General features: G+C 39.4%; 3 protein-coding genes, 2 long non-coding RNA genes and 1 other non-coding gene across 11 annotated transcripts; 3 read left to right on the forward strand and 3 right to left on the reverse strand.

The window, feature by feature from the left end:
• Positions 1-7,087: 7,087 nt before the first annotated feature.
• THAP2 (THAP domain containing 2) lies at positions 7,088-22,654 on the reverse strand. The gene is made up of 3 exons (XM_055587571.1): positions 22,041-22,654; positions 14,707-14,902; positions 7,088-10,096 (listed from the first exon to the last, which is right to left on the reverse strand). The coding sequence occupies exons 1-3, from the start codon at positions 22,109-22,111 to the stop codon at positions 9,707-9,709; spliced, it is 657 nt and encodes a 218-aa protein (XP_055443546.1). The 5' UTR covers positions 22,112-22,654; the 3' UTR covers positions 7,088-9,706.
• Positions 22,655-22,732: 78 nt separating this feature from the next.
• On the forward strand, positions 22,733-75,001 carry ZFC3H1 (zinc finger C3H1-type containing). 5 transcript variants are annotated; one of them, XM_055587551.1, is made up of 35 exons: positions 22,815-23,604; positions 28,314-28,730; positions 38,395-38,459; positions 40,867-41,065; positions 41,290-41,513; positions 42,890-43,013; positions 44,842-44,939; positions 46,273-46,482; positions 46,674-46,838; positions 48,025-48,162; positions 48,762-48,883; positions 49,279-49,428; positions 50,806-50,980; positions 51,212-51,343; positions 51,704-52,246; positions 52,332-52,441; positions 53,336-53,467; positions 53,574-53,695; positions 54,591-54,692; positions 54,888-55,007; positions 55,823-56,006; positions 57,295-57,481; positions 58,751-58,939; positions 59,513-59,750; positions 62,410-62,515; positions 62,597-62,795; positions 63,341-63,435; positions 69,403-69,513; positions 69,775-69,879; positions 69,996-70,161; positions 71,331-71,431; positions 72,996-73,097; positions 73,639-73,678; positions 73,930-73,992; positions 74,122-75,001. In XM_055587551.1, exons 1-35 carry the CDS (start codon positions 23,010-23,012, stop codon positions 74,257-74,259), a joined length of 5,967 nt encoding a protein of 1,988 aa, XP_055443526.1. In that variant the 5' UTR covers positions 22,815-23,009; the 3' UTR covers positions 74,260-75,001. The 5 variants fall into 5 exon arrangements, with proteins under 5 accessions (XP_055443540.1, XP_055443543.1, XP_055443526.1 ...); XM_055587557.1 differs by having other exon boundaries at positions 40,870-41,065; XM_055587565.1 differs by lacking the exons at positions 22,815-23,604; positions 28,314-28,730 and adding an exon at positions 22,733-22,808.
• Positions 75,002-97,297: 22,296 nt separating this feature from the next.
• Positions 97,298-227,200, reverse strand: LGR5 (leucine rich repeat containing G protein-coupled receptor 5). Its single transcript, XM_055587584.1, has 18 exons — positions 226,734-227,200; positions 169,342-169,413; positions 152,633-152,704; positions 143,868-143,939; positions 127,919-128,134; positions 126,130-126,201; positions 122,993-123,061; positions 121,545-121,616; positions 118,446-118,517; positions 118,229-118,297; positions 118,016-118,087; positions 114,305-114,370; positions 113,056-113,127; positions 105,174-105,245; positions 104,121-104,246; positions 102,927-103,072; positions 101,137-101,220; positions 97,298-99,910 (listed from the first exon to the last, which is right to left on the reverse strand). Exons 1-18 carry the CDS (start codon positions 226,943-226,945, stop codon positions 98,823-98,825), a joined length of 2,724 nt encoding a protein of 907 aa, XP_055443559.1. The 5' UTR covers positions 226,946-227,200; the 3' UTR covers positions 97,298-98,822.
• LOC129657430 (uncharacterized) lies at positions 99,772-127,949 on the forward strand. Of its 2 annotated transcripts, XR_008716718.1 has the most exons (4): positions 99,772-99,887; positions 103,914-103,972; positions 114,159-114,222; positions 127,099-127,949. It is a non-coding gene; the product is annotated as an uncharacterized LOC129657430 (long non-coding RNA). The 2 variants fall into 2 exon arrangements; XR_008716720.1 differs by lacking the exons at positions 99,772-99,887; positions 103,914-103,972; positions 114,159-114,222 and adding an exon at positions 122,078-122,201.
• On the forward strand, positions 142,532-150,510 carry LOC129657422 (uncharacterized). The gene is made up of 3 exons (XR_008716710.1): positions 142,532-142,731; positions 149,361-149,419; positions 149,927-150,510. It is a non-coding gene; the product is annotated as an uncharacterized LOC129657422 (long non-coding RNA).
• LOC129642543 (U6 spliceosomal RNA) lies at positions 144,434-144,540 on the reverse strand. The gene has a single exon (XR_008709807.1). It is a non-coding gene; the product is annotated as a U6 spliceosomal RNA (small nuclear RNA).
• Positions 227,201-288,358: the final 61,158 nt, after the last annotated feature.

Here is a 288,358-nt window from a genome sequence, read left to right on the forward strand (position 1 = left end):
GATCGACTGGTCTCCTGCATTGCAGGCATATTCTTTACTGTCTGAGCCAGGAGGGAAGCCCTCCAAAATACCTCCGATAAAATTTAAGGTTCAGATATGAGGTTTGTTTCCTCAAAGGACTGGGAGAGTGCAGTAAAGGCTCTGAGAAGTTAAGAAACTGAACACTTTTGTTTAAATGTTTCCAACAGAGTTGTTTTACCACAGATTTCCTTCCCTCATAAAACCTCACAGTTTGATAATTGTTATAATAATCAGAGCAACAGCCTGAAAGTTCATTGTTGGACTAATAATCTTTAAATTTCACAATGTAAATACCTACTTATGTGGTTTTTGACATATACATTTTCTGGGGTAAACATTTAATACATAGTACTCTAGTATTCTTGCCTGGGAAATCCCATGGACTTAGCAACTAAACAACAACCACCAATTGTAAAAATCATCCTGCTGGCAAAAACCACTCAACTGATGCTAGGAAAATATCAGTGCGTTCTGTGTACAATCACTTTGAATCTAAGCCAAAGGAGTGTTTTAGATTTTGTGAAGTCTAAATGTGCTAATGGCTAAAATATACATGTCAGGCCTAAACCATCACACACATACACATTTGACTGCAGTGCAGGAGACCTGGGTTCAGTCCCTGGGTCTAGAAGATCCCCTGGTGGAGAGAATGGCTACCCACTCCATTATTCTTGCCTGGACAATCCCACAGACAGAGGAGCCTGGCGAGATAGTCCATGAGGTTGCAAAGAGTTGGCCAGGACGGCACAACTAACACTTTCACTTTCACATATACATGTCAGACCGTGAAGCCTAAAACAAAACACACACAGAGCCTTGAAGAAACACAGAAAATGAAAATAGATGTGTAAAAAAAAAAAAAAAGAAAATAATAATGAGATGATTACTTTATCCAAGTTATGCATAAAACAGGACTTAAGGAGCAAAGTGCTTATGTCACTTTGATATGTTATAGGAAAGTATCAGAGTGGGAGCATCAGAGCTAATACTTAAAAAAGATGATAGTGAGTTTGCTAAATGACAAAGCTAAAGTACAGGCAATATATAAAGATTTGGTGGTTAAGAGCATGAAAATAAACATTCATGAGAATGGAGGATTTTGAGAACACAAGGTCTGAAATAACGAAAGAGCCTCTTGATGAAAGTGAAAGAGGAGAGTGAAAAAGTTGGCTTAAAGCTCAACATGCAGAAAACTAAGATCATGGCATCTTGTCCCATCACTTCATGGCAAATAGATGGGGAAAGAGCAGAAACAGTGACAGACTTTATTTTGGGGGGCTCCAAAATCACTGCAGATGGTGATTGCAGCCATGAAATTAAAAGACGCTTACTCCTTGGAACAAAAGTTATGACCAACCGAGACAGCATATTAAAAAGCAGAGACATTACTTTGCCAACAAAGGTCTTTCTAGTCAAAGCTATGGTTTTTCCAGTAGTCATCTATGGATGTGAGAGCTAGACTATAAAGAAAGCTGAGCACCAAAGAATCGGTGCTTTTGAACTGTGGTGTTGGAGAGACTCTTGAGTCCTTTGGACTGCAAGAGGATCCAACCAGTCCATTCTAAAGGAAATCAGTCCTGAATATTCATTGGAAAGACTGATGCTGAAAGTCCAATACTTTGACCACCTGATGCGAACAGCTGACTCATTTGAAAAGACCCTGATGCTGGGAAAGATTGAAAGTGGGAGGAGAAGGGGACAACAGAGCATAAGGTAGTTGGATAGAATCACCGACTCAATGGATATGAGTCTGAGTAAACGCCAGGAGTTGGTGATGGACAGGGAGGCCTGGTGTGCTGCAGTCCATGAGGATGCAAAGAGTCGGACACAACTAAGCGACTGAACTGAACTACTTAAATAAACAGAAAAAGACAGGCACATATCTGCTTTCTTGAAGTTGAACCCAAAGTTGTTTTTTTATTTTTTTTTTAACTTTTGGAGCACAAATTTTAAAAGCCTAGGCAGCTAAGACTGATATGTTGTTTTAGATTCAACTTATTGTAAAAGGACAATAGGGAGATAGTAGGGGAGAAATAAAAAAATGGAATATTCTTTTCCCTACAGACTTGAGGACAGGAATCATGTTCATTATCGTTTGCTTAATGTCTTTTAGTGAATGTTTAAGATAGTGTTTTTAAAATTAAAGTATAAATAATATTTAATAATCAGAAAATTAATAAAATAATCTTATTTCCTTGTTATTCAAATAATGCTGTAGTAAGCATATCAATTGTGATCCACACAAAGGCTTTGGCATTGTCAATAAAGCAGAAATAGATGTTTTTCTGGAACTCTCTTCCTTTTTGCATGATCCAGCGGATGTTGGCAATTTGATCTCTGGTTCCTCTGCCTTTTCTAAAACCAGCTTGAACATCTGGAAGTTCTTGTATTGCTGAAGCCTGACTTGGAGAATTTTGAGCATTACTTTATTAGTGTGTGAGATGAGTGCAATTGTGCAGTTTGAGCATTCTTTGGCATTGCCTTTCTTCGGGATTGGAATGAAAACTGACCTTTTCCAGTCCTGTGGCCACTGCTGAGTTTTCCAAATTTGCTGGCATATTGAGTGCAGCACTTTCACAGCATCATCTTTTAGGATTTGAAATAGCTCAACTGGAATTCCATCACCTCCACTAGCTTTGTTCGTAGTGATGCTTTCTAAGGCCCACTTGACTTCACATTCCAGGATGTCTGGCTCTAGGTCAGTGATCACACCATCGTGATTCTTTTGGTCATGAAGATCTTTTTTGTACAGTTCTTCTGTGTATTCTTGCCACCTCTTCTTAATAGCTTCTGCTTCTATTAGGTCCATACCATTTCTGTCCTTTATTGAGCCCATCTTTGCATGAAATGTTCCCTTGGTATCTCTAATTTTCTTGACGACATCTCTAGTCTTTCCCATTCTGTTGTTTTCCTCTATTTCTTTGCATTGATTGCTGAGGAAGGCTTTCTTATCTCTCCTTGCTATTCTTTGGAACTCTGTATTCAGATGCTTATATCTTTCCATTTCTCCTTTGCTTTTCTCTTCTCTTCTTTTCACAGCTATTTGTAAGGCCTCCCCAGACAGCCATTTTGCTTTTTTGCATTTTTTTTTTCCCATGGAGATGGTCTTGATCCCTGTCTCCTGTACAATGTCATGAACCTCTGTCGATAGTTCATCAGGCACTCTATCTATGAGATCTAGTCCCTTAAATCTATTTCTCACTTCCACTGTATAATCATAAGGGATTTGATTTAGGTCATATCTGAATGGTTTAGTGGTTTTCCCTACTTTCTTCACTTTAAGTCTGAATTTGGCAATAAGGAGTTCATGGTCTGAGCCACAGTCAGCTCCCAGTCTTGTTTTTGTTGACTGTATAGAGCTTCACCGTCTTTGGCTGCAAAGAATATAATCAGTCTGATTTCGGTGTTGACCATCTGGTGATGTCCATGTGTAGAGTCTTCTCTTGTGTTGTTGGAAGAGGGTGTTTGCTATGACCACTGCATTCTCTTGGCAAAACTATTAGCCTTTGCCCGGCTTCATTCTGTATTCCAAGGCCAAATTTGCCTGTTATCCCAGGTGTTTCTTGACTTCCTATTTTTGCATTGCCATCCCCTATAATGAGAAGGACATCTTTTTTGGGCGTTAGTTCTAAAAGGTCTTGTAGGTCTTCATAGAACCGTTCAACTTCAGCTTCTTCAGCATTACTGGTTGGGGCACAGGCTTGAAATACTGTGATACTGAATGGTTTGCCTTGGAAACAAATAGAGATCATTCTGTCGTTTTTGAGATTGCATCCAAGTACTGCATTTTGGACTCTTTTGTTGACCACAATGGCTACTCCATTTCTTCGAAGGGATTCCTGCCCACGGTAGTAGATATAATGGTCATCTGAGTTAAATTCACCCATTCCAGTCCATTTTAGTTTGCTGATTCCTAGAATGTCGACATTCACTCTTGCCATCTCCTGTTTGACCACTTCCAACTTGCCTTGAATCGTGGACCTAACATTCCAGGTTCCAATGCAATATTGTTCTTTACAGCATCAGACCTTGCTTCTATCACCAGTCACATCCACAACTGGGTATTTTTGCTTTGGCTCCATCCCTTCATTCTTTCTGGAGTTATTTCTCCACTGATCTCCAGTCGCATATTGGGCACCTACTGACCTGGGGAGTTCCTCTTTTAGTATCCTATCATTTTACCTTTTCATACTGTTCATGGGGTTCTCAAGGCAAGAACACTTAAGTGGTTTGCCATTCCCTTCTCCAGTGGACCACATTCTGTCAGACCTCTCCACCATGACCCGCCCATTTTGGGTGGCCCCACACGGTATGGCTTAGTTTCATTGAGTTAGACAAGGCTGTGGTCCGTGTGATTAGACTGACTAGTTTTCTGTGAGTATGGTTTCAGTGTGTCTGCCCTCTGATGCCCTCTCGCAACACCTACTGTCTTACTTGGGTTTCTCTTACCTTGGACGTGGGGTATCTCTTCACGGCTGCTCCAGCAAAGCACAGCTGCTGCTCCTTACCTTGGACGAGGGGTATCTCCTCACGGCTGCCCCTCCTGACCTTGAACGTGGAGTAGCTCCTCTCAGCCCTCCTGCGCCCTCCTGCACAGTCGCAGCCACCACTCCTTGGACGTGGGGTAGCTCCTCCTGGCCGCTGCCCCTGACCTTGGGCGAGGGTTAGCTCCTCTCAGCTACACTTCTGCGCGGTCCGTCGCAGCCAGTGTGCTTCTGTGGAAAATTCTGAAAGAGATGGGAATACCAGACCACCTGACCTGCCTCTTGAGAAACCTGTATGCAGGTCAGGAAGCAACAGTTAGAACTGGACATGGAACAACAGACTGGTTCCAAATAGGAAAAGGAGTACGTCAAGGCTGTATATTGTCACCCTGCTTATTTAACTTATATGCAGAATACATCATGAGAAACCCTGGGCTGGAAGAAGCACAAGCTGGAATCAAGATTGCTGGGAGAAATATCAATAACCTCAGATATGCAGATGACACCACCCTTACGGCACAAAGTGAAGAGGAACCAAAAAGCCTCTTGATGAAAGTGAAAGAGGAGAGTGAAAAAGTTGGCTCAAAGCTCAACATTAAGAAAACTAAGATCATGGCATCTGGTCCCATCACCTCATGGGAAACAAATGGGGAAACAGTGGAAACAGTGGGTGATTTTATTTTGGGGGGCTCCAAAATCACTGCAGATGGTGACTGCAGCCATGAAATTAAAAGACGCTTACTCCTTGGAAGGAAAGGTATGACCAACCTAGATTAACATATTCAAAAGCAGAGGCATTACTTTGCCAACAAAGGTCCATCTAGTCAAGGCTATGGTTTTTCCAGTGGTCATGTATGGATGTGAGAGTTGAACTGTGAAGAAAGCTAAGTGCCGAAGAATTGATGCTTTTGAACTGTGGTGTTGAAGAAGACTCTTGAGAGTCCCTTGGACTGCAAGGAGATCCAACCAGTCCATTCTAAAGGAGAGCAGCCCTGGGTGTTCTTTGGAAGGACTGATGCTAAAGCTGAAACTCCAGTACTTTGGCCACCTCATGCGAAGAGTTGACTCATTGGAAAAGACTCTGATGCTGGGAGTGATTAGGGGGAGGATAAGGGGACGACAGATGATGAGATGGCTGGATGGCATCACTGACTCAATGGACATGAGTTTGAGTGAACTCCAGGAGTTGGTGATGGAGAGGGAGGCCTGGTGTTCTGCAATTCATGGGGTCACAAAGAGTCGGTCACGACAGAGTGACTGAACTGACCTGAAGCATATCTATGGTCTTCCCTGGTTGCTCTGACGGTAAAGAATCTGCCTGCAATGCAGGAGGCTTAGGTTCAATCCCTGGGTTGTGAAGATACCCTGGAGAAGGGAATGGCTACCCATTCCAGTATTCTTGCCTGGAGAATTCCACGGACAGAAGAGCCTGGCAGGCTCCAGTCCATGGGGTCGCAAAGAGTCGGACACGACTGAGCGACTTTCACCTCAAGTGTATCTACAATCTGTGTGTGAGCTTCAAATTATTGTGAGGAGAGACATAAATTTTTATAGCCCTTCATATTTCTGGTGTAGATTGTATAACCAGTATTTAAAACAGTGAAAATAAACTATAATGTATGTTTAGATATAATTTGAGCCATAAAATGAAATGATAATTCCTCTTCTAGGCTTTACATATCTTTATTTTGCTTACAGTTTGCTTCAATTTAAGGAGAGGGACTTCTATTAAAGTATTTCAGGGGTTCAATTTAAGGGAAGGATTTCCACGGAAATGTTTATGTACATATTTTAGAAATAATAGGCATGACAGTAATTTCCTTAGAAAAGCTTTTAGTATCAACATACTCAGAATACATTTTTTGTGTGTGTGAAAACAATACACAGCTGTTTAATATATTATAAATTCCTTAATTTTATAGTTTTCAACTGTCTAAATGCCAAAAGAATCCCATAATCTGACATAAAGAGGAACCATTTTCTATATTATACCAAAATTACAATTTACCCGTATTCTAAGATTGATAAGTGAGATTAAAGAAAACCCCAGCATTATAAAGTCTACCTAGAAGAGATCAACAATGACTTCAGACTGTCTTTACTGTATATCTATGTATCTATCTATATTTATACACACAATATTTTTTTAGTTTTTTGAAACACATGACCTGCCCTATTTTAATGATGTAGTTAACAGAGGGTTATAATGTAGAGGTCAGAGAATAGGATTTGGAGGCTAAAGACCAGTGTTCAACCTAAAACTTTCTTGATCACTGCATTTCTACCCTTTGTGCCAGATACATTATAAATGTCTGAATAATTGCATTAATAAAGATTTCTTCATTTATAAATTAGAGATAACACCGCCCACCACACAGAATACTTGTAAAGAACAAGAGAACTAATTGTTGCCATAGTGCATTGTTAACTTGAAGACTCTAATTTAAAACTATTTTTTTTAAAATTTGTGATAGTAGGGCTTGTTTAGTAAAAATATCAAATATCAAATAAACTCCAATCTTGTCTTTGATATAATATTTCACTTAGTTATGTTTTCCTTTTAACAAGATATCATAAACAACAAATTTGTTCAGTGTTCATTTTAATGGGAGGAAAGTTTTACAATTCATTAAATAAACACTATGTAATTCACCTTAACACCCATGTTCTACAAAATCTCCTTTGGTAAGTCATTATAAGAAGACATCCATTTACTTCAAAAGAAAACTATTATAAAAAGGTCTAAAGTTTACATGTTCTCATTAAATTCCAATTTAATGGCATTTACCAAAGCACTTCACACACACCTCTTTCATAGCATTTATCATATTGTATTATAAATAATATTTGTTTCTCTCAAAAGACTTTGAGCAACTTAAGGGCAGAAAAATCATGTCATATTCATCTTTATATCAAATTCCTAGCCTTTGGCTGGTTCTCTGTAAAGGTTAGTGCCTAACAGACACAGCATGAATGATGGACATAAAACAGGATATATGTGTACAGCAGAGGACAAAGAGCTACTATAATTTTCATGAGTTTCATGATATATGGGCTAAGTGATAAGTTTATCAACAAACTGAAAACAGGATTTTAAAAGATTCCTTTAATTTTTAAAGTAAAACTAAACTCCTTTTGATTTTCTCTATGAATGAAAGTAGTTTTAAGGCAGACAGATATATGTTAACATACTTGATGCAGATAGCATGTTATCAGAACAGTGACATGAAAATGACATGGGGAAAAAACAGCAAAAAATGTACTGAGTGGTAGTTTATTCAGTGCTCTCAAATAATAATGAAGTCAAGTTAATGTGCCAAAAGTTTGTGTATTTTATAATGGTTCATTTTTGTGATTTAAAAAATGTTATATTAAGATATTAAGGTACTATTGTACATGGGAATCAGCCTGCATTGGTGTTTTGTTTTGTATTGGGGAGGGGTGGTGAACCACATGAGAGTTTATGTTTGGAAAACATAGTTTATGTTTAAATGATTATTTACCCAACTTATTGTGAAGTATAGAAATGGTAAGTATTGATGATTATGTTTGAAACCATATAAAGACAGTTGTAAACATGAAAGGACAATTCCAAGAAGTGAATCCAGTATTAAAGATAACATGACTAACAAGATTTACACTATACACAAAAGGATTTTCTTAAATATTTACTTTAAGTGCCTGATGGAAACTAAAAGAGATCTTTTCTACCACTGCTTTTGTTAACTCTTGTAGGCACTCCTTATTAAAAGGGTGTAAATAATCTAAAAAGACTGTTGCTAGGATTTAAGCAAATGTTATAAAAACTTTTTTATCATCAAGGAACCATGACCTTATGGGAAAGATTTACAGTAATATGTGATTATATATATGGTACTTTCATATGTTGTTGTCAGAAACTCAAGTTAGGCCTGGTTAACCTGATTGTTCATTAATAAATTTTTATATGATTTGACCAAAGCTGTTTGAAGGGCTCTTACTAAACATTTATCTGGCAAAATAAGGCAAACCCTTTAATTGTTCAAGTGGAAACTATAAGAAGAGTTCTGATATTCTCTGTTGTAAAATAATTAGCACCTGTATAGCTTTATCACAGACACAAGAATTTTTATAGAGATCTACACTTCATTTCCCTTATGCAGTATGGTTACTCTACTTACTAAAAGAGATAAAAAGCAAACTGATATGTAAGATAAACTGATTCAATTTTAGGTTATAAGCTGTGGAGATACAATCTGGTAAGTACTTTTCCATAATTCAATTCTATTATGGGTTTATAGAAAAAAAAGAAAGCTTAAGAATTTTGGTATCAATACACGTGGAGACAGAGGGAGTATTTCTAACATGAAACTTTGTCGCATGTTTGCCTATTAATGCATCAACTTTGAAATTGAAAATGTATTTTTATTTATGAGAAAAATGTGGTATACATTTATCTTTGTGTTCAATTAAAGTAAAAGCTAGATCTCAATCTCTGTGTTATTTCATAGCATATTTTCTCAGAAGGTGACTATAACCAGCTACCAGTTTTTAGAAGCCTGAGGTACTTGGATAACTCAAAGGTACTTTACATTTGAAAATATTATTTTCAAAATATTTTACAAGATATTGCAAAAGCTAATTTTGTTATGATGGAGGCCATGATTAGCTTATTTTACAGATAAGAAGATATAGAAAGTTTAAATAAAATAATTTGCCCTGTATTTCAGGGGGTTTTTCCCTATAATTTTTCCCAATCACAGTGCCAATAATAATTCAATTAATAAAAAACTGAACAATTTTACAGTTATATGTCAGTTAATCCCTACTAGGCAAATTACTTAGAATGTAATATCCCAACTTTGGTACAGGAAAAAAATTTTTTATAATATAAATTAAAAACATTACTTGTAATAGACTGTTCTTTAAAGAGGTTAAAAAAACAAAAACACAAAACATTCTACAAATATTAAGTTTTCTAGCAAAAATTTTAAGTATGTAATTCTCACAATAAGGCACTTCTCTTCTCATTTAAATGTTTCATAGAAAGTTCTCCATTTTTTTGTAATCAAGTCTTCATAAATTATACAGTAATGTTATTTCAAGTAAAACTTCATTAACTACTCAAATTTGGAATAATTTCTTTAATTGTCTTTACTTGTGAATAGAATGGAGTTTAAGTAACAAATCCTAAATGAGCGTACTCTTGGTCTGTTTCAGATTTAGAGAACTGATAATGTTTTACCCTGTTGATCTTGTTCAAGAATCTTGAAATCTTCCAAAGCAAGACTGTTTAAGGCTGCTGGTAAAATGTATTCTGATGTGCCCTTAGGTAATACATTATTTGTTTCCAGATTCTTCACCAAGCACGCGGCTTTAATCCATCTTCGAGTTGCTCTGCGTTCTTTCTGTAGGCAAGTTTTCATTTTCCTTCTTAAGCTTGCTATCTCCTTTTCCAGTTTAATTATCCTCTTTTTAGCTTCCATAGGATTCCTGAAGGCATAACTGTGTTCAAGTAGTACTTGGTGACTACTAATGCTTGATTTTAAATTAGATGGTCCGGTTGGTGTACAACTGTTGTTTTTCTTCAAAAGATTCCTTGACTTGAGTTTCTGAGCCAAATAAAATTAGAGGGTTGAACATAAATTATGGAATATCACAAAAAAGCAAATTCTGTCCAATTTTGGGTAACAGTACTTAAACTGCTCTTTTTGGAACCAGACAATGCCCTTCCCAGGTTTCTTTCAAATAACTAAATATGATTCTATAGACTTAAAAAATTTATTTGCAATATTCTCACCAAGACCAATATAGAATGCATTTAGACATTTATTTGTGATACTGATTTGATCTCTTTTTAAAGTAAATACTATTCTCTCAATTTGATTAATATATCAGACCTGTGATCCTACTTAATAAAAACATTCCCAAAAATCAAGCTCCTGAATAGGTTTACTTATTAATTATGCACAGTTATATCATACTATCAAGGACTTAAGATCTGGCTAGAAAACTTCAGTCCAGATAAGAAACCTGAGGACCCTTTTTTCCCTTTAATTTCTTTCATTCAGGTAGTCATCAAGTCCTATTAATTCTACCTCCTAAATATCTCATCAGGATGTTTAGGATCTTCCCATCATTCTTAATGCTACTACCCACATCAGGCCCATATCATTCATGTCTAGCTTGAATATATTAAAAACTTTATTGATCTCTGGGCTCATTTTAATCCTCACTAATCTATTTCCCTGACCAGTAATGCTGAAGAGCTGAAGTTGAATGGTTCTATGAAGACCTACAAGACCTTTTAGAACTAACGCCCAAAAAAGATGTCCTTTTCATTATAGGGGCTGCAATGCAAAAGTAGGAAGTAAAGAAACACCTGGAATAACAGCCAAGTTTGGCCTTGGAGTACAGGATGAAGCAGTGCAAAGGCTAATAGTTTTGCCAAGAGAACACACTGGTCATAGCAAACACCTTCTTCCAACAACACAAGAGAAGACTCTACACATGGACATCACCAGATGGTCAACACCAAAATCAGATCTATTATGTTCTTTGCAGCCAAAGATGGTGAAGCTCTATACAGTCAGCGAAAACAAGACTGGGAGCTGACTGTGGCTCAGATCATGAACTCCTTATTGCCAAATTCAGACTTAAAGTGAAGAAAGTAGGGAAAACCACTAGACCATTCAGGTTATGACCTAAATCAAATCCCTTATGATTATACAGTGAAAGTGAGAAATAGATTTAAGGGACTAGATCTCATAGAGTGCCTGATGAACTATGGACGGAGGTTCGTGACATGGTACAGGAGGCAGGGATCAAGACCATCCCCAAGAAATGCAAAAAAGCAAAATGGCTGTCTGAGAAGGCCTTACAAATAGCTGTGAAAAGAAGAGAAGCGAAAAGCTAAGGAGAAAAGGAAAGCTATACCCATTTGAATGAAGAGTTCCAAAGAATAGCAAGGAGAGATAAGAAAGCCTTCCTCAGCAATCAATGCAAAGAAATAGAGGAAAACAGTAGAATGGGAAAGACGAGAGAGCTCTTCAAGAAAATGAGAGATACCAAGGGAACATTTCATGCAAAAATGGGCTTGATAAAGGACAGAAATGGTATGGACCTAACAGAAGCAGAAGATATTAAGAAGAGGTGGCAAGAATACACAGAAGAACTGTACAAAAAAGAGCTTCACAACCCAGATAATCACGAATATGGTGTGATCACTGACCTAGAGCCAGACATCCTGGAATGTGAAGTCAAGTCAGCCTTAGAAAGCATCACTATGAACAAAGCTAGTGGAGGTGATGGCATTCCAGTTGAGCTATTTCAAATCCTAAAAGATGATGCTGTAAAAGTGCTGCACTCAGTATATCAGCAAATTTGGAAAACTCAGCAGTGGCCACAGGACTGGAAAAGGTCAGTTTTCATTCCAATCCCAAAGAAAGGCAATGCCAAAGAATGCTCAAAACTACTGCACAATTGCACTCATCTCACATGCTAGTAAAGTAATGCTCAAAATTCTTCAAGCCAGGCTTCAGCAATACGTGATCCGTGAACTTCTAGATGTTCAAGCTGATTTTAGAAAAGGCAGAGGAACCAGAGATCAAATTGCCAACATCTGCTGGATCATTGAAAAAGCAAGAGAGTTCCAGAAAAACATCTTTTTCTGCTTTATTGACTATGCCAAAGCCTTTGACTGTGTGGATCACAACAAACTGTGAAAATTCTTAAAGAGATGGGAATACCAGACCACCTGACCTGCCTCTTGAGAAACCTGTATACAGGTCGGGAAGCAACAGGTAGAATTGGACTTGGAACAACAGGTTCCAAATAGGAAAAGGAGTATGTCAAGGCTGTATATTGTCACCCTGCTCATTTAACTTATATGCAGAGTGCATCATGAAAAGGCCTGGGCTGGAAGAAGCACAAGTTGGAATCAAGATTGCCAGGAGAAATATCAATAACCTCAGATACACAGATGACACCACCCTTATGGCACAAAGTGAAGAGGAACTAAAGAGCCTCTTGATGAAAGTGAAAGAGGAGAATGAAAAACTTGGCTTAAAGCTCAACATTCAGAAAACTAAGATCACGGCATCCGGTCCCATCACTTCATGGGAAATAGATGGGGAAACCGTGCAAACAGTGGGTGACTTTATTTTTGGGGGCTCCAAAAGCACTGCAGATGGTGACTGCAGCCATGAAATTAAAAGACGCTTACTCCTTGGAAGGAAAGTTATGACCAACCTAGACAGCATATTAAAAAGTAAAAACGTTACTTTGTCAACAAAGGTCTGTCTAGTCAAGGCTATGGTTTTTCCAGTAGTCATATATGGATGTGAGAGTTGGACTATAAACAATGCTGAGCATAGAAGAATTGATGCTTTTGAACTGTGGTGTTGGAGAAGACTCTTGAGAGTCCCTTGGACTGCAAGGAGATCCAACCAGTCCATCATAAGGGAGATCAGTTCTGTGTGTTCATTGGAAGGACTGATGTTGAAGCTGAAACTCCAATACTTTGGCCACCTCATGTGAAGAGCTGACTCATCTGAAAAGACCCTGATGCTGGGAAAGATTGGGGGCAGGAGGAGAAGGGGACAACAGAGGATGAGATGGCTGGATGGCATCACCGACTCGATGGACATGAGTTTGAGTGAACTCTGGGAGTTGGTGATGGACAGGGAGGCCTGGCGTGCTACGGTTCATGGGGTCGCAAAGAGTCGGACACGACTGAGCAACTGAACTGAGCTGAATCTATTTTCTGCCACTAGCATAATTTTCTAACAGATTTGATGTTTTAATACTGGCTACATTCTTATTTGCCTATTTTCTAAAGAACAAAAAAATCTTTACATGGCATACTATACCATTTAGGATCTCACCCCATTCTGCCATTCACTATCCTAATTTTTATTCCAAAAATATTAAAACACTTTTAGTTCCCACATTATGTCATCAATTTCATAACTTTGTGTCTTTCATTCATTCAACAAACATTTATTGAAACAACACAACAGTGAACAAGTAAGATAAATATGGTTCCTGTCCTCATGAAACCTAAAACTGGCATTCTTTCTGCCTAAAACAATTGGCAGGAGCTCCATTTTCATCTTTATATTCCCAGCATCTAACTTGGATTTCAACATATGTAAAGTTTAGTAAATATCTGTTGAAAGAATAAATGATCAAAGTGTCAAAACCAAGGTATACTTCAAATTCAACAAACATCTGAGTGTGTACTATGTACCAGGCACTATTTGAGGTTCTGAGGATTCAGAAGTGAAATGCTTGCCATCCTGGAGCTTTTCTAATATCTGTGATGTTAACATTAATAATTAGTTTACCACAATCTCCTCTCTCTTCTCTCCCATTCAGATATTAACCATGTAGATTTACAAATTTACCCATCAAAAATAACTCAAGAAAAGCAGTTTTTTTTTCCTCTTTCAGAGGAAAAGATATCTGTCCTTTTTTTCAAAGCTAAATTTTTTACATTTTTTTTGTTCATTCTACCCCTTAACATTTTAGTGACCCTGTCTTTCGCAGCTAGCTTTTCTCTTTTCTGATCAGATCTTCCTTGAGTAGATAAAACATTGTTTTAATACATTCATACTATACCTTAAATTTCTCCTTCAAATAAGATACAAGTAAGTATCACTTGCTCATACTTATTTTCCACTCATCCCTCAACTCATTAGTTTTTGTTCTGATTGTACTACTGCAGCTGCCCTGTGCAAGGTCAAGAACTCTCTCCTAAGTTCCAAACTCCAAGCTCAAACCCAGTCTAAGTGCTGGAGTTCTACGAAATTTTCTGTTACGCCTCGCTCTGACCTTATATTCTTTGGTCTGACTCTGGTATTCTTTGGGTGTGTTGCCATGAAAGCACTTATCACACATTATTTGTATGTCATCCTAAAACCAGGGCAGAATGATGCTAGAGGTTTCATTAATATTTTTCAGTTTAACCATTGGGTCATTTATTGATAAGAATTAACAATAATGTAGCATTCCAATATGATAAAACAGTTTGGATTAGGGAAAGAATAACAGAATCAGGAGATCTGAGCACTAATTCTAGCCTGCATCTTTACTGCAATTTTCCAACTTCCTTGAGCTACAGTATTATATTTGAATTTCAATATATTCTGAATCATTCCATTTTACAAACAAAAAAGGATGGATTCTAAAAATGGAGTTAAAGAAAAGCAGCATTACGTACCATGGACTTTATATGGGTACAAAAATCAAAAATGGTTGGAACAGCATCCATTTTAAGTCGTCTAGTTTGTCCTGTTAGGTCAAAACAGGAAGCTTCAAAGTGCTTTGAACAAAGAAAAGTATGTTTTCCTGGCACAAAATTTTTGCGCCTAACCAGGCGAACCCATTCTTTTCTTCTTTTAGGATCCAAAGGAAACCTTTAAAAAAAAAAAAAGAAAAAGAAAAAAAGGGCAACTCAAATTCCAACTATCACACACTTCTGGTTGCACTAAATAGTCAAAAGAAATTTTGAAAAATGACAATTTAAAATGTCTTCCATTTATATAACAAATTAAAAATTTCTAATATCCAAACACTGGAACAGAAACCAATTCATGTTCATTTTTATAAGTTCTTAAAACTTAATAAAAAACTAACTTAAGTAGATCAGTTTTTCAAGGTCTTAAAAAGAGACATTTCTTCCCAAACTAGTCCTTAACAAGGGAGAAAAAACAAGTAAAACTAAATTGATCTATATCAAATTTATGTGAAACCATTGTAAGCAGGAATAATTTCACAATGATTTGATCTGCTGTTGATATACATGGTCAAGACAACTCAGATAATCCACAGATTAAATTTTATCAAGACAGATTCTGGTATTCCTCCCTCTGTGTTCATTATGATACTTACTGCATGCTTTGTAATTTTTCATTTTAAAAAATTTCCAATGAAATGAAAGATGATCAGTTTCTTGAGGACACGGATCATTATATCTTTTTATCTATCTTTACCACTTAGGTATTGCCTTGCAAATAGTTGGGACTCAACAAAAATGTGCTTAGTTACTATGAATATAGACTATATAAATTAATACTATACTATACTACTTTCATGAAGTTAAACTGCATATATTTTTGAAAAAATGAACTCTTAAGCTATGTAGTACAGTTGAAAGCACAATTACTACAAGAAGTAAAATGCTAATGACAAGCCAGTTGGAATGTTTTTCCTATTTATTTCAAACATAAAATACAGTGATATCACCCGGTGTACAGCTGTTAAAGAAGAGAAAATATAAGGGACTTCTAAAAATTCTGATGGCAGCTGTGCTGTGAAGTGAAAGTTGCTTGGTTGTGTCCCACTCTTTGTGACCCCATCGACTACAGAGTCCACGGAATTCTCCAGGCCAGAATACTGGAGTGGGTAGCTGTTCCCTTCTCCAGTGGATCTTCCCAACCCAGGGGTTCTGAACCCAGGTCTCCTGCACTGCAGGTGGATTCTTTACCAGCTGAGCCACTAGGGAAGCCCAAAAATACTGGCGTGGGTGGCCTATCCCTTCTCCAACACATCTTCCCAATCCAGGAATTGAACCAGGGTCTCCTGCATAGCAGCAGATTCCTTACCAGCTGTGCTATCAGGGAAGCCCCTGTGTTGACTGACTTGCAAATAGAAGCATCAACATTCACACGCAATAAGTTTGATCTGAACTCTTTAGTTTGACTACCTTATCCTTTAAGTATTAATTATGAACTCACTAGTGCCTAAAAAGAACCATTAAATTTATGTTAGAAGATCCTGTGGCTCCGAAGCCCCCAGCTGAAGATTCACTAGAACAGCTTTGGCTATATTAGATATACTAGGGTTGCTCAAATTATCAGCAGGGAGGGGCACAGTGATGAAAGCCCAGGTTTACCTATACACCCTGCCATCTCATGTCCCCATTCCCCACAACCTCAAATACACCCTGATCTGAAGGCAGCATTTGTATGTCACTCTACAGTTCCTGTAGTTTCGTAAGATACTTTTATTCTATTTCACTAGACACTTCTGATGGAGAAGTAATCTACTCTGTTAGCTCTCACTTCTTAACAATAATGTATTCTCACTTCAAAGCTCTGTTCCAATATTTAATGATTTGAAAATTCTCCTGAGGACTGAGCTAAAAATTAAGCTATTAATTCATAAGCACACTTCTTGCTGGGACCTCAATAAAGGCTCAGAATAAATAAGTACTATCAGTACTATCGGAGAAGGCAGTGGCACCCCACTCCAGTACTCTTGCCTGGAAAATCCCGTGGGCGGAGGAGCCTGGTAGGCTGCAGTCCATGGGGTCACTAGGAGTCAGAGACAACTGAGCGACTTCACTTTGACTTTTCACTTTCCTGCATTGGAGAAGGAAATGCAACCCACTCCAGTGTTCTTGCCTGGAGAATCCCAGGGACGGGGGAGCCTGGTGGGCTGCCGTCTGTGGGGTCGCACAGAGTCGGAGACGACTAAAGCGACTTAGCAGCAGCAGCAGTACTTTTGTATTAGCATTTGTATAAGACTCTACAGATATATGAAGACTGTCAGATATTATTTTTCATACCCACCTTTAGCTCTTTTTTAAATAATGAAATCAATGCCTCCAACTGGACCTTAACTTCATCAAATTCTACTTCTTTTAATACTCAGTTTAATAGTACTGAGTACTATTAAATAATAGTACTTAAATAATAGTATTAAATAATACTCATTTTCCTAACAAGTTTTTCATGATCAGAAGACTTGGTTAGATGTTCTTGTATCATATAGTGCAAATATAACTGTATTCCAATTGTTTACTTTACTATCTCCACTACTAGATCACAGGTTTCTCCTGGTTAGAAGCTGTTTATTTTACTACTTTATCCTGTTAAGTAAGCATTCAATAAACTTTTCTGAGTGAATCAATGAATATACAAGCTAGTGGAGTTAGTTTGGCATTACTAAATAATCTTCAGATTATCTGTGTTGAAATAAAATAAGAATAATCAACAATTTTATATTTTATTTTGGATAATGTTTTATAAAGATTAACCTGAATTATGTTTTTCACATGTTGTTTGGATTTTTCCCAGCAAACCCAAAGGGTGAGTGAAACAGCCTGTAAGCTGAATTTAAGTAATAATAAATCCTGTAAATATTAGTTTTAAATAAGTGAAGTAGTGTTAACAGATGGATATATTCTTTCCTAAACAAAAATAGAAGCAGGCTTTCAGAAGCATTAGATGCTTTGGAAAATCACTCAGTATTTTAAACAGTGCTACTTTGCTAGGGTCTTTAATAAATAACTGAATAACATTCCAAGCACTGTCCTGGGCACTGAAGACATGGTGCTAAATAAAACTGACCTACCTTTATGATATCCCCCTTTTTTGAGGGTATACTGTAATGAGGAAGGTACAGAATCAAACAGCTTGAAGTAGCAGAAAAGAGTGGCCGAGAACAGTTTCTCTGGAATCAAACCAGGTATCAATCCTGGATCCTTCACATAATAGCTGGGTGACTTTAAGGATGTTGTTTAACCTTTTTAGGCCTCAGTTTTATCACCCATAAAGTTGAGTAATAATGAATCTAGTGGGGTTCTAGGAATTAAATGAGACAATGTGAGTAAATGCTTAGCTCAGTGCGTGTGTGTGTGTGTTAGTTGCTCAGTCCTACCCGACTCTGTGACCTCATGGACTACAGCTTTCCAGGCTCCTCTGTCCATGGGATTCTCCAGGCAAGAATACCGGAGTGGGTTGCCATTCCCTTCTCCAGGGAATCTTCCAAACCAAGGGATCAAACCCAAGCTTCTTGCACTGCAGGCAGTCTCTTTACCATCTGGACCACCAGAGAAGCCTAGCCCAGTGTATAGTACATGGTAAATATTAAATAAATAGTTTTTATTATTGGGTTGGCCAAAAAAGTTCATTTGGGCTTTTCCATAGCGTCTTATGGAAAAACCTGAATGAACTTTTTGGCCAACCCAATATTACAAATGTAATTACAAGTGTAATTATTTGAACTTAGAAAAGGGTAAGTACAGGATTGCATGGAACCATAATAGGAAGAGCTAATCTCATCAAGAAGCCTTAAGAGAGTATGGGAATTAGCTAGGGAAATGGTAGTAGTGAAGAATGTTAAAGAGTATCTTGGGTACAGGGAAGTGTTATGACATGAAATGATGATGGAGGGCCTGCTAAGATAAAGAGTGATTTTGAATTTTATCCAAAATGGTATTGGTAAGTCATCAAGAACCTAATTTAGAGGTGACTGTTAACAGAAAATGTTTTAACTGGTTGTTAAACACAGCCATGATTAAAAATTATGTAAGTTTGCATTTAAGTAGATTAAAAACAAAGGTAATACATATTAAAAACCCAGCACCTAGTTATTTTACTATTATCTACACTCTTATGTTACTTATATGTATGAAACCTGTATGAAATAAATGATACACAATAGGGTAGTATTGTACATTTCTTTCCAACTCCACTATCAGTGATGTCATGTTGGTAGCTTAAAACCAGTTATGGTTGGGAGTATTTATATCCTGCAAATTGGACAAACACTACAAATCAGGGCTTTTGCCCTTCCCCGGAGATCCTGTTGTTAAACATTTAGCAACACACCATTTGCTATAAAAGAGCAGTTAGAAGGACATGAATGGAAGCAGTGAACCACTTAAGAAGTTGTTTTAATATCTCAATCGAGAGGGAATGGTAAGAAGTCAAGGGAGGATAACCTCTCAGCTTCTGGGTGGCTGGTGTTTCCTTTTATGAGAAAGGGAATATGGGAAATGTAGTTTTTGGGGAAGGGCAAGTTCAAGAGTACAGTTTTAGTATGCTGAATGTGAGGACCTGAAGAGATGGGGGAAATAATTGAGACACTTCATCTAAAGGTCTAAAACCCATTGGAGATTTGGACTGGAAGTACAAATTTAGGAGGCATTTAGGAGGCATCAACAAGTAAATGTTAACCAAGACCATAGGAACAGCTGCAACCCTTTTGATGAGAATGGGCTAGGCAATAGAGTGGTAGAGGAGACTGAAGTTAGGCCAAGGAAGTAAGATGAAAATCACAAAATTAGTGTCAAATAATTCAAAGTAGAGAGTATTTTAGGGAGGAAATGATCACATGCCATGAAAAAAGATGTAGGAGTGACAATTCATGTTAGCAAGAACAGTTTCCTAAGATTACTGGGGAGACTCAGTCTGGAATGGGCTGAGGCAGAGAGAAGAAAAATGGGGACAATAAGTTTAGGCAATTAGAAGTCTACCAATGGCCTAGGAAAGGAGTGAATTAAATGTTAATTATGAAATAGGAATTAATTTCATTATGAATAATGCTATTTTAAGGCCTAAACTTCTGAGGTGACACATGAGGATGTTAATTTCATAGCAAGCAAATGGTCAAACATGGAAAGGAGGTGTGTGTGTTAGTGTGCCACGACACATCTCCTAAACGTCCCTTGCTGGTGCCGTGACTCCACCCTCTTCCTCATCTTCCAAATCAAATTACCATATACAATAATTTTTCCTCAAACATTTCTCAAATCTGTCCACTTCTTCCCATCCCTTCTCTCAGTACTACTCTCGTCTAGGCCACTGAGTCTCCCTTATTTTATTACAGGGTCCTAACTTTTTTCTCTATCAATCTAGGGCTGATCGTGTCAGCATCAGAAGTACTCATTGTTTAGTTCCACTGAGCTGCATCAGGGTTTCTCTGTGAAATAGTAGGTATGCTAACATTCTGTAATAAGCTCCTTTCTCATCAAATTCATCTCATGATGATGCTTATCCAGCACTTTAGGAAACACTGTAATTTGCTACACTGCAGCCTGAGGGCTTTTTAATATGGAAATCTAATCACTCCATTCTTTGTAAGCCTTCCATAGCTACTCAAGAACTCACTGGATAAAACAGAAAATCCTTAAAAGTACTGTACAGGACCAGATATATGTCATCTTTTGGTCTCATTTGAAATTTCACATCCTTTGAGAAGTGTTATTTGACTTTCCAAAGCTAAATTAGGACTCCCTGAAAGTCTCTTCTGTGGCATTTAACCATAATTATTTATGTCTGTCTTTCTTATTCCAAGTCCAAGAAGGTTAAGTATTTTCTGGATCCTTAGCACCGTGTCAGGTGCTAAGAGCTTGGCACATATTCAGTTCAGTTCAGTCACTCAGTTGTGTCCGACTCTTTGCAGCCCCATGATGCCACCATGGACTGCAGCATGCTGGGCTTCCCTGTGCATGACCAACTCCCCAAGCTTGCTTAAACTCATGTCCATGAGTTGGTAACGCCATCCAACCTTCTCATTCTCTGTCCTCCCCTTCTCCTCCTGCCTTCAGTCTTTCCCAGCATCAGGGTGCTTCACATCAGGTGACCCAAGTATTGGAGCTTCATCTTCAGCATGAGTCCTTCCAATGAATATTCTGAACTGATTTCCTTTAGGATTGATTGGTTTGATCTTGCAGTCCAAGGAACTCTCAAGTCTTCTCCAACACACTGATGCTCCAACAGTTCAAAAGCATCAATTCTTCAGTGCTCAGTTTTCTTTATAGTCCCACTCTCACATCCATACATGACTACTGGAAAAACCATAGCTTTGACTATAGGGACTTTCGTTGGCAAAGTAATATCTTTGCTTTTTAATACATTAGATCAATGAATAAAGCACTACATTTTCATGACATACATGAAAAACATAACCACCACAAGGATTTTGTTTTTTAAGTGGTAACTTTTAATAGGGGGTACATTTAGTCATAATGAGGTGGGAAGAAAGGTCAAGGATATCATTTTCTGAATTCTAAGATCTTATTAAGTTGCAAAGTATATAAATGCAGAACTGTTTGTACTTAACTTTTTGAATGCTTCTTTTCTTCAAGCATATGGCAGGCACTTGCAGAGAAGGCAAATGTTTACCGAGTCATTATTTCATGTAGTATTCAACGTGCTTTCCAGAGTTCTGATTTGACAGAATTAAAGAATTTTGACTGCTTTTCAGCAAACGAACGAAGAACGTAACCTGGGTTCTTTGTATACTACTCTGTTCTAGTAAGAATAGAAAGCTTATCTTTTCCATTTTCATTCACATAGCTTAATTCTACTGCTATTAACGACAATTCCTCCGCAGTTACCGTATGTGACTATCAGAAATCTTAAACGCTTCCCATGTCAATATAGCTAGTGAGAACTGTCTAATTATAACGGGAACGTAGTCGGCTTTTTAGGTGATTGCTGACTTGAAAAGATCTCGCTTCCTCTTATGGCGTCATTAACATCAAGACGTGGTCGAATACATAGGAAATAAGAGAGCAGAAAATTAAGATATCCTCCTGTCGCTTTCTAGAGAAGGACAAATCACTGTACACAACTTGAGTAAACCTTCCCCGAAGGGAGAGAAAAACTGGACAGATTTGAGAAACACAAAAGCCAAAAATGATGCGTCCCTGCTACTTAATAGCTAAGTTAGAACTAGTAGAATCCTCTTGTTCTTCTCACACAAGTGATACCCAGTGTAGGAACTCCCGTTTCCGTCAGCCCCACTCCCTGCCCAGGTTACCTGTGGAAGCTGATGTTAATGTGCTTGTTGTAGGTAGTAGCACAGCCCGCCGCGGCGCAATTGGTCGGCATTTCCCTTTCCACCTCATTCGGCGCTGTCTTAAGCCTGATTTGAGGCGCGGGATGCTACGCTTCCTTCGGGCGGACCCTAGGCAAAAAAGGCTGGGGAAGGGCCCACCGAGCTGAGTTGCCAGAGATGGCTGGGAAGTGTACGGCTGTGTGTGTATGCGTGTGCGTGTGTGTATGTGTAGCGGGTGGGGGGCGGGAGGGGTCAACCTGCCCTTTCTCTTTATTAATATGGCGGACTTGAGCCAGCAAAGCCGACGGTCCTGGAGCTCCAGTCGCTCCCGTTTGCCTTCACCAACATGGCGGACGCAACCCGCCCTCTCCCCGGCTCCCGAAAGGGAGTGGGACTATATAGCGTCTCTTTAGCTGCAAGCCACCGAGCAATTAGACGAGGTGTGCCCCCCTATCACTATGAAACTCTCTCGAGGCCAAGATTAAAAACAGGCCCACCTACCCCCACCCCAAAGGCCAGTCAGTAATAGGTACGAGCCTCAGACTGGAAGGATAACCTCAAACCGAGCGGCAATAAAAAGAAAGACTACAACTCCCAGGGAGCATCGCGCTGTCCTAATTATTATCGCGTGAACTAGGAGTCTTGTTTCCGGCGTGCGGCAGGAAGTGACGGCCGAGCAGAGCCACTTCGAGAGCCACTTTCTCGCGAGGCGGAAGAGCCCCGATCGCGGAGGAGCAAGGGGGCGCTAGGGTAGGGAAGTGGGTTGCGACGGTCCGGCGAGAAAGAGCTGGGGTGCGGGGAAGTTGGGGAGCAGAGCCCGCTAGGTCTCCAAACAGGATAAGGCCGCACCGACCGGGTCCGTTAGGAAAGAAGAAAACCGAAGAGAAAGGCAGTAGTCGGGCGGATCCCCGGATAGAGGGCTAAGGTTGTGTGGAAAGCGTTGGTCCCGGGATGGCGACCGCAGATACTCCGGCCCTGGCTTCCAGTGGCCTCTCGCCTAAGGAAGAAGGGGAGCTTGAAGATGGGGAAATCAGCGACGACGATAATAACAGTCAGATACGGAGCCGGAGCAGCAGCAGCAGCAGTGGCGGCGGGCTGTTACCGTACCCGCGGCGAAGGCCTCTTCACCCGGCCCGGGGCGGTGGATCCGGCGGAGGCGGTGGCTCCTCCTCGTCGTCGTCCTCCTCTCAGCTGCAGCTGAGGAATTTCTCACGCTCGCGGCACGCGTCAGAGCGGGGCCACCTCAGGGGACACAGCAGCTACCGACCCAAAGAGCCGTTCCGGTCTCACCCGCCCTCCGTGAGGATGCCTTCCAGCTCACTGTCCGAAAGCAGCCCCCGGCCGTCGTTTTGGGAACGGAGCCACATCGCCTTGGACCGTTTCCGTTTTCGAGGCAGGCCTTACCGGGGTGGGAGTCGCTGGAGTCGGGGACGAGGAGGGGGTGAGCGAGGAGGCAAGCCGGGGGGCAGACCTCTGGGAGGAGGAGCGGGATCCGGATTCGGCAGCAGTCAGAGCTGGCGAGAGCCCTCTCCACCTCGGAAGAGTTGTATCCTTAACGTGGCGGTCTGCCCTGGGTGTGTCACTAAAGTTCCCTTTAGCGTCATTACTAGGTATGAGATGAGTAACTTTTCTGAACCGTCAGAACCGCTTATTTGTCATTGTGTCAGAATACTTAACGTAGGTCGTTCGTTGGTAAACCCCGTGTGAAACTGTCGCGTTGTTTCTTAAAATTGCTTGATTGGGTATATTTTTTTAATAGTAACTTGTATTGGACGGGGGCCAAACTAGTGGAATCAGATTTGAAATACTACATCACAAGCCTAGGTTTCGTTAGCCTTTGTTTTTGTTAGTAAACTTTGTTACGTGAAGTTGCATTAGAGGCAACTTCAAGAATTGTTAGAGGAAGAAAAAAGTATTAGCCATAAAAAGTTTGAGAAATACTGTTGCTTATATCGTATTGCACTGTCACATTGAAGATTATGAAGTTTCGTTACACCGAACCCTTCTGTTTTTATTTGTGATTCTGTGTTTTTTTTTTTTACCTTTCTTGATTTATTCTTATACATTGCTGCGTTTTAAAGTTGGAGGGGAAAAAGTCCTGGTGTCACCAACTATTAATTCGGAGGTTTGAAATTCATGTATCTTTGGCAGAAGCTTTACCTCCTTAACTTCTTTATTTCTTATGTTCATATTTTGGGCATTTTATAACTCTTGGTGCTGACAGTTGTGGACTAAGAGAGAGAATGAAACTTACCAGTATTTTAATTTTAATACATTGGAAACCATGGGGTTTATGGGGAGGTGGAGCTAATGGAGAGGTTAAGGAGGAAAATAGCAAATATCAGATTCTTGTCCCCTCTAACCTGAGTTTATTCATCTGAGAATTTGCTATTTTAAGATGTGTTTATAGAACTATCCTTTAAAAAAATTTTTTTAAGTTATACATATGTGTTTCAAGATACAGCAAAGTGCTGCAGATGTATATATTATAGTAACTATATTAATATTCTCTTTCAGATTATTTGTAGAACTATGTCTTGACATACTCCATGATAACTGCCTATTATTATTGAGAATACTTATTGCTGATTGTAATTTCCATGCTGTAATGTTTTTAATATATTCATTATATATGAAACCTACATGTAATGACATTTGTTGGGGAGACACTCAACGTTATTTTCACAGAATACTTAAGATCAAATGGTCTTTGCCAGATATCAGGATAGAAAGAGGGCCAGAAATGTAGTTTAGATAAGGAGGAGGAGCTTCTGATGCTAGTGCTCTGAAAAAACTTATGCAACCACAAGTTGGGTCAGGAGCACGCAGGACTGTTGAAGGAAAAAAATCACTTAGGTGTTTAACTTTTAAAAAGAAAATATTCTTTGAATAAAGATAGAAAACCTTAGCCCAAGATATTTTTTTTAACCAAGGATTTGTTAGTTGTCAGTTCTGAGCCTAAGAACAGAAGGGCTGTTTACTTACAGACATGTAAATTATTTAAGAATACAAAAATGAGGTTTGACAGAAAACAACAAAATTCTGTAAAACAATTATCCTTCAATAAAAAATTTTAAAAAAGCATAAAAAAGGAATACAAACATGAATGAAACTTGTGTGAAGAGACAAATGTTAATTATATTCAGTGTAAAAAGTTCAAATTGAGGTATGTAAAAAGTTCAAATTGAGGTATGTAAAAAGTACTATGGGAGCTTAAAGTTTTTTCTTAGTTTATTTTATGTTAGAAAAGGAGGTGATGCCATGGACTTGCCTACTTCCTGCTTTTGTCGTCTTTTTGTCCATGCATTCGATATAAATTTGGCTTCTACCATATGTATCTTTGGAGCCTAGTAGGCTGCAGTCCATGGCGTCGCTGGGAGTCGGAGACGACTGAACGACTTCACTTTCACTTTTCACTTTCATGCATTGGAGAAGGAAATGGCAACCCACTCCAGTGTTCTTGCCTGGAGAATCCCAGGGACGGGGGAGCCTGGTGGCTGCTGTCTGTGGGTTCGCATAGAGTCGAACACGACTGAAGCGACTTAGCAGCAGCATATACCTTTATTGTTAACCTTAGATGTTTTTATTAATCAACAGGCATATGGTGTTGTGAAACAAGTATGGAAAGTATCCAGTCTGATTTCTATAGTAACTTATCAGAAATGAGCTGTCTTGCTGTTTTACTTTTCACACATCCTGCATAAGGATGATTGTTTTGATTCTCTGCTCATTGTTTTCTTTGAGGTGTATCAGTAATCCATCCTAGAGGTAGAATTCTTTATAAGAATTTGTGAAGAGAAACAGTTCCCAGCCACTTTTATGTAACGTGAGCAAATAAATTTTGTAATAAAAGATTTTGTTACTTTAAATTCCTTTAATACCATGATTATACTGTTTAATTTTTATTTCCACTGTGTGATTGTAACATTTTTATGTTACAAGAATTGCATTAAGAAAGAATAAGAGTTATTCTGTGACTTATTTCTATAATGTAGAAGTGAAGTAGCATGAGTACAGGTAGGTATTTTTTAAAACTTTTTCAGTAATAATTAAAATATGCTAGATGCAGCTTTAAAGAAATGGAATAAACCAGATTCTGTTGGAGGTAGTTATTTTCATTCTCGTTCATTTTTAATTTTCCGTATTGATAGGCACTTCGTCAGTCAGTCTTAGCATATGTCTCCTTTGGATGGCTGCTGCTTAAACTTTCAAATCTGTCATAGCTAACATAAACCAGGTTTCAGTTAGAAACTCCATGTTGACCAATTTTATATTAAATCATTTAAGTGTTGGTTTCATTCTAACTGTTCTGTGTAGGTAGAAGTAGGACACTTCATTTAGCCTTGAAGGAGATTAATTAGTCATAGCTCAATTGATTTTCCTTTTTTTCTGTCCTTTAGTTATTTTATTTTTTGTTAGTGTATTGAATCTTTTCTCTTTCTGAATATTTCCAAGGACTCTAGTCTTATTTTTTTAGTTGTTGTGACTCCATTGAAAAAGTGAGATTTAAATGTAGATAATTACCCAAGTTTATGTACAAAGAGTATGTAATGGTGGGGTCGGGGAGCAAGTAATTATCTAGCTTCATATAGCGAGGGGGCCTTTGAATTGGGGTAAATTTGAAGACCAGAAAAACCTAGACACAAAGCTATGCATAAATTGTGATAAACCTGGAAGAGATGAGATTGGAAGGGAATCATGAAAGCATTATATGCCATTGTAAGGATTTTGGACTCTATTCTTAGTGAGATTAAAACAAGGGATAAGATGTGATTTGTGTTCTAGAAAGATTAACAATAGGATGGAAGATGGCTTGTGGGAGATAGAACCTCAAATATCACCAGGCAGAACTATGGGAGTGCATTAGAATGCTCAAAATGAAGAGAGAGACTAAGTAGGACTCACTGGAGAGCACTATTGTTGCAGCAGTTGGGAGAGAGAGGTGTCATTAAAGACCAAAAAAAAAACCCCCAAAACCTAGAGAAACAAACGAAGAGTGGAGTTACGGAATGCTGCAGAGAAATCAGATAGAATAAGGTTTGAAAACATGATGGATAAACTCAGCCAGCAGAAGCCAGATTCCATTTGGTTGAGAAAGACAGGTAATGAGAAACTAGTATTATTTCAAGAAACCCAGCTGTAAAAGGAGATCAGAAAACCAAAGACTTGCTAGAACAGTTTTGCTGCAGAACTTTTAAAGATTTTCAGTTGTAATGATTATTTAGTTTCTAAAATACTTGGTGGTAATTACCATTCTTAAATTGGTCATTAGAGAAGTTTAAAAATCTTTGCAGATTGTCTAGTAAGTTGTTAAACAGAAGAAACTATATATAGGGAAATGTAATGTTATATCCTAGCCAATTTAATGATCTATTAATGCCTTATTGTGTTAAAACCAAATAAAATACTTGTCTTTTATTAATTTCTAGACTGGAGAAGTGAGGTGGAACAGTTTTTACATGTGTGAATTATTTTGAATAAAAATTTTAGTTTGGAACTTTGTAACCACTTCCAACCATGAAGTTACGTTGTATATATCACTATGTTAAAGAAAAGAAAGACCAAAAATAACAGGTTTTGATATCCTTATCTTCAAGGAAAAATTAGTTTAGAAGATACATCTTGAATACAACTTAAGGTTTTTGTTTTTTTTTTTAAATTGGTTTCATTGTCTTCGTTGTACCTATTTTGGATGTATACTTGATGAGTTCTAAGATAGCTATGTTAGGTTTTCAATACAGTGTTTCTTATTCATAACTTAGCCTTAAATATTATCAGTGTTCATTTTTTATCTCTATTTTTAAAAATTTGAGACACAAGAAGAAACTAATTAAAAAGAAGAAACGTCTTATTATTTGAAGTGTAAATTATCAACATCTGTGACAAACCATTCAGTTTCTCCCCTCTTCAGAAACAAATCTTTACCAACCAGCTTATGGGCTTTCCTGATACCTGCAGAAACATGCTGTAAACTAACCAGGTGCTGTATCTGTGTATACTGTGGGTAATAAGTGACACTGGTGATCTTGTAAGTGGACTGTTTATATTAATACTTGTTAAATTTGAAATACGGGTACATAATGAAAGTGCTTAACACATAACAGCACATGTATTAAATGGAATTTAGTAATTTTAAAATATCAATTCATCTTTGAAAAACACAAAAAAGGGTGACAATTCATCTATAACTTAATGTGTTTTTGTTAAATTAACTGGAAAATTTTTGGCAACTGGTTTCCTTAATATGCTGTTCAGCCAAAAGTTTTGGAAGATCTCCATCAAGAAAACAGAATTATTCATCAAAAAGTGAAAACTGTGGGGAAGAAACTTTTGAAGATTTACTTTTGAAATATAAGCAAATACAGTTGGAACTAGAGTGCATCAATAAGGATGAAAAACTGGCTTTGAGTAGCAAAGAGGAGAATGTGCAAGAAGATCCTAAAACGTTGAACTTTGAGGACCAAACGAGCACTGATAATGTCAGTATTATAAAAGACTCAAGTAAAGAAGTAGCTCCTGAGGAGAAAACACAGGTCAAAACTTTTCAGGCATTTGAGTTAAAACCACTCAGGCAAAAATTGACTTTACCAGGAGATAAGAACCGATTGAAAAAAGTTAAAGATGGAACAAAACAGCTTTCCCTGAAATCTGACACTACTGAATCTAGTCCAGGTAATGGAATTTCACATTTCAGTTAGTGATGAGATTTCCTTTGAAGGGGTAACTGGTTATTTTGGTAGTGTACTTCATTGAAATCATTCTGATATTTTGTCTGAATTCTTTTTGCACTGTCGACATAGACAGTCATGTTGTTGGATGATGACAAATTCTGTTTCATTTTGGCTTTAAGTGCTGATCAGGGCTAATAATACAATTTTAACATAAGTGGTAATGGGCACTTTTGTTCCCTGACTTACAGGGGATACTTTTGCCATTTACTTTTTTTTTTTATTGGAGTTTAGTTGCTTTACAGTGTTGCATTTCTGCTGTACAGCTGAGTGAGTCCGCCATACATATACATATACATATATCCCTTCTTTGCTGTTTACTTTTAAACATAGTGTTGGTTAAGTTTATTGTAGGAGTTCAGACCTCACCACCATTCCTTGTTTGAAATTTTCAGCGTGAATGGATGTTGAAGTTCATCAGATATTTTTTCTTCATTGTGGAGAAGAGCATCTAATTTTTCTTGTTTATTAATGTAATGGATTATATTAACTGATTTTTTTTAGAGTTAAACCACTCTTGTATGATTGGGATAAACCCAGCTAGTTATGATACATTATTTTTATACATCATGGATTCAGTTTGTTAATTTTTTTTATTTTATGTGAGTGTATATTTAGATAGAGTAAAAATTTAGCTATTTAACTGTGTAGTTCTTTGAGTTTTGACAGATGGAAGGAGTTGGTAATCATTGCCAGCCATCGCTATTCAGATATAGAACAGTTGCATTAACTCCTGCCAGTTCCCTCATGCCACCAACCCTACTTGGTAACCGCTGGTCTGTTTTTCTGACCCTATACTTTTGCCATTTCCAGAATGTCATATAAATAGAGTCATGTAGAACATTGTTTTTTAATCCTAGCTTCTTTGATTAGTGTGTTTGAAATTGATCTATGTGGTTACATGTATCAGTAGTTCATTCTGTTTTACTGCTGAATGTCCCATTATATGGCTTTGCTGCAGTTTTTTTATCCATTTCCCACTTGAGGGACATTTGGTTCTTTCAGTTTTGGGCAGTTATAAAGCCTTCATAAATAAAGGTTTGCTAATATTTGTTTAGAAATTTTCATCTATGTTCATAGCCTGTAGCTTTGTTCCTTGTTTTTCCTTACAAGTTTTAGTATAAGGTTGGTAGTGTGTCCAACTCTTTGTGACTCTATGAATTGTAGCCCACCAGGCTCCTCTGTCTATGGGATTTTTCAGGCAAGAATACTAGAGTGGGTTGCCATTTTTTCCTCCCAGGAATCTTCACAATGCAGGGATTGAACCTGCCCCTCCTTTATTTCCTGCATTGCAGGCTGATTCTCTACTAAGTGGGGGAAGGGGAGCCTAGTATAAAATTATGATGCTCATAATGAGTTAAGGAGTGGTTTTTGCTCTTTCGAATAGGTTTAAGGTTGTACTCATTCCTGGGATACTTGGTAGATCTTGCAGGTAAAATTATCTGGGGCAGGATGGAGTTTTCCTGGGGAGGTTTTAAACTACTGACTGTTCATGTTTTCTATTTCTGGGTAAAGCAGTTTAGGGAAACTATTTTTCTAGTAATGTGTTAATTTCCCGTAAGTTGAACAGTTTATACTAAGTTATTCTTAAGTGTCTTACCTTTTTATTAACTGTGGCATTTATAAATTTTATCTCCCCATACCTTTTAAAATTTCCTCAGAAATAAGTTCCCTGCTTATTAACTCATTAATTCTTAGCCTCTCTACTGTTGACATCATTTTGTGATATAAAATTCTATTAACCTCATTTTGGGCTATAAATTTTGCTTCCCTGATAGCTCAGTTGGTAAAGAGTCCACCTGCAATGCAGGAGACCCCACTTCCATTCCTGTTTGGGAAGATCCCCTGGAGAAGGGAATGGCTACCCACTCCAGTATTCTGGCCTGGAGAATTCCATGGACTGTACAGTCCATGGGATTGCAAAGAATCAGACACAACTGAGCAACTTTCACTTGGGCTATAAAATTTCTATTTTAGTTGCATCTCAGCTTGTGATATGTAAATTCTTTTCATTCATTTCTAAGTATTTTCTAATTTTTGTTGTTCTTTGGCCTGTAGGCTATTTGGAACTATTTCTTAACTTCCAAGCATGTAGGTTTTTTTAGCTGTTTTTCTGTTATCCACTTGTAAGGCAGTCACATTATCAGAGACCTATGTAGTACCAATCTTGTGAAATATTTCTAGACACTTGCATTATTGTCTAGCATGTGATCAATTTTTGTAACTTGTGTGTTTGAAAGGAATGTTTGGGTTGTTAGATCAGGCTTTTATGTTCACATCTTAGAAGGAAGATGTAAACAGTTTTTTGACCTGCTTGATCTATCAGTTAGTGAGAGGCTTGCTAAAATCTGCCAGTATGGTGGTGGATTTCTAGTTTTCAGTTTTTACTTTAAATACATTGAGGCTAGGGAATTATTATTCTTATTACTATGTAGTGACCTCTATGTCTAGTAGTAATTCTGCCTAAAAGATTATTTTGTCTCATATTAATAGCCAGCCACACCATCTTTCTCTTCATAGAAGTGTATGTTTTTTGTATGTCAGTACCTATCCTTTCCGGAGAGGGCAGTGGCACCCCACTCCAGTACTCCTGCCTGGAAAGTCCCATGGATGGGGGAGCCTGGTAGGCTGCAGACTGAGCGACTTCACTTTCACTTTTCACTTTCATGCATTGGAGAAGGAAATGACAACCCATTCCAGTGTTCTTGCCTGAAGAATCCCAGGGACGGGGGAGCCTGGTGGGCTGTCGTCTATGGGGTCGCACAGAGTCGGACGCGACTGAAGTGACTTAGCAGCTTAGCAGTATCCTTTTAGTCTTTCTGTATTTTCTTGTTCCAAAGGTTATTTGCACATTGTATGGAGCCTATTTCATTTTTAATTTAACCTGATAATCTTTGTCTTTTAACAAGAACATGTAATTTGTTCACACTTTTTCATGATTACTGATCTTTGTATTTCCTTTTTTTCTTTCTTGCCTCTTTGGTTTTTTTTGTTTAAAAATTTTTTTTTTCTTTTACTGGTTTGAAAGTTAGATATTAAGTTTTGGGTCTCATTTTGATTCCTTTAAGAATTGTAACATGAATTCTTACCAATGTTTAAAGTTAATCAAGTTGTTTACCCCCTCCCTGATACACAAGGACAGTTTTTTCCTACCTTTGGCTGTGTATTTAACTCTTTCTTGACTCACTCTTCTGTGTCTAGAATCACTTATGCTTAAAATACGTTTTTAAGAATCTCCATGTAGTAGTTTGTGTCTACCATATGAAAAAGTTATTTCTGTTTACCCCCCTTCAAAGACAGTTTTCCCAGGTTTAGAATTCTAGATTAGTTAATTAAGTATCAATATGTTGAAGATATTTTCTGGCTTCCATTGTTAACTTTGAAAAGTCATCTTAACAGTTTTGTCCATCTTAACAGTTTCTCATTTGAAGGTAATCTATCATTTTTCCCTAGTTGCTTTAAAGACCCTGTTTTTGTCTTAAAACTCTACAGTTTAACTGTGATAATTGTATTTTTTATTTTTATTCAGCTTGGGACCCGTTTTGCTCCTAGTTTTCATTGATTCTGAAACTTGTCATTATCTCTTATATTGTCCCATTCTCTTGTTTTGAACTCTATATTGTATCAGTATGTTTTATTAAATCATCTCACTTTACTTTTCATTTCTCTTAAATTTCCATCTGTAACTGTGTGATACATTCTGGAAAATTTCCTCTGATGTATCTTTCAGTCCACCTAGTTCTCAAATTCTTTATCTCTTGTCTGATTGGCCTTAAGCCCACTTATTGAATTTTAAATTTCAGTTACAGTTTTTGTTTTAGTGTTTCATTTTTATTTTGTTCTTTGGTCAGTTTTTAAATTTTTTCTTCTGTTTTTCAAATTTATCTTTATGTCTTTAAACATTTTAATTATGAGCTTGTTTTGATTTTCCTCTTTGCCTGCTAGTTTCTAGTATCTGGGTCTAATTTCTAATTTTTGCTATCCCTGCTGGTTCTCATTTTTTGGTACCTTCTTTTCTTGCATGTTTAATGTTTTGTTTTGTTTTTTTTTAAGTAAGGTGTTCATTTTCCTCTGAATTATTTTGGTGGGGAGTTTTGGTGGCGTGTACAAAGGTGAATTTCCTAGAGAGGATTTGCTTTTGCTGCTGCCAAGGAGCTAAGTAGACTTTTGATTTGGGCTGTGTTATATTTGACATCTTCAGGCAACTCATGTGATGTAAATTTGATTGCAAACCTGAATGGTGACTGATTCTGGTTACACATTTTTAGGGACATGTTTTTTCCTCCTCAGTTTAGCACCATGATTCCAGACAGGCAGTTTCAAAGATTATATATACCCCAGTGGGATAGAGAAGACACATAGATAAATATGGAATATAATGAGTTATGTATGAAAGCCTGCAGCAATGCAAAGTGAAAGTGAAAGTGAAGTTGCTCAGTCGTGTCGGACTCTTTGCGACCCTATGGACTGCAGCCTACCAGGCTCCTCCATCCATGGGATTTTACAGGCAAGAGTGCTGGAGTGGATTGCCGTTTCCTTCTCCAGGGGATCTTCCCGACCCAAGAATCGAACCCGGGTCTCCTGCATTGCAGGCAGATGCTTTACTGTCTGAGCCACCAGGGAAGCCCAGTAATGCAAAGGAAGGATCAAATACCTTCATTTGGATTTAGAAAGTTTTCATTGTGATGGTAATGTGTGATGGCAATGTCTTGAGGATGTATCTTTTCCACTTGGGAATTCCCATCAGAAGGAACCAAATGAACAGTTGAAAGCATAAAGAACTTTTAAAGGATATTGAGATTGATCTAATACAGGTGCCATGTGAAATATATGTATGTTTGTTGAGTGGTTGGATATAAATTTTTAAAAGTACAGGTTGAGATTGGAATGCAAAGGGCACTGAATATCTTGCTTAAGGGATTTAGATTTTCTTTAAACCTCAGGTGAGCCATCAAATATGTTTAAACAGAAAAATGACGTGATCAGATGTCTGCTTTAGAAAAGTAACAGGCAGCAGTGTAAAAAGAGGGATTGGAAGAAAACCAAAAAAGCTAAAATTTATCTGAATCAAGAAATTCTGTTGATTAGTGTTAAAACACATGTACCCCTTCTCAAGTCTTCAGCAAAACTCGGTGCTATGGGTCAGCTTCCTTCCCTACCCCCCCCCCCCCACCCCATTTCTCTTTTTTTCAGGCCATTTACTCAACCTTTATCCCTATTGTCAGCCTGTGAGCTTGCCTCCTATTTCAGGTGATCTCACTCAACTTCTAACTTTTCACTTCCTAATTGTAAGTTTATATGCATATCAATTTTCATTTCAGTTCTCTACTCTGAGAAAGTGGTGACCCTCTTTTTGTTTATGACCATTTTGTTTTAACCTGATTCCTGGCTCTGATTTCTCCCACTTTCTCTGGGATCTTACTCCAAAGGTTTTTTATTCTGTTTCCTCTTTAACCACTTTTCTCTCTTAAAGAGTAGTTACTATAAACACAAGTACTTACTATAAACACACTGGTGTTTTCCATCCCCAGATCTGAACAATCCCCCCCTCCCCCTTCTGCCTTGTTCCTTAACTTCTGTCTTTTCACCCAGACTTCCAGAAAGGCCCTGCGCTGACTCTCTTCACTTTATCTCTCATTCCTTCTTACCTCAGTGCAGTTTGCTTTTCTTCCCCTACCAGAGTACTGAAACTACTCAGGGCAAGATTACTTTAACCTAGTTACAGATTTTACTGTCCATTTTCTTTCATTTTTTATTTAATTTATTTCATTTTTATTCCATTTATTCAAAAGTTAGTTGAGCACTTTGTTCCAGGTTCTTGGGAGTACATCAGTGAACAAAATAGACAGTCATTTATTCCGTCATGGGCTTGCATTTTAAGAAGAGGAAACAATAATTATGATGACTAAATAACAGTTGTAGAGAGAGGAAAAGCATAGCAGTAAGTAGGTTAGAATGGAGGCAGTGGGTACGGGCTGCAGTATTAATGAGTGATCAGGAGAGGCCTGAATTTGAAGGTGAGATTTAAACAAAGGCTTTGAAGATGGTGGGGGAATAGCTAAATGTATACCTGTGGGAAAGAGGTTTCCAAGCAAAGAGAATAGATAGCTTAGAGTATTGGTTTTTTTAACTGTGGTTCTTAGACCTTCTTTACTTGGAAACTTAATAGAAATGCAAATTCTCAGGCCCTCCGCCAGATCTCATTGGAAAAGACCCTGCTGGGAAAGACTGAAGGCAGGAGGAGAAGGGGACAACAAAGGATGAGGTGGCTGGATGCCATTATCGACTCAATGGCCATGAGTTTGAGCAAACTCTGGGAGATAGTGAAGGACAGAGAAGCCTGATACGCTGCAGTCCATGGTGTCGCAAAGAGTTGGACACAACTGAGTGACTGAACAACAGCAACCCTAGATCTACTAAAGAGGAAACTGCAGATGGGGCCCAGCAGTTTGTATTTAACAAACCCTCCTGTTGATTCTGATACCTGCTAAACTTTGAGACTCACTGAACTAGAGTAATGACCCTTAGGCAGAGGGGTACTGGCACATTTGAGGAATAACAGGGAAGCCAGTGCCACTAAAGAAGAGGGAGTGAGGGGGATGAATAGTGGGAGAGAAGAGGTCAGAGATAAAGGGTGGGACAGATCATGCAGTATCTTACAAGAACGTTAGTTTTTATTCTGAGTGAAACAGGAGGTATTATAGGATTTTGAGCAAAAGATTGGCATAATTTGTTTTGTATTCTCTAAGGCTCACCCTGGCTGCAATTTTGAGAATATTCTATAGGGAGTAGATACATCTGTTACATTCAATAATACTTTTCTCATTAATCTTGAAATTTCAGGGTTTCAATGATACCATACACATCAGTAATTTCGTACAACTTCCTTCTGATTTTCCTGTTTGTTCTTTTTATAATACTTTTCCTTTATAACTCCTTATCTGTTGATGTCTTTGGTGTTCTATTCTCTGTGGTGGTTCTCAGTTGTTACAGGTTTTTTTTTATTTATTCATTTTTGGCTGTGCAGGCTTTCTCTAGTTGTGGCGAGCAGGGGCTAAGTTTCCAGTTGGGGTGTGTGGGCTTCTCATTGTGGTGGCTTCTCTTGTTGCGTGCTGTAGGGCACGCGGGCTTCAGCAGTTGCAGCTCACAGGCTCTAGAGCTCAGCTCAGTAGTTGTGATGCATGGGTTTAGTTGCTCCCTTGCATGAGGAATCTTCTGGGACCAGGGATCAAACTCGTGTCCTCTGCATTGGCAGGTGGATTTGTAACCACTGAACCACCATCAAAGTCCAGTTATTATGGTTTCAGCTACCCCCAAATCCTGATTATCTCTTGCCCAGTTTAAAATTTCAGGTAATAATTTTAAAAATTCTACATGGCTGCACAAGACCCATTTTCATTTTGGAAGTTTTGAGTAAGAATTGATGGAATGATGTCGTAAAGACCGATGACAGTGGTAGGACGAGAGGGCCGACCGCACATTTGGCAGTTACGCTGCGCCCTGCTTCTGTTACTCTCGGTGTGAAGCTGAGTTTATGGTCTGAAGCTTATGGTCTGTGCTTGTTTTTCAGGTGACGTTGTGCTCGTTAGGTATCCGCCAGCTTCGTAGATGGTTGCTTTTACTTCCCTGACAGGGAGGTGATTCCAGCTTTTTATAGAGAGTCTCATCAACTAATAGACTTCGCCTAACTTAATGATTTCCTCTCATGTATGAGGAAAGTTCAGTTCTTTTTACATTTATTATGGAAAGTCTGTCTTTTTTTTTTTAATTTTCCTTGTTAATTTTTATGTAATAGTTATTACTCTTCTGGTATTCTTTAAAGTACGGTCAGTTTTGCTATAAGGTGACATGCATTCCTGAAAATTACTACACTGTGGAATTACACAATAAAAACCACAGGGTTTATGGGCAGATCATGTTAGGGGAAAAAACACTCAAAAACCTTGTCAGTGGCACATAAAAAAAAAGATTGGAATCTAATAAAAATGGTAGTTCAGGTTTACACATTAAATGGGTAAAAATGCCTGAAATACTATAATGTCACTTTACTTTGAAAAAGACCTAAAATGTGCCTATGGAAGCAGCCTACAAGTTACAGGTGGAAGCAGCTCCACTTACAAGTTACTGTGAGTAGAGCAAGGGAGGTTATTTGAAACTGGACAGTAAATTGTAACACCAGATGGGGATGGGTGTACAGTGAACTGAAGAGCTGGTAGATGGCTCAGAGTCTGTGGGGTTTGTACATTCCTACATGGCTCCTACTAGGATCAGCTGGGTGTGGCTTTCTGCATTCTTGTAGTGTTTCTTGGACGCAAATTGTACATAAGCAAATGTGAAATTTGTATTGTCATCAAATTATTTTCTAATATGGCAATCATGTTGCAACAAATTCGTATTTCCAAAACAAGCAATGTGGCAGAACTGACCTAACTCAAAGTTTGGTGGTTGCCTTCCATTTACGTTTTTAGGGTAGTTGATTAATTCTGTGTGTTGAATAAGTTGCCTATTCTTTTACCAGTAGATCTTGAGCAATCAAGTTAAGATATTTGGAATACTCGCAGTGGTATTATGGAGAAAAACCTAGGCTTGGTGTTCAGACTTAGTTTGAATCCTAGCTTTGCAAATCCAGTTGTGTCATCTTGAGAGATATTTTTAGTTTTTAACTTAATCTGTTGTAGCTATGAAAGAGTCTCATAACCGTTGCAGGTACTATAACTTTATTGCGTGATTTGTAGAGCTGTCATAGAGGAGATATCGTTATTTAGTTGCTAAGTCATGTCTGACTCTTTGCAACCCCAGACTGTAGCCCCCCAGGCTCCTCTGTCTATGGGTTTTCCCAAGTAAGAATAGTGGAGTGGTTTGCCATTTCCTTTTCCAGGGGATCTTCCCAAGCTCTGGGAAGTTGAACCCACATCTTCTGCATTGGCAGGTGGATTCTTTACCACTGAGCCACCAGGGAAGCCCGGATTAGATAATATTTAAGTAAGATTTTGTAATAACTTAATCAGAAATATGGGTCCAAGGCTAGAATTCTGGAAAATGTGTGGATGGACTTAATTTTGTTGTCATTTAATCTACTTCTGCAAATACTTTTCTGGATAAGTAGAGAACATTTCTTCTCCTTTTTTTTTTTTTTGGTACATTTTCACCAGCAGGGACGTCCTGAGGACATTTCTTTAATAAATCAATACTATCTCTAAGTGTTTGAATTCATTTCAGCTTCAAAGGTTTGAATTAATCATCACATATTCTTTTTTATGTGTTATCTGTTTAGTAAGGAAGCTTTGTTTTTTCCCTGTCTACTCTAAATTCTCTTCTTATTTGAAATAATTGTTTTTAATTCAGAAGTCATTTTTATCATAGTGCAGTTTTAATTTGTATTTTAATGTTTTGAATTATTTTTGCCTTTCTAACTTTAAAAAATGAAGCTGATATGGAAAGTTTTTTCAGATTTTCATCTGGCAACATTCTTTCCTTTTGGTTGAGAGACTGAGAAAATGAAACCCTTTATAAAAATAATTACTAGTATAAATATCACATAACATTTTATTTTAAATTGATTGTAGCAGTCTTTTAAAGCATTCAAAGTATGCTGTTTTATTTTAAAGGATTAGAAGATAAGGAACAAAATTTAACCAGAAGAATTAGTGCCTCAGATATTCTATCTGAAAAGGTAAGATAATGCTTTGTGGGATTGGATATGTCTGTAAGACTGATTCTTGTTTTGCTTTACTCTCTTCTCTTGAATGGAAAATTCTGTCTTGTTTTTTACTTTCTTTCTTTTTTTTTTTTATTCATTGCTGTACCTCCATTTTGATATAAGCCTTAAAGATAAAATCTGGAGAGAGATCTTGGAATATCAATATCTCCACTGGATTCAATTAACATATTTAATTGAAATGCTATATGTTCGATAGATGAACTTTCTGCTTGTTTTTTGAAACTTTTAATTTTCTTCCAGACATTTTCTTTTCTTTATTTTGAAGGATTATGCTGTGTGAGAAAGCTTTGAAGTTACACCTTGACCTGGTGTCCACTTCTAGTTCCTCTTAATAGCTGGGTGATCTTGTGTTAGCTGCTTAGGCTTTGCTTGCCTCTGTTTTCTTTTCTACAAAATGAGTTTAATGTCATCTGTTCTCTGGATTGTTGTGAGGTTCAGCAGGGTAAAGTGCAAGAGCATCAAGCACTGTGTTTGACGTTTAATAGGTATTCACTGGGCCAAGCCTTTGTTTGCTGAATTAGACAGCTGAAATATCTTCGGTTTCTTCTTTCTATGAGTAAATTGAAATGAAAACAGCTTAGAAGTTTTAGGAAAGAGATGGTCTTGAATTTAAGGGTGATAAAATAACAGATATACCCACAGGCATGCATGTATATATGTATATATATAGTTTTGAATATGCTAACAATGACTATAAGGTAGGTTGACATCTCTTACAGAAGAACTAAAGTTCAGATGTGTAGATAAACTGACTTGCTTAAAGTTTTATAAGAATTAGATATCAGAGCACGGAGTTTGAATGAGCTTCAGTACTCTTCTTACTGATCAAGTAGCTGCTTTGAGTGACAGTATCAGTGGTCTCTTTCATTCCACAAGGGCAAGTAGCAAAAGATAATCAAAGACTTTTAAGTCTCTGTGGAACAGTAATGATAGCTTTATTTTAGTTAAACTCTGGATCAGCACTGCCCAGTAGAATTTTCTATAATAATGGAACTGTTCTATATCTGCACTCCAGTATGGTAGCTTTAAGCACATGTGCCTGTTAAATATTTGGAATGTGACTACTGTGGCTGTGAAACGGAAGTTTTCATTGAATTTTAGTTAAATAGCCACACATGACTTACTGGTTCCATTTTTTGGATAGCATGACTCGAGATCTTCAGTACCAAGCAGTAGAATTTGATGTTTAATGATTAAATGACTTAGAGTAAAAAAGACTCATGATAATTTTTCAGCTCATTTTTTACATATATTTCCCAAGAAAGCAAAGAGTAACTATATCCTGGTTTGGGTAAACTGAACTACCGAAATACGTGATGGTAGTTCAGTTAGGGATTTATAATAGTCTGTAGAAGGTTAAACCACTAGGTAGACTCTACTGTTTTCTCTATGTTTAAGAATTAAATAATTTAATTTGATTTTAAAAGTATAATTACAATTCACTTACTAGATAAGTGAGCCTTAACTTTTTTGAGTCTTAGCCTCTTTTTAGTTTCCTCTCCTTTTCTATTTATACACAAAAGGGACAAACATGCACAGCTTTGTGTTGAACTTCAAGGAGTGGGGATGCCAAAGGACCCCCTTATTGCCCTCCCTCCAAAGTCTCATGGACTTCTGTCTAACACTTTTGCTTAGGTTGCCCGACATTTTCTGTTACAAAATGTACAGAATAGATAATTTTTAAAATTAACCTAAAAAAAAATACAGTGAAAAAATAAAGGTTATTTCAATTGGAAAAAAGTTCTCAAACATTTATTCCTAACCTGTTTCCCTGTTTTAGCTTCCCTGAAGAAGTCTTGGGTGTTAAAAATATTGTCCGTACCAGATAAATATCTGTACCTTTAGAACATGGAATGCTCAAATATAAGCAAATCTTGACGTATTTTTTCCTTCAAAACTGATTTGAAGAATTATAAAATATATTTTTAAAAGTTTGCAAATTTGAATCTTGACATTTCAGTGTACCTGTTCTGTGTAGTACTTGTAAGGCTAGTAAATGCCCATGATTAAGGAACCAGTTTGTTCTTTGGTCATTACACGCCCTGGGTTGATTTCTTCTTGCATTCACTAAGCAGTTAAATGCCAATCTCAAACTTTTTTTTCGTCAGTTGTAGCCTCCTCCTCTAACCCTTCTCATGTGTACATAAATCTACAGATTGATCTTCAGTTTGTATTACAGGGCCTGAATTAGAGTATAGGGCTATGTTAACTTATTCAGTTTCCTTATTTTATTTGTATTTACCATTTAAGTATTTGTCTTAAAATTAACTTTAAATTTTGATCTTATAGCAGCTTTGACTTGGTAATATGTCTAAAGTCAAATAGAATTTTTAAATGGCAACTATTTCTTTTGTTAAAGAAGCTTGGTGAAGATGAAGAGGAGTTATCTGAACTGCAACTTCGTCTTTTGGCTCTTCAGTCAGCCAGTAAAAAATGGCAACAGAAAGAACAGCAGGTGATGAAAGAAAGTAAAGAAAAGTTGACTAAGACGAAAACTGTGCAGCAAAAAGTTAAAACCAGTACAAAAACACATTCGGCCAAAAAAGTTAGCACTACAGGTGATCATTTCTATTAAACTCTTGTAATTGATTTCCTATATCAGTATAGTTTCTAGATTTTAATTCAGAAAGTTTTGAGCTGGGGAATTATATAGGGCCCTGAATAAAGGATAGTCCTGTATAAATAGAACTTAATAATTAAAATAATTATTAAAGCTTTGTTTTCTCTATCTTCTTGAAAATTCTAACTCTAATAGATGCTGATGTTTCTATATTTTTTAAAGCTAAACAAGCATTGAGGAAGCAGCAGACAAAGGCATGGAAGAAACTACAACAGCAAAAAGAACAGGAAAGACAGAAAGAAGAGGATCAGCGTAAGCAAGCTGAAGAAGAAGAAAGAAGGAAAAGAGAAGAAGAAATCAGAAAAATTCGAGATCTCTCAAATCAGGAAGAACAGTACAATCGATTTATGAAATTGGTTGGTGGAAAGAGGAGATCAAGGAGTAAAGTAAGGAGTACAAAAATACAAAATCAAAGTATTACTCAAATTTGAGTATCCTTGTATTAGCTCATAAATTCAGTCAACTAGGAAACAGTATTAAGTTCTTTTGTTTGATATATATATATCATATATGTATGATATATGCTTGTTATATATAAATAATTCCTTTGGGAAGAAGGGAAGGTAGGTTATAATTGCGAATGAATTGTTTTTGTAGTTATAGATGCTAGAAATAGAAGAAATAGACTAAAATTATGATTAGAAAAGCCTCCCTTTGGCTTTTGTGTCCTTTTCTATTTAGAAGAAAGAAGCATTCCTGAGTTGCAGTGAGAACTTATTTTTAAAATTACTATTCCCTTTTAGTTTTCCATTGTTTAGTAATGTAGAATTAGAAATGTATCATAATTAGTCGATATGGACTATTTATAAGAAAGTTAAATCATAATATCATAATAGCCTTAGTGCATGTGGCTACTTTAGTTATCAAGCATTTGTGACCTTTATTGTGTAAGTCATTGATAATGACTGGACGAGTCATTGCCTTTTATGGCTGGTGTCAGGAAGTAAATTGGAGATTTAATATTGATCTGGTGCTATTAGCAGCGACAAATTTCAGAATTCTGAGCTTTGAGACTATACTTGCAAGTGTATTATTGATATTAAAGAATAGAGGGATGTTAAAGAGTAAGAGCTCTTTAATTGTAGGGAGTCAAGGGTTAGATTTGTTTAAGTAAGGAATTTATAACTATTCATGCTTTGAGCTTCCGAAAAGTACTTTGATGAAATCTTTTTATAGAAAAGTATTGTGCATTATTTGTATCCATTTGGATAGGTTTTGCTAATTTTTAAATTCTTATAAACTGTCTCCAAGTGGAGATTGTAAGAAGTGAAAAAAAAGAAAACAACGTACAAGCATATGACCAAGACTTTCTAGTTTTCAGTTATCATTAATTTATTCGTAACTGAAATGTTAATGGATTATTTGGGCAATATTCTAAATAAAGCTTGATTACATAAAACTTGAATTCATTTATCTGATTTCTTAATTTACAGAGAGAGGCCATTAGTATTTCTGATCTTGGTCTCATCTTACTTTCTAGAGGAATAGCTGATTATTTAGTAGCTCAGCTCACTGGGGGATTTCATCTGTACATGTAGTACTTTCTAGCTTCATTTTCTGTCTGACAGTTATAAAATGTCAGCCACAATATACCTATCATGTATATTGAGTTTCCCAAATCAGATGTGATAGTTCTAACTGGATCCTCATGATTTTTGATACTGTTCTATGTAAAAGATAACTATTAATTGTTTTATAATTTCGAGCCTAAGAATAGACTAAGACAGAAAATGTGAAACTAAAAATAAATCTTGTATATTAGTCTTCAGATCCTGACCTGAGACGATCCTTAGAGAAGCAAGCTACTGATAGTGGAGGAGGCATTTATCAATATGATAACTATGAAGAAGTTGCTATGGATACAGATAGTGAAACCAATTCTCCAGGTATGAGCTAAAACTTAAAACATTTGTACATTCACAATTATTAAGTAGAAAATGGTCAAGAAGCTACCCAAAACATTGAAAGAAATGTAGAATGAATTTGCTGGTAGGTTGTACAACCAAAGACATTATTTGGTGGTTAAATACTTCAAAAGCAAACCTCAGACTGTAGTATTAACCTTTATTTTCTAGTATTTCTTCCTGTATAGTATTTTAATAAAAAAGGCAGTATTCTGCTGTTAACTGTTTGATCTAAGAAGTGAATATTGTGGGAAAGGTGAGAACGCTGCCTTAAAAAACACACGAACTAATAAATCTTTATGTTTAAGTATCTTTATATCTAAGGCATTCTTCATTTTAGTCAAAAAAAGAAGTCTTTCTTTTGTTCAGGCTTCTTTTCTCCTTCTGATGATACTTTGTAGGAATAGGGAGATGGAAAGTGATCCTAGTGGTGCCTTAGGATCAGCTGATTATAACTGTACGGCTATACTTCAGTTAGAGTGCACGGTTTAGGATGTGGCCCTCCTTGAGAGTTAGAGACTTGCTTTAGTTGATTTTCAGGAGTAATGGACTGTGAGGGACCTACCCTCTTACTAATTAAAGCTATCCTCTTACTAATTAAAACACATAAGAATGGGGCAGACAACAAAATGCCATTAGCATTCTAGAAACTAGAATACTTACTTGCAAGGTCATATGATTAGTGTTTTTCTTCCAGTGGTTGTATTGGGAGACCAAATGAAACTAGAATTCCACTTTAGTGTGTCTAGAGAGAAGGCAGAATCTATATGATTTGGTAATGTTTAGCAAAAGCTCATTTTCAGGTTATAATGTTTAGCTTCATATTTAATAATCTTGTATTTTCATGTCATAATTATCTTTGGTCAGCCTTTAATTATTTCTAAGTTCTTGAAAATGATTCTTTGTAGTTCTCAAATATTGACATTATTATTACTCTATAATAATTTTATGATTTACCCTTTAGAAGAATTTTGTAAAAAAATAATATAAAAAAATATAATCAAATGGCATCATTTGGGTCACAAATCAGCTCCATATAAGTCATGTGGTTAATACTCATATTGACTTGAAAGACAACTGGGGCAAAGAAGAAATATTAAGTTTCCCTAAAGGTTACATGGTTTAGAGGTAGCAAGAGTAATCTTCAAGTCTGTCAGATTTCAGTGAGTCTAAAGAAACCACTGAAGGTAAAATAAGCAGCTATTTTTATCTGCTACCAAGGAAAAAATGCTAACAATTTAACTGAGATGAATCAGTAACTATTTCAGAATTACTAAATTTGAAAAAAAATGTATATGTTAATGATTAAATGTAATAGGTAATTCTTTTCATTCCTAGCCCTCTTTGCTTTCTCTTCAATTTAAATAGTCCATTTCTTCACTTTTCTTCACATTAAGGGAGGAATGGAGTCACCACATCACTGTTTTCCTTTGGTTATGATACTTTGAGAGATTTCAGGGGAATTTTTTGTTTTATTATTTCTTAAAAAGTATGTTTTTTTCCAAAAAGCAATAAAAGCCTTTCCTGCTTTATTCCCTTTTACCACAAGTAGGTGAAAAGTAGAACAAGGTAGAAAAGTGTACGAGGGATTAAATATCAGCTTAAGTGGATGGCTAACTTTAGAGTGATGTAAGAGCAATTATAAATAGGCAGAGGTAGTCTCATGGAGGTTAAGTATTTTATTGGAGATTAATACAATCTCACTTGTACTTTACTTAGATGTAGTTATATGTCTTCAAAAATATGATAAATTTAATTTATTCCTGTTGAATATATGTTATTAAATTCCTATAAAAATTTTTTTTAACAGCTCCTTCACCAGTGCAACCACCATTCTTCTCTGAATGTTCATTGGGGTATTTTTCTCCAGCACCATCTATTTCTTTGCCTCCACCACCTCAGGTTTCTGTAAGTGAGGATTGGTATGATTTCTAAGAAAGTTTTGTTGCCTTGTGTCTTTTCTAATTTGTTTTGAAAAGCTGGTATGTAGTTAATAGTTAGGTTTGAGAGCATAAAGTCTGCTTGCCAGAGTTAATAGCTATGAAATCTATGGTATATTAGTTCCTGGCAGGCTATCGATCTGGTAGATTTTTTCATAGCTAATTTTTAGTCTCATGTTGGACTTTCTTTCAATATTTAGCATGTTTCCTTCTTTATTTTTGCTCCTCAGAAAATATATTCTTAAGCAGAATAAGAATTACCTGTTTGGATTTTTTTAGAGGGTAATTGGGATTTAAGTGTGAGTTTGAGTGAACTCCGGGATTTGGTGATGGACAGGGAAGCCTGGCGTGCTGCAATTCATGGGGTCGCAAAGAGTTGGACACGACTGAGCGACTGAACTGAACTGAAGGTTCTTCTAGAAGCTTTTTCCTTTTTCGTCTTTTGATTATATAGTTGTTTTTAATTTGAAAATTCAGTAAAGGAAAAGCATTGACTAGTTAAAGAAAAGTTAATTTCTTTTCAACCTACTTTTGAAAGAACTGCCAGTCTCCTGTTAAAAAAATAAAAAAGGAAGTGGGGGAATCACAAAGTGATTTGAAAGTTTTCTCTAGATTGAGAGAACCTGGAGCTCACACTGGTTCTCTCTTAATGGGTTAGTAGGAACTTTGCTATTTCACAGGTGTTAGGCAGACACCTGGTGTCCTCCTGGGAAGTTTAAGATGAGGGGAATATTAGAGTAGAGAGTGAGAGAGAAACATTTTTTCTTTCTTCCTTGAATCATTTTAAGTTCCAAGAGAAATGTTGGAAGGTCTTTGAAGCAAAAATGTGTGCAAATGCAGGGATTTGGGTAAAAGTAACTATCTTTACAGATGCTCTCTAAGAAGCCATTTCACAAGGATTTTATGAGGGTAGTGGTGGTGATTTCTCACATTTAATTCTTATACTCTAGACTGTTCCCATCCAGAATCCCTTTGGTTCCTAATTTTTAATTTTTACTTAAATATCTGTTTTCAGGTAGTCACCTAGAGAGATCCTGTAAAATTTGATTTCTCTATCATGAAGTTCATAAATTAAATTACAGTTGATTTTAACTTTTTGTAAAAATTATACTTTTTCTTGGCTGAATATTGAATTTGGGTTAGTTTTAAGATTTCCAGTATACTTAGTTCACTTATTCTTACAGTAAAGTAATCACCTGATGTTTGCCTTTTTCTAATTTGATATTGCTGTAGCAGTAAATGCTTGGAATGAGTAAAATTTGCATGGTAATTATTATTTCTTCTTTTTTTAAATTAACTAGTCTGTACCACCTTTGAGCCAGCCTTATGTGGAAGGCTTGTGTGTTTCTCTTGAACCTCTACCTCCTCTACCACCTTTACCACCTCTTCCACCTGAAGATCCAGAACAACCTCCAAAACCACCTTTTGCAGATGAGGAAGAAGAGGAGGAAATGCTGCTTCGAGAAGAGCTACTTAAATCTCTAGCGAATAAAAGAGCTTTCAAGCCAGAGGTAATTTAGGTACCTGAACCTCTAGGTGGTGCTGTTGAGCTTAGTTTTAGGTAGGACTACTCTGCTAGTTTGGGATTTATTGGGCTTTTCAGTAAAGTAGGGATAAGTCGGTTAACTAATTTGCTCAATACCTTTAAAGATGACAGGAATTTCATTTAAAATGGCTTCATATCTGTCTCTTCCTTCTTTAGGAAACATCCAGTAATAGTGACCCACCTTCACCTCCAGTTCTAAACAATTCACAGCCTATGCCAAGAAGCAACCTGTCCATAGTCAGTATTAATACAGTGTCTCAGCCTAGGATACAAAACCCAAAGTTTCACAGAGGACCTCGTCTTCCACGAACTGTGATCTCGGTAAAAACAAAATAATTAGTCCCTACTCTTACTTAAATATCTTGTGAGAAAGTTTATGCAGTTTTGCTGTCCTGTTCCCTGCCTCTAGTTTATTATATACAAACATCAGTTCAGTTCAGTTCAGTAGCTCAGTTGTGTCCGACTTTTTGCGACCACATGAATTGCAGCACGCCAGGCCTCCCTGTCCACTTATTTTTATTTATTAATAGTGAAATGGGAGCAGCTTTTTCACTTGTAAACTGGTGGAATTTATGATAATATTTTGGGGAAAGCATTATTTTCATCTGAGGGGTATTCTTTCCCCTGCCATTTCCTCAACTTTTGTTTTATATAAATTGGTCCTTTTAGATTTTTCATCTATTCTAAAGTCAGTTTTAGCAAATTATATATATATATATTTAGTTTTTTCTATCTTTGCTCATATTTTTTCAGTTAATGACTGTACTATAATGGAAGAATTTATGATTTTTTTCACTGTTAAGGAGATTGAAATGACATTTTATTTCTACTTTGTTTTCTAATTACTTTGAAATAAATGTGGAGAAGGAAATGTCAACCCACTCCAGTAGTCTTGCCTAGAGAATCCCATGGACAGAGGATCCTGGTGGGCTACTGTCCATGGGGTCGCACAGAGTCAGACACGACTGAAGCGACTTAGTATGCATGCATGCGTAAAATAAATGAAGCAAAGCCAAGTTGAAATCTTGCCTCTGTTAGGTAAACATATCCTCTGTATATCCTCTATATACACATGAAAGCCATGAAGTTTTATTAGTAATAATGTGGAATTACTATTTTTTCTCTGACTTTAAAAGGTTAGTCTAGATTGCATTATGTTTCTTTATAGAAAGTTGGTTAAAATAAAATTTAATGAAAAAGATGATAGTAGTATCTAGAATATTTCATTTTAGTATATAGAATATTTTAAGTTTTTGGTCTATCAGGTAAAATATAGAATCTTTTATGTTTTTGTGTATCTGTGGAGTGGGACAAAGTTGGTCAATTAATGCAATATAAACAGAAGGAACCATAGACTGTCTACTTGAAACCTATTATTTTTATGAATTTAAATTCATACAGATAAAGTGACTTGTTCATTGTCATGAAGCTAATTGTGTGTGGTAGAGCTAAGAAAAGGATAGTGATACATTTGTTGTCAAGAATAACAAGTATATTGGCTTTGCAGCTTCCAAAGCATAAATCAGTGGTCGTAACACTAAACGATTCTGATGATAGTGAATCTGATGGAGAGGCGTCCAAGTCAACTAATAGTGTTTTTGGTGGATTGGAGTCTATGATTAAAGAAGCAAGACGAACTGCTGAGGTAATTAAGTGCAGTAATGAAATATCGAAAGATTTATTGACAATTACTAAAATTTGCTTGTTTTTCCTAAAAACTAGACTTTGGAGGTTTAGATTTTTTAATATATTGAATTTTTGGAAATTTTTTTTGTACTTGTATGATTGAGTTTATATAATGAAGTGTGTGTAAATTTAGATAGATTTAACTATTTAAAAACCCCCTTTGTCTCCAGACTAATCCTTCTTCCAAAATAGTAAAATAGTGTGGATAATTGTCCTCTGTACTAAGGAAATTTATTGGTTTGCAGTTGTGTTATATTACCAGAAAATAGTTTTACTCAGTTGTGTGATCTAAGTACAGCTTTTGTCCCTATTTGTAATTGCAGCGTTTGTTTAGATATGAAATGGTTCAGTTATTTTTAAACCACAGGTCTTGACTGCTTAGTGGATTATACAGTTAATTGGTGGTTAAAGGCCAGCATTGTTTTTTTTTAAAGTAATAGAAAATAATGATGAAGATATTTATTTCTAATATACAGATGTGTACTGGATAATGTAAAATTTAGATCTAAGTTGGGGTTATGAAAGTTTTTGATCTGGTTGACTTCAAACGTTTTCTAGCAAGCTTCAAAACCGAAAGTACCTCCAAAATCTGAAAAAGAGAATGATCCCATGCGAACACCTGAAGCTCTTCCTGAAGAAAAGAAGATTGAGTATCGATTGTTAAAGGAAGAGATTGCCAAGTAAGTAGCATTTTATGTAGTTTGCTTTAAAGATGTGTGCTGTTTGCAACACTTAATCTGGATAGAGTTTATTGGCATTGGGAAATGAAAATGATGCTTTTATCCAAGATGAAGAGTTAATGTTTTTATAAGTTGCACAGAAGGTGGAGCCAGATGATCATCTATAAACTTGAATTCAGTCACTAATGCGCTGAGATACAGACAGCCTAGAAATAGATAAATGCTGTTATAAGGAGAACTACACCATTAGCTTTGCATGCATATTGGTCATCATTGTTATTAGTCAGTGTTAGTCACTTAATATTTTTACATTATTTTATGAAAAAGAATACATCTTTAAAAAATAATTTCAGTTCTTCAGGGAATAATTTATCAACCTTTATTGATTATTTCAGTCGTGAGAAACAGCGATTAATTAAATCAGATCAAGTGAAGACAAGCTCATCATCCCCAGCAAACTCTGATGTAGAAATTGACGGGATTGGCAGGATAGCATTGGTTACTAAGCAGGTTACAGATGCAGAAGCAAAGCTTAAAAAACATAGGTAAGTCTCATTATCTGGTTATACTACATGTATCAAAATGTTCTATATCAGAAGGATGTATTTTTGTGCTGTGTGTCAATAATAAGTACACTGTATGATTACTAATCCTTTCATACTTGGTAGACCTAGAGAGGCTATCATTTTGTGGAATTGTCCATTTACAGTACATAAAGTAATAGTATTAATATTTAAACAAAAATACCAAGACTTCAGAAGAGTTTTCTTTAGATTTATGTAAGGCCTATTCATTGCTAAAATGAAACTCTTTGTTTTGGAATTTTCTTTAAAACCTCTGGCATGTTTTTAGAAATACTTTTTATTGGAAGCATATTTTTATTGTTAAAGGTAGACTTAATTGTTCGGAATAAGTCATTACTTAATGTGTTCAGTAAGACACATGGTCAAATATTGTGTTATTATAAAAACTATGATATGCAATAACCTTAAGACGTATCCAGAGTGTTATATGCAGTAACATTAAGATGTATTAAGGCTCATAGATGAAATACTGTGGTGACCATAAATCTTTAAGGAAATGGTATGGTATGTATATTTTAAAGGAAATTAAAATAAATTCATTTAGATTCTGTTTCTTTAATAACTTTCATAAATGAAAAGATTTTTTAAAATTGTCTTTCTAGTCCCCATCCTCTTTATCACATATTTATCACATATCCTCTGTCTTTATGATTCATTCTAGATGTCAGTTGTTGTGACTATTTGAAATATGGTATCTTTCTGGGAAAGATGCTTTTTTATTTTTTTTAGCATAATATTCAGTAGTTGAAAAGATGGAAATCTGTATCCATAAATTTGTCTTTCTGTCCTGATTTATACTTCTTAAGTTCACACTTGTAAGTTAAAATTAAATGTGCTTATTTATGTTTATTAGATGTTTATTTGTGTGTTTATTAGGAACATTATAAATGAAACCGACGTAAGGATTTTCTGTCTTAAGTCCTGGTTTTTCAGGAGTTATTTAGGGCTATGTTGAAATTTACTGTTGATGGCTTTTCAGCTATAATTCACATTACTCAGACTTGTAAATTCCCTGGTGGTCCAGTGGTTAGAACTCTGTGCTTTCATTCCTGAGGGTGCAGGTTCAATACCGCTGTGGATGTGGAACTAAGATCCCACAAACCAAATGGTGGAGCCAGGAAAAGATTAACCCTTAGTTGCTTTCATAAAATTTAGCAGTGTGTATCCGAACACTTTGGTGATTGATGAATATGAAAATATTTATCCTTTTAAATATTTACCTCTATTATGAACATAATTTTAAAAATGAGCTATTACTTTGTAAATTTTTTATTCTGATGATTAACGTTAGTCCACTAGTTTAGAAAAACATTAATAATTTTGTTATTTCCCAATTAGGATTCTCTTGATGAAAGATGAATCTGTTTTAAAGAATCTAGTACAGCAAGAAGCTAAGAAGAAAGAATCTGTTCGAAATGCTGAAACAAAAATTACAAAACTTACAGAGCAGCTTCAGGCAACAGAGAAAATTCTCAGTGTCAACAGAATGTTTTTGAAGAAACTTCAGGAACAGGTAGTGTTCTTTTTTAATTCAAATATTGTAGTCTCATGTTTACTACACATTTTTATGGGCCAAATTTTTAGTAAAACCATAAAGCCATCAAAATATATAACCTATATATTGTTCTTCATTGAGACATAATGTTAGCACATTTTAAATTTTCAGTTGAATACCCTAAAGCTATTATGTTTAAGAAGGTATTGCCTCTGAGATTTACATTTTCAGAATTACCCTTTATTTCAGATTCACAGAGTTCAACAACGCATTACAATTAAGAAAGCTTTGACTCTGAAGTATGGAGAAGAACTTGCTCGGGCAAAGGCAGTGGCTAGTAAAGAAATAGGAAAACGTAAACTGGAACAAGATCGCCTTGGAGTAAGTTGTTGGTAGAAATATTTTATGTTTGAAAAGGAGAAGGTTTTAATAATTCTTTTGGGGGTAAGAGATGGATGAAAACTTCAAGGTTTTTCTCTGCATATTCAAAGAGAATAAGATTAAAACTTTGTTTTTAAATGACATCCACAGTTTTGGAAGCTTATTTTTTTATTTTTATTGTTTGTTTTTTATACACCACAAATTAACTAGCAAATCTGTTGGAGGCTTTTGTTAAACTGTTTATTCTTGTTATTGACTTAGTTTTATAATGTTGGCATTGTTGGGATAGCACAATTATCTTAACAAAAATTGTTTATAAAATCATAGCAATATAAAATATTGATATCATTTTCCCCCCAGCCAAACAAAATGATGAGACTGGACAATTCTCCAATATCAAGTCCAAGAAGGCATTCAGCAGAACTAATTGCTATGGAAAAAAGACGGTTACAAAAGCTAGAATATGAATATGCCCTGAAAATTCAGAAACTAAAAGAAGCCAGGGCCCTAAAAGCAAAGGAACAACAAAATATTGCTCCACTTGTGGAAGAAGAACCTGAATTTTCTTTACCTCAGCCCTCACTTCATGATCTGACTCAAGATAAATTAAGTTTGGACACTGAAGAAAATGATGTTGATGATGAGATTCTGTCTGGTTCAAATAGAGAAAGAAGAAGATCTTTCTTAGAATCCAATTCTTTTACTAAACCTAACCTTAAGCACACTGATACACCTAACAAAGAATGTATAAACAAACCTACTAAGAATACAGTAGAAAAACCAGAACTTTTTCTAGGGTTAAAAATCGGTGAATTGCAGAAATTATATTCAAAAGCTGACAGCTTAAAACAACTGATTTTAAAAACCACCACAGGCATTTCAGACAAGGTTTTGCATGGTCAGGTAACCGAACATTTCATATTCTTAATGAAATCTAGAATTCACCCTAGCCTTATTTGCCTTTTGAAATTGCTGTTTTCTTTTGCAGGAGATTTCTGTGGATGTGGATTTTGTGACAGCACAGACTAAAACAACAGAAGTGAAGCCATGTCCATTCAGACCCTACCACAGTCCCCTTCTAGTCTTTAAATCTTACAGGTATAGAAGAAAGATTCAGTAAGCTTGAGTTTCAGGATTGCTCCTTGTTCTTAATAATATCTTAATCTTTAATGTTTGATGACAGGGAAAAAATTGAATCACAATCACTCAAAAAACAAGCTCGTCATTTTAGGAGATAAAAAATTCAGGTGCTTTGTTGTAGGACTTGAACCAAACAGGAACTAAGAGTTAACTTACACTTGGGTTTATTAATTCTTATCAAATACTAATTTCTGGCTACTGATGGAATTGTGAAGAATTCTGAATTACTATCTGTTAAGGATTTTAAGAAAAGTAACTGAGAGAGATTCTTATGTGAATTTTTAATTTTGCTTTTTAATTATACTATTACTTTAAGGAATACATTAGCTAGCTTTCATAAAATTGATTTGACATTTTCAGATGATTAACTTTGCCAGGTTTTTTTTTTTTTTTTTTTTTTTGAGACTCTTTAGAAGCTGTGTAACTGTTAAATTGATATGATTTTATTAGAATCTGTGAAACTGTTAAATTGGTATGATTTAATCATAAAATTGCAAAGCACCTACCAGGTAGTATAGACTTTTTCTTTGGTTTTTTGGGTGGCTGGTAATATGTTGAAGAAATACCAATGTTATATAGCATTTTATTATGTGGTAAGAAAACACTACTTTAAAAACACTAGGATATTTTTGTTCTTTGTTTTCTATTTCAGATGTTTTATGTCCTGAGTGTAGAAGTAGTTTGTCCTTATGACTTGATATTCTGGTTGTTTTCTAGAGTTAATTTTAGTATTAAGTAATTAAATAGTAAACTCAAAGTATAGACACTTTAATTGAGAAAGAAAAAAAATGAAAAAATTTAAAATTTGCTGAGGACTGTTAATGGAGCATCATAATGTGCCTCTCTTCTTAGATTTAGTCCATACTATCGAACCAAGGAAAAACTTCCCCTAAGCTCAGTATCATACAGTAATATGATCGAACCGGATCAGTGTTTCTGCCGTTTTGATTTAACAGGAACATGTAATGATGATGATTGTCAGTGGTGAGTAGTTTTTATTTGTGAATATTTTATAATTTAAAAGCCAGTCTTGGTCATTTAGCTTTGATATATACATGATTATCTTTTTTGTGTTGTTATTTTATTTTAGGCAGCATACACAAGACTATACACTTAGCCGAAAACAGCTGTTCCAGGATGTTCTGTCATATAATCTGTCTTTGATTGGTTGTTCAGAAGGAAGCACTGATGAAGAAATTGCTGCTGCAGCAGGTTTTAAAGACCTCTTGTTTCCCAAATGAAAATTGAATTTAGGCAATTTAAATGTTTTATATTCAGTTGTTGATATCTTTAAATAGCTATAAAAATTCAGTACAGTTATCTATGACACCTCATCTAGATCTGCTCTGTCGAGTACAGTAGTCACTAAAATAAAAATTCACTTCCTCAGTCACTCTAACCACATTTCAAGTGCTTAGTAGCCACTCTTGAGCTTAGTCGTGGTCGGTAGCTTACCAGTAAGACAGTGCAGTTGTGGCACATTTCCATTATTGTAGGAAATTCTTCACAGAGCTCATCTAACTATTTCAGTTTAAAAAGAGTATGTTAACATGGTTGTTAGAACTTTTACTGAGATTTAAAAATAGACTCTATTTTACTCCTTTTAGAAATAGAGGGGATTGGAAGTTGAGATGACTGTAGGTTCAAATTCTACAATGAAGTAAAAAAGAAGTTTATACAGTTTGACATTGTAGAAAGCGTAGATTACTGCCAGACATTGTGTGTAAATATTGTTCAACTTTTCCCCAGATTTAGTGCCAAATAAGTCTTTTGGAAGTAAGGAAATTGATCTTTGTTAAATTCAGTATAATCACAATTCTTAGTGATTGTAACAAAACAATCTGTTTAATCATTCCTAATTAAGGACCTTAATTTTCACTTGTTTAGGTTGCTTACTTTTTTTCCAACCCAAATTGGGATGCATGATATGGTAGGGTTTGCTGTATTAGTTGAGATAATGTAGGCCTTGCGCTTTAGAAGTCATAGATGTTTTTGACTAGTGCCTTTAATTTTTAAACTATTCTTTTGTTCATACTCTTTAATTAGCCTCATCTCCGTAATCTGTGTTTTTATACTTTTTATGAAGATAACATTGTTCTAATTTCAGAAAAATATGTTGAGAAACTTTTTGGAGTAAACAAAGATCGAATGTCAATGGACCAGATGGCTGTTCTCCTTGTGAGCAATATCAATGAAAGTAAAGGCCATAGTAAGTATATATATCTTTGTCTCACACAAAAGGACCTTATAGTTTATGAGAACAAATTTTTGGCATTACATAAAAAATACATTTATCGTTTCTGAGTAACATGATAGAATAAATTTAGCTCTTATTGAGCACTGTTTAGTTATTTTTCAGAACTGTAAAAGACTAGTTCTGTTAACAGTCTTCTATCTACTTTAGCACCTCCATTTACAACCTACAAAGATAAAAGAAAGTGGAAGCCAAAGTTTTGGAGAAAACCTATTTCAGAGAACAATTTCAGTAGTGATGAGGAACAGTCTACAGGACCAATTAAGTATGGTAAGAAGTAATTTAAGATCCAGAATCATGAAATTGTGGTGTCATTTCTTTGTCTAACACTTTGCTAATCTTTTGATATAATCTGTGAATGCATGCTCAATTGTTCAGTTGTGTCTGGCTCTTTGCGACCCCATGGACAGGGTCCCCATGGACAGAGCCCCTGCCAGGCTTTTCTGTCCATGGAATTCTCCAGGCAAGAATACTGGAGTGGGATGCCATTTCCTCCTCCAGGGGATCTTTCCGACTCAGGGATCGAACCTGTGTTTCCTGCATCTCCTGCATTGGCAGGCGGGTTTACCACTAGCTCCACCTGGGAAACCCCTTGGTATAATCTACTAGCCTTTAAAATTTTTTCATTTTTAAAAAGCAGTGATGCTGCTTGGTGTTTAAGGCAATTAGTTCTTCCTTATGCAAGACTACCCCTTATATTGCAGGAATGTTGTTCCATGACCCATGTTCAGTAAATGCAAGGATCACCCTTTGGTAAATGTGAAGGCTTTAAATATTGCTAAACCTACTTGAGTGGGGAGACTGCTCCCATTTGAGAACTACTGCCTGGCCTATGTCCTTGAGAACAGGCATCCTATTTTGTTTAATCTTTGATGAGTCTGTGTTTTCTGACATACAGTAGGCTCACAGAATGAATTAATTAAATGAGTGAACAAAGTAATGTATGAATGAGTGCTTTACTGTCAAGCACATCTTACATTATAATCTCAGATTTTCATAATTATGTACTATTTGTAGATTAGAAGATGTGCTCCTTAGATCTGTGGATTAGAGAAATTGTGAGGCTAACTTACTTTTCCTTATAGCCTTCCAGCCAGAGAACCGAATAAATGTTCCAGCTCTGGATACAGTTGTCACTCCGGATGATGTCAGATACTTTACAAATGAGACTGATGACATTGCTAATTTAGAAGCAAGTGTGCTAGAAAATCCTTCTCATGTACAACTTTGGCTCAAGCTTGCATACAAGTACTTGAACCAAAATGAGGGGTAGGTCTCCTTCTAATCTTTGTGTAAGCTGTTGCACTTTTATATTTTTATGTTTGAGGTTTATTTCCTCTCTGGTAATCAGGTTTCCCTCCTAGTATCGGTGGAGCCTTTGTTTTTTGACAAAGCGTAAAGTACTTAATTGTTTAAAAGCTGTTAGAAAAAGTTTAAGATTACATCTTGAGTTATGTGCATGGCTCAGTGTATGGGTAATAATTTAGCTACAATCTTTAACTTAAGTAGGCTACTTCAAAGTAGTATCAGTTAAAACAGTAAATTCTGAGCAGTCCAAGAATTAATCATTGCATTTTTTAATAAGTCAGGTAGTCGTGGTCTCTTATTAAAATTTTGGTAAAGTCACAGTGTAACAGGTTAAATTTTATGTTAATTATCATTTAGAGATTTAAAGGTTGTCTAAGAACCTCTAAATTCTGGTGGACTGATTTTCTGTGTCAGTGTTACATTATGTATATTCACATAAGATAAATATTAATTTATCTCAAAAATGACAACTCCTATTACATAATTATGTTTTCTGACTCCTACTTATTGATAGGATTGCAGAAATAATCTTTTATGACCAGGAGTAATATTTATTGCTATAATTTTGGAATAGGTTTATTTTTTTTAAAGGCTGCTTTATCTAAAAACTTTTTTAAGGCAGCAGTACAAATGCTAGTACATCACACATACCTGAATATGGTGCTTTTTAACTTGCTTTGTGTGTCATTTTCATGTTAATGGGATAAGTTAAAGTGTTTTCTTTTCTGACTCATTTACTAAATGAAGGTCCAAAAACTGTACATTATTTTATGAATAGGATCATAAGAGACAATTTTCTTCTCCAAGAGACAGCAAGCCCTTGACTGTTGAAAAGAACTATTATATTGAAAGCCTTGATTATTTTGTGCTGGTAGTAGCTGGCCTTGAGAATTGTCTAACTTTTCCCATTCCCAGACCACTGTAAATCATGACATATTGCTGAATATGGACAGAAAGCACATTTGAAGTTGATGATCTAATGGCTTTACACCACCATATTTTTATCTGGTAAATGCACATTGAACATGCACTTAAAAAGAAATTGTTGGCTTTATGGGAAAATTAGGACATTTTTGGACAAATGTGATATAAAATTTTAATCTACTTCTCTTTATCATAGGTAATTCTAGCTTCTTGGTAGGTTCTAATAGAAAATGGAATTTAAAAGTTGACTTATTAGACTAGACTAATTTAAAAAGTATTTTCAGGCATTAAAAAAGATGCTCCTCCTTTTCTTTCAAATATGTAGGCTGTGTTCAGAGTCCTTGGATTCTGCTTTAAATGTTCTGGCTCGAGCTTTGGAAAACAACAAAGACAATCCAGAAATTTGGTGCCATTATCTCAGATTGTTCTCAAAAAGAGGAACCAAGGAGGAGGTACAGGAAATGTGTGAAACAGCTGTTGAATATGCTCCTGATTATCAAAGTTTTTGGACTGTGAGTAGAAACAATAAAGTTGTGTGTGTGTGCGCATTATCATATAATTCTTCAGGCCATCTTAAATATTGATGTGTAACTTCATAGATTATTTGTTTTGTCAGCATACAGATATAATAATAAGCTTACTTTCACTGTCCAGTAACCTTAAAACCACTTCTCTGGGTCCAGATTAATTTAAACTTAAAAAAGAAGTCAGTATTTAGTGAAGAGGTGTTTTTTTATTGTTGTTGTTGTTTACTTTATTGGTAATGAAAAAAGATAAACATTTTAAAGCATTTCACACTTACCTATTCATAAGCAATTTTATTTGGGACAAATTAAGTGAATTTTTGCTAAGTACCTGAAAATAATTTAAAAAAACTTTTTATGCTTATGTAACATTTTCATGAAGGCCGAAAAACATTTTGGTCTTTTTATTATGTTTTCATTACTTATGAAAATAATCTGTAAATCATACTAATATCGAACCTTGCCAAATTAAAAAGATTTGGTGACAGAGTTTTTCATTCTGTGAGAAAATGGGATGTTGCCTACCTATGCTTAAAATTGTAATTAATCCACTTGTAAATATTCATTGATACATGAAGTTTTACTAGCTGAACTCAGGAATTATTAGACTCAGATAAGCCTTCATATAAGCCTATGGCTGTCAGATCTGTTATTTACTTGCTAACTGAAGTTCAGAACAGACAGACTTGGATGACAAGACACCCTTAGTGAATGAACATGCCACTTTCTTATTCCCCCAACTCAGTGAACGGATTCAGACAGTGAGAAATGCTTGAGTTTAACCTGAAGCTTTATATAAAAATTAATGCTGTTGATCAACTCAGGTTTTTCCTGAAGTTGTTTGGTCTTTAAAGGACTTCTTAATTCTTGCAGTTCTTTTGTCACGTATTTCTTACATGAATGTTATTCTCGAAATTTTTATACAGTCACACACCTGAGCAATGCAAATTGTATGTGGTCATAAACACATGAGCTTTTGAAGATCCACTGTGGTCTTGCTGCCATCTATCTATTGATTCAATCAAAGGTGAAATGGCTTCAGTGATAATTCTAACAGTATATCTCTGTTGTTTTAGTTGTCATCTGATTCCAGTATCCAACTTAGTACTGGAAGACGGGTTTATACATATTTGTAATTATCCTTTTTGCAGAAATTGAATTTTTAATATATGACAATTTCTTAGTGAAATGTGAAAAATATGTAGTATTAGATATTCTTGTGAAGCAGGACTAATCATATGAAATCCCTTTGGACAGTTTCTGCACCTGGAAAGCACCTTTGAAGAAAAAGATTACGTATGTGAGAGAATGGTGGAGTTTCTCATGGGAGCAGCCAAGAGGGAAGCATCAGATACTCTGTCCTTTCAACTTTTAGAGGCTCTTTTGTTTAGAGTTCAGCTGCACATATTTACTGGAAGATGCCAAAGTGCACTTTCAATTTTACAGGTAAGCATTTATTATAGCATTTAATGACATTCTAAATCTTTGCCACTTTTTAGTAAGTTGTGTGAATTTGGGCAAGTTTGTGACTGTTTCCTCCTTTGCTTATTTAGTAGTGACAAAATCTTTAGAACAGTCTTTAGAATATTTATGAGGTTTAGATGAAAATAATACTTGTTGAGTACCCACCAGAATAAACTTCAATATTCTGGGGATTCACACCATTAAGGGGATTAGTCCATAGTGAAAATCTTCTATATGGGTGTGGTGGGGTTTTTTGTTTGTGAGTTTTATTCTTACTAGATTTTGAATATTAAGACACTTTAAAAAAATAAATAAATTTAACTTTTTCATTAATTGTGTCATAAACCTTAGTATAGTGAAAACTATGTTAATCTGTTACTGATCTCTCTAAAGAGTTTTTTCATTTAAAAAATTGGTGACTATCAAAAATTGGACTTATCTGTTTAAGAATCATGCCAAAGAAATAAAACACTTCTAATCTTCTTTGCCTTTGCAGTTGAATCTTATTAGGATATTTTAAAAAACACCTTCAGATTATTTTTCCATTTTACCTAGAATGCATTGAAATTGGCTAATGATGGAAGAGTAGCTGAATACCTTAAAACAAGTGATCGATGTTTGGCATGGCTGGCCTACATACATCTTATTGAATTCAACATCCTTCCTTCAAAATTTTATGATCCATCTAATGCCAATCCTTCAAGAATTGTTAACATAGAACCATTTGTAATGCCGTGGCAAGCAGTTCAAGATGTAAAGACTAATCCTGACATGTTGTTTGCAGTATTTGAAGGTAAGTATAAACGTTTATAAATTATTTAGAACATCAGCTTATTGCTTATTATGATGCTTCATAATAAAGTGAAACAAATTTATGTATTGCAAATTGTAGTTTTATTTCTTTTTTTAAAAGATTTACCTTTATTTTTGGCGGTGGTGGGTCTTTGTTGCTGCATGCAGGCCTTTCTCTAGTCTCAGTGAGTGGGGGCTACTCTTGGTTGAGGTGTGCGGGCTTCAGCAGTTGTGGCACATGGGCTTAGTTACTCCTGCTGCATGTGGCATCTTCCTGAACCAGAGGTCAAACTGGTGTCCCTTGCATTGCAAGGTAGATTCTTAACTGCGAGACCACCAGCAAAGCCCCTGTAGTTTAATTATATAAATGCTTTAAAGATTAAATCAGATAAGGTGAGCATGGTCATGTGTGAAAACCAGAAACTGTACTACATTACGTAGGTTTTCTGATTACGGCAAAGGGTTTCAGCTAAGCATGTAAATAATACAGCATGTTTACATAGGTTTAATGAGTTGATTGAGTCACAGAACCAGGTAAATTTTGTAAAGCAATCTATCATTGTGAAAGTTAAAAGATAATACCTTATTTTTTCAAGTAGTTAGTATTTTCTCCCTCCATCAGTTGAGTTTGATTCCTCTCTGTACTAACCAAAGTATCTGCTTTGAAATAATAAGATACAAAGTCTGTTCCCTTCTAATAAGAAGTATATAGCCTAGTCAGAAGATAAAATCTATACATATAACATCAATCAACATATGAGAAGTATGACTGTCTCAGCATATAGTCTAAATTCTGTGCTTAGAAAAGAGGCTGAGATCTGTGGTTTAGAGAATTACATGGTACAGGCCATAAACCTAAAGGGAAGAGGTTGTTGCAGGTTGGCACGATCAAGTATGTCTTCATAGAACAGTTAGGACTTGGACCTGCATTTTGGAGCTTGATTATGACGTGACTGACATAGTGAACCTTATTCTCGAAGCTGGGATTCTGTTTTATTTCTGTTTCTCAAGGGCCTGTAATGTCTGGCAGCATACTGAGTGCTTAGTAAATGTTCATTGAATAAACCAGGGAAGAAAAAAGTAAAAGAAGGACATTCCTATTAGGGGAAGTAAGTAAACAAAAAGCAACAAGTAGATAAGAATTGGTGCAATGTATTTAAAGAGAAATTAGAAGATGGAAGAGTCCTTATCAAAATGAGTTGTGATGTTTAATTGCTAAGTCATGTCTGACTCTTGCAATCCCATGGACTTCAGCCTGCCAGGGTCCCTCTGTCCATGGTATTTCCCAGGCAAGAACACTGGAGTGGCTTGCCATTTCCTTCTCCAATCAAAGGGAGACTTTTGTGATAAAGAATAGTAGGAATTAAACTAGATAAGTGGAATGATACTAGGTTTTCAAGAACTTTGTGTGGTAGGTTTGATGGTAATAGAGAATCTTAAAGAAAGAATGTGCTGGAGAGAAATGATACCAAAGGTAGGAAAACCAACCAGAAGCCAATCTCCATAACTGAGGCGTTAAAGAAAGTAACCTGGGAAAGAGTATTTATTGGAGATATCTAAGAGACAGATTAAATATCAGGGAAGAAGAGAAAAAATAGTCAAAGATGATTTCAGGGTTTTGAGACCAGGAAAAGGAAAGTATGCTAATAGAAAACTGGTGAATTGGAAAGACTGCTAGTAAGAGTGTGAATGATAATTGGTGTCACTGATAATTGGTCACCCAAGTAGAAATGCTTGTTGCTACAAGGAGACAAGGAAGTATACCTTAAGTGGACAGTTATGGAGAGAAATGGATTTGAAAGTTATCAACATAGAGATTATTGTATTATGTAGTATTTTGCAATTTTTAATGTGCTCCCACAGTAAGTTATTCAGTAGTTGAATGAGACCAAGAAAAAATACAATCTCTTAGAAGCAGAAGCAAGCAGAAATTAAGAAGAAGAACATTATCATATGCTAATGTAAAGATAGATTTGTTTAGATAGGATACTTACAAGCTAACTTCATAAGTGCTATTTCAGAGTGGCTTTCACTTAGCACATCTGCTGAGTTTAACCTAGCACATCTGAGACGTCACATCACTATTGGGCAGGAAGGAAACGGTGACAGTGGTGCAGGGTGAAGCCATGGAGGACTGTCTCTAAGAAGCAGATCCAGTAAAGGACTCTGTATACAGGGAAAATGTTCTGAAAGAGTAAAGAAGAATTGTATAAATCTTAATTATGCTGAATTGGTTCATAGTGCTTTTCAGGTCTTAAAAAAAAAGATAAGGAAAGGGTTAACCATGATAGAAAACTGGGGGGAAAAAATCAAGTTTAGGGGAAATATTTAAATGACTGTAGATTATCAGAGCAAGGCCTCTTGAAGCAGGTGAGAGAAAGATGAGAAGATGATTGATTCTTTAATTTTCTTGATATAATTTTTCGAGACTCTAATATAAATGCAAAGATATATATTTAGATGCAAGAGCTAACAATGGATGTTTTATTCTTAACAGGAAAGTGAGGATAAGAGATCAGTTTTAGGAGTCTGGAGATAATCTGAAATATCTCCTTCAGGTGAAAGCCAGGAGCTTAATAAAGGTGAATAAGATACGGTCAAACAAAAGAAGAAAAATTCATTTTGTATTTGATTCATGTTTTTGTGATGTTTTTGGGTAGATGCGGTGAAAGCTTGCACAGATGAGAGCCTTACTGTTGAGGAAAGAGTAGAGACCTGTGTCCCACTTTACACTAACATGATTGTTCTGCACCAGCTTCTTGAGAGGTAAAATTTAATTGACAAGCAGTTAGCCTCATATTAAAAATCAGTTTTTCTTGTGTTAAGATGTGTGTTTTTCTTGTGAAGGTATGAGGCTGCAGTGGAGCTTTGTAAATGTTTATTGGAATCATGTCCCATGAACTGCCAGTTGTTGGAATCCCTTGCTGCTTTATATTTGAAAATGAATCAGCAGGACAAAGCCAGGGCAGTGTGGGTTACTGCATTTGAAAAAAGTCCTCAGAATGCAGAGGTTTTTTATCATACATGCAAATTCTTCATCTTACAGGTAAAGAAAAAAGAAAAAATTCTTTGTTTTTCATAATTCTTAAATATGATGGTTTTGTTTCACATTCATTTGTCTTTTAAGATGTTTCAGGCATCAGGCTCTCCGGGATGTTTTACTGATTGTCTGCTCTTTGCAAACTGTGTTAGGTATTCCTTCTCTTTCTTCCAGAACACCCCATCCATAGTTCAGCCATTGTATCACATTGTGAATTTGCTTATGGCTACTTTATATACTATACTAAGAACTCCTAGAGAGGAAAGAGCTCCCCTACTCCTCACCTAGCACAGAGCCAAACATGTAATAGAGCTTAGTGGCTAATTGGTGAATGAAATTTGCTTGTGGTATATTGGATGTTAAGCTGTTTATTGGTTAGTTCAGTTTGGAAATCAAAATACAAAAGTCATCTCTACCTCCACCTACTCAAAAAACTTAATCTACTCATTATTTTGGGGGTGATGTTGATGGTGGGGCTTTTTCTCCTTTGAAAAATTTTAATTAGACATTGTAAGCCTAATGTATATCTCTCCTCCCTCTTTTAAAAATAGAATCGAGGAGATAATCTTCTTCCATTTTTGCGGAAGTTTATTGCATCCTTCTTTAAACCTGGGTTTGAGAAGTATAGTAACTTGGATCTGTTTCGGTAAGTTTGTAGAAGACTGAGAAATGGTGTAGCTTAGTGGAAAGACTGCCAGTTTTTGGTGGATTGATTATATTTTAGATTAGATTTATTTTTTTTTAAGATACTTGAATACCCTCTTATAGATCTGTTACAAGAGCAATAAAACTTAGTAAAAATGGACACAAAATGTAAAATGCTTTATTCTCTGTATTAAGAACACTTACAAAGGAAGTTTTGAATTAACACTGTGGTGATCCATTCTGCTTTTAATTATTGTTGTTGTTAACTTTAGCACTTAATACTATATCAACAGACTATCCTGAGATAATCTCAGTGATTTATGGAAAAATAAATTTCAAATTATTGGATTGGTGGCTTAAAGTGAATCTAAATAATATGCCTTTTTGAAAAAAAAATTCTGAAGAGGACTACTTCAACTTCTGAAAGGTTGTTGAGTTAGAACCTTTAGTGAAGTTTCTTTTCAACCATCACTCTCTCAGTAGCTTATCGAGAATTCTGTATTTACTGCCTTTATTTGCTTCCCTGTGAGTTCTTGTTCTAACAACAATGAGGCCACAGCACATCATATGGGGTGGGTTTTTTGGAGGCTTTTAAAAAGTTCTCTTTTATTCTTCCTCCTCATCTCTCAGTAGGATCAGCAGACTTTTTTCCTTAAGGGCCAGATACTAAATATTTTAGACTTGCAAGCCATATGGCCTGTCACTACTAGTCAGCCTTGCTTTTATAACAGGAAAGCAGCCATAGACAGTATATAAATGAATGGGCATTGCTATGTTCCAATAAAAGTTATTTATGAAAATGCATGTAGTTTGCTGAGTGTAAGTAAAATAGCATTGAAAGGAAAATATCATGATACAGCTTTATTATTTTACGTTAGGAAGAGCTGAGAGAAGGAAGGTCTAAGCTGAATATCTCCTAAAAAGTATTCTTATAGAAAATACTGAGCAAAGGTAAAGTCTTGGATTTATATGTGCAAGTCTAATGCTTGCATGCAGTTTTCTTTTCTTAGGTACCCCCTTCCCTGCATCCTACCCTTCAGTATCGTAATGTTATATGAAAACATATTTTCAAAAATAACCCACATTTTGTTAAGTCAGTGGTTTATCTGCCGTAGATTTTGAACTTTGACAAAAAGGTTGGGGTCACTATTCTTTACCAGACTTGAGTCTTTTCTTCTGTCCTCTGATAGTTGCCAGTTTATTGACATCATGATTTTAGTACTCTTCCTAAAGGTCTTTCTGCTTTGCTATACCTAGATTGCAATGGCACCCCACTCCAGTACTCTTGCCTGGAATGTCCCATGAACGGAGGAACCTGGTGGGCTGCAGTCCTTGGGGTTGCGAAGAGTCGGACACGACTGAGCGACTTCCCTTTCACTTTTCACTTTCACGCATTGGAGAAGGAAATGGCACCCCACTCCAGTGTTCTTGCCTGGAGAATCCCAGGGACAGGGGAGCCCAGTGGGCTGCCGTCTATGGGGTTGCACAGAGTCGGACACGACTGAAGCAACTTAGCAGCAGTAGCAGCAGCATACCTAGATTAACATCTTACAGTTAATTACAAAAGAATAATTTGAAAGGCAAATTAAAGATGAGAAATTTAGAGATTGTTCGGCTTCCCCGTGCTGACTTTCTCCCTATTGGAGTTAGATTGCTTTAACATCTCAGAGAATAGGTTAAATTCAAGGCTGAACAAGACTTTTTTGTTTTATTTATTTATTTATTTATTTTTAAAATTTATTTTATTTTTAAACTTTACATGATTGTATTAGTTTTGCCAAATATCAAAATGAATCCGCCACAGGTATACATGTGTTCCCCATCCTGAACCCTCCTCCCTCCTCCCTCCCCATACCATACCTCTGGGTTGTCCCAGTGCACCAGCCCCAAGCATCCAGTATCGTGCATCGAACCTGGACTGGCAACTCGTTTCATACATGATATTTTACATGTTTCAATGCCATTCTCCCAAATCTTCCCACCCTCTCCCTCTCCCACAGAGACCATAAGACTGTTCTATACATCAGTGTCTCTTTTGCTGTCTCGTACACAGGGTTATTGTTACCATCTTACTAAATTCCATATATATGCGTTAGTATACTGTATTGGTGTTTTTCTTTCTGGCTTACTTCACTCTGTATAATAGGCTCCAGTTTCATCCACCTCATTAGAACGGATTCAAATGTATTCTTTTTAATGGCTGAGTAATACTCCATTGTGTATATGTACCACAGCTTTCTTATCCATTCATCTGCTGATGGACATCTAGGTTGCTTCCATGTCCTGGCTATTATAAACAGTGCTGCGATGAACATTGGGGTACACGTGTCTCTTTCCCTTCTGGTTTCCTCAGTGTGTATGCCCAGCAGTGGGATTGCTGGGTCGTATGGCAGTTCTATTTCCAGTTTTTTAAGGAATCTCCACACTGTTCTCCATAGTGGCTGTACTAGTTTGCATTCCCACCAACAGTGTAAGAGGGTTCCCTTTTCTCCACACCCTCTCCAGCATTTATTACTTGTCGACTTTAGGATCGCAGCCATTCTGACTGGTGTGAAATGGTACCTCATAGTGGTTTTGATTTGCATTTCTCTGATAATGAGTGATGTTGAGCATCTTTTCATGTGTTTGTTAGCCATCTGTATGTCTTCTTTGGAGAAATGTCTATTTAGTTCTTTGGCCTATTTTTTGATTGGGTCATTTATTTTTCTGGAGTTGAGCTGTAGGAGTTGCTTGTATATTCTCGAGATTAGTTGTTTGTCAGTTGCTTCATTTGCTATTATCTTCTCCCATTCTGAAGGCTGTCTTTTCACCTTGCTAATAGTTTCCTTTGATGTGCAGAAGCTTTTAAGGTTAATTAGGTCCCATTTGTTTATTTTTGCTTTTATTTCCAATATTCTGGGAGGTGGGTCATAGAGGATCCTGCTGTGATGTATGTCAGAGAGTGTTTTGCCTATGTTCTCCTCTAGGAGTTTTATAGTTTCTGGTCTTACGTTTAGGTCTTTAATCCATTTTGAGTTTATTTTTGTGTATGGTGTTAGAAAGTGTTCTAGCTTCATTCTTTTACAAGTGGTTGACCAGATTTCCCAGCACCACTTGTTAAAGAGATTGTCTTTAATCCATTGTATATTCTTGCCTCCTTTGTCAAAGATAAGGTGTCCATATGTGCGTGGATTTATCTCTGGGCTTTCTATTTTGTTCCATTGATCTATATTTCTGTCTTTGTGCCAGTACCATACTGTCTTGATAACTGTGGCTTTGTAGTAGAGCCTGAAGTCAGGTAGGTTGATTCCTCCAGTTCCATTCTTCTTTCTCAAGATCGCTTTAGCTATTCGAGGTTTTTTGTATTTCCATACAAATTGTGAAATTATTTGTTCTAGCTCTGTGAAGAATACTGTTGGTAGCTTGATAGGGATTGCATTGAATCTATAGATTGCTTTGGGTAGTATACTCATTTTCACTATATTGATTCTTCCAATCCATGAACATGGTATATTTCTCCATCTGTTAGTGTGAACAAGACTTTTTTAAAACTTGACAATTCTGATTTTCCTTTTGGCATGAAGGTAATTATTTTAGTTTTGAAGAAAATACTGCCAGTGTGTGCCATGGTCAAAAATGTTGAGATCTTCTTGATGTCAGCTTAATAAAGCAGAAATTTATTCTGGGTCAATAAAAATTTGAAAGCGGGCTACCTCCAGATAATCTTCTCATTGTTTACTAAGTCATTTTGCTTAATTAATTTGTTACTGTAAAGGCATAATTCACAGTTCACCAAGAATTATGAGGAAAAAATATCCTGTGCTTAGTTTATGTAGACAATTTGAAGTCCTTCTTACAGAGTGCATTTCCGTTAACTGAGGAAATCTTTTTTGAGTCAAATATTAAGAGAACGGCAGTAAGTTAGAGAGTGTTCAGCATTGCCATACTTACTGCTGCTGCTAAGTTGGGTCAGTCGTGTCTGACTCTGTGTGACCCCATAGACGGCAGCCCAGCAGGCTCCCCCATCCCTGGGATTCTCCAGACAAGAACACTGGAGTGGGGTGCCATTGCCTTCTCCGGCCATACTTACTAGTATTGATAAAACAAGTTTTTTTGACCACACCACTCGGTATGTGGGAACTTAGCCCCGGACCAGGGATTGAACCCATGCCCTCTGCATTGGAAGCTCAGAGTCTTAACCACTGAACCACCAGGGTAGTCCCTGATACAAATATTTTTAATTATTATAAAAGAACCAAAGCTTATTAATAGTTGTCAGTGCTCTTAATAGGTTCAAAATATTTTTATTTCATGAGTAGAAATTGTAAAGTACTTAAAACTGTAATATTAGAATTGGAGTCTCATTTCTCTTTCTGTGTAACATTTAGTATAAATTTTATGCTGTAAAATGTTGCGTGTCAAATTTAGAATAAAAACAGAGCTAGAAGGAGTAATTTTCATGTGTTTCAAATCAATTTGAAGGTTAGTAGATAACCATAAAAATTAACTTGGGGGTTTAATTCACCTTACTGAAGTTAGTAGGGATAATCGTACATACATGAGAGTTGAAGTTATCTTCTCTTACCTCAGTTTTGAGGAAAGCTGATACCCTTAGAAGTTAAGTGATTAGCTCATGGTGATACAGGTAGTTATGGCCAAGCTGGGATGATAACTTCTAGATTTCTTCCCTGTCTTAATGGCTCCCCACTCAATCTTCCCCACCCCAGACCCCATACAGCCTCTCTAATACATTAAAACGTAGCCCCTTGAAATAATTTTTTAAATCCAGTTGGTTGTCCTTGTTGAAATCAGTGTATTTCCTTTAAAAACATTGTTCCTGAAGATGCTGGTAGTGTTATACACACAGATTCAAATATATTGGGGGAAATCTGAATTAGCAAAGTCAAAAAGATAGTTTTTAGTATCCTTTAGTATTGTGGCTTTTTAAGAGCAGACTTTATTTTTCAGTATTTCTCAGTCTTATTTGGAGAAGGCAATGGCAACCCACTCCAGTACTCTTGCCTGGAAAATCCCATGGACAGAGGAGCCTGGTAGGCTGCAGTCCATGGGGTCGCCAAGAGTCGGACACAACTGAGCGACTTCACTTTCACTTTTCACTTTCCTGCATTGGAGAAGGAAATGGCAACCCACTCCAGTGTTCTTGCCTGGAGAATCCCAGGGACGGGAGAGCCTGGTGGGCTGCCGTCTATGGGGTCGCACAGAGTCGGACACGACTGAAGCGACTTAGCAGCAGCAGCAGCAGCAGTCTTATTTGATCATAGACCTCTTTTTGACAAGTGCCTTATGGGCCAATATGTTATAGAAATCACTTTGATATGTCTAAAATTAAGTATAGTGGTATTTGTCTGTATGTATGTTATTTGAGGGAGAAACAGTTTTCAGATAGCAAGTTTTGTAACTCGAATTTTGTCTTTACAAAAATGTATAGATTTTGTGGGTAGTCTCATTTGTTCTCTGTTTTTAATTAGATTTCATTAGATGATTATGGTGGTGGTTTAATTTGAGCTAATGATTTTTTAAAATTTGTTTTAGAAGAGTTAATTAAGTAGGTGGTGGTGGTGGTTTAGTCACTGAGTCATGTTCGACTCTTATTAACCCCATGGACTGTAGCCCACCAGACTCCTCTGTCAATGGGATTTCCCAGGCAAGAATACTGGACTGGGTTGCCATTTTCTTCTCCAGAGAGGTTCTTCCCGACCCAGGAATTGAACTTGGGTCTCCTGCATTGCAGGGAGATTCTTTACCGACTGAGCTACAAGGGAATCCCATTTAAATAGGTAGAAGATAATAAATACATGATGCTAGAGATGTGACCAAAATGATATGATATACACCCCAAAATAAAGTCTCATTACCTTATAAAAATTTTTCAAGGAAATTTTACTTGAAACTGAGGACTTTTTAAAAAGTATTAATAATCCATATATACATAGGCATAATTTTAAAGAGTATGATTTTTTCCCCTCAGGTATCTCCTGAATATCCCAGGACCACTTGACATTCCAGCCTGTTTATGTAAAGGAAATTTTGATGATGAAATGTTTAACCACCAAGTTCCTTATTTGTGGCTGATATACTGGTGAGACATCTACTGTGGAGAGAAATGTTGCATACGAGGCTTGCACTTGTTATTTACTACTGAATTACACTATATTAAAATTAACCTGTTGTTAAAATCACTGATGCAGAATTGAAGGGATGCTAAGGTTTATTCATTATTAAAGAAGATCAAAAGAAGGATTCCATTGTAATAATATCTGTAGTGTTTATACTTTGTCATTCCTTTATCTAATTGAATTGAGCTGTAGACATACAATGTTTTCCTTCATTTTTTAAACAGCCTTTGTCATCCTCTTCAATCAAGTATTAAAGAGACAGTGGAGGCATATGAGGCAGCATTAGGGGTGGCCATGAGATCTGATATAGTGCAGAAGATTTGGATGGAGTAAGTTTAGTTCCTCTTAATAAGAATGGGATTTGAAATAAGGGAAATTGGTTGGGTTTCTTCTTAGAGAATTGCTGGCTTAATTATTCTAAATTATAATATTTTTCTTTTGGCAGTTATCTTGTCTTTGCCAATAATAGAGCCGCTGGATCCAGAAACAAAGTCCAAGAATTCAAATTTTTTACTGATTTAGTGAATAGATGTTTGGTTACAGTCCCTGCCCGATACCCCATTCCTTTTAGCAGTGCTGATTACTGGTCCAACTATGAATTTCATAATAGGGTAAGAGCTTAAAACTTTTTTTCTTTAGATATTTGTACAGAAGAAGGGAACTTAAATGATAGCAAAACTCCTGTTTAATATCAGGAGAGCTTTTCTTAGGACCACTTTGCTAGCATTTACTATTATTCTTGACCTTGTTTTCTATTTATCTCTTCAAAGTCTCAAAACAGAGCCCTTTAAAGTTCAGTTAAGATAAATGTGCATATTAATTATGTTCTACTTAAGCAAATTTAACATTGAAGCACAAGTGAAGCGATATTAAGGTTTATTTTTTTTTTTTTTTTAATTTTATTTTATTCTTAAACTTTAAGGTTTAATACATATTAAAAAAGAGAGATCAAAAGAAGTAACTAATAATATCAGTAATATTTTTCTTGAGTAATTGGAAATTTTACTGAATGAAAAATTCTGTAACTTTAAAATGAATAATAATGTCCTTACATGTTGTAGCTGCCCTTTGTATCAGTATTTTGTCAAGCAAATATAGGCATACATGGGACATAAGAAAACTGAAATCAGATGACGTTTGGAATTTTTAAAATAGAATCTGAATATTGATATATTTATAAGGGTATCATCTTACAGGCAGTGAAGCAAAGTGTTCTTTTAAAATTGTTTTATTTTCAGAGACCCCTATCATTCAGTGCAGTGTAAGCTAAAAGCTCCTGCCTGAAGCTCAGTGTAGACTAAAACATTCTGTGTTTTATTTATTTTTTTAGTGGGTTGGTTTTGTTGCTAATCAGGATAACCAATTACTATGCTTTGTACTTCTATGCCATTCTTTATCCCAGGATCTCAAACCACTTTATGGACATTAAGTCATTTATACACGGGCATTCCATGAGCAAGATGTGGCAGGTATTATTAGCCCTATGACTTGCTCAGCTATACAGCAAGTAAAGGTAGACTCAGGAATAAAAACCCAGACTCCTGGCTTCTTGTCAGTGTTCTCAGTCCATGGCGGTCATCACTGGATCATATTTCCTAATTCATACTTGGAAAGTCACTAATATAGTTAATGATAGGAACTATAACTCATAGCATCATACATTATTATAATTTATACATTCATGTCTTAAAGACCATTTTATTTTAGTTTTCTCATTAAAACACATAGGTAATTGGATTTCACATTTTGTTGCATTCCTTTCCCTCCTCAACCTTTACAGGTTATTTTCTTTTATTTGAGCTGTGTTCCAAAGACCCAGCATTCCAAAACCTTGGAACGGTTTTGCTCAATTATGCCAACTAATTCTGGACTTGCACTGAGGTAAGTAAAAATAAAATTCTCAGTTCAGTTGTATCGGCTCTTCAAAAAAAATTATTCTTGAAGACTTACTAAGAATAGTCTGTTCTTTCACTATTTCCTCATTCCACTTTAATTTCAGAGCTGTTAGCAATACATAGTTATTCACGTAAAAGTGATTGTAAAAAGCTAGTCACTTCAGAAAACTGGAGATTATAAGGGGACAAGAGTGAAAGAGAAAAGCAGCCATCCATGTATATTTTAGTTACTATGACTTCATTTAGGTCAGTCATTCTCAATTATTAGCATGTATCAGAATCTCCTGGGATACTCATTTAAAATGCAGTTTCCTGAGTTAGAGCTCTCTAATGACGTTGGAGAAACACTCATCCAGTGATTTCATACATTCAGTTAGATTTTTTTTTTAGAGCGTTTGTTTGTAGTTTTCCTGCTCTGATAGAATAAAATCCATTTTAACTGTGAAGAATTGTGCTTTTTGATTCAAAAAGGTACCCTGCGTACTACTGCTCTGGCTTCTACTTGTGCCATCATTTCCACTGCATCAGTTGTGTCTTATGCTTCTAAGCTTGTTTTACGGATTATAAGGTGCCTAAGGACTTCTCAGGTGGCTCAGTGGTAAAGAATCTATCTGCCGATGCAGGAGACACAGGAGAAGCGGGTTCTATCCCTGGGTTGGGAAGTTCCCCTGGAGGAGGAAATGGCAACTCACTCCAGTATTCTTGCCTGGAAAATCCCATGGACAGAGGAGCCTGGCAGGCTGCATTCCATGGGGTCACAAAGAGTCGGGCACAACTTAGTGACTGAACACGCACTCACACAAGGTGCCTAAAGCAGTTATCAAGTATTCCTTTATGTTTACATTCCACTTAGCGTGTATGTGGGAAAATGGTGTAAGAGACTGAAAAACTCAAAAGCCTCAGACTATGACAAAAATAACAAAATAACACTACAGTGTTTTATAATAAAAATTCTCAGTAAGCATGCTAATCTACCAAAGTTAATTACAGAAATTTGTATTATAAATCATCACTTTTGGTAGAACATGTGAAATAGAAAATGTAGTGATATTTGACTAGTTTCTGTAATGGTGGGTATTTTGGAATATAGGTAGTTTAATTGTTGGTTTTGTTGGTAAAGCTCCGCTTTTGATCTTTCTTATTTCCTTATAGTCATTCCTGTCCTATTTTTTTTAGAGTAGAGAACTTAATAATTAGTCAGTGTACTTATTACATTTTAGCTCAAGGAAATTAAGTATACTCTGTTTAGTAAAGAAAAATACTAAGAAATCATATTAGTATATCAGTTCATTATTTTAGAAGACTTGGGGCTTAAAGGAGGGCCATGTAGAGTGTTAATTTGGAGAGGTGCTTTGCTTCCTTTTGCTAGTTTGCATGTTTCTTTCCCAGGGTAATTTTAATAAGAGGCTTTCTACAAATACTTGCTGAATAGCCTTGATGGAATTTAATGGATCAAAAATTATAACTAATCAAACATTCTGCTCATAGAGCACATTTGAGTTCCTCATACTTGCAATGCTTTTGTTCATTTCCCTGAATGTACTTTACAGGCTACTTCAACATGAATGGGAAGAAAGCAATGTTCAGATTCTGAAACTTCAAGCCAAGATGTTTACATATAATATCCCAACATGCCTGGCCACCTGGAAAATGTAATGCAACAAGCTTGTACATGTTCTTATAGCAATTGCTTTTATTTATAAGGTTTGCTCCAGACAGGTAAATCTGAAATGACATCTATTTCTCCACGCGGAGAGATCTCTAATTTAGATTAATTTTCCTTGAAGGAGAACATGTGGATAACACTACTGTTATCAAACAGATCTGTTATACACATTTTAAGAGTGTCTCTCTTGAAATGCAGGGTTTTCCCCCTGTTACAATTGGATGTCTTCTTTCTTTTGTAGGTGTTAGTGCTAATTATTTTTTTTTATTAGCAATTATGAGTATTTTTCGTGAACCTTAATTTATGTTCAGAACACTGGTCTGCTTTATTATTGTAAAGTTGATAAAAATTGTTGAATTTTTCTTTTCACTATAGGTTACCCTCCTTGGAAGTTTAGCCTGTTACTTTCAGGAAGTTTTGTTCTCAGATTCCCACAGTCAGTATTCTGCGAGTGGTAGTATTTCATTTTGTTCAAAGATATATAAATGTTTTTTTTCCCTTTTCTATATTCCTTTTTTTTTTCTTAGAGCCATTGCTGCTGAGATTGTTCTAAAGGGACAAAGAGAGGTAAGCCATGATTATCAGATGGGTTGCCTTTTTTTTTTTAAGTAGTTATTCTACCCTTTTTGTTGACTTCTCAATTTAAAAGGATTAAAATATAGAGGTTAACATCCTAAGAACTCTACATGTTTGGAAACTCCAAAACCATTTTGTCTTGAATGTTATTATATTATGAAGTTACCATTCAGATGGTTAGGATTATGAAGGGGCTTTTCACCACATTTCCTGATGCAATTGTATATATATCTATCTTATAGGTCCACCGTTTATATCAGAGAGCCTTACAGAAGTTACCTCTTTGTGCATCACTGTGGAAAGATGTAATGCTTTTTATCTTTTATTTCATCTTGAAGTTTTCCTATAAATTTTCTGCATGTGCCATATCCATTGATGTGGTAATGCTTAAAATCTAGCTAAGTCTTACTTCTATGCTTCCCTGTCTTTTACAGCAACTCTTGTTTGAAGCATCAGAAGGAGGTAAAACTGATAACCTGAGAAAACTAGTTTCCAAGTGCCAAGAGATTGGAGTCAGCCTAAATGAGCTCTTAAATTTAAACAGTTACAAAACAGAAAGCAAGAATCACTGAACACTGGGTGCAGTCAGTTCTCAGTCCTTATAATAATTGCCAAAATTATTTGAATGATCCTTCAAGATTAGGCTGATCCCTGGCTAAGGTCTGTGTAAGGCAGACAAGCATTACTGATCATATCAAGTCCCCTACAATATCCTATCCTCAAAACCGGAAGCAATGAACATGACCCTCTTCGGTTGGATAAATGAACTTCCTGTTTAGCCTGCTTCTGGGCCCTGCCAGATTCTCATAACATCATGTACGTAAGTATAGTTCCTCAAAGTGACTGACATTTATTTTCATTTTGCTTTGTTTTTGTTTTTATTTTTTACTTTTCCCCCTTCCTTTACGTTGTGCTATTCCTGATTCACTTGACACTCTCTGATGCCTGAGAGATTCTTGTTTGGGATTTAATTTCCAGGGCTGTGTTTACAGTAAAAAGCCGGCAGTCCCTTTTAGTTTTTCCTCTTTAAACCTTTTGAGATTCTTCATTTCAGGATTTAAAACTTAAGCAGTCCATCTTAAGGAAAGTGTAACTGCCATGGCCACAAGTCTGCTAGTTGCACTTGAATGCTCTAACAGGGTTGTTTATTGCCCTTTCTACGTTCTGGACTCCTTGCCGAGACTGTTTAACTTGAAGATTAAAGAAACTATTGCAAATGCCAGTGCATCAGAACCTAAGAGTGGTCAAATATTATGTGCAATTTTTTTGTAAAGAAATTTTAATTTATAATAAAGTTTAACAGTTTAAAGAACAGTTAATATTTGAACTGCTTTGTATGGCAATACTACTTTGTAGTATTAAAATTGTTTATAAAATATTTTTAATATAAGTTAACTTTTTGAAAAATGTTGCTGTCTTTATTCACTTTTCACATTCTGGTGGGAAAGGGTTGAAGTAGGAGATGATGGATATTCACTGTGACTATATCAGTACCTTCTTCTCCTGAACTTGCTTTCCCGTAAAAACATTCCAGTGTCTTCTCACATCCATGAGAAGGGTGGGTCCCTTTCTGTTTTGAGGACCGTGAACATACAGGCTTGCACTACTGTTAAATTCCTTGTTCTTAAGCCCGTAGTGTTTAGGAAGTTTTTCCAACTATAGTGTGAATGCCTTACTTAATGACTGCTTTCTTATGTTGAATATCAATATGACTCCATGCAAAGGAGACTTTTTGCTTTGTTATCAGTCTATAGTGGATTGTTTGCACTTGATGAAAAATTGTTAATGACACACACACACTGCCGCAAATGTGGTCTTACAGCTACAAGTGCAATCTTGTTATTGAAGGCAGAGCAGCAGCCCCATGAAATACTAGGGAAATTTATACATCTGTACATTTTTATAATGCTTAGTTAAAATAAAGCCATGTTTGAGGCTCTACTAATGTGCCAACCAGATAGTGCAGATTTCACTAGTAAGTTCTGTTTGGTGAGGTCAGGAACAGAATCCATTTGACCAGTATGTTTCATTAAACCAAAAAGAAGCTATATGGTTTTTATCTAAAACCAAAGAAACTTGCGTGGAAGATAGTATCTCTGAGGGGTGTTCCTCCAATGTATTCACTTCACTGTTTAACCTTGGAAGTTTTTCCTGCCTGATTATTTGAAAAACAGTTAGGTGCTTGGAAAAACACGGTTTTTCCCCCCATAGTATAATATTTTTGGTATTAATTGAATACCTCAGTTTTGAACTTTGGTTCAAAACCTATCATTTGTTGCATTAACAATTCCATCGGCAATGACTTTTGCCTCTTTTTTTTTTTTTTCCTTAAAAAAGAATACTTTGCATTGGTGCGTGCAACTGTAACATCCAGCCATGCAGACTGTCCATTGTACCAACTCCAGAGGTCCCAGTTCACATGTGCACAGTCATGCAGGCTGTGACTTAGCATGAGGTCTTAGCATATGTTAAGCAGCTGTTTAATTTTTAATCACTTGTCATGTGGCTACTTAAAATCATGAAGCTATTTTATAGAAATTACATTGCCTTAAAGATAATACCACTTTTTTCTCTACCATTTTATAAACTCACTTTGCTGCTGCTGCTGCTAAGTCGCTTCAGTCGTGTCTGACTCTGTGCAACCCCAGAGACGGCAGCCCACCAGGCTCCCCCATCCCCGGGATTCTCCAGGCAAGAACACTGGAATGGGTTGCCATTTCCTTCTCCAATACATGAAAGTAAAAAGTGAAAGGGAAGTCGCTCAGTCGTGTCCGACTCCTAGCGACCCCACGGACTGCAACCCACCAGGCTCCTCCATCCATGGGATTTGCCAGGCAAGAGTACTGGAGTGGGTTGCCATTGCCTTCTCCAAACTCACTCTAACCTTCCCCCAAAAATAGTAAACATTGCTTACAGGTGTGGTGTATGTTCCTGTCATCCTTCCATATTCATTTGTTGTTTGATCAAGTGTTTTCAACAAGTAATAATTAGAACATTAAACAAAACTTAGGGTTAAAGTTGATAGAGGTATTGTAACATGAATATAATATTTAACATACTGTATGACTGAAGTCTTTTCTTGGGCAAAGAATATTATACAGGGTGAAGAGATTAGTCATTGAGAACTGCAGTTCCTTACACTCTCCCACTCCTGTCATGGGGGAAAAACACAAAAGAGGGATTTTTTTAGGCTATGGGGTTTTATCTCTGATAAAGGAAGTGGTGTGGTAGATTGCAATGTATTTTTATGTGTTTTTCTTCATTTTAGAGAACAGCCTAATATTTCTATTTACCTTTTAACGGAAAGTGGACCTTGTAACATTGTTGTCACTGGATTATCTAAGGCGGTTTGCTTTCAATTAAAGGGCATATAAACCTACATCATAAAGCAGGCAAGAATCTCCAGGTGCAACATCTAAGAGCTAAAGGCACTAAGCAGACAGCAGAAAGTGATTAAGACTGACAACAAATGTAGAGGGGCTTTATTGAAGGATGTGGTTCAAATATTTATTTTTCAAGGTTGTTGAAAAAGCAGGAGCACGTGGCTATAATACAAAGCAGGGGCGGTACCCTCGCTTGAGGCTGTCGTGCACTCACAGACGAGTTATAACTGCCTTAAGTCACTTGCTTTCATATCTCTGTTAACATTAGTGCGAGGGAAGAATGGGGAATACAACTTACGTGACCTTGCAGTTTGAGGATATTGCCTGCCCATATATCATTGCCCCTTAGTACAAATTAACAGTAATTATACAGAGCATTTTGGAACAAGAGCTTTGCAAGAGAAGGTAGGCTTCTAAGGGACATTTTTTATATTCTTTTTTGTCCTTCACAGTTTAACAATTGGGTCTCTGTCTTTCCAAGCTGTGGTACTTCCTAATGCAGGTGGAATTGCTGAACTGAAAAGGGAGGACTTTTTAATATTTTAAAAAATTTTAGGACTATATTCCATATACCACCAAACAAAAGCCAGTTGCTTTCTGAGGTGTCCTTCAGATGTGTGCTCGCTGTTCAGGGGCCGGTGAACAGCCACCTGAGCGTGTGTGGGCCCATCCTGCATTTCATCCCCATCTTCCACCAGCACTCACGTAGCCTTCCTCAGTAACAACTCACGTAGCCTTCCTCAGTAACACAGTGATGGGATGCTTCCTGAGTACTGCTTGCTGGAGGTACGTGCAATAATTGTGAAGAGAGTTTTTCATTTTTTTCTCTGACATATTTGAGGTAGATAATAGAAAGTGGTGTCGGTCTTTTGTAGGATGGTACAATGGCTATTGAATCTGTCTCCACTTTCCTTTAGTGATCTTCACAAGTGGGACCCAACAGCATGTTTTCAGAGGACCCACAGTGAAGAGTCAGGCATTTTTTCATTCCAGAATCAATTTGAGCACTGTGCTAGACACCTGCAATACAAGGAGAAATAAAGAGGTCCTTGAGTCTTAGAAGAGTATATGCCAAGAAAGCATTTCCAAAAAGCCTCCAAATTTGGGGAAGGAGATTGGGAAAGTGTTCCCAGATGGAAGTGGATTATGGGCTGAGTCACAAAACAGGAGGAGGAAAAGTTGAGGCCAGTAATACTATTTTCAAAAAGTATATACTACTATATACCTGAGTATTATAAGACAGTTTGCAGTGTTTAGAAAGCTGTTTTTAAAAACTTCCTAAAAAACCTCTGGCTTTGTGCTGATTCATGCACAGCTGACAATTTGTTAGACACGATGCAGGTAAGACATGAAACTCCATAACAACCATGTCGATCTAGAAGAGAGACCTCTTGAGACATACAGTGCTTCTAAATCCCGATGAGCAAGACTGAGTGGGAGTCAGCCATATCAAGCTCAATTTAAACAGCCTTGACATAGAAAGTTAGATTGGCATTGCAGCTGCTTCTGCTGGGGTTTTTTTTTGTTTTGTTTTTTCCCCCTAACTTTGGGTAGTACATGAAAAAAAAAAAATGATACATTGAACATTTATTAGTATTACAACTTGTAGAGCCCTGTTTCATTCCTACTCAAGGCTATAAGATATATTTTGTGACTCTGTTATGAATCATTTGTATAGAAAAACTACCCAGAGATGGCCCAGCCTTCAATGCTTTAAACTGATTTTTCCAAATGACGTATTTTAACCAATAACAGAAATAATTCAGTTGATAGGAACTCAGTAATGCCAGGAGAAAATTAATATAGTTGGGGAGCAAAAAATTTTGCATGATCTTAAAAGGAATAGGTGCTGCTTGGTTTTTTCAACAAGAAAGCAGAAGATCTGAAATACTTGAGGCCAATTTGACTGGCCTTAAGTGATGTGACTACAGTGAGTGCTGGTGGGTCTCAGTGCTTTCCTCCAGTTTAAAGACACAACTGTGTGTAGGAGACACTGAATAGAATGTTAACATGAGTCAATCGTGTCACACGTACCATGTAGAACAATGAGTATTTTGCTTCGATATAAGGCTCTTGAGTAAATTTTGGAGCCCACCCAAAGATAGAAACAAATATGACTCTTAAAGGCCATCTTCAATAAAGTAAAAGCCTAACTCCACACATGAAGGCTATTTGCACAGCTGTTCTAAAAGAGAATACACCTCATTTGCCCTTTACCGGGTAATTTGAAAGCTTCAAGATTGATTATCATTTCAGCCAAAATCAAAGGTGGGTTTACAATATTGTTTGATCTACCAAGCAAATTAAATCTTGCAAATGTTCTTACCTAGGGATGTAAGCCTTATGAAATGGAGTGATAGCCAACAGCCTAAGGGGCTGAACCAATTAGGAAGGGTGATAGAAGAGTTGGTGAGCTGTCTGTGTTCATGGAGATAATCAGGACATCTACAGCCAAGGCCAAAACAAACACTCAGCTTGGCACAACTTACAGTCCAAATTAGGAGACTGCTTGTGGATTTATTTGGCACTTCATGCTGATTGAAATGGAGCTACAGAAAGATAGTTTTAGGAAATAGAGAAGTGTGAACCAATGTAATGAAAAAAGCACGTATCTAAAAGATGTGGATATTAGATGTAGCTCCACCACTAAGTAGCTATGCAGTCATGGCAGGCCATTTCACTGCTCCTTGTCTGTTACTACATACACAACATATGGAAATACGTGTACTTAGCTCAGGGGTGTTGAGAGACCATATAGTAGAAATTATCTTAAAAAAATACTTTCCAAAATTTTGAAGGCAAAGGGCTGCTATAAGAGTTTGCTTCTTTTGGACATAATTTTATTACCATCAGTTGGAGTGCATAACAATGAGTTAATCGTTGACTTTAATTGAAAAGCACAAGAGATCACTGCCAGCTAAATTCAGTGGCTCATTATGGGCTTAAATTACAGATAAGAATCCATGAGAAATAAGTCAGAGGGGTAAACACGAAGATTCTAATTCTGAGGATTCTCAGCACATTGGGTGGGTTTGTTCTTTGATGTAATGGAGGATAAAGACCACTTCTTAACTTAATACTTGTTCACTTGATGTGTCTAGACCGAGCAATCATTGCTAGTTTTTAAGTGCAAAGAGTAGTCAGTAATCCAAACACTTTCCCCAGTTTTATTGGAATTGCTTATGAAGGGTGTGGCAATATTGACCAAATTATGCTTCCAGGCAGGAGTAGTAAAATGACCTAATCAGGCTAGAGAGCTTGCATAAAGTGCATGATCCACAGCCTGAAGACAACCCTGCAGGAACATGCTTTTAAGAAAATTGCCTTGTTTTCTTTTTAACTATGATTTTACTTTTTACTGTAATAAGGCCAAATCTGGCGGGAGCTCAGGTCTCAGTGGTGGAAAGAGATAAACATCACAGAGCACAGACAGGAGATAATTGGTAACATTTGCTTTTGGTGATTGATTAATGCAGTAGTGAGTGTGATCTGGTGAGGGGCAGAGGAAGGAGAGTCTGAGTACAAATCGCCAAGAGTAAAACCCAGGACTTCCAGTGTGTTGTAAACGAGATGCCTGTGGTAGAACTGGCAGATGAAAATACCATCGGCTTAGATAAATATCAAGGACCTACTGTATAACTCAGAGAACTATACTTAATATTTTGTAGTAACTTTAAAAGAATCTGAAAAAGAATGTACATGTGTACATATTTAATTGAATCATTGCTATACACCTGAAACTAACACAACATTGTACATCAACTTAAAAAATTACATAACTAAAGTTAAAAATTGATAAATTTTAAAAAGGAGAAGAAAGGAAATAGCAGTGGCTTAAACAAGATAGAAGTTTCTTAAGTCAAGATCCTGGTAGGTGGATTGGGGCTGACTGATGTGGCACTGCATGTCTTGTTACTCTGTCCTCTGTGATCTCCTTTCCCAAGAGAGTTTCCACAGGTGGTTCTGCTGGTCATGTCCTGTACCTGGTGGAAAGACTTAAATAGGGGCTGAAATTACGCCAATGATCAGCTAGCTTATCAAGCATCCTAGGGCACTGGTTGAGTCGGTCTGGAGGAAGAAGGGCCTTTCTCTAATTCACGCCCAAGGACCCCCTGGACACCTGGTTCTGTAGGGAGAAGGGGCCTTTTTCTGAATCGCACACAGTTTGGTGGTCCTGTTGATTCAAGATGGCTTTTCCAGTCCCAGGTCTTCTGTTCACATTCCAATTAGCAGGAAAGAACAAGGAGAAACAAATTTCCTCTGTTTTTTAAAAAATTTGTTAATTGGAGGAAAGTTGCTTTACAAGGTTGTTAGTTTCTGCCATACAATGTATTTCAGATATAATGATACATTTCCTGCCTCCCTCTGGAGCCTCCCCTGCCCCGACCCCTCTAGGTCATCACAGAGCACCAGCCTGGGCTCCCGGTGTTACGTGACAGCTTCTCACAAGCTGTCTGCTCGTCACAATGGTAGTGTGTTTATTCATCCCACTCTCTCCTTCCCCCCCAAACCGCTTCTCAAGAGTACTTCCTAGAAGCTAAATATAACCATATCTGCTTTTGTTCCATTCTTCAGACATTAGGCCACTGTGAGGGAGGCTGGGGTATGTAGTCTTTATTTAGGTGGCTATGTGAACAGCAAAAATTCAAGGATGAAGGACAATACATATTGGGGCAGCTAAACATCTCTGCCACACCACAATCAAATAGAGTAAACAGACTACAATAAGGTTTGTGGCTTTAACCTAGTTCTGATCTCTAAAACTCTTTAATGGTGAACCACTAAAAGCCCTTCCAGTTTTATAACCCTACTCTAAAAATCTTTAGTTGGAAATAGGAAAACAGCACATTTCCCAGGTCTAGTCGATATCAGACACTGTTCTCAGTACTTGAGGTTTATTAAGTATGAGATACTGTTAAAATCCCCACTTTATAGATGATAAACTGAGTCACAAGAGGTTAAGTAACTACCGAGACACAAAGGTAGTAAATGACAAACCCAGGAAGTTGACTTCTGAGTGATACCCTTAATTGGAAACCTAGAACCTTTAAAGTGACTTCAGTTGGTTCACCCAGAAGCAGTTTGGGGCCTTTGAGGGAATATAGAGAAGGGGGCTCTCTATTGCTGTTGTCACTGAACTAGTAGAATGTAAGCCTGAAACCACCTCACCACGGTGCTGTGAAAGCCCGCTGAGAGTGGGGCCAGAGGAAACGAGCTCAGATACATCCTGGTGCTCATGCGATCCACTGTCTGAAATCCCTGGATGTTTCAGGTATTTAAATTTTTTTATTCTCATAAACTACCTCCACCTGCCCCATGCACTTTTTTTTTTTTTAATTGGAGCTTCTGAGATTCAGTAGAGTTGTCTTCTGACAGCACAATAGGTTAACCACGTTCAGTTAAACATTTGTGGATCTATGCCTGAAGAACATAAATTGCAACACTGATTAAGACACTAAAGATTGAAAATGGAGTAGGTCCTCCGAGCTACCTACTAGACAGATGTATTAACTTTATGTTGAACTTGAGAGGTATGGGAGAAAGGACAGAAAGAAGGTTGCATATGTAGATACGTGGCAGGGGGCAGGAGGTGGCTGAAAAAAGAAGACAAACTTCAGAGACAACGATAGCAGTAATGCCTCTTCAATTTGACTTCAAGGTCTGGTTACATAACCTTGGGAAAGTTCACTTCACTCCTCTAAGTCAACATATCTTTCGTAATAGGAGATTAAAACTAGCATTTATTTATCTTGCTTGGGGATCTGAGGCTAATATGGTCATATAGTTTTAAGGGCTCAGACCAGTGCCCGGAACACTAAATACTCAATAGCATTAGCCTCCTACAGCGGACATGAGATTATATAAGCAGTTTGAGGGAAGAAGCTACAGAAACAGCTAGGGCAGCATTTCAGTACAACAAGAGAAGGCCTGTGGTTGCTGTGGGGGGTGGGGGTGGGGTGGGGGGGGGGGGTTGTTCTCATTACTTGATAAAATGCCCAAGAGTAAATAAGACCTGAAGAACAAGTTGGGACAAAGAGAGTGGAGTAATCAAGTAAGTTAGTTATGATACACATATATCAATCTAGTTTAGACCTATGTTTATTTTGCAAAATAAAATTCCAATGAAGGTTTGGAAACAAAATGGTGCTAATGGATGAAAATAGCACTTGCAAAGATGTGAAACTATGGCTTTTTAAAAAGCTGGAAATTCCCTACTGTGGGGAATGTACTAAAGAGATTATGGTGATCTAGGCTTTTCTCTTCAGTGTGATTCTAGATCTACCACATCAGGAACATCTAGAAGCTTCTTAGACCCTCAGAATCTCAGGCCTCACTCCAGACCTACTGAACTGGAATCTACGTTTTAATCAGATCCCTGAAGTATTTTATACACATTAAAATTTGGGAAGCACTAGTCACCCTGCTTATTTAACTTATATGCAGAGTACATCATGAGAAACGCTGGGCTGGAAGAAGCACAAGCTGGAATCAAGATTGCTGGGAGAAATATCAATAACCTCAGGTATGCAGATGACATCACCCTTAAGGCACAAAGTGAGGAGAACTAAAAAATCTCTTGATGAAAGTGAAAGAGGAGAGTGAAAAAGTTGGCTTAAAACTCAACATTCAGAAAACTAAGATCATGGCATCTGGTCCCATCACTTCATGGCAAATAGATGGGGAAACAGTGTCACTCTTTATTTTTTTGTGCTCCAAAATCACTGCAGATGGTGATTGCAGCCATGAAATTAAAAGATGCTTACTCCTTGAAAGGAAAGTTATGACCAACCTATATTGCATATTGAAAGCAGAGATATTACTTTGCCAACAAAGGTCCATCTAGTCAAGGCTATGGTTTTTCCAGTGGTCATGTATGGATGTGAGAGTTGGACTGTGAAGAAAGCTGAGCACCGAAGAATTGATGCTTTTGAACTGTGGTGTTGGAGAAGACTCTTGAGAGCCCCTTGGACTGCAAGGAGATCAGTCCTGGGTGTTCATTAAAAGGACTGATGCTGAAGCTCCAGTACTTTGGCCACCTCATGCGAAGAGTTGACTCATTGGAAAAGACCCTGATGCTGGGAGGGTTTGGGGGCAGGAGGAGAAGGGGATGACAGAGGATGATATTGCTGGATGGCATCATCGACTTGATGGACATGAGTTTGAGTGAACTCCGGGAGTTGGTGATGCACAGGGAGGCCTGGTGTGCTGTGATTCATGGGGTCGCAAAGAGTTGGACACGACGGAGTGACTGAACTGAACTGAACTGAGTCTTAAGGCTAGAGAGAAGTGCATGGATCTCTTTGTTTGAAATACAAAAGAGGGCAAGAATGTGGTCCCAACGTCTATTTAAACATTGGGAACACAGTGCTACATGCCACATAATTTTCTTCAGGCTCTGTCTCATGATGAGGTTTATGCCTACCAGGTTTTGGAAATGTAGCACTAACCATTGATCTATATCCTCATCAGTGTCCTTTACACTAAAACTGATGCTAAGGATTCTGGCTCTCCAAGTTTTAAATCTTTAGGTGGTTGTGAAATTTAAGTGCTAACTCCTTTATTCACAGGAGAGTTGGGTTAGTTATGTATCGTTGTATAACACATTACCCCAAAACTAAGCAACCTAAAGCCACAAGCTATTCTATCACAGTTTCTGTGGGTCAGGAATCCAGGAGTGGGTTAACTATTTTCAAAATGTCTTATGAGATTGTATCAAGCTAATTTAAAAAAAATATTTATTTTCAATTTTTGGCTACTTAGGATCTTAGTTGAGGCATGTGAGATCTTTCACTGTGGCATGTGAGCTTCTCTCTAGTTGTGGTGCTCATGAGCTGCAGAGCATATGGGCTCTGTAGTTTGTGGCACATGAGCTTAGTTGCCTTCATAGCACATGGGATCTTAGCTCCCAGAGTAGGGATGGAACCCAAGTCCCCTGCATTGCAAAGTGGATTCTTAACCACTGGACTACCAGGGAAGTCCCAGTATCAAGCTATTGACTGGGGCTGCAGTCAGTCATCTGAGGCTTAATATGGACTGAAGGATCTACCTTCAAGCTTGCTCACATAGTTGTTTGCAGGCCTCGGTTTCTCACCATCGACTGCATGAGTGGCTTCATGGAGTAGCAGCTGGTTTTACCAGAGTGAATGAGAGGGGGAATGAGACAGAGAGGGGGCGCTAAAGATGGAAGTTGCAGTCTTTTATAACCTAACAATGGAATCATACCATCACGTCTGCCATATGTTGGTCACACAGAGCAACCTTGATACAGTATGACACAAGGGTGTAAATATCAGCAGGTGGAGATCAGTGATAGAGCATCTTAGAGTCTGGCTACTCTGGTGTGTCTTGTAGAGCTGGGAGTATCTTTGGTCTCTGTGGCAAGAAGGGAACTGAAACAACCGATGACTTGCAGATCTCATGTGTGTGCGTGTGTAGTTGCCCAGACCTGTCCGACTCTTTGTGACCCTGTGGGCTGTGGCCCACCAGGATCTTCTGCCCATGGGATTCTCCAGGCAAGAAAACTGGAATGGGTTGCCATGCCCTCCTCCGGGAGATTTTCCTGACCCAGGTCTCTTATGTCTCCTGCATTGGCTGGTGGGTTCTTTACCACTAGCACCCCTTGGAAAGCCCACTCAGTTGAATTGCCTTTACATTCCAAAAATTGGATGCAGAACACTCTCAGCCATTCTTTAATTCATAATTGCAGCAAAAGTAGGGAAGGTCTTTAGACAGGTTCATCAAGAAAAACAGAGAGAAGAACCAAATCAATAAAAATGAAAAAGGAGAGGTTACAACAGACAATGCAGAGATACAAAGGATTATAAGAGACTATTATGAACAACTATGTGGCAATAAAATGGATAACCTGAAAGAAATGGACAGATTCTTAGAAAAGTTCAATCTTCCAAGACTGAACCAGGAAGAAATAGAAATTATGAACAACCCAATCACAAGCACTGAAATTGAAGCTGTGATAAAAAAAATTTCCCAAAAAACCAAAGCCCAGGACCAGATGGCTTCACAGGAGAAGGCTATCCAACATTTAGAGAAGAGCTAATGCCTATCCTAAAACTCTTCCAAAAAATTGCAGAGGAAGGAACACTTCCAAACTCATTCTATGAGGCCACTATCACCCTGACACCAAAACCAGACAAAGACAACACAAAAAAAGAAAACTGCAGGCCAATATCACTAATGAACATAGATGCAAAAATTCTCAACAAAATTTTAGGAAACAGAATTCAGCAACACATCAAAAAGCTCATATACCATGATCAAGTTGCGTTTATTCCAGGGATGCAAGGATTCTTCAATATATGGAAATCAATCAATGTGATACACCATATTAACAAATTGAAGATAAAAACCATATGATCATCTCAATAGATGCAGAAAAAGCCTTTGACAAAATTCATCACCCATTTATGATTAAAACTCTTAAAAAAATGGGCATAGAAGGAACCTACCTCAACATAGCAAAGGCCATATATGATAAACCTACAGCAAATATTATTCTCAATGGAGAAAAAATGAAAGCATTCCCCCTAAGATCAGGAATAAGACATCAGGAATAAGGGTGTCCACTTTCACTGCTATTATTCAACATAGTTTTAGAAGTCCTAGCTACAGCAGAGAAGAAAAAGAAATAAAAGGAATCCAGATCAGAAAAGAAGTAAAGCTCTCACTGTTGGCAGATTATATGATACTGTACATAGAAAACCCTAATGATAGTATCAGAAAATTACTAGAGCTAATCAGTGAATTTAGCAGTTTCAGGATACAAAATCAATACACAAAAAATTGCTTGCATTTCTATATACCAACAATGAAAAATCAGAAATTAAGGAATCAATCACATTCACCATTGTAACAAAAATATCTAGGAATAAACTTAACCTTACCTAAGGAGACAAAAGAATTGTACACAGAAAATTATAAGACACTAATGAAAGAAATCAAAGATGACATAAACAGATGGAGAGATATACCATGTTCCTGGATAGGAAGAATCAATATTGTGGAAATGACTACTACCAAATGCAATCTACAGATTCAATGTGATCCCTATCAAATTACCAATGGCATTTTTCACAGAACTAGAACAAAAAAATTCACAATTCACATGGAAACACAAAAGACCCTGAATAGCCAAAGAAGTCTTGAGAAAGAAGAATGGAGGGAGCTGGAGGAATTAACTTTCCTGACTTCAGGTTATACTACAAAGCTACAGTCATTAAGACAGTATGGTACTGGCACAAAAACAGAAATATAGACCAATGGAACAATATAGAAAGCCCAGAAGTAAACCCATGTACCTACAGTAACCTTATTTTTGACAAAGGAGGCAAGAACATACAATGGGGGCAAAGACAGCCTCTTCAATAAATGGTGCTTGGAAAACTGGATAGCTACATTTAAAAGAATGAAATTAGAACACTTCCTAACACCATACACAAAGATAAACTCAAAATGGATTAAAGACCTAAATGTAAGACCAGAAACTATAAAACTCTTAGAGGAAAACATAGGCAGAACACTCGATGACAGAAATCAAAGTAAGATCCTCTGTGACCCACCTCCTAGAATAACAGAAATAAAAACAAAAGTAAAGAAGTGGGACCTGATTAAACTTATAAGTTTTGCACAGCAAATGGAACTATAAGCAAGGTGAAAAGACAACCCTCAGAATGGGAGAAAATAATAGCAAATGAAACAACTGTCAAAGGATTAATTTTCAAAATATACAAGCACCTCATACAACTCAACACCAGAAAAACAAACAACCCAGTCAGAAAGTGGGAAAAGACCTAAACAGACATTTCTCCAAAGAAGACATACAGATGGCTAACAAACACATGAAAAGATGCTCAACATTACTCATTATTAGAGAAATGCAAATCAAAACCACAGTGAGATTTCACCTCACACTGGTCAGAATGGCCATCATCAAAAAGTCTACAAACAATAAATGCTGGAGAGGGTATGGAGAAAAGGGAACACTCTTGCACTGTTGGTGGGAATGTAAATTGATACAGCCACTATGGAAGATGGTATGGAGATTCCTTAAAAAACTAGGAACGAAACCACCATATGACCCAGCAATCCCACTCCTAGGCATAAACCCTGAGGAAGCCAAAATTGAAAAAGACACATGTATCCCATTGTTCACTGTAGCACTATTTACAATAGCTAGAACATGGAAGCAACCTAGATGTCCCTGGACAGATGAATGGATAAAGAAGTTGTGGTACATATACACAGTGGAATATTACTCAGATATAAAAAGGAACACATTTGAGTCAGTTCTGATGAGGTGGATGAACCTAGAACCTATTAAATGGAGTGAAGTGAGTCAGAAAGAAAAATATTGTATTCTAACACATATATATGGGATCTAGACAAATGGTACTGAAGAACTTATTTACAGGGCAGCAGTGGAGAAACAGACATAGAGAATAGACTTACGGACATGGGGAGAGGGCAGGAGAGGGTGAGATGTATGGAGAGAGTAACATGGAAACTTACATTACCATATATAAAATAGATAGCCAACGGGAATTTGCTGTATGGCTCAGGAAACTCAAACAGGGGCTCTGTATCAACCTAGAGAGTGGAATGGGGAGGGAGACGGGAGGGAGGTTCAAAAGGGAGGGGATATATGTATACCTATGGCTGATTCATGTTGAGGTTTGACAGAAAACAGCAAAATTCTGTAAAGCAATTATCCTTCAATAGAAAAATTAAAAATTGAAAAAGTAGGGAAGGGTGTTCTACTTGAAAATAGTCAACTGACTCCTTTAAACAGGCCATACTTGCCAGTCTACTAACCTTCCTACATCAAAGGTTGGCCACAATGAATGATGAATACAGCCAAATGTTGGGGAAACTTTTGCAACTCCTCTTATAAACAGACCTTCAGATAGTGAAAAAAGCTTCTGTCACTTTGGTATCACTTGCCTTTGAAATGAGACGTCATCCTTCTGCTTCACGTGACACCATGTGCTTCAGCTCTGTGCATCTTTATGCAACCTCTCGCTCTGAACCAGGCTTATGATGAGCCCAACCCATTTTACATCCCATTGTCTATATAAACTATTAAAATTGAAAAAAAAAAGTGTATAGAAGTGTTACTGTTGTCCATCTACATGGAATTTTGACTGGGACAAATACCTCCAGTTCATACATAAAAAATATTAAGGGACTTCCCTTGTGGTCCAGTGGTTAAGAGTTGGAGATTTCACTACAGGGGGCATGGGTTCATCCAGGGATCTAAGATCCTACATGCCATGCAGTGTGGCTGAAAAAAAATTTTTTTTAATTTCTTCCTCATTACAAACGTATTCAGAGGAAAACCTCTGAATATTCCAGAGATTGTAATTGGCAAAATCAACTACACAATCTTTTTCTAATTACTGAAACAAAGCAGCATATCAAAAACTCATTTTTCCATTTGAAAATAAAGTTATGTTAATCGGAAACAATGACATTTAGTCTACTTTTGATCAAAGACTCCTCTATATCCCAGAGGGCCGAATCTGCTAAGACAAAAAACTTGGGTAGAAAGTATAAGCGTTTTTTTTTTTTTCTTTTACTTCTTGTAGACCAGTTTTTTGTCATTGTTTCCAATAAACCTGTTGGTGGTCAGCAAGTTTTGAATAAAATGTCAAGTAAGATGTTTTTTTCTACTTTGGAATGAAGATTTAAAATTTGAGGAGCTAGTCAGATAAGTATCAGTTATGAACTGCAAATCCCTCCAACAAAAATAAAACCTTTCCTGTAACTTGTATACCTCCATGCCCCTTTAGTCTTAATTTTTACATTTAATTGGAAAATGAAATTTGTTGGCAGTACACTGTGGGTATTTTATTAGCCCTATTTTATAGATGAGCACTCTGAAGAAGTAAGGAAATCTGCTCAAGGCCAGATGACTAGTAAGTGTTAGGGCTGGGATTTGAATGCAGACCACCCGGCTTCAGAATCTCAATGCTTAATCACTGTATTATATTCGTCTTCAAAGTAACCACTCAGTGCATGTTTACTGAATGATTGAATTAATCTAAATGTGTGCTACACAAATTCTTTGTAGATAAATGTAAACAAAGGATGGAGATGTTCAGAGAGTTTAATAGATATTTCTCCTTGTCAATATGTTAGCCAACATTTTCACTCATTTTTCTTTAATTTGAAATAGATTTTCTCCTCCACAACTGCCTTTTCTTTACACTCAGGATCGCTACTTTGTCGTTGTTTCCTGGTGTCCTTTGCTCTAGGAGTGACAGCTCAATTCCCCCTTCCGACCTAGGTCCCAGGGACAGTGAGGTGCAGTCAGCCTAAGCTTGAGCCTGCATTAGAGTCACCTGCAGGGCCAGTTAAAACACATTTCTGGGCTACTCCCCAGTTTCTGATTCAGTAGATCAGAAAGGAGGTCTGACTCAGTCGGTAAAGAATCCGCCTGCAATGTAGGAACACCAGAGATGCGGGTTTGATCTCTGGGATGGGAGGATCCCCTGGAGAAGGAAATGGTAACCTACTCCAGTATACTTGTCTGAACATTCCCATGGACAGAAGAGCCTGGCAGGCTACAGTCCAAAGGGTCGCAAAGAGTTGGACACGACTGAGTGACTGAGCACACACAGGTTCCTGGGGACCACACTTTGAAAATTACAAAGAAATGTCCCTGAGACCCAGCTTCACTATTCATCAGGCAAGTGGTCAAACCTTTGTTTAATCACACCTTGTGCTACAGCTTCCTCATCTACAAAACAGATGATAACAGGATTGACTTCATAAACTTGTCTCCTAATTAAATCAAGTATTGTACAGAAAAGCACCTAACACTGCCAGGCATGATCAAGCCTCCAATAAAGGTTATTGTTATGAGCTGGCTTTTCCAGACATGCAACCACTTAATGTATTTAACAGCAAAGTAATAGCTATTAGCAATACAAACATATTCATCAGTCTTCATCCTTTCTTCTCAGCAGTGAGAGCTCCATTACTGTTGGTATTCTGGCTTCTCTGCCCACTCACTCACTTCTCCCGGGGGAGTAAGAGTGATAGAGACTATTGATGAGTTTGGGAGAGACATCTGGTCTGCCTGAGTAACCCCTCTTCATCTCTTTTTTAAAATTTGGACCTAGGCTGTCCACAGAAACTAACAGTTCTACTACTCCACAGGGTAACTGTAGAAAGCCTGGCCTTCACGTGGAAAGCCTGTGGTCATCCAATGTAGCCCTTGCCTGGGAAAGAAAATATAGCTAACTTTGGAAAACTCATTTGCCAAGATATTTAAGCTACATTCTTCCCTATTGAGTTTGTTATTAGAAAATGTGACAGATTGATCCATATCTACCTTATTTTTTTCTTGTCACTTATTTAGAACTCAGGCTGAGAGAAAGGATGCTATTTATTGGAACATTTCAAATCCAATATGAGGTAGAGCCTTCAGCTATGTAGTATTTTGACTTTGGCAGATTACTAAGGTGACAGAGGTTTGTATCCACAGATGAGTGTATGTTTTTACTCACTCTGCACTGGTCTTAACTGGGGCATTTGAAAGCTGAGAAAAGACTGGGTCTTTGGAGAATATGGCATCAGAGATCGTTTTGGAGATCAAATCTCTTTCCCCAAGTGAATCCAGAAAGATACATCTAGGAGCTGTTGATGCTTTAGGGGAGTAACTTTGTGAAGGTGGGACTAAAATTGCCCAAATACACAGCTGAGAGCCACCTCTAAAGGGACAGCAACCCTTCCAAGTGACCACAGCCCTACTGGTTAAGCCTAGCAGACTAAGTTAAAAGAATACAGCACAATGGGGTTGCTGCTGCTGCTGCTGCTAAGTCACTTCAGTCATGTCCAACTCTGTGTGACCCCATAGACTGCAGCCCACTAGGCTCTGCTGTCCCTGGGATTCTCCAGGTAAGAACACTGGAGTGGGTTGCCATTTCCCTCTCCAATGCATGAAGGTGAAAAGCGAAAGTGCAGTTGCTCAGTCGTCTCCAACTCTTAGCGATCCCATGGACTGCAGCCCACCAGGCTCCTTTGTCCATGGGATTTTCCAGGCAAGAGTACTGGAGTGGGTGCCATTGCCTTTTCCGCACAGTTAGGTTGAGGGGTGTTATATTCCCTTCCTGATTCATCCTTCTGGAAGGAGCTCTTTAGAGTAACAGTCCTGGCAGTGTTGTACTCTATCACTGACTTGTCCTGTAGGGAGAATAAGGTGACATAGTTTATTAGAATGTAGGAGAACTTAGTCTTTTTCTTCCCTCTGTTAGTGCCCTTAAGACATTTACATCTAGTTCTGTTCTTTTGTGCTGTATTTCACAAAAACACACTCCTATGCGTGTGGTGGTCCATGGTGGTTCAATGTTCTCTGTGACTCAGTGGATGAGTTTGCTTAATTCTCTGGTTAAATATTAGGAATCTTACTTGCCTGCAGATGAACAGTCTGTTGTCTTTTATCAGCTTTTCAGTAATAAGGGAGATGTTTGACTTCCAGCTGCCTTACTGTTCATCTTGGTTTTTCAACAAATTCAGAATGAAGGGTAGGAAAGGAGATTCTATTTATCGGGCTTTCCCAAACAATAGTTAAACACTTATTGAGCACTCATGAAGTATTAAGCACTTTGCACATTAAAACTCAATTACACACTAATAATTTCTCAAGGCAAGTTATGAGATGGATGCCATTATTTTATTCATTTTATAGATAAGAAAATGTCTGTTTAGAGGAACTCAGTGATATGCCTGTACTGCATTAAAAATACACCCACCCAGAATTAAGTAATATGCCAACCCAGCTGATAAATGGTGGTGCTGGCGCTCAAGCATAGGGCAGTGTGACCTAGAACCCGGCCATTCTCTTTGCCCAAATGTCCTATTTGAGAGCAAAAAGGGAGTTAAAAATGTAGTCTCAGATGGTAGGTAAAACAATTATATTGTGTGTGTGTGTATATATATATATGTGTGTGTATATATATATGTGTGTGTGTATATATATATATATATCTCACTCAGCAGTGAAAACCTGAAAGCTTTTCTCTAAGATTAGGAACAAAGACATCTGCATTCACCACTGAAACATGGCAGTAGAAGTCCTAGCCTGAGCAATTAGACAACAGAAAGAAAGAGAAGACATTCAGACTGGAAGGGAAGAAGTCATTATTTGTGGAGGACATGGTTTCATACATAGAAAATTCTAAAGACTTCGCCAAAAAAATCAACCAAACAAACAAAAAAACCTGTTAGAACTAATAACTGATTTCAGTAAAGTTTCAGAGCACAAAATCAATATAGAAAATCTGTTGCATTTCTATACACTTTACAATGAACTATCACAAAGAAAAACTAATAACAAGCTTGCTTACAATGACATCAAAAATAATAAAATACCTAGAAATAAATTTAACCAGGGAGATGAAAGACCTGTATACAGAAAACTATGAGACACTGATGAAAGAAATTGAAGAACACACAAATAATGGAAAGATATTCCATGCTTACAAATTGGAAAACTTAATATTGTTCAAATGTATATATTACCATACCATATCAGAGTTTCAATAGCATTTTTCACTGAAGTAGAACATAATCCTAAAATTTATAGAAAACCACAAAAGACCCCAAAATAACCAAAGCAATCTTGAGAAAGAACAAAGCAGGAAGCATCACACTCCCTGGTTTCAAACTGTATTCAATAGCTATTGTAATCAAAACAGTGTGATATTAGCATAGAAATAGACATAGATAAAATGAACAGAGAGCCCAGAAATAAAACCATGCATATATAGACAGCTAATTTATGATAAAGGAGCCAAGACTAAACAGTGGGGAAGAGCCATCTCTTCAGTGAGTGGTGCTGGGACATCCACGTGCAAATGTTTGGCAGAAACCAACACAATACTGTAAAGCTATTATCCTTCAATTAAAAATAAATTTAGAAAAAAGAAACTAGACTATCTTACACTATTATACAAAAATTAACTCAAAGTGGATTAAACACTTGAATATACAACCTGAAACCATAAAATTCCTAGAGGAGAACACAGGTGCTGAACTCCTTGACATCAATCTTGACCATGAGCTTTTGGGCCTGACTCCAAAAGCAAAGGCAATAAAAGCAAAAATAAACAGTCGGGATGATAGCTAAGATGCTTCTGGACAGCAAAGGAAATTATCAACAAAATGAAAAGGCAACCTACTGAATGGGAGAAAATATTTGCAAATTACATATCTGCTAAGGTGTTAATATCCAAAATATACTACTAATAGCAAAACAACAACAACCACCACCACAACAACAAACAAACCCCAAGAAATCTGATTTTTAGAAATGGGCAGAGGATCTGAATAGACAGTTTACAAAGAAGGCATACAGATGGCCAACAGGCACATAAAAAGATGCTCAACATCACCAATCATCAGGGAGATACAAATTAAAACCACAATAAGAAATGACCTCACAACTTAAAAAAAAAAAATTTATTTATTTGGCTGTGCCAGTTCTTAGTTGTGGCATGTGGGCGCTTTTGTTGTGGCATGTAAAATCTAGTTTCCTGACCAGGGATGGGACTGGGCCCCGCTTTGGGAGCTCAGAGTCTAAGCCACTGGACCACCAAGTAAATCCCTCACCTTCTATCTTTACAATAAGCAAGAAATAAGTGTTGGCGAGGATGTGGACAAAAGGGAACCCTTAGGTGCTGATAATGTATCCACATAGTTAAACTGTAAAATAAGATTTCCAAACGCTGAAGAGCAAGAATGGGGCTTGTATCGTCACAAGGAGCCCCCTTTTATTTATCTAGGACTTACTCTCTTGTTGGTCAGTGGGCCCCTGAGCTAAATGTGATGAAACAACAACAAAAAGAATTGTATTTTTTCAGATGTTAGAGATTTTCTGGTTCTAATTGAACAAGGTGTAACTAATTTTATTACCTTTTACTACCTGGCCTTTTCTCCTTTGGCCAAAACAAAAAGATGTTTCCTATTTCATGTAAGAATGATTTTCTCCAGTAACAGCTGTGAGAAAAAATTATGTTCAGTAACAGCCACCTAATATATTTTATATTAAAATGTCATTCAAAACAGTTTGTAAGAAGTGATATAAGAATAGAGGAACTGAATAAGCTTTATTGACATAAGTGGTTGAACACTAAAGCAAAAGTAACTTCTCTCTAGGATCTTAGCTTAATTTTTTTTTTGATTGTGCTGCACCGCATGTGGTCCCTGACCAGCTATTGAACCCTTATCCCCTGCAGTGGGAAGCGTACAGTCTTAAATGCTGGGTCCCCAGGGAAGTCCCAAGATCTTAGTTAAAATGTGCCTTTCCGAAGAGATTTCCCTTGAGCTCTGCATCTAGAGTAACTTGCCACTCTAGTCATGCTATTTAGCTTCATTCCTTTCATTCATATTCCTATCATATATTTCCTTGTTTATATTTGCTTATTTTCTATCTCTCCTCCGCTGAAATACAAACTCTAGACCATGTTTTATTACCTCTGTGCCTAGAACACTGCACATAGTAAGCACGTGATACTTGTTGACTGAATGAATCCGTTTTGAAAACATAAAAATGTTAACCATTTACTCTAGGCTAGCCCACCAATTTGTGTTTGTTTGTTTTTATTGTTATTCAGTCTGTCAACAGTTTATTATATCTTTTCTCCTCACTGTAGTGTTAGTTGATCAGTCATGTCCAACTCTTTTGCAGCCCCATGGACTGTAGCCTGCCAGACTCCTCTGTCCATGGAATTCTCCAGGTAAGAATACTAGAGTGGGTTGCCATTCCCTTCTCCAGGGGATCTTACTGACCAAGGGTCCAAACCTGCGTCTCCTGTTTTGTACGCAGCTTCTTTACTGTCTGAACCACCAGGGAAGTAGACTTATTTATTTGTGGATGTGATTCCAGTCATTCTGATTTACTGGATTATAGTGGAGAGCATTTTTCAGACACTTAACAGAGCAGTGTTTGGTGTGAGGTGTATTATAACTAGGTTATAATAGAGCTCGTGGATTTTTGAAGAACTAAATCAGAGTAGGGTTTTTTTCCCCCTTTAAAAAAACCACATCACTGACTTGTGTTTTCTGAAAGAGAAAGGGGTCGACTGCCAGGATGCTTCTAACCCTGGGCCCCAAAACAAGTATGTTGAGAAGATAGACTGTGATCCATTGCTCTAGACTTATGTATCTGCTGCCTGGACTAGGAGGAGTGGGATTATGTTATGGCCCTTGTGTCAGTTGGGCTTCCCTGGTGGCTCAGATGGTAAAGCATTTGCACACAATACAGGAGACCCTGGTTCCAACCTGGGGTTGGGAAGATCCCCTGGAGAAAGGAATGGCAACCGACCGCAGTCTTCTTGCCTGGAGAATTGCATGGACAGAGGAGCCTGGCAGGCTAAAGTCCATAGAGTTGCAAAGAGTTGAACATGACTGAGTGACTAACACTACTACACATCTTGTCTCAGTGGAAGAGAAATTAAGTGTAGACTGCAAGGTTAGGTTGAAGCATCCGTCACCCATGTCTGGCAGATGGGTGGGAAACTCAGTGCCAGGTACACTAGAGGGGCTCAGTTGATACGGGCTCATTTTCTATTTTTAAACACTTGCACACATAATTTATTGATATGGACTCATCTTAGCAATACTGCTGAAGCTCCAGCTACTACCTGATGGTTTCATTTTGCAACTTGTACAAGCAGAGCAGGACTTATCATTGAAGCTGGGAGGGGCTGGCACTAGGTGTTTAGAAAAATAATTTCATTCCTTATATTTTGGGGGATGGGAACAAAAGGGGAATAGTGTATTTCTGTGTGCCCTGAGAATCACATGTTTTCTTTTGGCCTTGACATGGTCATAAAATATGTTTCCTTTAAAGGAAGAATTTATAGAAAAGCCATGTTCATGTTGAATGATTTTAGGATTGATTTGTCTTTTATACATTTCTTTCTAATTGGGTTTTTGTTTTTACATTGCAAAAGAAGTAGATTCTGGCTATAAAGTCCAAACTATCACTGGGGACAATGAAATTCACAAAGTCATTTGTTGTGACAAAATAGTTTATCAGTCATAGTTAAAGCTATCCAGGAGTTCTTAAAATAAGCCCAAAATACTTAAGATACTCAGATAGCAAATGTACTCTTATACATCAAAAGTCAAAAACATTTAGGAGATCATGTATTTAGGAGTCCATGTATGGACTCAATAAAACACTTGAAAATATTTTGTCTTATAGTCACACATTTTATTACAAATTTATTTTGTACCCAATAGAAAAGCAAGTTTGAAATCTATTTACAAGAACTATATACATTTACATATATTACATACAGTTAATGAATTTAAAGAAAAATGGGCAGAGAAACAATATATATGAAAGAATATGCCACTGTACATGGTTTATTATCAAGGTTCTTAGTGTTACTGAATCTTTATTGTAGTAATAAATACAATTCTATATTTACACATCTTATAAAACATCTCATAAATGTATTTTTTTCAATTCCAAGTTAAAACATCTGATCAAAATAAACATGCTTATATAAAAATACATTTACCTAATAGTCTTTTGGTTTGGATTTATTGAAGCTAATGTAGTATAACAGAAGTTACGAATTAATCCTTTGACCTTTAGTATTTAATAATTTGCCTCTTATAATACCTAACACATATTAAACATGGAATAAGCAGAGAAGTCATGTTCTTGACATCAAGTGGGTTGACCCAAAGACAACATAGCTAAAACCAAGCCAAATAAACAGGAGAATATGTTACCAAGTTTCTGGTGAGCCAAAACTGGTTTCAGACACTTGCCAAAGCTACTAGAGATACATGTGAGAAGCTATGTCAGTGGATTTAATTTATGTTGTGCCTGCATTTGATTATTACCTTATGATACACATCAGTGTGAATCAAGTGATAAAACCTCCTGTGAAAAATGTGTACTCAACCAAGGTAAAAAAATCCCAGGTTGCTTTCCATCTTTTCTAAATATATCCATTGCCAGCAATGGACTTTTCTTCTCATCTCGGGGCACCAAGGAGTTAAAATGAATTAGAGAAATCAGACCTTGTCTGTACCTGATTGCTTTCATAGTAATTTAAGAATTTAAGTTCATTTTCCTTTCAGAATATTTGTAAGCAATTTTATTCCACTGAGGGTAGAATCATCTAGTGCTGATTCATAAAATCTAGCATCTCTAAAAATGATGTGAACATGAATGAATGAGTAGTACCTTATGTTATCCATTCATGGGGGGATTAGTGACCTGGAAGGATCTTTTCTGGGAAAAGTGAAGCAGTACTAAAACATCTCCACATGGTCATTAAGATGAAATCCTATTGGTCACAACCATTACTTAGTAATGTAGGCTATTTAAAATTCTTATTCTCCTGATATCTCCAGGCATATTTTAAGGGATTTTCTGGTTTAAAACCTCTTTTGTAAGCAAGTGAGTTGAAAAAGAATTCAATTGAAATCATGGAGAATTTTTTGGATATTTCAATCTGCTTTTTAAATATATACGTAGTTTAGGCTTACCAGAAAAGTAGGACTATCTACCATAGCTGAACAAATTATATAAGCAGCATTTATACTGATTTTTCACTCTCTAGTATCAACAATTATCAGCTTTTTGACACAGAGATTTAAAAAAAAAAAATCGAATTTCAACTCAGTTCTTTTTGGTTCCTGCTCTGATGTACTCAACCTCATATTTTTGGGTTTTCAACTTTTGACAACTTTTTCTCAAATATTAATTAGAGACACGGGACAAATGCCACAGATGAAAGATGACAGCTTTCAGTCATCGGATAAGCTGGTGGTGACCCAGAACTGGAAGGTAGGTCGTAGGCTATGCTGGCACTGGCGAAGGTCACCAAGGCTTGGGTTGAGTCACAGGACTGTTTCTCCACATCGTCAGAGTTAATAGACATCAGGCTTGTGTGTTTCGATCTTGTCCAGAAGTGGGTTTGCTTTCCCAGGCTCCCCAGATCCTCCTTAAAATGGGGATTGAAAAGGATGTAGAGAAGGGGATTGAGGCAGGCAGGAAGGGGGACGATCACCAGGAGGATGAACTTAATGACTTCCGGGCTGATGAAGGTGAGGTTCAGTAAAGAGGAGAAGGACAAGAAAGCCACGGGACAGTGCAGGATGCAGTTGGTGAAGAGCAGCAGGGCCACGTGTTTCACCATGGAGCAGTCCCACATGCTCTCCAGGTCTCCCTTTTCCAAGTGACAGTAGAGCCTGGTGTAGGCAACGGTCATCACGAGGAAGCAGAGCGAATTCAGCAAGACGAGGGCCACCATGTAGCCGGTAGCACGCGGCTCCCCGAAGGGCAGCGGCAGGCAGAGCGGGGAGGCGCTGTACTCGCTGCCTCCCAGCAGGGGCACGGCGGCCACGGTCCCCGCCAGCAGTGCGCAGAGCGCGAGGGTCGCTCTCAGGCTGGGGAAGGGAGCTTGCGTTTCGAATTTTGCTGAGCATTTCACCGACCACCCACGCTCCAGGGCTGCCAGGGTGAGCAGGAAAACTGAAGATTCCGAAGCAAAAATGGACAAAAAGCCGACGACCTGGCAGCCGACCGCCTGCTCCCACCAGGCACCGTGTTGCGCAAAGCTGCCGAAAGTGAAGGCGTCCACGCCAGCCAGCACTGCACTGGATACCCCCATGAGCATGTTGACCGCGGCTATTAACCCGATTAACAGTTTTATGGAGGATATGTACACTGCCGCTCTGAACACTGTGGAGGTCACCAAGGCGTTACACGTGAGTGCCAAAACCGCTATGGTCCACACTCCAATTCGGATCAGCCAGCTACCGAACAGGTATTCACAAAGTTTGAAAGGGCCTAGAAGTACAAAGAAGAGACAGATGGGTGTCAAATGAGGGTTCACGACTTTTGCCACACTCCCCTTTTGGTTTCTTTTATCGGGACACCAAGAGATACAAGCCAATAACAGCCCTGGGAACACACTGTTCTCTTGTGGCACTGTTCTCTTTTTTCCACTTTATTAAGTGGAAAAAAAAAGTGAAAGTGTTAGTGGCTGAGTTGAGTCTGACCCCATGGACTGTAGCCCACCAGGCTCCTCTGTCGGGGGAATCCTTCAGGCAAGAATACTGGAGTGGGTAGCCATTCCCTTCCAGGGGATCTTCCTGACCCAGGGATCGAACCAGGGTCTCCGTTGCAGGCAGATTCTTTGCCTTCTGAGCCACCAGGGAATCCCCTTCATTAAACCATTATTTAATGTAAAGATGAGTATACCAGGTGCCCAGGTTTTCAACCTATACCCAGAGAGTTTTTATATTACTGGATTCTGGCTCCCCAAATATAGCGGTGTGGGGGCCAGGTAACAAACCAGATCTCCTGGACTTTTTATTATTAATATATTTTTTCTAGAATGTTTCAAAAAGGTTCTGTAAACAGGGAAGCAGAATCCTAGGGAAACACTCTGTGATTTTAGAAGAGGAAGTGTGAGTCGTATGCATTTCATGAAAATGTCATCTTAGGTTTAGACTGACATTTGCTGTTTAGGAGCAAAGAACCATCAAACTGTTGAAAGTAAAATATCAACCCTCCTCTGCTGTCTTCCTACTCCCCCCAACTGGATTATCCTATTTCAGAGAAAGGGACTAACAATGAAGTAATTAACATACATAGGTATTTTTACTTATCTCTAAAACTATTATTTGCTTTAACCAAATAGGTTCTCTTTAGAGAGAACCTAAGAAACCACTGTCAAAAATCAGTGATTACATGAAGCAAGACTGTTGCATACCAGTTCAGGCTAAAGAGCTAATATTATTTTAAAAATTACATATACCTCTAACTACATGATTGGTTCTTTAATTTCCATTAATCTGAATCAGAAGTCTCCTATAAAAATCCTGTTTATGACTGGAGACCAACTCTAGGAAATGAACATTTGTATTTTAAATGTCTGCATGAGGTGGGATATTGATGAGCTGCTAAGATGGCACAGATTTTGCCTGGAGGTGTAGCTGAATGTCACTGACGGACGGCTTCAGAGTTAAGGGTGGGTACCGCTCCTGAGGCTATTGGGACATCTTTCTCACCTGGGGAAGGTGAGCACCGCACTGGATGAAGGGCTCTCAGGTCTTCCTCAAAGTCAAGTAGGAAATCTTCAAGATCACGCTCATCTGCAGGAATGAGAAATTCTGGAATGATTAGTTCTGTCTGTCTTTAGAGGGACCAACTCCCAGAGAGGAGAGGCCTGGATTGCCCTGGAGACAAGAAATGTCACAGAGGAAACTGAAGGGCAAACATCCCACTTCTCCCTGGGCTTTCTCTCAAGTCTATGATGTAGTTGCTTTGGGATGTTCCACTCAAGCTACTGTTTGACAACTATCCCGGCAGAACTGGGGACGAGGGATGGTAACCAACCCTGGATTCCTTGTCATAATGTTGGAGCTCTCTCATTCTGTTCTTGTTCCCTGCAGCTCACTACGGTCCTGAATCGCTCTGACCTAAATTAGAGAGAGAGCGTGGGTCTCTGCATTCAGTGGAAGAACCACTTTATCCAGTGTTCTAACGCTTAGATGGCTACAGTGCACATGTTCTGAACTGTGTTCTCTGAATACAAGAGGGAGAATTAGTAAGTTTCCATCTTTCTGGGGTATTCTGCTAAACAGAGGACGAAGCACATAACTGCTCGGTGCTTGGGTTAGCTACCCGTGAAACAGGAGTTTTTTAAAATCTAACATACTTTCCCTGAGACACTGATTTAATTGGTCTGGTATGGGGTTCGGGCATCAGTGTTTTTAAAAAACTTTTGTGTGATTCCAATAGACAGCCCAGGATTGGGAATCACAGTCTCTGAAAATAAACTCCATGAAGAACCTCCTCTCTCTTGTTCATTGTGTGCCTCTAGGACCTAGAACAGTGCCTGGCGCATTTTAGACATTCTAATTGTTTTTTGTTTTTTTTTTTATTTGAGGGGGAGAAGGGGTTGGTGAATAAATATACTAGAAATTAGGGTGAATGAGGCAGGAAAAGCAAAAATGAAAGCAAGAACGAGAGCAAGACACACGCTATAGCCTGAAACAAAAAAGCCAAGGGCTGGAATACCTGCTCCTTAATCGGATACATGTGCAGGAAGCCAAGTCAACAAAATGTGCAGACAGAACAAAGCATACTTACTTGGGAATCAACAAATCATTAACCCCCAGAGGAAGAAAAGCCAGTCTGTTTAGACTCTGTGCAAACTTGCAAGGTTGGCAAGAAAAGGAAAGCACCCGCTTGTTACCACAGGTGTGGTTTGAGGTGCATTGTTGTCTATTTAAGTCAGGTCTTACTTCAAGGAAAGCCAAGTGCTTTACAGACATTATCTCATTTCACTTTCCTGACATAGCCTTGTGGGGGGTAGGAGGTGAGAATGTTTTAGGATTAATTGGGTAAGAAGTTGGATTCCTAAGCTCTTCTGCTGAGATATGGAGGCACCGAAAATGTCTATATCCTCCGCTCTACTCGGGTTTAAGAATAAAAATATTTATCTTCTGGAGTAAAAAGCTCAGAAGCATGTTTGAAAAAGGTATCCACAGGGATGAGACCCTCTTAAAAGTTTATGAAAGTACTCATAATCAGTGTTAATATTTGCCCCAGAGGATACTGTATGCTAAAAGGGATCTAATGATAAGCATGAAGAATTCACTTACAGAAAATATGACATTTCAGACTGAGTCCTAAAGGAGTTTTCTCTTTCTCTGAGACTCTTTAAAAAGTAGGATTGATTCTCAGCTTGCTGGGGTGATTATATGGAGGCTTGTCTGGAGTTCAGATGATCTGTTTGATGACTTTTTCAGGCGCCTTTCTGACACAGGTTTGTCAGTGACACAGCTGATCTTACCTTGAACTTGAAATACTCCAGCATCTTTTTTATGAAGGTCTTCTGCGCTGCTGTTGTCTCCTTTACTCCACTGATGAGAAATTTTATAGACATTCTCACACAGTCCAAATGCACAGCACTGATATGCATAAGGCATTTCTATAACCCTTTGAATGAACAAAACCAAACAAAAACACACACTTAAAGAAACAGATTGCTAAATATAGTGCTCTTCTTTCATTTAATGCTTCTGCCTGTGGGTTTTAGCCTTAATAAATAGTCTAAATTATTAACTATGTGCATAAAGATGTTGGTTACAGTGCTATTCATAATAACAATGGAGTTAGAAATTATTGTCATGAAATGTTGATAGTTACTGAGGTTCAATGGATATATTATTTTCTCTACTTTTGTGCTTGAAAATTTCCATAATAAAAACATAAAAAAAAAAAAGGATCGCTGGGGAAATTGTAGCACTGTTAAGTAGTATTTATAGTATCATATAGTGTTAAGTGACAAAAATGTGATATAAATTTGTATACATACTGTGGTGTAACAATTAAAAATACATTGGAAACCAAATCTGGAAGGAAATAGCAAAATGTTTTTAGAGGTATTTATAGACTTTTTTCCTTTCTTTTATTTATAAACTCTGTTTTGGGGTTTTAAAATTATATGAAAAGTACTATGGTTTAATATATACAGAGAATATACATGTATATTCTCTCTATATATTATATATATTCCCTTGGTGGCTCAGTGGTAAAGAATATAAAATTTTTCAAGGGACTTCTTTATTGATAATAAGTGTGACAGGTTTTAAAGAGCATTACTTCTTCAAACAAATATTAATTTAATAGATTTTATGAGAACATATACATAAGCAAGATGAATTTTGAAATGTCAACAGGAGTACAATTATGTTATAATGTTATTTAATTACATGTTTTAGTTTCTATCTCATGGATCAATGGTTTTCAAACTCTTTCTATGAACTCTATGTTCCAGGAGGCATCTTAGAGAAACAAAGGAAATGTGGTCAGGAAGACACATTCTCCTACTCCAAGGTTTGTCCTAACAATGCCCCAGGGGTGGGGGACATGAAGGCATGAAATGCAATTCAAAAGAGTCCCATAAATTTTGAAAACCACTATAACACGTCTATTATTTCACATGACCACAAATGTATCTTATTAGCTTTAATGACAAACTCACTTGAGTTCTGGAAAGTTTTCAGATGATATCAAGCTCTGTAAAGCATGATTTCCTGTTAATTTTAAGTGAGTTAAACCATGTAACCCAGTTACAGGAATAGACGACAGGCGGTTGGATGAGAGGTCCCTGCAAAACATCAAACAACAATTGGCTTTTAGTCTGTGTTAGCATATAACGATTACATTAAAAAAGCAACCTCAAGATTATTAAACTGCTCCATAAAACCTCTAAGCAGGGTCCTTACTCTTAATGGTAAAAGGAACCATTTTGGTTTTAGCTCCTGACAACTTTTCTATCTGCAATCAGAATTGCAGAAAGAAAAATGTTTTAATCATATCCAAATTGTAATTTCTACATTGAGCTTGATTTTGGCAGATGTGACGTGCTGCGTGCTAAGTCATGACCGACACTTTTGCGATGCTACGGACTGTAGCCTGCCAGGCTCCCCTGTCCATGGGATTCTCCAGGCAAGGATACTGGAGTGGTTGCCATGCCTCAATTTTGCCAGGGGGCGGGGTGGGGTGCGGTGGGGGGGACATCTAAAATCTAGTGGGAGGTGCTACATCTAATTTGAAAACATTGTTTGCGTTTTATTTTCTTCCTCCTCTCTTTAACTTCTGTCTGACCCAGTTCCTTCTTTCTCTCTGAGACGGGAGTGGAGAAGAGGAAGAAGCAAGGGGTGGGAAGGGAGGATAAAAATGGACAGGAAGATTTTCTGTTAGTCAATATGGTAAACTGTGAAATGAAAGCCCTTTAGAAATGAACTGATGTCTTATTCCATTCCACCTGATAGCCTGCAAAAATGGAAAATTTCACCTCAATAACCAGAACCAGCTGTCACCCAGATCTTCAATTATAAGGATCCACATGGCCTTGGAGGGGCAGGGAGCAGGATTGCTCCTTTCTGGTTTGATCCAACTCTAGTGTGGAGGACACTGAGGACTCAGCATTCTGTGCCCAGGCTTTTCCAGCAAAACCAACATTCATTTTTGATTACTCAGATACTGCCCAATTATCAAAAAACATGCCATAAACAAGTCATGAAATACTCACAGCTTTCGTAGAGATGGCAAGGTGGAAAATGCATTAGGGTCAATAATTGCAATTTTGTTCCAAGCTAAATTCCTATTAAAAAAAAAAAGGCAAGTGAGAAGATTATATAAAAGAATAAAAGAAGACCTTGTGAAGTTTTACCATATATATTCATTCTTCTAACGAAATTTAACTTCCATTCAGGACACGGACAATTAACTTTATCAAATCATCCTTCAGATGCATGTATGGATAGTATAAGATGATTAAAGAGAGAATTTTAAAGCAACCTTGTTTATTAAATCAATCCAGGAAAATCACTCAGATGGATATTTTAGTTTTTATTCTTTTCTTGATAAAAAGTTGAGTTTAACATGGTTGTAAAATTTTATTAAGGCATTTCTAAGATGAGTGGGGGTTGGGGAGTTGGGAGAGACAGGAACTTCTGAAGCTCTTCTGATGGGCAAGTAAATTTTAAGTTATAAAATGTTCCCAGATACATAATGAAACCCAAAAAGAATTTGTGTATATTTTCCAGCATGTCAGACCTTAAGAGAAACACAGAGATACTTTCAAAAACATTCCCAGTAAAGAGAATGGACATTTAAATTCTTAACTGGAACGGTAGGGAGGGAGGAGGGAGGAGGGTTCAGGGTGGGGAACACATGTATACCTGTGGCGGATTCATTTTGATATTTGGCAAAACTAATACAATTATGTAAAGTTTTAAAAATAAAATAAAATTAAAAAAAAAAAGGATACACGCAAAAAATAAATAAATAAATAAATAAATTCTTAACTGGGAAATGAAGAAAAAAGGGGCTAATATATGTTAGAAGTATAATTCTTTAATAACAAAGCCTATAATTTATTGAGAAATTCACTGGCCCCTCTCCTCCATACCTATGTGTAACAACATGTAGGTAATTTACAAGAATAGGAACTTCCACATTTTTAAAAAAGAGCAAGGAACTTAAAATTTGTATTTTTAAAATTCATGACTCAAAAGGGGAGCTAAAGCGTAGGCATTTGAGGAAACTGAAAATGACCACTGTCAACTTTTCGCTAATGCAAAGTAATTTATTCATAGTGTCGGGCCCCTAAGTTACCTAGGATAAATGGTATTCACAGAACATTTACATTCTTGTTTGAAAGTCCCCCCCAAGCTGGGGGAAACTGGAAAGCTTTTTTTTTTTAATTGGAGGATAATTGGTTTACAATATTGCGTTAGCTTCTGCCATACATCAACATGAACCAGCCACAGGTAAGCATGTATTCCCTTCCTCTTGAACCCTCCTCCCACCTCCCACCCTACCCCACACCTCTAGGGTGTCACAGAGCTCTGCTTTACACTCCCTACATCATACAGTAAATTCCCACTGGCTACCTATTTTACATATGCTAATGTATATGTTTCAATGTTACTCTTTCAAATTGTCCCCCATCTCCTTCCCTCACTGTGTCCATATATCTGTTCTCTATGTCTGCATCTCCATTGCTGCCTTGCAGATAGGTACATCAGACCTGTCTTTTTAAATTCCATATATGTGAATCAATATACAATATTTGCTTTTCTTTCTGACTTACTTCATTCTGTATAATAGGCTCTAGGTTCATCCACCTCATTCAGTTCAGTCCAGTCATTCAGTTGTGTCTGACTCTTTGCAACCCCATGGACTGCAGCATGCCAGGCCTCCCTGTCCATCACCAACTCTCGGAGCTTGCTCAAACTGATGCCCATCGAGTCGGTGATGCCATCCAACCATCTCATCTTCTGTTGTCCCCTTCTCCTCCCGATTCAACCTTTCCCAGCATCAGGATCTTTTCCAGTGAGTCGGTTCTTCACATCAGGTGGCCAAAGTGCCAGAGCTTCAGCTTCAGCATCAGTCCTTCCAATGAATATTCAGGACTGATTTCCTTTAGGATGGAAAGCTTGGATCTCCTTGCAGTCCAAGGGACTCTCAAGAGTCTTCTCCAACACCACAGTTCAAAAGCATCAGTTCTTCGATGCTCAGCTTTCTTTATAATCCAATTCTCACATCCATACATGACTACTGGAAAAACCATAGCGTTGACTAGATGGACCTTTGTTGGCAAAGTAATGTCTCTGGTTTTTAATATGCTGTCTAGGTTGGTCATAGCTTTTCTTCCAAGGAGCAAACATCTTTTAATCTCATGGCTGCAGTCACCATCTGCAGTGATTTTGGAGCCCCCCACAATAAAGTCTTTCACTGTTTTCCATTGTTTCCCCATCTATTTGGCATGAAGTGATGGGACCGGATGCCATGATCTTAGTTTTTGAATGTTGAGTTTTAAGCCAACTTTTTCACTCTCCCTTTCACTTTCATCGAGGCTCTTTAGTTCTTCCTCGCTTTCTACCATAAAGGTGGTGTCATCTGCGTATCTGAGTTTATTGATATTTCTCCCAGCAATCTTGATTCCAGCTTGTGTTTCTTCCAGCCAAGCGTTTCTCATGATGTGCTCTGCATATAAGTTAAATAAGCAGGGTGACAATATACAGCCTTGACGTACTCCTTTTCCTATTTGGAACCAGTCTGTTGTTCCATGTCCAGTTCTAACTGTTGCTTCTTGATCTGCATACAGATTTCTCAGAAGGCAGGTCAGGTGGTCTGGTATTCCCATCTCTTTAAGAATTTTCCACAGTTTGCTGTGATTCACAGTCAATGAAGCAGAAGTAGATGTTTTTTCTGGAACTCTCTTGCTTTTTTGATGATCCAACAGATGTTGGCAATTTGATCTCTGGTTCCTCTGCCTTTTCTAAATCCAGCTTGAACATCTGGAAGTTCATGGTTTACACACTGAAACCTGGCTTGGAGAATTTTGAGCATTACTTTGCTAGTATGTGAGATGAGTGCAATTGTGCAGTAGTTTGAGACTTCTTTGGCATTGCCTTTCTTTGGGGTTGGAATGAAAACTGACCTTTTCCAGTCCTGTGGCCACTGCTGAGTTTTCCAAACTTGCTGGCATATTGAGTGCAGCACTTATATACTCAGAGGACAGTAATTCCATTCCTAGTCATGAACCTGTGCACCCAACGGGCTGCACAGGTTGCACAGGAGGTTTCCTGTTGGGAGTCCTCCCAACAGGCCCAGGGAAGCCAGTTCTCCTCTCTTGCCCTGATCTCTCAGGTCACACCTTCAAGGCTCCCTGAGGTTCTCTGTTGGATTCCCAGTGGAAGTCCCTGGAGGAGAGCGGTCGGGGGCTTGTGGTCTGCTCCTCGGTTTTGGAATCTTGGCACAGCTGTGCACTTTCTCAACCATGGCACCCCCTGTCTGTGCCTCAGGGCTTCCTGGGTTTTGGAAACACACTTCATTCCTCCCTGTCTCTTCAGCCCCCGTCTCCGTCATGCTGCTGGTTTCTACACGCCCGTCCCTTGCTTGCCAATACCTGTGTAGGTGTCCCTCCGTTTGGGCCATCAGGGCATTTGATTCTGTGAGCACTGACTCTGTGAGAACTCTCACTTATATAACCCTAAAAGCATGTGTGCTTGTTCTAATAATGAGGACAGCAACAGCAACTCTGCCACGTATTTACCACGTGCCAGGTATGGTCACCAGCTTCTTTACACATGAAATCTCATAACCCTCAGCACAACCTGATAAAGTAAGTATTATCATTAGCCCCATTTTACTGGTGAGAAATAAAACACAGAGTATTAAGTGACTTGCTCCAAGTCACAGAGTACTCAGCAGCTGAGATTCAAATCTAAGTAAACTGGCTCCAGAGTCCCAGTATTTGGCACAGAACTTGTTTGGAATTCTTAAACTATTGGGTTGGCTAAAATGTTTGTTCGGGTTTTTCTATCAGTTCAGTTCAGTCGCTCAGTCGTGTCCGACTCTTTGCGACCCCATGAATCACAGCACGCCAGGCCTCCCTGTCCATCACCAGCTACCGGAATTTACTCAAAGTCATGTGCATCGAGTCGATGATGTCATCCAGCCATCTCAGCCTCTGTCGTCCCCTTTTCCTCCTGCCCCCAATCCCTCCCAGCATCAGGGTCTTTTCCAATGAGTCAACTCTGCATGAGGTGGCCAAAGTATCGGAGTTTCAGCTTTAGCATCAGTCCTTCCAATGAACATCCAGGACTGATCTCCTTTAGAATGGACTGGTTGGATCTCCTTGCAGTCCAAGGGACTCTCAAGAGTCTTCTCCAACACCACAGTTCAAAAGCATCAATTCTTCGGTGCTCAGCTTTCTTCACAGTCCAACTCTCACATCCATACATGATCACTGGAAAAACCATAGCCTTGACTAGATGGACCTTTGTTGGCAAAGTAATGTCTCTGCTTTTGAATATGCTATCTAGGTTGGTCACAACTTTCCTTCCAAGGAGTAAGCATCTTTTAATTTCATGGCTGCAATCACTATCTGCAGTGATTTTGGAACCCCCCAAAATAAAGTCTGACACCGTTTCCACTGTTTCCCCATCTATTTGCCATGAAGTGATGGGACCAGATGCCATGATCTTAGTTTTCTGAATAAATAATGAGAGAAACCACTGCACTAGACCCTGGGGATAAGAAAATGAAGAAAATCCTTGTCATTTTCAGGTCAGGCATGGTCTACCTGATGGCAGTGCGGAGCGCGGAGTCCTGTTGCAGAGAATGTGCAAAGCACATCGGAGAGGAGCAGGTTCAAAGACAGGGGAGCTTGTGCTTATGGGACAGACAAGGGCACGTTGAGGGTGGGGATGAATGCAATGGGTGACAGGACCAGGAGAAACAGTGGCCCATGTGTCAGGTCCTGGGAGCTGATGGGTGAGAGCTGAAGGTATTCCAGTGGTTGGGATCAGGTTCTGAAGGGTGGTGCTGGGAAGCTTGGTTTTGGTATTAAAGACAGTAGGGGAATAAGAGAAGATTGTTGAGGCAGGGAAATGACATGAGTCAATTTCTGCTTAAGAAATATTTTCTTTGGAGAATGAGATGAATGGGTAGAGACTGATGGTAGAGAGGCTGGTTAGGAGGGTGAGGATGGTGACCCAGGAGAGTGAATCCATGGGTCTTTGGTGAAGAATATTTAAGTTCTATGCTTTTAGCAAATTTCAGTTATGCAATACAGTGTTATCAAATATCTCTTTGTTATTTAGTCACTAAGTCTTATCTGACTCTTTTTCGATGCCATGGACTGTAGCCCGCCAGGCTCCTCTGCCATTGGATTTTCCAGGCAAGAATACAGGAGTGGGTTGCCATTTCCTTTTCCAATTATTAAAACTATCAACTAAAAAAAAAGTTCTTTTTTACAAAAAAACTAACTTTTGGAAACAGCCAGAACTCCAACCTGGTGAATAAGGTGGGTAATAAAAGTAGGTAATGCATATTTTTGTTTGACATTTATTTTAAAAAGTAAAAGAAAGTCATTAGATGATTTTAGACCAAAGGTAAGGAAAGGGCAACACAATTAAATTCAGAGCAAGATGGTTTTCAAATTAAATTCTGGGGAGAAAGTGATTCTTAAAGGTGAATTTAAAATGTTTTGAGGAATGGTATTATTTTATGGGGGTATGGTCGCTTCAGTTCAGTTCAATTCAGTTCAGTTGCTCAGTCATGTCTGACTCTTTGGGATCCCATGAACTGTAGCACGCCAGGCTTCCTTGTCCATCACCAACTCCCGGAGTTTACTCAAACTCATGTCCATAGAGTCGGTGAGGCCATCCAATCATTTCTCATCCTCTGTCTTCCCCTTTTCCTCCTGCCTTCAATCTTTCCCAGCATCAGGGTCTTTTCTAATGAGTCGGTTCTTCACATCAGGTGGCCAAAGTACTGGAGTTTCAGCTTCAGCATCAGTCCTTCCAATGAATATTCAGGACTGATTTCCTGAATGGAAAATGGACTGGTAGGATGGACTGGTTGGATCTCCTTGCGGTCCAAGGGATTCTCAAGAGTCTTCTCCAACACCACAGTTCAAAAGCATCAGTTCTTTGGCACTCAGCTTTATAGTCCAGCTCTCGCATTCATACATGACTACTGGAAAAACTACAGGTTTGTCTAGACAGACCTTTGTTGGCAAAGTAATGTTTCTGCTTTTTAATATGCTGTCTAGGTTGGTCATAGCTTTTCTTCCAAGGAGCAAACATCTTTTAATCTCATGGCTGCAGTCACCATCTGCAGTGATTTTGGAGCCCCAAAAATAAAGTCTCTCACTGTTTTCCATTGTTTCCCCATCTATTTGGCATGAAGTGATGGGACCGGATGCCATGATCTTAGTTTTTGAATGTTGAGTTTTAAGCCAACTTTTTCACTCTCCTCTTTCACTTTCATCAAGAGGCTCTTTAGTTCTTCCTTGCTTTCTGCCATAGGGTGGTTTCAGATGACTCTGCATATCTGAGGTTATTGATATATCTTCTGGCAATCTTGATTTCATCTTGTGCTTCATCCAGCATTTCTCATGATGTACTCTGCATATAAATAAGCATGGTGACAATACACAGCCTTGATATACTTCTTTCCCTATTTGGAACCAGTCTGTTGTTCCATGTCCAGTTCTAACTGTTGCTTCTTGACCTGCTTACAGACTTCTCAGGAGGCAGGTAAGGGGGTCTGGTATTCCCATCTCCTTAAGAATTTTCCACAGTTTGTTATGATCCACACAGTTAAGGGCTTTGGCATAGTCAATAAAGCAGAAATAGATGTTTTTCTGGAACTCTCTTGCTTTTTCAAGGATCCAGCAGATGTTGGCAATTTGATCTCTGGTTCCTCTACCTTTTCTAAATCCAGCTTGAACATCTGGAAGTTCACAGTTCATGTACTATTGAAGCCTGGCTTGCAGAATTTTGAGCATTACTTTGCTAGTGTGTGAGATAAGTGCAATCGTGCAGTAGTTTGAGCATTCTTTGGCATTGCCTTTCTTTGGGATTGGATGAAAACTGACCTTTTCCAGTCTTGTGGCCACTGCTGAGTTTTCCAAATTTGCTGGCATATTGAGTGCAGCACCTTCACAGTATCATCTTTTAGGATTTGAAAATAGCTGAACTGAAATTCAGTCGCCTCCACTAGCTTTGTTTGTAGTGATGCTTGCTAAGGCCCATTTGACTTCGCATTCCAGGATGGCTGGCTCTAGGTAAGTGATCACCTAGATGGTCTCTTAAATGTTAAGAAAAACTTTAGGAAAGAAAAGGTTTATGTCCTGCAGTTTAAACATTACATACTGCCATCATTCATCAAAATGACATTGAAATCCAGTTTCGGGATGGAAAAGTTTAAACTTTTTTTAACTGTCTCACACACATAAAAAAATCTATTACTAAGTTTTTTTTTTTTTTTTTTAAACCTATAGTTAATATATGGTCTTTTCAATCATAGAATGGAATTTAATATTTACAAATCTTAGTCACCTGAGCAACAGAAGCATTTTCTAGGACAGTTGTGCTCAAACCCTTGTGTACTTGTTAAAATGTAGACTCCCAGGCCCCACTCCAGAGGGTCTAACTCTTGAGGCAGGTGAGAGCCTGGACTCTGAATTTTTTTACAGTCACCTCCAGGTGACTCTTATGCACTCAGAGAGACTTGCACTGAAAAACTGTTTGACCAGGAAAGAAAAACAGGCAGGAAGAACTGTGTGGTCACCTTGTTTTTGCATGCCAAACGATCTCTGCCAGTTCCTGGATGAGAATAGAATCACATTTTGCAGGCTATTTAATAGCTTGGCCTCCTTCCTCTTTATCTAAGTCTCATGTCTGCTGACCGGCAAAGAGCTGACTGCAAATTTACTACTTTTGAACTTGTTCCTGGAAATGATCCTGAGCAAAATATTTGCCTTCTTATGGCAGATACACATACAAAGGCCCAACAGTACATGCATACATTGAAAAGGAACTGTTAGAGGAAGACCCAAAAGAGATAAAAACTGCTCTATGATGGGGAAAGTTCTGGGAGGCAGTACTCACAGAGATCGGAGGCTGAACAACTGCTGGAAAGTGTCAGCTTGAATTTCATAGATTTCATTATGTCGCAGGTCTCTGAAATGACAGGTTCCAGAGATTGACTTCAGAGTCATCGGTTTCAAAGATAAGTCTTCAGAGAAATTTTACAAGTGATTACCTTCCCTCAATCAAGGAACACGCGAACTACGACTGCCAAGTGACCACTGAAAAAAATTTCTTTTTGTTTTAAAAAGAACAGGACAATTTATACACTTAAATAGTATTGCCTCTCTTTCAAACAAATACTTATTATTCCTTTGGGTGAGCATGCTCAGTTGCTTCAGTCGTGTCTGACTCTGTGAGACTCTAGACTGTAGCCCACCAGGCTCCTCTGTCCATGGAATTCTCCAGGCAAGAATACTGGAGTGGCTTGCCATGTCCTCATCCAGGGGATCTTGCAGACCCAGGGATCAAACCCGAGTGTCCTGTATTGCAGGTGGATTCTTTACTGCTGAGCCTAGAGCTACATTCCCAATGCAGCATCGTTCAAACAATTTGAGGATGCCTTTCCAGGTTCTGCCTTCTGAGCCTTTCTTATATTCTTTGAGGGTCTTCAGGAGGGTCAAATGTTTATCTTCCAAAGATGGCTTTTTCCCCCTCCCTTAATTGCCCAAAGGCATTCAGAGAAAAATTAAGTGGCAAAGGATAGATGGTTAATATTGTTTTGATCAAAACCAAAGCATGACTCAAAAAGGCTGATGTCTAATGCAGGAGGCAATTTTAAGAGAGGAATTCTAAAATATTTTATGCAGAAGTTGCATCCGTAGCACCTGAAATAAGACAAATATGGAATCTCCTTTGAAGGTGATTATCGTGAAGCAAACATACCAATAAACTCAAGTTTCTCAGTTTTCAAAATTAATGCCATACATATGAGTTTCACTTGTGTTCAGGAAAAAAAAGATATTAATGCCACTCATTGAAGGTATAAGTTTAGAAAAAATCCACAGCTTAAACAAACCCAATTCATTACTATACCAGGTTAGAGAGAAAAAACTATAATAAATGCTTTGCTTATAGTGTAATGTATGGTAAAATAATATTATCTATGTTTCCCAACTTTACAGCCATCCTATGCAGTCATGTGTGCAAGAAGGGCAAGCTTCACGTGTCTCCCCAGTGAACCACAGGGTAAGCAAACCAACGACCCCTGGAAATGTGAGTTTTGGCTCTTGGTTTTCACTTGGTGACTTAGAGACTCTTACAGACATACATTTTCTGAAGCTTTTGGCAGACTGAAAAACTGGGTAAATCTTCTAGCAGGTTGTAAGAAAGGTCTCTGAAAAACAGAAGGTACAAAAGGGAAAAATCTGTTACATATTAGTCGTCAGGAAATATGCTTTTCTCTCCCTTTCCCTTCACGATGATCCAGCTCCCAAAGGCAGACTCTGAACGTTTCCCCAGCCCTGACATGGAGCAGGTAGTCATAGGCATTATTGGATTAAGCAGGAGATTCAGATGTCAACTGAAATGTAACTTGTTATACTTCTTTAATTGATTTAAATAATTTACTTAATGAATTTATTTATATTTTGTTAGTGATGATCTACAATGTTCTAGCTATTATCTTACAGAAACGAGTACAAATTAAGTTAAATAATTGTGCCTCTGTTTCTAAGAGCTGCTATATCTCTACAGCTAAGAGAATGACTGTTGGTTCTTTTCTAATCAACGGAAAAAAAAAAATCCCATCAACAATTCAAAACACAGCACTAACTTTGAAATCAATCATTACAAGGGGGGGAAAATCTAAGCAAGTCTTCAGCCAAAACTCAACAAATTACAGAATAACAAAAACATCTGGACATATTTATAGTATAATATAGCTAATCTAAAACAAGCCATGGTAATTTGCAGAAAGCTTAAAAAAAGAAAGCTAGTAGATAAAGTAACAGATAGATATTAAAAAAATCTTGTCTCATGTTTTAAAAGTTATCTGCTAATCAGCTAACTTATTTTCATGCCTGATTCTAACTCTTAAAACCAGATCACCACTTATGCAACTTAAAAAATCCATACTGTTTTCTGAGAGTATTTTAAATTATTTTATTCTGGTAATTGATTACTTTATCTTATATTTATTGAATACATGGAATTTAAATAGAAGTACAGTTCAACTTACTACACATGAATAATTCAGATAAAGCTGTGTGGAAACACAAATTTGTAGTTTACACTAGAGATTTAAAAGACCAAACCAAACCAGTGAAAAAAATACTCTGCATCTATACACAAATAACACTTGATTAACAATGCCGTGTGCATTTTTGAAAAGTAGTGAATGTGATAAAGTGGACACACATAAAAGCTGATAATAATTTGGCTCGCTCACCTCCACAGACTGCGAGGGGGCCAAGCCGTCTTGTGTAACTCTCAGTAGAGGCATATGAAACCTTCTACATAAAGACACACTGTCACCTCCTACCTACCTTCTACCCAATGATTTTCATGGCTAACATTCATCAAGCACTTCTTATATATAGACACCATGTTTACAGCTTGGCCTGAATTATTTTGTTTAATCCTAGTGGTCACCTTATGAGGGAAATATTGTGTTGATTCCCATACAAAGCAAAATGACTTGACTAAGATCACCAGCTACTCAGTGGGGAAAGCCATGCATAGCCAAGTCATTCCCATGGAAGAGAAGTAACGTGGAGGCAAAATCACTCATGTACGGCGACACTGTCTCATTTAGCAGGTACTCAGTGGATGATCCAGCCACAGGAAGGGAGCACTCAGACCTGTACTTCCAGAACATTAAGCAGACTGGAGTAAAGGTCAAGACCTGTGGTTGTGCTCTCAACTTTAATTCTACTTGGTTGATGTGCTGAATGCATCATTAATGTCTTCTTCAATTCTCTCCTTAAATGAAAAGATATGGGTTGTTATAAAGAACAAATTAATACTATAGATTGACATATTTTGAAAATAGTAAGATAGGGACTTCCTTGGTTGTTCAGTGGTTAAGACTCCACACTTCCAATAAAGGGGGCTTGAGTTCTATCCTTGGCCAGGAAATCCCACATGCCACATGGCCAAAAAAAGAAAAAATGAAAAGAGCAAACAAACAAAAAAACAAAAACCAAAATAACCCAAAAAACAAAAAAGAAAATAGCAAGATACTGCCATTCATACTATTGGAGAAGGACATGGCAACCCGCTCCAGTGTTCTTGCCTGGAGAATCTGAGGGACAGAGGAGCCTAGTGGGCTGCCGTCTATGGGGTCGCACAGAGTCGGACACGACTGAAGCGACTTAGCAGCAGCAGCAGCAGCAGCCGCCATTCATACAATTGCATTCTTTCAGGCCTTTCAAGGTTTCCACTTTAGGAAAGAATAATGTTGTAAAGGAAGTGAGAAAGATGACCATAAGTGCTAACACTTGGGCAAGTTGGGGAAGTGCAAACACATGGGCACGTTGATCGTGCTCCAGGTGCTGGTATAAGTGTTTGACTTGTCGTAACTTACTGAATCCTTATGATGATCCCCTGAAGGAAGTAGATTTTATAGATCTTTTATGGATTGGGAAATGGAGCCTGTCTTTTATAGATTGGGAAATGCAGCCCTTGAAGGAATAAATAACTCGCTCAAGATACTATGATCACAGACAGAAAGGCCAGATTTGAACCAGAAAAATAGACCCCAGAGCCTTTGTTCTTAACCAGCTTGCCAGTCAGCCTCAGCATAGGCAGCTCTAGACTCAGGTGCTTTACCATTCTGTGTGACCTTGTGGAGACAGATGCAATTTAAATACTGCCTCCTTACTTATCAGTTATAATGGGTGAAATCCTGGTCCTGTTACTCAGCCAGCTTCCTCAAAACTGAGCATGTGTCCAGCCTGTCTTAGGTATGGCGGGCAGAATTCCAAGATGGCTGCTGAGATTTCCACCTACTGGTGTCTAGACGCTTTCTCCCAGTTATTCAGTCCCTGAAGAAAGTTCCCATTCTTCCACTTAACATTGTAGAGCTGCGTGCTGTTTGCTACTGGACAAAGCTTGTGCTAGAATCACAGCTGCCACATAAATCTCCTTTCTGAGAACAGAGCCCTGAGAGGGACCCAGGGTGCTTTCTTGACATCCCCGCAATGCTGGAGGAGGTGATAACAGGGCATGGAAGGAGGAGGCTGAAAAATGGAAGGTCAAAACCAGGCTCTCCCAATTCCTATAAACTACGTTTTGTAAAATGTGGAAAAGGCAGAGAACAAAAGTCCCAAGGCAACAGGAATAACACACGCAAATTGTTTACCTGTTAGATGAAACATTAGAACATGGCACCCACAACTATACTGCAAGAATTTTTGGTTGCCTTTATCAAGGTTTGTGTGGGTCGGATAATTTTATTTTGGCATCCATATTGGGTTTCTGATCCATGATTTTTTTTTTTCCCTGCTTTGCAGAGGATTTAGAGGGAGGTGGGAATGAAGTTATATTGGCTTGTTCATATCCATTTTCTGAAAGGAAACGTGTGCCAGTTGAAACGCTGATGGGAGACTGTTTGGGACTTGGAAACAGGGGTCCACTGCCATTATAGTTGTTGTTGTTGTTTATTTGCTAAGTTGTATCTGACACTTTGTGACCCCATGGACTGTAGCCCGCCGGACTCCTCTGTCCATGGGATTTCCCAGGCAAGAATACTGGAGAGGGTTGCCATTTTCTTCTCCAGGGGATCTTCCTGACATGGGGATCAAAGCTGCGTCTCCTGCATTGGCTTTTTTTTTTAACCACTGAGCCACCTGGAACATTCCACTGCTGTTATTACTAGGGTCATATCCAAGAGCCACTTCCCTGGACCAAGGCAGGCAAAGGAGGCCTGACCTCCTGAAGACCTTCAAGGAAAGAACTTTCTCCTCTTTAAAGGATTACTGAAATAATGCCTGTCATTTCAGCCCGGTTTATATAATATTATTGCCTTACTGATACGCACAGCACTTGGAGATTAGGTAACTGATCACAGACAGTTGGAGGAAGAGATGAGATCTGTGCTCCAGTTAAAGTCCTGTTGAAACACAAACCAGACATCATTCTTGTATTCAGACATCATACAGGGACATATTTTGATTCATTGATGTTAAGACTGGTCAGGCTTGAAGGGCAATGGAGATTCTGGGCAAAGTCAAGAGCCTACTCAAGTACTTACAGACTCTCCAGGCTCGCAGTTCCAGTTAAATCAGGAAATTCAGTTATTTGTGAGGCGCCATTCAAAGTCCTAGAAGGAGGAGTACCTGAGTATTACTGGGAGAAAATTCTAGGAAGGGGTCATTTTTATGGCCATTTCAAAACACTTGAAATGTTCATTTGGTCTTCACAGCAACCTTGCAAAGGGAAAATAATCAGTAGGAGAAATAAACACTTACAGTGTTCTTAGTTCAGGTAAATGTTGAAAAGCAGATCTCCCAACAAGCTGGATGGGGTTGTCATAGAAATGTCTGAAAAAATCCAAACACCAATGTCTTATCATAAAACTTGAATGACAAATGAATATTCCTTCCAAATTTCAACAAATAAAATTACATTATTTATGTAATTTTGATTATTTGACTTTAGGTAAACTTCAAAACTATTTCACTCACATTATGAGGCTTTTGGTAAGAAATCCATACTATTGAAAATTTCTGACAAGGCAGATTTGAATGTTAGCTACTATGAGAAAAGCAAGTGAACTGGCTGTTTTTTAGTCACTAAGTCGTGTCTGACTCTTTTGCCACCCCATGGACTATAGCCCACCAGTCACCACTGTCATGGGATTCTCTAGGCAAGAATATGGAGTGGGTTGCCATTCCTTCCTCCAGGGGGATCTTCCTGACCCAGGAATGAACCCCGGTCTCCTACATTACAGGTGAAATCCTTACCAAGAGCCACTTGGGAAGCCTGAACTGACTGTGTAACACTTAAGACTCTTCCTCTACCTCCAATATCTAGAATATCCATTGAGTGGCAAAATGTTATTCAAGGTGCTGGCAGTTATATCATTAGCTAAGGAAGATGAAATTCTCTATATTTACATGAGGGTCAATATCCTCTGGTCAAATCTTACAGCATACATAAAGGATTCTTCATATTTGAGAGGAAATTTGCTACTCTGGGTTTTGTAACATTAGATTTTTAAAATTTAATTATTGCTCTAAAAGTTAACACATTATTAGAACTGAAAAAATATTTTGTTTTATGGGTGTTTTCAATGTAATGATATTTAAACTGCCTGGTAACTGGGAATTGAAGAGAACTTGGGGGGATGGTCAGGAGGGTTGTCTTGAGCCATGCAGAAAGCTGAGAATATCGGTGAAACAAGTAGGTGTCTAAGTTAAATAGACAACCCTGACTGTGTTTCATAGCAAGAGAATGACAACACGGATGCTGTGCTTCCAGGGGATCACTCTGCTAGTGGTAGAGGCAGGGAGGTGAGTCTTAGACTGGTCAAAATCTAGAGGATTTAGGGGGGGGGAATGAAGTGGCAGAGGGGATGGAAAGAAGTCATGGATAGGATGGGGTCTACGGAGGTAGAAATTAGCCTGGGTAGCCAATGCAACAAGAAAAACAAAGAAATTGAGTCAGGGTGGGGAGTGTGGGCGGGAGTGGCAGTGGCAAGGGCTAGAAATAGCGGCAGAAGCAAGGAGAAAAGTGTTTCCTGGAGAAATATTCATGGCCACCGTGTAGTGGATAGGAGAGCTAATCAATATTGGGGACTGTGAGTCCTCTTCATGGGTCATTACCATATCAAAAGAGTGATTAAGGAAACCAGTCCTGTGGCTTCAAGAAACAAAAGGGGCAAAGAAAGGCAATACAATCTGCCAACTTCCAGTATGTAAATAGTCTCTAATGAGAACTAATGTTTGTTGGCAATAAACTTTAACCCCTTAGTTTGCCAACAGACTGTCAGAACATTTCAGAAATGATGAATGGTATGTCTTTTTCTCAGTTGTCAGGGCTAATTGGGATTCCAGCTCATTTGTGACAAATGCTACCCGGTCCCAGAAAGCCTCTCCGTCAAGTTGGCACAGGACACGGATTATCTGCCAAGAAGTGCCCTGAGAGTCCTGTTCAGAAGTTATCCTTACTCCCCCTCCTCCATATTTCAGACCTCTCCCCCATGACCTCAGGCCAATACTATGCCCCAAACCTGCCAGTTGTCTTTGAACTAAGAGCCAGACTAATACTTACATATTTTCACCTTCCTATATATACCTACACATGATTAATTTTCTGTTTGTGCTAAATATGAAACACAAAATTAATCATATTTTGAAGCGGTAACTCTATCTTATGCCATTATGGCATATAAATCCTCACATACACATTTCTAGAACATAGGCATCTTTCTAGAATTACACCCTAGTTTGTATAAAAGTAACTCAGTGTTTGGACTTAAACATGAATGTGTATAGAGACTTAGTATAAAATGGTAGTTCCCTCATCTCCCCCTCCTTCTTGCAGTAAGGGACCTCCATTGTATGTAATAATATATATATCTACTTATATTTTAGCTTATTGAGGTATAATTGACACACGCATGTATTATTGTGCATGCTCAGTTGTGTTTTACTCTTTGTGACCCCATGGACTGTAGCCCACCAGGATCCTCTGTCCATGGGATTTTTCGGGCAAGAATCCTGGAGTGGGTTGCCATTTCCTTTTCCAGGGGATGTTCCTGACCCAGAGATCGAACCCAAGTCTCCTGCATCTCCTGCATTGGCAGGTGGATTTTTTTTTCCCCCCACTGAGCCACCTGAGAAGCCCCAACTGAAACATAAAATTGTATATTTAAAATTTACATGGTGGCTATTGGTTGAATGTATATATTGTGAGGGCTTCCCAGTTGGCACAGTGGTAAAGAATCTGCCTGCCAATGCAGGAGATGCAGGTTCAATCCCTGGATTAGGAAGATACCCTAGAGTAGGAAATGGCAACCCACTCCAGTATTCTTGCCTGGAAAATTCCATGGGTAGAGGAGCCTGGTGGGCTACAGTCCAAGGGTCCCAAAGAGTCAGACACATACATTGTGAATGAATTCCCCCCATGTAGTTATTTATCACATACTTATCTTTTTTGGTGAGAATATTTAATATAATAATCTATTTTTCTACTATACTTGGGTTCAAATTCTGAATGATCAGGTGACTTTGACATTGACATTTAAAAAATCAGTTTTATTACTTAGACAATAGAGATAAGCAAAAAAGCATTTCATAAGATGATTGTGAAGTGAGACTAAGCATTTGAAGATACCAAACATAAGGCAATGAACATTTTAGGTCCTAGAAAAAGAATCTTTGATATAACTTCAGCATTCAGCTAAAATCTAGCAAAACATCTCCACATATACTTCTCTGTATGGATTTTTACAGTGACTGAGACAAAACTTGGGCAAATATAGAACATTTATTGTATTATGCTTAAAAGTACAATGCATGCTATATTGCCGGATAGAAAAATTGAAAAGAACTACAACCACTTACATTGTAATAAGAGAAGGGTTGCCTACAAAGGCCTTCTCTGGTATCGACTTGATATTGTTGCTATGAAATCCTCTAGAAAGAGAGGAAAAGACAGTTTATAGAAAGTAACCTGTGGGGTAAAATCATTTCATAGTCCCTTCCCCAAACCTGTGGCAATAATCAGCATTTTTAGTAACCAGAGGATAAGGTTAAATTCGTCCATGCATTTTGAAACTTTCACGCCCTCACTCCCTAGGAGAAAAGGAAATCACAAGCTGTCATCTTGAATGAGGAATAAGGAATCTGAAAATAATAACCGTGCTTTATGGAAACTTATAACCTAGTGTTATAAAAAGAAACCATCCATCCATTACTATCCAACAGAGCATCATGGTCTAACAACTTGAGACAGAGGAAACTATCTTTGGAGAAAGGATTATGATCACTCCTCCTGACCCCATTTGCAGCCAGGAGAAGAGAAAATTGACTTAAGCTGCAGTTAAGTGGAGATTTAGGTAATCTCCTTATGAGGACAAAATTTCCTGAGCTGAAGAAAGGTGCCCCAGCTCAGTGAGTCTGTAATAACAAATTGATTCTCATCTATCGGTGTGATGTCATCTGACTGGCAGAGGGACAGAGTCAGTGGTCTTGGTTTACACGGGTCTGTGGCTGAAGGAGGTGAGTGGCAGTTTTGGGGCTGCCTGAGCCAGACAGTGGTGACTTCTTGGGTAAGTGCCACATGGGCGTCCTGCGGCAGAACCCCACAGAGGCTTTTTCTTATAAACAAGCCCTGCTGTCTACCTCCTTTAGCTGTGTGTCTTATTTCTGTCTGCCAAGAGAAGAGGTTCTGTGTTTATTTTTCTTTCCAAGTGTTAGAACATTACAAATGTTATTCATGTATTTAGGTATTAAGAAAAGTAATTAAATTATAAATATAAAAAGATGATATATGCAACCTAATAGCTGAAAGTTAGCTTTATCATAGTAAAATGGTGGGGTTCTTTAAAAATTAAATAATATTTATGAAGCATTAAAGGAATATGGAATAATGTATAGGAAGGCATCTAACATTATACTAAGCCTGTACACTGTGTTCATCTAGTCCTAGACTCATGCAATCTAGAGAAGTTTGTTGCTGGATATGCTCAGCAAATTAGTGAATTCCAATATAGTTCTCTACATACCTATAGAGCATATATAAATGTTGGAAAAATATGACTTAGCAAAAGAGAATGGCTTAGAGAAATACATACTTCTTTCCTAATAAACACAGAGAAATCCATCATAAATTTTAAAAGATTATCTGCTATTTTTGGTGATAGAATCAAATTAAAATACATTTTAGATGTAGTTAACCATCATTTATATGACCTTTCAAATTCTTCTTAGTCATATGATATACAGTAGTCAAACACATTTTAAAATACATTCACAAAGAATAGTTCTCCCACTAAATGTGTCCTACTTACAGTTCTTTAAGGTTGGAGAGTGTCCTGACTGCAGTGGGGAATTCATCAAGATTATTATAATTTAAATCTCTGAAAATAAGTAAATAGCATGTTCAGGTTTTCATTTAAAAATTCATGTACATGACATTTACGAGGAAAGTTAACACAATCTTCCAATGGCCCAGTATCACTGATAGCAATTCCTTCTCTTAAAGGAGAGAGACTTTGTTGGCTTGCTGAGCACCATCATTCTACAAGTATCTGCACTGAAATGATCATTAGACTGATTCTGAGAAATTTCAAAGAGTCAAGGCTCAATGGCCCTGGGCATTAAAAAAAGGGAAGGAGTTGGGATGGACATGTACACACTGCTATATTTAAAATGGATGACCAACAAGGACCTACTGTGGATAGCACGTGGAACTCTGCTGAAGGTCGTGTGGCAGCCTGGATGGGAGGGGAGAGCTTGGGGGAGGATGGATACATGTACATGTGTGGCTGAGTCCCTTCTCTGTTCACCCAAAACTATCACAACATTGTTTGTTAATTGGCTATACCCTAATACAAAATAAGCACTTTTTTTTAAAGGATGTACGGCATTGTGAATGTCCAAGTGTCTTGAGCATCAGGCCAGGTGTTTGTGGCTGGCTGATGCCGTTCTTCACCTGAACCTGGGTCACCAAGCTGCCAACGAGTGTGTGCCCTGCTCGACCGCCTCTGCTTTCCTGGCCCCGCCTCCACCCTCTGGCTTTGGCCCGTCGCTTTTCAGAGCCTCTCCTGAGAGGACCTCTAGGAAGGAGGCTTTATTCCTGACTCAGGTGCAGTTCCGGCCTTTCTCCCAGCCTGAAGTCCAGGGTGATGGCCTGCATCTGCAGGCGCTGATGTGATACAGGGTGCTCTGAAGGACATCAGGTCTAGAATATCCACATGGTCACAAATAAGGATTCGTTTTCCTGGTCTGTGAGGCAAAGCTCTATCATCCTTCATGCATGGACAGGGAATGACCAGACCATCAATCTCAAGTCATTCGTCTCTCTGTCATGACACAAATGACTTTTCAATTCCATTACTCACAAGTGCTTTATAGACTTACTCCACCTCCGATCTACATCTCCATGTGAAAAAGTAATTGCCTCCTGATCTCTGGGAAAGGCAGATTTCCCAGTTGACGCAGAAAAACCTTTTGGTCAGGCAATCAGATGTGGTTAGATCTTCCTCTGTGGGGAAGAATTGCTATTTAATTTTAAGAGAGAGATAATTTGACCGAGTTAAACATGAATCAAGATTCCTACTTGTCTGGCACAAACCATCCTTAAGCTATACAGCAGGCAGGAAACTTGTGTCTTTTGTGGACATAAATTTTCTTCCTGTTTGTAAGTCTCTCCAGATGCTCTGTTTTGATTAAATGAGGATTGGATCCTTATAAGTTACTCAGATTTCTAGTGACGGAAAGGAAGATGTTGGGAATAAATTGGTTATTTTACCTATCCTCTGGAGCCCTGGGCAAAGTGAGGGAAGAGGGGACATTGAGACTTTTATGAATTTTCCCTGAATGTATGAATTGCCTGAATTTGCAATCCTGGGTCCTCATGTCAAACATGGGAAAAAAAAAAAAAAAAAGAAAGACTATTTAAGGAAATAACCTATCAAAGCCCATCTTGTTTTCTGTTCCTATTGAGTTGAAAAGGACTGGAAGGTGCTTTCCATTGCTAAGATCCCCAGTACAACCCTTGTGTAATTAAAGGAGAATTTCTAATTTTTCCAAGCAGCTGATGGGAACAGCTTGCCTGGGCCATTAAGCTGACTTCAAAGTCCTGCCTAGACACATTCACCTTTGGCATCTCCACAGGAGGATGGTTCCTCCCTTCTCAGAGGAAACGCAGTGACTTAGTAACCTGGAAGGACAGCTGTTAGGTCCCTCAGGAAATGAGTGAACGCAGGTCCGGTTAGACGTTGTGCTGACCAGGTACATTGCTAAGTTCCATATGCAAATGAACAGTGGGCTCCAAGGCCACAGGAGAGGCGTTCTTTGGTCACAGCCTTCTGCTGTCCAGGTCAGAGCCGGTGTTGTAGATTCAGTGATTCTGTGCGGCTTATTTTGTGTGCACGCTAAGTCACTTCAATCATGTCTGACTCTTTGTGACCCTACAGACTGTAGCCCACCAATCTCCTCTGCCCATAGGATTTCTCAGGCAAGAATACTGGAGTGGGCTGCCATTTCCTTCTCCAGGGGATCTTCCTGACCCAGAGATCAAACTCTTGTCTCTTGCATTGGCAGGCAGTTTCTTTATCACTGAGCACCTGAGAAGCCCCAAACATGGATTTTGGAGTCAAATTAAAGAAGGAAGCAAGCCTCAGTTTTGCTGCTAACTGAATCTGTCACGTTGATAAACAACTTTAGTGGACCCTAAAAATGGTTATCTTTTTCTCTCTCTCTCTTTCTCGCTCTCTTTTTTGGCTGTACCACTCAGAATGAAGAACTTCCCTGACCAGGGATTGAACCTGAGCCCCCCATAATGGAAGTGTGGAGTCTTACCCACTGGACCCTTGGGGAAATCTTGGAGCCTAAAAAGGGGTCATAGTACCTGTTCTCATAGGATGGTTGTAGGACTGATTTGAAACCATGTGTGCTGAATGCTCAGTACAATATTTGGTTAGAGACACACTCAATAAAGGGTAGGTGTTATTACATTTTAGACTTTTGAGTTGCTCCTGCAGGAACCTCCACCGTTTGCTGATGAGATGCCTGTTCCTCTTTGATTGGACAGAGTCTGGCACTTGCTCGTTTGCATCCTCTCATTCAGTGGAGAGGGCCTAACTCATGAATGGTGAGCCTGAGTGACAATACTGAACTGATCCCTGACAGAGAGTACACATTCCTGAGCAAACAGTCGCTGCTCAGTAGAGGACATCTCGTTTAGCTTCTAACGATTCCAACTAATTTATCACCCTTGTTAGATTAAAATAAAATCTCAGTTTTATGGTTTGGCTCTGTAGAGTGTGTATAGGGGCGTAAGATAAAGCCACTGTAAATGTCTGTTTAAGGCTCAGGCAATTAACCAAACCAAATGGCAATTTTGACTTTAAGGCTATTTTGATTCCTTCCAAATAGTCATGAAAACACTGAGAAAAGGGCAACAAATAAAAGGTCAACTCACAAAGTCTCTAGGCTGTGGAGCCCATCAAAGCATTTCTTTCCCAGGGAGTGGATTCTATTGTTATGGAGATGTCTGCAGGAGAACATTACAGACAGTCAGGAAGGCGCATTGCACAGGGAAAGTGAGGCAAAACGTTTTGATTGCTGAAATCCAAAAACACTTACTCTAAAGAATGCACTAATTATATGTAAGAAATGCTTTGTTTAACATTTCTGTTTGCTTGCTTTGAAGGCTTTATGCCCCATTCACTCTTACCAGAGATGACTCTATACCACAGAATTTAACAGTCACAGTTTTACCTTTTGGGTTTGAGATATCATGGAGTGAATAATAATTGTGGAATTAGCAACAAGGCTGGTAAAAGTAAATTCAGGTTGCTCAGTGTGGCTTTGGGATACAGAACATTAAATAGAGATTCTGACCAACATCAACAAATGGAGGGTGGAGAGGAGGTCGTCCGAGGTGTATGCAGCGAATTTTCTACCACAGCTGACGGCTTATCGTGGCTGCTTTGCCAGGGTGGGGCCACAGGTTAATAGGAAAGAACAATTTCAGCCACAGAGAATGGGGATCAGATTTTTTGACTGCCCAAGGAGATTAGTTATCTTGTCATAGTATAAATGTGTTTGATTATCATCTTTGGCTCAATGATAAGTTGGTTACATCAGGGCCAGTGAGAACAGCTGTGTGCATAACTGAAAACTGGACCAAGTCCCAGAGGGATTTTTGGGAAATGGGCTTAAGGAGGTCAAGGAGGGAGAGAAGAGCTGAATTTCTGTAAATTCATTCCCTATAGTGGAGGGAAACATTAAAGCACCAAAAGCATCATCTTTGTATATGAACTTCAGGATAGAAATTTGTTAATGTCACCCCACATGTCCGATCCTTTCAGACAAAGGTTGCTATTCTAATAAATATATGCTGGTATCATGTGAGATCTATGTGGCACTTATTGAGGATCTTTTACAGGCAACACGTGACGGGAACCTCAAAAGATGGATGAGATGCTGGCCAGCCCTCAAAGGAGTACACACCACAGGGCAAGAGACAGCCCCATCAAGAAAAGTGGAATGCCTGAAGCCCGCGGTAGGCTGGGGGCAGGAAAGCAGCAAAGGCAGAAACAGTGCAGCAGCCGCTTTCCTCGAAGCAAGCTCACCTTCGAGCCTTTCAAGCAGCTCCTGTTGTCCTCTGCAGCACTGACTGACTACTGTATTATACACGTGGGGCATACTGCTGCCCTCTTGAACCGTTTATTTTTCCAACTATTACTTGAGATCATTTTAGTTTACTTAAAATAATGAAATCTAGACCTCAAAGGGAAAAAGCCTTACAAATGCATAACTTGTTGTTAAGGGTTTGTCCCTTGCTTCTGTTACCTTGGAAGGGGTTCAAGAGGTACTTATTAAATAATAAGAAGGGCGTATTTCAATTTGACCTGCATTACACATTAGTATCAGAAATAAGGGATGTTTATTAACTTTGGTCATGGGACTAACTATACAGTGTGGTGATTACCCATGTAATATACAATGGTTTCCCTGAGAGAGAGGTCATATTTTGTTATTTCTGAATGCCTAGCAGTGCTTAGCAGTTACCAGGTACTTGATAAATGTTGTTTTATTCTTTTACACGATTAAATATTTAGAGTCATTTTGGGGGGTTTTCCTCCCTTAAAATGTCCCTCTTCAAAGTCTGAAGGGCTATCATTCTAAGGTCAAGGTCCCACAGAGAATTACAAGGTCTTAGTGAATTTAGAAACTGTTAGGGGGGAAAAATCAATAAAACTTACAGAACCACCAAGCTGGAGAGGTTTCCAAAGGCATAGTCTGGTATGTGGTGTATTTTGTTCAGGGCCAAGGTCATGGCCTGCAGCGCTGATAAGCTCCTGAAAGCCTGGACCGGGATCTCCGTCAGCGCGTTGTCATCCAGCCACAGGTGCCTCAGGGAATGCAGGCCGCTGAAGCAGCTGGGGGGCACGGAGCTGATGCGGTTGGCATCCAGACGCCTGGGGAAGAAAGCGAGAAAGAGTGGAAAGCAGAGAGCAGAGCGCAGGCAGAAGACAGGCTCTGCAGGAGAACCTCGACACGCCGATCAACGATCAACGAGAGTGAGGCAGGGCTGGGGCCGCAGGAGCCCGACACCTGCGGCGTCTGCCTCCTGGTAGCCTTCTCTCCGGGTGCGAGCAGGACCACTGCTGTGAGATCCCACATGGCTGTGAGTCTTTTCCAGGCTTGGGAGGACCATGCTTTCCAGCAAGGAGGTGGCCTCCTCTGGGCTGTAGTGTTTCAGCTGATGATCCTTTAGCTTTCCTTTCTGACACCAAGAGAAAGACAGCCCCTCTGCTCCTTCCCACATCAACCAAGTCAGACAAATGTTGTTGCCTTCCTGGACTGTTTTGAACACACAAAACATACTTATTTTGGTTCATTGAGCTGTGGGAAAAGATTATTTCAGCATTTGAAAAGGACTGAGTAATTTTTACAAGGCTAGGTCAGGGAGATTCCCTGGAGGAGGGCATGGCAACCCACTGCAGTATTCTTGCCTGGAGAATCCCATTGACAGAGGAATCTGGCAGGATGCAGTCCATGGGGTCGCAGAGTTGCATACGACTCAAGTGACTTAGCATGCATGCATGAGTAACTTTTACAAGGCTGTTAGAGATATGCTTCAGGGAGGGGGAGGCACCCCTCGCCCCTTAGTACTCTGCTGCAAAGCCTAAAACAAGCTGGCTTTCTTGTTCATCCTAACCAATGGCATTGAGCAGATGTTTGCTTTCATTGACATTTTAAATGAATAGTAAAATTAATAGCGTTCCCAGTTTTTGCTTGCTTTTTCTACACATCACTTTTTTTTTTTTAAATGGGGAAATACGTCTAAAAATAGGTCTAGTTAATAAGCTGTTGCAGCTTCGGAGCCAGTAGAGGGAGTGCAATACATTTATTTTACCCTCATCCAGCCTAGAACAGCATCCAGCCTGTAACAGCAATGCCTTTAACTTTTCTTACTGGCGTGACCAGACACAAATTGAAGTTTTCTGTAAGGTGCATGAAGCATAGGACCCTCGACATTCAGTTATGCATCTACCAGCCCTCACTTTTTTTTTTTTCAATCTGTTCTTAAGACTCACACATTTATTTGCATTTTCAAAGCTAGGATTTAAAAAAAGAAGAGTTGCATTTTAAGCAGTGCATGTATTAGGAAGGATTAGAACATCACGAGTGGATTTTGAAAAATGTTTTAGGAAGCATTTAAGACTAAACAGATGCAGGAAGCACTCGAGGATCATGAAATAATCCCCTGCAGACCAAATTTAAACAGCTTAGAAGCAGCATTCTCTGTGGTAGGGAGCGCCTCTCCACGAAAAGTGGCTTCCCCACTTTCGGTCACATTCCGAAAGTGTCACATGTCATTCCACTCCTGCTCTGGCCCCTGCTTCTCCCGACTGAAGGGAGAAGGCATGCCCTCCAGGCCCCGAGCCAAGTTTTTAAATTTAATTTAATTTTTTAATTGGAGGAAAATTGCTTTCCAGTGTTGTGTTGGTTTCTGCCATACAGCAATGCAAATCAGCCATAATTGTACCTATAGTACCTCCTTCCTGAGCCTCCCTCCCCTCCCCTCCCCCACCCCCTAGGTCAAGTTTTGATGCTGAGATAAGGTCACTTGGAACAAGTAAGTCTGATGCCACAGTCCATTCACAATCAAATTTCCAGAAGAATAGCTATCACTGTAGGCAGCAGACTCGCACTTCCAGATATCTCAAGGTTCTGTCTACAAACAGTACAGGAAACGTTCAGGCAAACCCAACGTGGTCCCTTTCCCTCAATCCAGCAACAACATGCTCCGCCCATGTTTAAATAAGGTTCACTTTCATCAGGGCATGAGGAGGTGCTTGTTTTTGTTTGCCTAGGAGTAAAGCACATATGTAAACTCTCCTTAATGACTGCACTGATTAAAGCATGAAGACGTTATTTAAATACTATGAGCTTCCGAGTTTTTGTTGACATATTGTCTGATGATTGCCAGTGGCTTACGCAGTGAAACTGCAAGTGGCTTCTAAGTCCTAACAAGGACTGACCTTCAAGTTCAGTGCAAAGGGGGGGCATGTACAGAAAAGGCTCTCTCTGCATTGAGTCACCGGCTTGTCTTTTTCGATATTTAAATTACTACCAAAGTTTCTGCAGGATCTCAAGTGATTCTGGCATCAGTTCCCAAAGTTAAGAAGCCCATTTCTCTGGATAGATGTCTTTTATGAATCATTTCTCCCGCCAGTAAAAAGGATGTAATCTGGTTTTCACACCATAATCTCAGAGCAATGTACTATCTGAAATGAAATGAGTAGGACCGGGCAATTGTTCACATTCCAAATTTAACACACCCAGACCTGTTACTTGGCATCCTGAGTGTGACACTAAATGTTTCTCTGTCTCAGCAGTTTCTTCATCTAAGAAGCTCCCCATAAATACACTCCTTCTCATTGTAGTGTTTTGAAGTCCATGTCCATCTGGCTGCAGTGGTTCAAATCTATTTCAGAGAGTGGTATATTATTCATGCTCAGAGGTAGTATCCGATTTAATCTTAACAGAAGATCTCAAGACAAATCTGAGTGTGGAATTCATTATTCAGCCACTTGCACAGGTGGTTCTTGCAGAACAAGGTTAAGACTGTGGACAAAGCAGCTGGCAGGGCACAAGTTGTGCCTATTCAGCGAGTAAACAAAGAGCTCATATTATGTCAACCTGGTCTTTAGGGGCAGCTGGACATTGTCCATTCACATGCTTGAAAAATGCAATATTGAAGTGCTAGACTTTAAGGAAAACACCACCATGTGGTACATGAAAACACATGTAGAAATGTCAGAAGCAGCAAAAATAACTATGTATATAACTCCACTTTTTCAGGCTTTCTTTGTCATCATTCCTATTTCCTGCAGGTCACAAGGATGTGTGTGTGTGTGTATGTGTGTGTGTGTGTGTGTTCAGTCATCTCAGAATCTGTGAAAAAGTGAAGAGACTTGGGATGAGAAATTTTGAGTCCAAGTCAAATAACAGCTATAAGACCATGGCCAAGTCAACAGACCTCAGCTTTCACATCTATAAATTGGGGATAACTGCTCTATCTAATGGATGGCTTTATGATTAAAGAAAATAATACAACAAGACTTTGTAAACTATAAAGCCCCTTAATGATTTTACATTATTATTGCTTGAAGTGGGTTAACAGTTGGTGTTTTTGTGCTTTGACATAGAAACCAGTCAGAAAAAAAGAAGAAACTCACATTTTCCCTTAGTCAAACATTGGTTACATGAGTGCCACCTGTCAGTAAATTTCAGTTCTGAGACATGCAGACTACTCTTTCATCCCTTGTAACAGAAACAATGAAGTGGTGTCTGCAAACAGACTTAACAAGTCACCCTTCCTTTCCAGCCTCCAGTATTATCATTACGTGTGTGTGTGTCAGTATCACAGAGGGTGAATAGTTTTGTTCCTGTTACATTACTGAATAGTACGTCTTCACTCTGAAGGCAAAGGAGAAGTGATGACATATGGTAGATGGCACATTGTCAGAGAAAGTTTCTGGCAACAGTCTTGGCATTGAAATATCCATTGATAATGTGGCAGAAGCAGCATAAAGCCTGCAAGCAGTTAGGCATAGCAAAATAAAACACTTTAACATGGCCCCACCTTCTTTCCGACAAACAAACCTCTTAATTATGATCTTGAAATGCAATATGAGATGTATGGAGAGAGTAACATGGAAACTTACATCACCATGTGTAAAATAGATAGCCATTGGGAATGTGCCGTATGGCTCAGGAAACTCAAACAGGGGCTCTGTATCAACCTAGAGGGGTGGGCTGGGGCGTGAGATGGGGGGGAGTTCAAAAGGGAGGGGAATATGTATACCTATGGCTGATTCATGTTGAGGTTTGACAGAAAAGGGCAAAATTCTGTAAAGCAATTATCCTTCAATTAAAAAATAAATAAACAAAAAAGAAAAGTAATGACTATATGGGAAATCACACGCATTGTATGCACCCTTTGTTCCTTATAACTTACAGAAAATGATAGATAAAATAACATTTCACTCTACTTCTTAAAGTTGCATGGAACCACCTACATAAGGAATGTATGGGAAACTGGAAAGTGCACTGAATTAGGAGAAATAAGACACAGATTTAACTCAAGATTGTCACTTATTAATTCTGAGATCAGGGAGCATCCTGACTAATTTCTCTGAGGGTCAATTTCCATATCTGTAAAGCAGTATCACAGCAGGTCACAAAATTATTATGGGAATTAAATGAGAAAAACGTATGTGGAAGGATTTTGTAAGTGGTAAATCACTTTACAGATGATAGGCTTTTTATGTGAGAAAAAGTTTCGCATTTAGGAAATGGCATCATTCCTCGCTTTCCCAAAGTTTCTTTTATTTTTTTTCTGAAGGCCTTAATCATTTGTAATGTCAAATATCTCTATAGTAGATTGCCTTTTTTTTTTTTTTTTGTCATGTGAACCGGCAGGATGACTGATCTTCCACTCACTGTACATCCTTAAAGTGCATGTTTTGATTGGTGTTATAGGAAGGCTTCCCTCACAGAGAAAAGGAGATGCACAAATCTTTTGTGTTATTCTAGCAAAGGTCCAAAAAGGCCTCAAAGGCGAAAGTGGCTGAGGAAAAAGAAGATATCATCTGATGCCAGAACACAATTTTTATTAAGTATGAGCTTTTGCAACGTCACTTAGAGGACCACAACCGATGAGAAACGGATCTGTTCTGACTTAGGGTGTATGTTGAAACAACTTCTTCTTTGCGGGAGGACTGGAGGGCGGGGGCTCCACAGATGCCTACAGGGGTTTTATTGGACTAACTGCTGGGCCGAGGGGGCTGTTTCTCAGGGCCCTGGGTCATGTCTTCTCATCACTGGCACCTGCTCAGGACCATCCACTTCAGCCTGATGGGCTTCAATAACTTTGAATATCCAAGGTAAGCATTTGGAGGCGGGATAACTTCAGTCCCAGGAAGTTTCTGGGTTACTTCCCTGTGAGAAATGTCTTGCCACCACCCCCACCCCCCTCAAGCATTCTTTAAGATCTGTGTGAAAATATTCCTCTGGGGTGGGTGTGTCGTGCTGCCTGCGGAAGACTAGACACACTGATAATGGGTGTGCTGTGGGGAGGTCACGCTGGTAGCCGAGTGCAGGAGGAGCTAGGGGACAGGAAGTGACCAAGGTGGGTGTAGTCATGGGGTGAGAAAGGACGCGTGCTAGGAAGAAGTGTGGGGAGGTGGAGCAAGGCCTGGGATGAAGGACATTAATTAAATAAGTAACCTGACCAAACAGGGTGACTTGGTAGATGTGACCAGAAAGGAAGACAAGGAAGCTAGGTGGCTCAGTGTTCCGGGCAGCTGGAACTGTGCAGGGGTGAACGTTAGCCGGTATTATATAAATGAAAGATAAAACAGATCTGCATGTTCATTGTGAATACAGTTCCGTAATATCAATGTATCCTATGTGAGGAAGAACTGAAAGGTAATGGGCAAAAAAAAAAAAAAAAAAAAAATCAATTTTTAATGTCAGGAAAAAGCAAAAAAAAAAAGTTATTTTCTTACCTTCTCTCTGAAGTTCTTCCCTATTGTTTCCATGCAAAAAAGCTTAATTTTGCAATTTTTCGCTTTTAAAAGGAACATGATGTTAATCCATTCCACACTCTTGAAAGGAATTTTTGCTTTATAGATGGCATTATGGTAGGGATTAGTGAATTGATGAGGTCACTCCAGCTACTGTTTCTCTAGACCTTTACGTGTATCTTGTATATGCTACCTTGTCCGGTGTATAACACAAACTTATATCTTTGTTTGAGAATATCTTTGATAAGCCATTAACTACAAGGAAGAAAGCGTTAGTCAAAAGATAAGCCATTGATCTTGGCTAATTCTCATCTGAGATGACTGTAGTATTGTCAATTATTAACATGGATGACTCGAGGGGAAAAAGGGCAAAGTGTGCAGAATGTTGCAGCTGCACGTTTAATACAGCTTACGGGGACTCTTCCAATAAACGGACCTATGAAGCACAGCTTTTGACATAGCTGTTTTATAGTTGGATGAGCATTTCTCTTCTTTTAAATAAATGATCAACTCTCTTGTACATTTTGTGAGGAGACCACTTTGAACAATTCCTGGGAGTCAAACTAGCACCGTGATTTAGTTCATTTATAACATTTTAAGAAATGAGAGCAGTTTCAATGATTATCTTATTTTTGCTACTAAATGAAAAGCATGTAGTTCTAAGCTTGTATAGGACACAATTTGACTAAATCCCTCAAGTTTTGTTATGGTGAAATTTTACTGCTTAGAAATTTTATTGCATTGGAACCAGTCGGTCATTGGAATTGAATTTGCCAGATCATTTTGATAATAATACTATCAAGATAGAATTTTATCCACATGAACTCTTATAGATTGTATTGATTTATATGAATTCTTCATAATCAAATGAGTCACTTTTTGTTATTTTTTTTTAATATTTATGAAGTGATGACAATGTAGAATTCAACTTTCTAGTGAAATTTACCACCTATAACCTAGGAAGATATAAGCATATGAATTCATATGAACACCATGATTGCTTACATGGGAATTTCTGCTTCTATCTTTCTATTTTCCATCTTATTTACTGATAAACTTAATGTAAACCAGAAAGAAAAATTTTTGCTTTAGACTTACGTCTGAAAAGGTAAAAAGGTTTTTTCCATCTCTGCAACTTGGGGAGAGAGAAGGTGTACAGGTTTATGGAGGTATAATAATTTAGAGACTAGTCAGCTGACTTGTCTCTGAAGTGAACGAGACAAGTGATCTCACACCGGATCAAGTGTCTAGCAGAATCAAACTTCTGTCTCTTTGGTATCATCGGGAAGTACAAGATTCCAATGAGAAACATATTTTAAAGTCAATTTACATGAAGCTGCTCAGTTTCTCAGAGGTTACCACTGCTGTGAATTTTTTAACAGGAAGATGACCCAGAACAAAAGTACCATGAGTATTAACTTCTTTCGTTTCATTTTTCTCCATAGAAAACAAAGACCTCCTTTTTGTCAGGGGCACCATTAGTCTCCCAGCTATCAGCAGAGTCTGAAATCTGGGGGTCATCTCCCATTGCTTTCCAGACAATCATTCTCCAAGGTTTCTCCATTTATCTTCATCTCCAAGATTGTCCACTTCCACGGCCTAGTAAAGTGTCTTATCTCTTCACACCTGCATTATGCAACAGCCTCTAGCTGGTCCTTTTGCCTTTGATCTCTTATCTCTTTGATTAATCCTGAAGGCTGCTGCCAAATGAGTCTCCCTAAAACGGGGCTCTATGTCATGCCCTTTAGGACCCACAGCTCTTCCACATTGCCATTCCTTTCAAATCCCAATTTCTTGTTCTGACATTCAGAGCGTATCCACCTTATCTAGCCAAACTTCTCTTATTTCTGTGTCCCATTCAAGTCCCTTCCTCAGCTCCGTCCTTATTTATTTTTGGCTGTGCTGGCTCTTCATTGCTGTGCTTCTCTCTGGTTCAGGAGAGAGGTGCCTTCTCCCATTGTGGAGCAGAGGCTCCAGGGAATGTGGGCTTCGGTCGTTTCAGCACGTGAGCTCAATGGTTGCGGTTCTGGGCTCGAGAGCACAGGCTCAGCAGTTGTGGAGCACAGGCTTAGTCCAGGGGTTGAACTCACGTCTCCTGCATTGGCAGGTGGATTCTTCACTACTGAGCCACCAGGGAAGCCCCCCACAGTGCTTCTGAGCCTTGTCTTCAGGAACAACTTCTTACTCCTGCCTATCCAAATCTCCCCAACCTGAGACTTAATTTTATTACTCTTCTCTGAACCCTTCTCTTGAAGTGGGGAGTTCTTGCAGTGGGGTTAAAACAATGGGAAAGCTAAATCTTGTAGAGCTAAATCTTGTAGATCAACTTCTAAACCCTTCAAGGAAACAGTGGGATGTACAGCTCAGGAAAGGCAGTAGGAAAACCAGAGTACAGAGCTACGAGTTGAGAGCCAGGGAGACCAGTAAGTGCAGGCCACAGTCAAAGTGGGGGGATCAGCTGAGCCTGAGCAGCTGTTTAGAACATCACTTAGAGTTTGAGGTGTTGGCTCAGTTCGACAAATATTTTGTGGGTACTTCCTTTGCAGGTACAATATGTGGTGCTGGAGATCTAGCAATAAACCAGGCAGACATGTTGCAATCTTTATGGAGCATATTTTCTAAAGAGTAGTCAATCAAATCACTACAATAAAGTATTAGGTAACAGGAAATGCATGGTAGAAGGACCTAACTTAAATTTCACTTTTCTCTGAGATCCAGGTCTGGATTTCAAACTGCCTATGTGATATCTCTACTGAGTTGTTCCTCTTCAGATAAGACATCTGGTCTTGAAAATGTTCAAGACCAAACTCATCTCCTCAAATATAGTCCTCTACTAGCATTTCTTATCTCCGTGATAAGCTTCATTAAGCACGTGATTATAGAAATCAGAAAGTTAGGGAACATCTTCTACACATTTTTCTCCTTCATTCCTCATAGTCAATTCATTACCAAATACTGGTAATGTGATCTAAAATTTTCTCAAATCCATTTCCCTTTCTCCATCTTTACTGCCCGCATCCTGACAAACTTCCCCTTTCTCTCTTAGGCTATTTCATTAACACAGATCCAGTCATGCCCTTTCTGGCTCAAAATCTTCCAGTGGATTCTCACTGCTTTTATAATAAAGTCTAAAATCCACAACATGTCCCAGTGTGCTTTCAAGGGGGTCTGGACCCCACCTGCCTCACCAGGCTCTTGCTGCACTTCTGCCTTGCTCTTTCAGCTTCAGCCATGCTAATCTTGTCTCTGATTCTCAGTGGACCAGTTCCCCTCTCCCCACACCCTCACTACAAAGTTTTGCACACGCTGTTCCCTTTGCTGGAAAGTTCTTCCCTCTTGCCTTTGTCTAATCAACTTTTCCCTTTGCAGTAAGGACAAGTTTCCCTTTCTCATCTATGGTTTCCTTCATCAGGAAAGTGGAGACAAGTTCCACCTCCCAGGAAATGAGGGAACGGACAATCAAATGCTCAGGAAAATACTGAAAAAGCTCTGACTGGCCCTCACATGAATCAATGTTGTTCTCTTCCCATCATCAATTTATGGATTTCTTTCCTGAACCTCCACGACCACATGCCTAGAGCGACTCTGTGTTCCCATCAGGTTCCTTTCCCTCCTGTTAGCACATTTTGTCGTGTGCTCATTCTCTGCAGTAGGATTCTCTTAGGAAGGCAGGACAGAACAGTGATAAAATAGGAAGACTTTCGAGGTAGAAAGGCCAGAGGTCTTACTCCCCTCTGGCCTGACTCCGTTAAAGGACAAATGACCTTCAGGAGGCTGAGTAACACCTCTGAACTTTCTCCTCCCTCATCACTAAGGAAGGGGTGACCTCAGATCCCATCTCATGAGGTTGATTTTAGGGTGAAGTGAGATGATGCAGGTAAGAATTTGAATAAATATGAACGGCTTTTGAGCATTTCTGATTCTATCCTTGTCTTGTTCCTAAACTTTACTGCTTCTTTATCTGCCTTTTCACAATTCATCCAGCACCCATTATCCCAGAAAAGGGGACGCTCCGCCCCATTCACAGTGTGCCTTCCCAGAGTTGGCATCCTTTTAGCTTCTCGCTAGTCCAACGTACTTTTCAAAGCTACACTTTATGTGACACCACGAGATGAAAGAGCTGATTTTACCTCTCATTCCATAACATCTGTGTTCTCTTTTAGTTATTTACCTATCTGATATGATTGTCAAATCTGTGCCTTATAGAACTGGTAGATAACCTGTAATAGCAGTTATAGTATTTCACACCTCGGGTCTTGCTTAAAGTGCTCACATTTTGCTTTTGCTTTTCATCTGATTCTGAGGCTCCAATCTGAGCTCTCTCTTTCTGTGGAAAAAAGGGCTTTGCCTTTGAAAGTAATTTTCTCCTAATGTTTGTTTTTCTTGACCTCGTGGCATGTGGGATCCTAGTTCCCCCAACCAGGGCTTGAACCTGCACCCTTGCCTTGAAAGCGTGCAGTCTTACTCACTGCAGCGCCAGGGCAGTCCCCTCTCCCGATGCTTAAATGGGAGGAGGGGGACAAGGCAAAACCCTTTCTCCTCAGAACAGTTCACTGGTGCTGGTTTGCATGTGGTGTGTGAAACAACTCCAGATAGCTCAACAGACAAAAGTCTTAGTCTCTAGAACTTCCCAGTGCTCCTCCATCCCAAGATAGACCTAATGTATTGGCCTTATTGTGAAAAACGAAACCAAGACCATTGTGGATTTTTCTGGACACTATTTTAGTGGAAGGAATAATGTCACTAATACTAAAACCATTGCTTTTTTTTCTTTTTTTTTTTTAACCCTTTTGATCTTTTAATCTTATCCCCTTGGTTACCTCCCTTTGCTTTCTTTTCATCTGTTTACACCCCGCTGTCTTCTGTTACTTCCTTTATCCTCAGGCTGAAACCCAAGAGGCTCCTGGCTGTTGACAGGGGGCATCTGCTGCTGCTTCTAGGCTTGCCTTCCTTTCTGCTCAGCACTATGAGCCCTGCCTCTTCTTCCTCACCTCCTCCTCTTCCTGCTGACTCTCTTTTTGGAATATTAGTAGCAAAACCCTACTCTGAAGAGTCAAGGGGAAGTTAGTGATGTTTCACAGGGTTCAAGGAGGAGGGTGTCTATAGCCCTTAAGGGTTATAATGTCACAGTGAGATGCTCAGGCAGCTCATATTCCAGCAAGAGTTAGATGCTCTTCTCAGGTCTTAAAATAATGTCTGTACTCTAAAGATGATTATCACCTAATTGGAGAGTAGAGACAATACTAAAGATATGTTTAATTCTCCTTTCATTTCCTATTTACCAGCTCATGATTTTTACAATTGTGCATTTTCCACAATTAGTTTCGCTATTGCAGAGTTGGCATGAAAATCAACATATATTAAATAGTATAGTACTTAATACTATTTAATATTAGCTGGACAGACATGAATATGTCATTTTCTTTGATCACCCTGAACTTCCACTAATGACAGGAAGATGCTTGAATATCATTAATGACTGTCAGCCAATGAAGCAATGATTTTATTCTTTTTCAGTGATCTATTTCTTAACAATATATGTGAGGATGTGGGAGGGTTAAGTTTTGAGATTCCATCAAATCACTGTAATCTGATCCTAGTCCTCCAGTAACTACAATGCCAAACGTTTCTTGGTGAAATCCAGTTCACTGTGAATTCTGATTACATTTCCTATTCCTTTCCAAAAAACAGAAAGGAAATTAAGTTATATTTGATTACATTACAAAAAAGTCCAACGGGTGTCTGGGCAGTCACTGCCATGTCAGAAACCTAGTGTACAAGGTACGTATTATACAGAGGCAGGCTCAGGGCTGCTGGGCTCGGGTACACGGACTTGCCCTCTTACTCCAGCTGAACAGTTTGTAAGCATCAGGAGAGCTCAAAGAACACAAATGTACCTATGTGTTCTCATTGTGAACGAGGCAAACTATTTGTTGTTTACATGGAACCAGTGAAAATCACATCCCTTGAAACATGAGTACAATTTGTTTCTTCCTTGCAGTAGGTTACCAGTTTCCACGTATATCAAGTTTCTTAAGTTTGTTCAATGAAGCCAAGTCTACATGGGAGGTGCTGATGCTGCTGTTCTATGGGCACATTTGATAGCAGGATAATACGCATGTGGCCTCCTCACTTCATCTACCCCAGACTGTCAGTAGGACTAAATGGGGAGATGTGAGCTATCTCAAATAAGCACAAACAAGCCAACTTTGTGAATAAAAGGCTCTTGACTTTCATTTCACATTAGTTCATGCGGGCGTGCACGCTAAGTCGCTTCAGTAGTGTCTGACTCCTTGTGACCCCATGGACTGTAGCCCTCCAGGCTCCTCTGACCGTGGGGTTCTCCAGGAAGAGTACTGGAGGGGGTTGCCATGCCCTCCTCCAGGGGAATCTTCGTGACCTGAAGACTGAAGTCTCTTATGTCTCCTGCACTGGCCAGCGGGCTCTTTACGCTAGCGCCACCGGGAAAGCCCCATGTTAGTTCCTGTGTGGTACGCGTGTAACTGCGTGTGTGCGAGTGCTAAGTCCGATTCTGTGCAAACCTATGGACTGCAGCTCTCCAGACTCCTCTGTCCATGAGATTCTCCAGGCAAGAGTACTGGAGTGGGTTGCCATACCCTTCTCCATGGGATCTTCCCGATCCAGGGACCGAACCCATGTCTCTTATGTCTACCTGAATTGGCAGGTGGGTTCTTTACTGGAATGCAAAATACGGGCTTTGTTATTATTTCAGGTTTGAAAAGAGTTCAGGAGGATATTTGCAAATCATCTCAGGACACTCATTTTTCCCAATACTCACTTAAGAACCACTTAACTATATCATTAAACTGCTTAGAAATCACTGATGTTTGGGTCTCCTACAGAGGTTCTCATTTTAATTGGTCTGGGATGAGGCCTAGGCTCTCAGACTCTCCAGATAATTCAACAATTCACTTCAGAAGTTTCAAAGCCAGGAATGCACAGGGGTGATGCATTCCCAGCCCCTGGGAAGTGCAGAGTGCTTCTTTGCGAGTGAATGAATAACAAGGAAAATAATAAAGAGGAGAAAAATAGAGTGAATTCAAGAAAGAGAAAAAAGGAACTATTAGAAAAAGGGTGAGTAGGACTTCCCTGGTTGTCCAGTGGCTAAGACTCCATGCTCCCGTCCAGAGGCGCTGGGTTCAATCTCTGGTCAGGGCACTAGAGCCCACATGCTGCAACAAAGAGTTCGACGGCCACAACGAAGATCTCACAGAGCCAAATAAATAAATAGTTTTTAAAACGTGTAAGTGCAGGTCTAAGGGTTGACGGCAGTCCAAGAAAAGCTAGACAGGTAGCTGAATAGAAGCCTGCCAGGTGTCATGGATGAGACAGGCGTCACCTCCTTTGTTACTTGTATTGCTGTGAATGTAGCATGGAGGCTGAAGTATGCATGGTAGATGAATGGCCAATGGATAAGGAATGCATGTTTGTAATGACCATTTGATGCAAACCGTTTTTATTTTCTCCTGCTTGAAAGAAGCAGGAGAAATATTATTAAAACATCAACAAAATTCTGTAAAGCAATTATCCTTCAATTAAAAAATAAATAAATTTTAAAAACAACAACAACAAAAGAACACCTTGCATCTGGGATAATAGTAAAACTTTAAAACAGCTCACAGTAGCCCAAATCTCCACTCTGGGTAAGGGATGCCTTTGGTTGGTTCAGTATTGTGTCTGTGTGGCTGGTGGTTAAAGTTTATAATGCTCTTCTGTCCAATCTTAATGCTTGTATCAAAGTATCACAAAACTGTGAGACAAGTGTCATAACGGCACATACTGCCAACATCCAACACCTCCATGGTCTGTTGTGTTCTGGGCAAAGGGACCCAGGACAAACAGCACATAACCAGCGATACAATCCAGCATGCTCTGGGGACCAACCATCCATCTCCACGCCTCAGTTTGGATGTGGAGCATCCCACTAGAAAGTTAACCCTCGGCTTTTTCACAGGGAACACATACTTACAAGGTTTCAAACGCCATTGTTTTTGTGAACTGGACACCAAGTGCAAGAGACACCTGGTGAACAGTAAACGGCTAGATGGTAAGAAACTAAATCTGAACACCTTGATCAGAGAGGCACCGCGCAGTTCGAGTGAACAAAAGATTCATGGTTCTCACTTTCTCAAAGGTTCACTTCGGTGTGTGTTCTATTTGTGGTCTTCTTTCAGCTGATGGTGGCTTTTGGTTACAAACCCTTATCCTTCCATCTTCTGCCTGCCTCACAGCTGTTTAAAGTTCCTGTTGGCCTCTGCTATGATCTCGCTTTTCAATTCACCACTAGACCCTGTGCCCTGACACAGACAACCCAGCTCCAGTGCTCTGCTGCTCTGGCTGCTTCTTTCCTCCAGGAAGAGGCTTGTGCAACAAAAGAGGGGTGATACGGTGATGTCACTACAGAGCTCCTGAAAACGCAGTCGACCCATCCCCGGCCACAAAGGGGCTCTTGTGGGCTTGTTTATCTCTAGGCTGGTGAAAACCTAGGAAGTCACTTTGTTCGACTGGAATCAAAAGCTTAAAATGGTCTCCAGAGCAGATTTACTTTCATTAAAAAAAAAAGAGATAAGGAACAGAGTGTCATCTCATGTTCCTGCTTCTCTTGAGTCACCTTGGTAAAAGGCATTAAGCAAACTATGTGTAACTATTAACCAATGGGTTCTTTACCATGATGTTCAACTCAAGTCTGCAATATTTATTTGTCTTTTTTTAATATTTATTTCCCTCATCCTTCTAGACCAGAAATCAGTGTTCTGTTTGACAGATGAGGACCTTCAGTGTAAGCAAGATGAAAGCATATATCACACATGTGGATATTGGAAATCAGGCAATATGTTGTAAACACATACATTCTGATGAGGTGGAGATTGACTGGTCAAGTCCTCATGGGACAGTGTTGTCAAACAGTCACTGTGATCAACTGCTTATAACTCAAGCTCCAACGCATCTAGCTGGTAAGAAAGTTCTATCTGTGAGGAATAACCAATTTTCATTCGTTCAGAGGCTTTAAATCAGAGGAGGGTGGAAACTCCTGATGGAAACCTTGTGGCTTCCCAGTAAGGACCACCAGCACCACGCGGTGGGGGTTAGAGTGCCTGTGTGTGGTGTGTGAATCTGGGGTGTGTGTGGTTTTCTGTGGGACTCTCTGAATTAGTCTGTCTCCCTGTGTGGGGTGGTGAGTACGCGCTGGTTTGTAGACCTGCCCGGTATGAACTTATGACATACCATTAGATCTTAGCTTCCTGAATTGAGGTCCCCTGATGCACCTATAGAACTTAAAAAATTAAGGATGGAGATTCAAGAGTGAGGGGACAAAAGTACACCTGTGGTTAGATGTGTGACAGAAATCAAACCAATGTTGTAAAGCAATCAATCAATTAAAAATAAACTTTAAAAAAATTAAGCATTTATTTGACTCAGCAAAATTGCATTACAGGGCAGCTCTGATAATCTAAACACAGAATAAACTGATGATGCCAAGAGGTCTAGATTTTGACTCTCATTTTTCTAAATAAAAGGAGAAAGTATCATTCCTGATTTGAGTTCAGAAACTAAAATATAGTATAGAGGGGTGATACCAACATATGTGTGTGTGTTCAGTCACTCAGTCGTGTCTGACTCTGCCATCCTACGGACTGAGCCCGCCAGGCTCCTCTGTCCATGGGGTTTTCCAGGTAAGAATACTGGAGTGGGTTGACATTTCTTCCTGCAGGAGATCTTCCTGACCCAGGGATCAAACCTGCGTCTCTTGTGTCTCCTGCACTGGCAGGCGGATTCTTTACCACTGAGCCACCTGGGAAGCCCTGATACCAACATGAAATACCACCAAATGAAAAGAGGCTTTTCATTTCAGGTCTTCTGTTTAAGTCTCTGCCCTGAAACCCCAAACTCCAACATGGGTGTTTTCCATATATATTGTTTAATGAGGGTGCAAAGAACAATTTCGTTGTTGCTCTAATGGAAACCCTCACTTGCAGCTTATTTAAGCACAGCCCCTAGCCAAGGAATTTACTAAAATGGTCAATTGGACATTTCAGTGCTCCTTCCCAAACTGACCCAGAGAACATGCTGGAATTTCAACTATACTTACAGGGACTGAAGGCTTCGCAGGTTCTGTAGCGCCTCTGTGGGCACCTGTCTTAGGTGATTGTTCTGTAGCATACTGCACATCAAAACAAATGGAGAAAAACATTAATGACAGTTAGCAATAATTAGGAGAAGGCAATGGCACCCCACTCCAGTACTCTTGCCTGGAAAATCCCATGGACGGAGGAGCCTGGTAGGCTGCAGTCCATGGGGTTGCTAGGAGTCGGACACGACTGCGCGACTTCACTTTCACTTTTCACTTTCATGCATTGGAGAAGGAAATGGCAACCCACTCCAGTGTTCTTGCCTGGAGAATCCCAGGGACGGGGGAGCCTGTGGGCTGCCGTCTATGGGATCGCAAAGAGTCGGACACGACTGACGTGACTTAGCAGCAGCAGCAATAATTAACAATATCTGGCATAACAATGTCAGGTACTGTTCTAGGTGTCAGGGAAACAGCAAAGCATCAGACAAAACCTTGGCCTGTGGGGAGCTTAAAGTCCTATGTGGAGAGACAGATAATTAAAAATTAACAAACGAGTATACAACTTGAGGCAAGTGACAGGTACCACACACAGAGAACAAAACATGGATTTGGGTATCATCCTTGTGTACCGGCCATGCTAATCTTCTCTGTATTGGGACAATTTTAGTATACGTGTTGCCAAAGTGAGCACCATGGATTTGGCATAGATGGTAATAAGGGGGTGAGGGTTTAATTTGAAAGGTGGCAAGAGATGATCTCTCTGAGGAGGTGATTTTTCAGGAGATACCAGAATGGTGTCAGGGAGCAAAACATTTGAACATCTGGGAAGTTACTGAGGAAGCGAGAAGAGCAAGTGCAAAGGCCCTGAGGCTGGAGCTTGCTTGACTTGTTAAAGGAGTAGCAAGGACCAGTGTGACAAGGAGGGATAAGTGAGCACAAGAGACCGGGGCCAAGCTAAGGCCATCTCTGGAAGGAGTCGCAGGGCTTATTTAAAGGTGGTGAGAAACTCTCCTTTAAGGGTTTACGTGAGTGGAAATGATGTGATCTTATTCATGTTTCTAATGGACCACCACGGTGACAAATAGATTAGACAAGATAGAAGTAAGGATAATAGTGTGCTGTGTTGCTCAGTCATGTCTGACTGTTTGTGGCCCCATGGTCTGTAGCCTGCCAGGCTCCTCTGTCCATGGGGATTCTCCAGGCAGGAGTACTGGAGTGGGTTGCCATACCTTCCTCCAGGGGATCTTCCCAACCCAGGGATTGAACTTAGGTCTCCCTCATTGCTGGAAGATTCTTTACCATCTGAGTCACCAGGGAAGGCTGAGAATACTGGAGTGGGTAGCCTATCCCTTCTCCAGGGGAACGTCCCAATCCAGGAATCAAACTGGTTCTCCTGCACTGCAGGCGGATTCTTTACCAGCTGAGCTACCAGGGAAGGATAACAGTAGGAGACTATTAAAGATATTCCTTCTTCTTACATGTCATATTTTGATATAAACGCTTTTGTGAACTATTGCAATAGTTCTTTTCAGAACATGGGGCTACAGAATGGAAACACCTTGCAACAAGGAAGTGAAATATATCATTGCTAGTGGGAAACAGTATGGAAAAATTTTCATTAGATGTCATACCCTGTTACCTGATTCAGAAATGTTTATAACACTAATTTTGCAGGCACTCTGAGTCCAAAGACTGATATACTTTCCACTGCCTCTTGCAGCATTCTCTTGAGGAATAAATGTACACATTCTCAGGTTGTATGCCTTATACAGTATGATTAAGAGCCTGGGTTCTTGGATTTGACTACCTCTTCCCTGCCAGTAGCCCCATGGCCTCAGGGAAATCATTCAATCTCTCCACATCTCAGTGATCAGTAATAATACCCACCCCCCAGGGCTTATTGTGATGATCTAATAACTGAAAGTACATAGAACAATACCTGCTGCCTGGTAAACATTCAATAAAGGTTGGCCCTTTTTGTGTGACTTGTTAAACCTCTTCTCCAAACTAATGATATAATGAGGCTGTACTGGATATAACATTTTAATTAATGAGAAAATCGACCAATAAAAAAACTTCTATGCCTGTGGTTCTCAAATTTAGGGGTCATCAGAATTCATTGAAGACTTGTTAGAACAGTTTGCTGGGCCCCACCCTCAAAGTTCCTAGTTCAGTAGGTTTGGGTGTGGGCCAGGGAATTTTCATTTCCAACAAACTCCCAGATGACAGTGCTGTGAGGCAAGGCACTGCACACGAAGAACCACCCTATACTCTGCTAAGTATTTCTAAGAATATGTTCACCTGAACTTGAGGCTGTCTTGAGCTTGGAGATGAGGTCTAGTTCTGAGTTGTTTGCGAAGCGCAAACAAACCATTTAACCTTCTTGATTCTTGGTGTTTTTTTTTTTTTTTTTCTTTTTTAATCTGTACAATGGGAATAGAATGATATCATCTGATTGATAAGGTGTTTGAAGGTTAAAATATGAAGGCATTTATTATACTTTCATATATGCTAGGGCTTCCCTGGTGGCTTGCATGGTAAAGAATCTGCCTGCAATGTAGGAGACCTGGGTTCATTCCCTGGGTCAGGAAGACCCCCTGGAGAAGGGAATGGCAACCCACTCCAGTAACCTTACCTGGAAAATTCCATGGACAGAGGAATTTGGTGGGCTACAGTCCATGAGATCGCAGAGTCAGACACAACTGAGCAACTAACACTCACTTTTTCATATATGCAAATGTAAGCTCATATCGAATAAGAGGTGAAAAATATTTGCTGTGCTTAGTCACTCAGTCTTGTCAGACTCTGAGACCCCATAAACATGGACTGTAGCCTGCCAGGCTCCTCTGTCCATGGGAATTCTCCAGGCAAGAATACCAGAGTGGGTTGTCATGCCCTCCTCCAGGGGATCTTCCCAACCCAGGGATCGAACCCAAGTCTCCTGCATTGCAGGCAGATTCTTTACCATCTGAGCTATTTGGAGATCATAAAATTTATGCTTTTCTCACTGGGACTGAGATTCAGTTTTCTAAGAAATATAATTCTGTCACTTGTAATCCAGTAGTTTTAAATAAGTAATTTCATTATTTTAATCTTGCATTCAATTAACATTTCATAACAAATCAAAAGTCTCAAAATATATTGGTTCTTTAAGAACAAGGTCAAGATTTAGAGAGACCTCACACTTTAATTACTGGTTAGAGAACTGGGAAAATTGTAGCTCAAATGCTGTACTTTGCATAATTTACCTAAATATTAAAAGTTTACATTTCTATGTTATTTTATACCTTTCCAAGCAGTTTTAATATATGATATAATTTTAACTTGACAAAAATGTTTTCTAAATGTCTCATTAATTGTGTGCTAAATTTAAATGATAAGATACAGATAATGGAATTAAATGATGTCTAAGCTTTGTAGGTAAAATGTTACTGGCTCAAAGTATGTATTGAACTGTTCTCCTATACTTTGCTAACCAAATACTGAAACTTTTATAGTGTTGTCTTTCTAAAATATTGGAAAATTAGAGTATTTAAATAGCTTTTCTTCACTGAATAGTTGCAAGCTTTCTTGGTAGTTTTATATATTTGACTTCAGAAAATGGAACTTAAACAAACTTTACTAATGATGACTTTTAAAGCTACCCTGAGCTACCTCCCTGCAATTTAATTTTCTACCATATCTATCAGTAAAACACCAAAAATACAATAAAAAAAAATCACTTAAGTTCTGATCTCTCCCTAAATAAATAACTTTTGTTTAATTACTTTCAAATGACAAAACAAAAATAAATTATCTTCATTATAGACTTACAAGTCTCCAGTGAACTAATTAGAAAATTCTGTTTTTGTTTAAGATATTCCAATGGGAGACAAAACAAAGGGTTTATAGCACTATGGAGTGCAATTAAAACAGAGTGCATTCACAGCACAGCTGCTGATTTCTTTTATAAATAATCCTTTATTCAGTGCAGTCAATATAAGCAGAATTTACCATGAACTGAGTAAGGGCTTAGGTACTTACAACTTCATTTTTATCATTCACATATGGGTAAGAAAAGAAAATGAAACACTTTCTCTAGAGACAAAAGATGACTTCATATTTTCTTAATTTCTTTCCCCTAGGAGTTTTAAAATATTCATAATTACATTATAGCGTCCCCAAACTACTTTAACAATAAATTATCTTTTTTTTTTTTTTTTGCCAACAGCACTAAATAAGATCAGGTACAGGTACAGTGAAGTAGGAGAGATGAAATTATATGTTGAAAGGGTACTCCGTAATACTGGCTTGATCCTCAGGTATTCTCTCTGCCTACTCGCCCCGTGTTTAGATATCAAGCCGTTTGCAGGCTCTTTTTCTGGAATGAGAGAACTCTGGCTAATCGTGACACTCCTATGGCTAGTTTTATCCATTCCCTCCATGTGGCTTTGGTTCTGGTGCTGGTGGCAAAGAAGGACAAGCCACTGCTTGACTGAATGGCTTACACAAGAGAATGAACCTTTGTTGAGGGGAGCCTGGTTCAGAATTCCACATGACTGGGTATTTTGCAATGCCAAACCAATAATTAATTTTTATGAAGACCTATATTTACAGGAATAGTCATCTTAAATTTTAATGATCTTCCAAGGCTCACAATAACAAGATTTCAGATATAAAGTAGCTCTCACCAAGAAGGGTTGTTGGGGTCTTCATTTCCCATCTTCTAGGACTGAATTACTACTATCTTTCTCCTCCTTTTACCAGCTGCCCTTCTTTTTACCTTCCTTATATTGGTCAGGGCCCGAGATGAATATTACTTGTATATTACCTTTCTCACCATGCTACAGTATAATCAATTATTTCTTTCTTCCAATGACTTTTGGACTTTATAAAACATTTGAGTCAGTTTCCTTAATGGTAGGACCAGGCCTGCTTTGCTCAGCATTTTACCTCTAGCACTGTGGTTTGCAACCTTATTGGACCCAATTTTCCCTTTAAAACCAAATATTTTGTAATGCTTCATCTGTTATGTTAAGATAAAGTTCATAAAAATAGAGCTATCTACACACATCATTTTAAAGGAAAAGAATCAACACAATATACTGCTTTAACTGCATTATAAAGGAGAAATAAAAGTAATTTATAATAAGGGGATATATGTATCATTATATATGTGATGCTCAGATGTGACTATCTTCGAAGGTCTTTCTACGAAAGAGTCAGATGCTTGCCTCGGTTTTTAATGAAGATGGTTGGATATGAGAAAAATATATGATCAGAAGTTATTCCGTCTAAGAACAGGAAAATGAGAGTAGAGGTCTAAATGGATACTAGAGTAAAATCTACAGTTAAGCCATAACAGAATATGCTTACTTTATATTTTATGGGAAAGAAGGAAATAACTTTTATTAAAATAAAGATAACATCCCAAGACATATTACACTCTCACAAATGAGCATGGAGATTCTCACAAATGAATGCTTCTTATTGACAAGAGTGATATCAAAATAATCCTTTCTCTTTTACAAGATAGGACTGAAATACCACAGAGGACACCCACCCTATCTCAAAGTTCCATCACATCTGAGGTGAGCATCTGTTTTTCAGTACTTCAAGAGGCCCTAGAGGCCAAATCCCACCACAGACAACAGGGAATTGAGGCCAAATAGGAAAAAAGAGTCATGATACTGCCTTCATAGAAGCTGGGTGGTAGACCCTCCTGGATAGTGGAAGAGTAAGATTAAATATGCAACAGGCCGCACTAAAATAAACCATTATATAGTCATCAAGCATACATTCTGTATGCTCGTGCTCCCAGCATTTTAAAAGGCCATGATGTGGAATACTTATGCAGAACTTTTGGTAAAACCTCTCAGTATTATTACATATGACAGTTTTTTCTGTTGCTATTGTTTGTTTAATTTATTTCTGCCTCGAGGGCCTTTCTCTAGTTGTGGAGTGGGGGCTGCTCTCCAGTCACAGCATGTGGGCTCAGTAGGGCACAGACTCAGTAGTTCTGGCACACAGGCTAGCTGCTCCGTGCACGTGGGATCCTCTCAGACCAGGGATTGAGCCCGTGTCTCCTCCGCTGGCAGGCAGATTCTTTACCACTGAGCCACCAGGAAGCCCATGGAAGTGTTACTGATTGATGTCTGGTGTGCAGGGACGATCAGAAGTCAAAAGGAATGCAGAGGGATTCTTTATGCTGGGCTGAGCGGCACATCGCAGGACAACTGACTACAAGCGAGTCATCTGGAAAACTGAAGATGCCTCCCCAAATTTCCAAAACATTCTGTGGCAGGCGTGATGACCATGGTTGAGAACCATTGCTCTAACGCTCAATATTGGGTTGGCCAAAATGTTTGTTTGGGTTTCTTCATTACATGGTATGGGAAAATCCAAATGAATTTTTTGGCCAATCCAATCCTTTCCACATATTTAACAACTGAATTTGCTTGTTGTCTTTAAGTTAGTAAAATAAAGGGAAGAGTGAATACAATTCCTGGTACGGGTCTTGCTCCTTTTGAATCGCCCTCACACTGACAGTGAGCCAGCTGTAGTGCAAAGTCTGAAGTGTCAGTCCTTTGCTTACATCTCTTTTTTGACTTCTCATCTTGCTCAGAACATAAAACTGTCCAGGCTTTTCTGAAATGACACACAGGATCCCTGTGACCAGGACCCTTTCTCTTCTTCATTTCCTTTCCACTTTGTCCTGAATGCTCAAACACCACTTGCTTAGGGCTGGCTGTCCTTGGTTCCTCCTGCCTCTGTGTCTCTGTGCATATTACCCCCTCAATCGGCCACCTAATGCGGTTGGCTAATCCCTACTTGTGCCACAGGGTCTGGGTCCCAGGTCATCTCTTTGGAGAAACATCTCTTCGAGGAAGTAGAATCTGAACCATCAAACTAGATAGAGTCCTTTTCTCGCAGTTCCATAGAACCAGAGCGATCTGTTTGTCTGTCTTGGTCACACTATCTCGATCCCACAATCTACCACGAGATTGTAAGCTCTTTGAGGGCATGGCCATACTTACTGATCTTTGTATTTCCAGCAATAATTTGTTCAATGACACTTTGAATGATACGTGTGTGAGCATGTACACACACACACATACACACACACACACACACACACTCTAGTTTCAGTCGCTCAGTTGTGTCCAACTATTTGCGACCCCATGAATCGCAGCACGCCAGGCCTCCCTGTCCATCACCAACTCCTGGAGTTCACTCAAACTCACATCCATCGAGTCAGTGATGCCATCCAGCCATCTCATCCTCTGTCGTCTCCTTCTCCTCCTGCCCCCAATCTTTCCCAGCATCAGAGTCTTTTCCAAGGAGTCAACTCTTTGCATGAGGTAGCCAAAGTATTGGAGTTTCAGCTTTAGCATCAGTCCTTCCAAAGAACACCCAGGACTGATTTCCTTTAGAATGGACTGGTTGGATCTCCTTGCAGTCCAAGGGACTCTCAAGAGTCTTCTCCAACACCACAGTTCAAAAGCATCATTTCTTCAGCGCTCAGCTTTCTTCACAGTCCAGCTCTCACATCCATACATGACCACTGGAAAAACCATAGCGTCGACTAGACGGACCTTTGTTGGCAAAGTAATGTCTCTGCTTTTCAAATGCTATCTAGGTTGGTCATAACTTTCCTTCCAAGGAGTAAGCGTCTTTTAATTTCATGGCTGCAGTCACCATCTGTAGTGATTTTGGAGACCCCAAAATAAAGTCTGACACTGTTTCCACAGTTTTCCCATCTATTTGCCATGAAGTGATGGGACCAGATGCCGTGATCTTCATTTTCTGAATGTTGAGCTTTAAGCCAACTTTTTCACTCTCTCTTTCACTTTCATCAAGAGGCTTTTGAGTTCCTCTTCACTTTCTGCCATAAGGGTGGTGTCATCTGCATATCTGAGGTTATTGACATTTCTCCCAGCAATCTTGATTCCAGCTTGTGCTTCTTCCAGCCCAGCATTTCTCATGATGTACTCTGTGTATAAGTTAAATAAGCAGGGTGACAATATACAGCCTTGATGTACTTCTTTTCCTATTTGGAACCAGTCTGTTGTTCCATGTCCAGTTCTAGCTGTTGCTTCCTGACCTGCATACAGGTTTCTCAAGAGCCAGGTCAGGTGGTCTGGTATTCCCATCTCTTTCAGAATTTTCCACAGTTTATTGTGATCCACACAGTCAAAGGCTTTGGAATAGTCAATAAAGCAGAAATAGATGTTTTTCTGGAACTCTCTTGCTTTTTCCATGATCCAGTAGATGTTGGCAATTGGATCTCTGGTTCCTCTGCCTTTTCTAAAACAAGCTTGAACATCTGGAAGTTCATGGTTCATGTATTGCTGAAGCCTGGCTTGGAGAATTTTGAGCATTACTTTACTAGCGTGTGAGATGAGTGCAATTGTGCGGTAGTTTGAGCATTCTTTGGCATTGCCTTTCTTTGGGATTGGAAGCATAATAGTAATTTATTCACTTGAATCAGAATGACTCAAGAAACTCTCCCCAACTTCATAGCACAAAAAAGAAAGGGAAATACTCTTTCACAAGTTGGAGTTGATAAGCTGGTTATTTGGGGCAAATACATTTTTGATAAGAAAAGGAGAGATGAGGTTTTTCTCACACATGAACCCAGCCAGATACATGGTTCTATGATACCAATGAAGACAGACTAGAATTTAGATAAATTATCCCATGTCTCTAAATGGTTTATTAGAGGAACTCAGTCTTTACAAATTAATTAGCATCCACTTGACACTAAAGTCAGAACTATAACAAAGAATACTTGGTTTACTTACAGAACTTTAAGACTGTAAAGGCCAGCAAATGCTCCCTTGGGAATGTACGTCAGAGCGTTTCCAGCAAGACGTCTGTGGGTTTCAAGCAGAGAGGATAGAGAGTAAGTATGGTTCTCTTCTTATGGAATTCATTTAGCTGTTAAAAATACAATACGATTATGTTTAGACCATAAATGCCAAAAGCAACTCTAGAGAACCTTGTTTTGTCATGTTTTGCAAAAAATTTCTGTAAGTCTCTCATCAAAAAGCAGGCAAAAGAAGAAATATAATAAATTACCTATTTTACAGTAAATCACCTAATAGCTTATACTATGTATATGCTATACTATACTGTGTATACTATTATACTATGAATAAGCTATACTATGTATAAGCGATGTAGAAACCTCTCTATCCATTCGTCTGTCAGTGGACAGTCAGGTTGCTTCTATGTCTTGGCTATTGTAAATACTGCTGCTGTGAACGTAGGGATGCATGTATCTTTTTGAATTATGGTTTTCTTGGGATATATGCCCAGAAGTGGAATTGCAGGATCATATGGTAGCTCTATTTTAGTTTTTAAAGGAACTTCCATACTATTCAAACCAGAAACAGACTCACAGACATAGGAAACAAACATGGTTACCGAAAGGTAAAGGTAGGGGGAGGGATAAATTAGTACTGCTACATATAAAACAAATAATCCACAAGAATCCACTGTATGCCACAGGGAACTCTATCACTGTTCTGTAATAACCTATATGGGAAAAGAATCTGAAGAATAGGTATATGTATATGCATAACTGAACCACTGTGCTGTAACCTGAAACTTATACAATGTTTTAGATCAACTGAACCCCAAAATAAAATAAAAATTGAAAAAAAATTCACCTTAAAATTTTTAATACAAAAGCTAGACAAGGGAGTAGAGAGGGAACCACGGGCAGTGGTTGTCAGGGAGACGGGCCATCATTACAGGTCAGTCAGTGGCTGCGCAGACCTCTCTGCTGAGAGGGCCTTTCAGCGGAGGGCTGAGCCATGCAGGGACCTATGCGCAGGGAACAGGAGTACAGAGCACCGAGGAGGGAGTGTGCCTGGCGTGGTCCGGAACCTGCCAAAAGGCCAGAGTGACTGGGGTGCAACGACCAAGGGAAGGGAGACAGCAGGTGAGGCTGGAGGGCAGTCCAGGGCCCACCATGCAGGGGTCTGGAGGCCACAGTAGGGACTCTGAGCAGGGAACAGATGTGATCAGCTTTGTGTTTTAAAAGGGTCCTTCTGATGGGACACTCTCAAAGAGGGAATAGACTTTGGGGACAAAGGTAGAAACACAGGAGGCAACTAGGGCAGTTCACACAGGAGCGGCTGGTGTGATGCAGCCATATGGGGGTGGTGTGGAGGTTGGGGGTGGGTGGATATGGTGGAGAAAATTAGGAAAAATCTCACCTGACGAACCGTTAGTATCAAGGTGAAATGTAGGTGGCCAGCATTTCATGTTTATATTCTATACAACATGCGTGCATTTGATTAGTTATCCAAAGTTCTATACGTAATACTGAAGGACATGATTTGTGTGACTGAGCCTCCCCAGGTGGTGCTTGTGGTAAAGAACCTGCCAATCAATGCAAGAGACTTGAGACTTGGGTTTGATTCCTGGGTCAGGAAGATCCCTAGGAGGAGGGGAATCCCACAAGGCAACCCACTCCAGTATTCTTGCCTGGAGAATCCCGTGGACTGAGGAGCCAGGTAAGCGACAGTCTATAGCGTTGTAAAGAGCTGGACATGACTGAAGCTATTTAGCATGCATGCATGTGCTATTAAAGAGTGCTTATTGAATTAACTGACTCAGATTGGTTGACGCTCACAGATGGCTTAACTGATCAGACTAAAATTAGCCAGGAATTGTGATTTCAGCCAAAATGTCCTTAACTATCCTGTCCACGGTCATGACTTAAATAGTACATTTTTTGAGATCTAGAACAGAGCCTGAAACTGGGGGCTTATCAACTCTTACTACTACTCTGTGATCAAGTTCTTAGCTTGATGGTTTCTGAGTCATTTGACTTTGGAAATGAAAAGGAGAAAATAAAATTGTTCTATTTATTTATTTCATTAGTTTAAATTATTGTTAGGATAAATGACTTTCTGTTACATTTCCTGAAATATAGCTCACTTCACATGAATTGTTTTTCTTTTCTGGGCAGGGACTTTCAGAACCTCAGACTGTATTCTGAACTAATCTGTGGAACCATTGACCTCTGTTATCAGGGGAGTCTGTCTTAAAACAAATGAATTTATGATAGGCTATTAGCTATTTGCTATGTTGGTAGGAGACATATCTCATTGTCAAAAACCACAACTTAAGAAATCATTGCATTCTTACTCTCATTTCTTTACCATGTGGGATGGTTTTAGCAATTTAAAAATGAAATACATAAAAACTATAGGAGATCTTTTTTTATATAAATGAATACACAAATAGTGAGAACTGTACCAAATCTTTCCTGTGAAGATTTGAAATGACATATTTTTTGGCAACTATGTTCCAGTCATCGAGACCCACATACCATTTGGTTGGAAGGTTTAATTTTTCCCTCTGTTTTTAAAATTATTTCATAGAAATGTCTCTTTCATCTCTGTTTCTATAATAGGATACAATTTAACAGGGAAAAACCTTTATATCATTTTATACAATACAAAAATGTTTTTGTCCTTAAAGATACTTCTCCATAAAGAAGATTCACATTATCCTATCCCTGTTAGTTTTACTGACTTAACTGCCATAAAAAGGGGAAAAAATCAATACATTACAGTAGATACATTCCTCTTCAAATGTTTATTTGAAGCAGATGTTTTGAAGCAGATGTTTGGCTGCTGTAACAACCAACTAAACTGGTTTTGAGAATGTATGTTTCTTTGACCCTATATAGTAATTTGAGCCTCTGAAGGAATCTAAGTTTGTTTCTGGTAGCTTCATTTTGTAAAATGGTGGGACGAGAGCAATGCAGTCAGACGTGGGCTGTGATTTCTTCCCTCTGGATGCTGGTCTGGAGAAAAGAGGTGTGTGTATAAACTGGGGGGAGCACCGAGAGGGGAGGGGTGCCTGAGCCCACCCTCTGATTGGGACTCTCAGGACAACGACTGTGCAGGGAACACGGTCCAACATCGGGCCCCTCGGCTGGGTAGTATTTTCAGAGGTAAGTGAATATGACAATCCTTATGATTTAAAAGAAGACATTTCAGACTACTTAGCAATTTCATTTTGGCTTTTAGGAATTACTGCTTCATTTTCCAACTTTTACAAAGTGCATGAGATCTAGAAGGCATACATTCTACACATGCTGAATTAATTTGTTTCAGAAATTTGGTGATAACATCAGGCTTGATGGCAACAGCCCCCCGCCTACCCCCTCCCCACTTCCCCATTCTTAAGATCTGCCTATTTCCAGTTTTCTGCTACTATTTTCCTTCTTTGTGATTTCCAGTATAGTTTCAGTGGCTCTGTTCTTATTTCTGAATTTCTTTTCACTCTTCTGAGTTATAATTCACCTGAATAATTATAGTTCATCTATCACTTACACATAAAATTTCTGAGGTGTCAAAATATTCCCACTTGAAAAAAAGTATCCTATAACAAAGTTAATGACTTTGGGTTTCTGTATATAGGAGCCAAGAGTCTGGGTCACTGAAGAGTTAGATACAAATAGGATGCAACCCAGTCCAATGTAACCTCATAATCTTGCCTCTGCTGGCAGAAATGCAGCATCACTGGAACTAAGTCCACCACGGTAAGCTTTCTTTTATAAGATGCCTGTGCTAGTTTGAAAGGCCCAGATACTTAGAATTTAACCCTCTGGCATTCATCTGCAGTAACATTTGCTGAAGCCTACTCAGAAAACTTGAAAACGAGGATTATGGCAATCTACCAACTGTTTTTCTTCCCATTGGAGAAAAAAGTATCATAATATGCCTCAAGAAATTGCCACTTAAAAAACCTTCTCTCCCCCAGTAAATTAAACATATCTAATTGGCCAAATCCAGGCACAAATCATCCCTTCGTTAACTATGTATTTATGAACTGTCCATTTTGTTTTCATTATTGTGTGTGTGCTCAGCTGTGTCTGACTCTTTGTGACCCTATGGACTGTAGCCCACCAGGCTCCTCTGTGCTTGGAATTTTCCAGGTAAGAATGCTGGAGTGGGTTTCCATTTTTTCCTCCAGGGGATCTTCCAGACCCAGGGACTGATCCTGTGTCTCCTGTGTCTTGTGCATGGCAGGCAGATTCTTTACCACTGCACCACCTGGGAAGCTCCAGTTTTCATTATTACATGAGACTAAAAAAATCAGATTTCAAGGTTTAAGGGCTGAGGCCACTGGCCTGATACATGAACTCTTCAGGTCAACAGGGATATCCATTTGTAGTTATACGGCCCTATAGTTTCTTTAGCCAGAGCATGGTGTGTGTTCAGTTGTGTCCAACTCTTTGCGACCCCATGGACTGTAGCCCACCAGGCTCCTCTGTCCATGGAATTCCCAAGGCAAAAATACTGGAGTGGATTGCCATTTCCTTCTCCAGGGCATCTTCCCAATCCAGGGACTGAAACTGCATCTTTTGGGTCTCCTGCATTGGCAGGCAGATACTTTACCACCAGTACCATCTGGCAAGCCCCCAACCAGAGTATGTGTGTGTGCTCCGACTCTTTGTGACCCCATGGACTGTAGCCTGCTAGGTTCCTCTGTCCACTGAAGTTCAGTTTTCAACTCTGAAGTATTCCTTAATCACGTCAGCCAACTTTCCTGTAGGTTATATTCTGTACAACACTGTCTATAAAGATTCATTTATGTAGCCTACCTGACTTGACTCTTAAGGTCAAGAATCTTATCGCCTGTCCAGAGCAGGGAGCTGAATAAATAATTTACTGATGGATTGATCATTTGATCTTGTTTCCAAAGACAGCTGGCTACAGTGCTAGGGTTGCTTCAGGTCTGGCATCAACTGTTGCAAGATGGCTGGCTAGCCATTACATTACCAGCTCAGAAATAGCTGAAGAATATTCCCTCTTCATCATGCATCAGATTTGGACTCAGCAGTGTATTTGAGCACTATCATATGCCACATACAGTCCTTTAGGGCACACAAATAGTACAGACCTTTTGTAAAACTATTTATGAGTTCTAGGCACACTGTAAAGTGTGTTATATACATCGTGTTAATTATTAAAAATCACATTAAACAGGTGATAAGATTATTCCCCTTTACAAGGCAACTGAGGCTATGAGCGGTTGTTTGCTCATTCTCACATAGAAAACTTCACACAACTTGGCTCAACCATTGCACTGGCTCTGACATTTGCGGTTTTAAACAGGACTTTGGTTAAAAGTAGGTTGGTCTGGAGCTTGGGCTGACAAGGAGCAACCAGTCTAAAACAAGACAAGCACAAGGACACGAACGGGCGCATCACTTGAGGCGCTGGCCATAGAAAACTGACGTTCTCCGTTTCTCACTCAAAGCTCTCTCGTTGCCCTCTGGTCCCCAGACTGCACTCTTTATGCTCTCATGACTATGACTGGTTGTTTCCCTCTCTTCTTGCAAACCCCTCTCTCTTTTAAATTGAAATATAGTTGATTTACAGTGTTGTGTTAATTTCAGGAGTCCAGCAAAGGCATTCAGTTATACATGTGTGTGTGTGTGTATATATATATATATTTGTGGTGGTTAGTCGCTAAGTCATGTCCAACTCTTGCAACTGCATGGACTATAGCCTGCCAGGCTCCTCTGGCGATGGGATTCTCCAGGCAAGAATATTGGAGTGGGTTGCCATTTCCTTCTCCTATATACATATATATATCAGTTCAGTTCAGTGGCTTAGTCGTGTCCAACTCTTTGTGACCCCATGAATTGCAGCATGCCAGGCCCCTGTCCATCACCAACTCCCGGAGTTCACCCAAACTCATGTGCATTGAATCGGTGATGCCATCCAGCCATCTCATCCTCTGTCGTCCCCTTCTCCTCCTGCCCCCAATCCCTCCCAGCATCAGTGTCTTTTCCAGTGAGTCAACTCTTCGCATGAAGTGGCCAAAGTATTGGAGTTTCAGCTTCAGCATCAGTCCTTCCAATGAACACCCAGGACTGATCTCCTTTAGGATGGACTGGATGGATCTCCTTGCAGTCCAAGGGACTCTCAAGAGTCTTCTCCAACACCACAGTTCAAAAGCATCAATTCTTTGGTGCTCAGCTTTCTTCACAGTCCAACTCTCACATCCATACATGACCACTGGAAAAACCATAGCCTTGACTAGATGGACCTTTGTCGGCAAAGTAATGTCTCTGCTTTTTAATATGCTCTCTAGGTTGGTCATAACTTTCCTTCCAAGGAGTAAGCGTCTTTTAATTTCATGGCTGCAATCACCATCTGCAGTGATTTTGGAGCCCCCAAAAATAAAGTCTGACAGTTTCCACTGTTTCTCATCTGTTTCCTATGAAGTAATGGGACCAGATGCCATGATCTTCGTTTTCTGAATGTTGAGCTTTAAGCCAACTTTTTTACTCTCCTCTTTCACTTTCATCAGGAGGCTTTTTAGTTCCTTTTCACTTTCTGCCATAAGGGTGGTGTCATCTGCATATCTGAGGTTATTGATATTTCTCCCGGCAATCTTGATTCCAGCTTGTGCTTCTTCCAGCCTAGTGTTTCTCATGATGTACTCTGTGTATAAGTTAAATAAGCAGGGTGACAATATACAGCCTTGATGTACTTCTTTTCCTATCTGGAACCAGTCAGCTGTTCCATGTCCAGTTCTAACTGTTGCTTCCTGACCTGCATACAGGTTTCTCAAGAGGCAGGTCAGGTGGTCTGGTATTCCCATCTCTTTCAGAATTTTCCGCAGTTTATTGTGATCCACACAGTCAAAGGCTTTGGCATAGTCAATAAAGCAGAAATAGATATTTTTCTGGAATTCATATATCTATCTATCTATCTATCTCACTAGGGGTAAAGAACCTGCCTGCCAATGCAGGAGGTATAAGAGACCTGGGTTCGGTCCCTGGGTCTAGAAGATACTCTGGAGAAGGACATGGCAACCCACTCTAGTATTCTTGCCTGGAGGATCCTATGGTCAGAGGAACCTGGCAGGCTATGGTCCATAGGGTCACAAAGAGTCAGACACGACTGAAGCAACTTAGCATGCATGCATATGTGTATATATGTAGTCTTTTCAGTTTTTTTCCCTTCTAGATTATTACAAAATATGGAATATAGTTCCCTGTGCTATACAGTAAGAGCTTGTTGTTTATCTATTTTTATATATGGTAGTATGTATCTGTTATAATCCCAGACTCCGAATTTTTATCCCTTTCTCCCCTTCTTCCCTTATGGTGACCATAAGTTTGCCTTCTATGTCTGTAAGTCTATTTCTGTTTTGCATATAAGTCCATTTGTATCACTTTTTTAAGATTACACATATAAATGATGCAATATTATATTTGTCTTTCTCTGTGTTAGCCACTCTTTTAACGCTCATCCTCCGAACACAGAAGTTCTTCAGGTTTCTGTCCTTGCACTTGTCTCTTTCCTGCTGCATTACATGGGACTGCAGAGTTGGACACCGCTCAGTGACTGAACAACAACGCCAACAGTGGCACTCAAAGCCTGCCCTTGCCTTAGGAGACCCCAGGACCGAGCTCAGGTTTAGTGAATCAGAGTTTCTGGAGGAAAATGACTCGGAAATCTGCATTTTAAGAAGCAGCCCAGGTTATTTTAATATGGGAGGAGACCCACACTGGGAAACAAAGCCTCTACCCTCTCTCTCAAGCTCCTCATCTGCCCCAGCACCTTCCATGATCACTTCTTTATAAACAACTCTCCAGTCATCTTTGGAACAGACTCAGCATACTCCAGACTCACACTCCAGCTTCGTTAGTGACATCTCCATGTGGATGCTCTGCTAGTACCTTGCACTTTTATACCCAGAGCAGGCAACCTCTCACCTCCAAAATATCAGTTTTTTCCCTTGAATTCCCCATTTCATTGACAGTGCCTCACCAGTCTCCTAGCACACTCAGAATTATTCCTCACCTTAAAACCTCATTTCAGTCCCTACATCCAGTCCATGATAAGTGCCTGACTCTTTTCTGTTGTAAAGCTTCAGCATATCCCAGTGGGTCTTAGCTCCCAAGACAGCTTTAAAAAACTGATGTCAGTGTCTCCACTGAGACCCATTAGTCTGTAGGACTATGCCCTGGTAATCAGTAGTTTTAAAAATGCTCTGGGTGTTTCTAATGTCTATGCAAGGTGAGAAACTCTGAAATAGTCCTCATAGTTTTAGATTGATAAGATCACCTAGAGACTTTCATGGTTTCCATCCTGGGAGACATGATTCACTTGTTAATTATTGGGAGAGCCAGGAGGGGTGCTGCTGCTGCTGCTGAGTCGCTTCAGTCGTGTCCGACTCTGTGGGACCCCATAGACGGCAGCCCACCAGGCTCCCCTGTCCCTGGGATTCTCCAGGCAAGAACACTGGAGTGGGTTGCCATTTCCTTCTCCAATGCATGAAAGTGAAAAGTGAAAGTGAAGTCACTCCGTTGTGTCCAATTCTTCGCGACCCCATGGACTGCAGCCCATCAGGCTCCTCCATCCATGATTAGTTAACAAATTTGAACAGTAGTCCAGGGATGACAGTAAGAACCTAAAGTAGGTGGCAACGAAACAGAGTGAACAAATGAGAAAGACAACATGGAATTAAGAGCCTTAGGACTTGGAAATTGACTGATACAGGAGGTGAGAAAGAATGACAGGTGCAAAAGCAGTGATAGACACACTGATCACAACTTTGGACAAGAAGAATGCTGAGGGCGAGAAGGAAAGGCAGAAAAACAGCTGGTTGTGGAGGGTGATGCGTGTCTGTGCATGAATGAATCTGGTTCTACACTTGCTGAGCTTTAAGGTATTGGTGGGGTAGGTGGAGGTGTCACTTGGGAAGTAGAGGATTCTCAAAGTGTGGTCCCTAAGTGCACAGTATTGGTATCACCTAGGAATTTGTTATAAATGCAAGTTCTCGACATCTTCCCCTTCTGTCTTCAGCCTGCTGAAGACATTGTTGTGGGCCCAGCAATGTGTGTTCTTACCGGCACTGTAGGCAATTCTGATGTCACCACTGGCCTAGGGTAGCAGTCCTTAAACTTCATCATGCTTCACAATCACCGAGTGAGCCTGTTAAAGGCAAGGTCCTGAGCTCAGGGTTTCTGGTTCACTAGGTTGGGGTGGGGCCCAAGGTCCTGAGCTCACAGTTTCCGGTTCTCTAGGTTGGGGCGGGGCACACAGGTTGGGGTTTGCATTTCTCACAAGCTCACATCTGGTGCCAGTTCTGCTAGTATGGGGACCACCCTTTGAGAACCACTCAAAGACAAAAGAGATCTGAACTAGAAACATGGATTTGGGCATCATCTATATAATGGAGGTAGTCCAAATCTTGGGTTTCTTTCTCAGACAACTGCAGCTATCTCCAAATGAGTTTTCAGCCTTCTAACAGGTTTCTCTGTTTCTGTAATTCCTCAATGTATTTTGCATACAGAAATCAGAGAAATTGTTATTAATCTCAAACCCTATCTGCATACAATCCTCCACAGGCTTCCCATTGCTCTTATTTGAATCCTATACACAGCCTGATTGGTTCTGCATGATCTGGCCTCTGTCTTCCTCTTCAGCCTCATCCCCTGTCACCTCCCCTCCGTCTCCTTCTGTTCTGGCCACACTGATCTTTCAGATCCACAAACACGTCACAGTCTTTCCTACCTCAGGGCCTCTGTTCATGCTATTCTCCTACTAGAAGCATTCTATCACAGGTCCTCAGACCACCGACTCACCTGAACCCTCCTGATCTCAGTTCAGACGTCACTTTCTTTGAGCCACTTTCCTCCTTCGTCATCCCTTGTTATTTATCTCTGCTTAATTGACCGTGTCTGTGTCTTTCTCTCTCCTGTCACAATCAGCAAGTGTCCTACGTGCTTGTTCCTTGCTTATCATCTATCTCCCCCTCTAGATTGTAAGCTCCCCTGGGTGAGGACTTGTTGACTACGTGAAATGTAGCAAATCATGTGCATTCTTAGGTTCCCATTGGCTCAATAAATACATGTTGAATGAATGAAGAAAACAGACAAAGGAGGCAACAAAAGTAAGTGCAGAAATCTAGGGAATGTCTATATTTCACAGGCATTGTGCATGGAGGGGAAAAGAAGGCTAAGGAAAAAAAGAAAAGGAAGCAGAGAGGTAGGGCACTTTAAGAACAGTGCCCTAGAACTAAAGAACACACAAGGGTGAACAATCAATAATTAAAGGTAAAAATACACTAGAAGGAATCAATAATAGCAGAATAACTGAGGCAGAAGACCAAATAAGTGAGCTGGAAGATAGAATGGTGGAAATAACTGCCAAGAAGTAGAATAAAAACAAAAGAATGAAAAGAATTGAGGACAGTCTCAGAGGCCTCTGAGACATTAGATGCACTAAGTCCTGGGATTTCTTTGGAAGGAATGATGCTAAAGCTGAAACTCCAGTACTTTAGCCACCTCATGTGAAGAGTTAACTCATTGGAAAAGACACTGATGCTGGGAGGGATTGGGGGCAGGAGGAGAAGGGGACGACAGAGGATGAGATGGCTGGATGGCATCTGACTAGATGGATGTGAGCCTGGGTGAATTTCGGGTGTTGGTGATGGACAGGGAGGCCTGGCGTGCTGCGATTCATGGGGTCGCAAAGAGTCAGACATGACTGAGCGACTGAACTGAACTGAATCTTCAAATTATAGGGGTCCCAGAAGAACAGAAAGAGAAAGAGCCTGAAAAAAAAATATTTGAAGACATTATAGGTGAAAACTTCCTTAATATGGGAAGGGAACAGTGTCCTAATTGCCATAACAATGGTCTACATACATACACACACATATATATTTACACATGGACAGATATCTAAATGTCTATACCCATCTACATGAATAGACACTTGGAAGAGAATAAAATAATGCTAGACAAAAAAAAGAGATTCAAAGAAGCAGCACTTGCTTTTTCTTTCATTAGTTATATTTTCGGAGAAGGCAATGGCACCCCACTCCAGTACTCTTGCCTGGAAAATCCTATGGATGGAGGAGCCTGGTGGGCTGCAGTCCATGGGATTGCTAAGAATTGAATACGACTGAGTGACTTCACTTTCACTTTTCACTTTCGTGCATTGGAGAAGGAAATGGCAACCCACTCCAGTGTTCTTGCCTGGAGAATCCCAGGGATGGGGGAGCCTGGTGGGCTGCCGTCTCTGGGGTTGCACAGAATCGGACACAACTGAAGCGACTTAGCAGTAGCAGTAATATTTTAAATCTTAAAATATTTTAATATAATTGTTAAAGATAAAGGTAAACAGGCAGCATTTGTAATCAATTTCCATGAAGAGGAAAGATGGAACACTCTGATGAGGCTAAGGGTCAGGAAGATTATTTATGGGCAAGGCGGTGTTTTCACTTTACTAACACAATTCAATAGGTGAATTAGAGAGTTTACCAAATTTCTCTCATCAACCATTCATTTGATCCTCAGACAAGTATCTCAAAAGGCAGGCAGGACAGCTCTCACTATTTTCAGCAATGTGATGATAACAAGTAGAAATAATAAGCATAGGTTGTGCTTTCAGGAAGTTTGGTGGTATTTCTCATTACTAATTTCATCTGAAATAATGGATATCTACTATTTACATGGAGATTCTTCAAGGCCAACCATAATATGAGCAAACAGTTCCAGGGAACAATAGTAACTTAAAAACAAACATCCCTAGAGTATCTCAGGTTTCTTTCCTAAATTGAGTATTTGATTCCAATAGCATTCAAATCTGGGAAGATTTTAAATAGCACTTGGAAACAAAGGCCTTTAACTTAGACTGTTTAAAATGGTAACAATTCATTTTTCCTTTTGGTTTAATCAAGCTACCGATCTAAGTTTAAAGGAACGTGTACCTGTCAGCATTAGGCACAATCTGTTAGTTTCTAAAATCTGAACCACGCTCCAATGGACCAAATGCAGGATCTATTATTTGTCCAAAGAGCAAACATTAAGTCCTTAGAAGAACTGAAGAAACAGAAGTGGGAGAGAGACATTGGAGAGAAATGCAAGTATTGCTCAGGATGTTCAAATTTGGCAAAAAACTATCTGTTTTGATTGCCTACATCCATTAAACCTCATAGTTAGAAAGCGTTTCCTTCACAAATCCTGAATCCCTGGGATTACTGCAGAAACAAGCTCATGAAATAGGAAAGAAGGAAGGGAGAATTTTCTTAAAAGTGTTTTCATTTCAGGAACATAACTCAATATGTAATTTATAGTTTACCAAAGTTCCTTCACCATCATTTCATTTGGTCCTCAGAATCTCAAAATACAGGCAAAGGCTGCTCTCACTGTCCTCTCCTGAGGCCCAGGAGGTCAGGTGGGTTGTCAGTTAGTAAGGGGCAAAGTCAGGGCAGGAGTTTGGGGCTTGCTTCTGCCTCTCGGTGCTGTCTTCTCTCAACACAGCATAGGCTGGCCACACACAGATTTTTTTTTTTAAGAAAAAGGCTCTCTCTCTTCTTTGTGCTATCATGTTGCAATAGCAGGGCGTTTGGCCTTGAATGTCTAGTGAACCTTGCAGATTCATAAAACATAAATAATGATTAATAAACAAGACTTGAATGTACCAACACATGAGCCTGTGATACAGGTAGTAAGTATTCCAGAATGTCAGGAGGAAGTGAAGGAGACCACTAGTCATGATGACTTTAACTCCTCTTAAATGTTTGCTCCACATAGTCACTTTCTCCAGAGTTACAATTCTTTAAAAATATGTTAGTGATACCTCTGGGGTTTTCTTGATTCTTAGAGGATTTTAAAATATGGCACCAGTGGTAGAGGAGAGATAAATCATGACTGTCTACACAGTTTATAACCTAGTTAGAAGGATTATATCAGGGAGATAATAATTAGGTGGTTAGAGCTAAGGGCAAGGGTGGTAACTTGGCTATCAATAGTGATTTTTTAAAATAATTTGAGTTTTGTGGTAGGAATTTTATTTGTATATTATTTATTTATTATATTACTGGGGCTTCCCTGATAGCTCAGATGGTAAAGACTCTACCTGCAATGCAGGAGACCTGGGTTTGATCCCTGGGTTGGGAAGATCCTGGAGAAGGAAATAGCAATCCACTCCAGTATTCTTGCCTGAAAATCCCATCGACAGCGGAGCCTGGTGGGTGACAGTCCATGGAGTCACAAAGAATTGGATACAACTGAGTGACTAACACTTTCGTTATATTATTAATATAATATTCTCAATTATTAATTTAGAATATCAGTAGCAGTTTTTGAATGAATGGGTAAAGAATACAGCATAGAGATGAACTGAGAAAACAGAATGAAAGAATACTTTCAGAACAGTTTAACATTTCAACAGTTTGTTACAACAAAAGATACACACACACACAACCACAATGACAGATACCTAAATGTCTATGTCTGGCTGTGTGGATGGTAATTTATTAGTTCAAGCAGAATACTATATAAAACATGCTGCTTAAATATATGTATGCATATGTAAAAACAATAACTAAGGTTTTGTTCCTGTTGAGTAATGTGAAATTGGTGAAATTCTGCTCCTGAAATACTTTTTTCAAAGCCAGTATTTGAGGATATTGAATGAATAACCTGAATATCCAATCTCTCCCTGCTGGGAAGACAGATCTTACTTGCTTTCTGTCTCATTCGTTCTTTTTCATTCCCTCAGATATACCCAGACACAAACAGATGAACACACCTATCATTATGAAACTCAGTTTAACAACAGTTTAAAGTGTTCAGTTGTTTAAACCATTGTACTAAGTACTATCAGGGAAAAGAAAGGCACAGATGAATCACACACAACTCCAAAGTCTCCTCCTGCTTTCCTAGTATGGCTTTGAAAGTGAGTTTGCATTTTGGTTCTGATACTTACATACTCCATTATCTAGGGTAAGTTCCTGTTTTCTCTGTACTTCAAAAAAAAATCTTGAAATGAGAACAATAATGATATCTACTTTTACAGGGTTGTTAAAAGGGCTCAGTGGGATGACATGTGTAAAACATTTTGATCAGTGCCTGTCACAGAGCAAGCTATTATTGTTGTCATTATGTTGTTATATAAAAGATTTTACACTCCACAAGAGAATATAGACTTAACCACAGCTAAGCCTAATAGAAACAATCAGCACATAACAAAAGCATAATCAAAATGCTCTGCTCCATGGGGGTGTGTGTGTGTGTGTGCATGCGTGTGTGTGTGTGTGTAAACCCACAGCACCCTCAATTTAGCCTTGGGAAGAAAGGAATAAACCAAGCAGAGTTAATCATTTTCCAGGTTCCGTAAATATTATCCCCTTTTGCTACTAAATCAATAATGATACCTTCAAAACATCATTTAACTGGAGCATGGAATTATATATGGGAAACTGATCTTGCTTTTAAATTCAGCAAGTTGGCCAGCTCAGCAAAGGGAATTTCAGAACAGGAGAAAATGGAATGAATAGTCTTTGAAGGAGCTCCTCTACTTCTGAAATTCTATGATTCCATAATCAAGATACTTGATGGAGTTTCCAGAGATATAAAAAAAGACAATTCAGAAAAACAGCCCTTTCAAATTGTAGTTCCTTCTCCCTTTTACCATACCCCCCCATTTTTTTCTCGACTATCTTTTGAAGAACTGGTCTTAGATGAGAAATAACATTTACTACATTAAGAAAGGGGGCTTCCCTGGTGGCTCAGCAGTAAAGAATCTGCCTGCAATGCAGGAGATGTGGATTGGATCCCCAAGTCAGGAAGCTCCCCTGGAGGAGGACACGGCAACCCACTCTAGTATCTTGCCTGGAGAATCCCATGGACAGAGGAGCCTGGCGGGCTAAGTCCACAGGTTTGCAAAGAGTTGGACACAACAGAAGCAACTGAGTATGTAGCATGCGTGAAGAAAGAGGAGTTATTCTGAATGAGTTGGGTCATCAAGGGAAGAACTCTATTAAATCCTCAGGGAAGTGGATTATTTACTGATTTGGCTTGTGATCTAAAGTTGAGGTGTGTGTTGAGGGAGAATGGAAGTCTTTTGCCATTGCCTATTATAAAGAAATTAAAGAGAAAAGCACTGGAAATGCATATTTTAGAAATATGGGGATAAACAAGACTAAGTATTGCATGTAAATTATGGTGATGGAGAGCAGATGAAAAGAAAAAAACGCTGATGTTTGAAATTTACTAAAAAAATCTAAAAATATTGGCTAATGTGAACTAAATCTGTTACTTTTTTCTAAGGTGGTGAACAAGCAGCTCCTTTTACATGTTTTGCTTTCTCATGAGTTCATTCATTCATCAAAAATGTATTGATTATTTGTTACATACCAGGAAACGAAGAGTAGGACAGATTTGGTCCCTGTCCTGATGAGGGTTAATTTTTTAGTAACAGAAATGGCCACAGAGAAAATAGAAGAGGAAAAAGAAGAGCATGGACAAGCCAAAGTGAAAATCCATTTTCTGAATAATAAAAACTTGCTGTATAATCGAATAATCTGAGAGTCCCCACCATACCCCTCGACAGCACATTCAGCTGATTCCAGTAGTAAAACAATAGCATTTGTGAAAAAGGTAATGCCATCAAAAATAAATATAGATCCAGCTCTCAAGGGGAGAAATCTGAGAATACTATCCTCTCGGAAAAATAGGATCGATGTACTGTAATCTAGTTATGAGGGATGGTTCTTCAACCTCCCAAGGTGGATGGTGTGGAGCATCAACAATTTAAATTATTCCTCAAATTGAACCCTGACTAGGAATTATAAAGGAAGTATTTTCAAAAGAGGTCACTGCCTAAACAATTCCTTTAATCAACAGTCAGAGGATTTATTTAGCTGATGGTGCCAAACTTTCTTCATGAAGACTACACTGGAACATGCGCCCTAGTTCCCGCCCCTCAAAAGGGCAAGAGGATCAAAAGAATTTCTAAATGCAGATTTTGGTTTACAGAGTTCTTTTTCATCTTCTGGAAAGTGATTACCAGACTTAATCAAGATTCCTCTGTGTATCATTAGCTAATTTTAACTCTCTTCTTTTTTTTTTACAAAAAAAAAAAAAGATTTTTTTTTTTTACAATGAGTTTGGGAAAGACCACTTTTAAGTCCTCTGTGTATTTCATGTTTTTCTGTTCAAGCCTTCAGGGAAGCTAAATTTAAAAGTAGAAAAATAGTAATTAAAAGTGATTAGAACAAGAAGTTTTGGTGCTATGAGTTGAGGACTCAATTCTCCCTGTCATAAGCTGAACCAAGAGGCAGTTTTTGGTTTTCATTATAGCTTCACTTGCTATTTTAATAAACATGAACCGGTATTCAAACTTTTAATATCCTGCTGCTTAACTATTTCCAAAGAGCCATCCAGCTCTTTTAAACAGCCTTTGTTTTAAAATTTTAATTTGTTTGGCTCAGTCTCACCTTAGAAAGTTGTAGCCTTATGGTAAACTCTTTTATAAGTTGATTTCCAGAATCCTAAGTGATTCTCTCTTTTCCCCTCCCAACTAAGTGTTTCCTCATGGGCCAAAACCGTGGTGCTGACAGCTTTCTTGCTTTGTTTTATCTGGTTCCCAGAGTAAATATGAGAGACAAATGTGAGAACGTGTCCAGCGCTGACTGGACGCGCCACGACTCGGGGGATACTTACAGCTCCTCCAGGAAGCGCAGGCTGTGGAGAGGACTCAGGGGCAGCTGACTGATGTTGTTCATACTGAGGTCCCTGAGGGAAAAAGAGGCAGCATGTGAAGAGCCGCGTTTGCCACCACAAGGAAATCCAGCTGTTCAATTCACACATTTTCAAGCAAGACAGCCAAAGGAACTCATTCTTCTGCTTGACAAATGAATTGCTCTTTTGCATCTTAAATATATTCCTTTCCTCCCACATCCCTGCAACATCATGGGCCCTCAAATCAGAGACCCTAGGAGGAGCTTATATGGAATTCAACACGATTTAGACCATTCGTGGGCATGGTTGTAACTCTTCACATTTAAAACGACCTGAGGAGCACAGAAGAGGGGACAGACATAACTCAACCCTAGATGTAACTTAATGTTGGGTACTGCTTTAAATTTTGTGACAGAGAAAAATGTCTTTACCATGCAACGCTGAAAGTCCTGTTTCTCTGGGACTATAAGCACCTTTTAAAAACAAATGTTTTGATTCAAAGAAACTTAAAACAAAACAAGACAAAAAGCCTATTCCCTCCTTGGAACGTGTTCCTTTTGCAGGTTCTCGGATTGCATTAAATAAGTGAAATGAACCATAAAACAAGGGTGTAATGCGATCCTGCTCTGTAGCACACTTCCTGCTGGGTCTGCACAGTAGTTCCTGGCACAGGAAACAAGAAGCCACTTTGGGCGGAACTCAATCAATTTTTGTTTTAAGTGAAACTCCGTGTAATTAGATTTTATTCCATTTTTACTTTTCTATTTCTTTACTGTCTTTCACATAATCCTACAGCATCGCTGGCATATGCCATCTGCATCTCAGAGGCCAAAAGATCAGCTGCTAGACAGAGTCTACTCAAGACAAGCTAAGACCACAAAACAGTCAGCTGAAGGTGGACTTAACAATGACTTGCTCTAAGGAACAGATTTTGGACTCAGTGGGGGAAGGTGAGGGTGGAACGATTTGACAAGAGTCTCACTGAAACATATACATTACCATATATAAAATCATTAGCCAGTGGCAGTTTGATGTAGGATGCAGGGCACCCAAAGCTGGTGCTCTGTGACAGCCTGGGGGTAGGGTGGGGAGAGAGGTGGGGGGCGTTCAGGATGGAGGGGACACATGTATACCTATGGCCGATTCATACTGATGGGTGGCAAAAACCATCGCAATATGGTACAGTGATTATCCTCCACTTAAAAATAAATAAATAAATTGAATTTTTAAAAAAATGACTCATTCAAACCCGAAGACTCAGAACTAATGCCGTTATCGTCTCAGAGCAGGTATACAGACATAAAGTTTATCTTGAGATAAAATAAAGAGCTTCTTTTTATTATTTAAAAACTTGTTTAATTGACATATAACATTGTATTCATTTTAGTATACAACATCATGATATATGCATATATTGTGAAATGATTACAATAAGTTAGTGGACGTTCATCACCACAGTTACACAAATTTTTTTCTTGTGGTGAGAATTTTTCAGATTTATTCTCTTAACAACTTTCAAATATACAAGTATATTTGTTATACAAGTATTATAACTGCAGCCACTATGCTGTACATTATATCCCCAGGACTTATTTCTCTCATAAATGGAAATTTGTATCTTTTGAATACCTATGCCAATTTCACCCAGGAGCTTTTAAAAAAATCTGAATTATTTTTGTTATAGAAGAGACCACACCCATTGCACCTAACCAGCAGGTTTCAGTATTGATAGCTTGATGCCTTTATCAAATATTAACTTTTAATCAAGGATGCCAAGAATTAAAGAATTAATTCACTCTGTGCCTTTAAAAAATCATGAGCATGTATGGGGAATGTAAAATATTTTGCTAAATGTTTCAGAATATGGCAAAAATCCCAGAATTATTAATTTTAACATGTTAATAACAATGCAGTAGCAGAGTAAGATGCTATATTCTCAAGCAAAACTGAACAATGCTAAAAATATAGACTAAAAATTTATGTTGCCCCTATACTCAGAATCTGAATATTTTTCCTGCCATTGTTTAGATTAAGAGAGGCAAATAACTGCTTAGCAATTTTAGTTCCCAGTGCAGCTATTTCTCTGAAGTAGGAAGGTTGTTGAGTTCACTGAACAGGCATGTATTAGCCTAACCAATACAGTTTCTGAATTCCTTACAATGACTCTATAATCTCTGCAAAGACTTGCTAGTTCTCAGGGATATTCACTTACTTTTAACTGACATCCCACTTATTTCCTAAAAGGATTGGGTGATTTGCTTTCCGAGCATGTTTATTAGTAACTTAGATCCAACCAGTCTCCAGAAGCTGGTGTGGATGGCAGTGACCTTGCTCTCCTTTCGAATTTCCTTGTGTGATGTGCAGATTGGTTAGGGACAAACGTCGAGCTTGTCTATGTGCAGAAAGCTCTAACTAGAACAAGGAAATTTACACATTAAGGAGATTCATAAGCACTCCATATTATTTTACTGTTTATTACCCTATTTCAGGCGCCTGAAAGTGAAGCTTGTATCAGTGTTCACTCTCAGGGTTCCTCCCGGAGCATTTTTTATGGCGGAGCGGCAGAATGCAGGCGTCGAGTTCAGTGTCTCGGGTTTGCATCCTGCCTTCCCTGTGCACGGTCTTGAGGAAATGAACCTCCCTGAGTAGGCTTCTTCGTATTTAAACCAGGGTGCCCCTACGTTGCTTCCCAGCCGTTTCAGCGGTAAAGAATACCCCTGGCAACGCCGGAGACGCGGTTTCGATCCCTCAGTCGGGAAGATCCCCTGGAAGAGGAAATGGAAACCCACTCCAGTTTTCTTGCCTGGAAAATTCCACAGACAAGAGGAGCCCGGCGGGCTGCGGTCCATGAAGTCGTAAAAGAGACAGACACGAGTGAGTATGCACTCACATCCCTACATTAATGGTTGCATACCCAAGGATAGCTGTTTCCAGTCAGGAGGGAGAGTGAATTTGCTTCTTGGGAAGGCGAGTACCCCCCGCCCCCCCAACAGGAGCTAATCACTTCTCCCTGTTACCTGACATTGTGGTTCAGAAAAGGAGCTCGTAACAGTCGGCCCTCCATATCTGTGGGTTTCACAGGGGCCAATTCAGAGGGCCGACGGTTTTCATTGGACCAAACCCTTTAAGAGACTTGAGCATCCTCAGATTTTGGTATCTGCAGGGGCTGCTCCGATCACTCCTCTGAGCATACTGAGCAACCACTGCATTGCTAAAACTCTTTACCATGTGCTTTCTAATACAGGTTGTTTTCTTTTAAAGAGCCACTAACAATGCAGATAAACCAATAGTAGAAAAAATAACTTAATAATAACGATTCAGAGTAAAATGAAATAGGTCTTTAAAATATACATTCAAAGAGGTAGGGCAAAAATGAACTTGTCAGCATTCACCTTTTCTGCGTGCACCTTTTGCCTTGATGTTCAAATGTAATACTGGTCTAACTGAGTGCTTCCCAAGCTATCCATGGTAAAAGACCAACTTAAAAAAGTTCTAGTTTACTGCGGACTTATATCTTTAGAAAATATTATAAAATTAATTACCAGAGAAGTCAAATAAAAACACAAAGATAAACAAAATATAAGCCTCAATATTTTGTTATGTGACTTGACAGAGATTATTCAATTACTGTGAACATTTCTAAACTTTTACTCTCGCACATCAAAGGAAACTATTAGCAAGGTGAAAAGACAGCCTTCAGAATGGGAGAAGATAATAGCAAATGAAGCAACTGACAGCTAATCTCGAGAATATACAAGCAACTCCTACAGCTCAACTCCAGAAAAATAAATGACCCAATCAAAAAATGGGCCAAAGAACTAAATAGACATTTCTCCAAAGAAGACATACAGATGGCTAACAAACACATGAAAAGATGCTCAACATCACTCATTATCAGAGAAATGCAAATCAAAACCACTATGAGGTACCATTTCATACCAGTCAGAATGGCTGCGATCCAAAAGTCTACAAGCAATAAATGCTGGAGAGGGTGTGGAGAAAAGGGAACCCTCTTACACTGTTGGTGGGAATGCAAACTAGTACAGCCACTATGGAGAACAGTGTGGAGATTCCTTAAAAAACTGGAAATAGAACTGCCTTATGATCCAGCAATCCCACTGCTGGGCTTACACACTGAGGAAACCAGAAGGGAAAGAGACACGTGTACCCCAATGTTCATCGCAGCACTGTTTATAATAGCCAGGACATGGAAGCAACCTAGATGCCCATCAGCAGATGCATGGATAAGAAAGCTGTGGTACATATACACAATGGAGTATTACTCAGCCATTAAAAAGAATACATTTGAATCAGTTCTAATGAGGTGGATGAAACTGGAGCCTATTATACAGAGTGAAGTAAGCCAGAAAGAGAAACACCAATACAGTATACTAATGCATATATATGGAATTTAGTAAGATGGTAACAATAACCCTGTGTACGAGACAGCAAAAGAGACACTGATGTATAGAACAGTCTTATGGACTCTGTGAGAGAGGGAGAGGGTGGGAAGATTTGGGAGAATGGCATTGAAACATGTAAAATATCATGTATGAAACGAGTTGCCAGTCCAGGTTCGATGCACGATACTGGATGCTTGGGGCTGGTGCACTGGGACGACCCAGAAGGACGGTATGGGGAGGGAGGAGGGAGGAGGGTTCAGGATGGGGAACACATGTATACCTGTGGTGGATTCATTTTGATATTTGGCAAAACTAATACAATTATGTAAAGTTTAAAAATAAAATAAAATTAAAAAAAAATAATACACTTTTACTCTCAAATCCTTATCTGTTGCGGATTGGTAAAAAATAACCCTGTTCTGGGTTAGGGTCTTAGACCTCTCGTTTCGGTGAGCAATGCTGTGCTTTCCTTCATGTCAAGAAGGGCAAGGCTTAAACGACTTTTAGCCTGTTCAAGTTAGAGTAAAACATAATAGAATGAGGATGTTTGGCAGCTAGAGAGGGCTGGCGCTCACCAGGGTGTGGACACCTGTTTGTAAGGGAAGAAAGTGAAGATCACAGAGGTGACAGGTCTCCAAGTCACAGTGCAGAACTCAGTGGGAAAGCCCCTGGGTTGAAGATTAGATCAATACTTGCCCTAGGATTTTTCCTTTTCCTTTCTTCCTACAAACTTTCCACTCTATACAGAAATATCCTCTCTCTTACTCTTAAATTATTTTCAAACTCTTCCTTTTATTTTTCTATAGTATCTAGTTTTTCTGACTCACATGAAATACATACAACCGTAGCAGAATGAAGAGTTCTTAAAAAAGTTTATATCTGTGCCCTTTATCTGTGTTTACATCTGTCTCCTTTTTAAACTATCATTAAAAAAGCCCCTATTTTATAGCACATTTGGCCCAGTTTCGTTTCCTAAAATCAGTGAAGCAATGTAATACATTTCTTTACTTTTTTTCATCTTTTGCCAAGATGTTGGAATGAATTTTGAAGAACTGATCACTAGGTAAAAAGATTTCATCAGAAATGGAGGATTCATTGCCACAAGATGGTCAAATATGTTAAACTATTCTGCCCTGTCTCTGACCCAGGTCTTATCTATGTTGTGTTAATGACCATATCTAGAAGTCTAGAACAGGATTTGCAGAGTTCCATGAAAGTAGCTGACTTGGAATCATCACAGGAGCTTTAAAAAATATGGATGCCTGGATCCCACCCCCTGAGTTTCTGAGTCAGCTGGTTCAGTATGGGCATTGGAATTTTAAAAAGCTTTTCAGGTTATTTTAATATTCAGTCAAAGCTCTGAACATTGCTTAGGAGTAACTCTTTCTAAGTTTCTAGATGGGTGTTCTCAGTTCTACAACTTACTCAAAATTTAGTAGGCCTACTGAAGGTACTGTTTCCTCTGGGTGGAGTTCCATGTAAGTAGATAGTATCTTTCTCTTGAAAATGTGCTTGTTGCTTGCAACTTTATTATTTTTTCTTCATTTGACAAAATATTAATTGAGCATTGGGGCTTCCCAGGTAGCATAGTGATAAAGAATTTGCCTGCTGATGTAGGAGATGCAAGAGATCCCTGGGTCAAGAAGACCCCCTGGAGTAGGAAATGGCAACCCACTCCAGTATTCTTGCCTTGAAAATTCCATGGACAGAGGAACCTGGTGGGCTACAGTCCATGGGGTTGCAAAGAGTCGGAGACGACTGAGTGACTAAGCATGCGCACACAATTGAGCGTTCACTGCGGTCAGGTCTGGGAACACAGTGGAGAATAAATGCGAGTCTTTCCCCTTTTCTGCTGTCTCTAAGTTTGTTGTTGTTCAGTAGCCAGGTTGTGTCCAACTCTCTGCGACCCCATGAACCGCAGCATGCCAGGCTTCCCTGTCCTTAACTCTCTCCCTGAGTTTGCTCAAACTCATTTCCACTGAGTCAGTAATGTCATCCAGCCACGGTATCCTCTGTCTTCCCCTTCACTTGCCCTCACCCAGCATCAGGATCTTTTCCAGTGAGTCGGCTCTTTGCATCAGGTGACCAAAGTATTGGCACTTCAGCTTCAGTCCTTCCAATGAATATTCAGCATGATTTCCTTTAGGATTGACTGGTTTGATCTCCTCACAGTGTAAGGGACTCTCAAGAGTCTTTGCCAACACCACAATTCAAAAGCATCAGTTCTTCAGCACTCAGTCTTCTTTATGGTTCAACTCTCACATCTGTTCCTGACTACTGGAAAAACCATAGCTTTGACTATATGGACCTTTGGTAAAATGATGTCTCTGCTTTTTAATATGCTGTCTAGGTTTATCACATTTTTTCTTCCAAGGAGCAACTGTCTTTTAATTTCATGGCTGCAGTCACCATCTGCAGTGATTTTGGAGCCCAAGAAAAGAAAATCTGTCACTGTTTCCACTTTTTCCCCATCTATTTGCCATGAAGTGTTGGGACCAGATGCCATGATCTTGGTTTTCTGAATGTAGTGTTTTAAGCCAGTTTTTTTCACTTTCCTCTTTCACCTTCATCAAGGGGCTCTTTAGTTCTTCTTCACTCTCTGTCATTAAAATGGTATCATCTGCATATCTGAGGTAAGATATTGAAGGTGCTCAATGTTAATTCTGCTACAAAGCTTGCTTCTGAATCTAGCCTCACTTCTTTCTCGGCTCTATCTTTGGTCAGGTCCCTGTTCTGGTGATAACTGTTCTGTTCTGTGTACTGTGTCTCCTTATTCTAGGTCATCTACACCAGGGCCAGAGAGGTCACCCTGAAAAGTCCATCTGATCATGTCACTCCATTCAGCTACTGCTAGCCAATGAGAAAGGCACCCCCTGGGATGATTTGGAGAAGTGTTTCCCCTCCAGGAGGGGAGGGTGGTAAATTAAAGAAAAGATCATTTTCCTCCTGCTGAAGCAGCCACAGAGCAGGCTGAGTGGCTTGGCAAAGAGAGTTTGGCTTGGAGTTTAGCCCACCTTGGACAGTCCCTGTGCTGGGCATGACCTGCACAACCATAGCTTAGATAGCCCTGTCTGAGAACTTGGACTGACTCCAGGCTTCTTAGAGGAGCCAGTGTCCCAACTTTCTTAGGTCTAAAGCACGTTTCTACCTTGATCTCATGCTACTTTACGTAACATGTGTTCCAGTTACACTAAGATTCTCTCTGTTCCTCTTTGCCTCTGTCTTTACACATGTGATTCTCTTTCCTTCAAATGCATTATCCTATTTCCAAATAACTACTCCTGTCTTAACAGACGCCTGTGTTTCAGACATAACCTCTTCTCTTTCCAGCTTAGTTGTTCTCTATTTCAGCCTTTAGTCCTTTGATACTTCCAAGATCAAAGCCTTGTCTTAGCCTAAGATCACACTTCGATCTCCTGGATCACTATCTCACCCATCACTCTCAACTGTCTTTTGTTTCACACTCCTGGCAAAGTCCCAGCTCTGGGAGAACACCGTAATTCACCCTCTCTGCTACTATCTCAGTGCAGTGAGTGCTACTAGAAAAGGAAGACTCACAGACGTGCAGATTAGTTACTATAAATTCATGGTTTTTGTGGGCTCTCAACATTGCTGCACAGTCCTGCTATTTGCTATGGCTCAATTTACTCCTGTGGGGACTGCTGCCAACCTTCCCCGCTGGCCTCAAACCGCTTAATCAACAACCACTCCCATCACGGGCACTGTCCCTCTGACTTTGTGGAAATTACTGGGATTCTTTAGACTCAACATGAAATCGGCCAATTTTTTGTTCTCTTTTGCCCCCTGCTTATGATACCCATATGTTTCTCTTGCTCATGGATGCCACCCTCCACACTCAGTATGCTATAGCACATTATTTCATGAACAGTTCCTTCTATTTCGTGCATTTTCAGCTTCTTTCTCTTCCCTTCCAATGTATAAACACAGTCAAGTCTTTTCTATGACTAAAACAAACAAGGAAATCCAGATCTTTGGCTCTCCTGTCTTCTTCTACCTGCTACTCAATCTTGATCATTCCTTTAGGACTGTTTCTTGTCTCTAATTGTAGCCTCTGCCTCCTATTCCCTTTCTAGCTCACCACAGTCAGGCTTCCACCCTTGCACTCCAGTGAAACTGCTCCCGCCATAGAAACAATGACCTCCATGTTGTCAAATCTAACGAGCACGTGACCGCCTGGACCTCTACCCTGCACCAGGCTCTCTTTTGGAAGCTCTGTACTCTACAGCTTCCAACGAATCATTCTTTCAGGATTCTGTCCATGCTTTCCCAGCTTCCTGCTTCATAGACTCTTTGTGGCACTGTCTTCTATTTACCCTTCAGTGGCAGGGTCCCCGGAGCTCTACCCTGGGTCTAGTGCTCTGCAATCCCTATCCTTTCTTCTTGCTGACTGGTATTTACTCTCATCAGTCCTGAATATTCATTGGAAGGACTGATGCTGAAGCTGAAACTCCAATACTTTGGCCACTTGATGCAAAGAACTGACTCATTTGAAAAGACCCTGATGCTGGGAAAGATTGAGGGCAGGAGGAGAAGAGGACAACAGAGGATGAGATGGTTGGATGGCATCACCGACTCAATGGACATGGGTTTGAGTGGACTCCAGGAGTTGGTGATGTACGGGGAGGCCTGGTGTGCAGCAGTTCATGGGGTCGCAAAGAGTCAGACACCTTGAGCAACTGAACTGAACTGAACTGAACTGAACTGAACTTACTCTCATGAGTTTAAGTATTACTTAGATGCCCACAACCCTCCAAAGCTATATTCTTCCTCTTCATCTCTCTCCTTCAGAATCATATGTCTAATTTCCTTCTGGATATTCCATTTAGCAATGGAATGCACCATGTCTAAAATGGAAATAACTATTTTCTATTCCAAACTCATTTTCCCCCTGTGGGGCCAGTTTCTAGTTAATACCACCACCATATTCCTGTCAAAAAGTCCAAATATTAGATACTATTCAAGCCTTGCCATTTTCTTAATCCTCTCTGCCTATTCCTTTTTCTCTTTTCCAACTCTGCCCTCAGTATCTCAGACCCAGTCATCTGAAACTGTCTTCTAACTCCATGGGAGCCTGCTTCTAGAAGATTCCTATCTCTTATCCCTTGAGACCCACCCTTCAAATTATTACTAGAGTGAGCTCTCCAAGAATGCAGAATTAGCCACCCTTCTTAAAGCTTTTCAATTTCCCTCTCACCTTCCAAATGATATCCACTTTTGTGGCACACCTACCCTTTGTTACTTGGGCATATTGATTATAATTTATCCTTCAAGACTCAGGTTGAGTAGATGTCATCTCCTCCAGGAGATCCGCCTCTGAGATTAGCGTAAGTGATGTGCTCTCTGTCGTCCTGTATCACGCTCACACATTTAATGGCATCATGATGAAATGCTGTGATTACTGTTGGTCTTCTGCAGTAGGCTGTATTCCTCATGATCAGCAGCCATTATTTTTATCACAGTACTTCTAATGTCTAGCCCAGTCTTTCCATGTAGAAAGCACTCAGTGAATGTTGAATTGAACCCTCTTCTATTGCATCTGTCCTATGAGTGAGCAGATGATCTTCCCCATCTATTAAAATCAAGTGTCTCATCAAAGGACTACAGGTCTCCTAAGTGTGCGCTATGCAATCCTTCTCGTATAAAACACTTTTGGAAACAAAATCTACTTTGTGATGTGCCCATCTTCTGCAATGACTTTTGCTCATAATTAGGGTTGTGGTTTCCCTTTTCAGTTGGTCCTCTCTGTTTTCTGTCCTAGGGATTCCTCAGAGACGCTCACCCACTGAAGGTCCCCTTCTACTCTCACACTCAAGCACCTTTATGCTGATGTCTCTCTTCCCCTCCTCTTTCTCTCCTTCTATCCTTCTGCCCGCCCCCTCCCCATATTTTTCCTCCTCCTTCCTCTTCTCCTCTTCTTCTTCGTTCAACTTTTCCTTTACTCCTGAAAAATATCTTTCTTGTCATTTCTATGGATTCATTGTGGGATGCATGACTACAGCAGGTACCTAGTCCATCTTAAAATCCAGCCATACTGTCTCTATTTGAGACCTGATACAGGAACCAGTGCACAGAGAGGTCATTCCCTGTAGTGTGACTATTAAACAAAGAAGAAAACTACAACACATGGTTCTTTAATCTCTGCCACACTTGAAGACAGATATTTTCTTCTTTAGCAGAACCACACAATTCCTATTTCTTCTAATGACAATCATATGAAATTTGTTTTGGGAGATCCAATAACATTTACCTATTTGCCAGACACCTTTGTGAACTAAGGATCCAGGCTGGAACCATTTTGGCATTTTTAAATTGATCACTTTTTAAATAGATTTCTAGAGATAAGCCCTCCTCTGAACTTCGAAGAGAAAGGTGCAGGCTTAAGTAGCATTTTATGATGGCGTGAATAACGTTATGTCCACATACTTTTCCATATTATTGTGTTTAACTTTAGAACAATGTATCTTTGAAAAATAATTTTTACTGAATTATAACATATATGAGGAAAGGAATAAATCCTAGTTGTCCAGCCCACTGAATTTTCACAATGGGAACACACCCTTGTAAACCAGCTCAAATCAAGAACTAATACACTGCCACCACCTCAGAGGCTCACGTTTCCTTCCACCCACGACTTCCCCCGAAAGTAACCAGTCTGCTAACTTCTAACACTTTATATTAGTTTTCCTGATTTTTATGTTTCTACAAATGGAATCACAGAGTGCAGAGTATTTTTTTTAAAGACTTTATGTTTTACAGCATTTTTAGGCTCACAGCAAAATTGAAAGTATAGAGATTCCCTATATCTGTCCCTTCTGCCAACAGATACATAGCCTCCCCCATCATTGTCCCCCACCAAAGTGGTACATTTGTTACAACTGATGGACCTATGCTACGCCATAGTCACCCGAAGTCTGCAGCTGACATTAGGGCTCATTCTCAGTGCTTTACAGTCTATGGGTTTGACACGCAGCCACCATTATAATATCCTGCAGAGTGTTTTCACTGCCCTAAAAATCCTGTGTGCTCTGTCTAGTCATACTCCCATCCCTCAACAACTACAGATCTTCTTACTGTCTTCATAAAGTTTGCATTTTCCAGAATGTCAGGTTAGAATCATGGGTATGTAGCCTTTTCAGATTGGCTTCTTTTCACTAAGTATTACAGAACATAGCTTTTTGTGTTTTTTTCCTAGCATCTTTTACTCACTTATGAAATTTATTCATGTGTTGCATGTAGCAATAGTAAATTCCTTCTCAGTGCAATATAGTGTCTCATTTTATGGTTATACTACAATTTATCTGCTGAACTATTGACAAACACTTGGTTTTTCCAGTGGTCATGTATGGATGTGAGAGTTGGACTGTGAAGAAAGCTGAGCACTGAAGAATTGATGCTTTTGAACTGTGGTGTTGGAGAAGACTCTTGAGAGTCCCTTGGACTGCAAGGGGATCCAACCAGTCCATCCTAAAGGAGACCAGTCCTGGGTATTCATTGGAAGGACTGATGCTGAGGCTGAAACTCCAGTACTTTGGCCACCTCATGCGAAGATTTGACTCATTAGAAAAGACCCTGATGCTGGGAGGGATTGGGGGCAGGAGGATAAGGGGACGACAGAGGATGAGATGGCTGGATGGTGTCACTGACTTGCTGCACATGAGTTTGGGTGAACTCCTGAAGTTGGTGATGGACAGGGAGGCTTGGTGTGCTGTGATTCATGGGGTCGCAGAGAGTCGGACACGACTGAATGACTGAACTGAACTGGGCTCTTTTCAGCTTGTGGCTATTATGAATGCTGTTGCTATAAAAATTCTTAAATATGCCTTTAGTTGAACAGATATGCATATCTGTTCAGTATATATCTAGGAATGGAATATCTGGGTCTTGGTGTATAGGTATGTTCAGCTTTAATAAATCCTGCCAAATTGTTTCCTAAATTGGCTATCTTGATTCATACTCCTCCAGTAGTGTATGAGAATTTCAGTTGTTTCATATCCAATTGTTTCCATTTGTTATTGCCAAAATTGGTATCAATTTGCTTTAAATCTTAGTCATTTTGGCCAAATGTATATACGATGGTATTTCGTTGTGGTTTTAATGATCATTTCCTTCATGTTTAAGAGAGTTGAGTATCTTTTCCTGTGACTCCTGACCATCAAGATACTCTTTTTTTGTGAGGTACCAGAAAAATATCTTTTTTGATGACATTCAAACTGAAATTAAAACTCACTTGTTGTAACAAGTAAGACTATGCATTGATGTGTAAGGAAAAAAGCTAATCATCTCTTTACTCCTCTTCTAATAGTATTATTCTTCTGAGGCCTCAAAGTCATTCTCTGAGGTAGTTGATGGTGTAATACTTAGGAGCATCTATTTTGGAGCTATTCTGCCTTAGTCCTGGCTTTGCTGTTTTTGAATTTAGTAACCCTGAGCAAGTTATCTCTGTGCCTCAGTTACCTAATCTGTGAAATGGACCTAATTAAAGTATCTGCTTTATGGAATTTCTGTGAGAAATCATTGAGCTAATATGTATAAACTATTTAGAACAATATCTGACATGTTATAAGCACTATATATTTGCTATCATTATTATTATAACATGGAATCCCTTTTATGTTTTTACAAATGAAAACTCTTACCTGTCCAGAAGTATTAAGAGTTGAGAAATGTTAGCTTATTGGTATTTATGCTTATTTTGAAAAAATTCTCTTTAAAGTTACTGTTTAGAGACAATAAGCTTATGTTCTACTGGTCCCTTTGCTTTATTAGCATGAATTCTTAATAGAAGCTTTGAAAAGATGGAGCCTCAGAGCTCTGTCAATAATAAGAGAAGAGATACAGTTTTTTGGGTGGATCACTTACCTAAAAACCTCATGAACTCAGAACATGCCTCCAAATAGAGAACTAAACAAACACAGAACAAAATAAAAACAAATGAACAAAGAAAAAATTACCAACAGCAAATCAAATCGTTTTAACAATCAGAAGCCCACAAAGCCAGTGAATGTTTATATACTTTTCTCAAAGGAAAAGGTACCAATCAGAAAGAAAATATTCTTTATTTGGACAATCTTGGTTTTTGTTTGTTGGTTTGGTTTGGTTTTGAAATCCATAGTAGCAAATTACCTGGGGGAAGAAGACTCTATAAGGCTGGCAGTGATATGGAAAAGCAGATTTAAGAGCTAAAATTACATCATCATCAATCACATTGATCTTGGTTCATTTAATGTAATAGTTCTAGATATTCCAAAAGCTTTCAACCAATTTGAAACCAAATTTTCCCCTTAAGCTAGTGAAGAGCTTTACATGTTCTAAAGGATGGTACAAAATCGACAGAAAAGTTTAAGAATCCAGGAATATACATAAGTTCTCTCTCTTCTACTTCTCTCTATTCTCTGTGAACAACTCTAGCCTTGGACTTGCACCTGCACTACAGATGTTCGTTTCTAACAGGTTTATATTTGAACTTCTCCATGTGGTGAATTGGTCAGTCACCTAAAACTCAACGCATTGACTCCTTGTTTTCTCTCTTTTTCCCAAACTAGCTTTTCCCATTGTATTTTCTTATCTTCAGCTTTCCCAAGCTAACACTGGCAGTAAGTGGCAGAACTGGGGTCTGAACCTGGTCCACCTGACTTCAAAGCATGTGGGATCAGCCCTGTGCAGCTACACTGGGCACTAGAATCCAAGTTCTAGCTTCTGTTCTTGGCTGTCCCAGCTTCAGTCTCTGTGGTTCAGTCCTGACCCACTGGATTAGGTTTGTGTGCTGTGTAGGGGCTTCCCAGGTGGCAGAGGGGTAAAGAATCTGCCTGCCAATGCAAGACATGCAGGAGACTTGGGGTTCAATCCTGAGTTAGGAAGGTCCCCTGGAGGAGGAAATGGCAACCCACTGCAGTATTTTTGTCTGGAAAATTCCATGGACAGAGTAGGCTGGCAGGTACAGTCCATGGGTTGCAGAGTCCCTCTAAAATCCTTCAGGCTATATTCCAGTCACACCAGATTGCCTTTTATTCTCCCAAGATGTCCTGAAGTTTTGCCCTCTAGATTGACACAAGATATATCTCCAGTAACTTTCTGTTCAAGATAAGGGATTTGGAGGAAACTTGTCCTGTGATTTCCTATGCCCAGGCTTTGCAGGAGTCATGAAGAACAAAGAAAGTCAAAGAAAGCAAGTCAAATGCTGGGCACAAGGCTCTGTGCAGAGGAAGCTGCCATCACCCCCTCCTAGCCATGCCAGCCCGGCAGTATCCTCCCCATCTTTCGTTCCTAAGTGCTCCTCCTCTTCCTGCTTCTACTCCCAGCCGCGCTATAGACACTCCACAAGGTGGCAAAATGGAGCTTTTCAAACCAGAAATAGAGAATTCCCTGGGACAGCCTGAAGTTTCCCCAGTGCATTCCAGTTTGCTCATAGGTTAAATCCAAACCCCTTAGCCTGGCTGAAAGGCCCCGGGTGGCCTGGGCCCTGCCTCCCCATCCTGACTCACCACATTCACCCACTTAGCTAATGCCTGTCATGGGGCGGCTCCTCCTAGACCCCAAGTACTCCCCCTACACAGGTCTTTTCCTTATATTCAGGGCCATGACACTCATCTGCACCTCACCCTCCCTTCCAAAGGCTGCTCCTCTTCATTTTGAAGCATCACCTCAGATAAGCCTTCTTGACCTTCCAATCTAGAATAGGTCCTTTCCTGTCTCTGCTTGTTCTTTTCCCACCACCTCCTACTCCCCTCCCTCCAGAACCACTGGCGCCACGGGCCACCTCCCACCACAATTCTTTTCACTGAAGAATAGTTGGTGGTCTTGCCTTCACTTATTTTCCTGTCCTCCTTTCTTGAATGCCATGGGGGCAGGGGGCTGCTAAATCTCCAGCTTTTTGCATTTGTTTTTCTGGGGGATGGTCTTGATCCCTCTCTCCTGTACAATGCACGAACCTCCATCCATAGTTCATCAGGCACTCTGTCTATCAGATCTAGTCCCTTAAATCTATTTCCCACTTCCACTGTATAATCATAAGGGATTTGATTTAGGTCATACCTAATGGTCTAATGGTTTTCCCTACTTTCTTCAATTGACTGAATTTGGCATACATTCTACTAGTTTGCTATTGAATAGTATGTGAACCTGCATAGACACATCCCCTTCTCTCTAAATTGAAGGCTTTCTCCCATTAAATGAAACAATCTTTACTGTTCTTACCTCAGCTATATGGAGAATGAGGATGCAATGTTTATAAAATGTATTCTGAGATCCTTTGAAGTGCCTACCATATACTTAATCAACTCCTGTCATTTTTGCAATCCTTTAAAGCATTTAAAACTCATGACAAAGTAGTAAAAACAGAAATGTAATTCTCCAAAAAGCCAGAATGCTGCAAGTTTGAACTGAATTAAATTACCCATGAGTTTGATTTAAACATTCCTTTTCTTTAAACCAAAATAATCCTATACACTGGCGTGCGTTTGAAAGATGAGAGACAAAAATTTCTCCATGCGACAGTGGCACTTTCCAGTTATGCTTTGGGAATAATTTCCTAGTCTTCATTTCAATCTGAGGCTGATACACCAGCTCTAAAGAGAAACTAGTCAATTTCAGATAAACTTTTTCCATTCAATTTAAGCAAGATTCCAGTAGAGGGAGCAAAGTCAACAATTAGAGAAGAAAGACTTAAAACTCAGACATTCATTCAACAGGGAAAAGACCAAGGACTGCATTAACCTGAGAAATACATAAGACCTAATTTTACCTACCAATAACTTGGCTTATCCATTTACTTTCTAAAGTATTGCTGTCGTAAAAGCAATCGTCTGCCTTTCCTTAACAACTGCTACAGAACATTCGTTGATATGCTTCCAAGCTTCTCAAGAGCCAATAAGTCACTGATGAACTTTTAAAAACGACCAAAGTTGTAATCATTCATTGTTATTGGTTAATAAGTTGCAAAGCTTGAGAAAATGTAAAAATAAGTGTAACAGAGTCTTTTAGATCAAGTCTGACTACATATACAATCAGAAATTCAAAATGTTAGTGTAAGCCCTATCAAATGTACAATTATGAACTGAAAAAATGGAAGAGAAAAGAATGGGGAAATCTTACAAAGGTAAAATCCATGCTTGTATCTTTACAGTACATCTTGTGAAGGGAGTTGAGTCAGATACGGAACACAGTGAGCGCATACTGGTGATGAAGCCGGAAGAGCAACCTACGTAAGAAAGTGTAGCAACTGCGAGGGAGTGCGTTCACAAGCCTGACTGCAAGCGGGACGGAAGTAGAGCGCTGATGCTCATGGAGACTTGCCATCAGCTGTCACGCTGCCAGTGTCAGTTGCCCTGGAGTTGCGGCATCCACAGCCTATGTGACTGTGCTTGGCAGGCTTACTTACAGGTCCCTGGCAGTTCATCGTCATGACAGGAGGCCGTTATTAAAAAGAAAAATCCCCAGCACCACTTGTGGAATCAATGATCAGTAACACAAGAAGGATTTTATGAATTAATACAATAGTTGCTGCTGCTGCTAAGTCGCTTCAGTCGTGTCCGACTCTGTGCGACCCCACAGACGGCAGCCCACCAGGCTCCCCGGTCCCTGGGATTCTCCAGGCAAGAACACTGGAGTGGGTTGCCATTTCCTTCTCCAATGCATGAAAGTGAAAAGTGAAAGGGAAGTCGCTCAGTCGTGCCTGACTCTTCCACACACACACACACACACACACACACACACACACACGTATAAAACAACTACAAGCTTTATAAATAAAAAAACAAATACAAACATAAAACCCTAAGCCCTCAGGCCCCTATGGCCCTTTCTGTTCCTGAGTCCCACTTCTCAGAAGCAACCATTTGCACCTCAGAGTCTTGAGTCTCTCAAGAGTCACTCTCTTCAAAGTGCAGCTTTCCAGTCTTGTACCACAGTTACTCCTTGAGGTGGGGGTTTGAATGGTGATGTTGCAGTTGTCTGTCTGTCTGAGCTAAGACGCTGAACAGCTTATTATTAAAAATTTCAGTGAATCACCCTATTTTCAATAACCCTTGACCATAAAAAGACCCTCTTCCGGGGATTTGCCTGCTGGTCCAGTGGTTAAAAACCCACCTGCCCATGCAGGGGACACAGGTTCACTCCCTGGCCCAGGAAGATGCCCCATGCTGAGGAGCGAATAAGGGCGAGCTGCACCTACTGAGTCCACACGCTCTAACTACGGAAGCCGTGCGTCTGAGCCTGTGCTCTGCAACCAGAGAAGCACCACTTTGAAAAGCCCCTGCGCAGCAAGCCGAGGGCAGCTCTGGCTCACAGCAACAAAGAGCCAGCGCAGCAAAGAACCCAAACACAAAACCTTTTCTAGGGGTTTACACAAGAATGGACTTGCTTCTTGACTTAGTCCATGCCATTTCTCTGCTAATTCACTTCACACATTTGTTAACACATCCTTCCCATTATGATTTTCTCTCCTGTTCTCTTTATTTTTGTAGGTTTATGCTTTTTAAATTACTTTTCTGCCACTTGAAATAAACATGGATTTAATCTGCTTTGTGTTTTTGATTTTTTTTTCCCTTAAGCTGAAGCCACATACCAATTATTCAAATATTACTTGTTTCAGGTATAATATTTCACTCTTACAATCCATAATAGCCTGATTTTATAAATAGTCATGATATATTATTTTCATGACTTTTCTCCTAGTCATACAGAGGAACTTTGGTCCCCTACAGATTTTCTTCCCAAATCATTCTAGAAGTTCCAGCCTTGGCTGGGATGACTCATCTGCATGCCAGGAGCTAGTTCTTTTGACCACAGTGTGGTATCTACTGTTTACCCCTTCTTCTGCCCTGGCTTGCCATGGTGATATGTGAAAATGCTATCAATGATCACTCAGCTGTGCCCCAGATGCTCAACCCAGGTATTTTCCACCTGAGACTAAGAAGTATCTAGGGCTCTATTGGGATCACTGGCCCGTGCCACCACCATTGACAGTGCCACTGCTCTTGACCCAGACTTTTGCAGGTGGGCACAATTCCTTTTACGTTCATCCTTCAAGGGTCTTGGGTCCTCCCTGTAAATAAGCTCTTCCTCAGTTATGCTTGAATCCCAGAGTAGAGACAACTTGGGTGCAAGTTAAGTAACTTACCCAGAGCGATCTTACTTACAAGTCTGTATGCCTCCAAAAAACAAGTCTTTTATTTCTACATGTCCATAAAGCTGTCAACACATTTTCAGTTAGTTGGGAGGGCTTCTTGAGGAAGATGAGATTTCAGTAGCTTTTTTTTAGTGTCAAAAGAAAGATAGTAAGGTAAGGTGGGCATTCAGAGGGAGTGGCTGGAGTTCCAGCAGGTGGGTTTGTGTATCTCCATTGTGTAGGATCTGATCTGGGTGGCTGGACAGTGTCCTATTCTTCTCTCATTAATAAGTGAGCCCCGTTGGCCATCTACTCAAAGAGAACAACCTTCCTACATAGAGCAATCTTAGGTTTTAATTGTTGACATATTGGTGATTTCTCTATCCTATTAGCACTTCCAAGCTAACTCTCAAGGTCCCAAGGTAGGAGTAAAATGATCAAGGAGGATGTAAGATATTCAGAATAAAAGCTTTTTTTTTTTTTAAAAAGTAAAATTAAAATGTTAAAAGCTTCATAGGCCTATGAATCTAACATAAACCTCCCCATAAAATCTCTCCCAGACCTTAGCTGGTTGGGAATTAATCTCTTCTTTCACCAGACTCTCTGTAAGAACTTTCTTGTTACTTACAATTAAATAGTTAACCATGTTTTTATTATCACAGTTCTCAGAGGCATCCAATGTTTAAATTGAGTCTTAGGGAGATGTGTTGGCTGAGATGAAGGGAGGGGTGAAGAACTTTCTAGGCGAGGACAGCATGCAGAAAAGCATCTGGGCATAAGAGAGCAGGCTGCTCTCCAGAAACTACAAATAGGCTGGCATAGTTGAGTGGAGAGCTTGCATTGCAACATGACCCAACACAAGACCTATAAAGCTTCAAGGGCCAGGACCAGGCCAAGCTGGCCTCATATGTCATGTTGAGAGGCTCAGAGTATCCTGGAGGCTCTGAGAGCCACTTCAGGATTTTAAGCAGAGAAATGACATCATCTTTGGATTTAGTAATTCTCTTGGGTGGTATTTCTTTTTCCTTTATTTAAAGACTTTAAAAGGGAGTGATGTTTTGTTTTTAGAGATCGTGTAGTATATTTTAGTTTATTTTCACTATTTCTTGATAGCGTACATTATTGTGTTATTTTTGGTGCATATTCCATATTAATTTCAAATTAGACACACTGACAAGCTTCATTAGAACAATTCTTCACATGTTCTTGCTTTTGTGGTCAAGCAATCTTCCTAGATGTATTTTTAAAAGCCTTACATGTCTCCTAGCTTTAGACAGTCTGTAAGAATCTCCCTGAACTTATGTGCAATTCCAATTAGTCATAGATTAAAATATTAATGTGGACAGATTAAAGCAGAAGCCCTCATGCTTTATTTTCTAATATCATTTGTCTTTGCTTTGAAAATCACACCAGTGGAATCTTCTGCATCTGTACACCCCAAATGCAATTTAATCTCCCTTGGCCAACATTAAAGCTTTAAAGTAACTCTATGCTATGATGTATTTTCCTCCTTTTCCAAAGTCAAGAGTTATATCATTCACTTTTTATCAGCCTCATTCTTTAGATGCTCAGTTGCCACATTGTTTCTAGTTTTAATATCATCTAAAAGGAAAGCTGAAAGTTTAAAGTTAAGTAAATTGACTTTTCCACACATTGTCATGTGGAACTGAACATAGGCAAGGACATAATCTAGAGTGCATTAACCTATGTTGCTGTGTAGTATTTTTATTAATCCACTGTTTTAAAAGATCTTGGAAGTAAACCACTCATTTACAATCCTTAAATGAAAAATGAGCAATTTCTCCCCAGCTTGGATCCATTTTAGAATATATATTCTATTTAGATATGGGTTTCCCACATAAATTGAATCTCATCCTTTAAATTGCCTACCTTTTTAAAATGTTGAAATTTCAGATATAAATCTTAAATTTTAAAAAATTCTATACAGCATTCTTAAGAAGAATTAAATTTTTTCTTGATATTTATGGTTGCCATCATAATGGCAGTCCTTCTGCTGGAATATCTTTTGACTACTGAGTGATGTCTGTAGGATTCCTTGCCTGTACACCAAATGATAGAAGGTAGATTTGCTTTATTTGTGGGATCTAATAGTTTTTTTAAAGTTTGTGTGTGTGGGTGGGGGTTGCATTTTAAAGTCTTTATTGAATTTGTTACAATATTGTTTCTGTTTTATGTTTTTGCTTTTTGGCCCTGAGGCCTGTGGGAATTTAGCTCACCAACCAGGGTTTGAACCTGCATTGGAAGGAAAAGTCTTAAGCGCTGGACTGCCAGGGAAGTCCCTGGGGGTCTAATTTGGGAGTCTACTTGCTGATATTGATTGGACTATCAGTTGATAAATCTTGCAGTTACCAATGAAAAGCAAAAGACGTCTTGGTGTTTAGCTTTTATGTAATTGCAATTTATATTTAACATGCATTCAGAAGCTAAATAATCAAGCTTATCAAGTTTATATGTTAAAAACAACAAATAGGATATGAAAGAGAGTCAAAGGCTCCTTTTTAAAAGAGGCTCTAGTGTATGGGATTTGTACAGTAATATTTGACACTCAAGGGTCACATTACATTTCTTAGCTCTGTTATAAGTGGCTGAAGTTGGGCCTTATTCATCAGGCTGGTATGACACTGACTCTTGGAGATGAACGCAAGTGCATCACTTCAGGGTCTGAAGTTACACGACTATTTTATAATTACTTTGTTTCACCCAGTAACACCAGTAATTTGAAAAACTGAATATGCTTTCAAAGTCAAGGGTGACTTCCATTATCATCCCCGATTTACTCTTCTTTTTAAATCAAATCTTAAAAACAGTTTAAAATGAATTTTAAATGTTTCTTAAAATAAAAAACAGTGTAAATTAGAGGAAAACTTACTGACTTTTCAGTCTCTTTCTAAAAACTCAGCTTGTCACATTAATTCATTCAAAGTTCATTCATATATCAATCAACAAATTGATAATGAACATTTTAAAAAGTATTGAATAAATGTTAATTTATAAACACTTTGGTATAATTTCTTCCCAAGTCATAATTCATTCACTCATGCATTCATTTATTGACTCAACCAACATTTATTGAGAACCTTTTATATGCCAGGACCATGAAAAGTGTGGGAATGCATTAAGACATAGACACTGTTAAAATCTTTCTGCCTAGATTGTTAATCTCTTTGAAAGCAGAGATTTAGTGAGAAAACTAAAATGTGATTATGCTCATGTATGAATTATTTATAATATAGTATATTTCATCTGAAGTCTTGACCAATGGATTCACTGAATACTCAACAAGAGAGGGAATTTGATCTGAAGTCATAAAGTTTGCGCCCAGATGTTCCAACTGAATTCTGCTATCCACTTAGGATTAGTTTTGCATCATCCTTTTTGATCATAGGATGTGCTTTATACAATCAATTCACGCTGCGGTATGCATATGCCATGTGTAACACATTTTTTGCTACTGACTGCGATGATTGAAATCAGATGTTATAAGCACTGGTTTAGCCAGTATTCTTAATAGTGTCATAATGCCGGTGTTGAGAGACAAGCGTCTCGCCTGTGTGGTACAGACCCCCCAGGCCTACCTTTCTCAGGTTATATTTGTTTAGCAGCATTCTTGAGACAAAAGCTCTGCCTATTTCCATTTCAAAAGAATATTTCTTATTGTAAAATCTCAGACAAGACAGGAAGGCTTGTTGTGGCAGTTTGATGTGGGAGATGTGTTTAAATAAGGAAAGCATTGTGGAACCCGTCAAATCCATTCAGGCAGTTCTGTCTGTAGACAATTACCCTATTTGTGATGTATATATATGTGGGCACACTTGTACATGGGAGAGCTTGGTGACCTGGGGGTCAGATGCCTTCCACTCTGCTCCTTACAAGCAAGTTACCCTCGGCCATAAAAAAGAATGGAATAATGTCACTGCAGCGATATGGAAGGACCTAGAGATTGTCATACTGAGTGAAGTAAGTCAGACAGAAAGATAAACATCATATGATATCACTTATATATGGAATATTAAAAAAGGGTACAAATGAACTTGTCTACAAAATGGAAATAGAGTTATAGCTGTAGGAACCAAAAACTGTAGCCCACCAGGCTCCTCTGTCCATGGGATTTTCCAGACAAGGGTACTGGAATGGGCTGCCATTCCCTTCTCCAGGGAATCTTCCCGACCCAGGGATTGAACCCGGGTCTCCCGCATTGCAGGCAGACGCGTTACCATCTGAGCCACCAGGGAAGTGATCCACAGTATAGGGGTTATCAAATGGCAACTTCCTAACCATTCAGAAAAAAATCTAAATAAAAATAATTCAGTGAAATGCCCGCAGCAAAGATGTTTTGTTAGTCTTCAACTATGAACTCTTGAAAGGCAGCAGTTGCACCTGTTCTGGGCTCCTTCCCATGGCACAATGTCCAGCACACTGTTGGAACTCAATAGAAGGAGAGAATTTTTTATCCAGCACTGCACCTGGGAAGACTGGCAGGCTGCCACCAATGAGATGGCCGGTGTACTCGAGTGATGCCTGTGCCTTTATGCAGAAGTAGGAAGTCATGAATTACAGCACCTAGACAGACTGCTATGAGGATTATCAGTTGAATAGAACCATTTTTTTGTTTGTATTTTTTAATGAAGACAAAATATACTGGTATAATCCTTTATGAATCAAGGGGACAGAATTGAAGGAGCAAAGAGGATTATGAATTTATGTTACTTCTGTATCATCAACTCTGAAGGGCTTAACATTCCTTCATTTCATTCTAGCAATGTTTTTCTTTTATTAAATGGAGTTTTTAAAATTGCAGGTGTTCTTACTAAGCTTGCAGTAGTTCTTCTTGCTTGGTAAAATCTTAGGTGGTATGGAATTGAGGGTATCATGCAGAGAAAAATCATTTTGTGTTGACACCTTTAAAAGGGAAGACAATGAAGAAATGGAAAGTAAATGTAGCAGATTAAACTTTTAAATCATTTGTTTGGTTTTGGGGATAAAAATGAAGTAATACAAAGGATGTTCTGCATCTATGATTCTTCATGATGATACTATTTTTGCATTTGGGTTACGTGCCAAAAAAAAAAAAAGAAGAAGTAGATTCTACATGTGATTAACAGTTTCCTCTGTCTGCCCTGGCCTTTTATGGATTATATCTAAGGAAGATCTGGGAAATTATAAGGAATTGAAAAGTTAAAAGGCTTTCTTGGTTATCTAAGGTCTGGTTGTCATTTTCAGATTTTCCAAATTTAATCTGTAACTAAGGTTCTTTGGGGAGCTATTATTTAGTGAAGCTGGCAATATTTCCTCCTTGGAAATACAGAGAATACAACTAATTTTAACATTGCAGTGAATCTTGAGTGATAATGAGAGTTACCAAAATAGTTATTTGAGGCAGGGTCTGAGTACTTGGAGGATGAAGAAAGCATAAAGTAAAATAATGTAGACCAGATTTTTTTTTTAACAAAAATAGTCACCATGTATGATGTGCCAGACTGCCCCTATGTTATCTTATTTACTCCTGATATTAAACCAGGGAGCTTTGCTATTTCTATTCCATAAGTAAATGAATCAAAATAGTTAAAGAATTTTCTGAAGTCACAAGCCTAGTAAATAGTGGAGAGAGAAATTGAAAATAAGTCTGTCTGATCCCAAAGCCTATGCTTTCCCCAGGACTCCAAGAAGAATTTTCAGGTATGAATTTTGTCCTAATGATATCAGCTGTGATGACAATGTTCAGTTGCTTTCAGAAGGCTGGAGTTTTAGTTAACAAAAAAATTACTGTAAAAGGTGGTGAAGGGAACTATATTTGAGAGAGGATAGTTCAAGATTTCACTGGTGTGGCAGTGCCTTTGGAGTGAATTTGCCTGAAGAAGTGGTGGCATAATAAATACCAGGGAACTCAGTATAAAAGATACTGTACATTTCCCATTTGCCATCAGTTTCAACACCTGCATTAGGAATGGCTGGTTGTCATCTCAATTGTGGCTCTGATTATCATGATATTTCCTGGGGTCATCAAAGTGGCTTTGTTTGTTTGACAGTTAATGGTGCTGTTTCTTAAGTAGAGTATTATCTGCAAGTGATGTCAGTATAATAAATAACATCAAAAAACATTTGGAATGATGATAGAAATCAAAGCTGATATTTTCCACTGGACCTGAAAAAATAGAATAATTGACACCAGTTTGGCAGGTTATGTGAAAATGATGTGCACATAAATTTTAGTTGCCATACTTCTGAATACTTGTGCCTATAAACTATTTTGTTCACGTCATTTTCATGACCATACTGTAAGTTCTAGAGATGAACCTCAAGTGAAATCCCTAATTAGATGTACTTTGCATGCTAAGTTGCTTCAGTTGTATCTGACTCTTTGCAACCCTATGGACTCTAGCCTACCAGGCTCCTCTGTGCATGAGATTTCCCAGGCAAGAATACAGGAGTGGGTTGCTATCACTCCTCTAGGGGATCTTCCCAACCCAGGGATTGAACCTGAATCTCTTTCATCCTCTGCATTGGCAGAAGGGTTCTTTAACACTAGCACCACCTGGGAAGCCCCAGGTGTACTTTAACCTCCTAAAAATCCAATGAAGTATTTTGTTCAAATATGTATAGCACCACTGCATCCAAAGATCTCACAGAGCCTTATCTGAATTCTTATTAATTCTCACTGTATTTCTTTAAAATTTAGATAAATACTTTTAAAAATATTATATAAACCAAGGAACATTATATAATAGTAATGTGTGATAAGCAGATTATTTTTCTCTAGGTGTTATTCATTTTTAAAAATGATAATCAAATATTGTTCATGCTTTAGCCTTCATTTATTTTGTTTCTATGTTTGCTCGCCAGAAGCTGTGCTATAAATGATGAACTGGTAATTGAGGCAGTACCGAAGACAGGTACACACAATTTGAGCAAGACCACTGGTGCACATGGAAAAAGAATTGTCTGTTTTAAATAGTAACAGTTGTAAAGTTGTCAGTCTAAGGCTTCTATTTGAACTGATTGCACTAGATAAAAAATAACAAGCTGTGACAAATAGAAAGGCATGATTTCAGTATTCACTGAAGAATGTCTCTACTCAAAGCTTTGTGGCAAAAAGTGTCTTGTTTGGGGCACAATTGCAGAGTTGAAATAACAGCGCATGAATACCCTGGAGAAATGACTATGTACCCAAGGTGAATGCTGAAGCCTCCTGTCTTGAATGAGCCTTTTTAATCAAGGCATTATGTAGGCTCTGAAAAAGTTTTCAGTGCTCCTACCTAAAGATTAATGGGAAAAACCGAAACTGCATTGGCCTAGTTGCAGAAACAATTTTAAAGATTTACTGATGGTTGACAAATGCCATTAAGCCTTCAAAGTCAGCCATATGCTTTTGGAAAGGATTTAAAGGAAATCCTCCCATTATAGGAGGCTCTCTTTGGTAGCCTCTGGTTTTTAGGTGTGTGGATGTGTTGAGTTTTCTCTTTCCTGCCTTTTTCCCCCTACATCTTTGCTGAATTACTACAACATGTGGCCCAGAAAAAGAAGACAGTAAGCCTTCTGCTAACATATTCCTGTGTCAGTAAGTACCTATATTTCTTTTGTCAGTGAGAATTAGACAAACTCTTACCAGGCAATTGTGCACATACAGTATCTTTCTCGGTTACCTTTTTATTAATATAGGGCTGCGCATAGCACCCTAGTAGTGAAAGTTTAATGCAACATTGTCCCTGTACACAATTAAAGGTTTTGAAAGATGTTTAGATTTTTTTTTGTATTTATGTTAATACATAGATTGTTTTAGACTTCTGAAATGTCACAGACACATACATGTTATCAATCAGACTTTCATGAATAGGCTTATCATTGTTTTTCCATATTCATTCTTCTATGCATCTTGCCATTGTATTCAGCCCGAAGAGTTAGACATTTCCAAAAAGATTATATTCGAAATGTTTCCCTAACAGGGTAAAAATCTGCATACAGTTTTAAAATACCGCCCAGTCGCGATGGGTGGGAAGTGCCCTGCGGTGCACTGGGTTGCCCTTCTTGTGCCCACCGCAGTGAGATCTGAGGGCGGCCGCACAGTCCTCCGATCTTGCTCACGGATCCCCAGCGATCCGGGTGAGCTGCTCTGTGGCCCTACCTGCCCCGGGCACCCAAGGGTTAGAGGCAGAATTCTCTGGCCTTTTCTGCCTATTTCCCCGGGTCGCTGACAGTGATCTGACAGAAAGCGACACTGACACAAAGAAATTGAAAGGGACAGGAGATGGGAGTGAGATCAAAGCAGAGAAACTGAGAAAACCCAGTGAAGTGGAAGCTGAAAGGCTAAACATAGGAAGGCTCCCCTCAGTGGGCACACCCGCCTCCCAGCCCGGTAAGAAATGCTGCCAGCTAACTGCCTCGGTAACGGTTAAAGGCCCAGGGCCCTGAAGAACACTACCATACAACTGCACTCATCTCACACACTAGCAAAGTAATGCTCAAAATTCTCCAAGCCAGGCTTCAGCAATATGTGAACCATGAACTTCCAGATGTTCAGGCTGCTTTTAGAAAAGGCAGAGGAACCAGAGATCAAATTGCCAACATCCGCTGGATCATCGAAACAGCAAGAGAGTTCCAGAAAAGCATCTATTTCTGCTTTATTGACTATGCCAAAGCCTTTGACTCTGTGGATCACAATAAATTGTGGAAAATTCTGAAAGAGACGGGAATACCAGACCACCTGATCTGCCTCTTGAGAAACCTGTATGCAGGTCAGCAAGCAACAGTTAGAACTGGACATGGAACAACAGACTGGTTCCAAACAGGAAAAGGAGTACGTCAAGGCTGTATATTGTCAACCTGCTTATTTAACTTCTATGCAGAGTACATCATGAGAAACGCTGGGCTGGAGGAAGTACAAGCTGGAATCAAGATTGCCAGGAGAAATATCAATAACCTCAGATATGCAGATGATATCACCCTTATGGCAGAAAGTGAAGAGGAACTAAAGAGCCTCTTGATGAAAGTGAAAGAGGAGAGTGAAAAAGATGGCTTACAGCTCAACATCAGAAAACTAAGATCATGGCATCCGGTCCCATCACTTCATGGCAAATAGGGAAACAATGGAAATAGTGGCAGACTTTATGTTTTGGGGCTCCAAAATCACTGCAGATGGTGACTGAAGTCATGAAATTAAAAGACGCTTACTCCTTGAAAGAAAAGTTATGACCAACCTAGACAGCATATTGAAAAACAGAGACATTACTTTGTCAACAAAGGTCCATCTAGTCAAGGCTATGGTTTTTCCAGTGGTCATGTATGGATGTGAGAGTTGGACTGCAAAGAAAGCTGAGCGCCAAAGAATTGATGCTTTTGAACTGTGGTGTTGGAGAAGACTCTTGAGAGTCCCTTGGACTGCAAAGAGATCCAACCAGTCCATCCTAAAGGAGATCAGTCCTGGATGTTTATTGGAAGGACTGATGTTGAAGCTGAAACTCCAATCCTTTGGCCACCTGATGCAAAAAGCTGACTCATTTGAAAAGACCCCAATGCTGGGAAAGATTGAGGGCAGGAGGAGAAGGGGACGGCAGAGGATGAGAAGGTTGGATGGCATTACTGACTCATGGACATAGGTTTGGGTGGACTCCAGGAGTTGGTGATGGACAGGGAGGCCTGGTGTGCTGTGGTTCACGGGGTCACAAAGAGTCGGACACGACTGAGTGACTTCACTTTCACTTTATACTGTGGATTACAGAGACTGCTTGTTTTCTCACTTTCAATTAATCAGTTTATATTACCTGAAAAGGGGGTTCTGAGGTAAGTTTCTAATTGAGGACTGAGAAACGTACTTTTGCTGAGTGTTAACTGGCAGAAGGCTTACTCAGTGGACCAGGAGAATATAAATGTAGGAAGAGAGGAAGTTTATGCAGCTGGTTAGGAGATGAAGCTCGGCTAGTCTGGTAGTATTTTGAGGCTCTTGTAACTGTCTGAGGAATCCTAGGAGACAGAGTTTTGTTTAAAAGACAGAGAAAAACCAAAGAGTATAAACATTATTTGGGATGTTAGAAATGCACATATATAGGCTTCCCAGCTAACTCAGCTGGTAAACAATCCGCCTGCAATGCAGGAGACTGTGGTTTGATTCCTGGGTCAGGAAGTTCCCTTGGAGAAAGGATAGGTTGGTTACCCACTCCAGTATTCTTGGGCTTCCCTGATGGGTCAGATTGTAAAAATCTGCCTGCCAATGCAGGAGAGGCGGGTTAAATCCCTGGATCAGGAAGATCCCACGGAGAAGGGAATGGCTATGCACTCCCGTATTCTTGCCTGAAGAATTCCATGGACAGAGGAGCCTGGCGATCTATAGACCATTGGGTTGCAGAGAGTCAGACACGACTGAGTGACTAACATACAACACAAATGTAACTGTCTGAGGAATCCTAGGAGACAGAGTTTTGTTTAAAAGACAGAGAAAAGCCAAAGAGCATAAACATTATTTGGGACAGTAGAAATGTGTGTGTATACACACACACACACACACACACATATATATGGGCTTCCTGAGTAGCTCAGCTGGTTAAGAATTGGAGACCCTGCATATATATATATGGTGAAAGTCGCTCAGTCATGTCTGACTCTTTGCAACCCCATGGACTTAGTCCACGGAATTCTCCAGGCCAGAATACTGGAGTGGGTAGCCTTTCCCTTCTCCAGGAGATCTTCCCAACTCAGGGATTGAACCGGGGTCTCTTGCATTGCAGGTGGATTCTTTACCAACTGAGCTATGAGGGAAGAATATAAGTGATACATATATGTGATTGAGACAGGAAAGGAACTGGCTGAAAAGTTAAAGGAGTCTATGCAAGAGAAGAGAAAGAAAATAAAGAAGGAAGAGAAGGAGAATTAAAGCCTAAAATAATTTCCAAGATCTTATTCAGGGCTAGCCATTCTCAGAGGAGCCCTGCCTCATTGTGGTAAGTCAACTCTGATTACTTTGCTAAGAAATATGGCAGCCTGACCTATTCCCTCCCTCTTCTAGACAAAGTCCTTCTTGACCAGTTGTAGGGGATATTAAGGTGTGCTGCTCAGAAGCCCCCGTTCCGGACTGAGTTGCTCCTCCAGACAGCTAGAGCTCCCACTGAGTCACCCTGCTGAGCAATTAAGTGACACTGATGTATAGAAGTCTTGTGGACTCTGTGGGAGAGGGCGAGGGTGGGATGATTTGGGAGAATGGCATTGAAACATGTATAATATCATATATGAAACGAGTCGCCAGTCCAGGTTCAGTGCACCAGTTGGGGCTGGTGCACTGGGACAACTCAGACGGATGGTACAGGGAGGGAGGTGGGAGGAGGGTTCAGGATGGGGAACACGTGCATACCTGTGGCGGATTCATGTTGATATATGGCAAAACCAATACCATATTGTAAAGTTAAAAAATAAAATAAAAAAAATTAAAAAAAAACACAAAGTGATCCTCCTTGCCCAAGGTCACAGTCTAGGGGTGAGGAAGGGCTGGAAGGAAGAAACCTACATCGAATAACTGGTTGGTGTGAGGTGTGAAGGCACACTTCTGAAGGGCCTCCTACCCCAGTGTCAGAGCTCCTGGAGGCTTGGCTAAGGGCTTGCTTACAGCCTTATCTGAGTTCAACTTCTTCCTCTGCCCAGTCCTGCCTCCATCACTTCCCTCTTTCCCTACAGGGATGGTCCTGAGGGCATGCCCCAGGAAACTTTCTGTACTCACATCTCTAGCTCTGAGCCTGCTTGCCAGCAAGTCTTTTCTTTTCTGACCTACACTCCTGTTTGAACATTAAAAACTGTATGCCAATTTTTAATGCTGAGAGAATTTCAAATTAAATATCACTACTAGAATAAATCAAAACAATTATGATATTGAATGTACTTAAACAATGGACATATCCTCACGCTGCCTGGCCTGTTGAAATTCACTTTAATGTGGACTTAGGGTAGTTTCTCATTTGTCTACTTGAGGGCTGTAATTGTAACTTATGGGATATAATTCCGATTTTCCTTAATTTGGTTGTTCATTTTTTCATCTCTTTCATTCCATCTTCTGCATCAGTCTGGAGCCTTACTTCTCTATTTATGTTAACCCCTCTGGATAGTCATCATCTTCCTAACGCATTTATTAAGTATACTGGATGGTACATATTTCTGAATATGTCAGATGCCTCTAGCTAGACTGTAAAGTTTGAATACTTCAATTGCAGTTCAAAGTTTATTCTGTATATTGCTTCTGGTTCTGTAATAACCACTCTGTGTGGGAATATATAGATTCATGCCTCTATTTCTCTCATCTTCTTTTCTTCCTCTCAGTCAACAAGTCCTATTGACACTCCCTGTGTGGCAGGTACTGTGTTAGGCTCACAGGATATTACATAGTTCCTGTCTTTCTAGAATCTGACATTGAGATATATTTGTCATGAAACCAGACATTTATCATAATGCAAATAATATTTAATCACAATTGTAACTGTGAAGCAAAATAAAATATAAAACCATGATACAGATAATCTTTTTTAATCTAATATTTAAACTCACTATATAATAATATATTCTGGCAGAGGCGTCTATATCATTTTAGCCAGAGATTCACACTTTAAAGGGCCATCAAGTCTCCTCTAATACAGTGCTTTGCTTTTACCTATGGCAACAAAGGCATCTGAACACTTTTGGCTTAAAAGCCAGACAAGGTCAAAAACTTTTATATGGTCACACTGTATTGGAGATTACACACACACACAGATGCACACGCACACACACATACATATGTATTGCTGCTGCTGCTGCTGCTGCTAAGTCGCTTCAGTTGTGTCCGACTCTGTGTGACCCTGTAGACGGCAGCCCACCAGGCTCCCCCATCCCTGGGATTCTCCAGGCAAGAACACTGGAGTGGGTTGCCATTTCCTTCTCCAATGCATGAAAGTAAAAAGTGAAAGTGAAGTCGCTCAGTCGTGTCCGACTCTTGGCGACCCCATGGACTGCAGCCTACCAGGCTCCTCGGTCCATGGGATTTTCCAGGCAAGAGTACTGGAGTGGGGTGCCATCGCCTTCTCCAACATATGTATTACATACACAAAATATAATGCATATAGGCTAAAATGTATTGTAACAACCTACAGAGAAATAATAAGAAATGCAACACAGTAATCATTTCAAGTTGAGTAATCAATTAACTTGCGTTAATGTTCCTTTCAGTACTCTGTGAAAGAGTTTTGAATTAGAGATTTGAAGAGACTTAAAAATCATCATTGTCATCATCATAATTGACATTTATTGATTGCTGTCCATAAGTTAGGTGCTATCCTGAGTACTTTGTTGACTCCATCCATTTTGTTTTCTTCTGGAGTGATTATTATCATTGTATACAGATGTAGAAACTAAGGTTTTGAGAGATAGAGTAATTTGCTCAAAGTCACATATTTAAGTGACAAAGCTAAGATCCTAACCTTAGTTTTTTTCCTCTATTTTTTTAACTGAAGTATAGTTGATTTACAATGTTGTATGTATGCATGTGTATGTGTGTATATATATATATATGTATAATATATTCTTTTCAGATCCTTTTCCATTATAGGTTATCGTAAGATATTGAATATGGCTCCCTGTGGTATACAGTAGGTGCTTGTTATTCATCTATTTTATATATAGTAGTGTGTATCTGTTAATCCCAAACTACTAATTTATCCCTAACCTAAATGTTTTGGGGCTTCCCTGGTAGATCAGACAGTACAGAATCTGCCTGCAATGAGGGAGATCTGGGTTCAATTCCTGGGTCAGGAAGATCCCCTGGAGAAGGGAATGGCTACCCACTCTAGTATTTTTGCCTGGAAAATCCCATGGACAGAAGAGCCTGACTGGCTTCAGTCCATGGGGTCGACTAACACTTTCACTTAAATGTTTTTGACGCTAAAGTCTGGGTAAGGCTCTTGACTAAGGCTAAGAGAATACGAAGTCAGAACTATGCTAGGTTGTTGCCTCGTGCTCTGCAGCCATGCACGGCACAATCCTGGAGGTGTGTGGTCCAGAGGTCCTGATCACATGAGGTCCTGTTCAAAAAAGATGCCCAGATTCATTTTTCAGATCTTCCAAACCACAGTCTCGGGTGGCACCAGAAATGTGGACTTAAAAAAAAAAAATCCATGAGTGATTCTGATTTTTGCCCCAGTTATGAACTATTGAAATAGAGTATAAATGCATTCAAATATTTATGGAATTTTATCTTCTGTATTGTTCAGTGACTTAATTAAGTGTGCTACCACCGTAACTCTGTGACCAGATTTTTAATAAAATATCACCACTGTCTTTTTAAGCACAATATTGCTTCTTTGCTCATTTTATACTAAGTTGTAAATGCATTATCCTAGTCCATGACATTGAAGATTAAAAATTCAAGCCCCTTACAGCACACTGGCCTCCACATACAAGCTCAGCTACACTGGCTTAAGTTTGTCCTGAAGAGTGGTTGACAGATGAGAGGTTTAAAGTTGTCTGGGACATGGTAGTGAAGTGTTTTGAAGTCTTGGATAAAGATGTTGGGTTTGAGGCACTGGACAATGTTAAGGCAATGGTGCGTAAGGAGTGGCACAGACAAAACCGGCCAGAGGAAGACAGAATTGGCCAAAGCGCAAAGGTGAGACAACGGGGCAGGGGAAAGTGTGAGGAGAAAACTGCTGTGGTCCAAGCAGGACTTAACACGAATGCAGTCATGTGCTGTGCTGTGCTTAGTTGCTTCAGTCATGTCCGACTCTTTGCAACCCCTGGACTGTAGCCCTCCAGGCTCCTCTGTCCATGGAATTCTCCAGGCAAGAATACTAGAGTGGGTTGCCATGCCCTCCTCCAGGGGATCTTCCCAACCCAGGAATTGAACCCAGGTCTCCTGCCTTGCAGATTCTTTACCGTCTGAGCCACCAGGGCAGCCCATGAATACTGGAGTGGGTAGCCTATCCCTTCTCCAGGGGTCTTTCCAACCCAGGAATTGAACTGAACTGGGTCTCCTGCATTGCAGGCAGATTCTTTACCAGCTGAGCTACGAGGGAAGCCTGCATGCATTAAAAATGCATCATAAAAGAGAATGACTGGCATCCGTCACGTGGGACAATTACTCCCGGCCATGGAATTGGAGGTGGCGCTTGAGAAGGGTCAGGAGGAAGGTTTTCACAGTGGAGATGAAAAAACAGCCAATCCAGCCAGAAAGACTGGTGAGAGCAGAGGTATGGAGGCAGGCAAACAGGAGCAAGTAGCAAAAAATGAGGTCCAGTCCAACTTGCCTGAAGAACAAGAAACAACGGGAAAGTATGGAAAAATAAAGCCACACTTATTAAAGGTAAAATCAGAGAATTTAGAACTAAGAGGAGCTTTACATTAATCTAATATTTCAATTTGGTAATGACACTGGAGATAAAAAGATATTAAATGAGGGCCAGAAGGAGGCCAGTCTGAGTCCAGGGGACCTTCTCCCTCTGCTTGGTCCTGAAGCGTTCCTGCAGGTTCCTGCTGTTGGAGCACATGTGGGCCTGATCGAGCTGCCTGTGGAGACTTCGTGTGCAAGGCAATGGAATTGGAGCTTTCCAGTCTCTGGATGTTGCTGGAGCTTTCTGAACAGGGAAGTTTAGGATGACAAATTGGCAGTAGCTCATGTGTGAGATGAAAGGAAAGTAAGGAGAACAATTAGGAAGCTGTCTGTGTGTGGGCCAGACAGAGATAATAGGCTTTATTAGCCCCATTTTACAGATAAGGAAACTGAGCTTTGGACTGTGGCCAAGCCCAGGCCTGGCAGATTCCAAAATGCATGCATTTGGAGGTTGGAACTGTGGAGAACGTACCCTGCTGGGGGGTGGCTGACAGAGTCCACTCCAGCAGAGCAGATAGGACGATTGAAGGCTGAGAAAAGAACAGCTGGATTTGGCAGGAGGAGGTCTGTGGTGGTGTCTCAGAGGGTGATTTCAGTTGAACGGTGCGGGTGGCAGGCTGCCTTGAAAAGGAATGAAAGCATGAGTGGGTGGTAATGAAATGGTGGCAGTGAATATAGCCTCCTCATTCAAGAATTCTGGCAGTGAGAGGAAGCAGAAAGAAGCGAGAACAGTTTGAGGAAATAGCAGAACAAAGGGAGGAACCCCTCATTCCACCCATAGAAAATATATATTATAAAACATGTATAGGTGCCAGGTACTGTGCTAGGCGGCGGTGGGGAACATGATGATAAATAGACTGAATAGGGAGAAATAGAGGATACCCTCATAATAACTACCTTTAAGTGGAAATCCTTTTATCAGGTAATGTGACCGGTTACCAAATTTAATACAGTATGGAAGAAAACCAACCTTTTTAATTTCAAACTTCCAGAAGAAAATGACCTGATATTGTCTTTATCTTTGTGTTCTTCCAAAGCACCTTGCATGGCACAGTCTCAATAAATGCCTGCTCGATAAAACAACCCATGCATGGGTCCCAGGAGATAAGAGGGAAATCCAAGATGGGGATAGCTTTGGAAGAGAGGCAGGACATGTCCCTTTTGAGACCTGAAGGAGAGGGGGGTGGAGCGGGGGGACTCATAGGTCCCCAGAAGTCTGGAGGTCTAGATAAAGCTAAACTGTGGATTGCAGCTGCAGCGCCCATGGCCACAAAAGGTGTAAGATTGTGATGATGGCCCGCCAACGGGAACTGACAAGGAGCAGCTCCTGGGGGCAGATCTGTCATCATCCTGCTTTCAGCAGAGCCAACAATGGGCTCAGAAGTGGGTGGGGTTAAGTTTCAAGACACAGCAGAGTTAAGAGCACCATTGAGAAACCATTCATTCATTTATTCTTAGTTTGGAGAGTGGGAAAAAATGTGGAGAAGGAAGAAAATCATCCCTCTTCAACAAATAGGAAGTGGAAATGGAAGTGGAGTCTAAGGCAGATTGGCATGGAAGCCACTATGTAAGGGAGGAGGAAGATGTGGAGCTGGATGACTCCTGAGAAAAGAAGCTGATATGGAGAAAGCGTCCCCTCCCCCGCCTCCCCCCATCTGATTCCACTTGTACTTTTCCACAGGTTTGTGGACCTTCAATTCCTGAGCATTGAACACGGTTGGGCATTAATTTGCAAGTCAAGAATTCCGTGCTGTACATGAAGTTAACCCAGGCTGATATTGGCACTAAAACGGACATTGGATGGATTCTCTCTTATTTGTTGTTGTACGGTTGCTCAGTCGTGTGCAACTCTTTGTGACCCCAGGAATACAGCACATCAGGCTTCCCTGTTCTTCACTATCTCCTGGAGTTTGCTCAAACTCATGTCCATTGCATCGATGATACCATCCAACCATCTCATCCTGTGTCGTCCCCTTCTCCTCCTGCCCTCAATCTTTCTCAGCATCAGGGATTTTTTCAGTGAGTTGGCTCTTTGAATCAGGTGGCCAAAGTATTACAGCGTCAGCTTCAGCATCAGTCCTTCCAATGAACATTCAGGGTTGATGTCCTTTAGGACTAACTGGTTTGATCTCCTTGCTGTCCAAGGGACTCTCAACAGTCTTCTCCAACACCACAGTTGGAAAGCATCAATTCTTCAGTGCTCAACCTTTTTTATGGTCCAACTATCACAATTATACACGACTACTGGAAAAACCATAGCTATGACTATATGGACCCTTGTCAGCAAAATAATGTCTCTGTTTTTTAATACCCTGCCTAGTTTTATCATAGCTGTCTTTCTAAGGAGCAAGCGTCTTTTAACTTCATGGCTGCAGTCACTATCCGCGGTGATTTTGGGGCCCAAGAAAATAAAGTCTGTTACTGTTTCCATTGTTTCCCATCTATTTGCCGTGAAATGATGGGACCAGATACCATGATCTTCATTTTCTGAATGTTGAGTTTTAAGCCAACATTTTCACTCTCCTCTTTCATCTTCATCAAGAGGTTAAGTTCCTCTTCACTTTCTGTCATTAGGGAGGTATCATCTGCATATCCGAGGTTATTGACATTTCTCCTGGCAATCTTGACTCCAGCCTGTGCTTCATTTCTAGAACGTTAGTTCTAGAAGGTCTTCATTTCATGCACTCCACCAGAGCACTTTCATAATCTTAATAAGATACATTTAAATAAGCATTTCCCTAATGTCTGTCTCCTCTGTAAAGGCGGAGATTGTGTTCATCTTGGGCACTGTGATACTCATTTTAGCACAGAATAAGCAATTGATAAACATTATTTTGTGAGTGAATGAATGAATATGGAGGAACATGTGTGAGTGCTAAATTGCTTAAGTCGAGTCCAGCTCTTTGCAACCCGATGGACCATAGCCCGCCAGGCTCCTCTGTCCACGGGATTCTCCAGGCAGGAACACTGGAGAGCGTTGCTGTGCCCTCCTCCGGGGGATCTTCCTGACCTGGGGGCTGGTTCTTACCCTTAGCGCCACCTGAGAAGCCCCGTGGGGGGAACATGAGCCTGACACTATTAAGATCTCCTCCACACCGTAGATTGACTTCTTAGTCCTAACGATTGCCCTCTTTTCTAGATCTTGTGATATTTAGCCACAAAGTAAAACAGACTTGTTTGCATTTTTAAACAATGCTATTATTAAGAACTTTTATGACAGTGATAGAGAGTTAAAAGGTTTGCTGGCTGTAGCTGTCCAAACTAAGGGGAAGACATGAGAAAGTAAATCAAATGATTTTGAGTAATTTAGAATAGTGCTCTTGTTTTTCAGTTTCCTTTGGAATTGTTCTATAACAATCGTTTCCATATAACTTTGAAACTTGGTGAGCTCCAACCTCACCTAGAGATCCTTTGAAAAAAAGATCTACTTATTTTATAAGACACAATGAGCCTGACATGAAATGCATACTGTGGTATCTAAGAACCCTAGCAAAGGAGATTAGTAACCAAAAAAGCAATTAAGTTTACAGTAAGGTTACAGATACCATATCTAGTACAACAGCTTGGAAAAGGAAGTAATGCAAAGGTCACGTTAACAAGAAAAAAAGTAACACTAAGTAGCGGATTTTTTTAAAGAAACTAAATCCTATATTCCAAAATCTTTCCTTCTCATCTAATAACTACACGTGTTTGGGTGTTTAGAAAAAAACAGGAGAGGAGGACACGGCGTTACTGAAGCTGGTAACTGGTGCAAAAACCAGTGAACCAGCCTGTGAAATTTAAGCATCTGGGGAGTCAGGTTCCCGAGTAGCTTTTTCAGTTTGATCTCAGATCTCACTCTAGTATATCCAGGATTGTAGGATCCCAAGTAGGTTGTACCTGCATGCTTTAGAGGAGCAGAGCTTTACAGTTCAAATAAACACATCCAACTACTCCAACCACTTAAACAACTTAAATACAGAGCTTTTGGAAAAAATCAACAGTGTTTTCAGGACGAGGCAATAATCCTACCTTTTCACATGAAGGTAAAGGTCTCTGCACAAAAGGACAGGGCTATATGACAGATACCAATTATAAATCACCCTTTGTAATTCTGTTTAGTTACATAGCACTGTAGGCCCCAGGATTTACAATGGTTGTGCAGTCCATGAAACTATCTTTAGCCAGAGTTCCTCTTCTGTGTCAGTATTCTATTTTGAACTAACAATGCTCTCAGATGAACCGAAAAGATGTATTTAGCTCCCACCATTACAATTTCTGATCCTCTTTACTTTAGCTCTTTTGAAATAACATGAAAGCTTTGGCTTGCTAATTACTTTTATCCAGCCCATAGAAAAATTAGTTTATCTTCCTGATCAAAGCAAATTAGGCAGATCATGGCTGATTAGAATGCAACAGTAAAATCGCCATACTTTCTCTTCCATCCCCTTTCTCTCAGAAATAGGGCCTGTGTCAAATATGTAGGTATTTCCCACGGCCAGGCCGGGCTCTGTTACCAACAGGGACTGCAGCTTGGACAATGGTTCTTACACAGACACTAAAGTTCTTTAGTTCAGTCATTGTGTTTGAAAAGAACTAGTCACCCCTTAGCTAGCATTTGATGAAACATCTAGATTTACATATTTCCTTAATTGCATTTTTGAATGTGAGTGAGATTTATCTGACCAGAGTTAAATGCCTCCTTTATTCCCCTTCCTACTCAAGCCAAAATTCAACTCCACGCTCTTAAAGAAAAGTGAGGTGGGGGTGTGCATAGGGAATCTTACTCAATTCTGATCTGAATGAATTTTAGGGTTTCCATGAAGTAGGACGAAGGAGTTACATGACCAAAGACAGGAAAGGGAAACTTTTACCTCTCCAAGTGGAGATGTCAATTTCTAAAAGTTTGGCTCTTTCCAAAAACCTATTTTGATTTTTTATAATGAATGTGATTCCTTGTTGCCAAATTCCTCCAGTCAGTAGCTAAAATGCGCCAAAATTATCGTTTGTAATTTCTCACTAAAATTCCTATATGATCATAAAAACTTGAAAGTTGGATTTTATTTTCTTTGTTTATTTACTATAAATTAACAGTAAATCTTGTATTTAGCTCCATTTAAACCTCCCTCTGCAGCTGCCCATTTGAAAATTAAAATGGTTGCCTTCTTTCACTTCAGTGGACACAATACAAAACATCCATTGAGCTTTCTCTTTATTGCAGCTGCCGATGCCCAGCCGACTTTTAGCAAACCAACCAAGCGGAATCACGATGCAGCTGCAACACTTTATGGTATTTCTGCTGGTTCTCCTTTGAGACTGAAGGTGTTAATTAGGAATCAAAGAACACAACCCTGCCAGCTTTCTTTCACAAACCATACCCTGGTCACTGCAGTTTTCAGAAGAAAATAAATCTAATAAAGGGATAAAAATGTTGTTTGTCACACCAGTAAAGTGTACTTAAGACCCTTTGATCAAAAGCTTTTTATGTAGTCTTGTCAGATGGGCTGGAAATATTGTATTTTTCCCTTTTCTCTCTTTTCTTCATGCAGACCTCTCTGAATTTTGAATTTAAGACTGTCTGGAAGAAAAAAAAGGGATAAGTGTGGTTGTATGGAGGATTCTTTATAGGTGATAACTGGTCTCAGAGAGTAGAATCATTTTGCTTCTTAGAAAATTATTCAGAGTCAACAGTCCATCATGTTACAGCTTCTCACAACACTGGGCCTTCTATTAGTGTATTTATGATATTCTAATTATAGGTTCTCATGTTCGCACTTTACATATGCATCTGTCAATACCGTGTTTAGTGTAATGATGATTACTTATTAGGTGAATCTCAGTGTTTTAGAAGATCTTTTTTTACATCACAGAATTGAGTATTTTCATAAGCATATAAACCATGTAGCTATACACATACATATGCATGCAAACACATATAATGTTAGTTCATCAAATAGTTTGTCATTTTGTATAGTTTTCCTATGCATCCTGAATATCATGCATTCACATGTAACAGCGTGAAGTCATTACCTTTAATCTTCAGTCAAAGTTAAAAGCTTAAAGTAAGTTTATGAAGTTTGCACTGCTGGGAATTAGTCAAGCCTGCTAGCTCTCTCAGCACGAGGTTTTGCTGCTAGATGCACAAATCATGCCAAAATCCATTAATCCTGCTTGAGAGAGGCAGAAAGAAGGTCTGCTTGTTGATTTAATGTTAATGAAATGAATAGGCTCCTGAGGCTACCTACAGAGGCCCTGTAAACTGTAAAACAAATAAAGTCATTTTAAGTAACGCTCACTGCGGGAGAGTAAACAATGTTCCCAGATTTGCTGCACAAAATGGGCTTGACTGTGGGTATGTAGAAACCTTCCATTTTCTTCAAGACTGGTACACCTGCCCTAGGACAATACCCTCACATGTCAAGCTGATGGACTTATAGAATGATCGAACTAGGAGCAAGCTCTGAGCATGTGCACATTTCTCTTGCTTTACAGATGTGAAAACTGAGTCAGGGAGCTTCTGCCTCTTATGGAGATTCAATGACTCATGAGTGGGCTAGTTAGACCTAGACCAGGGGTCCTCAAAATTGACTGCCCGTTGCATTTGCCTTGAGTGAGTAAAAGTGACTCAGTCGTGTCCAATTCTTACGACCAACCTCATGGACTGTACTGTACATGGACTGAACTGTACAGGCTCCCCTGTCCATGGGATTCTCTAGTCAAGAATACTGGAGTGGGTTGCCACTTCCTTTACCAGGGGCTCTTCCTGACCCAGGAATCGAACCCTCGTCTCCTGCATTGCAGGCGGATTCTTTATGGACTGAGCTATGAGGGAAGCCCAGATCTGCTGCACAAAATGGCTTTGACTGTGGGTGTGTAGACACCTCCCATTTGCCTTGGGGAGTGAAAAATTATTCCCATGCCTAGCTTCTTCCCTCAGAGATTCTGATTTAGTTTAGCTTGGTGTGTGATCTGGGCCTGGAGATAGTTCCCATGAGGTCTCATGTGAAGCTGAGCTGTTGACAAGCTTGAGAACCATGGATCTAGACTTCTAATCTGCAGCACTGCTCCTCTGCCTGTTTGAGGTTTTTTTGCCCTTATTTTTAATTGAAGGATAATTACAATATCGTGTTGGTTTCTGCCATACATCATGGATAAGTCATAGATATACATATGTCCCCTCCCTCTAAAGCCTCCCTCCCAGCTCCCAACCCACCCAACCCCTCTAGGTTGTCACGGAGCCTGGTTTGGGTTCCCTGAGTCATATAGCACATTCCCATTGGCTCTCTATTTTGCACGTGTTCATGCGTGTGTTTCTGCGCTGCTCCCTCCATGCATCCTACCCTCCCCCCCACCCCCTCGTTTTCCGTGAGTCAGTCCCCTGTGTCTTCACTGCTGCACTGCAATAGGCTCATCAGCACCATCTTTCAAGATTTCATCTGTACCCATGAGTATGTGATATTTGGTTTCCTCTTTCTGACTTACTTCCCTCTGTATAATAGGCTTTAGGTTCATCTACCTCATTAACACTGACTCAAATGAGTTCCTTTTTTATGGCGGAGTAATATTCCTCAGTATATATGTACCATGGCCTCTTTATCTGTTCATGTGTTGATGGATATCTAGGTTGCTTCCATGTCCTAGCTATTTTAAATAGTGCTGCAATGAACATTGGGGTACATGTGTTTTTTCCAATTATGGTTGGCTTTCTTTGGTTTTGCTGCATTGTGATGTTAGGATTTCCCAGCTCCTAGCAGTGTCACTTGCCGTCTAGATAGAGTAGATACATGTATTTTGAGATTTGGAGGTTGTTTTCAAAATGAGTGTCCATTGTATAAACGCAGAGATGTGCCCGTGTACGTGTGTGTGTGTAGATCCTTGAAGGACTGAACGCTACCCTTTGGCTGAGTCAACCTCACAGCAGAGACAGTAGCCAGGGCCTCCGCAACACTGGGCAGCTCGTCCTCTGGTCTCATTCTCCTTGTGGTCCTGCAATTCACCTCACCTTTGAGTCTCTCTTGTGTGTGCATGTTCAGGAGTTCAGTCGTGTCCTACTCTTTGTGATCCCATGGACTGTAGCCCACCAGGCTGCTTTGTCCATGAGATTTTCCTGGCAATAATACTGGAGTGGGTTGCCATTTCCTTCTCCAGGGCATCTTCCTGACCCAGGGATCAAACCTGTGTCTCTTGTGGCTCCTGCATTAGCAGGCAGATTCTTTACCACTGAACCATTTGGGAACCTCACCACTTTAAAAACTCTTTTCTTATTTGCCACAGTTTCCTCTGGACTGTCATTTTCTTCTTATTCCCCCTCCACCTAAAGAACTTTGCTTTACCTAAGAGATAGACTCTTCTGACATTTCATTTGAAATTGTTCGACTTTTGCTGCCTTCTAATCCCCCTTGGTTTAGTGATTATTTAAACTGCTTAATGAAGCTGGGCTGATGGATCCCACTTCTTCAATCTGTGCTGCTGGATAACACATAAGGTCTGTCTGAAATTTCCTCTCGTATTGGATTTGGGGCTGCAAAATGCATCAGTTTCTTACTTTAGTGATTCAGTAGACACTTGAGAATTCCAGAATCGTCTTTTCACATATTGTAAGAGAGAAAAGTATTCCTACAGGGGAGATTTCCCCTTTCAGACCTGCTCTCTTAATTTCACTGGTCAGGGGTAAAGCAGCTTGCTCTTTTTGCAGAGGGGTGCCGAGCATCTGGAGAGATGGAGACATGGGCTCATCCAGCAGAGTTAAAGACTCTCTGGTCCAGTAACCTCCCACCCATCGCCCATCTCCCCTCTCTGCTGGGGATCACTGGGCCTAATTCCAGAGGCCTCCTGCTTAAATACAAGCTTGGTGGTGCTCTGACCCCCTATTTAACCTGAGTCCCTCCCCCATTCCCAGATTCACGTCACTGGTATCCAAGAGTCCCCAGGGAATAATTTTAGTCTCATTGTCATCACTGACCGCAAAGATCCTTCCTGTAATTAATTGCACTGAACTAATTGCTTCTTCACCAAAGACAGCTACTGAAATTCCTCATGAAAGTTCAACTCTTTTGAAGATAATTTCAGGTAGACATAAGCATATTCCTTAAATCAGCTTTTATCTCCTTAGAGTAGAATTATTTTTTCAGTTGTTAATATTAAAAAAACACATCTGTTGTGCTGACAATTTGTTTTTTCCCTGAGTACGTCTTTGGCTCTTAGGAAAGGCTGGGCTCCCCCTCTCCTCCAAGTCCCCTGCATCCATCATCTCTCCCCTTCTGCCACAGCAAGACCACTGCTGGGATGTGAGCTTCTGAATGTCCAAGAAGTTATCAAACTCAATTTTCCCCACATACTCAGGGAAAATTGTGAGGATGGGTGACAAGAAGGAAGAGGATAAAGGCAACTCAAACCCAGGACCACAAATTGTGGGCCATCCATGACATCGTGTTGGAGGAGTGCATCCCTCACACTGGGGCATGTGCTCACAGTCTGTGACGAAGCCTGCACTCAGTGGCCCACCCGGAGGCTCGTGCAGGGTCTACAACACTCACACACCCGTGAAAATAGGAACACCATGCATTACACGGAATCTTTTATCTATTTGATACAAAAAATCGGAGCTGAAAGTTAGTATCTTTTTACTTGGGGACTTTTCCTGGTGGTCCAGTGGCTCAGACTCAAAGCTCCCAGTGCGGGGGCCGGATTCAATCCATGGTCGGGGAACCAGATCTCACATGCTGCCCATTGAAGATCGCGAATACTGCACCTAAGACTTGGCATAGCCAAATACATAAATACATACATACATGGAAATCTTTTTACCTGAACAGGTAGTGGGTGATGTCTTACTCATTTCAAGCTTCCCCTACTCTTGTACCTAGTAAGCACCTTGTTCTTTTCTTTGTTTTTAACATTAAAAAAATATTGTTTAATGAAAACTGCAGTTACACTTGTAACATTTGAGGCCCACGGACAGCTATTTTTTTGAGGTGGGTAACAATAAGAGGTGACACTGCGTATTTGAAAAACATGGGTTTAGTGTTATACCAACTGTACCACCATGACGAACAAAACCAACAGCACTTAATGTTTTATGCGTGGGCCTCATGGGAGGTACGATGGAAAAATTTTTACATATCTTAGTTTACCAGCTGTCACAACAATTCAGTGAGGTAAATGCCATTACTGTTGCCATTTTACAGATGAGAAAACTGAGATCCGGAGTAAGCAGCTAACGTTATTCAAGACGAGGCTGTGAGCTTTGTCAAAAGATGTTCTCATTTCTAAAATAGGGGTATTCATAACTTTTATGAGACTCATATGAAAACACAGGCGGTAAGAGTGTTAAAAAGCACTGCAAAAAACATTTTATTCATTCAGCTGTACCAGGTCTTAGTTGCAGCACTTGGGACCCTCCATCCTCGCTGTGGCAGGCGGACTCTTTAGCTGTGACATGTGGGGTCCTGACCGGGGACCGAACCCAGGCTCCCTGCACCAGGGGCTTGGAGTCCCAGCCACTGGGTCACCAGGGAAGTCTCCCTTAAAGAGCACTTTTTTTTTGTTTTTTCTGTCTTGGGAATTTACAAACAAGGCTGTCTGCCAAGTTTAGAGGGAAGTATTTCTTGGTCACCACATTGAGATTCTATCAGCTCATCTCCCTGTTACACATTTGGCGGCACCTTATATCTTAGGCATGGATGATAGACAAGCCTTATGCAGTGTTTAAGGGAATAGGGCGGGTCCCCTAAAGAGAGAAAACTGGGCCGACTCTCCCTCAAGTGCGCTGCAGCCGCAGCTGCTTCTGAAGCTGACCAGGCACAGGCGTGCAGGGGCAAAGGGGTTTGGAGATGTAGGTTTTCATGTTATTCAGGTATGGTGTCGCCCTTAGACCTCAAGATGACTGCTAGCAAAAGACAGCTTGTCATTCACGGTTGCCAGGCTTCCCCCCCGTGGCTCAGGGGCAAAGAATCCGCCTGCAGTGTAGGAGACACAGGAGATGTGTGTTTCATCCCTGGATCAGGAAGATCCCCTGGAGGAGGACATGGCAACCCACTCCAATTCTTGCCTGGAGAATCCCATGGACAGAGGAGCCTAGCGGGCTGTAGTCCATAGCATTGCAAAGAGTCAGACACAACTGAAGCAACTTAGCATGCATGTTGCCAAGACCAGGCGGACATACCGGGTCAGGACCACATGGGTGATAGAAGGAGAGGGAAGAAAGCAGGGGTTAGAGCCTTTATTGTCGTTCCCATGGGAAGAATGAGCAGGATAAGCAGACTTGAAATCGGCTAGTTTGAATAATATCATCAGGCTCAAGGTGTAGCTGTGGCCCAGGGTTATCTGGTAGCTGGCCCAGGGGGGATTAGCACAGGAAATATTGACCTAGAGGGTAAAATCCCTGCAAGAGCCTGATAAAGAAGGTGGTGGGGTGTGGGCTTGTGTTGCTTGGTTTGCACATGAAAGGCACACTTACAGGGGAGTTGCTGTGCTATCTCCAGGATTAGATAGCTCTTCTGTCCCTCCTGGGTATGCAAGGGCCCAAGATAACAAAGCATCATAAAATACAGAAAATGAAAACCATGGTTGGTACACAGAGATTCTGTGTTCTAATCCAGGAAGACTCCTTTCTTCTTTGCTCTAAGAGAATCAAGGGGTATATGGAGTCCAGTAGTGAGAACAGATCGAGCACGGTAATCATGAGAGATGTGTGCTGGGACAGGGCTGGGCTCAGCATGATGTGGAAGCACAAGGGACTGGTGGGTCACAGAAAACTCTCTAGAGGAGGTGATGCTTGTACTGAATATGGGAAGACTCAAAGAAGCTGTGAAGATGAAGAAGAAGAAAGGCATTCCAAGCAGAGACAGACACATCTGAGAAGCTGGAGGCCTGAAACAGGGAAACGACAGGATGTAGTTGGATATGGCTGGAGACGGGAGGACATGGGACTGAGGAGGGGAGGGCTGACAATAGAGTCTGTCGGTGGGGGATGAGGCGCGACACGGTGATTCTGTAGGTTAAACTAAGGAGTTAAAGTTTACTGTGAAAGCCACGGGAAACCACTAAAGGACTGGAGGGGGGACATGAACAGACTTGCCTCCTGGACAAACTCATGGGGTGGCAGGGAGTGCGTGTGTGTTGTGGGGCTCTATGCAAACCAACACAGGAGACTGCAACAGTTATCCACACAAAAAATCAGGAGAACCTGAATTTCAGGGCTAGAGGAGAAAGGGAACAGGCACAACAGATACGAAGGCAACCTGAATTTGGTCAAATTAAAATCCCAAGTGAAATTTAAATGACAATAAAGACGTGTTTACTGACCATGAACTGAAACTTGGGTCATTGTTTATTCCTCAAATTAAACCTGATTGTTTCTCTCTGCCATACAGATTTTTAGGTGAGAGAGAACTTTATCTGTATCTGCAATGGAACAAAATCTTATTGGGTTAAGATTCAAGCACACACCTAGAAATGAACATATATCATGCATAAACAACAGGATACTTGGCAACATCTAGAGAACTAATGGAGTATTTAGAATTCACCTGGGTATCTGGCGTTGGTGCAAAAACGTGAAAAAAAGAATCATTCAACTGAAGTTTCTGGGAGACTTGGGTTCCAATCCCGTCTTCACCACCTATGTGATTTGGGGCATGTTGTTTACCTCTTATGAACATGAATTTCATCATCTGTGGAAATGAAGGTGTTGGATTAGGGCAACTCTAAGGTCCTGTGGTTTTTCCAGTAGTCATGTATGGATGTGAGAGTTGGACTGTGAAGAAAGCTGAGCACCGAAGAATTGATGCTTTTGAACTGTGGTGTTGGAGAAGACTCTTGAGAGTCCCTTAGACTGCAAGGAGATCCAACCAGTCCATTCTAAAGGAGATCAGTCCTGGGTGTTTTTTGGAAGGAGTGATGCTAAAGCTGAAACTCCAGTACTTTGGCCACCTCATGCGAAGAGTTGACTCATTGGAAAAGACTCTGATGCTGGGAGGGATTGGGGGCAGGAGGAGAAGGGGACGAGAGAGGATGAGATGGCTGGATGGCATCTCATCGAGATGTCACTTGAGGGACGTGAGTTTGAGTGAACTCTGGGAGTTAGTGATGGACAGGGAGGCCTGGCGTGCTGTAATTCATGGGGTCGCAAAGAGTCAGACACAACTGAGCGAATGAACTGAACTGAAGGTCTTTTCTATTCTAAAGCCTATGGTTAGATATAGCTTTTGACTCTTCAAAAACCTCTGCAATCCATCCAAGTGATTTTAATTCTGTTTATTTGGGCAATTAGGGTAATACTCTAGCAATCATGATTAAATTTCAATTTTGCACTATGTAATGTGACCTTAGGTATACAGCTTAGTAATTCTGGTAATTTTGGATAAAAGATTAATCCTTTTAGTTCTTTACAGCAGAACTTACTCTAAATGTAGATAGCTAGTCACTCAACCTCTGAATTAATTTTACTGTACTTAATATAAATCTCCACAAATCAGCCTTTCTTTTCCCTTTATACAATTAACTGTGTTCTGAGGAGTTCCTACTGCTAAGGCAAAGGGGGCTTCAAATTACTATGTAATAGTTATTTGGGACCAGACTGTATCCATCTGACACTTCTCACTGTTACAAGACCCTGGGGCAGTGGACTTTATGCTCAAGGCCAGCAGCTTCAGGGTGGAAGGTGGATCCTGTCAGTTAATCATGTTGCTAAAACTTGAGATCTTCAAATGAGATTGGCTTACACCCTGGGAGAATCTGGTTCAACTGGGATTTCCTTTTGTTACTCGAGCTTGAAGACTCAATGAAAAAAAGATCTTGAACTTCCTCCTGGACTCCACTGCACAGAGCCCCAGAGAACAACAGCTGCTGGAGTATGGGGAATTCAGTGAGTTCAGGTCTCCCGCCAAAGAGACAGTAATGTGGCTTCCTCAATTTAAAATCAAAGACCCCAATTTTGGTGTGCTTAGGGTTGATAACTTTAATCCCTGAGATTCTTCTTTCTAAACTTCTCTTCATCTTGTAGATTGCAGTCCTGGCAGGGGACAGTGTCTGCATTAAGGGAGACGTGTCCTTCAGTCCTCCTCTGATACTGTCTGATAGAAAGGGATGGAGAAGCATCAAGAGAAACCCAAGGGAAGGGTACCATCCGAGGCTGAATGTCTGTTTAGGGCTTGCCGTCTCTCTCTGTTCTGTCTGGGTAGTTTCTTCGAGTGGCTGATTTCCCCACTTATTTTTCCATCTCTCTTGCTATTTTTTCTAGGTTTTACTCTATTGGGCAGTTTACACCACTAATTATAGAGTACATCTATGGTGAAATGCAGGCAGGTCTAAGGGTCCCTTCAGGACAGGAAATAAGAAGAGAAAATAAAGAGGGAGATTTCTTCTTTCAGTCTTTACTAGAAGACTCCAAACTCATCCTGTAGAGTCATTCAACACTCACAGGGAAATAATGCTTATTGTGAAAACCTTAATTAATACACATAACAGATGATTAAGGAATGTAGCTCCTTCCATGGAAATTTTTATTTAGTGTTTATAGCTAAATAATCTTTTATGTATGTAAAGAGTGAAAGGCTATTTTTATGCTGATAGATTTAAGGACCAATGGATTATGTAACAGAGTTCCTTCAAGTAAGTGCCTCACAAGAAAATTTATAACCTAAATCCTTTAAGCGCCATGTGGTGCTTTGTGTGTAGAACCCAATAAACTCATTAAAATAACACTGGGTAAACCCAAACATAACACAATGAAAGTTCTAACACAGCCCACATTAACCGACCGACTTTAAAATAATATCTTTGTTATGTGCTAAGGTTAAAAATTCAGCAAATTCTTTATATTTTTTCCACTTGAGATCATGTGTGGTTTTGTCCTTTCCTGAGAAGTACACTTTTGTGGCTTTTTTGATCAAAGGAAGGTTATTTTTGCAGAGACATCTTTTGTAGAGGTCCCTGTTCTACTTAATCAAGGTTTCAAAAAAAAAAAAAAAGGAGCACAAGAATATTTACTAGTTTTTTTTTTTTTTTTAGTGAAACAAAAATTCTTAGATTCTCTTCTTAATGTGGACTTTGGAAAGGAAAGCATGCATGTAAGGTTAGTCATCATTTGGTGTGTATGTGTGAGAGAGAGAGACAGACAGAGAGAGGGCAGAAGAAAATAAAGGAATTTGGCTGCAAAATTGAGTAACAGTTTGAAACACTTGGCTTCCAGTAGTGAAAGATGAGCAACACTGGGGAAAAGGCTGGACTAACAAGAGACCACTTGAGGAAAGCTTAATCTCAGCTGGCAGGCTGATGAGCAAGGTCAGCTCGGTGCACGCGTTCTCAGCTGGAGCTGGGCTCCCATTGCCAGGACAATTGTCTTCTGCATTTCAGCTTCTGAAGCGAACTGAAGGTGCCTTCACAGGCAGCTCCTCGTCTCTCCCCTGAAAAGGGCTGGCCCTCCACTGCCAGGCCATGTCAATGTGTATCATTTCCACCCATTCCACCGAGCAAGTGGCACAAAGGAAACTGTTTCTTATTGGAGTGTTGCTCTGTGTGTGTGTGTGTGTGTGTAACATGCATGTGAGATGGCTTTCTTTCTCCTTGACCATTACAGTCTCTGTTAGAAGGTGAAGCCAAACTCCTGTAGCAAAGAAGGACAAAATGAACATGGAAAAATGTGCATATGTTAAAAATGAGACACTTGACAATTAGGGATTGCTGAATAAATTTTTACATATACATTCTTTTTCATATTCTTTTCCATTATGGTTTATTACAAGATACTGAATATAGCTCCCATGCTATTCAGTAGGATCTTGTTACTTACCTATCTTATATATAGTAGTTTGTATCTGCTATAATTTTAAAATTATTATTGTTCATAGAAAACTGAAGTCAAGCATACTGTTGTAAGAGTTTTTAGGGATTGCATCTCAAAGTAACCTAAATTTTCTAAACATCAGTTCTTAGTTGAGGAGCTGTTCTTTATGCTGAATATGCTTTATAATTAATTGGTCAACTATTGGTTTTTCATGTCGACTTTGTAATATAATAAATGATTAACACACAGGTTTATAGCAGCAAATGAATGGAAGGGCTGAAGAAACTAAATGGATAGTTCAGTTCTTCTTTGTTTGAAGGAAGGGACTTTTCTCTGTCTTATCCAGATTTTTAATATACACAGAAGTCTGTCTCACTGGCTTAATTGTTAAACCATGCAGAGTTTACATAGTGATAGGTAAGTAGATAAAACCTTGAAATAATTCTCTATTCTGAACCAAATAAATGATGTGTCAATTCATCTTATCTTACCAGTTTTGAAGATAAACACAAACTTAAATAAAATTGGCCTATTAAGAAAGTTCATGTCTCTTTTTAAAAAATTAATTTTGATTGGAGTACAGTTGCTTTGCAATATGGTGTTAGTTTCTACCGTACAGCAAAGTGAATCAGCTCTATGGATACACCTCTCTCACATCTCTTGGAATTGAGATATAGTTTCAAAGAAGTTAGCTACTTTATTTGATGCACAGATCTGGTCACAGAAAAAAAGAGTTTCATTTTCAACTTGGAAGTTATTAGTCAGTTGATCACTCTTTATAATACTTGGGCACCACCACAATCTATCTTTGACTTGGAGATCAGAGAAATAGTTTCTGTGGATATAGGCAAAGGTAGCTACTAAACTTAATATATTGGCCCTAAGCTATATAATATTATTCTCATCTTATCAAAAACCAAAGACTACATTTCCTAGGATTCCTTGAAGAAATATTTGTCATATGAGGGCTTCATAAGTTATGTTTCTAAGAAGAAAAATGTGCCGAAGCATTTCAGCACTAATTATAATTACTGTGAGGCATAATGACACATTAGAAGGCTGGTTTCCTTGTTTTCTGATAAAAGATAATTTCAAAGAGGCCCTAAAACATTTTGAGCCTTGGAAACAGTCTTGCAATAAGCTAACAGGCCACTTGAGACAGGTATGAGAATAGTACCTGTGTCAAAAGGTTGTTGAGGGGCATGGGATTGAGTAAAGTAGCCCCATAATGCCGGGCACTCAGAAAGAATAATATAAACGTCAGCTGTTATAATTATTGTTATTACAATAATAAAGTAATTTAGACATGTAAATTCTGGTCTGTCTGTTAAACAACTCATAGCATCATTTAAGATAAGTACAATTTAACTATATTTCCAATGGGGCTGAGCTGTAATTGTGGGATACCAGCAGATTTGTGTTTTTCTGTTACTTGCAGACAAGTAATTATCATCTTTCTCTGAGCCCTTTCAGCCATTAGGATTTCAGCAGCTGGTTCAGCCAATTCTATTCAATTCAACGTTACAAGTATTTACTGAGCATCCCTTAATTGCCAGTACTGGTCTGAGCACTTGGGAAATAAAGTGAAAAATTTCCTAGCCTGGAGGAGCTCACAGTCTAGGGAGGAAGATAAACCCTGGAGGAAAGAGAGCCCATCATTACCTCCTGAAGAATTAATCCATCTGATTTTAAGGAAGATGGTTTCATGGACAATGGATGGTTCTTTTGCATATGTTCAAAGTAAATTCCAGCTTTCCTGACCCATATTAAACATTGAGATTTAAATATTGAATAGATAAAACCTTGAAATAATTCTCCATTCTGAATCAAATAATGTGTCAATTCATCTTATCAAATAAATGATGTGTCAATTCACCTTAAATATTGAGAACGAGGATATGAGAAAGGACTCCTGCTTCCAAAGCATCTTAAAAATATTTAGTTAACCCAGGGTGTGGTTAATGGATGCTAGATAGACTTACTATGGCTTAGACTTACTACAGACTTATGGCTTATGACTTACTATAGACTTACATATCATGATTGGATACAAATATTGAATCATTATGTTGTACACCTGACACTAATGTTATAGATCAATTATATCTCAATTAAAATTAAAGATTTTTTAATTAAAAGATTTAACCTTCTAATTCAAACACCCTATTAACCATCTTTTACTATTACTACTAGATAACATTCCATTTTTTTGAAATCAAATGATTAACATTCTTCTACCTACTACTTTCAAATAAGACATTTCCACTGGAGTCAGTGCAAAAAAAAAAAAAAATTAACTTGAAGAAGTGGGAAAAAATGCCAGAGATTTCAAGAATGAACCTGCTTCCTACTATGTCATCTATGGAGAAACAAAATAATTTTGCATTATGAAGACATTTATGAAACAGTCCACCTTGTAGCCTACGGAGTGTCTCCTTTTCTCATAGCTAAGGAATTCCATGGGTGACACTGAACATGTAGTTGGTATCTATGATGACTGAATAAAACTGTGGATTGAAGCTGATGGAATCTGGGAATCAAAGAGTTGTAGTAGGTTGGAATTCATGGGTAATTTAACAAATGAAATTCTAAGATACATAAAAAGTAGCAATAGGACTAAATTACCAGCTTGTTATTTTTGATAAGTAATCTATCAGCAGTGACTCTAATGCCAGTCTGATTCATCTTTCTACTACAAAATGAGACTGTATAAAGGGAAACATTGCAACAGGAGTGAGGACGTTGAATCTCATAGGAAGGAATTTGCCTTCTCATGAAGAATTCAATTTACCAGAAATACCCATTTGTGGGGGTGTTCACAAGGAAATGTTCCATTTAGCATTATTCTAAATTTATATAAATAAGTGAATAAAACCAGAAGAATTACTTGACAAAATTGCTCAATGCAGTGCTCACTACTGTTTTTCATTTCTAACTTATGGTATATGATTTGGTTTAATGGGAAACATACTTAAATTTATAGCTAAAACTACTTCCATGTATAAATTCAATAGAAGAAATATAAAAATGTTTTATTAAAGTAAGTAGATATTAGGTGCCAGTTGTAAACCTGTAAATATTCTGCAATGTCTTTAATTTTATGACAGCTAATTGTTTACTTGGATATTATGTCTATACCTTTGACAGTTACATGCTTTGGAAATTAAAAACTATCAAACAGTTCAAAACTTGACTTTGAGAAATTACAGACTAGTTTTGTGTTTCTAAGCTTTTTCAAGCACATCCAAGTAGGAACGGTTTCATTATTAAAATATGCTGCTGCTGCTAAGTCGCTTCAGTCGTGTCCGACTCTGTGCGACCCCATGGACTGCAGCCTACCAGGCTTCTCCGTCCATGGGATTCTCCAGGCAAGAACACTGCAGTGGGTTGCCATTTCCTTCTCCATATTAAAATATACAGTTTTTGATTCCAGTTTTCTATTAATAACTCATTTGTGATTGCCACTTTTGTTGCTGATCAGAACTCCACCTTTACTTTGAAGAAAACATGTAAAGAGAGAAAAGATTGAAGATCTGATAGAAGATTATGCTAATTATATGTAAAAATTCATTATTGTTACACAAACTTTGTCGTGTATGTGCTAAACACAGTAAAATATTTTTTGTAAATCTATACCATTAAGATTGCTTGAATTAGAAACACTATCTCAAAAAAAAAAAAAAAATCACTCAGACTAACTCAGTCAATTAGTTTCAATAATTATCCCCCATAACAAAAACACTACTAGGAAAACCCAGACATCCTGGAGAAAAAGAAAGAATATTAAAATGCAGAAAAGTAATTGATATCATTATATTTTAAATGAATTTTGCAAGTAGGTTGTAGAGCACACTATAGTTTGCAACTGATCTAAATTTTAAGACTGTTGTAACAATTAAGGCTTTTGCAACCATCTCTAAAGTACAAAAATTTCCTTCATTTAAAATAGTTTTCTTTGCTTGAAGGGAAGTAGAAACATATTAAACAATTTTCATGGAAGATTCTGAAAAGGTTCTTTAAATTTAAAGTGTATCTTAAATGCTTTCAATACATGTATGACACTAGGGCTGTCGCTAATTAGTTATAAGCAAGGTTTTTGATTGGTTTTTATTAAAACTAGTTTTACCAATTGTGTGTAAAATTAAATTTTGTTAGAAAGTTACATATAGAAAAGTAACCAAATTGATAAAATTAAAAAAAAATTCTTTCTTCTGATAACTTTGTTTCATGTGACATGTATTTGCCTGTGGCTGAAATGTTCATGTTTTTAAGCAACTGCAGGAAAAAATTCAGTTTTCATTTAAAAATAAAATGTTCTAGATGAATAAAGAAAAGTGTATTTACTATATTAGGAAGTTCATTAGGATTTAGTTTTCTATTTGGATACTACACTAACTGGATGAAAGATACATCAAAGCAGCACACAGAGCTTACTTCTAAGACCCTATTAGCACAAATGTCCAATTTGATGCATTAAAACAACTCATCTATAAGATTAGATGCTAGAACTACTTCATTTCTGACAGATCACTACTGGTAGGTTGAGATGTATTAAACGCTGGAAACAGGTATTGTCTGTTTTTATGTCTTAATCTTGGTGTGTTCCTTATTTTCTGCTGGGTGAACATAATTAGTGAGAGAGAGAATAAGAGAGAGAGGTTAAGGTTGAAAATTACCAGTGCTTCTACCACGCATGTTCAGTGGTCCAATTACAGATCCACTGGAGAATGCAGTTCAGTAAGAAAAGAGAGTTAATATTAATGTTTGGACTGGCTTAACGTTTAGCTTTTCTAGGGAAGAAAGATTATAAAACTGTACAAAAATAACTCTAACCTCCTATAAAGAGGTTTAGGAAACTTTCCTTACCTACAGGTTGGACTAGCCAGTTATCAGATTGTGGCAAATCTATTTGCCAAATGTGTACAGCTGCAACTTGCCATCATCAAGCTGTTTGAAGAAAATGGAATGCTTGTTCTCTTCTAGGGAGGGGAGGAAGATTAAGAGATAACATTTTGACTCAAAGAAATGGTGATAACTTAGTACAAACAATAAGAGATAGAAGTATGGCCTCTCACTCACATTAGTCTTTGCACACAGTAACTTTCTCATCAAAGCTTCATTACCACTGGGGCCCCTGTGGAGCTGGGCTATAACTTCATGTTCCTTTTCAAAATCAAAAAGAAGTTTTCTCTTAAAATAATATAACCAGTAAAATACAAGCTTATTTATTCAGATATGAATAAATAAAGATTTCTCTTTCAGGGTGTGAGTGCACAAGCAAAGGAGAAATGGTTACTTAATGCTAGGTGTAACCAAGAGAGGGCACCGTCTGCCCTTCATGTCAGCAGAGTTCCTGAGGTTGTCAAACCCCTCAAACCCCAAACCCCTCAAGGCACTAAGGCAGAGCATCCAGTGGCCTCTGGCATTTTGTCTTAGATAAGGAGACCAGATTCTAAAATTGCTCATTATGGACAACATCAGTCTGGTTATTTACTTCAGGGTTGATTTCTACATTTAGCCCTCACATTCCCTGAAAAGTTAACCATTAGATACAAGTATTTGGCGTTCACTGTGACACGTTTCACAGACACGCTGGGTTTTAATATTATATAGAACACTGAGAAATTTCACTTTAGGCCAGATATAGGCTGTCATCAAACAGCACAAGAAAAAGCTGACAATTAACTTCCTAATGGTATCTTAACTCTGAGGGATTATCTATAATGATAGCAAGATAGGAAACAGTGGCAGTCAGATCTCCCCAGCACATGGAGGAAGCAGTTAAATGCATTTGAGGTATGTGGGAAATGACTGCAAGCAGTATTTTATGCCAGCTTTTAGTAACAGAAGCCTAACAAATGAGTGAGAGGGAAAAAAAAAGAGTCCTGACATTTATTTTCTCTATGCTTAAGGAGTTTTCTAACAACTGTATGATTTAAATAGTTAAGAGTTTGGGGGGATTGCACACTTCCCTCATATTTAACCAATTTCTTCAGGGTGATGGGCAAGAGCAGTTCTAGGCTCTTGAATGCAACTGCCAACCACTAGCAGAAATGCACCATGCAGAAGAATACGTGATTCTTGAAACACTAAACTTAGCAGTTAAATCCAGAGACTGGAGGTAAGTAGTACAGACTACTTTGTAGTACCGAGAGCTGTTTAGGAGGAGGAAATGTGAGTTCTTAAGACAATGATCACTTAGGGGAGTGGATTTCCATTGCTTTGGAAATATCCCTGCATCATGCAATAAGCGCCACTGAAGGGAAACCTTGTGGGGAAATAGATTAATTCTATAATCTTTTCAGATAAGGAAAGCAGCCAAAATAGTTTTATGGTAGGTGAGGAGGGGAACTGCCATCTACTAATACTAAAATCTAGCAGGATAATCCCTCCCTTTCAACACAAAATCAAAGCAAGCAAAAAAGAATTTTTTTTTTTCCTTCCTCACTCTGTCTCTAGAAAAAGAATCACTATCTAGTGTAAAGCGTTGTGCAAGCCTCTTCATGTTTCTTCCCTCCAGAAAACAACTAAACAGAGGGAAGACCAAGTTCACAAACATTCCAGTTTGCTCCTGCCAAGGTACATCAGAGAAGCCGAAACTGGGACTGCCAGGGTTTGGGGTGGGTTCACCGGCGTGCCTGGAGTTAAAACGCAGACGTGTAACCTTGCGGTCACGAGTGCCTCTTTTCCCGAGTGGTCCCTTTTCCTTCGGGTCTCTCTGCCCGAAGGAAGCGAGCCTCAGATGGGGAGATGGACAGTTGTCGCCTCGGTTCCCAAGAATCAGGGTCCCCTTGGGTCACCTCATCCACCCAGCCACCTGTTACCCTCCAGGCCTGGATTTTCCGGAGACAAAATTAAGAAAGGAGCCGCTGCCTCGTCTCCGCAACTGGGGCTTTGGAACTGTGATGGGGGCGCGGGGGAGGGGAGACGGGGTGGTAGGATCCCCGAGGGATGACAGAGTGCTTCAAGTCTCCACTTGGGTGTGGGCGCCGCTGTTTACCCGCTCCGCTGCCTTAAACCCACTTCCCTTTCCTCCCCGGGAGGAGGAGATGGTTAAAGATTACAAAGTGGCCGCGGGCACTTCAAAGGGCGGCTCGGGCAGCCAAAGGTAAAGATAACGTTCTGGCAGCTCTAATCGGGGTTTGTGGTTGCCACATTTTAATCACTTCATTAAAAAAAAGGAGGGGGGGGGGAGAAAGAACAGAACAGAACAGAGAAAGGTTACATCACACGACCGCGCAAGGGATGAAGAGTAAGTTCCTTTGGAGCTGGACAAGTTGGAGTTCTCCTTTGGGGAAACTTTTTCCAGCCCATCTCTTCGCGGAACGTGACGGGACAAGGAGGCGGAGGTTGGGGCAGGGACCAATTGGGCAGCTTTGGGTTCCAGGTTCAGGGGCACAGATGTCCACATTGCAGACAAATGCCTGCACTCGGAGGAATTCGCGCGGCAACCTGCCTAGATCTGGACCGCAAAGCTGCAGCGCACCAGCGCTTTCCCCGGGGTTGCACTTGGAGCCACCGTTTTTCTGCGGGGCCCAGAAAGTGTCGGCGCGCTACCCCAAGACACGTGCGTTTCCCAGGGGCCCAAACACACCTGACCAAGACGCCCTTGGCAACCTCGTTCGTCCCCTCCAGAGCACGCGGGAGCCGAAGAGCTCCCAAAACGGGTGGAGGGCCCGCCTGCCTCCCTCCCTCTGCCCGCTTCCCGAAGCAGAGCCGGGGCGCACTTACAGGTAGGAGGTGAAGACACTGAGGTTGGAGGGCAGCTCCGAAAGCCCCAGGTCGGAGCAGTCCACCCTGAGCAGCATCCTGCCGTCCGGCTCGCACTGACAGTGCGCGGGGCACCCCCGCAGCAGTGTGCCGGGCCTGGGCGAGCCGCCCCCTGCCGCCAGCTGCAGCAGGACCGGCAAGGACAGGAGAACGCCGACCGAGGAGGTGTCCATGGTGCCCGGGCAGCGGGACCGCGGTGGCGAGAGGGGAGGGTCGGCCGGGCTGCAGACCGTGGCGCGCCAGGAGCAGCTCGGCGGGCTTCTGCGGCTCCGAGGGCGCGGGCAGGGCGGCGCCGCCGAGGAGAAGCGCCGCGGGGCCCGGCCGGGTCCCTGCCGCCGCGCGGGGTCCGTGAGCGGCCCTGGCTGCAGCCGCTGCAGGAGCCGTGAGCGCTGCTGTTGCCAGCGGCCTGCTCGGTGCGGAGCAGCATCTCCGCTCGCACGCTCTTGTTTTAAAGCGCTCCAGCCCGAATCGCGCGCCCGGTGACGTCAGCGCAGCCGGGCCGCCCGGCGGCCCCCGCCCGGCCCCGCGGCCCTCCTCCGACCCCCTCCCTCCCTCCCCGGCTCCGCGGCGGGAGGCGGCTGGCGGCGCGAGGTGCAGCAGAGTCCTCAGCGCTCCGGCTCTGCCTCCCCGGCGCGGATCCCGGCGCTCTGCACCGCGTGAGGGGCCCGGGACCTCGCTCCCTCCCGCCCCCGGCCGCCTCCATTCTCTCTCGCGTCCGGGCCGCCCGGAGCCGAGAGCCAAAAGGGACCTGCTTTAGACGGGTATAGACGGACATGCAGGGGCCGAAGGATGCTGCACGCTTCCCCAGCGCCCACTTCCGAGAATGGAGGGGCTACATACAGTACCCAAGGGGGGAAAAGAAAAAAAAAAAAATCCAATCCAGAAAAATAGTCACACTAACGGGGTAAGGAGGCAAGCGTCCCCAGGCAAAAGATGGGTGACCTTTTTGATCCTTACCTCAAGCCGCCCGATCTGGCTCGCCTTTTGCCCTAAAATCGAAACGCTGGGCTAATCGCTAAATAAATACAGCTCGTGAGCAAGCACTCCAATGTTGTCTAACCCATAGGGTTAGATGTCCAAGTGACTTTTTAAAAAAGTGATTTAGGATCCTCTGGAAGTCACCTTTAGTGAAGCAATGCGGGGCAGATGTTTGCTTTTTTTCGGCTGCCTTTTCATCCTAGAAGTGTCCCAGGGTTTTCTAAATAAGTGCAGTCCCACCCAGATGTGAGACCCATTATCAGTGCAAATTGCGACCTCTCATACTCTTCAAAAGCGACCTGCAGTGAACCTGCAGGAGCAAGGAGGACATGGACGAAGGGCTTTCCTGGGAGAAGGCCTCGGTGCAGAGCCCGTCGACGTCTGCAGACCCCAGTGAGTGGCTGAAAAAAGTTACGGCCCAAGCCTGCCACTTCAACTCACAAAAATGCGCAGTTTTCCCTCTGGGCACAGTGCCTGCTGGTTTCATGAAGGGGGAGAACGCTTATGGCTTTTAAGGCCTCTCAGCCTTCTTCCACTTAGTCCATCCTGCTGAGTTTCCCATATAAACTTCTGAATTTTACAGCTGGAAAGATTTTTGTCGTTGTGTGTACTTACTCTCCTTTGTTTAAGAAGCTAGCCCGGCTGACGTCCAGTAGAACTTTAAAAAAATATATAGATTCCTGGACCTAAGGCAGTATTCTGAACATGCTCTTTTCTAGCATGAATCCTGTCATTAGCAAGTTCTTGAGTCCTTGGATTGGATGGAAGGAGAGAGTGGCTAAGCTTTGTATATACCCCATCCTCTTCATTTTGCAAATAAAGATATTGCAGCCCAGAGATTTGGGAACATTTGACAGCGGCTGCTGAAAACTGTGAGTGAATTCTGGTTTCTGGATATCAATGCAGAGCCTGCTTCTTTCCTGGTCCTTCACTTGTCTCTTTGCACATCACGTCCATTACCGTATCTCTGCTTATTTTTTTTAATTTTTAATTTTATATTGGAGTATAGCTGATTAACAATGCTGTGATAGATCTTTATCCAGTCCGCCTTTGCTAATTCTTTTATTCTTGCTTCTCCTAGCCATTCCTTTCACATTTATAGAACGCCTACTGATTACTCATTTTCTTTCCCTTTAAAAAAACTTAGCCTCAGATTACTTATTTTGTAAGAAAGCAATTCAAGACTTACTCTTTCTGTAAAACCTTCTGTAACCATAGTCTATATTAGTCATCAAGCAACAAATCTTTGTAGAACAGCTACAGTTGTGATACAACAGTGGCCCAGTTACCTCTTCCATGGAGCTTGCAGTCTAAGGAAGATCACAGACTCTGCACAGAAATTCTAGGAATCTCATTGAAAGTGTATGTTCTAAATATCAGACAGCTGAGCCCTAAAGTTTTCTTGAATGCATATGTGTTTTGCTTTCCCAACTTTACTGTGATAGCTTTGGAGACAGGGACTAGGCCACTTGTCTTTATGTGGAAGACTCCTACAATGGACTCACTGTATCGATGGAATCAGTGGAAACTTAACCGATTTTTACTGACTGACTGATTTATCAACGCAGGCATCCAAATATGATCGTGTCCACCATCTTACTAAGGGCTTTTGTTAATAGTTTCTATGACTTCAGGGTTCCAAAAAGAGTATAGCACTTTGGTCATCGAATGAATCAGGTAGAACTAGATTTGAGTCCAGATTCTGACAGTTTTGGTGTATGACCGGAAGCACAGAATGAGCCTGTATAAGTCTCTGTAAAGAAGGATTGTTATTCACCTACATAGTTCTAAACATGGAAATGTCCGAAACTTGGCCTAGAGCAGAGTAAATTTCCCACATGTGTTTGTGCCTTTCCTCTTCTGTTCAGGGATTGAAGCTTGTTAACAAATTTATGTAAAGAGTTGGGATTTCTGACTCAGTTACAAGGGGAAAGACAGCTATGCTGGATGAAACCAGTGTAATGAACCTTTTTTTCTTTTTTTCCACATGCCCAACATTTCTCCTCTTTCTTTTTGGTTAATGCATGCCACACTTTTCCTTTGGGAAACAGTTCCCAAACCTTAGGTGACTCTGGTAGAACTGTCGATCATGTGTCTCAGTTTCCTGCCCCTGGGGTAAGTATATGACCCCAGCAGAGCAGTCTGAATCCATCTAAGGGCTTGTCACGAACCCTGGGGTGAGAGGCTCTTTTCTGGCTTCATGAGTTCAGGACAAGGAAGCCTGGAGCTCAAGGGAGCCATCATCCTGCCTTGTGGAGAGAGCTCACCACAAAGTGAACATCAGCTTTCGCGAGGAGAAAAGCAAAATCCTAAGGTCCTCTTTTAAATGTCTGATTTTAAAGCTGTTACTACACCATCACCTGCCAATTGGACGAACCAGTCAATTTTGTTTTGTCTTGTTGGTTAAGGTAATGAGTAAGGATTTTTCTGTGATCACTTGCAATCAGAGATGCTTAGTAAAAACGTAAAAGTCCAGGAAGCATGAATACTTGAGTGTGACCTGATGAAATTCAAGGTCTTGCAGACCTTAAAACATATGAGTTGAAAATAAGAATAGTTCTTCTAATGGTAATTTTGTTGTCTGAATGCACATGTTAATTACTTTACCTTAGCTAATAAAATGAAAATACAGCAAAGCAGATTCCTGTGTACTGCAAATAAAAAAGAAAGTTCTAGTAAGGCCTCTGAGTAGTAGTTTCTAGTAGTGGACAGGAATACAGGAATGGGTTGCCATGCCCTTCTCCAGGGGATCTTCCCTACCCAGGGATCAAACTCAACCTCGTGTCTCTTACACCTCCTGCAGTGGCAGGTGGGTTCTTTACTACTAGCGCCACCTGGGAAGCCCCTGTACCCTTTCCCAAATCCCTTGGAAATTCTAAACATACAGAGACTTAAGCTGCATAGAATCTTAGACTTGTTATTGTTTTATTGAGAAAAGAATTCACATATTTTGGTAAAGAAAACAACTATAGTCTTTTTGGACTGTCACTGGAACCAGTTGGAGCAGAGAATGGTGTGTTTTTATGTGAACAGTAGGGACAAGTATATATTCAACTTTTCCTCCTTAATATATATATATATATATATATATATATATATATATATATATGTATCTAGTTTCTCTCACGCATACATACTGGTGATACATCAGAGGAAAACAACTCCATCCCTTACATGTAATAATGTTAGTAGGGTGAAGTAGGTCCATTTGGTGTTTTGTCTGGGTGAGCTGTTTGTATCCTTCACGATTTTGGAAGGTGTCTGGCTGTTCATGAGTCGGTGTGTCTGGGAATATCCCAAGCCAGGACTGTAATCCCTTTGTACTTCTTAGACTAAGTTCCTAAAGTCAGTTCTGGTAAAGTGCAGTCTGGTACGTGTTTCTGGGCTTGCTAAACGGATGATTTCCTAATTCTTTAATCTTTGATAAAAGTCCACAACTAAAAACATTCGTGTACACCACATGAATTACTAATAAGCTTAGTTGAAGCATGCCAGGATAATTTAAGTTAACAGGTAAGTCAATATTTCTTTTACAAGTATAGTGAAATTGTGTTTACACAACTGGTGGGCTATTACGGACTTATTTAACTTGTTTGAAAGAGTATAGAGCCCATTATTTGTCCTGCTCATTTTACATTCATGACATAATCAGGCTTATGCTGAATTTCTTCACTTCCTTTTACCAACAAAGTCTAATTAGTTGAGAAAGGAGGGGGATTTAAGAATAAAGATCTATTTTCTTTCAGAATTATTTATTTAGCAAGAAAGCATTCATTCAGCTAATTCATTACTTTGAAGCAGCCTATTATATAATATCAATCGGATCTGTCTTTGATATTATCCAACATAAAGGAAGCCTTTAAATATATCCACGTGTCCATAACATGCTAAAAGGAAGGACAGTGGTACATGATATTAATCCTGCAGCTCATCTTGATCTCCTTGTTTTATTTCGAGAGTCACAGCGAGCATAGTCTGCGGGTGGGCCGCCTACTTTCTGGGAACTTGTGTCCAAACTCATATGTAAACCAGGAGGAGGTTTTCTTTTCAAACTAAGAATAAGATTAATGAGGAAAAAAGTAATAAAACACAATTAAATGATTTTCTTGTTTATTCCTATGCTTTTCAAATTCTGCCGAATATCCCCTTAGTATACAGACAGACTCTTCCTTATACCCATTGTGATGACTCTTTTTATGATTTCTTTAGAACTACACTTTTAGAATTTTTACCCATCTCTTGTGTCCACATGCTCAGACAGAACCCGCAGCTTGCTTCCAAATGATGAGAGCCTGGCAGGTTTCCATTGGCAGAGATGCCTCTCCCAAGGCCTCTTGCTAGAGTATATTCAGATCTCTGGTCTCTCAACTGCAATTCTGAAACCCAGTGAACTCTGAAAAAGGAAAGGTTTTCCGAAACGAATTTGGTAGCACAGTGTGAATGGAATGGATGAATTTGTTTATATTTTTTCCCCCTGTTTCATGTTATTATTTGCTTAGTTTGCTGCAGAAATGTTGATGTGGTTGATTGCAGGCTGCTTCCTCAGACTCGAGTGGGTTTTTATATAATACATGGGGCCATTGTTCTAAATATTTTAGACAATGTATGGGCTATTATTCTTAATTTTAAAATCACCCCATATTCTGCATTTACAGCATCTGTGACCTTGAGATTTTTGGCAAAGGGTTTATATACCTATAAATCATTAATAAACTTTGCAATAGTCATCTCATAAATGATTTTTAGAAGAAAGACAGAAAAAAGGAGCATTGGATGAGGCAAAGGTAGGAAGTTCCATTGCAAGTAAAACCCAAAGCCAAGTGGTCAGCTCAGGTGAGTGAGCACTGTTGCTGGACACTTACCCCTTTGCAGAGTACAGGGCACAGCTTCCTGTCTCTTCCTCTGGGTACACATGTATCTGTAGAGTAGCTGGTAGAGACCATTCTATATATTAGGCGCTCTCTCTCTCTCTCAAACACTAGAGAATTAATAGCGATTGGGAAACACATTTCGGGAAAGAAAAACCAGAGATGTTGAATAGATAGTAATAGTAAAAGTAAGAAGGAATTGTTCAGCTCACTTAGAAGAACAAATTTATGGGTTTTATTTCATGGACGTGCAGAATTTATAAAGGAAATCAAACAAATTCAGAGCACACTATTTCGCCAAATGCTTTATTTTGATAAGTCTAGTGCATTTTAACCGAGTACACGTAGTAGCATTTCACCGCAGTTACAGCCTCATAAAGCAGGGCAAAATATATTGCACAAACTTTGTGGCTCAAGTCAATGAGTCATAATAAAACATTGCCCAGATTGCTGCAATTAAAATTTACAGAAACTTTTTGTTGACTGTTGTTAGGTTTGTGGATTAATAAAAGAGCCTGTTTATTTTAATTTTTCTTTAACAAGGACTAAGATTTTGATTGTAAGTTTCATTGACTTTTCTCCTTTTGCATAGATTTTAGATTGTACTGGGCAGAAAAAAATCTCATTGCAGCTTTAAAAATATATTAATATACTAAATACATTTTCTAAGAGGTGATCCCTATCCTTTGCTTACCCTCCCGCACTCTCCTTTGTTCACATTCTTTCTGTTTTTTCCTACTCCCATCTTCTCTAACTTCGCATCAGGATAGCTGGGAGCAGGTGGAATGGTGGGAAGGTCATTGGCTAGGTCACCAATGAGAAGGGCCACATGACATGGCAGCACAGCATAGGTTTTGAGTCCTCACAGGCCAGGGTTCGGATCTCTGCTCTGTCATTTACAAGCTGTGGGATTTGGAGCAACTTCACCTGTGAGGCCTAGTGCCTTCATCTGCAAGATGAGGACAGTTGTACCATGTCTGCAGAGCTTGCTAGCAAATGAGACCTGATGTAGTACAGGGCCTTCCTTACTGTGAACACTTAATATATGGTTATAATAAGGAGCTTTCCATTCTTTTCTTGAAGTTTTCCTTGAGAAGATTTGTTCAACTCTATGGAGCTAGGAGGATTGAAACAGGCAAATAGACTTTTCACTTTTTTCTTTTGCTAATGACATGGTACTTTGAACATTTACTGTGGTTTCACAGGAAAGTAGAGACTTCCATAAAATTTTCAGATTACCTTGAAAGTGAAAGTGAAGTCGCTCAGTCGTGTCCGACTCTTTGCGACCCCATAGACTGTAGCCTACCAGGCTCCTCTGTCCATGGGATTTTCCAGGCAATAGTACTGGAGTGGATTGCCATTTCCTTCTCCAGGGGATCTTCCCAACCCAGGGCTCGAACCTGGGTTTCCTGCATTGTAGATAGATGCTTTACCAGGGAAGTGAGATTACCTTCATTAGGGACATTTGCTAGTGAAATAGTCTGAGTTACATTTATTAGGCCTCAGTTTCTAGTTTTAATAAACCCTCAATTCCCAGTTTTAATTATAGCTGTTGTTCAGTTAAGTAGTACCCAACTCTTTGCGACCCCATGAACTGTAGTAAACCAGGCTTCCCTGTCCTTCACTATCTCCCATGGTTTGCTCAGACTCATGTCCACTGAGTTGGTGGTGTTATCTAACCATCTCAACCTCTGCCATCCCCTTCTCCTCTTGCCTTCAATGTTTCCCAGCATCAGGGTCTTTTCCAATGAGCTGGCCCTTCTCATCAGGTGGCCAAAGTATTGGAGCTTCAGCTTCAGCTTCAGTCCTTCCGATGAATATTCAGGGTTAATTTTCTTTAGTATTGACTGGTTTGATCTTCTTGTAGTCCAGGGAACTCTCAAGAGCCTTCTCCAGCACCCCAGTTCAAAGGCATCAGTTCTTCAGCACTCGGCCTTCCTTATGGTACAACTCGGACATCAGTACATGACTACTGGAAAATTATTAGTTTTAATTAGAATGTATTAATCTGCAGACATCTACTGCACATTCAATAGATGCCAAGCACTGGAAACATGGGGATAAATGCATATGGTGCCTGCTTTCAAGTAATTCACCGCTGAGTTGAGAAGACAGACATGGAAAACAGATAAGTAAAATGCAGGATAATAACAGGGATAAAAAAAAAATGCTGTTAGGGTAATAAGTGGGGAGGAACGAACTCTGCCTCACAGAAAGTCTTCATAGAAAAGGTGATGTCTGAAGCAAGCTCTTGAAGGTTCAACAGGAGTTTGTTAGGGAAGAAGAGTGAAAGGCCATCCCTGGGAGTTTGATAAGGACAAAAGGTAATTCTTAGATGGTGATTAGCCTGGCTCTAGTTTAGGGTGAAGATGTGTAGGCTTGGGAAACTGGCAGAAAGAGACGCTGGAAAGACACACTAAGACAGAGAGATTGTGGAAAAGGTGTGATGTGCCATCTTATTAAGCTTGGGCTTGATCCTGGGTACAACAGGGGACCAGGGCGTCTTTAAGCAGGGGAATGATGCTGTCACATTTTATCTGGAAAGAGAGGAACTTTAAAGTCAGCACAGAGCACTGTGGGAGCAGGAGTCAGAAGCTACAATTGATTTGAGTATTTGCAGATTTGAGCAAGAGGTGACAAACGCCAAAATCAGCATGGAGCACCGGACATGGCAAAGTAGTAGCTGTTAGATTCCTGAGATATTTCAGGGGCAGAATCGGCAGAACCTGGTGTCTGTGGTACCTAGAGGAAATGGAATGCTTGTCACGTCTTTGTTGCCTTTAGCCTCGGAGACTAGGTAGAAGATAATTATTTACCAAAAAATATTTTTTACCGTTTTTGAGTCTTTATTTGCACCAAGTGCTGTGCTAAATTACTTAAATGCATCTCATAAAATTTATTCCTATCAACAACTAATAAGGTAAATCTAAGGATCCTCTTTTAAACAAGTAAGGAAAGTTCAGAGAGGTTCAGAGAAAAAAAATAACTTTCCAAAATCTCTTTGCAAGTAAGTGACATGGCCTATTGGATTCCAAAACTACAGTTTTAAGCCCTGGAAGAGGATCGGGTTTTGAAAAGAAAATAGTAAATTTAATTTTGGGGCATGTCAGGTTTGCAATTGAGAAAAATTTTCAGAAGGGTGTTGACTATAACATGAACTTTTGCAGATTCAAATCTTTCTTGATGTAGAGTCTTTGATTTGAGCCAGACATAAATTCATTCTTGATCACAGGCTTAATGTAGAGGCCTCTGTGTTTATGTTGCTGTCTTTCATTGATAGATCAGATGCGAGGCTCAAAAAACCCCAGACTTAGGAGCTGTGATAATATCCTAATCAATTGTGATGGCAAATATTTTTGGCAAGTGATTTCAAAGGTTGTCTATTCTACTTGAACCTTTCCCAGTCACATTATGGCTGAAATTCAATGCATTTTGAAGACATAGATGCCTTTTCCCCCTTCTGTGAATTACCTAGGTAATTTTTAAAAAATTTCCTTTTGTAAACTGTCATTTTTCTTGATCCTTTTTGTATCATCAGGCCATAATGTATTATCCTAAAGCATTCTATGGGCTTCTCTGGTGGCTCAGTGGTAGAGAATCTGCCTGCAATGCAGGAGACACAGGAGACACGGGTTCAATCCCTGGGTCAGGAGGATCCCCTGAAGGAGAGAATGGCAACCTACTCCAGTATTCTTGCCGGGAAAATCCTGTGGACAGAGGAGCTTGGTGGGCTAAAGTCCATAAGTTGCAAAGTCAGACACAACTGAAGCAACTGAGCAAGAACAAGACATTCTATAAATGTTTCTCTGCTGGGTCAGTTACAAGAGAAATACAAAATAGCTGTAGAAATATTGAAAACAAACAATTATAGAACAAAATTAAAACCTGTCACTTGAAGACAAGAGCTGTTAACATTTTCATTTCATTTCTATTTCATTTCAATGTTCTAACTGCATATATACTTTTTACCAAATTATGGTAGTTTTCCACTTATAATGGGAAAATATCCTCCATTAATACTATTTGTTCACACTAGCTTTTTTTTGTCTTCATGATAGTTAATTCTCTCCATTCCACAGGTGAGGAAATTGATACTCAAATAACTTGAAAAACTTCCCTAAGTATGACCTTGTTTGATATACACTTTGTGACCTCTCCATTTGGCAAGGAGAATTCAAGATTTAGACAAAGAACCATAATAGAATGCAGTGTGTGGGAACTCTGTTAGAAGTTCAGAGGTGTTAGGAGTTTGGAGGCAGGAGGGATATGTCCGGCTACTCAGAATCAGGGAAGGCTTTATGGAGCAGACTGCATCTGAGATGGGTCTTAGAGGAAGCGTAGTAATTTGACATTGGAGAAAGACATTCTAAAGCAGGGAACAGTATAAACAAAGGGATGGGGGCAGAAAATCTTAGCACCTATTTGGGAAATTGTGATTAATTCAATTTGTTTTACTTTTGGGCTTTAGAAAGTTCTTTGTGGAAAGCTATAAAACTGAAAGTTAGAAGAAGACTGACGTTCAGATGCTTTGTAGATGGATGGGTAGGAAACGAATTATGCCTTATGAAGCTAACTTTGGCTTCAGGGCCTGGGGCCAATTGAAGGGAGAAGGTGGCAGAAAGACTACCAATTCAGTGTATACTTCAGTTCAGTTCAGTTCAGTTGCTCAGTTGTGTCCGACTCTTTGCGACCCCATGAATCGCAGCACACCAGGCCTCCCTGTCCATCACCAACTCCAGGAGTTCACTCAAACTCACATCCATCGAGTCGGTGATGCCATCTAGCCATCTCATCGTCTGTCATCCCCTTCTCCTCCTGCCCCCAATCCCTCCCAGCAACAGAGTCTTTTCCAATGAGTCAACTCTTCACATGAGGTGGCCAAAGTACTGGAGTTTCAGCTTTAGCAGCATTCCTTCCAAAGAAATCTTTGGATTTCCTTGCAGTCCAAGGGACTCTCAAGAGTCTTCTCCAACAACACAATTCAAAAGCATCAATTCTTCGGTGCTCAGCTTTCTTCACAGTCCAACTCTCACATCCATACATGACCACTGGAAAAACCATAGCCTTGACTAGATGGACCTTTGTTGGCAAAGTAATGTCTGTGCTTTTCAATATCCTATCTAGGTTAGTCATAACTTTTCTTCCAAGGAGTAAGCGTCTTTTAATTTCATGGCTGCAATCACCATCTGCAGTGATTTTGGAGCCCCCCAAAATAAAGTCTGACACCGTTTCCACTGTTTCCCCATCTATTTGCCATGAAGTGATGGGACCAGATGCCATAGTGTATACTTACTGGGCTCTATTACATGCTGGGTATTCCAGCTGGAAGAATACAACAGACCAAGTAACCAAGCTGATTGGTTGGGAGAAAGGTGGTGCTATTAGAAAAATGAGCAGATTTGGGAAAGAAGAGTCCAGATTTGTGTTTTCTGAGTTTGGGTGGCCCAGGACTTAACTGGGTATTCAGATTGGTGATTTAGAGAGGGGAGGGCTGGATGTCCTTATATTTGAGAATTCTAGTTGATGGGATGGTCATGGCTGATACTGATATTGAGAGGCGATGGATATCAGTATGGTAATTGGTGAAACTGTGGAGGAAGTAATGGTAGATAAATATCTTAAATTTACTGACTATCCATCAGGCAATGTTCTAAGCATTTTATAAGCTTTATCTCATTTAATCCTCAGAACAAATACTGTGAGATAGATGCTGTTTGCTTCTCCACTTTGTAGATATCTCATATTACTTGGAGATGTGGGTTAAGTGCCAGATGACTGCAATAGAGCAAGTCACACAAATTTTTTGGTTTCCCAGTATATAAAAATTATGTTTATACCATACTGTAGTCTATGAAGTGTGCAATAACATTATGTCTAAAAAGCTGATATACATACCTTAATTAAAAAATACTTTATTGCTAAAAGATGGCAACCATCATCTGAATCTTCAGTGATTCATAATCTTTTTGCTGGTGGAGGATTTTGTCTCAGTGTTGATGGCTTCTGACTGATCAGGATGGTCTTGCTGAAGGTTGGCATGGCTGTGGAAATTTCTTAAAATAAGACAACAGTGAAGTTTGAAGCATCAATTGTCTCCTCCTTTCATGAACAATTTCTCTGTAGCATGTATTGTTGTTTGCTTATAGCATTTACCCACAAGTAAAGCTTCGTTCCAGTAGTCATGTATAGATGTGAGAGTTGGGCTGTGAAGAAAGGTGACCGCCGAAGAATTAATGCTTTTGAACTGTGGTGTTGGAGAAGACTCTTGAGAGTCCCTTGGACTGCAAGGAGATCCAACCAATCCATTCTAAAGGAGATCAGTCCTGGGTATTCTTTGGAAGGAATGATGCTAAAGCTGAAACTCCAGTACTTTGGCCACCTCACGCGAAGAGTTGACTCATTGGAAAAGACTCGGATGCTGGGAGGGATTGGGGGCAGGAGGAGAAGGGGACGACAGAGGATGAGATAGCTGGATGGCATCACCGACTCGATGGACGTGAGTCTGAGTGAACTCTGGGAGTTGGTGATGGACAGGGAGGCCTGGCGTGCTGCGATTCATGGGGTCACAAAGAGTCGGACACGACTGAGCGACTGAACTGAACTGAACTGAACTGAAAGCTTCTTTCAAAAACCAGAATAAATCCTCTCAGATCCTGCTGTTGCTTTGCCAACTAGATTTATGTAATATTCTAAATCCTGTGTTGTTTAACAATCAAGTTCACCTTCTCAAATGGGCATGGTTGATACACCCAAAACAACCACAACAGTAACATCAAAAGATCTTTAATTAAACATCACCATAACAAACATAACAATAGTGAAAAAGTTTGAAATATTGCAAGAATTACCAAAATGTGACACAAAGACATGATGTGAGCAAATGCTGTAGGAAAACAGTGCTGATAGACTGGCTTGACATAGAGTTGCCACAGACCTTCATTTGTAAAAAAAAAAAAAAAAAAGCAATATCTGCAAAGTGTAATAAAACGAGATATGCCTGTGTAGATGGGGAGGCTGGGTCTCAAGATCACAGAGCTGGCGAATGTCCAATCTGGGATTGACCTCTAGCAAGCTGACCCTGAGCCTGTGTAGTCGAGCTCTCCTTCACCCCTGGCCTGGGAAGATTCCACGTGTTGTGGAGCAACTAAGCACAGCAACTGGAGAAGCCTGCATGTCCCAGAGCCTGTGCTCTGCAACAGGAGAAGCCGTCTCAGTGAGAAGCGCTCACACCACAACTGGAGAAAAGCCGTCTCAGCGAGACGCCCGCGCGCACCGCAACTGGAGAGAAGCCGCCATTTGCTGCAACTGGAGAGAGCCTGCACACAGCAACGAAGACCCAGGACATCCAAAAATAAATAAGTCTTCAAAAAAAAAAAAAGAAAGAAAGAAAAAGGGCGTTGAAAGAAAGCCCAGAGAGGCTGCTACCAGTAGGCACCTGTGTTGACATCATTGTGGGTATGAAGCAGATGTCAGGGAAACACTGAGGCTGCATCTCTGTGATCGGAAGCATTGTTTGGTTCAGTGGCTTAGCCAGAAAGACTATTCAGGAGAAATATGGTTATTGAGCAATTGCTTACCTGGTTGGTTAATCGTGGTCTATGTCTACATTTACATATTCTTCGTTTTCAACACTAAGGCAATGGGAATTTGACATAACCTCACTGTCTAATAATTTTGAATAGCTCGGGGATCAACTCATTTGCAGGAGAGAAAAGTCTGACTCATATGCTTTTTGTTGAAAAGAAATATGTTTGCTAATTTAGAGTATGGACAAAAAAGAAAGCTACAACTGGAATTGGATTTAACAAAATTGCATTGAATTAAGCACATGCCTGAAGGAAGGTTACAAACGACTTATAATTATTGTTTCAGTGGTTTTATGGGTAAATTTGCAATTCCAAAACCACCTTCCTTAAGGCTCTCCTCTTAATCTAATTCAATAAGAATTTATTGACTATTAGTACAGATTTAAGCTGTGCCAGGCACCAAGAGTGCTATAAAAGGGATATTTACTTATTTATTGAATAAACATTTACTGAGAAGTTACTGGGTCTGGCAGTGTATTTGGTGCTGAGGTTAGAATGGTGAGTAATGTGGAAACGATCCCTGACCTCCTGGAGCTTATGGTCTAGTGGAAATGACAGACATTGATTAAAAACAGACACACCACAGATAAAAATTTGTTTACAAACTGACCTGAGAGCCATGAATAATCTTTTCGGGAAACAGGATTTACCAATGAGAGAATAAGATAAAATGACAAGCAAAATTTAGCAACCTTGTCTAGAATGATGTTTATGCTATTAATTTATTTAGTAATCTCTCTTTTCATAGACAGAGGAAGTAAACACTATTCCAAACACTAATAACATTATTATCCTTCTCATTTAGGAGGACAGTTTTACTTTCATTCACCTTTTTCCTTTAGGCATTTTTTATTTCTCTTTATTTTTCCTTTGCTTGTAAAGCTGTATAATTGTGGTGGCTTGTTGGCCGAAGGTTCATTCATGCTAGTGGTAAACAAAAGCAGTGGAGGAGGGGGTCATATTAGGAAGGGCTTCAGCACCTCAATTTCGGGGGTGCTTTGAATGTTGTAAAACTGTGTGTGTCATGGAGACAGGTGGCTATGCTAAGTAGCTGAACTTCCTCAGATACGTACTGACAGAGACTTCAGTTGAAGTCTCTTAGACGCAAGATCAGTGTTTTCTACAATGTTAAAAAAATATCTTGAGTGACTGCTTCATTGCCATGTCCCCGTGGACAGTCAATTGTTGATCGACATTAATGTTGACTTCTAATGTTGGCTGGTGCTCTTTATTTGTCCACATAAGAAACGACAGAAGGGATTGTGCTTTTCCATGAAACTCAAACCTGTGAGAATGTGCTTTTCATTTTATTTCCAAATGCTTTTCAACCTTCCCACTGAGCTCGTGTTCATAGCCCAGAACAGAGCATGTGGCAAAAATCTGGCAAATCTTTTTCAGAGGAAGAGGTGTCTTAGTTACAAAGAACGAAAAAGTTATTATCATGGACTTTGGAAATGGAGAAAAACTATGAGAAGAGATCATTTTGAAAAAAAAAAAAAAAAAAAAAAAGAACCTAGCTTATTCTGACGTATAAATGGAAAATATAATATGATTTCTGAAATTAACTTGTCTTTCCTTAGAAATTATCAAGATAGGCAACTTTTTTCACTACAAGTCATTTAAAATGTAGAAGTTTTTGTTTATTTTATATAATGTGGGTAACACAAAGGAAATTTTAAAAAAAGTTATAAAAAGTCTGTGGTGGAAAAGTATTAAAAAGAGTAGTTCTTTAAGTGGTAAATTTAGAATAGTAAAGGAAAACATTTAGTGTAGTAATAATATTTAGTTACTGTCTCTGACTGGTAGACCATCAGTCCTTTTGCCAATTGACTGGCTATTGCTCTAAGATGACTTTTTATAAGATCAGGATTTCTTGACATTCTAGAGAGTAGTAAAAAATCAAAACCAGACACTAAAACCCCTATAGTGTGATTAACAAAAAAATTGTGAAGGAATTTCACATGTCCTGTAATTTCTTCTTCTCTTGGCTAGTTCACTTAGGTTCTAGATTCTAAGATGAAAAATGGATTGTTTTCATTTTATTAAAAACTCTTAGGAAAAAGGGGAACTGCTCTCTGACTTCTAATTTAAATTCTTGTGTACATTAACTATAATTCCCCAAAAGTGCTGTTTGGCAAAACACATATGTTGTTATGGCAAAGAGAAACAAGGATGGAAATTGTTAAAAGAAAAAGAGCAGCATATTACCAAGATTTAAGTACTGGTATGATGTGTAAACTAAACTTAGTAAGATGCTGTAAAAGGAATGTGTTTTCCTGATGAATTATGTTTATCTATGTGTGAATATACATGTATGTGTATATATATATACATGTGTACGTATATAAATTTATACACAGAGTATACACAAACAGAGGATGTTAAGGGCCGACTATTATATGTGCTACATCATAGATTGTGTTTCATAAACAAGCTTTTAAAATTTAAAATTGATCAACTTAAATGCCAAAAGCCTTAAGACTTCAATTATATTTAGGAGGCTAATTTGCACATTCTATCCTTGGCCTTGGAAAGCCATCCCTTCATCATTTTCATGTCTTCAATGAATAGTTATTGAGTGCTTGCAAGATGGTGTTCTTGGTTCTGGAGGCACAGCAAACAAACAAAATAGACACAGATTCTTGCAACTTACATCCCAGAGTGAGTTTACATTCTGGAGACACAGACAATGAGCAAATTGACATATAGAGAATCAATATATATAGACTGTGTGTGTATACACACTCAGGTGTGTCTGACTCTTTGTGACCCCATGGACTGTAGCCCTCCAGGCTCCTCTGTCCATGGAATTTTCCAAACAAGAATACTGGAGTGGGTTGCCATTTTCTTCTCTAGGGGATTTTCCTGACCCAGGGGTTGAACCTGTTTCTCTTGTGTCTCCTGCATTGGCAGGCAGATTCTTTACCAGCTGAGCCACCAGGAAAAAGCAAAAAGATATATAGAATGTCAGGTGGTAATTTTCAAAAATAAGGCAGGAAGAAAGAAGTAGGGAGCATAAGGGAAGGGAAGGTGAATCGCAGTTTTAAGTAGAATGGCCAGGGGAGGGCTTACTGAGAGAGGCCATCTGGAGAAGACCTGAAGGAGATAGGAGAGTAGGTCATGCAGGCATTGTTACTTTCTGGGAAGAAGGACCTTTCTGGGAAGAAGAAACAGCATACGCAAGGCCTCTGAGTGGGCAGGGGTAGGCCCACCATGTCTGAGGGACAGAGAGAAGCCCAGCGTGGCTCAAGTGCCCTGAGGCAGAAGCAAGGCTGCTGTAATCTGAGTGATGGTTTGGGCCAGGAAGTGAGGACAAGTGGCTGGATTAGGGGCTGGATGCTGGACGTGTTCTGAAAACAGAGCCGCCAGGATCTGCTGATAGATTAGATATGGGGTTTGTGAATGCAAGGTTTTTGACCTGAGCAACTGGAAGGATTGAAGTTGCCATTAATTGAGGTGGGGAATGCTGTGGGAAAGAAAAAAAGGTTGGAATTGGACATGTTCCTTTTGAGAGCATATTGCATGTCTAAATGAAACATTGAGTTGGTAGTTGAATATATATGTCTGGCATTCAGAGAAGAATTCTAGACTGGACATTTAAAGCTGATACTTGTCAGATCGTCGGAGGTCAGAAGATGTTTTGAGATAGATCATTAAGGGAGTGAGTGCAGATAGAACAGGGAAGAGATCCAAAGAGTGAGCTTGACATACTCTCAAACATACTTTCAAACTCTTATAAAAGCTCTACTATAGAGGTTGGGGTACTGAAGCATTACCAGCAAAGGTTAGGAAAAAGAATGGCCAGCATGGGAGGAGGAAAATCAGGAGAAAACAGTGTTCTGGAGATCACAGGAAGAAGATATTTCAAGTGGGAATGAGTGATCAACAGTGAATATGCTCCTAATAGATTTAAGATGAAGAGGGAGAATTTGTCTATTGGGTTTGGCATTACTCAGATCATTTGTAAATCTTAGCAAGAGCAGTTCTGATGGAGTAAATAGGAACAGTCTCCTTGGGGTGCATTCATTTATCCTATTTGAAACAGAAAAAGAAGTTATCTTATCTATGCAAGATTATCTGAGATAAAACACTCAAAACTTTTTTTGTGCAAAAGACCTAAAACAGGCTTTCAGATCTGGAGACAAAAAATAACAACTGACATTTATTCACACCTACTTGTGCCGGGTACTGTGCCAAAGCGCTTTGGAGGAATGATTTCATCTGACTTTCACAATAAGTCTATGAATTAGATGCTATTATCTCCATTTCATGAGTGAGGAAATTCAAGTTTGCCAAGTTTAAGGGACTTTCCTAAAGTCATGTAACAAGGAAGTGATAGAGCTCAGGTATTGAAGTATTTTCATAATGCTCTTAAACTGACCAGTGATTTTGTTTCTAAGTTGTATCTATTGCTTTTGGAAATTAATAGCCTCATTCTTTACAACCTATTTTTTTCATTTTGTTTCTTCCATTTATTTCATGTCTTTATTTTTCCAATATCTAGCACTTCTGCAGTACTGAAAATTTATAACCAGTTGCTTTGATAATTGTTTGATTTTTTTCTTGATGCAGAGAATTACCCAAAACATTTCTGTTTATTGAATTTGATTGATATGGCCAATCAATATTAAATGTTAAAATACTATTGAAAGCCTATATGGGAAAAGAATCTGTAAAAGAATGGATATATGTATAACTGATTCACTCTACTGTACATATGAAACACACAAGGTTGTAAATCAACTATACTCCCATAAAAATGAAAAATAAAATAAACCCAGAAATGTTGTTGAAGAGAATGTAATTTTCTAGAATAATGTCCATTTTTCCTACAAAAGTTTTATTTTGAGTAACTTGATTAAATTTTTGGAAGTATACTCTTTTGTAAAATTGAAGGATAGCTATATACAATATTATATAAGTTACAGTTATAGAGTATAGTAATTCACATTCTAAAGGTTATATTCAACTCATAGCTATTATCAAATATTTACTATATTCCCTGTGCTGTACAATATTTCCTTGTAGCTTATTATATACCTAGTAGTTCATATATTCTTAAAGCAATGATATGGAAAGTAGCTGAGCATTGAATTTGCTCATTTCATGTTTATGACCTCTCTGCAAGATGGATATCATTATTATCTACATTTTATACTCAGGGAACCAGAGGTTTGGGGAAGTTGAGTAAATTGCTCAAAGAAACAACCTGTAAGTGGTGGAGTAAGGATTGACCCCACGTCCTCTGAAATTACATTCCATGCTCTTTCCACTACAATATGCACATAAATTTAGTTAATTCCAAAGCTTGGCTTGAAATATTATATCTTTCCTCATCTGTGTAAAATTGATTACCCTCATTTGATGCACCATTGTAATTCTAACAGCTGGCGCAACAAGGGCTCGCAATTGTAGGAAGCACACATACACGTTTAAATGAGACGTGTTTTTTCTGGGAAACATGAGTACATCGATTCTTTTCCTTCATTAAGATTGGCTCTACATCATTTCAGAGAGGGAAAAGAAGCATTGCTGTTTGCTTGGGTGTGCTTTTTATAGTTGCTGATTCTCACTGAAGGTGTGGCTATGACTGGTGTTGGCAGAGAACTAGGGTACAGAGATTATGCCATGGGTTCTGGAACTTGCCATGAAATGGGCCTGAGGGTCTGCCATTGTTTTTCTAGAATGCCTCTTACAGCTTCCCACCAGCCCTGAATGTCACATTCCATTCACAACAAAATGGGTGGTTTCTTTCAACTAGCATGCATCACCTGCTTCTACTTTTGAGACTCTTTAATCAAGTTTCCACTCTATGACCAGAGTGGTCTAATACAAACACAACTCTGACCACCCACTTGTGTGCTTACAATTCTTCAATGGCTCCCATTATATTTAAAGTAAAATACAACCTCCTTCCTATAGCCCACAGCCTCTTACATGGCCTGGCCCCTGCCCTCCTCTCTAACCTCTTCTAGCACCATATTCCTTTTGCTCATTAGGCTCCAGTCCAGGCCTTCTTGCTGCTAAATCACTTCAGTCGTGTCCGACTCTGTGCGACCCCATAGATGGCAGCCTACCAGGCTCCCCCGTCCCTGGGATTCTCCAGGCAAGAACACTGGAGTGGGTTGCCATTGCCTTTTCCAATGCATGAAAGTGAAAAGTGAAAGTGCAGTCGCTCAGTCATATCTGACTCTTAGCGACCCCATGGACTGCAGCCTATCAGGCTCCTCCGTCCATAGGATTTTCCAGGCAAGAGTACTACAGTACTCCAGTACTCCTCCAAGTCTTTTCTTGACTCAAGATGAACATGGTATCTCCTCTGTCTAGATCATTCTTTCATCATCAGTAGAAGTACTAGCTCCTCAGAGACCTCTGACCACCCAATCTAAATTAGACACTCCTGGTATCATCTTTCTAATTACCTTGTGCTTTTTCTTCAAAATACTTATTATAATTTTGGATTAAATATTACTTTTGTTGTTCAGTTGCTCAGTGGTGTCCAACTCTTTGTGGCTCCATCGACTACAGCACACCAGGCTTCCCTGTCCTTCACCATCTTCTGGAGCTTGCTCAGACTCCTGCTCATTGAGTCAGTGATGCCATCCAACCATCTCATTCTATGTGATTCGCTTCTCCTTCGGCCTTCAATCCCTCCCAGCATCAGGGTCTTTTCAAATGAGTCAGCTCTTTGCATCAGGTGGACAAAGTACTGGAGCTTCAGCTTTAGCATCAGTCCTTCCAATGAATATTCAGGGTTGATTTCCTTTAGTATTGCCTGGTTTGATCTCCTTGCAGTCCAAGGAACTCTAAAGAGTCTTATCCGGCACCACAGTTCAAAAGCACCAATTCTTTAGCACTCAGCCTTCTTTATGGTCCAACTCTCACTGATTACTGGAAAAACCATAGCTTTGACTATACAGACCTTTGTTGGCAAAATATTACTTATATGTTTGTTTAATATTACCTTTACCCCCGCCTGAATATAAGCCATGAGGACAGTTTCTATACCTACTTTTTCCCCACCACTGCCTGGCTAATAATAGATATTCAATAAAATTTCTTGAATAAATACATGCCCTCTCAAAAGCTGTTTTTGTAGCTTAGAATACAACAAAAATAGCTAGCATCTAATTTGCACTGAAACTCTAAGCACTGTGATAATGTTAACAGATGACTAGATTCCAGGTCTGGAACAAAGACAAGAGGTACATGTAGGTAATGTGTGATGATGAAGAGATTTTATGGATATGATGCTAACTTGTTGTTCTTCTGTTGGATTTCATTGACTGCCTCGAAAGCAAATTACAGGGAAAGAAAACAGATGTACTGGATCAAGCATCACATTCTCTCCTATTATAATCTAGATATTCTTGTGTTATGAAGAAAACTATGTAATTGAAAAGCTGAGATGTGTAAAAGGATCAACGTGGGATGGTTTTAAACAGGTGAATGTTCAACTTTTCATTCCTTTTGGTGGGGGTAAATAGGGATCAAACTCAACTATCTTTTATTTTTTCTAAATTTGAAAATCTGTTCTCACAGTGATTTGTGAATGGGAGCAGACTGGGTAAATCTATCGTTTGAGCTCCCCCTGCTGGTGGTGAGTGATGTTTTTAGCAGAAGACGGAGGAGTCCCTAGAAGCTCAGACAGTCAAGTGTCTGCCTGCAGTGCAGGAGACCCCGGTTCAGTCCCTGGGTCGAGAAGATCCCCTGGAGAAGCGATAGGCTACCCACTCCAGTATTCTTGCCTGGAAAATCCCATGGACAGAGGAGCCTGGCGGGCTACAGTCCACGGTGTACAAAGAGTCAGACACGACTGAGCGACTAACAACACACAAGAGGAAGAGGGTGCAAGCAGTATTGCTGAAAGCTGGGGATGGAATACCTTTACCAGAGCCGCTACAGTCCCCGTGGTAAAGGTAGGAAGCACAAATGTTGAGATTTATATGCCATAAAGTTCACTTGCTTAAAATGTACAGTTCAATAGTTTTTAGTATATTTACAGAGCTTCACACCCATCACCATAGTCTAATTATAGAACATTTTCATCACCCTCCAAATAAAACTTCTGCCCATTAGCTGTTATTCCTTATTCCTCACTCAACTCTCCCTTGCCTTTCAGAGAAGGCAATGGCACCCCACTCCAGTACTCTTGCCTGGAAAATCCCATGGACGGAGGAGCCAGGTGGGCTGCAGTCCATGGGGTCTCGAAGAGTCAGACACGACTGAGCGATTTCTCTTTCACTTTTCACTTTCATGCATTGGAGAAGGAAATGGCAACCCACTCCAGTGTTCTTGCCTGGAGAATCCCAGGGAGGGGGGAGCCTGGTGGGCTGGCAATCACTAACTAATCTTTCTGTCTCTGTCAACAGTTCTGGGCATTTTTATTATGGATGGGATCATACAATAGGTAGTCTTTGATGACTGCCTCATTTCACTTAGCATAGTGTTTTTGAGGTTCACCCACATTGTGGCACATACCAATATTTCATTGCTTTTTATTGGAAAACAGTATTCCATTTTATAGACAGACCACACTTCATTTACCTATTCATCGATTGATGGACATTTGGATTGTTATTTCTACTTTTAGGCATATGAACAGTGCTGCTAGGAACATTAAATTTTACTGTACATGTCTTTATGTGGACATGGACTTTCAATTCTCTTGGCTATATACTTAAGAGTAGAATCCTGGATCATATCTGTTTAACATTTTGAGGAATTGTCAAATTGTTTTCCAAAATGGGTGTACCATTTTACTTTCTCACATACATGTGCTTTTGGATAGATTTGAAAAGTTTAATAAATGCCCTTTATCAATTACACACTCTTCTATTGTACTTATGTATTTTCACATTGTACCCATTTCCTTTTTATTGTTGCTCCATCTATTTCTTCTTCTCCGTTAGTGCTGCGAAGGGTCTCTAAATTTTCCCCCCTGTAAAGATGAGTGAGATAGTGTCAAAGTTCTTGCTCGGTTCAGAAATATTAGGTCAAGATGAAAAACCAAGTACCATCTTGACTGCTAGGTTCCTCAATGAAATTACTGTAAAACTTCCGGAGAAGCATATCACCGTGGTTTAGACTGTTGACTCTGGAGTCAGATCATCTGGGTTTAGATTTCTTTTGAAATATAACTTTATTTATTTATGGTTGTGCTGATGCACAGCGTTTCTCTAGTTTCAGCAAGTGAGGGCTCCTTTCGGGTCGCGGGGCGTGACCTTCTCATTGCGGTGGCTTCTTTCTCAGCAGAGCAGAGGTCATGGGCCACACAGACTTCCGTAGTTGCGGCACGTGGGCTTGGTCTCCCCGCTGTATGTGGTATCCTCTCAGATCAGGGATTGAATCTGGGCCCCCTGCATTGATGGGCGGGTTCTTTACCACTGAGTCACCAGGGAAGTTTCCAGGGTTTAGATTTTGGTCTTACCACTTTCTCATTGCATAACCTTGGGCAAAGATTTACTAATACTTTTCTAATTCTCACATATGAAATGGGGATACTAACAATAGAAATCTAATGGGATTGTTATGGAGACCAAGTGAGAAGAAAATCCTTTGTAGGGTGGCCAGTACATACATCAGGATCTCTCAGTAAATGCTGGCTATCGTTGAGTCTACATTATTCCTTGTACCTGGCACTGAAACTACAAGTGGGTCTGTAGGTGTAGAGATTGCTCCTGGAATGGGCACTTCATTAAACAGGGGGTCCTTTAGAAAGCAGGAAGAGAATAGGATGAACAATCAAGGTGGCTGTTATTGTATCAATATCTCCATCAGCAGAATCTTCAATCTATGTCTTTATCTTCAGAGGCAAAGTGCTCAACCATGGCAAATATTTTGTGGCATTGAAGGGCTGAAATATAGTATGAAATAAAAATCTGCACTTCTTATTAATATAACTCCTCTAAAACTTGTTTTGGAGGGCCATCTACCATATTTAAAATTTTATAAAAGCAATGAGTCCTGTCTACATAAAATACTAAAATGTGTATATACCCCAAATTTGCATAAATTTTCAAGGTAGTTGTGTCCTGAGGCACTGAAAGCCATAGCAGTCCATGTTAACTGTCAACACATTAGATATGAAGGATTATTTATGTAGCTTCTTTTAGGTATTTTGAGATTCTTTTTTACTTTAAAATGTTTTATTCCCATTCTTCTCAGAAAACTTGGAAAAATGCATGCAAATCACCATGTTTGCACCATTAAAATGGTCAATCGATTGTTTTCCTCTGTACTTTAAAAGAATTATATTCATGAAATTTAGAGAAAGATAGTACGAATCTCAAGTTCTTGGCACAATAGAGACGAAAATGATAGAGAAAAATGCATGGTTTCCATGTATGTAAAGGTTTTTGAGCTCAACTGTGAGGATACTAGGCCTACGTTATGAGAGCCTTGAGCATTTTGTACATGAAAGTAAGAGAGGAGGATGAAGAGGATGATGCATTTTCTCCATGCTGGGAGGGACGGGGGGCAGCACTGAATGGAACCCTGTGGTCCCGTCTGAGGTTTCCAGGAGTCTGCTGCTGCTGCTGCTGCTGCTAAGTCGCTTCAGTCGTGTCCAACTCTGTGCGACCCCATAGACGGCAGCCCACCAGGCTCCCCGGTCCAGGAGCCTAGAGAGCCGTGAATAGCCCAAGATCATCTCCCAGATCTTGTTGCCCTATCAGATTCTCGGAAACTGTGAGGACAGAATGCCTAGTGCTTTGGGGTTCATTCCTTGACAGCTGAGGAGTTCCCATTTCATCTCTAGAACTTGCAGTATAGGGTTGAGATTAGACACGGAATGAGGTACTTTTTTCATCTTTACATAGATACTAATACAGGAAGATGGTACCTCAATATTTTTCCTGTGTTCCACCCTCTTCTTAAACTACCATTGTATTACTTCCTCAGTTCTTTGCTTGCTTTCCTTCTGTCCAATTCCCGTGCTTGCACCATGTAAGACTTACCCTTGCTACACCCAGGAGCTCTCACTGGAGCTGATGTCTAATGTCTAGTCTTCAGTGATGTGGCCAAGGTTTTGCTCTTCACTCTTTTCCCCATAAATCTGAGATAAAACTCTGAATTCTAAATCAAGAAGCTAACTCTCGAATATATGGGAGCTGATAGAAAGTTGTATGATCATTTATTAATTGGAATTTTTTATGGCTAAATATGTTACATTTACTCTCAGGAAATTGAAAGTTATAAACTGCAACTCCAATCTACTGTGAATAAGATGATGACCAAAGGTTTTATTTTATTTTTCCTGAGGGCTCTTTGGACCTGTAATGCAAGAGACATTTCAAAGTTTGGATCACCCTCAAAAAGAAAATGCCAAGTATGTTAAACTGTGCACTTAGTTCTCAGTGCAGAGGAATGAACCTGAGAGTCAATGAACTAATGCAATTTCTCAGAGCTCTAAAGAGCATTTGCAGTTAAGACACTGTGCTTGCTGTGTATTGGCCGATTCTTTCTCCAGGAAAGCTTTGTTTTTCTGTGAAACTGAAAATCCTGCCATTGATCTGTACTCACAAAACCCTCTTGATTTAAACAGGTCTCCCAGAGGTGGAACAACAGCCAAATGAAGAGACTCAATTTACTGAGCTTGGGTTACAGGAAACATATTTAACAGCAGACAGTTCCTGTTTTCATTGTTTTCCATCTAAGTTCCTACAAAATCAGATTGTCTTTAAATAGATGCTGCTGCCATTGGGACAAGGTTCGGTTTCACATCCCTAAAGAAATAAAGAGTTTTTGTAAAAATTCACTCTACCTTGGCCTCACATATAATGGGCTTGCTGCTGCTAAGTCACTTCAGTCGTGTCCGACTCTGTGCGACCCCATAGACGGCAGCCCACCAGGCTCCCCTGTCCCTGGGATTCTCCAGGCAAGAACACTGGAGTGGGTTGCCATTGCCTTCTCCAATAATGGGCTTAGGTCAAGCCAAAAGGATCAAGATGGACATCATACTAAAACATCGATAGAATAATGACACCAAAGATGTGAAACACATACTTTTAAAGACTTTTTAATGTAGCCCTCAATAACCAAGGAATGATTGCTGGTGGAAGGAAGTGAAAAGAGATTTCATTTAGAGCAACCTCATTTTGTGTTTTTTCACAGGTTGGTTTTGAAGATTTCTAAGGAAAGAAAGGAGGGGAAGTAGTTTGAGAAAACTGTTACTTAATGATTGATTCCATTGTTCAGAAAGATTCTGAGTTTGGCAGGATTTCTGGAGTTTTGCCTTGAAAGAGATGAACTTTGACCAAGCAGTAATAATGCTAATACTAAAGCTAATAATAATGATGATGTGCTAATATTTATTGAGAAAATACTGTGTGCCACAGGTCCAAGCATTTTCTCTCTCTACGATCTCAGTTAATATAATAACAGTTCATAATGTTTGGATTAACAGTCTATCCTGGATGAATGGACAGTATGATAGTTAAGGAAGATACAGCGTTTTGGGCTTCCCTGGTAGCTCAGATGGTAAAGAATCTGCCTGCAATGCAGGAGACCTGGGTTCGATCCCTGGGTTGGGAAGATCCCCTGGAAAAGAGAATGGCAACCCACTCCAGTATTCTTGCCTGGAGAATTCCATGGCAGAAGAGCCTGGCGGGCTACAGCCCATGGGGTTGCAAAGAGTCACACATGACTGAGCAAGTAACAATTCACATCGGGTTTTAGTTCTTCTCCCCTCATGAGCTAAGTGACCTTGAGTAAGTTATCTCTGAGTCTTGATTTCTTTGTCTGTAAAATGGCACCATGAGGCCTGCCTCATTAGTTTTCAGAAGGAGTAAATAATGCAGGGCGACAGTGAAGACACAGACTGCCTTACAGTTTGAATACAGAGAGCTCTATGGGGTGTGGGCCAGCATGCTGGGAGCAGCTGGTGGGAGGGTGTTCTGCTCTCCCAAGACTCGGGGATGCAGGACTCCTGGAGCAGCCGCCCTCTAAGTGGAGCCCTGGGTTATGGACAGAAATGTCAGGAGGAGAGGGAGGGGTGTGCTAGGTTGGGGGATTAGCGTGTTCATCAGGAATTGCCTGTTGTTGAGCAGCCTTGACAGGGGAAGGGGGAAGGTTGAGAGACTAGGCAGAGGAATAAGTTTGCCCAAGTCCTGGAGGGTTTTGGATGGCATTCTAGGGAGTTTGAACTTTCTCCTGAGGTCAGAGGTAGCCAGTGAAGAGTTTTAAGTAGGAGAGTGACATAATTAGATTTGTTTTTTGATGACGTTCATTCTCTTCTAGATTAAAGACACTCTCTGTGAACAGAGACCCTTTCTTGACCCCGTGTTTGAGCAAGTTCATGACTTTGACCTCTTTGGTTTGGGAATTGTCATCAAGTAAAGCTAACAGGTGTTTGACTCCTGCTGCTCTGATTTCTGTTATAACCTCTTGTTGCTTTCAACCGTTTCCTTATCTGAGATGAGTGGGGTGGTTCAGAGGAAAGCAGCATCTCTGCTCTTGGATGAGGCGTGGTCCATGGGGTGGGCCACCTGAATACATTTTTTTCTTGAGTTGCCTTATGGTTTATTTGTGGTTTATGTACTCATTATATTATATACAGCTAAACTTTCATCTCAGGTTGACATTCAGCTTTCTTCCAGACTGCAACCATTTCTAAGAGGTGGTTGGGCAGAGCAATTCATTTTCTCATGTTAATCTAAGTAAAACAATAGCAGAGAACATTTGTAGACATCCTGTCTTTTCTTACCCTCAACCTGGGTGCTTGTTATTTGAGTAAAACACATGATAAAATCCAATTGCATGAGTGAGTGTTTTTGGAGTGGGGAGGGTTATCTGTGCTTCTGCTTGCCGTGAATAAAAAATTGACCCCATTTTATGATTACAATCTTATATTCCTTGAAAAATCCAAGAAAGTCATCTTTTAAAATAAAATTAGGTAGTATTGTCTTTCTAGGTCATATTTTATTAAGTGATTGGCAATTACTATTTTTAAAAATATTTGTCAAAATATCAACTCCTGCATAGTTACAAGGTTGGATATAACAACAACAACAAAAAAGCCACATTAGACTGTTGGATTTCTGGTGAAGCAAGCATTTCAATATTGAAATCAAGAATATGCTTATTTTGAACTCCATATGTTCTAGACTTGTGGTAAAATTAGAAAGTTGTTGCTATATCCACAAATAATAATCTGTATACAAAGTATATAAAGGGCATACAAAGGGTAAGTAATTTTAATTTAATTTTAAGAGGAATTAAATATCAAAGGATTATGATAAAACTTTTATTGGAAAATTTTAGAATTTCTTAAGAAAGAAAAATATGTATAATGGAAATCAAATATATTTATTTTGAGTTGTTGGTGAAGTGACTTAGCACTCTTGGAGCATTTTGTGTTTTACTAAAGCTGTTAAATCCCATCTGGTCTTTGTAAAGTCTTTTACTATCTCCTGCTGGGACAGGCAGACTTTGGTTTGCATTACTGTGTAGTCCCAAAATATTTTTAAAAAGTATCTAGTGGATTTATACCAACTATAGCAGGATAATAGAAGACCACATTTCCATTATAATACCTTCAGAAATGGAGACAAATGTCATCAGGTCACAAAAGATCCATCAGTTTTACACTGTGTGACATTTGGAGAAGAATGTGAATGATTAGTGGTTTTCAAAAGTTGTTCGGAATTCAACATCTTGTGTAGATATTACTTGAAAAATGTTTATAGGTTCTGAGTCAGTGAGATACCATTTATTTCTCCATGGAATTCACTCTAGAATGTGTGAAATATTGCCTTGAACCTTAGTTGTTCCAATATATTCCCTGGAAATATCAGGGAATTTTTTAGTGTTTATTTATTTAGTGTCAATAAACAGGTTGTTCTGCCTCCTTGAGTGATTTTTATGGTTTTATGACCACCCTGGTGCTGCTGCTAAGTCACTTCAGTCATGTCCGACTCTATGCGACCCCATAGATGGCAGCCCATGAGGCTCCCCCGTCCCTGGGATTCTCCAGGCAAGAACACTGGAGTGGGTTGCCATTTCCTTCTCCAATGCATGAAAGTGAAAAGTGAAAGTGAAGTCGCTGAGTCTTGTCCAACTCTTAGCGACCCCATGGACTGCGGCCCACCAGGCTGCTCCCTCCATGGGATTTTCCAGGCAAGAGTGCTGGAGTAGGGTGCCATTGCCTTCTCCACCCTACATTTATGGAAATCAACAAGATCGTTGTATGGAGAAAAAATAATTTAATTCAGCAAGAATTTATTGAATACCTTCCCTGATAGCTCAATTGATAAAGACTCCATCTGCAATGTAGGAGACCCCGGTTTGATCCCTGGGCTGGGAAGATCCCCTGGAGAAGGAAAAGGCCACCCACTCCAGTATTCTGGCCTGGAGAATACAATGGACTGTGTAGTCCATGGGATTGCAAAGAGTCAGACAAGGCTGAGTGACTTTCACTTTCATTTTCTGTATTCAAGGCAGTCTGACAGGCATAGGGACAAATGGAAAACACTTAGACATCATCCCTGTCTTCAGACAATTTTTAGTCTAGATAAAAAAAGAAGCTAAGAGTCAGTAGAACCAGATAAAAAACAAGATAAGTTTCAAAAATGAAATATAAGGAAGATGTTATAGTATTACTGAGAAAGGATTGAGTAAATTTGATTGTGTGATTTATAAAAAGCACCATGGTGAAAATAAAACAAGCCTTAAAAGATAAGTATAGTTTTAATTTAAAGGAAGAGGTAGGTAGAGATCAATATGGGTAAAGTAAGTAGCACATTTTCAAATTTATTATATTCCAAGATAAAGTCATTTAGAAGTCATAATGCAGTGAAAAGAATTGGTGGATAGACATCTGAGTTTTAATCTTGGCTTTGGAATTAGCAGTGTAAACACAGGCAATGCTCAGCTAACCTTACTGAGTACTTATTCTCAGGCACTGCTTTAATCCTTTACATGCTGACAGTCAAGGTATCTAACAGTATGCATTTTAGCTGGAGGAAATGGGAAGAAGTAAGTACAAAAATTAATTAAAAAGATCCCAGAAGGTACTAACTAGTACTAGAATAAAATAAAATAGGATAATGTGATAAGATGATAATGGGCTGCTTTAGGTTATCATGAGAAAAGACTCATCTGAGGAGGAGGTGACATCCAGTTGAGACCTGAATGACAATGAATTTTCCATCTGAAGGTCTATGTAATGGACTGTAGCTACCAGGTTCCTCTGTCCATGGGGTTTTCCAGGTGAGAATACTGGAGTGGGTTGCCATTTCCTTCTCCAAAAGATAGTTACAGAGCAATACTAAGTATCATCTTTCTATTCCTCACTCTCTGGACTCAAGAAGAGAGAGCAGGATGTAAATTGGAGGGAAGGCAGGATGACAGCCTGGTTCTAATAAAAGAACCAGTATTAGTAGGGCTAGGGTGTCAAACCCCAGGGCTGGACTGAAGACAGGGAAGCAGGTAGAGGATGCGTCATGGCTTGGTTAGTAAGTAAGGAACATTAAAATGGTCCCTCCATTTGTTTATATTTTTCTGTGTATCAAGGTCTGATCAATGAATTTCAGACATTATTGAGCTGGGGCTTCCCTGATAGATCAGTTGGTAAAGAATCTGCCTGCAAAGCAGGAGACCCTGGTTTGATTCCTGGGGTTGGGAAGATCCACTGGAGAAGGGATAGGCTACCCACTGCAGTATTCTTGGGCTTCCCTTGTGGCACAGTTGGTAAAGAATCTGCCTGCAATGCGGGAGACTTGGGTTTGATCTCTGGGTTGGGAAGATCCCCAGGAGAAGGGAAAGGCTACCCACTCCAGTATTCTGGCCTGGAGAATTCCGTGGATTGTATAGCTGTCCATGAGCTGACTGTCCTTTCGCTTCCAATATCTTTTCTTTGTAAGCTTATGGCTAATCCACTGCCTGCCTTTAAAAAGTGGTTAGTTGTTGTCACATCTGGAAGATGTGTTGCAGAAATAGTTGGTATCTCTGCTCCCTCTTATTTGGACTGTGATTTGTGCTGACTTTTATGGATGGAGAATAAGAATGAGATGAATTATATGATAAAAAGGGCACTGGACTGGGAGCCAGGCACATTGAGTTTTAGACAGTCCCAGCTCTGCCAGCTGTGTGACCTGGGATAAGACACAATCTCTTTGGGCCTTGATTTTCTCCTTTGTATAACTAGTGAGTTGGATGATTTATGTAACTGAACAGTCTGTAGAACGCTAAAATCTAGCCCATTGGAAGACTGTGGATTATAATTGAAACACTGCTTTGTAACAGTGTTATCAGAAGGATAATGGCTGCAAATAATAGTGGCAAGCACATGCTGAAAGTGGCTTTAAGAAAAGAAAAAATAATATAAGAAAAACATTCTGAGGTAGAGTGGCTCAGATTTGATTAATAACATTTATTGCTTCCAATGGCACCCCACTCCAGTACTCTTGCCTGGAAAATTCCATGCACGGAGGAGCCTGGTGGGCTGCAGTCCATGGGGTCACTAAGAGTCGGACACAACTGAAGTGACTTAGCACGGATGCAGGATTATTATTCTATGAGGTGATAAAGTTGTTATCCCTACTCTGTAGATGTGTCCACTGAGAAGCAAGAAGATGATTTCATTCGTGCATGATTGCAAAGTCAGCAAGTTTTACCTGCAAGGTTTACCCCCCAGGCTGCCAGTCTCCAGACCATACTCTTGGTTGCTCTGTTGCCTCCTTTTGGTCACTAAATCGGGATGCTTTCAATTCCATTGTTTTATTTGTTTACTGATATCAAGATTGAGTGGAAAACCATGTGGAAATTTGAAAACTAGTCACCAGGTGGACTACCAAGTATCAGGCTGTGGGTAGGGACTACTGATCTGGTTGTGACTGGAGAAAGATCTCTGTTTGACATGCAGTGACAGCTTTTGGACGCTAGAGGACACTCTGCAGACTGTGTGCATCCTTAGGACAGCAACTGCCTAAGTTGCATCCTTAGGACAGCAACTGCCTAACTGAGGTTAGGTCTTCAGATAGCTCCGTGTTTTGTGGACTCAGCAAAGAGGCTCCTTTTACATTTGGCCACTGCTGCAGTTCTGTGTCATGAATCCTGTCTTCGTCTCAGGGCTGCCACCATGTTGGCGCTGTCTTCCAGACCTCAGTATGGCTCCCTCTGCGCTTTAGGGCCTGCCCCATTTCACCCAAGAGACCTATTCTGTAGGCGAGGCTCCAGATATTATACCTTCTAGTTAGGCTGAATGTACCCATCTTCCCACTGGCACATTTGTTTTCAGGTAACTGCCCGTGTTCTACATTTACTTAAATTGAATTATAGCTTTCACTCATTCCTCTGTTCTTGAGTAATTATAATAATTTAACTGTTAGAAAAAAAAATCCTAGCATTGGCTAGTGCTTGTTTTATTTATTTAATGAGTAAGTCTAGTCTTGTTCCTATTGATATTAATTAGTACAATTTCTAAAAAGTCTTTAAACAAAGTCTTCAACACATATGGATGCTAAAAATGCCACTAAATGATGAAGTTGACTAATATTCATAGTTAAAATTCAACCAGACAAATTATAAACAAGAAATATGAAGTTTTTTTTTCTAGATAATAGTCAATTCAGTTGATGGGTTCTTAAATATACTGGCCACAGTCATAGGATAGAGAAAGGCAGAATGACAGTAGAAATCCTGCTGTGTCACTTCGGTGGGTGGGGCTTCCCCTGTGGCTTAGAGGTAAAGAATCTGCCTGCAATGCAGGAGCTGTAGGAGACATGGGTTCGATCCCTGGGTCAGGAAGATCCCCTGAAGGAGGGCATGGCAACGCACTCCAGTATGCTTGCCTGGACAGAGGAGCCTGGTGGGCTACAGTCCACAGGGTCACAAAGAGTTGGACACTCCTGAAGCGTTTTGGCACACACGTACTTCAGTGGGTGCTGGTGTGAGGATCCCTGGAGGCAGGATGGAGAACAGCCATGCTTTTCTAAACTTGCAGCTGGGTCGCCCTGGAGGAAAGAAATTCTCAACTATTGATGCCAGTACTGACTCAGGGTTTTAAAATGAATCAGACCTTCCTTTTGTTAAAAATTGTCACATAGCTTTATACCTAGGGTACTTAAAGATATGGCACCTACGAAATTATGAACTGGAACTTTTATGAAGATAAAAGTATAGATTTTAAAATATATTTATAATTTATGAAATTTGCAGGAACCTATTATGATAGAGTTCACAAATTTTTCTTCTAAATTCTGATGTTAAGTGGGACCTTATTATACCTTAATGCTTTTTTAAAAGCAATATTTATTTATTTAGGCTGTGGCAGGTGGCATGTGGGGTCTTCCTCGTGTCTTTCCTTACAGCACGTGAACTCAGTCACCCTGTGGCATGTGGGATCTTAGTTCCCCATCCAGAGATTGAACCCTGTCCCCTGCATTGCAAGGTAGAGTCTTCACTGAACCACCAGGGAATTCTCTACCTTAATTCTTTTTTTTTTTTAATTTTATTTTATTTTTAAACTTTACATAATTGTATTAGTTTTGCCAAATATCAAAATGAATCCACCACAGGTATACATGTGTTCCCCATCCTGAACCCTCCTCCCTCCTCCCTCCCCATACCATCCCTCTGGGTCGTCCCAGTGCACCAGCCCCAAGCATCCAGTATTGTGCATCGAACCTGGACTGGCAACTCGTTTCATACATGATATTTTACATGTTTCAATGCCATTCTCCCAAATCTTCCCACCCTCTCCCTCTCCCACAGAGTCCATAAGACTGTTCTATACATCAGTGTCTCTTTTGCTGTCTCGTACACAGGGTTATTGTTACCATCTTACTAAATTCCATATATATGCGTTAGTATACTGTATTGGTGTTTTTCTTTCTGGCTTACTTCACTCTGTAGAATAGGTTCCAGTTTCATCCACCTCATTAGAACTGACTCAAATGTATTCTTTTTAATGGCTGAGTAATACTCCATTGTGTATATGTACCACAGCTTTCTTATCCATGCATCTGCTGATGGACATCTAGGTTGCTTCCATGTCCTGGCTATTATAAACAGTGCTGCGATGAACATTGGGGTACATGTGTCTCTTTCAATTCTGGTTTCCTCAGTGTGTATGCCCAGCAGTGGGATTGCTGGATCATAAGGCAGTTCTATTCCCAGTTTTTTAAGGAATCTCCACACTGTTCTCCATAGTGGCTGTACTAGTTTGCATTCCCACCAACAGTGTAAGAGGGTTCCCTTTTCTCCACACCCTCTCCAGCATTTATTACTTGTAGACTTTTGGATCGCAGCCATTCTGACTGGTGTGAAATGGTACCTCATAGTGGTTTTGATTTGCATTTCTCTGATAATGAGTGATGTTGAGCATCTTTTCAGATGTTTGTTAGCCATCTGTATGTCTTCTTTGGAGAAATGTCTATTTAGTTCTTTGGCCCATTTTTTGATTGGGTCATTTATTTTTCTGGAGTTGAGCTGTAGGAGTTGCTTGTATATTCTCGAGATTAGTTGTTTGTCAGTTGCTTCATTTGCTATTATCTTCTCCCATTCTGAAGGCTGTCTTTTCACCTTGCTAATAGTTTCCTTTGATGTGCAGAAGCTTTTAAGGTTAATTAGGTCCCATTTGTTTATTTTTGCTTTTATTTCCAATATTCTGGGAGGTGGGTCATAGAGGATCCTGCTGTGATGTATGTCAGAGAGTGTTTTGCCTATGTTCTCCTCTAGGAGTTTTATAGTTTCTGGTCTTACATTTAGATCTTTAATCCATTTTGAGTTTATTTTTGTGTATGGTGTTAGAAAGTGTTCTAGTTTCATTCTTTTACAAGTGGTTGACCAGAGTTCCCAGCACCACTTGTTAAAGAGATTGTCTTTAATCCATTGTATATTCTTGCCTCCTTTGTCAAAGATAAGGTGTCCATATGTGCGTGGATTTATCTCTGGGCTTTCTATTTTGTTCCATTGATCTATATTTCTGTCTTTGTGCCAGTACCATACTGTCTTGATAACTGTGGCTTTGTAGTAGAGCCTGAAGTCAGGTAGGTTGATTCCTCCAGTTCCATTCTTCTTTCTCAAGATCGCTTTGGCTATTCGAGGTTTTTTGTATTTCCATACAAATTGTGAAATTATTTGTTCTAGCTCTGTGAAGAATACTGTTGGTAGCTTGATAGGGATTGCATTGAATCTATAAATTGCTTTGGGTAGTATACTCATTTTCACTATATTGATTCTTCCAATCCATGAACATGGTATATTTCTCCATCTGTTAGTGTCCTCTTTGATTTCTTTCACCAGTGTTTTATAGTTTTCTATATATAGGTCTTTAGTTTCTTTAGGTAGATATATTCCTAAGTATTTTATTCTTTCTGTTGCAATGGTGAATGGAATTGTTTCCTTAATTTCTCTTTCTGTTTTCTCATTATTAGTGTATAGGAATTCAAGGGATTTCTGTGTGTTGATTTTATATCCTGCAACTTTGCTATAGTCATTGATTAGTTCTAGTAATTTTCTGGTGGAGTCTTTAGGGTTTTCTATGTAGAGGATCATGTCATCTGCAAATAGTGAGAGCTTTACTTCTTCTTTTCCAATTTGGATTCCTTTTATTTCTTTTTCTGCTCTGATTGCTGTGGCCAAAACTTCCAAAACTATGTTGAATAGTAACGGTGAAAGTGGGCACCCTTGTCTTGTTCCTGACTTTAGAGGAAATGCTTTCAATTTTTCACCATTGAGGATAATGTTTGCTGTGGGTTTGTCATATATAGCTTTTATTATGTTGAGGTATGTTCCTTCTATTCCTGCTTTCTGGAGAGTTTTGATCATAAATGGATGTTGAATTTTGTCCAAGGCTTTCTCTGCATCTATTGAGATAATCATATGGTTTTTATTTTTCAATTTGTTAATGTGGTGTATTACATTGATTGATTTGCGGATATTGAAGAATCCTTGCATCCCTGGGATAAAGCCCACTTGGTCATGGTGTATGATCTTTTTAATGTGTTGTTGGATTCTGATTGCTAGAATTTTGTTAAAGATTTTTGCACCTATGTTCATCAGTGATATTGGCCTGTAGTTTTCTTTTTTTGTGGGATCTTTGTCAGGTTTTGGTATTACGGTGATGGTGGCCTCATAGAATGAGTTTGGAAGTTTACCATCCTCTGCAATTTTCTGGATAGGTGTTAGCTCTTCTCTAAATTTTTGGTAGAATTCAGCTGTGAAGCCGTCTGGACCTGGGCTTTTGTTTGCTGGAAGATTTTTTATTACAGTTTCAATTTCCGTGCTTGTGATGGGTCTGTTAAGATTTTCTATTTCTTCCTGGTCGAGTTTTGGAAAGTTGTACTTTTCTAAGAATTTGTCCATTTCTTCCACGTTGTCCATTTTATTGGCTTATAATTGTTGATAGTACTCTCTTATGATCCTTTGTATTTCTGTGTTGTCTGTTGTGATCTCTCCATTTTCATTTCTAATTTTATTGATTTGATTTTTCTCCCTTTGTTTCTTGATGAGTCTGGTTAATGGTTTGTCAATTTTATTTATCCTTTCAAAAAACCAGCTTTTGGTTTTGTTGATTTTTGCTATGATCTCTTTTGTTTCTTTTGCATTTATTTCTGCTCTAAGTTTTAAGATTTCTTTCCTTCTACTAACCCTGGGGTTCTTCATTTCTTCCTTTTCTAGTTGCTTTAGGTGTAGAGTTAGGTTATTTATTTGACTTTTTTCTTGTTTCTTGAGGTGTGCCTGTATTGCTATGAACTTTCCCCATAGGACTGCTTTTACTGTGTCCCACAGGTTTTGGGTTGTTGTGTTTTCATTTTCATTCGTTTCTATGCAAATTTTGATTTCTTTTTTGATTTCTTCTGTGATTTGTTGGTTATTCAGCAGCGTGTTGTTCAGCCTCCATACGTTGGAATTTTTAATAGTTTTTCTCTTGTAATTGAGATCTAATCTTACTGCATTGTGGTCAGAAAAGATGCTTGGGATGATTTCTATTTTTTTTGAATTTACCAAGGCTAGCTTTATGGCCCAGGATGTGATCTATCCTGGAGAAGGTTCCATGTGTGCTTGAGAAAAAGGTGAAATTCATTGTTTTGGGATGAAATGTCCTATAGATACCAATTAGGTCCAACTGGTCTATTGTATCGTTTAAAGTTTGTGTTTCCTTGTTAATTTTCTGTTTAGTTGATCTATCCATAGGTGTGAGTGGGTATTAAAGTCTCCCACTATTATTGTGTTATTGTTAATTTCTCCTTTCATACTTGTTAGCATTTGTCTTACATACTGCGGTGCTCCCATGTTGGGTGCATATATATTTATAATTGTTATATCTTCTTCTTGGATTGATCCTTTGATCATTATGTAGTGACCTTCTTTGTCTCTTTTCACAGCCTTTGTTTTAAAGTCTATTTTATCTGATATGAGTATTGCTACTCCTGCTTTCTTTTGGTCCCTATTTGCATGGAAAATCTTTTTCCAGCCCTTCACTTTCAGTCTGTATGTGTCCCCTGTTTTGAGGTGGGTCTCTTGTAGACAACATATGTAGGGGTCTTGTTTTTGTATCCATTCAGCCAGTCTTTGTCTTTTGGTTGGGGCATTCAACCCATTTACGTTTAAGGTAATTACTGATAAGTATGATCCCGTTGCCATTTACTTTATTGTTTTGGGTTCGAATTTATACACCGTTTTTGTGTTTCCTGTCTAGAGAATATCCTTTAGTATTTGTTGGAGAGCTGGTTTGGTGGTGCAGAATTCTCTCAGCTTTTGCTTGTCTGAAAAGCTTTTGATTTCTCCTTCATACTTGAATGAGATCCTTGCTGGGTACAATAATCTGGGCGGATTCATTTTGATATTTGGCAAATCTAATACAGTTATGTAAAGTTTAAAAATAAAATAAAATTAAAAAAAAAAAATAATCTGGGCTGTAGGTGATTTTCTTTCATCATTTTAAGTATGTCTTGCCATTCCCTCCTGGCTTGAAGAGTTTCTATTGAAAGATCAGCTGTTATCCTTATGGGTATTCCCTTGTGTGTTATTTGTTGTTTTTCCCTTGCTGCTTTTAATATTTGTTCTTTGTGTTTGATCTTTGTTAATTTGATTACTATGTGTCTTGGGGTGTTTCGCTTGGGTTTATCCTGTTTGGGACTCTCTGGGTTTCTTGGACTTGGGTGATTATTTCCTTCCCCATTTTAGGGAAGTTTTCAACTATTATCTCCTCAAGTATTTTCTCATGGTCTTTCTTTTTGTCTTCTTCTTCTGGGACCCCTATGATTCGAATGTTGCAGCGTTTAATATTGTCCTGGAAATCTCTGAGATTGTCCTTATTTCTTTTAATTCATTTTTCTTTTATCCTCTCTGATTCATTTATTTCTACCATTCTATCTTCTAATTCACTAATCCTATCTTCTGCCTCTGTTATTCTACTATTTGTTGCCTCCAGAGTGTTTTTAATTTCACTTATTGCATTATTCATTATATATTGACTCTTTTTTATTTCTTCTAAGTCCTTGTTAAACCTTCTTGCATCTTCTCAATCCTTGCCTCCAGGCTATTTATCTGTGATTCCATTTTAATTTCAAGATTTTGGATCAATTTCACTATCATTATTCGAAATTCTTTATCAGGTAGATTCCCTATCTCTTCCTCTTTTGTTTGGTTTGGTGGGCATTTATCCTGTTCCTTTATCTGCTGGGTATTCCTCTGTCTCTTCATCTTGTTTAAATTGCTGAGTTTGGGGTGTCCTTTCTGTATTCTGGCAGTTTGTGGAGTTCTCTTTACTGTGGCATTTCCTCGCTGTGTGTGGATTTGTACAGGTGGCTTGTCAAGGTTTCCTGGTTAGGGAAGCTTGTGTCGATGTTCTGGTGGGTGGAGCTGTATTTCTTCTCTCTGGAGTGTAATGAAATGTCCAGTAATGAGTTATGAGATGTCTATGGTTTTGCAGTGACTTTGGGCAGCCTGTATCTTGAAGCTCAGGGCTGTGTTCCTTTGTTGCTGGAGAATTTGCTTGGTATGTCTTGCCCTGGAACTTGTTGGCCCTTGTGTGGTGCTTGGTTTCAGTGTCTGTATGGAGGCATTTGATGAGCTCCCGTCAATTAATGTTCCTTGGAGTCAGGAGTTCCCTGGAGTCAGGGTTTGGACTTAAGCCTCCTGCTTCCAGTTATTGGTCTTATTTTTACAGTAGTTTCAAAACTTCTCCTTCTATACAGCACCATTGATAAAACATCTATGTTAAAGATGAAAAGTTTCTCTACTGTGAGGGTCACTCAGAGAGGTTCACAGCGTTACATGGAGAAGAGAAGAGGGAGGAGGGAGTTAGAGGTGACCCAAATGAGATGAGGTGGAATCAATAGTGGAGAGAGTGGGCTAGCCAGTAGTCACTTCCTTATGTGCACTCCACAACTGGACCGCTCAGAGATGTTCACGGAGTTATACAGAGAAGAGAAGAAGGAGGCAGGAGACAGAGGTGGCCAGAAGGATAAAAGGGGGAAATACAAAGGAGGGAGACAGATCCAGCCAGTAATCAGTTCCCTAAGTGTTCTCCACCGTCTGGAGCACACAGAAATTCACAGAGTTGGGTAGAGTAGAGAGGGGTTAGGGAGGAGATACAGGCGACCTGGTGGAGAAAACGGAGAGTCCAAAGGGAGAGAGAGCAGTCAAGCCAGTAATCTCGCTCCCTAGTGAAAAATGGGTCCTGAAGATTGGGTTCTTAAAGGTACAAAATTGGTAACAAATACATAAAAGCAAAAATTAACAATCTAGAGTAGAGTTTGGAATTTCAAAAATACGATGTTAAAGAAAAGAAGAAGGAAAAGAAAGAGAGAAAAAACGAACAAAGAAAAACAAACAAGGTCACGAAAATTATAAAGAAACTACAGGTACAAAATTGATAACTAATACCAAAAAGCAAAAATTAAAAATCTAGAGTAGAGTTTGGAATTTCAAAAATACAATGTTAAAAAAAAGAAGAAGAAAAATAAAGAGAGAAAACAAACAAACCAACAAAAACAATGTCGCAAAAATTATAAAGAAAATACAGGTACAAAATTGATATCAACTACCAAAAAGCATAAATTAAAAATCTTGAGTAGAGTTTGGAATTGCAGATATACGATGTTATATAAAAGAAGAAGAGAAAGAAACAGAGGAAAAAAAAAGTCACAGAAATTATAAAAAAACTATAGGTACAAAATTGATAACATATACCAAAAGGCTAAAATTAAAAATCTAGAGTAGAGTTTGGAATTTCAAAAATACAATGTTAAAGAAAAGAAGAAAAAGAAAACAAAACAAAATACGGGCAAAAAATTATAAAATATATATATGAAGTTTGCTGAAGAAGAAAAAAAAAAGGGTCTTTTTTTTTTTTTCAAAGTAATAGGTTATAAAAGTGAAAATTAAAGGACAATAGAGGACTTAAAATTTTTTTTTTAAATTAAAAAAAAAGAAAGAAAGATTGATTGTAAAAATAGTAAAAATATATCTAGGTCTTTCTCTGGTTTTGTTGTGAGTATTGTGGGTTCAGTTCATTTTTGGCTAGTTCCTTGGTCCGACTTATATTTCTCAAGATCTATAGGCCCCTTCCTATGTAGTCCGTAGTAACCACAGGGTTTTAATCTATGGCCTGTAGCGTCCAAGGCGTTTCCCTCTGTTATAGCTTCTTCTGTTTGCTGGTCTCTTCAGTGTCTGGTTTCCACCCTGACACAAAGGGGACGGTGGAGGACACTATTTTTTTTTATTTTATTTAGGCTCACTTGTTCAGCTGCGCTGTGGGGAGGGAGGGAGGGATGCTGCAAACAGATAACACTGGCGTGCGCTTGCAGTGCCTCAGCCACACTGGGTCTGCCCCCACTCACGGCGCCTGTAGCCTCCCTGCCCACACTGCTTGGGCTCTAGGTTGTTCTGCCGGGAACAATCAGAAGCCGGCCCTGGGCTGAGCTCCCAGGTCCAAGCCGCTCAGGTTCAGGCACTCGGGTAGTCCTCAGAGGCGCAGACTCGGTTGGGCCTGCATTTTGTGCTCTTCCCAGGTCCGAGCAGCTCAGGTGATGAGGTGTTTGGCGAGCGCCAATGCTGCGACTTATCGCCTCCCCGCCTCTCGGTTATCTGGGTGTAAAACCGGCGCACCTTCTCAGGCAGATGTTGACCGTCCAGACCCCCAAGAAGTTTTAGTTAGCAAAGAAGCCTGCTTACAGTTTTATAGATAGTGTCTCTCTGGGGCTGCAATTGCCCCCTTCCGGCTCTGGCTGCCTGTCACCGGAGGGGGAAGGTCTGCAGCTGGCTATCTCTGTTCAGTCCTTTGTTCTGTGCTCGGGCCTGGTGGTGTCTTAGGTTAGGGCTGGCTTTTCGCGTGGTAGATATCCCACAGTCTGGTTTGCTAGGCCAAATTATTTCGCTCAGATAGCACTCAGGACATTCAGGCCAGATTCTTACTCTAAGGGACGCAGCCCGCGCCGCGCTTCCCTGCCCAGCCCCCGCTTGCTAATGCCGTGTGCAGGCGTCTGTGCTGCTTCTCTGCTGGGGGAGTTATCGTAGGGCTCACAATCTGCGATTTTTAATTGTTTATTTATTTTTTTCTCCCTGTCATGTTGCCCTCTGTGCTTCCAAAGCTCGGCACAGATTTGGCAGTGAGAAGGTTTCCTGGTGTTTGGAAACTTCTCTCTTTTTAAGACTCCCTTCCAGGGACGGAACTCCGTTCCTCCCTCTTTTGTCTCTTTTTTTGTCTTTTATATTTTTTCCTACCTCCTTTCGAAGAGTTGGGTTGCTTTTCTGGGTGCTTGATGTCCTCTGCCGGCATTCAGAAGTTGTTTTGTGGAATTTACTCGACATTTAAATGCTCTTTCGATGAATTTGTGGGGGAGAAAGTGTTCTCCCCGTCCTACTCCTCCGCCATCTTGGCTCCTCCCTCTCTACCTTAATTCTTAATTCCATTTGTTTTAAAAGAGCCTTGGGTCTTGTACTGGACTAGTTTACCACCCTTTATTACGTGACTTTGGAAGTCAGCTTGTCTCTTCCCTCCATCAGACTCTTCCCTTAACTATTGTCGTCTCTAGCAGACACTGGGTTTGGAGAAGCTTCCTGCTGCAGAGACCTCCCTATGTAGTTGTTTTGTAGCCAAGTGAACATGCTGTTGACATCACAGCATATCTAGATACAACTGAGGGCAATGGATTGTCTCTCAAGGTGAGCGGCAGGTTCCAGCAGGAGATTCTCGTGCAGGACTCCTTCTGTTTGATATGATCGTAAGCTTTAAAGAACTTTAAGATAGATAGTAAATCATTCTTTTTGAATTTTCTTTTGATTCTTCTGATTAGTTCAAAAGAAAGACTTAGTTTAGCATTAATTACACTTATAACACCTAACACTTTGAATCTCTCATTTAAAAGGGGGAGAAGTTCTCATACTAAGTCTTTGCAGGCATTTATGTAGCATCTGGTCCCATCACTTCATGGCAAATAGATGGGGAAACAGTGAAAACAGTGGCTGACTTTATTATTTTGGGCTCCAAAATCACTGCAGATAGTGATTGCAGCCATTAAATTAAAAGACGCTTACTCCTTGGAAGGAAAGTTATGACTAACCTAGATAGCATATTCAAAAGCAGAGACATTACTTTGCCAACAAAGGTCCATCTAGTCAACACTATGGTTTTTCCAGTAGTCATGTATGGTTGTGAGAGTTGGACTGTGAAGAAAGCTGAGTGCCAAAGAATTGATGCTTTTGAACTGTGGTGTTGGAGAAGACTCTTGAGAGTCCCTTGGACTGCAAGGAGATCCAACCAATCCATTCTAAAGGAGATCAGTCCTGGGTGTTCTTTGGAAGGAATGATGCTAAAGCTGAAACTCCAATACTTTGGCCACCTCATGCGAAGAGTTGACTCATTGGAAAAGACTGTGATGCTGGGAGGGATTGGGGGCAGGAGGAGAAGGGGATGACAGACGATGAGATGGCTGGATGGCGTCACCAACTTGATGTATGTGAGTCTGAGTGAACTCCGGGAGTTGGTGATGGACAGGGAGGCCTGGCGTGCCGCAATTCATGGGGTCGCAAAGAGTCGGGCATGACTGAGCGACTGAACTGAACTGAACTGATGTAGCATTAAAGACTTTTTTTTTCTTGTTCTTTTTTAAATCTTTAAAGGTAATTTTTTTTAAAAAACAGAGTTGATTTTTAAATGAAAATATAAGTAAATAATAAAGTAGCAATACAGAATGCATAGACATATTTTAAACATGTGAAAGTTATACCTGACTGATTAAAGCTTGTGAAATATTGATGTAATTGGTAAGGGCACAGGCTTTGGACTTGAAGACTGTCTCTTCTATTTAGTCTATAAGGTATGTGGGCATGAAGTTCTCTCTAAAACTCAGTCTCCTCAACTCTAGAATGGGTTGATAATTTTACCTATCTCTTATGGTTAATTTGAGGATTAAATGACATTTAGTATTAAGTTCTTAGCACATTATAAGCATTCAATGAATGTGAGCTTCCTCTACTTATACTACTGAGGCTTCCCTCGTGGCTCAGATGATAAAGAGTCTGTCTGCAATGCAGGAGACCCAGGTTCAATCCCTGGGTCAGGAAGATCCCCTGGAGAAGAGAATGGCTAACCACTCCAGTATTCTTGCCTGGAGAATTCCACAGAGAGAGGAGCCTGGTGGGCTACAGTCCATGGGGTCATAAAGGGTCAGAAATGACTGAGTGACAGACATGAGGCACGACAGCCAAATAACTTGCTGAAGTTTCTGTGAACACTTATACTACTATTTCTATTATCACTATTACTTTTATCTGTATTTTTGACCAAATCATATATAAATATTGAGCAGAAATGAAAAATTACAAGTAACAGGGATTTAGGCTTATCATTGTAGCTTTATTTTTATGAACACAATACGGCCCTCTACTTCTCTTTAGATAACTTAGTGACTAGAACGCATTGAATTATGATTGGTAAGTTTAATGAGATCTCTGAGGATAGGAAAGGTTAAGTATGGGGTAAGTGGCAGAACAAGAGAAATTTAAGAAGGAAATCACAAAATCAGGATAACTGTTACGCTGACCTTGAGGAAATAAGTCTAACTCCTTCAGGAATTCAGACAACTGACTTGAATTACTTTTTTATTCTCCTTATGTTAAGTAGATTTTATTTCTCCTGTATTAAATTTAAGGACATTTCTTTAAGTATTTGTTCTATTTTACTATAATCTTCAAAAGTTTTCTGTATTAGTTAGGTACAAGTGATATGTAATAAAATGTGCTACACTTTTTAAAGTCAAATAATTATAGAAGTTAGTCCATGAAGCAGCATAGTAGAGTGACTTTCGACTCTGTTCATGCAAGTTGCTGCTTGTATCCATTCAAAAGTAAAAATAAATTTATTATACCAATCTGTAGTTTTATTTTCAATACTTACAGTAGAATTTACTGTAAAGTGGATTAATTAAGATGACATAAATAGCATGCTGAGACTCTCCGAAGGTAAAAGGACAGTCTTTTCAACAAAAATATGTTGGGAAAAATGGATATTCACATGGGAAATAATGAAGTTGAACCCTTACCTTACTCCATATATAAAATTAACTTGAAATGGATCAAAGACCTAAATTTAAGAGCTAAAACTTTAATCACTTAGAAGAAAGCACAAGGCAAATGCTATTGGATTTGCATGACTTTGTGTTTGGCAATGATTTCTTGGATGTAACATCAAAACCATTGGAGACAAAATAAAAAGTAATAAGTTGGACTTCATCAAAATTAAAAACTTTTGTGCATCCAAAGAAATTATCAACACAGTGAAAAGGCAATCCATTTAATGGGAGAAATATTTGCAAAACATATATATGATAAGAGGTTAATATCTTGAATTTGTGAAGATCTTTCTACACTTCAACAATAGAACAACCCAATTAAAAAGTGATCAAAAGACTTATATAGACATTTCTCCAAGAAAGATATACAAATGGCCAATAAATATATGAAAAGATGTTCAACTAATCAGTAGGGAAATGCAAATCAAAACTCCAATGGAAATGCTATTTTACATGCTATTTTAAATGCTATTTTACAAAGAAATGCTATTTTACACACATTAAGATGACTATTATTAAAACAAAATCCAACCATACAGAAATAATGTGTTGACAAGGCTGTGGAAAAATTAGAACTTTTGTGCATTAGGGGTGGGAATATAAAATGGTGCAGTTGCTGAAGAAAACAGTATGCAGTGCCTCAAAAAATTAAACATTTCTGTATTATCTAGAATTCCACTTCTAGGTATATACATGAAACAAATGAAAGCAGGGACTGTAACAGATGTCCGTACACCCATGTTCATAGCAGCATTATTCACAATAGCCAAAAAGTGGCAGCAACCTAAGAGACCCCAGTGGGCAGACGGAGAAACAAAATATGACACATAAGATGGAACGTTATTTAGTCTTAAAAAGGAGGGAAATTCTGATACGTGTGCACCATGGCTGAAACTTGAGGACATTATGCTAAGTGAAATAAGCGAGTTATAGAAGGACAGACTTTGTGTGACTCCACTCATATGAGGCATCTAGAGTAGTTAAATCCATAGAGGTAAACAATGAATTACCATGAACTGCTGGGGTGAACAAGAGGACTTAGTGTTTAATGGGAACAAAGTTTCAGCTGGTGGAGATAAAAATTGTGAGCTTGGAGAGTGGTGACAGTCACACAGCAACGTGGGTGTACTAATGCCGTGGGAATGTGCACTTAAAATGGCTCACATGGTTATTTTATGTTACATATATTTTATCATATTTTATCACAATAAAAACATAAAAATCTCTGAAGGTACACATTTAATACCTAGTCTTGAGCTGAGGGAAAATATATTTCCATAAGCAGTACAAGACTTGTCTTTTGCCCACAAGGAGCTCAGAAAGTTCCCGTAAAAGTCCCATGTCATAAATGCTAAAGATAATATACTGACTTCATGTATGTCACAATCATTTGTTGAGTTCTAAATGCAGGGTGGTATTTGGTTCCGAGGGAACTTTAATCTTGTGGGAGAAGAGAGACAATGAGTAAAATAAGTACACTATAGTATGTTTTAGAGAATGATAAATGAAAGAAGAAAAGTAATGCTGGAAAAGAGAGTAGATAGTGCTGCTGGCTGAGGGGAGGGAAGGTCTAGTTCTAATTAAGATAGCAAGGAAAAGTTTTACTTAGCAGGTGACACTTGAGCAAAGACCTGAAGAGTGGAGAAAGAAAGACATGGAAAATCTGGGGGAAAGACATTTTAAACAAATGTGCTCCGAGAGGCCTGGAGGGTAGAAGAGCCGTGAGTGCATGGTGAGTGTGTAGTGAGGAAGGGGCGAGAGGAGACAGAGTGTACTGTGAGTAGGGTGAGGGATAATTGCATGGTCTTGGGCCTTTTGTTCTGTATGAGAAGGAGAGCAGTTGCTGGACGGGAGGGTTTTAAGAAAGTGGTATGATCTGATTTCTGTTTTAATAGGGTCCCTCTGGCTGTCAGATTGAAAATAAACTCTAGGTGGGTATATTGGTTCTCTACTGGTGCTGTAAGCTGCTGCTGCTGCTAAGTTGCTTTAGTTGTGTCCGACTCTGTGTGACCCCATAGATGGCAGCCCACCAGGCTCTGCCGTCCCTGGGATTTTTCAGGCAAGAGTACTGGAGTGGGTTGCCATTGCCTTCTCCGGTGCTGTAAGAAATGAGAACGAACTTACTAGCTTAAAACAACAGGAACTGATTGTCTTACAGTTCTGTAAGAAGTCCCATTGGGCTAAAATCAAGGTGTCAACAGGGCTAAAATACATTCCTTTTGGATTCCCAGGTTGCTCAGCTGGAAAAGAATCTGCCTGCAATGCAGCAGACCCCAGTTCCATTCTTGGGTTGGGAAGATCCCCTGGAGAAGGGATAGGCTACCCACTCCAATTCTTGGGCTTCCCTTATGGCCCAGCTGGTAAAGAATCTGCCTGCAATGTGGGACACCTGGGTTCGATCCCTGGATTGGGAAGATCCCCTGGAGAAGGTGGCTACCCACTCCAGTATTCTGACCTGGAGAATTCCATGGACTGTATAGTCCATGGGGTTGCAGAGTCCTACATGACTGAGCGACTTCACTCTCTCTTTGGGGACTCTGGGGGATAATCTATTTCCTTGCCTTTTCTAGTTACTGGAGGCTGTCTGTATTCCTTGGCTCCTTCCTTCATCTTTAAATTTTTCTCATCTATTTCTTTCACTTTTAAGACCTCTCATATTTACATTGGGTACATCTGGATAATCCAAGATAACCTCTCTATTAAGTTAAAAGTCTTTTAATTTAATCACATTGGCAAGTTCCCTTTGTCATTACATGTAACACACTTTTAACATAGTCATAGGTTTTAGGGATTAGGACGTAGATATCTTTGGGGGAGGCATTGCCACAGTCTACCTACTGCTCTCTAAAGATTAACATCTAACCTACATTCAAAATGCATTCACCCAATCCCAACATAGCCCAGTATCTCAACGTACTTGTACTCAAGTGAAGTACAAGTAATCTAATCTCGTCGAACTTCATTAGCTTAAAGTCCCAGATCTCATAATCTAACCAGATATGTGAGATGCTCATCTGTAATCCATTCTGAGGCACAATTTCTCTCTATGTATGAAATTGTGAAACTCAACAAACAGTGAGCTGGTGCCAAAATACTGTTGTGAGGCAGACATTGCAGAAGTTACAGACCTTGTCACTCAGAGGGTGAGAAAAGCTGAATAAAGAATCACCAGCCCCAAGCAATTTCGAATCCAGGAGCATGGGTGACATTGTGTTTTAAGACCTCAGAATGATCCACGTGGTTTCCGGTTCTACCCTCTAGGTTTGTGGCTCCACCTTTGAAGTTGTCTTTATTTTTTCATGAAGGAGAAGGAAATGGCAATCCACTCCAGTACTCTTGCCTGGAAAATGCCATGGACAGAGGAGCTTGGTAGGCTACAGTCCATGGGGTCGCAAAGAGTCGGACACGACTGAACAACTTCACTCACTCACTAGCATGTACTTGGAACTGAACAGTTTTATCAGTCTGTTTTCTGCTTGTGGAAAACTTCCTTTTTTTGTCCTCTTTTCGAACTGGTTCTGCTTGTCCAAATTGGTTCTGTTTGTATAAAATTCTTAAGAATCTTGTGGGTCTCCTCGTGTATGTCTTGGAATTTATTCCATGAGGCAAGAGGTTCTTCCCCAGGTCTTTCCTAGATAATCCCATATTTATTTTCAGCTTTTGTTGAGCTGGCTGGGGAGGATCTGTGAACCACATATTTAAATTTTTCAAAAATTTTCAACTTTTTAACCCTTCTAAGGCACTAGAAGGTGTAATACATATTACACACATATGAATACTTACCTGAGGTATGATTAATATTCAATAAAATTTATAAATTTTTAAAATGGTCAATATATTTAAAAAATTATTTAGTTTATTTTAATTGGAGGATAATTACTTCACAATATTGTGATGGTTATAAATAAAATTTATAAATTTTAAGTGAACAGTGTGGTCGATTTTAGCATGTATATTCATCCTGTAACTACCACCTAGATCACACTATAGAACATTTCAATTTCTCTAACCTTTTTTTGTGCCTTTTCAGTCAATTCATTCAGCAACTTTCCAGAGGTAATGATTATTCTGATCTCTATTACCATAGATTATGTCGGCCAGTTCTTGAATTTCACATAAATGAACTACACTGCATTCTTCTGTGTCTAACTTTTTGGGTTGGAGTACTAGTTTTGAAATTCATCCCTGTGCACTTGTGCTATGTGTGTGCTTGTGTGTGCACACACATGTGCATGCACGCCCCTTTTCACTGCCAAGTGTTTCTCCATTGGCTGTATTTGGAAAGCGAAGCCAAGAAAAATCTCTGATGGATTAGATGTTGGGTGCGAGGGAACACGAGAATTAAAATGACTCCAAGGCTTCTGGCCTGAGCACCTAGAAGTTGCTATTCACAGAGATAAGGAAGGCTCTGAGGGGAGTGGGTTGGGAAGCAGGCAGTTTAGACTGTCAGGCACTGAGTCTAATGGAGGTGATGAGAAAACATTTGGTTGTATGAGTCTGGAGTTTAGAACTAGTAAATTTCGGCATCTCTGGCCTTTTGATGGTCTTTAAAGCCCTGAAAGTTGAAGTAATTGATGTATATAAAGATGAAAGAAAGTGGAATGCTGCAATGCTCCTGTTAAGTGTTAAGTGATCAGGAAGTTGAGAAGGAATCAGCAAAGTTGATGGCGAAGGAGGAATCTGTGACTAAGAGGAAAAATAGTAGTGTTGCTACACCAGTGTTGGAGTCCTATGAGGCATTGTGATAATGCTCAATATTTATTTTATATTTAATTTATTTTAACATAAAACTAATTTTAATATTTATTAAAAAGTTTATGAACAACTGCACTAATACTGTTTTTCCAGGAATACAACTAAGGAACTGGTGGCTATCACAAAAGTGATTAACAAATTGTATTGCTAGTAATTTTAAAATGAGTAAGGATCTATTAATCAATATTCTTTTATGATGACTGCTTACCTTGGACTTCAGTTTGATCCTTGGGCTTTGTTAGTCCCTGAAACTGAGCTTCTCTCATGAGAAAATTGGCTGTGGTAAGATTCTCAGGAAACAGATTATAGCACTAGAGACCCAAGAAAAATATCTCATACCCTGACAGCACCAAATAGAGGTTTTAAAAAAGTCTTGCAGTTCCACACATGAACGAACAAGCTGTGCGTTTAGATATCCCTCAACTTTCTGAGGGAGCAAGCAGTTTTTCTTAAAATTTCACTACAAATTAAGATTTAGCTGGAATAAAATTAAATGATGCACCTGGATAAGCTAAGTCTAGGCTAATTTCCACCCCAATATCCACTGAGTCAGCCAAATGACATACCAATTGTTCTGAGTTTCTCTCAAGCAGTGATTGCCAACTCTGTTCATATCATGGCTGGCTTCAGTTTTCTAATGAGAATAAATGACTCCTGGAACTAGGCAGCTACCATGAAACTTCTTTCTGATGTGATTGTAAGCAAACTGCAAACATAGAACCTTATATTACTTATGATATGTTTAAGGAACTTCTGATGCTAATGATGAGAATACCAGGTATGCTAGTCTGATGGATAAAACTGTAAGTGGGAACTTGTACACCAAGTCATACTCTCCATCTTAAACATTTTTCAGATTTCCCATAGCTGTTTAATACAATGGTGCTATGTGACCCTCATGCCTTCAGAGAAGAAATGATATAGAAAATGACTCCCAGCAGATTGACCGATGACTTGTTAATGATGACAGGGTAGCCTGTTTTAATGGAAGAGCTGTCAGCTGCATTGCAGACGTCTGATTGTGTGGTGTTGTGACCTTAGGTACAATTCCTTGTTGGTTTGGTTGGCAAGTGCTTGCTTCTTTAAACTGGTTTTTTGAGGTAGATGAAAGAGGGCATTAAATTCCCTTGAAGGGCTGTTCCTCCTGTTTTAAATATGTTTGAAAGTATCTTTTATTTCTTAAGGATGAAGTCATTGCCGAATAAACAAAAATCTGAGCAGCATCAGCATGAATTTTAGGTATGATTAACCAATAGATACCTTTTTGTACTATACCTTTCCTCTTTAGCTTTCTCTCTCTCTGTGTGTGTGTGTGTGTGTGTGTGAGAGAGAGAGAGAGAGAGAGAGAGGGAAAGAGAGAGAGAGGAGAGGTATGTTTCTTGAGGAATAGCTCTGAAGATATGGAAAGTTGCTTTCTTTTATGGAAATATTGAATATCAAATAAAGAACTAGCAAGGATATGTTTTTCTATTCCAAAGATGTAGGGACTTGAAATGCATTAAAAAAAATACCCCATAGAGAATGCTGATTAGATTATTTGGTTTTACACTGTAGGTCTTGTATTTTCATAAAGTTTAAGTGTCTTACTCAGAGTAGTTGATCAATAGATACTTATTGAATTTAACTGGGGAATTAAATCGGGCTGGCCCAGAAATCTCATCATCATTAATTGGCTTCTTTTGCTAGTTTATTTATTAATTCACCTGTTTAATTTTTTTAATAGTTGACACCTGATATCAGCTAAATATATAGCATATTTTATAGTAAAACATAGTTCAGTGTGCTAGGTCTCATGAGAAAATATAAGGAAATATGATATGATCCTTGATTTCTAAAAGGCTTCCCTGGTAGCTCAGTTGGTAAATAATCTGCCTGCAATGCAGGAGAGCCTGATTTGATTCCTGGGTTGGGAAGATCCCCTGGAGAAGGGATAGGCTACCCACTCCAGTATTCTTGGGCTTTCCTTCTGCATCAGCTGGTAAAGAATCCACCTGCAAATGTGGGAGACCTGGGTTCGATCCCTGGGTCTGGAAAATCCCCTGGATAAGGGAATAGCTACCTACTCCAGTATTCTGGCCTGGAGAATTCCAAGGGGGTCTCAAAGAGTTGGAAATGACTGAGTGACTTTCACTTACACTTTCAGTTTGATTTATAAGGGTTTATAATTTCAAGTGAGAGATAATATAATAATATGGCATATACATATTTCTATTAATGTTCAGTCAGTCAGTCAGTCAGTTCAGTCGCTCAGTTGTGTCCAGCTCTTTGCGACCCCATGAATTGCAGCACGCCAGACCTCCCTGTCCATCACCATCTCCCGGAGTTCACTCAAACTCATGTCCATCGAGTCGGTGATGCCATCCAGCCATCTGATCCTCTGTCGTCCCCTTTTCCTCCTGCCCCTAATCCCCCCCAGCATCAGAGTCTTTTCCAATGAGTCAACTCTTCGTATGAGGTGGCCAAAGTACTGGAGTTTCACCTTTAGCATAATTCCTTCCAAAGAACACCAAGGGCTGATCTCCTTCAGAATGGACTGGTTGGATCTCCTTGCAGTCCAAGGGACTCGCAAGAGTCTTCTCCAACACCACAGTTCAAAAGCATCAATTCTTCGGCGCTCACCTTTCTTCACAGTCCAACTCTCGCATCCATACATGACCACAGGAAAAACCATAGCGTTGACTAGACCGACCTTTGTTGGCAAAGTAATGTCTCTGCTCTTCAATATGCTATCTAGGTTGGTCATAACTTTTCTTCCAAGGAGTAAGCGTCTTTTAATTTCATGGCTGCAATCACCATCTGCAGTGATTTTGGAGCCCCCCAAAATAAAGTCAGCCACTGTTTCCACTGTTTCCCCATCTATTTCCCATGAAGTGATGGGACCGGATGCCATGATCTTCATTTTCTGGATATTGAGCTTTAAGCCAACTTTTTCACTCTCCTCTTTTACTTTCATCAAGAGGCTTTTTAGTTCTTCTTCACTTTCTGCCATAAGGGTGGTGTTATCTGCATATCTGAGGTTATTGATATTTCTCCTGGTAATCTTGATTCCAGCTTGTGCTTCTTGCAGCCCAGCGTTTCTCATGATGTACTCTGCATATCAGTTAAATAAGCAGGCTGACATATACAGCCTTGACGTACTCCTTTTCCTATTTTTTCCCTGATTGCTCAGAGGTTAAGGTGTCTGCCTGCAATGCATGAGACTAGAGTTCGATCCCTGGGTCAGGAAGATTCCCCTGGAGAAGGAAATGGCAACTTACTCCAGTATTCTTTCCTGGAGAATCCCATGGACGGAGGAACCTGGTGGGCTACAGTCCACGGGGTTGCAAAGAGTCGGACACAGTTGAGCGATTTCACTTTCACTATTAATGTTCAGTCATTACTAAATCGAACTTTAAAACATGATTTGGTTGATTTAATTCCATCAGTAGAAAGGCACTTTTGACATTCTCTAGTCTGTCTAGTCAAAGCTATAGTTTTCCCAGTAGTCATGTATGAATGTGAGAGTTGGACCATAAAGAAAGCTGAGTGCTAAAGAATTGGCTTTTGAACTGTGATGTTGGAGAAGTCTCTTGAGAGCCCTTTGGACTGTGAGGAGATCCAACCAATTAATTCTAAAGGAAATCAGTACTTAATATTCATTGGAAGGACTGATGCTGAAGCTGAAACACCAGTACTTTGGCCACCTGATGCGAAGAACTGACTCTTTTGAAAAGACCCTGATGCTGGGAAAGATTGAAAGTGGGAGGAGAAGGGGATGACAGAGGTTGAGATGGTTTGATGGCATCACCGACTCGATGGACATGAGTTTGAATAGGCTCTGAGAGTTGGTGATGGACAGGGAAGCCTGGTATGCTGCAGTCCATGGGGTTGCAAGGAGTCGGACATGACTGAGCAACTGAACTGAACTAATTAACATTCTCTTTCTTCCCCTGGATTCTTTTACTTTTTTTACTTATGAGAAGATTATACATTGAAATTATGATCCATTTTTTCCTCCTTATATAGTCTGTTATGTAAATTAGAACTTGGTTTTGTGAAGAGCTGAGTTTGAATCTTAGAGGATAAACAAAGATGATTTAAAAAATTTTCAATAATCTGGAACTCATGATCACCAACCAACCTTTTTTGAGCCCTTATGCTAGACACGTATAACTTATTAACTGCTAGATCAATGGAGAAGTCCATGGATCCTGCGGAGAAGGTGGATAATTGGGGTGGGAGGTGATTTGTAGTACTTGGAGTGCTTAGGCAGTAAATCTATATGGAGTTGTCTCAACATTTAAATACCTGATAAGAATATGCCATTGTATGCCTACTGAATATTAGTCCTGTGTATGAATTTGCTTTTCTCATATGTAATATAAGTAAAAAATATACATTCATACAGATTCTGCCAGCATCATAGAGCTTTTATGAGATTCAAATAAAATGTATGTGAAATAATAATGGCATTAGGTCAAGCATCATTGTAAATACTGTCATCACAAAAACATACAATTTTCACAAAAATTTTATGAGATAAATTTATTAAACTCATTACAACAACCCTATGAGCAGGCTTTTATATAATATACATTTTACAGAAGGAGAAAGTGAATTTAGTGAGAGATTAAGTAACTTGCTTAAAATCACATAGTTAGTTCCTGGGTACATATGGTATTCAAATACTGATCTTCCTCGAAAATGTGAATATTAAAACTTAATATATAATAGTATATTATACTGAACTAATAGTTCAGTATTTAATAGTTGCACTATTTAATACTATTAAGTAGTTCCACTAGTTATACACCTTACGTCCAGTGATATAGAACTTGTGTCTATAGTTCAAACTATATACTATTTCAACCTTTTTGCAGATGACTGCTGACATTGTTTCTTTATCCCCTGATCACAATTTGGCAAAGGGAAATGAGAAAACCCAGGAGGTAAGAGCACAATTAAAACTGTTTTAAGTTGGATAATGTGTTCAAATTTTTAGTTTAGTTTGGAGCTTACTGTTATATTGGCAAGAAATTCTATCTCCCAAAATAAAGTTTCTGATTTCTTTATTAATAAACACACCATTAGACATTGTATTGCCTAAGTGGCAGATCTGGTAAGAATGTTCAAACATCATACTTAACAGAGAAATCTTAGAAGCCTTCCCTTTAAGGTCAGTAACAAACAAGGATGCCTGCTATGACCCTTTCTGTTCAACAAAGGACTGCATGTCCTGGCCAATGAAGATGAGAAGTAAGAGAAATAAGGGACAAGACTAGAAGTGAAGAAACTAAACTGTCAGTATTGTAGATGAATTGATTATTTACATAGAAATCCCAAGAGAATCAATAGACAAGCTATTAATGCTAAAAAGAGAGTTCGGCCTTGTTGCTTGAGCACAAATCAATAAGTAAAAGCCAATAGAATCTGTTTACACCAACAGCCAGTTAGAAAATGTAGTAGGCTATAATATGATATTTACAACAGTCAAAAGGAAAGAAATAAAATGTCTAGGAATTGACTTAAAATGCAAGTTATTATGGATAATATTTTAAAACTTTAAAAGACACAAAAGTAGATCTGAGTAGGAAAAAACTTAGATAATGTATGTCAGTTGTACCTCAGTAAAACAAAGATGAAAACAAGAAACACATAAAAATTTAAAAAACCCATCAGCAGTGGATTGTTCAGTTGCTCAGTTGTGTCCGATTCTTTGTGACCCCATGGCCTATAGCCTACCCGGCTCCTCTGTCAATGGGATTTTCCAGGCAAGAACACTGGAGTGGGTTGCCATTTCCTCTTCCAGAGGATCTTCCTGACCTAGGGATGGAACCCTCGTCTCCTGCATTTCCTACATTGCAGGCAGTTTCTTTAGTGCTGAGCCACTGGGGAAGCCCCAGCAGTGATTTGGGTACATGCAAATCTACACATAGCTAAACCGATTCTTAGAAAGGAGAACAATGTGGGGAATATCTTGCCAGATGTTAATATACATTATTAAGCTTCATGGGATCTCAAAGAGTCAGACACAACTTAGCAACTGAACAACAGTAACAACAAGCTATAGTAATTCAGCGCGATACTGGTTCTGTGTGTGTGTGCTCAGTTGCTTCAGTTATGTCCGACTCTTTGCGACCCCACAGATTGTAGCCTGCTAGGCTCTTCTGTCTGTGGGATTCTCCAGGCAAGAATACTGGAGCGGGTTGCTGTTTCCTGCTCCAGGTACTAGTTCTAGAAATGCCAAATAGACAAAGAATAGGAGACAATCTAAGACAAATCTATGTGTGTATGGGGACTTGTTGAATTGTTGGTAGATCATTGAGGAACTGGTAGATTATTTAATAAACAGAATTTTGAAAACTGACAAAATATTTGGAGAAAAATAGCCCCCAAACTCATTCTATGGCATAGTACAAAAATAATCTCTCATTGGAATAAAGACCTAAAGGCAAAAGGCAAAACTATAAAACTATTATAAAGTGATGTTGGAGAATGTCTTCATGAAAACAGCAGGTAAGAATTCCTTAAATGAGGTGAAAAAAAAGCACAGACCATAAAAAATTGGTATCATAGATGACATGAAAATTAATAATTTCCTGTTTCATGTAAGACACTATCAATAGAATAGAAGAGGTTTGGGATGAACAATCAATAACGGATTAAAACACAATATAAAGTGACAATTCACAGAAGGGGAAAGCTAAAGTATCTATAAAGCATATGAAAAGAAACTCAACTTGGATAACTGCACATTAAAACTTTACCCCTGAGAATGGCAATGATTAAAGAGTTGGATAGTGTCAACTACTGCCAAGGCTGTAGGAATCAATAACCCTTCATCACTGCTGGGTGAGGTATAGCCTGGTGCAGCCATTCTGAAGATTAAGGGACATAAGGAAGATTTAGGAACACTGCATGTGTACATACTCATTGCCATAACAATTCTGTGGCTGGATATATGCCTCAGAGGAAATCTTGCACAGGGAAACAAGGAGACATGAATGAGAATAATCTTTTCAGTACATTTTGTGATAGAATTTTCTAAACTTACTGAATACTGACTTCCTTTACTCTTAGAACATCTAATTGGATTGGAATTCTGTAGCAAATACAGGGAAATAGTGATTTTAATGTATTTCTTAAATTTAAAATGATGCCCAATTAGAATGCGGCTTCCTGGTGACTCAGATGGTAAAGAATTTGCTTGCAATGCAGGGTTAAGTGTGTGGGTTGGGAAGATCCCCTGTAGAAGGAAATGGCAACGTCAATGAGCATAGGTATCTTTCTACATCACTATCAAACAAGATTGGTTTGTTTGGCATAAAATGATCTATTTATTTCAAAGTTGTATTATACTCAATAAAATAGCTCAAGACTTGTGTTGCAATTCAGTTCAGTCGCTCAGGTGTGTCTGACTCTTTGGGACCCCATGGACTGCAGCACACCAGGCCTCCCTGTCCATCACCAACTCCCGGAGTTTACTCAGACTCATGTCCATTAAGTCAGTGATGCCATCCAACCATCTCATCCTCTGTCGTCCCCTTTTCCTCCCACTTTCTATCTTTCCCAGCATCAGGGTCTTTTCAAAAGAGTCAGTTCTTCGCATCAGGAGGCCAAAGTATTGGAGTTTCAGCTTCAGCATCAGTCCTTACAATGAATATTCAGGACTGATCTCCTTTAGGATGGACTGGTCGGATTTCCTTGCAGTCCAAGGGACTCTCAAGAGCCTTGTCCAGCACCACAGTTTAAAAGCTGAGCACCCGTGGTGGATTCATGTTGATGTTTGGCAAAACCAATACAATATTGTAAAGTAATTAACCTCCAATTAAAATAAATAAATTTAAATTAAAAAAAATAAAATAAAAGCTGAGCACCGAAGAACTGATGCTCTTGAACTGTGGTGCTGCAATTAAACCATACCAAATGTAATTCATCATAGTTTGAGAGTTTGCTAAACTCTTAAGTATAGTATTAATGACACAATTTGCCATCCCTCTCTCTGATTATATAAGGTGAAGACTGAAGAGATCATTTACTTTTGAGAGGTGTATTGGTTATGGGGATGACCATACAGGAGACGTAAGAGATGCGGGTTTGATCATGGGTTGGGAAGATCCCCTGGAGAAAGGAATGGCAACCCACTCCAGTATTCTTACCTGGAGAATCCCAAGGACAGACGAGCCTGGTGGGCTATTGTGCATAGTGTTACAGAGTTGGACATGACTGAAGCGACTTAGCACGCACTCAGAAAGTGCTTACTAATGAATGCTTTAGAAAGATGCTAGCTAGTTGAAAATTTCTTTAAATAGAGATGGAGTATTTGTGGAATCATGTTTAAATATGTCCTTTAACAACCAAATGGATATTGCTAGTATCTCTGGAAAATGAAATTGTTAGTATTTATTTTTTTCTTTATACCTTTCTGTATCAAGTAAATCTTTTATAACTAATATTTACTGTTTTAATCAGAAACACAATAAAACTCTTTTCCTTTTTAAAATAAATTGTTTATTAATTTATCTATTAATGTAAAGAATGAAGTAGTAACTATTTTCATCCTCCATGTAAGTTCAAGGATGCATTACACTTTTAATTCCTTCTCTCATCTCCTCCCACTTTTGAGTTTTTATCGAAAGAACGTGGGATTTTTAGATTCAGAATATTATTACTAATTTTTTTTTTTAGCATCTTGTATTAGCATCTTGTATCATATCTTTTGGAGAAAGCAATGGCACCCCACTCCAGTACTCTTGCCTGGAAAATTCCATGGATGGAGGAGCCTGGTAGGCTGCGGTCCATGGGGTCGCTAAGAGTCGGACACGACTGAGCGACTTCACTTCGACTTTTCACTTTCATGCATTGGACAAGGAAATGGCAACCCACTCCAGTGTTCTTGCCTGGAGAATCCCAGGGGCGGGGGAGCCTGGTGGGCTGCCATCTATGGGGTCGCACAGAGTTGGACAAGACTGAAGTGACTTAGCTTAGCTTAGCTTATCTTTTAAAATTTTATTTTATTTATTTATTTATTTTTATTTTATTTTTAAACTTTACATAATTGTATTAGTTTTGCCAAATATCCAAATGAATCCACCACAGGTAAAAACACATTTGAACATTTTATGAGAATATTAACAGCGATTAGGTCATGCATTGTGTTTCACTCCATATTTCGGGATCCAATGCTATGTGACAAACCACTTCAAAAGCTAATGTCTTAAAAATCACCAATTTGTTATTATCTCATAGTTTTCTGGGTTGATGGGGCTCATTTGGGTGGTTCTCACTGGGGTTTCTTATGTGTTTGCAGCTAGAGGCTGGAGGTTGAAGTCATTTGAAGGCTCAGTGCGGCTAGGTGTCTGAGGTGATTCATGCGCCTCCACGTAGCCCCTCTCTCTGGTGAAACTCCTGATCCTTCCTATAGGGAGCTCAGGGCTCCAAGAGGAAAGAAGTAGAAGCTGCCATATTAGTTAAGGGCTTTGTGTGGAGCTAGCATAATGTCAAGTTTATAGTTTCTATTGGCCACAATAATCACAGGTCTAACCCAGATACATGATTGTGCAGAAACAGATTCTACCTCATCACCCAAGAACAGCCGCAAGGCCACATTACTGGAGTTTGTGGGAAGGGAAGTAATGTTGCAACCATCTCTCAAAACATCATAGTTGTTCATTGAGTTATTTGTTTTGCTTTTTTCATCCTTAAAATAATTTGATTCAAGTCTCAGTTGGTTGGAATGCTTCTTACTGTAAATATTTCACAGAAGTGATATACTTCCTGAATCTTTATCAAAACTTTTTGCCCTTAGATGTGAATGGTAATTTGAGTGAATTCAGAATCCATGGATCACAGTCTTTATCTTTAGAAGCATTGAAAGCTTGCAGGTTGTAGAGATGTCTGTTTCTAAACGTTTTTTTTCTTTGTGCATTTTATATTTTTTCCCTGCCTCCCATGCCCTATCTGGTCTGGGTATGTATAGTTTTCTTTTTCCTAAAAATCTCAAATTCATCGATTTTATTAGTAAATGTATAGGTTTATTTCTTTCTACATGAATTTGACCTGGTGTTTATTAATCCATCTGGACTATTGAAACAAGCCTTCTCTTAAGGCAAACTTGTTCCATAATTTCTAAGGATGTTTATTATATCTTTATATGTTCTATTTCACTTTCTGCCATAAGAGTGGTGTTATCTGCATATCTGAGGTTATTGATATTTCTCTGGGCAGCATTTCTCATGATGTACTCTGCATAGAAGTTAAATAAGCAGGGTGACAATATACAGCCTTGACGTACTCCTTTTCCTATTTGGAACCAGTCTGTTGTTCCATGTCCAGTTCTAACTGTTGCTTCCTGACCTGCATACAGGTTTCTTAAGAGGCAGGTCAGGTGGTCTGGTATTCCCATCTCTTTCAGAATTTTCCACAGTTTATTGTGATCCATACAGTCAAAGGCTTTGGCATTGTCAATAAAGCAGAAATAGATGTTTTTCTGGAACTCTCTTGCTCTTTTGATGATCCAGAGGATGTTGGCAGTTTGATCTCTGGTTCCTCTGCCTTTTCTAAAACCAGCTTGAACATCTGGAAGTTCACGGTTCATGGAAAGTGAAGAGAAACTAAAAAGCCTCTTGATGGAAGTGAAAGAGGAGGGTGATAAAGTTGGCTTAAAGCTCAACATTCAGAAAACAAAGATCATGGCATCTGGTCCCATCACTTCATGGGAAATAGATGGGGAAACAGTGTCAGACTTTATTTTTGGGGGCTCCAAAATCACTGCAGATGGTGATTGCAGCCATGAAATTAAAAGATGCTTACTCCTTGGAAGGAAAATTATGACCAACCTAGATAGCATATTGAAAAGCAGAGATATTACTTTGCCAACAAAGGTCCATCTAGTCAAGGCTATGGTTTTTCCACTGGTTATGTATGGATGCGAGAGTTGGACTGTGAAGAAAGGTGAGTGCTGAAGAATTGATGCTTTTGAACTGTGGTGTTGGAGAAGACTCTTGAGAGTCCCTTGGATTGCAAGGAGATCCAACCAGTCCATCCTAAAGGAGATCAGTCCCGGGTGTTCATTGGAAGGACTGATGCTGAAGCTGAAACTCCAATACTTTGGCCACCTCATGCAAAGAGTTGACTCATTGTAAAAGACCCTGATGCTGGGAGGGATCGGGGGCAGGAGGAGAAGGGGACGACAGAAGATGAGATGGCTGGATGGCATCACTGACTCGATGGACATGAACTGAGTGAACTCCAGGAGTTGGTGATGGACAGGGAGGCCTGGCGTGCTGTGATTCATGGGATCGCAAAGAGTTGGTCATGACTGAGCGACTGAAATGAACTGAACTGAACTGATGTTCTGTTTCTACATAGAATTCCTATTACAAGCAAATTGTATCTTGTGGACTTGCTCTCTATATCTGTTGTTTTCACATCTTAAAGAACAAAATCACAGATTCGATTTTCTATATTAACCTCCTATAAAATTTAATACCTTTGTGGTGATAATGATTTTGAATGAAACTATATTTACATACTTTAGATTATTCCTCTTTTATAGATATACTGTATTTTCAACTCTTGCTTGGAATACAGGTAAGTCATTTGTAATGCTGTCTCTCATTTATTTCAGAAGGTCTGTTTAAAGAAACATATTTATCTAGTGCTTCACATCCCCATCCCTCTTTAAAACTACTAAATAATGTGTTAAATTAAGCGATCTTTCTCTCTTTTGCAAATTCCCACACTGGAGATGCAGGGGTTGATGTTTCCCCATCATTTGAAGTTATGAATTTTGTAGATCATGTGGATTATCATTGAGATCTTTCAGATGCTAACAAAATAATGAAACACTTGTTTGTTGTCCTTGCTAATCCTGAGGCTGGTCGGCAGACTCAAGGAGGTGTGGCTCCTGCTCCCTTTCAGGTTCAAAATGAATGCCACTTCTTCTGAGAGGCCATTGTTGACCCTTTTATCAAAAATGATCTATCCCAATTTTTTTCTCTCTCTTAAGGTTTGGCAAACTACAGTTCACAGGTTAACTAGCACATTGCCTGTTTTTATAAATAAAAGTTTATTGGAACACAGACATGCCTATACATGTGTATATGGCCTGTAGCTTCTTTTGTGCTGAGATAGCAGACTTGAGTCATTGCAATAGGGGCCACATAGCCTGCAAACCCTAAAATATTTACTATATAACCGTCAGCAGAAAACATTCTCTTGACTCCTGCTCTATCTCATCATCCTATTTGTTTCCTTTATGCTGTGTATGACACTTGTAATTGCTTTATGTATGTCTTTGGTTCTTTATTATCCAACCCTGCAAGGATAAAAGCTTGTGAGGCCAGTCTACCTTGTCCATCTACCTCTGTATCTTCTATACTGGCAGTGTTTGGAATGTGATAGAAACTAAATATTTGCTGAAAAATAGATTTTTTAAATGTGGGAGCTTCTCTGATGGCTCAGACAGAAAAGAATCTGCCCACAATGCAGGAGACCTTGGTTCGATCCCTGGGTTGGGCAAATTTCCTGGAGAAGGGCCTGGCAACTCAGTCCAGTCTTCTTGCCTGGAGAATCCCCATGGACAGAGGAGTTCATGGGATCTCAAAGAGTCAGACATGACTGAACAGCTAAGCATACTGTTCTACTCATTTCACTAGGAATTTGGGAGCAGGTTCGGGGGAGTTAAGGATATCTTGGCTCAGTTAACATATTAAGTTGGAAGTAGGTAATGGGAATACTTAGAGTATGAAAAAAAGAAGATTTAGAAAGGAAAGTTTCTAAAGGTAGAAGAGCCTGAAAGCTATGAAGAAACAGTAGGATTTCAATGGCAGGGAGTACAACATTTTGTATATACAAACGCTATTCAAATACTATAGAGAGATAGAATTTTAAAG

Source organism: Bubalus kerabau, chromosome 1 (assembly GCF_029407905.1).
Source record: "Bubalus kerabau isolate K-KA32 ecotype Philippines breed swamp buffalo chromosome 1, PCC_UOA_SB_1v2, whole genome shotgun sequence".
NCBI lineage: Eukaryota > Metazoa > Chordata > Mammalia > Artiodactyla > Bovidae > Bubalus > Bubalus kerabau.

Bases quoted from the DNA above. Each gene is read 5' to 3' on its own strand.
- THAP2 (XM_055587571.1), bottom strand. From the start codon at position 22,111: ATGCCGACCAATTGCGCCGCGGCGGGCTGTGCTACTACCTACAACAAG. The intron at 14,903-22,040 runs GTAACCTGGGCA...TTTTTTTTAAAG, and splicing joins ATTAACATCAGCTTCCACAG to GTTTCCTTTGGATCCTAAAA. The intron at 10,097-14,706 runs GTACGTAATGCT...TATTTGGCTCAG, and splicing joins GTACCCATATAAAGTCCATG to AAACTCAAGTCAAGGAATCT.
- ZFC3H1 (XM_055587551.1), top strand. From the start codon at position 23,010: ATGGCGACCGCAGATACTCCGGCCCTGGCTTCCAGTGGCCTCTCGCCT. The intron at 38,460-40,866 runs GTAAGATAATGC...CTTTTGTTAAAG, and splicing joins CAGATATTCTATCTGAAAAG to AAGCTTGGTGAAGATGAAGA. The intron at 46,839-48,024 runs GTAAAAACAAAA...TTGGCTTTGCAG, and splicing joins TTCCACGAACTGTGATCTCG to CTTCCAAAGCATAAATCAGT.
- LGR5 (XM_055587584.1), bottom strand. From the start codon at position 226,945: ATGGACACCTCCTCGGTCGGCGTTCTCCTGTCCTTGCCGGTCCTGCTG. The intron at 123,062-126,129 runs GTGAGTTGACCT...ACTTATTTTCAG, and splicing joins CTCCACAGCCTAGAGACTTT to AGATTTAAATTATAATAATC. The intron at 104,247-105,173 runs GTGAGTATTTCA...GATGTTTTGCAG, and splicing joins TTGCCATCTCTACGAAAGCT to GGACCTCTCATCCAACCGCC.